At 42.8% G+C, this 288,358-nt stretch overlaps 1 protein-coding gene across 2 annotated transcripts; it reads right to left on the bottom strand.

Moving 5' to 3' along the window:
* Positions 1–65,532: 65,532 nt before the first annotated feature.
* LOC144604254 (adenylate cyclase type 1-like) lies at positions 65,533–277,799 on the bottom strand. 2 transcript variants are annotated; one of them, XM_078418491.1, is made up of 20 exons: positions 275,962–277,799; positions 266,528–266,677; positions 259,792–259,910; positions 245,064–245,175; positions 198,332–198,459; positions 154,802–154,960; positions 147,143–147,284; positions 138,443–138,598; positions 135,542–135,736; positions 130,027–130,124; positions 126,754–126,838; positions 124,828–124,917; positions 122,804–123,060; positions 121,166–121,292; positions 109,915–110,031; positions 102,574–102,720; positions 102,361–102,459; positions 76,116–76,230; positions 70,810–70,934; positions 65,533–67,394 (listed from the first exon to the last, which is right to left on the bottom strand). In XM_078418491.1, exons 1-20 carry the CDS (start codon positions 276,553–276,555, stop codon positions 67,071–67,073), a joined length of 3,339 nt encoding a protein of 1,112 aa, XP_078274617.1. In that variant the 5' UTR covers positions 276,556–277,799; the 3' UTR covers positions 65,533–67,070. The 2 variants fall into 2 exon arrangements, with proteins under 2 accessions (XP_078274617.1, XP_078274624.1); XM_078418498.1 differs by lacking the exons at positions 65,533–67,394; positions 70,810–70,934; positions 76,116–76,230 and having other exon boundaries at positions 102,357–102,459; positions 102,574–102,638.
* Between the last annotated feature and the right edge of the window lie 10,559 nt (positions 277,800–288,358).

The following is a 288,358-nucleotide window of genomic DNA, read 5'->3' as shown; positions in this document are numbered from 1 at the left end:
ACTTGGTGCTCCGCTCACAAATGACAACACAAACATACAGTTAATAATTAAGAATAAAGCATAAACACATCAAAACAATAAGGATACACCATTACTGTCTAAACATGTGGGTGAAAATAAACCAGAGCAAAAAAGAGACTACAGACTTTGGTTATTGAGTAGAACTATCACTCGTGGAAAAAAAGCTGTTTTTATGTCTGGCTGCGGCTGCTTTGACAGTCCAGAGTCGCCTTCCAGAGGGAAGTGCTTCAAAGAGTTTGTGACCAGGGTGAGAGGGGTCAGAGATGATCTTGCCCGCTCGCTTCCTGGCCCTTGCAGTGTACATTTCATCAATGGGGGGAAGGTTGCAGCCAACAACCTTCTCAGCTGTGCAAACGATCCGTTGCAGCCTCCGGATGTCGTATGAAACACCACTGAGTTTGAAACACCACTGAGTTTGCAAGTACGCTGGACTTTAGTCTGCCCACTATCTCATGTATGGGCATGGTGAGAATCTCAAAGGGACATTTTAACATGATTTTAGAATGCTTTTGTTTTGGCACATGTACCAGGAAGCCAGAGTGTGTGAACTAGTTGATAAAAGAATTCAGAATTCAGAATTCAGGTAACAAGCTATACCTTGTTATTTAATACAAACAATGTAGTAAAGGAAAATTACTTGCTGTTGTGGATAAGACAGGACAACATAGAATGGAGTAGAGTGAGATCCAGGAGAACAGGTACCATGGCTAAGATGCAGGTGGTGAAATACCAGCACCAACCCAGATGGGATTTAATGCCAGCCAACAAGGAAAATAAGTTTGGGCTGAGAGGAGTGTTGACTGTTAAATATGAGACCTTCCTGAGAGGAGCCTGAAGCGTGCTGTGCAAAATACATGAGGGACAACATTTTTACACAGAGACTGGTGTGTTCATGGAATAAGCTGCCAGAGGAAACTGTAGAGGCTCATAAATTCATATGTTATAGGACTCTATTTTTTTTTTAATGTAAGTGGTGCGATTAGGGTCAAGAGGTGTGGTGAATTAACATGGCAGTGAATGGGACTGCGAACCTTCCAAGTGTGAGGAATGGCAAATGGAGTTTAATCTGAGAAAGTATGAGGAGTTGCACATCAAAAGGTCAAAAGTAAGGGGAAAGTATGTAGTTAATGACAAGACCCTTAACAGCATTGATGTACTGAGGAATCTTGGAGTCCAAGTTCATAGCTCTGTGAAATTGGTAATACGAGTAGATGGAATGGTAAAGAAAGCATACAGTATACTTTCCTTTATCGGTCGGCACTCTGAGTATAAGAGTCATTGCTGAAACTTTATAGGAATTTGGTTAGGCCGCATTTGGAGCATTATGTGCAGTTCTGGGAACCCCTTTACAGGAACAATGAGAAAGCTTTGTAGAGGGTGCAGAGGAGATTCGTCAGAATGCCGCCTGGACGAGAGGGTATTAGGAAAGGCTGAACAGACTTGGAGCTGAGGGAAGACCTGATGGATGGATAGAAAATTATGACAAGCAAAGTTTGGGCACACTGTCAAAACCTTTTACCTGGGGTGGAAATGTCAAATACTAGAGGGCATGGTTTTAGGGTGAGAGGGACAAAATTTATAGGAGATGTGCAGAGCACGTTTTTTTCAGAGATTGGTGGGTGGTTCGAATACTCTGCCAGTTTAAGAGGTTTCTAGATGAGCATGTGGACATGCGGGGAATGGATGTGCCTCCTGTGCAGGCAGAAGAGATTTCCAGCTTGGGAGGTATCGGTTACACAGCACCAAGGAAGTGGTCATACAGTTGAGAAGGAGACCTGCAAATTAACATGTCTATCAGACAATTAGACCTGAGAGAGGTTTCCTGGAAATGTTCTGAGTCTGGGCAGATGAAAGACAGTGTAGTGTGAGTTGCCTGAATAAAAAGTTATAATTTCAGAACCGACTTGGCAAATTCAGAATTAGATTACAGTATTCATGAACCTCAAAGGCAGGTAGTTCAGAGGAAGATCATATAGCCTGTTTGAACAGAAGGAGAGAGTAAGTTCACAGGAGTTTAGAGTTTAGACTTTAGACTTTAGAGATAAAGCGTGGAAACAGGCCCTTTGGACCACCAGTCTGTGCTGACCAGCGATCACCCTGTACATTAGCACGATCCTACACTCTGAGGACATTTAACAATTTTTTACCAAAGCCAATTAACCCACAAACCTGTACATCTTTGGAGTGTGGGAGGAAACCGGAGCACCCAGAGAAAATCCATGCGGTCACAGAGGGAACATACAAACCTCGTACAGGCAGTACCTGTAGTTGGGATCGAACCCAGGTCTCTGGCGCTGTAGGGCAGCGACTTTATCGCCGTGCCACTATGCTGCCCTAGGTTTTAGGAGAGTAATGTAACAAAAAGAATGCACAAAGATTGTGAGAAACAATTAACTCTGCACAAGGTTGTAGAGCAAGTGGCCATCAAATGAATCTGGCAAAGTTGATGGAAGAACAGCGAATTTGTGACTGCATGGGTTCTAGGGGAGAGCTGAATGTCGTAGCTGAGGCTCTTGTTATATGCAGCGTGGCTGGATAGACTGAGTCACTACAGATTGCGCTGGATGCGTTAACAGAAAAGCGTGTTACAACATAAAGCATAAAGGTTGTTCCAACATTCTGAGAATCCTCTGAAGGACATTACACCAGGCAAGGACTTAATAACACCAGCCAAATACAACATAAGAAAGCTGAAAGCCATAATAATGATCCAGAGAGAGTCAGAGGAGATAACGTTTGTGATTTGGCAAATGTTACCTTAGGAAATAGGAAAACTTCAGTGTCCACAGTGAGTCAGAGGGCTAGTCAGGAATGGCGAGCGATATAAAGCAGAGGCATGAAGATGGAGAGCTTTAAGAAGCTTCCAAAGTAGAGACAGTAGCAACTGTCTTCTTGACATCTGGTGATGTACTAATTCCAGAGTAGTTAATGTTAAGATTTGTTAGACTTTGTGTTAAGTTTTATGCGTAGAAGTTGTAGAAATGGATGAAGCCATCATGATGGTGACCTTGTACATGAAAATCATTGGATTCAAAACCATGAGGTCAATTTAGTGGAGACACTATTTAGAGAAAAGGATGTGTATGAGGCTAGGTGGGGATGTGAATTCTAATGCAAAGGAAGGAACTGCAGATGCTGATTTACACTGAAGATAGACACAAAATGCTGGAGTAACTCAGGCAGATTCTCTGGAGAGAAGGAATGGGTGACGTTTCGGGTCAAGAAGACATCTGAAATCTGAAGTCTGGAGCCTGAAGAAGGGTCTCGACCTGAAACGTCACCCATTCCTTCTCTCCAGAGATGCTGCCTGGCCTATCCGAATTCTAATGCAGGCTGATAGTTGCTAATGCAACCAACATTCCATCTTGGACATCGTTGCCTCAGTTTTTCTGAGGCTAGGTTTCCTGAAGCTCAGAAACTCAAATGGCCAAGGTTAAACCTGCCAAGTAAAAGGCTGCCAATCTCATTACAGCATATAATTGAAAACAAAGCTCCTTGCACCAGGTTGGCTGTCTGCCTCCTGGCCCGTCTCCATAAATCCAAGTGTGGGCAGATTGGAGATGGATTTCAATCACGCTGGAGACATTTATAGTTTGAGGGAGTTCGTTTTGCTGATAAGGTGAAGACAAGTGCTAAATGGCAGCTGTGTTAATAAGACCCACGAGTCTGAAAATCTGATCGTAGCGAATATCGTTGGGCTTAATTAACATTAGTTGAGCTTGCCCTAAGGTGTCGAAACAGGTTAAGCATTCAAGCATAACTTTGTGGAAAGTTCAGCCACTCCCATTGAAAGCATGGCGTGCACAATCCGACACACGACCGTGTTTCATGATGACTCAGAAGCCAAGGGCAAGGGCGCAGAGGCTTTCAGGTGTGCAGCTGGAGGGTTGTGGTGGAGGAGATCAAGAGAAGGGTTGATGCAGTGCACTGACTGGGATAACAGTCCAGCTTGCCCTTCCCTCCATTGCTGGTGCTGCTCCATCCGGGGTCACCTCCTCTCCATAGCCCCAGGCAATGTAATGTGTAAGTGAGTGATAGATTTTGGAATAGGAATATGGAGAGAATTAAACAAGATGTGTGTGGGATTGTTGTAAATGGTTGCTTGATGCTTAGTGTAGACTTGCTGGGACAAAGGGCTTGTTTCCATGTTGCACGACTCTACGACTCTGTAAACTTAATTGTCAGTCAGCCCATTAATGTCATACAGACAACTGTTCCAAACACTGGCTTCTAATCCTTTAACAATATATTGCATCTTGACCTCATGTCGTTCAAGAGGCCAACTTAGACATTTTTTTCATAAATCTCCCTTGCACTTAATATATGCAGAGAAAATGACCCCCCTCACATCACACTAGATCTCAACATGCCCACTATTAGAGGCTAAAATTCTCTCCTAATGAGAATAGTTTAGTTTAGTTTAGTTTAGAAATACAGAGCGGAAACAGGTCCTTCGGTCCACCGAGTCCCCCTCAACCAGCGATCCCCACACACTAACACTACCCTACACACACTAGGGACAATTTACACTTATACCAAGCCAATTTTTACCTACATACCTGTCTTTTGAGTGTGAGAAGAAACCGAAGATCCCGGAGAAAACCCAAGGTCACGGGGAGAATGTACAACTCCATACAGGCAGCACCCATAGTCGGGATCGAACCCGGGTCTCCCTTGCAAAATGGAGCACTGTCTGTGAGTCGGGTGGATTAGATCTGCTTCCTCCAAGTACATTAATTCAGTTAATGATCCCTCAAGATCTGACTTCCTCAAAATTATCCAATTCATTGAATAGCCCAACAGAATTGACCAATCCACCATGTTGTCGGTCCACCATTTATTTTTTACTCCAATGATTATTGTAACCCAAACCACCATTTCCCCCTATCTTGCAAATCTCTCCCCACGTCCTATTATCCCAATTAATTGTTGCGGCTTTCCCGTCTGACAGGCAGCGAGCCTGATGACCAATTACATTGGGCAGGAAATCCAGCAAAAAAATTGAGTTCAAGACTCTGTCCAAATTCAATTCACTGTGTTTTCATTTGTGTTTTACAAACTGCTAGCATTAAGTCTAAACATCTGTTTTTTATCACTTCTATTTTAGTCTAAAATTGTACATTCCCATAGAACCATACAATTATCCTAATCCTTGCAAATGGTAAATCATCTGATTTGTAACAGGAGACTAAACTAATTTAAAGATTATCTGACATATTCTAGGTCTCATGTTTTATGATGTTTTTATTAATGTGTCATTTTTTGCTTCAGCCATCTCTTGCGAATTTGAAAATAAACTGGCCAGCAACAAGCAAGCATGGTCTAAATAAAATTCAGGTAAAATTCGTTACTTATGGGGGCCTGGCAATTGCAAATTACATGCATTGTCACAAAATAGTATTGGAATAGCAAACTGTAGTTTAGAAATTGAATTTCACCCAGTTTTGGTGCATTAAAATAGGTGCTACATTCTTACTAATGACAATTTGGGTGTCGCCAAAAGGAGTTTGCTAAATGAAGTCATCCTGGATTTAAGAAATCATTTTTGTGGTTTTCACAAAATAAATACACATAATTTAAATACAATTCCTACAACTCTCAATTACAAAAACAAAGGGATATGAATTATTGCAAGCAGATCAAGATATAAATGTTGTTTTAAAGTCCAATGGTCCATGTAATTCAAAGGAGATCTTTCCTCAACTTAGGTTAGTCACGGCTCAGTTGGCAACAATGTCACAACAATATTAGAGTGTTGTGGGTTCCAGAGACCTGAACACAAGATTGATTGCAGAAAGTTCAGAGGGGGATTAAAAAAGGGAAATGAGAGAGACAAAGGGAGAGCCTGAGAAAGGACTTGGCAGCAAACATAAAATTGAATCCAAAAATATTATATCTCTAGGGATACGGACATAGAAGGGGCTGTGAGAGGAGTTCACACACCAAAAAGGAAATTTACTTGTGAAGGCAGTGGTTGTGTCTAAGCCACTAATTGGGCGCTTTACATCAGTCTTCACCAAGGATTAAGGTGCTTTGGAATTCTCAGCAAAAGAAGATGCAGTTGAGATTCGAGATGGACTAAAAATTAATAAAGAGCAGGAACTAGAAAGGTTAGCTCTACATTAAACAGGTAAAGAAGCTGATTCAGATGAATTGCACCCATGTTTTTGAAAGAGTGTGAGAAGAAACTACGTTCTAATTTCTAACTAGAATCATCCAAACACATATAGATTCAAAATAGTGCCCGAGGCCTGAAAGGTTGCAAACACCCCTTTGCAGGAGGGATAAACACAATGACCAGACAATTTACCCTTGGAAGTGGGAAAGTTCTTAAAAAAACCAAGCAGGGAGAGAATTGGTTAGAGAAAGTCAGCATAGAAAGACAAAAGCTCTCTAACTAAATTATTAAATGTTTTGATGAAATATCACAGGAGTTTGTTGAGGAAAAGGTGTTAATGCGGTGTAGATGGGTTCCAAAAAGTACTTGATTAGGTGCCACAGATTGGCTATGCCATAAAAATTGGAAAGTACCAAAATAAGAACGTTTCTCACAACACAGGTATACAATTGGCTTATAAGAAATATATATATATTAGAGTGTTGTGGGTTCTGGAGAGGAGGGAAGTATAGAGTGGAGACCAAGGAATTGCAGTTGCTGGAATCTTGAGCAAAACACAACATGCTGGAGGCAGCATCTGTGGTGGGAATGGATAGGTGACATTTTGGATCAGGATCCTTCTTCAGACTAGTTTTAGTAGTGGGGAGAAAGCTGGAAAATAGGTGGGGGATGAGATGAAGCCTGGCAAAAAAAATAGGTGGATACAGGTGAGGGAGTTTTGAGTGGCAGATGGGTAGAGTACGTGACAAAGGTAAAATGTGAAATTGAGATAAAAGATTGTTACATAAGGAATGAAGAGGAGGAAAATGTATAGCCAGTGGGAGGGATGTAGGTGGAAGGGGGCGGTGAGGTGGGGAGGGAGTGGGGAAACAGCAGAACAGCAGGAGAAATGGATGTGCACTGGGGTAGGAAAATATAGGGGTAAGTGGGTGTACAACAAAATGCTGTGAACACTGACTTCTCCCATTTTAGGTAACACCCCATCCCCTCTCTCTATCTTGTGCCAACCCCCAACTCCGGTGCGCACCCATTTCTCCCACTATAACATCTGTTTCCCCCCCCCCACCATCCGCTTCCACCTATATCCCTCCCTCTGGCTTTATAAGGGCGGCACGGTAGCGCAGCGGTAGAGTTGCTGCTTTACAGCGAATGCAGCGCCGGAGACTCAGGTTCGATCCTGACTACGGGTGCTGCACTGTAAGGAGTTTGTACGTTCTCCCCGTGACCTGTGTGGGTTTTCTCCGAGATCTTCGGTTTCCTCCCACACTCCAAAGACGTACAGGTATGTAGGTCAATTGGCTGGGTAAATGTAAAAATTGTCCCTAGTGGGTGTAGGATAGTGTTAATATATGGGGATCGCTGGGCGGCACGGACTTGGAGGGCCGAAAGGGCCTGTTTCCGGCTGTATGTATATGATATGATATGATAATTTACTACTCTTCTCCACATATCTGATTCCAAACCTGACATCTATTTTATCTCCTTTTCATATTAGTTTAATCCAGAGATACAACATGGAAGCAGGCTCTTTGGCCCACCGAGTACATGCTGAGCATCGATCATCCATTCACACCACTTCTATGTTATCCCACTTTTTTTATCTACTTTCTAGGCACTCGGGGCAATTTTACAGAAGCCAATTAACCTGCAAACCAGCACATTTTTGGGATGTGGAAGGAAACCGGAGCACCTGGAGTAAACCCACGTGCTCACAGGGAGAAGGTGCAAATTCCACACCAATCCATCTTCCTCTCCAAGTGTGTTTTAAATACTGTTATTGTATCTGCCTCAACTACTTTCTCTGATAGCTCAACCCTTTTACCCACCACCCTCTGAGTGAAAACGTTCCCCCTCAAGTTAATATTAAATCTTACACCTCTCACCTTAAACCCATGTCCTCTGCTTCTTGACTCCCTACCCTGGGCAAAAGACTTTGTGCATTCACCCTATCGAGAGATGATGCAGCTTAACATTTTGATTTTGATTCTCTTATGGCCCTAATACAAGGACTGGTATAAAATCAAGCCCTGGTGTAACCGCAGATGGATAGCCAAGATTTAATTTGGCTGCAAGTTGTAGAAGCACATGTTGTTTATTTTAATTTAGTTTAGTTTAGTTTAGTTTAGTTTACTTTAGAGATGCAGCATGAACACAGGCCCTTCGGCCCACTGGGTCCATGCCAACCAACGATCTCCATATACCAGTTCTACCCTGCACACTAGGGACAATTTTTACTGAAGCCAATTAACCTATAAATCTGTACGTGTTTGGAGCATGGGAGGAAACCGGTGCATCCAGGGAAAACCCAGGCTGTCACAGGGAGAATGTACACACTCCGTACGACAGCACCTGTTGTCAGGATCGATCTCAGGTCTCTGGCACTGTAAGGCAGCAACTCTACCACTGTGCCGCCATGCCACCCATTTGTATTTGTTGTAACATACCAGCTCCTGTACAATTGTTTCCAAAGCCAGGAGAAGAGGGAGCTTCTACTCAAGATGCAGTGTGTGCTAATGCACAAAGAAAACAAAAAACATTTTTTGGCAGATATATGTGAAAGATTCAAAGGACATTTCTTACCCAAGGGGGTTAATCTGCTGAATTCATTTTTGTGATGTATAATTCTTTCTTCAAATATGTCTTCTTTCTGATCTATTAAGAACCCTTTCACTTCAAGACCTCTTGTTAAGTTTCAAAAGATGGCTAAATGTTTTACGATTTGGAATACAGACTGCAATGTTTACAAGTATGTTAGAAGCAGGTCTTCAAAGATGTCAGCACTGTTGGGATGAGAGTCAGTTCATTCTTCAATGATTCCTTCAGTGGACTCTCATTCACCATCCTCACAAGCACTTGAGGCTGAGGTAAAACTATGTAGATGGAGTTATGAGTAAATAGGGGGCAGTTACTGTGCAAAGAAGCTCATTAACAACATACATTTCTACTGAAGATAGACACAAAGTGCTGGAGTAACTCAACCAGCCAGGCAGCCTCTCTGGAGAAAAAGGATGGGTTACATTTCGGGTTGGAACCCTTCTAACATCACCCATCCTTTTTCTCCAGAGATGTTGACTGAACTGCTGAGTTACTCCAGCACTTTGAGTCTATCTTCGGTAAACCAGCATCTGCATTTCCTTCCTATACATTTCTAATGTCTGTATGTTTTTCCTAGGGATAACTCATGCTTTTTCTCTTCTGTGATGATTGATCTTGGTAACTGTCCACTGCCAGAGAGGATATTTGTGATATCAAAATAAACGGAAGACCACCCAAAGCCTTGACTTTTTATTTTAATGCACGTCTGTGCATGGATCAAAGAAACCACAGGCATGGCAATCCCACTTCCATTTAACTGCAAAGGAATAAGAAGTTTATCGGGTTTTTTTAAACCAGGTTTTGTTTTTAAATTAAGCTTTCCTGAAAGAAAGATTCTTTATAGTAAATTCAACCTGTTCAAATTGCAGCAGCATTTCTTGAAAAACTGAAATCCCCACACCCCGTAGAGATTGCCAAAGAGTAAGGGGAGACATAAGTTTGGATCAGCTCCCAGTGAACTTTCTGGATGACACTGGGAAACTCTGTAAACTGGAGACCCTCAGAACGCACAGATGTAGTTGAAAGCTGTCCATGTAATCTGAGATGAAATATAACGTATCAAATCAAGGCTTTTGAAAGTTGATGAAGCCTTGAAGTAAAATCTTTAATGAAAAAATTATCTGATGCAAATGACAACCTTGTGAATACATCTAACTATTCCATTGTAAAACTGCAATATTAAAAGTGCATTTTTTTAATCTTGATCAAAATCCTATTTTCAAAGTTTATAATTAGATTTACTGAGAGGAAAAGTAGCAGGCAATTTTGTTTTCAGTATGGGCTGATTTTCAATTACTTAGCCACTTGAGGACATGGCCCTTATAGGGGGTATGTCACCAGCATAATCAATTACGACTCTCAACTTTCCCCTTCTTCTCCCCCCTCCCATCAAACAAGAGGTACAGAAGTGTGAAAATGCACACCTCCAGATTCAGGGACAGTTTCTTCCCAGCTGTTATCAGGCAACTGAACCATCCTATCTACAACTAGAGTGCAGTCCTGAGCTGCTATCTACTTCACTGGAGCCCCCTGGGACTATCTTTAATCGGACTTTACTGGACTTTACCTTATACTAAACATTATCCCCTTTATCATGTATCTGTACACTGTGGATGACTCGATTATATTTGTGCATAGCCTATCTGCTGACTGGTTCGCATGCAACAAAAACTTTTCATTGTACCTTGGTCCATGTGACAATAAACTAAACTCAACTAAACTTATGTCCACTGTGTCTCGAGGAATATGGGTCAAATTTGTGAAAATGGGACTAGCTTTGATGGGGCATCATGGTTGGCAAGGATGCTTTGGGCCCAAGGTCGACTCTAAGGTAAGAAAAAAAGAATTTCATTAGCAAAAAAAAACTGCAAGAACTGTGGATAAGGGCTACAGAGCTTGCAGTGGCCTTTATCTACTGCTATAGTGTAGTATCGGAGTAGGTAATACTCCAATACTACTCTATGGAAGGAACCCAGTTTTTGATGAAAGAAAGGATGTCCTTGTGCAAAACATGTTCCTGCTAAGAGGGTAGTGAGAAAAGATTTTTGGTAATACCTAGAAAAAAAATTAAATTATTCGCTTAACTTTGTACAATACCTCAAAATCCATGTGCTCTATCATCAAGAAGGACAAGGATTTTAAACTTTAGACTTTAGAGATACAATGTGGAAACATGCTCTTCAGCCCACCAAGTCCACGCCGACAGCGATCCCTGCACACTAGCACTATCCTACACACTAGGGGCAATTTACAATTTTACCAAAGCTAATTAACCTATAAACCTGTATGCCTTTGGGGTGTGGGAGGAAGCTGGAGCACCTCGAGAAAATCCACATGCTCACCGGGAGAACATGCAAATCCATACAGACAGCACCTGTAGTCAGGATCAAACCTGGGTCTCTAGCGCTGTAAGGCAGCAACTCTACCGCTGTGCCACTGTGCCACAAGGGACTTCAGGAACACAAGAGATCCACCATCAGCATGTTTCCTTCCAAGTCACCCATCATCCAGATGAATAAATTCTATAACTCCCAAGATCCCCAATGGAATACCTTTACCAGAAGGACTCCACTGGTTCATAAAGATGGCACACAATCCACTGAAGGGTAGTTGGAGACAGGCATTAAATGGCCAGTGACACATATATTGAAAGTTGGATATATTTTTTAAATGAATCAAAAAGTTCAAAGAGGTAAAAGGCAAAAAAATATTTTTCAGGATATGGACACAATGACGCAAAATCTTTAGTAATTATCCTGAGCTTGTTCAGACATCCGCCAATTATTCTCTGCTGACACCTGCACCACCTCAAGCACTCCTTACTTTGTCTGTTCATAGGGTTTTGGGTTGTGACATAACTCTTTTTGTGGGTTAGTGCTGTGTCTGAGCCTGCGTTCACAAGAACCTCATGAATCTTGCCTGAAAAAGATATCCCTTATTACCCAGTACCTGCATTGTCCTTAGTGCGTAGGATAGTGCTAATGTACGGGGATTGCTGGTCAGGGCGGATTCGGTGGGCCAAGGGCATGTTTCCATGCTGTATCTTTAAACTAAAAACTAAAATATGCTTTCTTGATTATTGCATCAGTGTGAAGGACCAGATTAGCTTGCTGGTGATGTGGATGCTAAGGAACTTGAAATTATGCAGCATTTCTGCAGCAGCTCTGTTGATGAGGACGGAGTTGTGTTCATCCTCCACCCCACTACCAACAATCAACTCTTTTGTCTTCCTGATGTTAAGGGTGGAGGGAATGTTATGACCAATTCCAAGTGACTGAGGTCCGCTGATCAGAATGTCTAGGGTCCAGTTGTAGCTGGAGGCCTCAAGGTCGAGGTCCAGAAGTTTAGAGATGAGTTTGTTTAGTATTATGGTTGAGCTGTAGTCAATGAATAGCAATCTGATATGTACTCATCTTGTCAATATGATCTAGACCTAAATGCTGAGAAAGGGAGTGGCCAACACCAGAGACTTTGTTTTTCCCCTGTAGGCAAATTTCAAGGGGTCAAGAACGTCCTGAAGACTAGTGCCTAAAATTTTTCCTGATCAAAATTAATCAAGTAGGAAGAAGCTCAATAGTGTAAGTAGACAGCAAAAAAGCAACCTTGGGGAGGAATTTAAGAACCTTCTCCCAACCACAAAACAAAGAAAAAGATGAAGCAAAGACCATAGAGCTGTGGGAAACATGAACAAATAAACATTAGAATAAACATACAAACCCTGGAGCAGAAGCTGATTATTCATTCTGCCATTCAACACGATCTCAACTTTGCATTCCCATCGAGCTCGAATAGCCTTTTCACAATTCCTGCCCTGGACTGGCACACCAAGAATTTATCTATCTCTCGTTGAAAAATATACAAAGACTCTGCTCCCATCATCTTTTGAAGAAGAGAATTCCATAGACTTACAACCCTAGAAGAGAAAAAAAAATCCTTAGATCTTTCTGAAATGGACAATTCTTTATTTTTAAACCGTGACCCCCTTGATTCCCTTGTCCCAGATGCTCCCACGAGAAGAATCAAAACAATGAAAAAGTGGACAAACGAGGGCATTGAAAACCTACAGTCCTGCTTTGACTGCACTGATTGGAATGTGTTCAGGGAAGCAACCAGAATATACAGACACTGTAACATCATATGTCAGCTTTTGTGAGGACAGTTGCATTCCCACTAGGACCCAGATCAGGTTCAATAACGACAAGCCCTGGTTTACAGCAGAACTCAGACAGATGCGCCAGTCTAAAGATGAGGCCTACTGTGTTTTGTTAGTGTGTTTCCTTTCTGTAACCTGCTATGGTACAGCTACACAACTAATTAACAGAGGCTTTACACTCGAGTCTTGGGTTCAGCCATTTTAATTCAGGATCACTCTGGCTACAGCCTCATGGGTAATATATCCCCGGTACTGCACCACCGGGTGCGCTATTCCCATAACATCCCCCTTTATTTACAAAACAGATATGTACAGGAACTTTACATGTATAGCCATAAATTAAATTCTTCCATGGCATCTTAGTTCAGTGCTCGGAATTATCTAAACTTTGAACAACACATGTCTGGTTCCTCATTCCCTTTCCCTTTTTATTTATTCAGTTTTATTAGCCATTACCACTACTTCTACATAAAACAATGCATATCAAACTATAACCAAAAATATAACATTAACTTTTTAAACATAACCTAATATCCTTTACATCTATCTATATTCAACCACATGTACAGGCCCTATCCTTATGTGGGCACATAATCCTGCAGATAGCGTGGTTTTCGAACGCATCTACCAGATCTTGTTGTCAGGGTTTGATGCTCCCTGGGGACCGGTGGTCGGCTCATAGGTCGATTTTCTCGCTCTGGTTCAGGCAACGTCACCAGGTCATCTAGGTCAACATCAACGCGATGAAATGGCTCGTTGGTCTTCCTCAGATGGCGCCGATTCCGACGATAGATGTCGCCGTCCTCGATTCTGACTTCATAAGATCTGGGTTGTGCAACACGGCCTACAACCACAGCCTTCCTCCAGGACTGATGTCGATTATCGGTCGGCTTCACTCGAACTGGATCGCCAGCTTTCAGGGGAATCAGATCTTGAGATCCTCTGTTGTAGTAGTCTGCTTGTCTGTCTCTAGCTGCTCTCAACTCATCTCTTACTTTTTTCGGAATTTCAGGTTTGAGCAGCCTCTGAGTAGTCGGTAGAATGGTCCTGGTACGTCTGTTCATCAATCTTTGAACTGGACTGCTACTCATGCCAGGTGTTGGTGTGTTGCGAAAAGCTAGTAGGCTCAGGTAAGGGTCAGCTCCGGCAGCCTTAGCCTTCCTCAGCAATGACTTCGCAACTTTCACACTGCTCTCCGCCTTTCCATTACTCTGTGGATAATAGGGTGATGTGCTCGTATGTTCAAACTGCCACTTCTTGGTAAAACTCTTGAACTCCTCAGCTGTGAACTGTGGCCCATTATCTGTGATGAGCTGATCTGGTATTCCATATCTTCCGAACTGGCCTTTCATTTTATGGATGACATTCACTGCCAGTGTTTTCATTTTATGGATGACATTCACTGCCAGTGTTTTCTCTAGATAGTCTATTTCCCAATATCCTGAGAAATAGTCCACAGTGATCAAATAGTTCCTTCCATCCAAGTGGAACAAATCTGCACCCACCTTCGCCCATGGTCTCTCTGGAATTTCATGGGAATGCAGCGTTTCTTTTGGTTGCTCTTTCCCTTGAGCTTGACATGTCTCACATTTTTGTATGAAGTCCTTGATTTCTGCACGCATTCCGGGCCAGTGCAGACATTCTCTTGCCCTTCTTAGACAGCCATTCACACCGATGTGGGAATCATGTACTCTTGTGAGCATGTCGCGTCTCCTGGCTTTAGGGATGATTACTCTCTCTCCCCTAAATATGAGACCATCTCCAACACTCAGCTCGTCCCTCACATGGAAATAGGAGATGAGCTCTGGGTCAACATCCTTCTTGTTCTCTGGCCAGCCTCGTTTGATCACCTCTTGCAGTTTCTGCATAGTCTCATCTTCTCCTGTTGCATCCCTTATGCCATTTAGCAGAGGCTGTGCTATTGGGATGTGCCTTGCCAGGTTTACAGTCTCCAGTTCTCTCATGGTCTTGTCAGTCTTGCCAGTCTGAATATATGCTCTGCTCAGCGTATCTGCAAGCTGCATCTCCTTCCCTGGTCTGTATCTTATTGTCACATCATAGGTCTGCATCCTCACCAGCATCCTCTGCAATCTCTTTGGTGCCCGATGAAGTGGTTTTGTGGCGATTATCTCCAGTGGCTTATGGTCTGACTGCACATTCACTGGCCTTCCATATGTGTACACATGGAACCTCTCTAGACCAAACATCACTGCCAGCAATTCTTTTTCTATTTGTGCATATCTGGTCTCTGCATCCGTCAGGGCCCTGCTGGCATAGGCAACTGGATGGCCCTCCTGCATCAGCGCCGCACCAAGTCCAGTTTCTGACGCGTCGGCCTGTACTGTCAGCTCCTTGGATGGATCATAGTATCTGAGTACTGGCTCGGCAGTTACTAGCTTCTTTATATCCATCACCGCCCTGTCATGCACCTGTGCCCACCAAACTACATCCTTCTGCGTCAGCTTGCGTAGCGGTTCACATAGACCGCTTAATCCAGGAAGGAATTTAGACAATAGACAATAGACAATAGGTGCAGGAGTAGGCCATTCAGCCCTTCGAGCCAGCACCGCCATTCAATGCGATCATGGCTGATCACTCTCAATCAGTACCCCGTTCCTGCCTTCTCCCCATACCCCCTCACTCCGCTATCCTTAAGAGCTCTATCCAGCTCTCTCTTGAAAGCATCCAACGAACTGGCCTCCACTGCCTTCTGAGGCAGAGAATTCCACACCTTCACCACTCTCTGACTGAAAAAGTTCTTCCTCATCTCCGTTCTAAATGGCCTACCCCTTATTCTTAAACTGTGGCCCCTTGTTCTGGACTCCCCCAACATTGGGAACATGTTATCTGCCTCTAATGTGTCCAATCCCCTAATTATCTTATATGTTTCAATAAGATCCCCCCTCATCCTTCTAAATTCCAGTGTATACAAGCCCAATCGCTCCAGCCTTTCAACATACGACAGTCCCGCCATTCCGGGAATTAACCTAGTGAACCTACGCTGCTCGCCCTCCATAGCAAGAATATCCTTCCTCAAATTTGGAGACCAAAACTGCACACAGTACTCCAGGTGCGGTCTCACCAGGGCCCGGTACAACTGTAGAAGGACCTCTTTGCTCCTATACTCAACTCCTCTTGTTATGAAGGCCAACATTCCATTGGCTTTCTTCACTGCCTGCTGTACCTGCATGCTTCCTTTCATTGACTGATGCACTAGGACACCCAGATCTCGTTGAACTCCCCCTCCTCCTAACTTGACACCATTCAGATAATAATCTGCCTTTCTATTCTTACTTCCAAAGTGAAAAACCTCACACTTATCTACATTAAACTGCATCTGCCATGTATCCGCCCACTCACACAACCTGTCCAAGTCACCCTGCAGCCTTATTGCATCTTCCTCACAATTCACACTACCCCCCAACTTAGTATCATCTGCAAATTTGCTAATGGTACTTTTAATCCCTTCGTCTAAGTCATTAATGTATGTCGTAAATAGCTGGGGTGCCAGCACCGAACCTTGCGGTACCCTCTCAAGTAGTTAACAAAGCCAATAAATCTCTGAACTCCTTGGACATCCTTTGGGTTAGGCATCTGTAGCACTGCTTCTACCTTCCCTGGATCTGGTTTCAGTCGTGCAGCAGAGACTCTATGTCCTATGAAAGTGACTTCCTTCACCTTCAGCTTTGCCTTCTCTATGTTCAGCTTCAGGTGACGGTCACGACATCTCTCCATCAGAGCTTTAACCTTCCTGTCATGGTCTCTTTCTGCTTCCTCTGCCGTTTTTCCTTTCCCAAACACTAGGATGTCATCAGCAACATACCTCACTCCTTCCAGGCCCTCCAGCACTTGGTTCTGTCGTCGCTGGAACTCCTCAGGGGCCGTGGACAGACCAAACGGCATGCGTCTCCACCTATATCTACCATATGGTGTGTTAAATGTCGTAAGTTGAGAACTCTCATCATCCAGTTCCACATGCCAAAACCCATTCTTGGCATCAAACGTGCTAAAGACCTGGGCATCATTCAAGTCGGAGAGGACATCTTCGATCGTCGTCATTGGGTAATGACTTCTTTTAAGCCCCTTGTTCAGATCCCTCGGGTCTAAACGCACTCTCAACTTCCCATTGGGCATTTCTACACACACAAGGCTGGATACCCATGGTGTGTGGGTCTCTACTGGGGCAATTATTTCCGCTTCTGTCAGTCTGCCTAACTCCTCTTTCAGCTTACTCCGTAAGGCTACGGGGATTCTTCGTGGTGGGTGGATCACCGGCGTTATGCTGTCAGCTACCAGCAGATGGTACTTGCCCTCAAATTTACTTGTCCCTTCAAACACATCAGCATACTCCGCTATCAATCTTTCCTTGGTCAGAGGGATTTCACTGCCATTCAGTGTCATTATGTTCTCTGTACACACTGAGATGAGCCCCATCTGCTGGGCTGCCCTGCTTCCCAGGATTGGAATGCAGTCTTCCTCCAGGACTACAAACTCTACTTTGTATTTCTTTCCATTCTTTGGGTTTACCAGTCTCATTTTGCTTTTCCCAAGAGGCACCACTGTCGTATTGTTGTACATGGACAATACTTGCTCGGTTTCATCCACATCCTTTACATACATCTTGGGAATGATGTTACATGTGGCTCCACTGTCCACCTGGAATTTTACTTCCTTCCCTTTCAGCATCATGGTCGCAAAGATTTTCTTTGGGAATTGAGTCTCCTCAACCCTGTGCACACTTTCTGCTTTTCCTGCTTCTGGTTGCAGTTCCATTGTGTGAATTTCATCAACCTCTTGACTGTCATCATACTCATCACTGGAACTCTCCACTTCCACCACTGCATGCACAGGTTTTTTCCCTTTCTTTTCTTTCTTCTGCTGCCCCTGCTTTTCCATGCATTGTGAGGCGAAATGATCTTTCTGATGGCATTTGAAACACTCCCTTCCATATGCCGGACATTTCTCCTTCTTTCTCTCATGTTTGTATCCACAGTATTTGCACTCTATGGTTGGCTGGTATCGTTTCCCCTCCTGCCTCACTGCACAGACATCTTGTCGCTGGTCCCCTACCAGGACATCAACTCTGGCCTTGGCCAGCACCGAAGCCTGGCATGCCTTCACACACTTTTCTAAGTCAAGTGAGGTTTCTCGGAGAAGTCTTTCCCGCAGCATGTCATCCCTTATGCCGCATATTATTCTATCACGTATCAGTGAATCCTTCAACTCTCTGAAACCGCAATGAGCTGCCAAGAGCTTCAGTTCTATAAAAACGAATCAAAAGTCTCCCCTCTCTCTTGGCTCCGCATAAAGAATCTATACCTGTCGACGGTCTCGTTCCTCACGGGTTGACAATGCTTTTCGAAAGCATCGAGTGCCTGCGCTAGCGTAACCTCTTGTACGTTGCCCTCCGGCGTCCGTGTCTCGAGCGTCTGGTAGAGCTCCCTCCCTTGCGGTCCAACTAGGTACATGAGCAGTTTCCTCATTGTCTTGTCCTCCTTCCCCTCCATGCTCAAATCAACATAGAGCTCAAACTCTCCCTCCATTGTCTCCACTCCATTGGCAGGTCCCTTGCCTCAAAATTCATTTGCCTAGGGGGCTTCAGCTGCTCCATTTTCCTGATAAATCCGCCCCTCTATCAATGGAAACAATGTAGGCCCCACAGTCGTCTCTCAGCAGTAATTACTCACAAACGACGTCTGCTGTCGTCCTTTCGATGATCCTGAAGCAGGCCCCGATCTGGACACCATGTTTTGTTTAGTGTGTTTCCTTTCTGTAACCTGCTACGGTACAGCTACACAACTAATCAACAGAGGCTTTACACTCCAGTCTTGGGTTCAGCCATTTTAATTCAGGATCACTCTGGCTGCAGCCTCATGGGTAATATATCCCTGGTACTGCACACCGGGTGCGCTATTCCCATAACATACTGGAGCGGGGTTGCAGACCTCTACAGGCAGGCCAAGTACAAGCTGAGACGAGGAATCGGAGCTGCCAAGGAAAGGTACTCTGAGAAGCTGAGGAGCAAGTTCTCAGCTAATGAAACTTCTTCAGTATGGGAGGGCTTGCAAGAAATCACCAGCTACAAGAGGAAAACCCCTCCGCTCCTTGGACAGTCGTCAGCTGACCAATGACCTGAACGAGTTCCACTGCAGGTTCAATAGACAGAACATAACACCGGTACCCCCTCCCTCCCTCCCCCACCCACTCCTGAATGTGGAGAGGATGTTTCCACTAGTGGGAGAGTCTAGGACCAGATGCTGTTGCCTCAGTATGAAAGGACGTACCTTTAGAAAGGAGAAAGGAGGAATTTCTTTAGTCAGAGGGTGGTGAATCTGTGGAATTTGTCGCCACAGACAGTTTGTGGAGGCCGCCAATGTATATTTTAAGGTGAACATTGACAGATTCGTGATTAGCGAGGGTGCCAGGAGTTATGTGGAGAAGACAGAAGAATGCGATTGTGTGGGAAAGATAGATCAGCCATGATTGAATGGGTGGAGTAGCCTTGATGGGCCAAATGGCCTAATTCTGCTCCTATAACTTATGAACTTACTGTTGCACGAATTGCACCAATGCTGTCTGCCAGACTGAACATTACCAGTACATTGATTTGTCTTTGCATTGCACACTAACGAATATCACTGATGCCTGTGTGCTTGCACATCATGCAGATGAAAATACACAATTCAAACATACATCAGGCACTTTCCTTGCTCAGAAATGCAATTGTGTCCGAGTTTAATTTTACATTCCATTGACTGGGTAGTACATAATAAACATGAGTTACTTGATGGCATTCTGGGCCACTATTTTTTCGATAAGTACGTACTTGGAATTCAATTACCTACCTGCTCTATAATTCAAACCATTTTTGTTAAATATTGACATTGCAATAAAATGTACCCCATGTCCATTACACAACACTAAGAATCAGAATTGCATTAAAAGCAATCACAACTGGGGGCAATTGCTTCAGGGGAATCAATAATTGAATCGAGAGGAATTTGAGCTCATTCTCAGGGTTGTAACGTTTGGGCTCACTGATTCTGGTATGTTTCAAGGTTAGGTCAGTGAGCAAAGTAACCTTTTGTTCTAACCCATCAGCAGACTCGAAACTTTCAGATACTCTAAAGGAGTGAAGCCTTTCCAATAACAACACAACTTATATTTGCAAACACACCACCATGACAGCAAAATATTCAGGGCACTCACAGAGAAAAAAAAATGTATGGAGCCAAATAAATAAATATCAGGATCAGTGCACAAAAATGACAGAACAATCTGAGGGAGTGGGAGAGGGAGGGGGAGAGAGGGGGAGAGAGGGGGGGAGAGGGGAGAGAGGGGGAGAGAGGGGGAGAGAGGGGAGAGGGGGAGAGAGGGGGAGGAGAGGGGGAGAGAGGGGGATAGAGGGGGAGAGAGAGAGAGAGAGAGAGAGAGAGAGAGAGAGAGAGAGAGGAGAGAGAGAGATGAGAGAGAGAGAGAGAGAGAGAGAGAGAGAGAGAGAGAGAGAGAGGGGAGAGGGAGAGGGAGGGAGGGAGAGAGGGAGAGACGGAGAGTGACAGAGACAGAGACACACAGAGAGAGAGAGAGGAAGGGATAGGGAGAGGGGGAGAGAGAGAGAGAGAGAGAGAGAGAGAGAGAGAGAGAGAGAGAGAGAGAGAGAGAGAGAGAGAGGGAGAGAGGGAGAGAGGGAGAGAGAGAGAGAGAGAGAGAGAGAGAGAGAGAGAGAGAGAGAGAGAGAGAGAGAGAGAGAGAGAGAGAGAGAGAGAGAGAGAGAGAGAGAGAGAGCGAGAGAGCGAGAGAGGAAGGAAGAGAGAGAAAGGAAGAGAGAGAATGAGAGAGATACATTGAGCCAGTCCTATACAATCCCTGGCCGGTCTATTCAAGATAATATCCACCTCGTTAGGGACCTGATTCATCTATCCCAGGGGAACTGGTCAGTCAGCTGCTTTTCTATCCCTCGATCAGAAGGCTTTTGACAGGGTAGATCATTATTACCTTTTTGGAACGCTGCAAGCGTTCAGATTTGGACCGCATTTTGTGGCCCGGGTCCAGCTTTTGTATGCCGCAGCGGAGTGTCTCGTGAAGGTCAACGGTGCGTTGTTGGCTCCCGTTTACTTTGGGAGGGGGGTACGCCAGGGGTGTCCCATGTCTGGTCAGTTGTACTCGGTCTGTGTGGAGCTGTTCCTGTGTTTTCTTCAGTGGCGGTTGACAGGCCTGGCTCTACTAGGACCGGGGGTGGAAGTGGTTCTCTCGGCCTATGCCGACGATGTATTTCTTATGTTTACTGATCCTTTTGACCTGCAGAGGATGCGTGTGCCAGCAGGTTTTCTCGGCTGCATCATCAGCCAGGATCAACTGGAGTAAGTGTTCCAGACTTCTAGTGGGCCAGTGGTAGGTGGACTCCCTGCCGGAGGAGGTGACATCTTATGCATTGAGCACCACTCACCTCCTCTACCTCAGTCGTCGCCCGGCTGAGACGCTGATCAGGCCTGCTTAGAGTTCTTTCTTTCCAGGGTAGCATGCTGGTCATAAACCAGCTGGTGGCCTCCATGTTACGGTACCGGAAGGCCACTCTTGCCCCGCCCTCTATCTTTGCAACCACGATACAGAAGAGGCTAGTGGGTTTCTTTTGGGGAGAGAGGAAGCACTGGGTTTCCGCAGTGGTCCTGAGTCTCCCGTTAGAGAAGGGTGGCCAGCCCTTGGTATGCGTGCTCACCCAGGTGGCGGCTCTCCGTCTCAGGACTCTGCGGAGGTACGTGTACGCGGAGCACCCTCCCAGATGGCACGCTCTGGCCACGTATTTTTTCTGCGAGGGCCATTGCCTAAGGGGGGTTTGGCGGCTCCCGGTGGCGGGCATAAGTCGACCCGCCACACGGGACATGCCAAGTTTTTACCGCGATGTGTTAAGAGTTAGGAAGTTGGTCATCTTCAGTCAGCGCGTTGCTCCTCAAGGGGAGGGGGGTGTTGTGGCTGTGGGGGGGGGGGGGGGCGGTCCTCACCCTGTTGCGGTCCTCACCCTGTCGGGGTGCGGCGTGTGCTTGGAGTGATTCCGGCCGAGCTTACCCCCACTCCGCCGGAACTGCTCATCGGGCCCAGGCTCTGGAATATTTCCCGGGAGCCAGCCCCACACAACTTGAGCCGCCTCTCCCAGATGCCCAGCACGCCGTTCCATGACGCGGAGAGACGTGGACTGTACAAGATGCTCCTGCACACTCTACACCTCCTCACCTTAGTCTTCCATCCGGACACGCCATGGCGGTCCGTGTTACCACCTGACGGCGGGGGCGATCCCCAGTGGAGGTCTCTCTACAAGGGAGTCCTCCCTCTTTACATCCTGGGGTGGAGAGTGTTGCACAGAGCCGTGGTGTGTAATAGACTTTTGAGTCGGTTCATGGACTCGCCGGCCGCCTGTAACTTCTGCGGTGAAGAAGAGACCGTGTGCCGAGTGCATATGGAGTGTGAGAGGTTGCTGCCCCTGTACAAATATCTGAAGAGGCTGCTCCTCAAGTTTTGGTTGCATTTTAGTCCCACGATCCTGGTGTTTGGGCACAGGGCAGGGAGTGGGGAGGGCCGGTCGATGGTCACACCAGAGTCGGCTGCCTGCCCCTCTTCCGGGCCGGCGTCCGTACTCGCCTGTCCCTGGGGAGGGAACACGCGGTGTTCACGGGGACTCTGGAGATCTTCCGCAAACACTGGTCGAGGGCATTGTAGATAAAGATTACACTATTGGACTGTAATGACTGCTTGATGTATTGTGACCATTGAACGTTTATGTACTTTTGGTACATTGTAATATGCAATTGTTGAATGAAGTCCTTGGAATGGAAAACAAAGAGATACATGGAGACACAAGATCTGCAGATGCTGAGATCGTGAGCCAAACAAAAGTGCTGATAATACAGCTTTGAGCAACATCTGGAGAGAAAATGGATAAATTACATTTTGGTTTTGGACCTTTCTTCAGACTAATTGGGATGGCGCGAGAACCACTGGAAAAGAAGACAACATCTGGCAAGTGATAGGTGGATAGAGGTGAGAGGGAGGAGTGATTCGCAGATGGATGGAGTAAGTGATAAATGCTGAAGTGAAAAGGAGATAAAAGGTGTAATAGGTGGATAGGTAATAGGTGGATAGGTAATAGGTGGATAGGTAATAGGTGGATAGGTAATAGGTGGATAGGTAATAGGTGGATAGGTAATAGGTGGATAGGTAATAGGTGGATAGGTAATAGGTGGATAGGTAATAGGTGGATAGGTAATAGGTGGATAGGTAATAGGTGGATAGGTAATAGGTGGATAGGTAATAGGTGGATAGGTAATAGGTGGATAGGTAATAGGTGGATAGGTAATAGGTGGATAGGTAATAGGTGGATAGGTAATAGGTGGATAGGTAATAGGTGGATAGGTAATAGGTGGATAGGTAATAGGTGGATAGGTAATAGGTGGATAGGTAATAGGTGGATAGGTAATAGGTGGATAGGTAATAGGTGGATAGGTAATAGGTGGATAGGTAATAGGTGGATAGAGGTGAGGAGGATTTTCAGAGGATGGTTGGACAAAGGGCTGAAATGAAAAGAAACAAGGTGTGAGACAAAAGGATTGAAGAGTTGTGAAATGTGCAGCAACATTCCTTCCTCTAGGTTCAAGAGGGTGGTAGGAATCTGGTACGAGCTCCCAGAGGAGTAGTTCAGGCAGATACCATAACAGCATTTAGAAGACAGCTTACAGTTTGGAGCTTACCCAAACCTTCATGGCCAGGTTTTCCATGAAGGCTGCAACCCCTGCAAATATAATTTACTTGCATGGGGAGTGGGAGGGGGTAATTCAGGTCAAACCTAGACCGCAAGAAAGTAGAAAACAGCTTTGACAATTGGCTAAACCAAAGGCCCCTTTGCCAAAGCGTATCTGTTCTAGATGTCAAATCGGCCACACACACTGAGTCTGACAAACAAAAACCACAAAAAACATTCAAAAACATTGGAAAAACACATTGCATACAAAATCATGAGAGGAATCGATTGGGTAGACGCAGAGTCTCTCCCCAGCGTTGGAGGAATTGAGAACCAGAGGATGTAGGTTTAAGGTGAAGGGAGAACAGTTTAACAGGAACCTGAGGGGTAACTTTTTCACGAAGAGGGTGGTGGGTGAAAGGAAAGTGCTGCTGGAGGAGATAGTTGAGGCAGGTAGTATCGCAAAGTTTAAGCAACATTTGGACAGGTATAAGGATAGGACAGGTGTAGAGGAATATGGGCCAAACGCAGACAGGTGGGACAAGTGGAGGTGGGACATGTTGATCAGCGTGGGCAAGTTGGGACTCTATTTTGTATGTATCACTCTATTTAAACGTGTTTTAAAGTATTAAAAAGAGTAAAGATTCCAAATTACTTCAAAATACCAAAATTTAACTAAACAATTTTAAATAAATCAAATTTATTGATTGGCATCTGTTCCTCCAGACCTGTTGATGCCAAAGCAGAAGCTGTTGCTGCACTAGGCCCCGTGAGGTCAAGAGTCACGTATGTTCCATTCAATAGCTCAATAGTTCTTTATAGTCACCTTTTCACGGCACATTGAAATGCCTTTACACTACCCACAAATGCACAGTTGCCATATTTTGGTGCTGTTTACAAAGAAAAAGAAAAAGTCCAAAGTCCACATGTTGGAAATATTGGAGCGCCCCCGATCCATGTAAACCCTAACCCCAGGCTGCTGCAGGCCCACGACCCGACATCCATCTTCTCACCCGACTAGCTCCGTGTCCCTGGGAGCGCCTCCTGTAGCCGACCTTGAAGGCGCTAGAGGCAGTGCTCCGCTCCCACTCACTCATCGTGTCCGCAGTCGCCAGCGGCTCCCTTCTCGATTCTCCTGACTTCAGGGTTTCTGAGCTTCCCCCCACACCACAGGCAGCAGCCCGCCAGGCCCTTCTACGCAGCAGTGAACCAGGCGTGCCGCTGCACGTGGCCGGGACTCGTCGGCCACCCGCTCCGTCCTTGTTTTCGGTGAGCCGCTGGGTCTGCTCTTGCCTCGACTCTGCAGCACTCGCCAGCAGCTTCCCTTCTGCACCGCCACGGATCATATGTACAGTGAACAATGCAATTCTTGCTTGCTGCAGCTTTGCAGACCCTTTAACGCAATATCACACAAAATAAATATTCTACATTCATTATGACAATAAATTAATGATCAGTACTACTAGGTAACTGGACTATTATTGTGCAAAATTGAAGTACGTAAATGCAACCTAAACAAAATCTGTGGAAGACCGTCGATACAAGGAACTGCAGGTGCTGCTTTACAACAAAGGACACAAAGTGCTAGAATAACCTAACAGGTCAGGCAGCATCTCTGGTGAACAAGGATACGTTGGGACTCATCTTTGGAATGATTGTAAGCAGGGGTGAAAGCTGGAAGAGAGGTGGGGGCGGGACAAAGTCTGGCAAGTAATAGGCATCTCTGGACTTTGTCCATCGGTCTGCCAATTAGCCAACCCCCCCGCCCCGACCTTTATCTACCTACCACTTGCCAGGCTTTGTCTTGCCCTGACCTCTCTTTCAGCTTTCTTGCATATGGTCGGGTAGAGAACCAGTTCTCTGAGTTTCAAGATAAGGGCGTGCAGCGTAGGTTTACCAGGTTACTTCCCGGAATGGCGGGACTGTCATATGTTGAAAGACTGGAGCGGCTAGGCTTGTATACACTGGAATTTAGAAGGATGAGAGGAGATCTTATCGAAACATATATGATTATTAAGGGGTTGGACACGTTAGAGGCAGGAAACATGTTCCCAATGTTGGGGGAGTCCAGAACCAGGGGCCACAGTTTAAGAATAAGGGGTAGGCCATTTAGAACGGAGATGAGGAAAAACTTTTTCAGTCAGAGAGTTGTAAATCTGTGGAATTCTCTGAATGCATTCAAGAGAGAGCTAGATACAACTCTTAAAGATAGCGGAGTCAGGGGGTATGGGGAGAAGGCAGGAATGGGGTACTGATTGAGAATGATCAGCCATGATCACCTTGAATGGTGGTGCTGGCTCGAAGGGCCGAATGGCCTACTCCTGCACCTATTGTCTAATGTCTATAAGTTTGGAGGAGATGATTGTGTTCAACACCAATCTGTGGTTGATGTACAACAACGTACATGTTCTTATTGTCCAAGTGGTCAAGTTCAAAATGAAGAGCCAACAAGAAAACATCGCTGTTTGTCTGTTGTGGCAGTGGCTTGATTGTAGTAGGTCCACATCCTTGTTAAGGCAGGAGTTGATGTAACCAGACCTTCCAACATTTGATTTTACAAATTCAGAATTTTGATGTCCAAAATTCAGAATTTTGATGTCCAAAATTCAGCATTTTACATCAAAATTCAGAATATGGCGCGTAATGCAATATTTTGGTGCCAAATGCGCGTACGAGTTGCACTACATTCATGTGTGAAAAACGACTATTATTTCCAACAGTCTGTAGTTCTTGGACTACATGCACAATGTCAGGCCTATCATGAGTATATTCTGCTATTTATAGAAAGGTTATTGAACAGAAATACTTTTTACAACACAAAGAAAAAATTACTTTGTTTTGTTTTCTCTATTTTGCTTTTTCCTAACACAAAATGTATGACTATGTTATGAAGAAAGAGCTTCATTTAAAAATGCACATACCTAAATTTTCATTGAAGACATACTTGCTTCAACGGCAAATCACAACAGTCTATGTCTCCCCCACCCCCCACTCCTCCCCACTACCCCCCCCACCCCCCTCCCCCCACTCCCACTCTACCCCCACTCCCGGCTCCCCCCCTACTCCCCAACTCCCGCCCCCCCCACTCCCGCCTACCCCCCTACTCCCCTCTCCCCTTTCCACGCACTCCTGCCCTCCCCTCCCCACCTTTTGCCCCCACCTCCACTCCCCCTCCCCCCACCTCCATCCCCTCCTATCCTCCCCCTCCTCCCTCCCTTCCTTCACCCCCCCTACACCCACTTCCCCTCCCCCGCACCCCATCCCCTCTCAACATCAACGGGCCTCATGCTGTGTAGTGAGGCGAGCCCAGCGGCGAGGTGAGTTGAGGCCAGCGGCGAGGTGAGGCGAGCCCATAGGCAAAGTGAGGCGAGCCCAGCGCCGAGTCGGGGCCAGCGGTGAGGTGAGGCCGGGCCAGCGGCGAGACGAGTCGGGGCCAGGGTGAGGCGAGGTGAGACCAACCCAGTGGAGAAGCGAGTCGGAGCCAGCGGCCAGGTGAGACCAGGCCAGCGGCGAGGCGAGTTGGGGCCAGCAACGAGGCAAGTTGGGGCCAGCGGCGAGGCGGAGCCAGCGGCGAGGTGAGGCGGGGCCAGCTGCGAGGTGAGGCGGGGCCAGCGGCGAGGTGAGGCGGGGCCAGCGGCGAGGTGAGGCAGGGCCAGTGGCGAGGTGAGGCGGGGCCACCGGCGAGGTGAGGCGGGGCCAGCGGCGAGGTGAGACAGGGCCAGCAACAAGGCAAGTTGGGGCCAGCTGCGAGGCGAGGCCAGCGGCGTGAGGCCAGCGGCGTGAGGCCAGCGGCGAGGCATGTGTTTCACGTGAAAATGTGAGGTGAAATCGGAATGGCAGAAATGAAAGAAGAAAGCGGAAACTTTCCGCCAAATTCGGAAGGGTTGGAAGGTCTGTGTAACCATCCTCTCAAAACACTTCATTATTAATAACATTAGTGCCACCAGTCAGTAGTCATTGAGTCATGTCACCATGCTCTTCTTGGGCACCAGTAATATGGATGTCCATTTAAAACAGGTGGTGACCTCGGACCTTGTAGTGAGAGGTTGAAGATGTCTGCAAAACCTCCAGCTAGTTGGTCTGCACAGGTTTGACCAACGTGGCCAGGTTGACCATTGTGGCCATAAGCGTTCAGAGGATTCATCCTCATGTAGGATCTTCTGACATCAGCCTCGGTGACTGAGGTTACATTGCCACCGAGCGCTGTGGGGGCCCAAGAAGGTATATCAATGTTTTCCCTTTCGAAACGAGCAGTGAAATCATTAAACTCAAACTGATATGTAAGAAGGAACTGCAGATGCTGGTTTAAACCGAAGATAGACAGAAAAAGCTGTAATAACTCAATGGGACAGGCAGCATCTCTGGAGAGAAGGAATGGGTGACGTTTCAGGTCGAGACCCTTCTTCAGACTGGTCTCGACCCGAAACCTCACCCATTTCTTCTCTCCAGAGATGCTGCCTGTCCTGCTTAGTGACTCCGGCTTATTGTGTCTATCAAACTCAAACTGATGCTGGATTTTGTGTGGTTTCCATGCCAGAATTAAGGAGGATTGCTGTACCTTTGAGGTTTTTTGGTGCACCACCCATACACATTTGGAAAACAACCGTACACGGCTGGCCACAACTTTGTTGGTTGATATATAAACCTAACACTTCAGTTATTTATAAAGGGAAATGTTAGCAGTGATATTATGTAAAACCTCTTGTGAAGGTAAAATTTATGTTTAGTTTAGTTTAGTTTAGAGATAGAGCTTGGAAACAGGCCCTTCAGTCCACCGAGTCCACGCCAACCAGCGACCACGCCATACGCTAACACATTAGGGACAATTACAATTTATAATTCTTACCTAAGCCAATTAATTTACAAACCTGTATGTATTTGGAGTGTAGGAGGAAACTGGAACATCCGGAGAAAACGCACATGGTCACAGGGAGAATGTACAGACTCAATACAGACAGCACCTGTGGTCAGGATCGAACCCAGGCCTCTGGTGCTATAAGGCAGCAACCCCACGCCACCGTGCCACCCCTGTGAGTTCAATAAATTAACTGAACAAGGTACTTTATTATTGTTATCTTATATTTACTAATCCATATTCCCCCTTGTCTGTCAGTGCTATGCCTGAATTAATGTTAAACTACTTTACTGCCCTTGCTCAGAGCTAAGCCCCGAGTATGGCCTTGTAACAACAGACATTGCCAATGCACATAAGATCTCTTTGCAGATCTATCCATTCCTCTCCCTTTTGTTTTGTTTGCTCTCACTAATTTGATATTTCCACAAGTTTTCTGATATTTATAAAACATCTTCATAAATTTAACGACAGTGGTTTCACAGTTGGAGACAAAAGGTCAAGAAATATCAACCTCAACTGTTGGCTCTTACGTTTAAAAAACCTAATTACCTGGTTTGTGAAGGTAGTTGGTCGAGTGTTTAATTGTCATTTATACTGACAACAGATGTTTTTAAAGAACAACAAAAGGTAACTAAAAGGACAATATGCAGAGAAACGATGAAGTACAAATGTAAGCTAGCCAATAATATAAAGAGGAGGACAGCAAGGGTTTCTACGGATATATAGAGTAAAAAAAGAGGCAAGAGTGGTCGTTGGGCCACTGGAGAGTGATGCAGGAGAAGTGATAAAGGGAAATCAAGAAATAGCAGAGGAATTGAATAACCTTTTTGCATGTCTTCACAGTAGAAGACACCAGCAGTGTGCCTGGAATCCTAGAGAGTCAGGAGGTGGAAGTTAGTGGAGTGGCGATTACTAAGGAGAAGATGCTAGGAAAACTGAAAGGTCTGAGGGTGGATAAGTCACCTGGACCGGATGGACTGCACCTCAGGGTTCTGAAGGATGTGGCCTCAGAGATTATGGAGGCATTAGTTGTGATATTTCAAGAATCACTACAATTAGGAATGGTTCCTGAAGATTGGAAAATTACGAATATCACCCCGCTGTACAAGAAGGGAGCAAAGCAGAAGAGCGGAAATTATAGCCTGACTTTGGTTGTTGCTAAGATTTTAGAGTCAATTACAAAAGATGAGGTTACACAGTACTTGGAAGTTCACAATAAAATAGACCAAAGTCAGCATGGTTTTGTGAAGGGAAGATCTTGCCTGACGAATCTGCTGTAGTTCTTAGAGGAAGTTAACAGCTGGACAGACAGAGGGGAGTTTGAAGATGTTGTTTATCTTGATTTTCAGAAGGCCTTCGATAAGGTGCCGCACGTCAGGCTACTAGGGAAGATGAAAGCCCATGGTATTAAAGGGAAGATTACTAGCATGGATAGTGGGTTGGGTGGATGGCAGAAGGCAAAGAGTTGCAGTAAAAGGCGCTTTATCAGCTTGATTGCCAGTGACTAGTGGAGCTCCGCGAGGGTTGGTTTCGTGGCCGCTTTACATTGTATATTAATGATCTGGATAAGGGGATAGAAGGCTTTGTGGCCAAGTTTGCAGATGATGCTAAGATAGGTAGAAGGGCAGGCAATGTAGTGGAAGCAAGGACTCTGCAGAAGGACTTGAACAGGTTAGGAGAGTGGGCAGAGAAGTGGCAGATGAAATTCAATATAGCAAAGTGCAGAGTCGTACATTTTGGTAATAAGAATAAAGGCGTGGATAATTTTCTAAATGGAGAGAGAATCCAGAAATCAGAGGTGCAAAGGGACTTGGTAGTGCTGGTGCAGGACTCCCAAAAAGTTAATTTGCAAGTCGAATCATTAGTAAGAAAGGCAAATTCAATGCTAGCATTTATATCAAGAGGACTGGAATATAAAAACAGGGATGTAATGGTGAGGCTCTATAAGGCACTGGTCAGGCCACATTTGTGAACAAATTTGGGCCCCATATCTGAGGAAGGATGTGCTGGCTCTGGAGAGGGTCTAGAGGTGGTTTGCAAGAATGATTCCAGGAATGAGTGGGTTAGCATATGATGAGCATTTGACAGCACTAGGCCTCTACTCGCTGGAGTTTAGAAGGTTGAGGGGGGACCTCATTGAAACTTACAGAATAATGAAAGGCATAGATAGAGTGGATATGGAAAGGATGTTTCCACTGGTGGGAAAGTTTAGGACCAGAGGTCATAGACTCAGAATTAAAGGGCGCTCTTTTCAAAAGGAGGTGAGGAGGAACCTCTTTACTCAGAGGGTAGTTAATCTGTGGAACTCATTGCCACAGAGGGCTGTGGAGGCCAAGTCAGTGGATGTTTTTAAGCCAGAGATAGAAAAATTTGTGATTAGAACGGGTGTCAAGGGTTATGGGGAGAAGGCAGGAAAATGGGATGAGGAGGCAGAGATTAGCCATGATTGAATGGCAGAGTAGACTCAATGGGCTGAATGGCCTAATTCTACTCCTATATCTTGTGAACTTGTGAACAGAACTATATTATTCTTATTGGCAGGAGCATAACAAACCTGTAAATATGATACTTATAAATAACATAAAATAAACAAATAGAAAATTCAATAAATTAATAACCCGAGTACAGTATGCAAAAAAAAGCCCGAAGTCCTTGGTGCAAGCAAGACAGTCCATAGATCATAATTTAGTTCATGTTTTGTATTGTTCAAGTGCCTGATGGTTGTTGGGAAGAAGCTGTTCCTGAACCTGCAGGATATGGTGTTCAGACTCCAGGAGTTCTAAGAAATTAACAGACACACTGGGTTAACAAAGGCGGTGTGCAATATAATGGAGCTCTACCCTGCAAGTGCTGAGGGAAGTTCCCGGTAAACGACACAATGTTGTGCAAGTGCCGACATGGCAGATTCCACAAACAAGGACGGGCCCGGCGGCCACCGAGAACGAGGATCGACCCGGCGGCCGACAAAACTGCCGAGAATGAGAAGCGGCGGCTGACAGAAACAAAGACTTGGCGCCGCCGAAAACAAAGATCCAACGGCCACGTGCAGTGGAAGGTCTGGTTCACCACTGCGAAGAAGGACCCGGTGGGCCGCTGCCTGCAGGGGAAGCCCGGAAGCCACTAAGACTGGAGAGTTGAGGAGGGAGCCGGTGGCAGGGACGGATGTGAGGAGTGGGCCGGTAGGAGAGGATCCGGGGTATTGCCTCCAACACCTTCAAGGTCGGCTGCACTAGGTGCCCCCACCTGGACAAAGGGGCAGTCGGCAGAGGAGAAGGACATCGGGATGTGGGACTGCAGCAGCCTGGGGCTTACCTGGACTTGCCTGGATCGGGGGCACTCCGGTATTTCCAACATGTGGATCGAACTTTGGAATTTGGACTGTTTTTTTCTTTGCAAACGACACCAAAATATGGCAACAGTGAATTTGTGGTTATGCAAAAGAATTTCACTGTGCAGTGCATACATGACAATAAAGAACCATTGAACCATTGAGAAGCTTCAAATCAAAAGAAAATGTTCTGTCAGGGATCAATCACATTGATGGAGAGCCAGTTGAATGCTCTAGAATTTCCATTTACCTGTGGGAGGGCAGGGGAAAAAATTATTGAAAGAATAGGTTTGGTTGCCTTTTATTCCAAAATATTTTCTAGTTCTTTTTTAATCATATTTCATATTCTCACGACCCTCTCACAAAGAAGTTGACCGTAATCACAACAAAGTTTAAAATGAAAAGGATTATTCTGTAACCATCTCTCAAACTTCAAAGGGAGCTCAAATTAAAGCAAGCGACTGAATATAAAATTGGAAAGGACTTATTTCAGATCCACTGAAGGAAGAGTTAAAATAACTCATGTCCCTCAGGGTAATCAGTTCATATGTTAAACATAAACTGTCTGCAATCTCCTGAGCTAATAAAGAACAAGCTCAGTCCAGATGTACAATTGAAACTGGCACCATCGCAGTATTTAGTTATAAATTGACAGGTATTTATAGCCACCCATTTAACTGAAACTTTATATGTTTATCTTGTTGTTATGTTTGTTTTTGCTGTATGAAAATCTAAACCCAGAGGAAGCAGAGGCTGCCACGTGACCTTGGAAGTCAATACCCTACAGATGCTCCCTTTAATCACTGGGTTTCCCCTAGACCCTAACCCAGTGAGTGCCTGTGCCAGAACTCTTCTGCTACACTTTCTCTTACGTGATGTTTGCATATACAAGTGCGATTTACTTGACTAATTTTTAAGGCATGTGACCTTGCATCAGATTTTATGTTTTGGCTCTCTCTGACACACAAGCATAAGTGTCTGCTACATCTCCCAGAGACCTCTTCAATATATTTTGGCTGTATTTCAGCCTCTAATAAGCTTGCAGCTTACAGGATATGACAAATTTACTTTGAAGTTAACAGTCCGCTGCCATATAAAGCTATTTACAAGATCATTAATTCAGTTGCCAGATGCGTTTTGCAAAAAACATCTTTCAAACTTTTAACAGTAGATATCGATCTGCTCTAAATAGGAAGCATTAACAATATTTTAGCTCCAGAGGGAGGTTTACATTTATACTCTTTCTCGAGCAATATAGATTTTGATATTGCAGGTTAAAATTTGATGCACATATCTAGAGAACGTTAAGGTCGGAAGTAGAAAAGAAAATCATTATTTTAAAAAACCTTGAATGTGGTTATCATTTAGGCCAGTATCAATACTCTTAATGATGAGGGATTTAAATAAAGTAATGGTGGAAGATATGCACTGGGATTGCTGTTAGCAATTAATTCACATCTGCTTGACCCAGACTTAAAATCTGTGCTGCCTGCTCATTGTCAAGATTGCACTGTTAATTGCCATGGGGTCCAATTTAACTTGCTTGAGTATTGATTAAAGCTCGTCTGCATCTTTTCAAGGGGAGGGGAATTATGGATGAAGTCACTCCAGAGCCTTGACAGCCTCAGTCAATGATCCCAGGAATGATTGGGTTAACATATGATGAGTGCTTGATGGCACTGGGCCTGTACTTGCTGGAGTTTAGAAGGATAAAGGGAGACCTCATTGAAACTTATCGAATAGTGAAAGGCCTGGATAGAGTGAATGTGGAGAGGATGTTTCCACTGATGAGAGAGTCTAGGATCAGAATACAAGGACATACATTTAAGAAGGAGACGAGGAGGAATTTCTTTAGTCAGTGCGTGGTGAATCTGTGGAATTTGTTTCCACAGAAGGCTGTGGAGGCCAAGTCAGTGGGTATTTTTAAGTGGAGTTTGACATATTCTTGATTAGTAAGGGTGTCAGGAATTATGGGGAAAAGGCAGGGGGATGGGGTTGAGATGGAAAGATAGATCAGCCATGATTGAATGGCGGAGAAGACTTGATGGGCCGAACATTCTAATTCTGCTCCTATAACTTATGACTCCTGGAAAAGATACACAATGTGAGTGAGATGGAGCACCTTGATTTTGTGACCTAGCTCTTAAGGTGAAAGGAAGACCTGATATCCTCAATTTGTAAGAGACCAGGCAGCTATTCCAGCAGTTGCAGGAATGGCTGCGGGAGGAGATGACTGTAGCTGTCGTGTAAGGAATGCATCCCCAAGGACCTGAATACAGTGCTGCAAAAAACCCAACTCAATTCATTCAAAATCATGGCCAAAATCAGTGAATACAGCTTGAAATGCCATATCCCAGCATTAACATTACTGGCTTCAATAATTCTCACCAATCCCTCATCCACCAACAGCCCCGACCAGTCAAGACACACAAGAAGGGTCTCGACCCGAAACATCATCCATTCCTTCTCTCCAGAGATGCTGCCCGTCCCGCTGAGTTACTCCAGCATTTTGTGCCTATCTTTGTTTTAAACTAGCCTGCATCTGCAGTTCCTTCCTACACAAGACACACACCGTATGTATAAATCAAAATAATTGTAGATGCTGGAAATCTGAAATAAAAATAGTAAGTGTGAGAGAAATCTCAGCATGACAGACAGCATCTATGGAAAGAGAACAAGTAAATGTTTCAGAACGAAGATCTTTCATCAAATCCTCAAATCCAATATATTCCACCACATCCTGATATGCCACACTGATATCTCACATCTGGTACACATAGAGGCAAAGGGTCTTGGAGCTGGCCATGACTTTGAATGAATTTAGTTTGTTTGCCTGTATTGTGTCTTGATGACAAAGTTGCCAACCTGAGCTTGTCCCACTTGCCTGTATCTTGCCAATGTCTCTCCAACACTTTCCGAACCATATAGTTGTCCAAATGTCTCTTAAATATCGGAATTGTATCTGCCTCTTCCACTTCCTCTGTCACCTTGTAGGCACCATCCTGTGTATAAAAAGCTGCTCCTCGGGAATGTTTTAAATATGTCCCCTCTCACCATAAACCTAAGCCCTCTAGTTTTAAACTTCCCTACCACTACAAAGAGACTATGGGTATGCACACATTGGCTTCCAGCACATCCAGGTCTCTAACGAGAAAACCGCCCAGTCGCTCACATTTTCCCAAACACTTAATGTTTCAGTTATATACACCAATGCGTTCGTGCACGTTGTATTTGGGGAAATCCTAGAAAGTGAAAATCAGGAAAAAAATGCAGATGTTGGAAATCTAAAACAGAAATAGAAAATGCTGGAAATAATCAGCAGGTCAGGCGAGATTTGTGGAAAGAGAAACAGAGCCAAGGTTTTAAGCTGGAGTGTCTTCATCAGAACTTAGCAATCTAGAACATCTTCTTTATCATAAAAAGAAGAGGTTATTAGATATCTTAATGGATTTAAAAGGGGATAACTGCCAAGGGATTAATATGTCACATGGTACAATGGGAGGCAAAGGAGGAGACTGCTGGGACTTTGGCAGGCATTTTTAAATCGTTGTTGACCACGTGAGATGACAGATGACTGGTGGATGGCAATGTAACACCTTTATTCAAGAAGGGCAGTGGGAACAAGCCAGCGAGTCTAATGTAAGTGACAGGAAAGTTTAGTTTAGTTTAGAGATACAGCGCGGAAACAGGCCCTTCGGCCCACCGAGTCCGCACCGACCAGCGATCCCCACACACTAACACAATCCTACACATTAGGGCCAATTTACCTACATACCTGTACGTCTTTGGAGTGTGGGAAGAAACCGATGATCTCGGAGAAAACCCCCGCAGGTCACGGGGAGAACGTACACACCGTTTACAGAGGGCACTGGTAGTCGGGATCAAACCCGGGTCTCTGGCGCTGCAAGTGCTGTAAGGCAGCAACTCTAATGCTGTGCCACCTACTGCTACCCTAATGATACAATGAATAAGTTAATGGTACAAATTCTGAAGGACAAAATAATCTGGGCTTGGAAAGGCAGGGATTCAAAGATGCTCAGCATAGTTTTGTTCAGAAGAGATTGCACCTGATCAATTTGATTAGTTTTTCAAAGTAGTAGCATAATCTATGGCCAGAGGAAAGAATGTAGGAGGGGGAGGGGAGGATTGATGTAAGTGCAAGTCCAGCTGGGGGATAGGGAGGAGGGGGAGAAAGGGGGTGTGGGGGAAAGGGGGTGTGCTTTGTAGCATAAAGTGCGCAGCGGTAGAGTTGCTGCCTTACAGCGAATGCAGCGCCGGACACTCAGGTTCGATCCTGACTACGGGCGCCATCTGTACGGAGTTTGTACGTTCTCCCTGTGACCTGCGTGGGTTTTCTCCGAGATCTTCAGTTTCCTCCCACACTCCAATGACGTACAGGTATGTAGGTTCATTGGCTGGGCAAATGTAAAAATTGTCCCTAGTGTGTGTAGGATAGTGTTAATGTGCGGGGATTGCTGGGCGGCGCGGACTCGGTGGGCCGAAGGGTCTGTTTCCGCGCTGTATCTCTAAATCCAAATCCAAATCTAAAAAAAATCTATTGATGAGCGCAGTGCTGTGATGTAGTCTACATGAGTTTGACAATGGGAGACTGGTTCAAAGGATTAAGCCCATAAATGCAGGGCAAGTTGACAAAGTGGATTCAAAATTGTCCAATTAGTAGGAGGCAGAGAGTGAAGATGGAGGGCTGTTTTTGTGGTTTGAAGCCTGTAGTGTATGACGAGGATTTTGCTGCTGCTGCTGCTGTAAACTGTTAGGTACATTAACAATCTGTGTATTGGGACTGGTATTGGTTTACTATTGTTACATGTACTGATATACAGTGAAAAAATCTCTAACTTTAAGTTATCTCTAACAACTACCCCCTCCACTTATTTACATCGGCGAAACCAAGCGCAGGCTCGGCGATCGCTTCGCTGAACACCTGCGCTCGGTCGGCATTAACAAAACTGATCTCCCGGTGGCCGAGCACTTCAACTCCCCCTCCCATTCCCAGTCTGACCTCTCTGTCATGGGCCTCCTCCAGTGCCATAGTGAGGCCCACCGGAAATTGGAGGAACAGCACCTCATATTTCGCCTGGGCAGTTTGCAGCCCGGATGTATGAACGTCGACTTCTCCAACTTTAGATAGTTCCTCTGTCCCTCCCTTCCCCTCCTCCTTCCCAGATCTCCCTCTATCTTCCTGTCTCCACCTATATCCTTCCTTTGTCCCGCCCCCCTGACATCAGTCTGAAGAAGGGTCTCGACCCGAAACGTCACCCATTCCTTCTCTCCCGAGATGCTGCCCGACCTGCTGAGTTACTCCAGCATTTTGTGAATAAATCGATTTGTACCAGCATCTGCAGTTATTTTCTTATACCTCCTCAACTTTCTGCCCCACACATCCCGTTTTCCCCCACATCCCCTTTCTCCCTCTCCTCCCAATGCCCCAGCTGGACTTACACTTACTTCAATCCTCCCCTCCCCCTCCTACATTCTTTCCTCTGGCTTCACAATTTGCAACTCTTCAATCCATCAGTCTCCGAATCCTGTTTTTATCACTGGCCTTTGTTCCAAGCATCCGCAGTTGCAAAAAAAAAAACCCTTGCCTGTGTCCAGCTACTACCAGCCACGGTTTGTCCTGCCTCTTTTCTCTTCCAGCTTTCTTCCCCCCTCCCCACTCCACCACAATCAGTCAGGAGAAGGCTCCTGACATTGAAACATCACCTATCCATGTTCTCTAGAGATGCTGCCTGACCCGCAGAGTTACTCAAAATAAAGTTTAGAAACAAGGAACTGCTGAAGCTGAGTTACTCCAGCACTTGTGTCCCTTTGAGTAAGCCAACATCAGCAGTTCCGTGTTTCTAAATTTGTTTTGCGTGCTATCCAGATAGGTCATACCATAAGGTAGACACCAAATGCTGGAGTAACTCAGCTGGGCAGGCAGCATCTCTGGACGGTTTGGGTCGAGACCCTTCTTCAGACTGATGTCAGGAGAGTCATATCATACGTGAGTAGAAGATATAAGGAGATCTGCTGGGTATAGCATGCAATGAGCCACATCCTTCGGGGCCAACTTAGTGTTAGTTGGAGATTGGTGCTTGCTGTTATAGGGTTCAGAGGCTAGGCTCCCAGATGATATAATACTGAGGTGCACTCAGTCATCCTTGCAGCGCTATATGTTTCCTATTAATGGCGTCAATCAGAATTCCATAAATTCCTACATTCCCTTCCCACGTTGATATAAATCACTTGACATAATTACACAGTGGTAATGCAGAGTTAGCCCACAATCACAGGCCTACTATTCACCCTATGTTTCAGGGCAAAACGCACAGGAAGGGTTTTTACTCATTTGCAGCTGCTCTTTTGTCTGAATGTAAGAGGTATTATCAGTAAGTTTGCCAATGTCACAAAGATTGCTGGGTATTTATTATTGAATTCCAAAGAGGATAATCATAGACTACATAACAATATTGATTGGTTGGTAAGAAGGTCAGAGTTATGGCATTTAATCCAGATAAGTACACGATGATGGACTTTGGGAGGACTAATAAGGGTAGGTCATATTCCATCAATAACAGTGCCCAAGGGAGTAGTGAGGAACTTGAGGACCTTTGTGGATGGCTCGATTGCATTCATGTATTATCTTCCAGCACACAACAAAAGCTTTTCACTGTACCTGGGTACATGTGGCAATAAACTAAACTACAAAACTAAACTGAAACTGAAAAACTATATGTTCAAGGATTTCTGAAGGTGGCTGCACAGGTAGAAAAGATGATGGAAGGAGGATTTCAAGCCTTTGTATCTTCTGCCCAACAAGAGAAGGGAGGAGAGAATCACCAGGATGTGAGTAGTCCTTGATTATGTTGACTGCTTTACTGAGGCAGCATGAAGTGTAGATAGAGTCAATTGAGGGGACTGATTAGATTGATGAATGGGAAGAATTCACAACTCTTTGCAATTTCTAGCGGACTTTGGCAGAGCTGTTACCATACCAAGCTGGGATACATCTGGATAGGATGCTTTCTGTGGTGCATCCACAGAAATTGGGAGGAATTATTGGAGACATGCCAAATTTCCTTGGCCTATTGAGGACGTGATAGAATCTGAGGCTAGATGATGGGAACATCGTGAGATTTAAATGCGATAAATATAAGTGGGTTCTTGTGGTTGGTGTGAACCAACTGACCTGTTATGGTGTTCTATGACTCTATGGCGTTTAACTCCACTAACTTTGTATCCCTTGGCTCCTTATTATCCAACAATATTATCTATCCAACTCTGTCTCAAATATATTTAGTAACTGAGTCTTCAGAGCCCTATTAAGTTGAGAGTTCCAAAGAGTTCCCTTTGGAACTCTTAATAGGGCTCTGAGGTCTCAGTGTTTTGCTACCACTTCCACAAACTTAATACTAGATTCCAGCAGTTTTCCCTGCCATGAATGACAGATTAACTGGATTGTAGCTTCTCATTTTCTCTCGGTTTTCACATAAACCACCGGAGAGTGGTCCTGAGCTACTATCTACCTCATTGGAGTATCTTTAATTGGACCTTACTGGACGTTATCTTGCACTAAATGTTATTCCCTTGATCATCTATCCGTACACTGTAGACGACTTGTTTGTAGTTATGTATTGTCTGTCCTCTGACTGGATAGCACGCAACAAAAGCTTTTCACTGTACCTTGGTATGTGACAATAAACTAAACTAAACTAAATTAATATAGTGTTTGCTTTGTGATTGTTTGTAATACCTGCTTGTTAACTTTCATTGTTTGTGTACAAGGATATGCAGGACCATCTGAACACCAAGACCTTGTATCTCTCTATATTTAATAAATAGACAATAGACAATAGACAATAGGTGCAGGAGTAGGCCATTCAGCCCTTCGAGCCAGCACCGCCATTCAATGCGATCATGGCTGATCACTCTCAATCAGTACCCCGTTCCTGCCTTCTCCCCATACCCCTCACTCCGCTATCCTTAAGAGCTCTATCCAGCTCTCTCTTGAAAGCATCCAACGAACTGGCCTCCACTGCCTTCTGAGGCAGAGAATTCCACACCTTCACCACCCTCTGACTGAAAAAGTTCTTCCTCATCTCCGTTCTAAATGGCCTACCCCTTATTCTCAAACTGTGGCCCCTTGTTCTGGACTCCCCCAACATTGGGAACATGTTATCTGCCTCTAATGTGTCCAATCCCCTAATTATCTTATATGTTTCAATAAGATCCCCCCTCATCCTTCTAAATTCCAGTGTATACAAGCCCAATCGCTCCAGCCTTTCAACATACGACAGTCCCGCCATTCCGGGAATTAACCTAGTGAACCTACGCTGCACGCCCTCCATAGCAAGAATATCCTTCCTCAAATTTGGAGACCAAAACTGCACACAGTACTCCAGGTGCGGTCTCACCAGGGCCCGGTACAACTGTAGAAGGACCTCTTTGCTCCTATACTCAACTCCTCTTGTTACGAAGGCCAACATTCCATTGGCTTTCTTCACTGCCTGCTGAACCTGCATGCTTCCTTTCATTGACTGATGCACTAGGACACCCAGATCTCGTTGAACTCCCCCTCCTCCTACCACTTTGTTGCTTTTTTTCGCCAAAGTAGATTGCACATTTTATTCTATCTGCCATGTTCTTGCTTATTTATCAAGTCTGTTTATGCCACTTAAAATGCCTCTCTGCATCCTCCTCACAACTCTCACTGCGACCTAGCCGTTTACCAGCTGCAAACATAAGCTAAGATACGTTAAGATAAAGGTCTGAAGAAGGGTCTCAAGCCGAAATATCACCTATTCCTTTTATCCAGAGATGCTCTCTGACCCGCTGAGTTATTCCAGCTTTTTGTGTCTTTCTTTGGTTTAACCAGCATCTGCAGTTCCTTCCTTTACATTAAAATAAGTCATATTGGGTCCCCTCAAATATTAATTGTATAGATTGCCAGAAGCTGTGACCAAGGACTGATCCCTGCGACATCTCATTAGTGATGGCCTCCTGACTAAAAAATAGTTATAGAGTTATACCGTGTGTAAACAGGCCCAAATTGACCACACCGACCAACATGTCCCATCTACACTAGTCCCACCTGCCTGTTTTTGGCCTTTATCGCTCTAAACCTGCCCGGTCCAAGAACTTGTTCAAATGTTTCTTAAACGTTGTGATGCTACCTCCCTCAAATTACCTCCTCCGGCAGCCCATTTCATAAACCTACCACCCTCTGTGTGAAAATGTTACCCCTCAGGTTCCTATTAAATCTTTCCCCCCCTCACCTTAAACCTATGTCCTCTGGTTCCCGAATATCAGATTATTCTTGCTTTCTGTTTTTTTAAACACTAATCAATTCCCAAACTGCATCAATATCTAACCTCTAATCTCACATGCTCTTTGTTTAATAACCTGGTGTATGGCACCTTATAAAAGGCTTCTAAAAGTCCAAATACATCTACTTATCTTTTCAGTCACAGTCACAAAAAAACATCAGATTTATTAAAAATGATATTCCTTTTATAAATCATGTGGGCTCTGCAAATGTTATTAATATTTTCTCAATGCTTTGATACCACTTCCACTAATTTAATACTAGATTCCAACAGTTTTCCCTACCAAGGATGTCAGATTATCAGTATTGTAGTTTCTCATTTTCAGTCTATCTTCACTTAATTAACTGGGTTACATTTGTTACTTTTCAATTTGAGAAAGTGGGAACTGTTTCAGAATCTATAGAATTTTGGAAGATTGATTTTAGATCATAATTTACTCTTAATTCTGTGCAGCAGTAATATAGATCAGGAGGTTGCCAAAGATAGACCCAAAATGCTGGAGTAACTCAGGGGGACAGGCAGCATCTCTGGAGAGCAGAAATGGGTGACTTTTCAGGTCGAGACTCAACTTCAGTCTGCAGTTCCTTCCTACACCGGGAGTTTGCCATACTGCCTCCTTCAGCTTACTCCACCATTCAATACAATCCCATTTTCTGTATTATCTCTGTAATCTTTTAATATTCTGTACACCAGAAATCAATTTAGCTGTGCTTTGAATATTTAATGGCTCAGTTCTATTTCCTGGGGTAGTGAATTTCAAAGATTCACAGCTTCCTGAAAGAAGAATATCTTCCTCGTTTGTGTTATAAATGGATGAACTTTTACCTTTTATCTTTTATCTTGGATCTAAATTACCACACCAAGGGAATCATCTTCACAGCATCCACCTGCCAAGCCCTCTCATAATGTTATGTCATTATGACTTTAGATACAGTGTTGAAACAGGCCATTCGGCCCACCGAGTCCATGCAAACCAGCCATCACACTCTTTTTGAAAAAAAATGTCCCTCAGATCCCCTTTAAATCTTTCCATCTTCACACTAAAACCTGTGCCCTCTAGTTTTAGACTCTACTCTCCTGGGAAAGAGTCCATGACCATTCATGCCCTTCTTACATTCCATTGATAATCAGCATGGGTTTCATTACAAAGCAACTGGTTCTGCTACTGTCTTATAGAATAAAGATTTAATGGAGCTGGCGAATATTCAGACAACAACCCCACCCCACACCTCCCCCAGAGTGAATTGCCCAGAAGGATGTTTATTTTATTTTATTTTAGTTTAGTTTAGTTTAGTTTAGTTTAGTTTAGTTTAGTTTAGTTTAGTTTAGTTTCATTTCGTTTCGTTTCGTTTCGTTTCGTTTTGTTTCATTTCGTTTAATTTAGTTCAAAGATACAGCATGGAAACAGGTCCTTTGGCCCACCGAATCTGCACCGACCAGTGATCCCCGCACATATCCTAATGCTGGGGACAATTTGCAAAGTTACCAAAGCCAATTAACCTAAAAACCTGTACATCTTTGGAGTGTAGGAAGAAACCGGAGCACCTGGAGAAAACCCACACAGGTCACGGAGAGAACATATAAACTCCATACAGACAGCATCCGTAGTCAGGACTGAACCCGGGTCTCAGGCAGCAACTCTACTGCCGTGCCACCGTGACAGCATTTTCTCAATCTGTCTGCATTCCTTGGACGCTCTTCATTCCTTTCACCCAGCTCATTTACTATTGTTTGGGATTTTTGAATGAAATCATTCTTAAATTTTATGTGTTGGTCGAGGGAGAGAGGACTGGTTGCTGTGGGGTTGTGGATATGGTGGATCGGGTGATGTGGAAGTGGGAATGGTTTGTTGGAAACTAATTTATACAACAGCTAACATATAACTCAAGAAAATTCTATGCTAGAGAAAAGTTTAGGAAACAAAATAATGCTGGTTTGTAGCGGTGTAGTTCAATGGCAACAGGTGGGAATGTCCTCACTGATAGTAATAAAATCAGCAGAAAGGGGTTAGTGCAGGAAAGTGACCAAAAGTAAATGATCAGCTCGATTTCATCGAACAGCAGAGGAGGAACAATTGCTTCCAGTGTTCCTATATTCTTATTAAAACCATGTTTAGTTTTGAGAAAAATATAATGTTTTGCTTGAAATTAATTCCAAAGCGATTGTTATAAATAGTATGCCAGAATTAATTCAATGAAGCTGGAAGAAGAAGGAGGTTATTGTACCCACATGGGATTTGGCCACTGGCCTGCAGAGCTGACGGTAATTCAATAGTTAGAAACTCACATGAGAGAACTTGGTCCCTCAGTGTTCATTAATGTTGGCTTATCCTACCTAGCCTGCAATCTCTTACGCTAAACCTATGTATGTTTTTGGCTTAAAATACTGGGCAACGTTCCTCTTGGCTGTTACAGAGCAGTAAAATAACTAACAGCCTGAATTTAGGGCATGTCATTCATCATTTGCTATTATATTTGTTCTCAAATATTTCTTCTGACCTTCCGAGGTTCAAGAAATTATTGGCTGGACAAAAACACCACTTCCTGGAAATCTCCCAACTTCTATGAAGAAGAAGACTTCTAGCTCAGACTTCATACACACTGACAAGAAAGAGAAGTTTTTGTTGTGGGGAGGCTTGCTCTCTATTAAATATCCTGCCAGGGTTTTTAATCCTTTCTACCATCTTGGACAATAAAAGCTCTCAGTGCTATTTTTTTTTCCATAAACACAGTTAAGACCCTTGCATAAGAACAGCACTACAGCCCTGATTTACTACTTGGTTTACTTTCAAATCAACCTCACACTTTGCAACAGGATAGGCAGCATCCCTGGAGAGAAGGAATGGGTGATGTTTCGGGTCGAGATCCTTCTTCAGACTGGAAACGTCACCCAATCCTTCTCCCCAGAGATGCTGCCTGTCCCATTGAGTTACTCTAGCATTTTGTGTCTATCTTCGGTGTAACAGCATCTGCAGTTCCTTCCTACACAGACTTTGCAACATTCATGAGACACCATCTCCTCCCTTTCAAAATAACTTATTACCATCTCCACAAGTTGCTGCCTGCAAAATCAGTAACTTCAGAGAGTAGAAATGAACACATAAAAAATCCATAGTACTGTATAGATTAAGACCAAATTATCAATACTTCACCTGAAGAACAGGCATGTTGTAAAACTGCTCTTGCACTGGTAAATAGTATAGGTGGTTAAGTCATGTTGCTAAACCTTTTCTAAGTTTATTTAGGGTTATCTTTGCTCAAGGATGCCAAAGAGCTATTCTTGCATTCCTCTGTTATCTCAGACTCAGACACCAATTTTTTTCAGCATCTGTTTACGTACATTTCCCTGTGAATGCAGACTTAGCTGCAATTTCCCACAAAGGCCACTTGTTTCACAGGCCACCTCTATGCAGTTAAGGCATATTTGATCTCGTCAATCAGTTTACACAGAACCAACACAATTAGAAATGCTGGTATCCACACACAATGATATATTGTGAACTAGGTAGGTTATCTTACATAAGCACAACCTAAGGTAAATTATACGAAAGGTTCAGAAGTTCATACATTGGACAAGGCAATGCACAACAGCACAACAGCACAACAGCGCAATAATATAATTGCTCAGATGACAAAATCTCACTCACATGCTTTATTCCTTTTTTGGTGCCACAGTATATAGAAACATAAAGGGAACATGGGACCAAGACTATGTTTGCCACAACATCCCGGATTAGATCTTGTCATGCTTTGGGAATTAATCCATATTATTGTGTGCTAACATCTTTGGTAGAGCAGTATAGTAGAACAGTAGAGCTGCTGCCCCACAACACCAGAGACCCAAGTTCGATCCTGACCTTGGGTATTGTCAGTGCGGAGTTTATATGTTCTCTCTGTGACTGCGTGGGTTTTCTCCGGGTGCTCCAGTTTCCATCCACATCCCAAAGACATGCAATAGACAATAGACAATAGACAATAGACAATAGATGCAGTAGGCCATTCGGCCCTTCGAGCTAGCACTGCAATTCACTGTGATTAAGGCTGATCATCCCCAATCAGTACCCCGTTCCTGCCTTCTCCCCATATCCCTTGACTATGCTATCTTTAAGAGCACTTTCTAACTCTTTCTTGAAAGCCTCCACTGCCTTCTGAGGCAGAGAATTCCACAGATTCACAACTCTCTTGGTGAAATTTTTTTTACTCTTCTAAATGGCCTACCCCTTATTCTTAAACTGTGGCCCCTGGTTCTGGACTCCCCCAACATCGGGAATATGTTTCCTGCCTCTAGCGTGTCCAATCGTTAAATAATCTTATATGTTTCAGTTAGATCCCCTCTCATCCTTCCAAATTCCAGTGTATACAAGCCCAGTCGCTCCATTCTTTCAACATATGACAGGTTGTAGATTAATTGACTTTGGTTAATTAACCCTGATGTGCAGGATACAACTAGTGGACAGGTGATCGATGGTCGGTGAGGACTCAGTAGGCCAGAGGGCTGGGTTTCCACACTGTATCTCTAAAACTAAAACTAAATAAAAAAAATCCTCCTTCCTGGTGCAAACATATTGCAGAATATCAATGTACTACTCCCCTAGCTCTCCACCTCCATGTCCTCCCCATTGAACACAGATGAAAAATAATAATTTAGTGCCCAAATCATATGCCACGACACCACACAGAGATTTCCTCCACTATTTTCTTGCTATCCTCTTGCTTCAAATAAGCATCAACAAAGACAATCAGAACTGTTGGGGGACATTTCAAATATCTCCAAAGCCAATTTGTGACATGAAGCAATGCAACCAAAGACGAATAGGAAGATTTATGCTCATAGACTTCCACAATCTCCCGGAAGGTTCTACACCTTGTTAACAACTTTTGATGTTTAATTGCTGGTGTGAGTTGAAAGCATAGCAGGGAATTATGTATAGAAAGATCCCAGAAAAGTGATGCAATAATGCTCAAACATTAAGGCTAAGTTTGACTTCTTTCAGGGATTATTATCAGTAATTAGCCTGCATCAATCTGACATAGTATCAGTCTGAAGATGGGTCTCGACCCGAAACGTCACCCATTCCTTCTCTCCCGAGATGCTGCCTGACCTGCTGAGTTACTCCAGCATTTTGTGAATAAATCGATTTGTACCAGCATCTGCAGTTATTTTCTTATAGTATCAGTAGTGCCCCATTTTGAATATTAATGATTTGGACGTGGGGATTGAAGGCTTTGTGGCCAAGTTTGCGGATGGTATGAAAATAGGTGGAGGGGCAGGTAGTGTAGAGAAAGCAGCGACTCTGCAGAAGGACTTGGACAGGTTGGGAGAGTTGGCAGAGAAGTGGCAGATGGAATATAGCAAAGTGTGGAGTCATAAAGGCGTAGACTATTTTCTAAATGGGGAGAGAATCCAGACATCGGACGTGCAAAGGGACTTGGGAGTGCTGGTGCAGGATTCCCAAAAGGTTAATCCGCAAGTCGAATCTGTAGTAAAGAAAGCAAACTCAATGCTAGCATTTATTTCAAGAGGGCTTGTATACAAAATCAGGGATGTAATGCTGAGGCTCCATAAGGCGCTGGAATATTGTGAGCAATTTTGGGCACCTTATCTGAGGATGAGCTGGCTCTGGAGAGGGTCTAGAGGAGGTTTACAAGAATGATCCCAGGAATGAGTAGGTTTACCTATGATGAGTGTTTGTTGGCACTGGGCCTGTACACGCTGGAGTTTAGAAGAATGAGGGGGGACCCCATTGAAACATACAGAATAGTGAATGGCTTGGATAGAGTGGATGTGGGGAGAATGTTTGCACTAATGGGCGAGTCTAGGACTCGTCATAGCCTCAGAATTAAAGGATGCTCTTTTAGGAAGGAGATGAGGAGAAATGTCTTTAGTCAGATGGTGGTGAATCTGTGGAATGCTTTGTCACAGAAGGCTGTGGAGGCTGTCAGTGGATATTTCTAAGGCAGAGATAGATAGATTCTTGATTAGTACACGTGTCAGATGTTATGGGGAGAAGGCAGGAGAATGGGGTTAGGAGGGAGAGATAGATCAGCCATGATTGAATGGCGGAGTAAACTTGATAGCCGAATGGCCTAATTCTACTATTACTTATGACCTTATGACCTGCTTATTTACATGTTTTCCATGGGCATTCAGTGCAAAATGCAAGATTTAGGTTTATTATTGTGATGTTTAGAAAGGCACAGTGAAAACCTTTGTTTTTTATGCCGTACAACCAGATCACATACTACTATATATAATACTATCAAGTAAAATAGGACAATATGTGGAGCAAAGGGGAAGATACATCATGCAGAATATAATTCTCAGCATTGTTTTGTTATACATGATTACAATTAAGCCGTTCACAGTGTACAGATACAGAATAAAGGCTATACTATTTAGTGCAAGATAACGTCAGATAAAGCCGATTAAAGGTAGTTCAAAAGTCTCCAATGAGGTAAATGGGAGATCAAGAGGGCACTCTAGCTGGTGAAAGGACAGTTCAGTTGCCTGATAATAGCTGGGGAGAAACTGTTCCCGAATCTGGTGGGATACATTTTCAAACTTTGCAACTCTTGCCTGGTGGGAGAGGGGAGAAGAGGAATAACCGGGGGTGTGATTGGTCCTTGATTATGCTGCTGACCCTGCCAAGGCAGCGTGAAGTTTAGATAGAGTCCATGGAGGTTGATTTGCGTGATGTTCTGGGCTATGTCCACAATTCTCTGCAATTTCTTGCAGTTTTGTTCAGATTAGGCAATGGCTCTGGAGAACATGGATAGGTGACCTTTTGGGTCGGGACCCTTCTTTGAACTGATTAGTGGCAGGGGGGAAGAGGGGGTGAAGAAAGCTGGAAGTGAGGAGGGACAGGATGTTGTGCAGGTTCGTTCAATAACTTGACAGTGTGGGAAAGTAGCTGTTCCTGAACCTTGTGGTGTGGGACTTCAGGCTGCCAGGATGGTCGCAGCAAGAAGAGGGCATAGCCTGAATTGTGGGGATCCTTGATAAAAGATGTTACCTTCTTGAGGCAGTGCCTCCTGAGGATGCTTTTGATAGTGGGGAGGACGGTGGGCCTATGATAGACTGGGCGCAGTCTACCGCTCTCTGTGGCGTCTTGTGTTTCTGTCCGTTGCAATTACATACCAGGCCATGTTGTCAGTGAGTAAACATCGTAGATTTGGAAATATGTGCCCATCTCTTTCGCTTTCCTAATGGGCTAAAAGACAGCTAGAAAATTGGACTGATTATAAGTGAGGGATACTGGCCAATGCCTTGTATGATATATTTGCTTGCTGGATGTCAAGAGAAAGGAATCCCTTTCAGTTTCATTCGTTGGCCAAGTTGGCCTGCATTACAGGCAATGCAATTTTTGTGTAGTCAGTGGTCCCGTGAGAAGGCCCAATAGTTAAACAATCCCTCAATGCCCCTGCAGTGCTGTTGGCTTTCAGTGAAGAAAGAACCTCAGTGATCTCCTTCATGCAATGATGAATGGCATTTACACGATGTTAATACCTCCAGTAAGAGCCAGGGAGAAAAAAAAGATTAAAAAAATCATTATTTGGCTGCTTCCATTGACTCTGGGAGAGCAGTGCCGGCCTATCTCTGTGATTGGGACAGTTTATAGGCTTCAGTGAAGGTCTGCCTTCAGAAAGACAGATAGTGCAAATGCTGTGAAATTCAAAAGGTGTTCTGATGTAAGATTGTTGAGCTGATCTGTTAACACTATTCATTCTTTATCTCTTTCCACAGATGCTGCCTTATCTGTTGAGTGTTCCAGCATTTTCTACTTTTATTCAAATATGGTTCTCTGAATTGACCAAATGGATGTGATCCCTTATTCATAGCCCTTCTCTCTATCCTTCCTTACAGTTTGTATTGTTCCATGGTATCTTTGCTCCTGGTAAGTTTTAAGAAAAAGGCAATTTCATTCATATCTGGGAACAATTGATTTGTGCAGAAACCTTGAGTCATGGGCAAGTACTTCCACAGTTATTGTCAGATGAAGTGCCAAAAACATCTAGGGTTTTCAAAGCCACAACTGACCCATGAGAATCTGATGTTCTGTTTAAATGGGCAGGTGGGATAGTCTTTATGTTACTTAACCCATGTATATCCGTGTGAGCTGAAGGCAGGTCAAGGATAGCTAATTGATGTTGTAATCTGCCAATACTGTACAAATTCATTGGTGTTTCCTTCTTTTTGCACATGTTGCACAATTGGACACCTTTGATGCAAATGCCATTTTGGAAGTTTTGGAGGGATAAAGATTACCTAAGATTTCTGTGGATATTTCCCCTCACCTAAAATGTCTATTGGGGCATATATCCATTGAAAGGGCAGAATGGTAAAACCCTCACTTTACCATGTCAGGGTTTATGGGGCGAAGGCAGGAGAATGGGGTTGAGAGGGAAAGATAGATCAACCATGAATGAATGGGGGAGTAGACTTGATGGGTCGAATGGCCTAATTCTGCTTCTAGAACTTTTGAACTTATGAACTTACTGCCTTGTCCAAAGGTTCGTATCTCCAGCAGTACAGTGTGTGGGTATCAGCCAAGATTTTGTTATCATATTTTTCAATGGGATATTGGAAACCATAGCTTACTGACTCAGTTGTGCACAAAATGCTGGAGTAACTCTGCAAGTCAGGCAGTATCACTGGAGGACATGGATGGGTGAGGTTTCGGGTTGGGATTCTTCTTCAGCCTGTTTGCAGTATGGGGGGGGGGGGGGGGAGCTAGAAAAGAGGTGGGGACTGAACAAAGCATGGCATGTGATAGGTGGATACAGGTGCGAGGTGGGGGCGATGATTGGCAAATGGGTGGACAAAGGCTTGAGATGAAAAAAAGACCAAAGTGTGACAAATAAATCACAAAAGACTTTGCACTTTAAAGATACTGTACGGAAACAGGCCTTTTGGCCCACCAAGTCTGCGCTATACACTAACACTATCCTACATACTAGGGTTCATTTTACAATTTTACTAAAACCAATTAACCTACAAACCTGTACGTGTTTGGAGTGTAGGAGGAAACCAGAGCACTTGGACAAAACCCATGCGGTCACAATGAAAATATACAAACTAGATGCAGACAGCACCAGTAGTCAGGATTGAACCTGGGTCTCTGGCACTGTAAGGCAGCAACTCTACCACCATGCCATTGTGCTGCCCTAGAAGACAAAAAATAAACATGGACAAGAAAGGATATCAGCTGATGACAGAAAAGGTATGAAAGATGAATGAAATGTAAAGCCATAGGGAGGAATATCGATGGCAAGAAACAGGGCATGAGGGAGGTGGGCGGGGGGGGGAGGTGAGGGGAATAGTAGGAGAAATGGGTGCACAGGGGGTTGTAGGGGAGGAGGCACAGGAAAGGGAGTGGGAGGGGAAAGGGAGGTGTGTCATCTAAAATGGAAAATTCAATACTCATACCGTTGGGTTCTGCGCTACCCAGTGGAACATGAAATGCTGTTTCTCCATTTTGTGATTTCCTCTGTAATTCCTGCTCCTCTCCTGCTCTTTGGTCTACCCACTCACTGACTGAGAACAAATCTGCTTCCCAGCATCATGCACACACATATCAAGCCTCAAGCAAGTTTTCAGGATTCCATAACTCTTCCTGATAAATGTGGCAGAGCTTGTGGGACATGAGGAGTGGTTGAAAGGAAGGGAGAGAGAGTAACATGGGCGAAGAATGAAGGCACAGAGTTAAGTCAGGCTTGTGCTGGATTGGTATCAATGTAACCAGCTTGTGCCAAATGACCTGTTCTTGTGCTGTACTTTCTATTTCATTGACTTAATTGTGCTTTTAATTAACCACAACTTGTGCACAGTTCAAGCGCAGCTTGCTGAATACTGTTTTAGGAAAGGAACTGAGTTGAGTTTAGTTTATTGTCATGTGTACCGAGCGAAAAGCTTTGGTTGCGTGCTAACCAGTCAGCAATCGAGCAATGGTTACAATCGAGCAATCCACAGTGTACAGGTATATGATAAAGGGAATAACAGGAATAAAGTTAGTGCAAGATAAAGTCTGGTAAAGTCCGATCAATGATAGTCTGAGGGTCTCCAAATAGGTAGATAGTAGCTCGGTGTGTTGCTGTGTTTGTGTGTTGGTTGGGGTTGTGGAATTTGCTTGTTTTATTGCTTTTATTATTGGACTGTGGGTGACTAAATTTCATCCAAAAAACTTGTTTTTTGGATGACAAATAAAGATATCTTGAATCTTGGGACCGAAGATAGGCACAAAATGCTGGAGTAACTCAACATAGAAACATTGAAACATGGAAAATAGGTGCAGGAGTAGGCCATTCGGCCCTTCGAGCCTGCACTGCCATTCAATATGATCATGGCTGATCATCCAACTCAGTATCCCGTACCTGCCTTCTCTCCATACCCCCTGATCTCTTTAGCCACAAGGGCCACATCTAACTCCCTCTTAAATATAGCCAATGAACTGGCCTCAACTACATTCTGTGGCAGAGAATTCCACAGATTCACCACTCTCTGTGTGAAAAAAAACATTCTCATCTCGGTCCTAAAAGACTTCCCCCTTATCCTTAAACTGTGACCCCTTGTTCTGTACTTCCCCAACATCGGGAACAATCTTCCTGCATCTAGCCTGTCCAACCCCTTAAGAATTTTGTAAGTTTCTATAAGATCCCCCCTCAATCTTCTAAATTCCAGCGAGTACAAGTCGAGCCTATCCAGTCTTTCTTCATATGAAAGTCCTGTCATCCCAGGAATCAATCTGGTGAACCTTCTCTGTACTCCCTCTATGGCAAGAATGTCTTTCCTCAGATTAGGAGACCAAAACTGTACGCAATACTCCTGGTGTGGTCTCACCAATGCCCTGTACAACTACAGCAGAACCTCCCTGCTCCTATACTCAAATCCCCTCGCTATGAATGCCAACATACCATTCGCTTTCTTCACTGCCTGCTGCACCTGCATGCCTACTTTCAATGACTGGTGTACCACGACACCCAGGTCTCGCTGCATCTCCCCTTTTCCTAATCGGCCACCATTCAGACAATAGTCTGCTTTCCTGTTCTTGCCACCAAAGTGGATACCTCACATTTATCCACATTATACTGCATCTGCCATACATTTGCCCACTCACCTAACCTATCCAAGTCACCTTGCAGCCTCCTAGCATCCTCCTCACAGCTAACACTGCCCCCCAGCTTTGTGTCATCCGCAAACTTGGAGATGTTGCATTCAATTCCCTCATCCAAATCATTAATATATATTGTAAATAGCTGGGGTCCCAGCACTGAGCCTTGCGGTACCCCCCTAGTCACTGCCTGCCATTCTGAAAAGGACCCGTTTATTCCTACTCTTTGCTTCCTGTCCGCCAACCAGTTCTCTATCCACATCAATACTGAACCCACAATACCGTGTGCTTTAAGTTTGCATACTAATCTCTTATATGGGACCTTGTTGAAAGCCTTCTGGAAGTCCAGATATAACACATCCACTGGTTCTCCCTTATCCACTCTACTAGTTACATCCTCGAAAAATTCTATAAGATTCATCAGACATGATTTACCATTCATAAATCCATGCTGACTTTGTCCAATGATTTCACCACTTTCCAAATGTGCTGCTATCCCATCTTTAATAACTGACTCTAGCATTTTCCCCACTACCGATGTTAGACTAACTGGTCTGTAATTCCCCGTTTTCTCTCTCCCTCCCTTTTTGAAAAGTGGGGTTACATTAGCTACCCTCCAATCCTCAGGAACTACTCCAGAATCCAAAGAGTTTTGAAAAATTATCACTAATGCATCCACTATTTCTGGAGCTACCTCCTTAAGCACTCTGGGATGCAGCCTATCTGTCCCTGGGGATTTATTGGCTTTTAATCCATTTAATTTACCTAACACCACTTCCCGACTATCCTGGATTTCACTCAGTTCCTCCATCTCATTTGACCCCTGGTCCCCTGCTATTTCCGGCAGATTATTTATGTCTTCCTTAGTGAAGACAGAACCAAAGTAGTTATTCAATTGGTCTGCCATGTCCTTGTTCCCCATGATCATTTCACCTGTTTCTGACTGCAAGGGACTTACATTTGTTTTAACTAATCTTTTTCTCTTCACATATCTATAAAAGCTTTTGCAGTCAGTTTTTATGTTCCCTGCCAGTTTTCTTTCATAATCATTTTTCCCATTCCTAATTAAGCCCTTTGTCCTCCTCTGCTGGACTCTGAATTTCTCCCAGTCCTCTGGTAGGCTGCTTTTTCTTGCTGATTTGTATGCTTCGTCTTTTGTTTTGATACTATCCCTAATTTCCCTTGTTAGCCACGGATGCACTACCTTCCCTGATTTATTCTTTTGCCAAACTGGGATGAACAATTGTTGTAGTTCATCCATGCGGTCTTTAAATGCCTTCCATTGCATATCCACTGTCAACCCTTTAAGAATCAATTGCCAGTCTATCTTGGCCAATTCACGTCTCATACCCTCAGTTACCTTTCTTTAAGTTCAGAACCGTTGTTTCTTAATTAACTATGTCACTCTCCATCCTAATGAAGAACTCAACCATTCCTTCTCTCCAGAGATGCTGCTTGTCCCATTGAGTTACTCCCACATTTTGCGTCTATCTTTGGTTTAAACCAGCATCTGCATTTTCTTCCTACACATTTAGTAGCTCAGGACCACTCTCTATTTGTTAGTCAGATGGTTCTGTTGCCTGATAACGGCTGTGTCCATTCATTCTTTTTCCAATCTATGTATTCCTGTAGCAGCTCTGAAAGAACCCCCTTCACCTTCATCCACCAAAGAAGGGTATCGACCCAAAAAGTCACCCATTCCTTCTCTCCCGAGATGCTGTCAGTCCCGTTGAGTTACTCCAGCATTTTGTGTCTACCTTCGATTTAAACCAGCATCCTCAGCTTTTTCCTCCACCTATCACTTGCCGGATTTTGTCTCGCCCCCACCTCTCTTTTCCATCTTTCTCCCCTCTACGACAATCAGTCTGAAGAAGGGCCCCAAGCCAAAACACCACCTGTCCATTCCCTTCACAGATGTTACCTGACCCTATGATGAGCATTTGTCGATGATGGGCCTGTACTCGCTGAAGTTTAAAAGAATGAGGGGGGACTTTATTGAAACGTACAAAATAGTAAAAGGTTTGGATAGAGTGGATGTGGAGAGGATGTTTCCACTAGTGGGAGAGTCTACGACTAGAGATCACAGCATCAGAATTAATGAACGTTCTTTTAGGAAGGAGATGAGGAGAAATTTATTTGGTCAGAGGGTGGTGAATCTGTGGAATTATTTGCCACAGAAGGCTGTGGAGGCCAAGTTAGTGGATATTTTTAAGGCAGAGATAGATAGATTCTTGATTAGTACAGGTGTCAGAGGTTATGGGGAGAAGGCAGGAGAATGGGGTTAGGATGGAGAGATAGATCAGCCATGATTGAATGGTGGAGTAGACTTGATGGGCTGAATGGCCTAATTCTATTCCTATTCTTTATGACCTTATGCCCAACACTTTACATGAAATACTTTGGTGTTCAGCCTAGAGATTACTCTTTTCTTCCAGTGAAAAATGAATGAAAATCCAATGTGATTGAGCATATTTACAAATCAGCTGCCCCACACCATCTAGTTTCAGGATGTACATCCCTATCAGAATGTGATTTTTAGGTCAGGTTTGAAATGATCCCACCCTGAATTATTACCCAGGGAATTGGGTGTATTGCTGAGTCATGTCCCTGCTAATGGTTACACTTAGAGCAACTTTTGTTTTGGTAACCTGATTTATGACATCTATTGAAAAGAGTTATCATATTTCCTGCCTCTTTTGTGGACTCTCCAACACAAACCTTTCTTAATCCTCTGAAATAAAAATAGAAAACTTTGGACAATCTTGGCAGGTCCGGCAGCATTTCTACAAAGAAACAATGTTTTAGGTTTTAGGTTTCAGGTCTGAAATCTTTAATTACCACTGACTATGTGACCCTTTCACTTTCTGTGGGCTTGATGCTTAGACACACTCCCATCACTGATGCAGGTTGTGAAATGCATCTCAACCTCCATCTAACTTTGCCTGAGGCCTTAATTGACCAATTAATGTGACCACTGGCCCTCTCTCCTTTGTGTTCCACCCCCTCCCAGACCAGGCCCAGATGCAGACATGGAAACTGATCAATGAGTATACATTGGAGCATGCCCCAGATCAGGCCCAAATGCAAGCCAAGATACTGATCAGAAGGTTAACATCAGAGGTAAATGCAGAGAAGGTTCCAGAGGACATGGGTTTAAGGTGAAGGGGAAAAGATTTAATAGGAATCTGAGGGGTCACTTTCTCACACAAAGTGTGGTGGGTGTATGGAACAAGCTGCCAGAGGAGGTAGTTGAGGCTGGGACTATCCCAGCACTTAAGAAGCAGTTAGACAGGCTCATGGATAGTCATCAGATAGTCCCTGCTTTCTCTCTTTATTCCCTCCCCTTCCCAGTTCTCCCACTAGTCTTCCTGTCTCCAACTACATTCTATCTTTGTCCCGCCCCCTCCCCTGACATCAGTCTGAAGAAGGGTCTCGACCCGAAACATCACCCATTCCTTCTCTCCCGAGATGCTGCCTGACCCGTTGAGTTACTCCAGCATTTTGTGTCTACCAGGCACATGGGTAGGACAGGTTTGGAGGGATATGGACCAAATGCTGGCAGGCGGGACTAGTGTAGCTAGGACATGTTGGCCCCTGGGGGCAAGTTAGACCACACTTGGTCTAACAGTGTTTCCACACTGTTTTACTCTGTGACTCTAAGGTTGGTAACAAAGGTTGGAAGTTGGAACCAAACAAGGTTTGGATATAAACTTCAGAATGAATGGAATTATTCAGCAAAACTTGAGCACCAAGTCACTTAAACCTCAGTGGGTGCGGTGTAGAACACAAATGACTTCTGCGGCCAAGTTGCAAGACATCAACTTGCTCTCTGAAGCCTATGAGATGATGGGCTTTACATTCAACCGCTGTAGGATCAACATCTCTACCAACCTTTCTCTGCTACGCCACACTGCCCTTCAATAATAAGGGTTTACAAAGGCTCGAGAAAATATAGACCACATCCCTTAACTCAGGACCAACCTCCTGTGCAGTTGGACACTGATGATAAAATTCCTCACCACTTTTAATGCACCAATACAGATGGCTGATTGAGAAAAAGTATATTTGAAGAGCAAGACCTTAGACTTGGCACAAAGTTCATGGCCTTCGAGGCAGTGAGTAATCCCTGCCATCCATTGCATGTTTAAGACCTGGACGACCTCCAGTAAACAACTTAAGGCACTGGAAAATTATTACTCGTGCTGCCTTTCCAAAGCATTCTAAGTTCACCAGAAACAAGTCACCCACCACCACAAGGCACTGCCTACAAAAATCAAAGGACTTTTCAGCTTGACGTTCTGCGCTACGACCAGAATCATAACTTTTCTGTTTCATGACAACTATTCAGTTTACTTCTTCGGCACCAAAGGACCTTTCTCTTTCCATCAGCATTACCACTCTAGCTATAGGTAGTGGTGCAGATCATGCTCAAATATGTTCTTGTAATACTTTGATTATCAACCAAAGTATCACGTGTCATGCACAATAAGAAAATGTGCGGTTGATGTGGTGAAATTATGCTCATGCTCACAGCAGTGGCCTTTCCTACGTGTGTGCTATAGCTTATAAAGTTCTGAGTTCCAGAGGCCACTAGATTACTGAACTGAATCATAAGCTAACAGTAAAGAAATGTTTGGGCTGCTGACCTTCATGTCCAACATTAATTTGGCTGGCTTGCTATGGAAAAGTTGATTGTTTGACTCAATGAACTTCAAGCCAACGATGAATTTTCCTTTTAATTCCTGAGCCAAAAGTAATTGTCGTGGATCACTGGACACCTCTACAGAGCCAGGCCATAAGTAATTGATTCTCCTTTGTTATGTGCCAGGATTGTGGTGCTTTAAGGTAGAAATAAACAAAGAATATCAAGCTGTTTCTGCTCGTTAGTACTTTTGCCAATGTTTCGAGTAAATGGACTACCAACATTAAATCCTCATTTCTATATGTTTTATTGTGGTTGTTCCCATAATATCCACCTGTTGATATGACCTCTGGCCTTTGGTCCAACTATCTGCTTATCTAAGTATCCCTCGCTTTGCCCTGCCTCTCCCCTTCCAGCTTTATTTCACCCCCCACCCCCCCCCCCCCACCCTGCCCCCCCAACCCGCCTACAATCATCTGAAGAAGGGTCCCGATCTGAATCGTCACCAATCCATGTTCTCTAGAGATGTTATCTGACTTAAGGAGTTACTCTCACACTTTGTGCTTCTTGTTGCCATTATCTATTGTGGGAGTGGAAATTTCAACACACCAAATTCAACACATTTTGTTGATATCAAATGTTGCATTGTGATCTTTGCTGCCAGCCAAAGTGGTAATCCTGACCAGAGTCTTCCAGGCCCGATGACTGATCTTATTTTTAGCTCTCTAATGTGAGCCGGTTGTTGAAGTGCTCAATTTCACTTCATTCCCTGGCTTATGAAACAAGATTCAAATAGGCAATTTTGTTCTTGACTTTCAGTGAATGACTTATATGTGGAGAGAGAAACAGAGTCAAACGTTCAGGTCATTAACTTTTCAAGACGTAAAATCTTTGGTTTGAATGCATTTGTTTGAGTGAGGACGTTTGGTCACCAAAAGAGACCAATAACATTGAGAGTCATAGTGATAGAGACACACAGTGTGGAAACAAGCCCTTCAGTCTAACTTGCCCACACCGAACAACATCTACACATCAACACTGCCTGCGTTTGACCCATATCCCTCTAATGCCGTCCTATCCATGTACCAATTAAATGTTTCTTAAATGTTACAATAGTAATTGCCTCAACTACCTCCTCTGGCAGCTCGTATCTTATATCCACCACCCTTTGTGAAAAAAGGTTACCCCTCCGGCTCCTATTAAATCTTTCACCCCTCACCTTAAACCTATGTTCTCTGGTTCTTGATTCCCCCAGTCTGGCCAAAAGACTCTGTGTCTGTCCGATCTATTCCTCTCATGAATATGAACATGTTCATTTGAACATGAACAATGATGGTCTGGATTGGGTCTAGAGGCCAGCATTTGATGAATCTCAAATCTATGGGCCGAGGAGAAAAGGAGATATATCGGGAGAAAAGAACAATCCGCATTCACATTTGATTATTACAGGTGTCAGCAGTTATGGGAAGAAGGCAGGAGAATGGGGTTGGGAGGGAGAGATAGATCAACCATGATTGAATGGCGGAATAGACTTGATGGGCCAAATGGCCTAATTCTGTCCTATCATGTATGGCCTGATGACATGTAAAATGCAGTAGATGCGGGAAATCTGGGGGAAAAAATACATAAAATGTTCGAAATAGCAGGTCAGATAATGTGTGTGGAGAGAAAAACAGAGTCAGCAATTCAGGTCAACAACCTGTCCTGACCTAAGATCATCAAACTGCAATGCTACTCAATTTCCCACTCCACAGAAAACATTAATTATTCTTGTTGACCATATAAAAGAGATCTCGGGAAAAATGTATTTTGATTTTTGATAGTCTCATTAAAATGAAAACTATTGTTGATAACCAAGGGAATGGGTATCAACAGATCGAGCTAACATCAAAAAGCAAAACCTTGCAAATGCCGGAAGTCTGAAATGATATATTTGGAAAAGTCAACAGGTCATGTGGCCTGTTCGTCACAGGTCACCTGACCTCATTCCAACATTCTTAAACTTATCTTCTATCTTCACAATATTATTCACCCTCTCCACACATTGTTCTATTTTCTAATTCCTGTTTTAACTCCTGTGATTTGCAATCTAACTGGGCTGCCTTTTTGTAATGTCTTCCACTTGACAGAGACAGACCCAAGCCCAACAACATGGTTGGAATTTTCTCCTTGCTGCAGCCTTCTTCCAACTCCTCAGCCATTGTGGTGCGCCACCTACTGGCCAACCCATTTCACCGTTCTTGGGCCATGTTTGGTCAGGCACTTCTCCTATCTGCCATGTTGTGACTCTGCCAGCAGCATAGCTGCAGATGGTTTAGCTCTCAGGATCTTAGGCACACGCAAGCTTCTCCACCATGACAAGGTGGTGCCCCTTGGAGAAGGGCATGTGTACTGAGATACAGGACAATCTGTTGTTTGCATGCTATCTAGTCAAATTGAAACATAGTACATTTAAGTACACCAACACAGTCACTTGCCCCTGTTGATGGCTGATGACAACTATTCTCATTGCCAGAGCGTACATGTTAGTTAGTTAGTTAGTTAGTTAGTTAGTTAGTTAGCTTAGTTTAATTTATTGACACGTGTACCGAGGTACAATGAAAAGCTTTTGTTGCGTGCTAACCAGTCAGTGGAAAGAGAATACATGATTACAATTGAGCCATTCACTGTGTACAGATACATGATAAGGGAATAATGTTTAGTGCAAGATAAAGCCAGTAGAGTCTAATCAAAGATAGTCCGAGGGTCTCCAATGAGGTAGATGGTAGCTCAGGACTACTCTCTGGTTGATGGTAGGATAGTTCTGTTGCCTGATAACAGATGGGAAGAAATAATCTCTGAATCTGGATCTGTGCGTTTTCACACTTCTATACCTTTTGCCTGATGGGCGAGGGGAAGAGGGAGTGGCTGGGGTGCATCTTGTCTTTGATTATGCTTGCGGTCTTGCCGAGGCAGCATGAGGTGTAAATTGAGTCAATGGAATGGAGGCTGGTTTGTGTGATGGTCTGGGCTGCATCCACAATTCTCTGCAATTTGTTGTGGTCTTGGATGGAGCTGTTCCCAAACCAAGCTGAGATGTATCCCGGGAAAATGCTTTTTCCAGCGCATCTGTAGAAGTTGGTGAGAGTTATTGGGGACATGATGGATTTCCGAGCCTTCTTAGGAAGTAGAGGCGCTGGTGTGTTTTACTTGGTCATTGCTTCAATTTGAGTGGTCCAGGATAGGTTTCTGGTGATATTTACTCACAGAGTAAGTGTTGTATTCTTAACTCAAGTCAATTGCTGAACTGGGCAAACCTGCAGATGTGTGACAAGGAAAGCTCAAACAAAATGTACATAATTTATTTAAGGACCCTTCACAGGCTGTCATACATACAGGAATCTTCTATGCATATTATTGTAGTCAAGAGACAAGTTTATTTTAATTCAAGGGATGTAAGTGTCAATGGCAATAGTATTTATTGCCCTTCCTCAATCGTCCTGAAATGAGAAGGGAGAAACAAAATCAGCCTGATATACATAGACAGGCTAGAGAGCAGATTTACTAGGTTGGGTTGAGGGCAATAGATGGGTGTTCACTCCAATCCAATCATTTCTTCGTTACTATTATTGAGCCAATTTAACTTTAAAATTCCAGTTGTATTCAATCACTGTAAATTAAGCTCCACAGATAGACACAAAATGCTGGAGTAACTCAGTGCGCCAGGCAGCATCTCTGGAGAGAAGGAATGGATGACGTTTCGGGTCGAGACCTTTCATCAGACTGATTAGACTTTAGATCAGTCTGAAGAAGGGTCTCGACCCAAAACCTCACCCATTCCTTCTTTCCAGAGATGCTGCCTGGCCCACTGAGTTACTCCAGCATTTTGTGTCTATCTTCGATTTAAACCAGCATCTTCAGTTCCTTCCCACACATTAAGCTCCACAGCTCCCATTGAGGGCTTCAAATTCATTTCTCCTGTGTTAGATTTTTGATTGCAAATCTTATAATATAACCGGCACACAAGGCACACAAAAACCTGAAGTTAAAAGTGAAAAGAAAAAGAAAAAGACAAGCGACATTTAGCTGGCTGCCTTGTGCACAGCGCCTTCACTGGAACAAATGAACAAACAAACACAGACTTATCCCCTGGGCAGAGGATTCTAAACTATTTCGCCCCCCCTCCCCTTCCCCCAGACCAGATCACCCTTTGTTCTCTTGGCCTGTGAAGGCCAAGTCAATGGATATTTCTAAGGCGGAGATTGATAGATTTGTGATTAGTACGGGTGTCAGGGGTTATGGGGACAAGGCAGGAGAATGAGTTTGAGAGAAAAGATAGATCAGCCACTGTAAATGTAGATCAGCCATGATTGGATGGCGGAGTAGACTTAATGGGCTGAATGGCTTAATTCTGCTTCTATAACTTATGAACTCCTTCGTCTTGCTGCATCAAAGGAGAGGTTGCTGGAACAACCTCCTTGTCTTAACACCAATTTTTATTCACTACCTTTTTTATATATATGACAGAAAATCATTGTGTTTTCCCGTTAGCACTACATTGACAAGGCAGTTAGTTTTCAAAGGTTTTACTCCCCTCCAAATGACTTATTGCTGTTGGTGTAGAAAGGGAGTTGCAATGTTTTTACAGTTTTTGAAAGACTGCAGCTGCTTCAAGGATCAGAGAGTCATCAGCTGGTGAAAGGAGAAACAGCCACCGCGTTGCTTGCTTGGCAAGAACCCATTACATTCTTCAACCTTTTGTGGATATGTGTTTAGTTTAGTTTAGTATGGAGATACTGCATGGAAACAGGCCCTTCAGTCCGCCAAGTATCATGCCAACCATGGATCATCCGTTCACAGCAGTTCTATGTTATCCCACGTACGCATTCAATCCTTACACACTAGGGGCAATGTTACAGAGGCCAATTAACTTACAAACCCACATGCCTTTTGTATATGGGAGGAAACCAGAGCACCCTGAAAAAACCCACACAGCCACAGGAAACTCCACGTAGACAGCAACCAAGGTCAGAATTGAACCCGAGTCTCTGGCACTGTGAAGGTGGCACGGTGGCACAGCAGTAGAGATGCTGCCTTACAGTGCTTAGAGCACCAGAGACCCGGGTTCAATCTTAACTACGGGTGCTGTCTGTATGGAGCTTGTACGTTCTCTCCGTGACCATGCAGGTTTTCTCCGAGATCTTCGGTTTCCTCCTACACTCCATAGACGTATAGGTTTGTAGGTTAATTGGCTTGGTATAAATGTAAAGTGTTCCTAGTGTGTGTAAAATAGTGTTAATGTGTGGGGATCATTCATCTATGTGGACTCGGTGGGCCGAAGAGCCTGTTTCCGCGCTGCATCCCTAAACTAAACTAAACTCTACCAACTGTGTCACTGTGCCACTGTGCCACCCTAGAATTGATATAATTAAGAAAGGGATTGAAGGGTAAGTCCTGACGGTCTGGTTCCTTGAGAAAACTATAACTTAAAAGACCTATTTTGGTCAATAGGCTATTTGTGATGGGCTTGAGTTAAATGTTCCATTCAGAAGCGCATTGTAAATCTCTGAAATTCTCTTCCCATAAGACTGAGGATGCACCTTCTATACGCAAGGCTGAAGTGAATTGATTTTTGGACCCTAAGGGAATCCGAGGAAGCAGTGACTCAGAGGGAAGGTGGACAATGTACAAGGTTAACCATGATCTCCTTGAAGAGAAGACCAGGTTTGCAGGGCATGATGTGCTATTCCTGCTACCATTTGATGAAACCTTCTGAGCTGAAGGTCACATGGCTGGAGGTGAGGGTAAACCATTGATAACAGCAGTATTGTGCAGCAGACCATGATGAACCTTGCAACCCCACTTGGTGAGTACTGCAGATTTTCTCTGTTGCTCAGTCACTTCAAATCTGTGTAATCCCTCCAGTTTCCTGATCCACCACTTTTGCTGTAGCATTGTGTACTTTTTTAAAGTTTTAAGTATTTGGAGACAGCATGAAAACTAGTCCTTTGGCCCAATGAGTCCATGCCAACCATTGAACAACTATTCACTAAGAACAAGGAACAACTTAAAACAACCATGAACAACTAGTTCTGCAACTCCCCTTTCTCATCCACTCCCTGCATATTAGAGGCAATTTTATGGAGGCCAATTAACCTACAAACCTGCACGATTTGGGAGGAAATAGGAGCACCCAGAGGAAATCCACATGGTCACAGGGAGAACATGCAACTCCACACAGACAGCACCCAAGGTCAGGATCGAACCTGGGTCTCTGGTATCGTGAGGCAGCATCTCTATCAGTTGTGCCACTGTGCCACTATGTATTCTATGCTCACGCGCATTAGAGTCATCAAGCATGATATTAGGGGACAGCCCATGTTACTGTGCAGCCACCCTTTGATTTGCATTGCTGGCCCGGTCAGCACGGTAAACTGCTGCAGAATAAAGCCTTGGATATTAAGGAAATATAATTCCCTTCCTGGATCACCCATATTGAAGCGATGGCCAAGGTGGCACACCAATCCCTCTACTTCCTTAGAAGGCTTAGGAAGTTTGGCATGTCCCCTACAACTCTCACCAACTTCTACAGATGCACCACAGAAAGCATTTTATCAGGATGTATCACAGCTTGGTTTTGGAACAGCTCCATCCAGGACCGCAAGAAATTGTGGACACAGCACAGGCCAGCACACAAACCAACCTCCCTTCTATTGACTCCATTTATACCTCACGCTGCCTCGGCAAGGCCAGCAGCATAATCAACGATGAGTCGCACCCTGGCCACTCCCTCTTCTCCCCTCGCCCATCAGGCAAAACGTATAGAAGTGTGCAAACACACACCACCAGATTCAGGGACAGTTTCTTCCCACCTGTTATCAGGCAATTGAATCATCCTACCACAACCAGAGAGCAGTGTTGAACTACTGTCTACCTCTTTGATGTCCCTCGGACTATCCTTGATCAGACTTTTCTGGTTTTACCTTGCTTTAAACGTTATTCCCTTATCATGTATCTATATATTGTAAATGGATCTATTGAAATCATGTATTGTCTTTCTGTGGACTGGTTAGCACGCAACAAAAGCTTTTCACTGTACCTCGGTACATGTGACAATAAACTGAACTGATAACTCCTACAGAGCAAAAACAAGTGAAAATCGATAAAAACTCAGCTGCTGCAAATCTAAAAAAAAAAGAAAATGCTGGAAATACTCAGGTCAGGTTGCAACTGTGGGTAAAAAGACTTAACATTTCAGGTAGAAGACCTTTTGTTGTATCTGGGAATGAGACTAAAATTAAACTGCAGATAGGGTGGGGGAGGGAGAGCTCTATGATGGGCTAAAGCCAGGTTGGTTTACATGGTCAGTGCGTAAACGGGAAGAGTTAGAGTGAGAACAAAGAGACAGCACCTGTAGTCAGGATTAAAGACGGGACTGGCGCTGTAAGGCAGCAACTCTACTGCTGTGCTACCCCTTTAGATGTTAGGCACGCATGCATTACAATCTTCTCCAATGTGACTGACAGCATGCATAATGGACAACAAAAACATGCACATGGGCTAAGAACACTCTTTTGATCTGAAAGCAGTTCCCATAAAGTTTGGGTGTTACTGAGACAAATGTCTCGCTCCACAATATTTAATTATAGAAGCGGTGTCACTTTTCAAACAACTGCGAGCGTGCTTTACATAGATTGATGTAAAGAGGTTTGAAGTTTTCTGTCAAAATTCCACAATTGTATGTTAAACAACCAAGGCAAAGGATTCCCCATCTACAGCGACAACACTTGTTAATAATGTGATAACAGTAGAGGATAAACTTGGACTGTTGTATGTGATAGCAGTAGTGGATAAACTTGGACTGTCATACGTGATCGCAGTAGTGGATAAACTTGGACTGTCATACGTGATCGCAGTAGAGGATAAACTTGGACTGTCAAACGTGAAAGCAGTAGTGGATAAACTTGGACTGTCGTATGTGATAACAGTAAAGGATAAACTTGGACTGTCATACGTGATCTCAGTAGAGGATAAACCTGGATTGTTTTCTTTAGAACACCAGAGGCTGAGGGGAAACCTGATTGAAATACATACAATTATGAGAAGCAAAGATAGGGTAGTCAGTCAAAATCTTTCTCCCAGGGTGGAAATTTCAAAGACAGGGCATAGATTTAAGAATACTGGGGGAAATTTAAAGGAGATATGTGGAGCAAGTCTTTCACACAGGATGGTGGATACCTGGCACACGCTGCCAGGGGTAGTAGTGGAGGCAGATACGATAGTGGCATTTAAGAGGCATGGATATGCTGGGAACAGAAAGATATGGACATGCAAGCAGATGAGATTAGTTTATCTGGCATTATGATCAGCACAGATATTGTATGCTGAAGGGCTGGTTCCAGTGTTGTAATTTATTATGTCCTAGGTACTACGATGGGCACAGTTTTTTTCCCCACACTGTGAATTCATCGTAGGAAATCATAACTTTGCAGGCGTACAGGTTTGTAGGTTAATTGGCCAAGTATAAATGTACAAATTGTCCCCAGTATGTGTAGGGTAGTGTTAGTGTGCAGGGATCGCTGATCGGCGTGAATTCGGTGGGCTGAAGGACCTGTTTCCGCACTGTATCTCGAAACGAAACTGGGAAAAAAACTGTTGATTTTCCAAATAATTCAAATTTTGAAGCAAAAGTGAATGAAATCTTCCAATAAATCCTTTTGCATTGCAAGCTTAATAGAAGACACCACGGTACATCTTACAAACGCTCACAGATGGGGAAGAAGTTTTTAAAACATTTTTTTTTACTTTTTCATTCGACCCAAAAGAAATTATAATAGTGCAAACACTCAGTATAAAAAGTTATAATTAGAAATTTACATTCACATTTAACATTTCAATGAATATTATCCACTTTTAACATAAAAGGTCGGACAAATATTGGATTCTTTAGGTAATCCTTACAGTTCCAAAAGAGACTGAAAGATATTTTACAATATTCAATATGCACATAAAAATAGACCCGTATTTAAATATGGAAAATCAGCAAGCTCGTTGCAGTTCTTAAAAAATGAAACTCGTAGCAATGGTTTTAGTTGTGTGATATAGCATAAAACTAATGGTTTGTAAAATATTTGACTTCAGTACAGAGGCCACAATGCTTGAAAAATGTTAATAGTTCCCAAACTGCTTCTCCCACCTGCAGATTGCTGTCTTCGTTATATGATGTCTACACTGATTATATTGTGAAAATATCAGTCGATAGTGCAGAATGAACTTAATAACATCCCTTTCTCTCTACGGAATACTCAATACATATTCTTAAAGCTCAAGTTTATTGCTACTGAGTAATAGTTACAGGGTCACAAAGCTAGAAAAAGACTCACTATTTAGTTAGTGCTGTAAACTCCTGTGACCTTCTGGCAAAGATTATCTATAATCATTGGGAGTTCTGTACCTTTGATATTTAATAGGTTTGAACATATGTTGTGGATATCAACAAAAGAAGAATCCCACGTTAACAGTCATGCTTACATAAATAAAACTTTGTTATAAAAGTTAATTAAATATTCACTTGACATGTGCTTTTCTTAAATATTATACACAATCCATACTGTATAATCAATAAATTATTTACAGAGATTACGTACCATAAAATCTTGCAGAGAACGGTTTGAAAAAGGCAGGCATTGAAAATGTTAAACAAAGGAAACAGAAAATAAATAAGGCAATATTAAATGGATACTTGATAATGTGTGGACACATTTATTGGCAGCCAAAGTAAAAAGTAGTTATTTTATAACTTAATGTCATCTGGTAAAATGTTTGTGCACATTTAGAAAACATGCAGAGAAATGCTATAACATACAAATTCTAGTTATAATTTATTAAGCCTTCTAAGATTCTTTATTTTACTTAAAAAGATAATTTTCTTTGTCCAAAATGTAGTTCTTTGCTGAATCTAACAAATAGTTAGCCCTTAATTTGCCATTCATTCCAAGCAACATTTCTCACAAGACCCAAAGTTTCAGTCTTTGGTTTTAATCACAATAATTCCTGTGGTTTGTGACCCATATAATCCTGGTGCCCATTCCAGGAGAACATTCCGCTCTTCTGTGCCTGACTTCCAAACATCGGAATCTTCTTGCGTGATCATTAATTGATCTTCTCCCTTTGGACAGCTCGCGATGCGGACTTCAGTTTTGTGCCAACATTTGCTATGCTTGTTCAACAACAGGTATGGGTGGAGTACAATGCACAGGTTGAGTTGTTTGCATTGCAGCTGCCTGAAGTGCCCCAAGTCCTGCCTTTACTGTGAAGCTGGCTACTGACGACACGGAAGGGCAGCTGGTCCCCAGTTTTGCCCTTCCACTTGAGAACGCTTTTCTCCCGATGTTTGCTGAGCTTGCTTGTGAATTAGTCTTCGCTTTTCCTTCAAGGAAGTATGTCAGCATTTCTCCTTTTCCTTTCACACTGACTTTGCCGCGACAGACAAACTCATAATTACACTTATTCAGTATTCGGTGGACATCTTCTGTTACCTGGAGATTGGTTATTAAACAGACTATTAGCACATCATCACCTTTACTCCGAGAACTCCAACACCTACAATCAGTTAATTTGCCACAAACATGGTACTCGCCAAGGGGTTGCAACAGGCATTTGCTGAGATTTGAACTAAACCCTGCCATATATATATGGGTTCAGATGCTTTGCCCAGATCTAAAATGGAGGCCTATCATTCAGTGAGGTTCATTACTGAGACAAAAGTGCAGAAATAAGAGAGACACAAAAGGCTTTGTGGCCTTAAGCCAATATTGCATTTGGAAGGGTTCTGGTGACTGGCCGACTGTTCTCAGGGGAAAAAAGAGAATGACCTTTCTTAGTCCATCAACTTTTGTTCCCTACGATGGAGGAGGTACATACAGGACTTTTAACACATACCGTAACTTCTGAATAGAACTCAACTTGGGTGCTTTTTCAGGGATTAGGAAGAGAAAGGTAATTCCTTTTCTTTGGAAAGCTATGGGGACTGAATGCTTAAATAAATTCAAAATTGAGAAAGATTGTTAATCTGTAAAGGAATTACCATTTATGGGGATAAATTGGGATAATGGAGTTAAGGAAAATTTGATCAGCCATGATCTTATTAAATGATAGAACAGGCTCCTGGAAACAAGTGGCCTACTCCTGCTTCTATCTCTTAATGCCTAATGCTGCCTCCTCACTATGATCATATTCCATTTTTGCTTGTATCTTCTGAGTCGTTAATTAAATTTGGTGTTTACACTACCTATATACCCACACATCTCAACCTCTCAATCGTCCACCCTGCAGCCACCAACCCAGCCAGAGGGAGCTCTTAAAATCCCTGGACAACACAAAAGGAGAATTCCGCAATTCCACCCTTGGATCTTCAACCCCATTCAACAATGAACTACCCCTTTCCGTGGTAAACTGAAAAAGGAATCTTTAAAAACAGGCCAGGGAAGTCTTAGTGCATCTGTAAGATTCTGCTGGATAGGCATTTTATGGGGGTATTGGAGGGGTGCTGGTATGTAGGCAGTGGAGCAATGTATTTTAAATAACTCCACAAATACACACTGCAGTGGGGAAAGCATTGCAGCCTAGCGCTCATTTCAGAAACAAATCCATTTTCAATTACATAAATAGAAATAGAAGTCGATCATTTGGCTTAATTGACCTGCTTCATTATTCTTGCATTCACTGTATCTACATTGATTCCCTAAATATCTTAAATAAACTCGCCAGGTTTGAAATAAGTTAATGCAGAGAGTTAATGATGACTTGAATTTAGGTAACTGAAGAAAAAAACAGAACAAATCTGGGCTGGCAACAAATTAATTTATCCCAACCCCACCTCTCTTTTCCAGTTTTCTTCCCCTATTGCTATCAGCATGAAGAAGTGTCCCATCCTGAAACTTTACCCGTCTATTCCCTCCACAGATGCTGCCTGACTGATGGGTTACTCCAGCACTGTGCTTTGATCAAGATTCCAGCATCTGCAGTTCCTTGCATAACAAATTAGTCTGCATGTATAACTTTATATTCTTATATCATAAGATCATAAGAGATAGGAGTAGAATTAGGCCTTTCTGCCCATTAAGCCTGCTCCGCCATTGAATCATGGCTGATCTATCTCTCCCTCCTAACCCCATTCTCCCCCTGCCTTCTCCCCAAAACTACTGAGATCTGTACTAATCAAGAATCTATCTATCTCTGCCTTAAATATATCCACTGACTTTGTGTCCACAGCCTTCTTTGGCAAAGAATTCCACAGATTCACCACCCACCGAGTAAAGAAATTCCTCCTCATCTCCTTCCTAAAAGAACGTCATTTAATTCTGAGGCTAAGACCTCTAGTCCTAGACTGCCCACTAGTGGAAACATCCTCTCAACATCCACTCTATCCAAGCCTTTCACTATTCTGTATGTTTCAATGAGGTCCCCCCTCATTGATCTAAACTCCAGCGAATATAGGCCCAGTGCTGTCAAACGCTCATCATATGTTAACCTACTCATTCCTGGGATCATTCTTGTAAAACTCCTCTGGACTTTCTTCAGAGCCAGCACATCCTTCCTCAGATATGGGTGCCCAAAATTACTCCCAATATTCCAAATGCAGCCTGACCAGCACCTTATGGAGCCTCAGCATTACATCCCTGTTTTTGAATATAAGCCCTCTCGAAATAAATGTTAGAATTACTTTTGCTTTCTTTACTACTGATGTGACTTGCAGATTAACTTTTTGGGAATCCTGCACCAGCACTCCTAAGTCTCTTTGCGCCTCCAATTTCTGGATTCTCTCCCCATTTAGAAAATAATCTATGCCTTTATTCCTACTACCAAAATGCATGACTCCACACTTTGCTACACTATATTCCATCTGCCACTTCTCTGCCCACTCTCCCCTCCTATCCAAGTCCTTCTGCAGAGTCCCTGCTTTATCTACACTACCTGCCCCTCCACCTATTTTCACATCAACCACCAACTTGGCCACAAAGCCTTCAATCCCCTCATCCAAATCATTAATATAAAACGTGAAGAGCAGCGGCCCCAGCACCGAGCCCTGCAGAACTCCCCTAGTCACTGGCAGCCAACCACAAAAAGCCCCCTTTATTGCCACTCCTTGCCTTCTGCCATCTAGCCAACCTGCGATCCATGCTAGTATCCACCATTTGATACCATGGGCTCTCATCTTCCTTAGCAGCCTCCCGTGTGGCACTTTATCAAAGGCTTTCTGAAAATGTAGGTCTATAACATCTATTGACTCGTCTTTGTCTGTCCTGCTATTTACTTCTTCAAAGAATTCCAGCAATATATACGATTGCGTATATACGATTGCGTAGCTATTTAACAAATTGAGAGATGAAAATAAGCGAACATAACAATAACATCCTGCAGTGAGGGGGTGGTCCTACAAAGGAGATTCAGTAACCCTGGCTTGCACTTACTGGTGTTTAGATGATGTGACCCCATTGAGACAATCAAACTCTCCGAAAGAGGTCAACAGAATGAATAGGATAAGCTCTTCCTTCATCTCTGGATTTAAGAGCTAAGGAGCATGTTCCCAGAATGTGAGGTGAGGGGATTTTTTTAATGTAGAGGGTTGTAACCTTTTACCCCAGGGGTCAGAGGGGATCAGTCATTGCATATGTTCACGGGTGAGGTTGGTAGACTTTTTGGCACTTAAGGAATTGGGCGCATGGGGTAGGAAAGTGGATGAGGCATGCACCAGCCATGATCCTATTGAATGGCAAACTAAACTCAAGGTATCAGATAGGTTAATTCTGTTCCCATTACTTATTTTCTTATAGATCTGGGTTAAGATAAATAATGATTTATTGATTAAAAATGTAAAAACCATCTGTCAATAAATTACAGTTTGTTGAGGTCTGAATTTGTTGGATTATTCTAATAGAGCAATTTACTAACTTGTATTTTGCCTTGAACTCCGGTGCTATCCATTCTGCTGGCAACATTAACAGTGTTTCCCCATATATCGTACTGTGGTCTTCTTGCTCCAATCACACCCGCCACCACGGGCCCAACATTTATTCCTAAATAAAGAAAAAGAACGTGTGATTTCAAAATTGATCCTTGCCCTTAGTCTTACAAACAGTAAGGAAAAAAATATTTAAATCAAAGGAAAAGAGCAAGTGAAAATAGATCATTCAATGTCGGATTGTTGAAAAATGTTCTTTTAACATAATATTATCCTTGGCCAAAATGTTCACTGCAATTTATAATAAACACACTCAAAAATTCTACAATTGGAAAAGCAAACTAAACTTCAGGCCCATTCTTTCCAATTGGCCAGGCACAATTCAAAACATTATGGGATCCATCGAGACTCTCACACTGACAAAACAGAAACTGAATAACAGCAACAGCAAAAATAAACTGATTAATGACACTTCACCTAAAATAATGCTGTTTGCATATTTCAAAATCAACTGACAAAACTGATTGCAAGAAAGGATTTGGTGATGGTTCAAATGTATAATGGAGGAGGAGCATTCAAGAGGCTGGCATTGAAAAGCACTGAGGATTGATGATTCTCCTTCCTTCTGATAAACCAGTGGCAATGAAGGCCTGAAGTAACTGCAGATGCTGGTTTAAATTGAAGATTGACACAAAATGCTGGAGTAACTCAGCAGGTCAGGCAGCATCTCTGAAGAGAAGGAATGGGTGATGTTTCGGGTCGAGACACTTTTTCAGACTGAAAGTCACGGGAAAGGGAAACAAGAGATATAGACAATGATGTAGAGAGACATAGAACAAATGAATAAAAGATATACAAAAAGTAACAATGTTAAAGGAAAGGTCATTGTTAATTGTGGCAAGGTGAGCACAAATACCCGGTGTGACTTGGGTGGGGGAGGGATGGAGAGAGAGGGAATGCAGGGGTTACTTCCCTCTCTCTCCAAGTCACACCAGCTTTTCGTTCTCACGTAGCTACTGCTAACAATGACCTGTTTCCTTTATCATTGTTATGTGGCGGTGCCCAGGGGCTAGGCCACTCCCTTGGTCATTCCCCTCGGCACTGAGTGGACAGGGGGGATTACGTCCCTAGGTCATTCCCCTGGGGACAGACTGGTCTGGGGCTACGGGGTTTGCTGTAAGGGGCTAGAGTGTGACTCGTGCGGGTGACTGAGTGAGTGTATGTTCAGATACTGTATTAAAGTTATTGTTACTTCTTACCTGGCGTCTGGCCTGATTCCTGTCGCGTCCAGACCCAGTACAGTTACTTGTTTTGCATATCTTTCATTCATTTGTTCTATATCTCGCTACATTATTGTCTATATCTCTCATTTCCCTTTCCCAGGACTTTCAGTCTGAAGGTCTCGACCCGAAATGTCACCCCTTCCTTCTCTCCAGAGATGCTGCCGGTCCCATTGAGCCCCACCAGCATTTTGTGTCGATCTTCTTGATGATCAGTGCAGACACTGTAGCAATTTTCATGCTGTATGATTCCATTACTTGATTATCTGTGGCACCTTGCACTCTGGTGAAGCCGCAAAAGTAGGCAAAGCTTTAAGCACTCTTAAAGGGGGCAGCACAGTGGTGCAGCAGTAGATTTGCTGCCTTACAGTGCCAGAGACCCAGGTTCGATCCTAACTACGGATGCTGTCTCTACAGAGATTGTATGTTCTCCCTGAGACCACGTGGGTGTTCTCCGGGTGCTCTGGTTTCCTCCCACACTCCAAAGACGTGCAGGTTTGTAGGGTAATTGGCCTCGGTAATTGTAAATTGTCCTTAGTGTGAAGGATAGTGCTATTCTACGGGGTGATCGCTGGTCACTGCAGACTCAGTGGGCTGAAGGGCCTGTTTCTGTGCTGTATCTTTAATAGATAATAGACAATAAACAATAGGTGCAGGAGTAGGCCATTTGGCCTTTCGAGCTAGCACCACCATTCAATGTGATCATGGCTGATCATTCTCAATCAGTACTCCGTTCCTGCCTTCCCCCCATACCCCTCGACTCCGCTAACCTTAAGAGCTCTATCTAGCTCTCTCTTGAAAGCATTCAGAGAACTGGCCTCCACTGCCTTCTGAGGCAGAGAATTCTTTAACTCCCTGACTGAAAAAGTTTTTCCTCATCTCTGTTCCTCACCCCTTATTCTTAAACTGTGGCCCCTTGTTCTGGACTCCCCCAACATTGGGAACATGTTTCCTGCTCTAACGTGTCCAACCCCTTAATAATCTTATATGTTTCAATAAGATCCCCTCTCATCCTTCTAAATTCCAGTGTATATAAGCCTAGTCGCTCCAATCTTTCAACATACGACAGTCCCAATGTCCTAATGTCCAAAGTAAAGTCTAAAGGGAAAAAATACAGATACTCTTTCCAGCTTCATTGATCTCCCCCAATACCCAGATAGTAAATCTCCAGATATCACACCTGCGAGCCCAGCTTCTCTGGGCTTGGTTTTAATCTGAGATGCAATCAGCATCATTGCTCAATGATTGGCTGCCTTGTTAAGGGAGTTATTGCTCCTCAGAAAACATCAGCCCAGAGAAGAACTAACTAAAGGCCCACTCTAGTTGTGGCCTCCTTGGCACAGCCATTGCATTCCCGTCTTCAATGTTGCTCCCAACAATTCCCTGGCCCAAACTACACACATAAAAGCCAGCAATAGATAATGTAACATGATGAACAGAGAGAAAGTTACACCATGCTACCTGTCAGCCTAAAAGGATTCACCAGCAATTAATCTGCAAGGACCCTTCCTGCTTGTTGTCACCATATGCTGTCAAGCAACTGGTGTCTGACAAAGCAGTATCACAAATAAATCCTACAGTGAGCATAGGGTCTATACATAAATAATTGAATCACCATTTAACATACCATCAGATCATACAATGGATGGTTGAGTGGCACCTTAACTAATGAAGCAATGCAGGATGATGGGCAGGTTTGGTGCTAAAGTACCTAGTTTTCAAGAGAGAGTTACATATAGCTCTTTAGGGCTAACGGAATCAAGGGATATGGGAAGAAAGCAGGAACAGGGTACTGATTTTGGATGATGAGTGATGATCATATTGAATGGCGGTGCTAACTCAAAGGGCCGAATGGCCTACTCCTCCACCTATTTTCTATGTTTCTATGTATCTATGTTGCACTAAAAAGTACCATGAAAACCCAAACCATGCTACTAGATCCTGGGCATCATAGGTGAACCTTTACACTTTCTTAACTCAACATACAGAGCCCTCCATAATGTTTGGGACAAAGACCCATCATTTATTTATTTGCCTCTGTACTCCACAATTTAGATTTATAATTGAAAAATCACATGTGGTTAAAGTGCACATTTTCAGATTTTAATAAAGGCCATTTTTATACATTTTGGTTTCACCATGTGGAAATTGCAGCAGTGTTTATACATAGTCCCCCCATTTCACGGCACCATAATGTTTGGGACACAGCAATGTCATGTAAATGAAAGTAGTCATGTTTAGTATTTTGTTGCATATCCTTTGCATGCAATGATTGCTTGAAGTCTGCGATTCATGAACAACACCAGCTGTTGGGTGTCTTCTCTGGTGATGCTCTGCCAGGCCTGTATGGCACCTATCTTTAGGTTATACTTGTTTTGGGGGCTAGTCCCCTTCAGTTTTCTCTTCAGCATATAAAACGCATGCTCAATTGGGTTCAGATCGGGTGATTGACTTGGCCACTCAAGAATTGACCATTATTTAGCTTTGCAAAACTCCTTTGTTGCTTTAGATGTATGTTTGGGATCATTGGCTTGCTGTAGAATGAACCGCCGGCCAATTCGTTTTGAGGCATTTGTTTGAACTTGAGCAGATAGGATGTGTCTATACACTTCAGAATTCATTATGCTACTACCATCAGCAGTTGTATCATCAATGAAGATAAGTGAGCCAGTACCTTCAGCAGCCATTCATACCCAAGCCATAACACCCCCACCACCATGTATCACAGATGAGGTGGTACACTTTGGATCTTGGGCTGTTCCTTCTCTCCTCCATACTTTGCTCTTGCCGTCACTCTGATATAAGTTAATCTTCATCTCATCTGTCCACAAGACCTTTTTCCAGAACTGTGGTTGCTCTTTTAAATACTTCTTGGCAAACTGTAACCTGGCCATCCTATTTTTGTGGCGAACCAGTGGTTTACATCTTGCAGTGTAGCCTCTGTATTTCTGTTCATGTAGTCTTCTGTAGACAGTGGTCATTGACAAATCCACACCTGACTCCTGAAGAGCGTTTCTGATCTGTCGGACAGGTGTTTGGGGGGTTTTCTTTATTATAGCGAGAATTCTTCTGTCATCAGCTGTGGAGGTCTTCCTTGGCCTGCCAGTCCCTTTGCGATTAGTAAGCTCACCAGTGCTCTCTTTCTTCTTAATGATGTTCCAAACAGTTGATTTTGGTAAGCCTAAGGTTTGGTTGGTTTCTCTAAGTTTTATTCTTATTTCTCAGTCTCATAATGGCTTATTTGACTTTCATTGGCACAACTTTGGTCCTCATGTTGATAAACAGCAATAAAAGTTTCCAAAGGTGATGGAAAGACTGGAGGAAAGACTAGGAGCTGAAAGCTCTCTTATACCTGCTTTAAGGAGGCAATTAAACGCACCTTAACAATTACAAATGCCTGTGAAGCCATGTGTCCCAAACATTATGGTGCCCTAAAATGGGGAGACTTTGTATATATATTACACTGCTGTAATTGTATAAAAATACCCTTTAATAAAATCTGACAATGTGCACTTTAATCACATGTGATTTTTTTTCTATTACAAATCTGAAATTGTGGAGTACAGAGACAAATAAATAAATGATGTGTCTTTGTCCCAAACATTATGGAGGCACTGTACATACATAGACATGCATATGCATACACACTGAAAAGCACATGTTCCTTTGATCACTGCTTAGCAGTTAGCAGTAGGAATTCTGTTGGAATAATATGTCCTCCACATCTTGTAGAGAATGATCCACAACCATGGATATTTTGCGTTATATCTCAGTACAGGATGGGCTGTTAAATTTCATATAACTTCTGTGCAACTTTATGCTGTGTTAAAGAGGTGGATTTTCAAAGTCTCATTGAATGTTCTGTGTGTGATTAATACCCAACAATTCAGATAAACATGTTTGAGTTTATATAAACATGTCTTCAGCACAGTTTGTTTTAGAGCTTTTGATACAAAGATTTATTAGCTTAAATAAAAAGCAACATAACCAAAAGTAGTAACAAGTCAGCTACTTACCAACTCTCAAGACAAAGTCATTGTATGACTGGTAATTGATTTCATCCAGAACATCAAACATTTCTATTGCAAATTCTGCCAGAGTACTCAGATGTGAATAAATTGATCGTTTTGCCTGCAGTTTGAAAAAAGACGAGGAAATGTTATTAAAAGCGATTAATGTTGAAATAGGATGCAATATATTTTCAGGCATTTACATGTAGGTACATTGTATGTGGCATGAACGATTATTTCTGCAACAATGTCCCCTGAACACGTAATCTCTACAATTTGAAAACACATGGGAACGTCATCACCTGCAAGCTTCCCTCCAAGTGGCAAGTCATCCTTCATTATTGGAGCGACATAAATCCTGCAACTTCCTTCCCATCACCACTGTATGAGCACCTTCACCAGAGCATGGCAGTGGTTAATGACAATGGCTCAATACTAACTTCTCAAGGGGAATTAGAGATATACAATGAAAGACACCTATATTGCTTTATTATTATCATGTGTACCGAGATACAGTGGAAAGCTTTGTTTCAGTGCAGCATTTTGTGCCAAATCATACTATAGATGAGCATAATCAAGCCATACAGACCTACGAGAATGCAGTATATGGTGTTTCAGCATCATAACATTTCTGTTACACAGAAACATAGAAAACATAGAAACATAGAAAATGGGTGCAGGAGTAGGCCATTTGGGCCTTCGAGCCAGCACCACCATTCAATACGATCATGGCTGATCATCCAAAATCAGTACCACGTTCTGGCTTTTTCCCCATATCCCTTGATTCCCTTAGTCCTAAGAGCTAAATGTAACTCTCTCTTGTGGCAGAGAATTCAACCAGATTCACAACTCTCTGGGTGAAAACTTTTTTCCTCATCTCAGTCCTAAATGGCCTACCCCTTATTCTTAAACTGTGACCCCTGGTTCTGGACCCCCAACATCCGGAACATTTTTCCTGCATCTACCCTCTCTAAGAACTTTATATGTTTCTATAAGATCCCCTCTCATCCTTCTAAATTCCATCAGTCCACCAAATCATGCTGATCATCAATCAGCTATTCACACTAACACTGCTATCTCACTTTCTCATCCATGGTAAAATTACCTCTAATTGTGGGGAGAGGCTAATTAACCTACGGACCCACATCTTTGGGACCTGGGAGGAAACTGGATGAAACCCAAGCGGCCACAGAACGTGCAAACTCCACACACTCAGCACCTGAGATGATGATTGAACCTGGGCCTCTGGTGCTGCGAGGCAGCAGTTCTATCAGCTTTGCAGCCCACAAAAGATCACAAACTGAATATATCAAAAGATTGTGAACTGAAGCCTCACACGCTCAGGAACAACTACTGACTAGACAGCAGTTTTATTCTATAAAAATGTTCAGATATTAAATTAAGGTCTCCAGCTGTCTAACTTAACATTATAAATTCCATGGCGTGATTTTATAATGAGTAAATTGAAGAGGAACAAAGGCATTTTTTAACAAACACCAACAAAATAGATCTGGTCAGTTGAGTGTGATATACCATAAAAAACATAAAGTTCTTTCAAAATTCAAATCATTTCTTTTTTCGCCTTCAGACTGTATTTGTCCATGGAATACCTTATTTTGGGGGCTAATTGTTTGCCTTCTTGCATTTGGCTGAAGAGGGGGAAATGTAGGAGGTACACCGTCTAGATCAAAGGAGGAATTTTTATTTTTATAAATTTCTTGTGTCCTCAGGATGTCAAAGCTAATAATTGCTTTTGAAATGCAATCACTATTGTTTACCATGCAAACATAAATTGTACTTGCTTCAAGCAAGTGGTACATAGCCAGTTAATTTGATTTGGTAATATTGACCAAAGGATAAATATTAACTACAAGACTATTATAACTCCACTGTTGTTCTTCAATAATGGTGAGATTTTAATCTCTATTATGTTAGCAATCTGATGTTTCATCTAAAAGGCAGCAATTGGCAGTGCAAATAACAATTTCAGTATCATACTCAAGTGTAGATCGAGAGTATTAAATCAGTTTGTTAAGTGAGGCTTGAATCCATTCAAGTAGAGGAGTGTCACAGCTGTATCAAATATTTACTTATTAAATCTACCATTGCAACTTTGAGCGATAATGTTAACAATATAGTACAAGTTACCAGTCCCGCAGGTCCAGAGGGCTCAAATCTATTCCTGGCTTGAGTCCATCAGAATGCAGCAGAATGTCAAGAATTAGGCTATGATCTGGGTAAATGAGATACAGCGAGCATGGAAATATTTTTGGGAGACACAAGGAACGGCAGATGCTGGAATTTTGAGTGAAACACAATGTGCTGGGGTAACTCAGCGGGTCAGGCAGCATCTCTGGCGGACATGGATAGGCAACATTTCGTATTGGGACCTTTCTTCCGACCTTTTGGAGAGTGGAGGCTTCACCCCAATCTGCCCCCAATGTTTTCTGGTAGGTTGTGCATGTGCATGCAAATGAAGGAGTACCTTCTATAAAACACACTGCAGGGAATCAACCCAATTGCTCCTGAAATGCATGCCCTCTCCCACCTCGAGCAGCAGTAACATGGTGATCCCTTCACTTCTTACTTCCCCTTCAAACCACAGATCATCTGATTTTGAGACATATCACCTTTCTTTATGACTGTGTCAAGTTACTTATGAGGATCGTCATGGTTCATTTTAATCAATGAGGGAAGAATATTAATTACAGAAGAATTTACCAGATTATCTCACATCACATAAATGAATAAAATAACTATTGATCCAGTCCTAAGTCTATAGATAATCACTTTATCAAAATTCTCATGTCCATTTTAGGCTTGCTCTTTAGACATTAGACTTCAGAGATACTCCATGGGAACCAGCCCTTCGGCACACTGGGTCCGTGCCGACCAGCAATCACCCTGTACACTAGCCCTATCCTATACAATAGGGACAATTTACAATTTTACTGAAGGCAATTATCCTGCAAACCTGTACGTCTTTGGATTGTGGGAGGAAACCAGAGCACCTAGGAAAAACCCAGGTGGTCACAGGGAGAATGTACAAACTCCGTACAGACAGCACCCGTAGTCAAGATTGAACCTGGGTGTCCGGTGCTGTAAGGCAGCAGCTCTGCCGCTGCACCACGGTGCCTGTCTTATTAAAGTTTGTATCAGGTGTGGTGATAGGCCTAGTTTGTCAGGATAAAATGTAAATTATTGTTAAGACATCAGTGCATGGGCACCTCCTAGTTTCAGGAAGTTCACGGAGCCTCCTTGGTCCTCAGATACTTTGGCGGGGCACTCAACTGGAGAGCGTTTTATACTACGATTGAACATTCAAGGAGTTTGAAGCCAAATATTTATTATTGCACTAACTTATTTTGCTAGTGCACTTCTCACCAGTGTCTAGTTCTAAATATAAGGCAAATATTCATTTCAATGAAGAAACATAAAAACATAGAAAATAGATGCACGAGTAGGCCATTCGGCCCTTTGAGCCAGCACCGCCGTTCAATATGATCATGATTGATCATCCAAAATCAGTAACCTGTTCATGCTTTCTCCCCATATCCCCCGATTCTGTTAGCCCTAAGAGCTATATCTAACATGGAGAATTTTACAGTTCAGGAACAGGCCTTCTGGAGTAAAAGGCACAAGTCAAACTTTATCATCTAAACAATCCTCCTCCAACCTTACTTTCATGTTAACATTCCCTTTTGTTTTGTTCTCTATCATGTATTATCCAAGTCTCCCTTTTATGGGTTGGTGAGAATGACTTGCAATTATTCTTTGCAAACGAATTCCACATTCTCACCATCCCTTAAAACCAATTCTCCTGACTTACTAAATTAATTTACTGTAATCTACTTTCTTTCTATGAGCCTTCCACTAAAATGGTAACATTATTACTACATCTAACAGATTAACCCTTTCATAATTTTAAAGACAACATTCAGATTATCTTTGTATATTTTTGTATGACCTTTCCAACAGTTATATATTCATAGTTCTTACAACATCCTGGTAATTCTTTTGAACACTTCTCCATTATTTCCATCTCCATTTTGTAATGAGCATTTCAGAACAATGCACCATTCTGTAAGTGTGGCCCAACCAACGTCAGCAATCTATTTTGTCTCAACAAACAACCTGTTTACAACTGAAAGGTTCCGATCTGAAACCTCACCTATCCATTTTCTACAGAGATGCTGCCTGACCTGCTGAGTTACTCCAGCATTTTGTATCTAACCTATTCGTTACTCCAGGTTCTAGCATCTGCAGTCTCTCGTGTCTCTACTATTTTTCTATGAGGGCATCACAACTAAAACAGCCTTTGCCAATGTCTGTTGATCACTGTTATTGAGTCAGGAGATGGAATCTTGTACAATTTTTCCCTTGTGTACCAAAAGTAGACATTTTGTTCCTATTCCATGCAGCTCAATCCATCATTGCCCCAACTTGATGATTTGTGTTTTTCTTCAGAGATGCAGCGTGGAAACAGGCCCTTCGGCCCATTGAGTCCAAGCTGACCAGTGAACACCTCCATACATGAGCACCAGGGAGAATTTATATTTTTTATCAAACGCAATTAATCTGCAAACCTGTAGTGTGGGAGGAAACCAGAGCACCCGGAGAAAACCCACGTGGTCACAGGCCGAACATATAAACTCTGTACAGACAGCACCCATTGTCAGGATCGAACCCGAATCTCTGGTGCTGCAAGGAAGCAACTCTACTGCTAAGTCAATAGACAATAGACAATAGGTGCAGGAGTAGGCCATTCAGCCCTTCGAGCCAGCACCGCCATTCAATGCGATCATGGCTGATCACTCTCAATCAGTACCCCGTTCCTGCCTTCTCCCCATACCTCCTCACTCCGCTATCCTTAAGAGCTCTATCCAGCTCTCTCTTGAAAACATCCAACGAACAGGCCTCCACTGCCTTCTGAGGCAGAGAATTCCACACCTTCACCACTCTCTGACTGAAAAAGTTCTTCCTCATCTCCGTTCTAAATGGCCTACCCCTTATTCTTAAACTGTGGCCCCTTGTTCTGGACTCCCCCAACATTGGGAACATGTTTCCTGCCTCTAATGTGTCCAATCCCCTAATTATCTTATATGTTTCAATAAGATCCCCCCTCATCCTTCTAAATTCCAGTGTATACAAGCCTAATTGCTCCAGCCTTTCAACATACGACAGTCCCGCCATTCCGGGAATTAACCTAGTGAACCTACGCTGCACGCCCTCAATAGCAAGAATATCCTTCCTCAAATTTGGAGACCAAAACTGCACACAGTACTCCAGGTGCGGTCTCACCAGGGCCCGGTACAACTGTAGAAAGACCTCTTTGCTCCTATACTCAACTCCTCTTGTTATGAAGGCCAACATTCCATTGGCTTTCTTCACTGCCTGCTGTACCTGCATGCTTCCTTTCAGTGACTGATGCACTAGGACACCCAGATCTCGTTGAACATCCCCTCTTCCTAACTTGACACCATTCAGATAATAATCTGCCGTTCTATTCTTACTTCCAAAGTGAATAACCTCACACTTATCTACATTAAACTGCATCTGCCATGTATCCGCCCACTCACACAACCTGTCCAAATCACCCTGCACCCTGCAGCCTTATTGCATCTTCCTCACAATTGCATCTACCCCCCAGCTTAGTATCATCTGCAAATTTGCTAATGGTACTTTTAATCCCTTCATCTAAGTCATTAATGTATATCGTAAATAGCTGGGGTCCCAGCACAGAACCTTGCGGTACCCCACTGGTCACTGCCTGCCATTCCGAATAGGACCCATTTATCCCCACTCTTTGCTTTCTGTCTGTCAACCAATTTTCTATCCATGTCAGTACCCTACCCCCAATACCATGTGCTCTAATTTTGCCCACTAATCTCCTATGTGGGACCTTGTCGAAGGCTTTCTGAAAGTCGAGGTACACCACATCCACTGACTCTTCCCTGTCAATTTTCCTAGTTACATCCTCAAAAAATTCCAGTAGATTTGTCAAGCATGATTTCCCCTTCGTAAATCCATGCTGACTCGGAATGATCCTGTTACTGCTATCCAAATGCTCAGCAATTTCGTCTTTTATAATTGACTCCAGCATCTTCCCCACCACTGATGTCAGACTAACTGGTCTATAATTACCCGTTTTCTCTCTCCCTCCTTTCTTTAAAAAGTGGGATAACATTTGCTATCCTCCAATCCACAGGAACTGATCCTGAATCTATAGAACATTGAAAAATGATCTCCAATGCTTCCACTATTTCTAGAGCCACCTCCTTAAGTACCCTGGGATGCAGACCATCAGGCCCTGGGGATTTATCAGCCTTCAGTCCCATCAGTCTACCCAAAACCATTTCCTGCCTAATGTGGATTTCCTTTAGTTCCTCCATCACCCTAGGTTCTCCGGCCCCTAGAACATTTGGGAGATTGTGTGTATCTTCCTCAGTGAAGACAGATCCAAAGTAACGGTTTAACTCGTCTGCCATTTATTTGTTCCCCATAATAAATTCCCCTGCTTCTGTCTTCAAGGGACCCACATTTGCCTTGACTATTTTTTTCCTCTTCACGTACCTAAAAAAACTTTTGCTATCCTCCTTTATATTATTGGCTAGTTTACCCTCGTACCTCATCTTTTCTCCCCGTATTGCCTTTTTAGTTAACTTTTGTTGCTCTTTAAAAGTCCCAATCCTCTGTCTTCCCACTCTTCTTTGCTATGTTATACTTCCTCTCCTTAATTTTTATGCTGTCCTTGACTTCCCTTGTCAGCCACAGGTGTCTCTTACTCCCCTTAGAGTCTTTCCGCCTCTTTGGGATAAATTGATCCTGCAACCTCTGCATTATTCCCAGGAATACCTGCCATTGCTGTTCTACCGTCTTCCCTGCTAGGGCCTCCTTCCAGTCAATTTTGGCCAGCTCCTGCCTCATGCCTCTGTAATCCCCTTTGCTATACTGTAATACTGACACTTCCGATTTTCCCTTCTGCCTTTCCATTTGCAGAGTAAAACTTATCAAGTCATTGTACCACCCCATTTTTACTAAGCTGCGAGGAGAAAATTTCTCAAAGAAACTGACTGATTAACCAGCTTCAAGCTAATATAGTGTATCATGCTAACTAGTTGGGATTTACTAGCAAACTAATCATTCATCAGTTAATTACAATAAAACTAATCCTGACAGTTTGATTTATATGATCAACATTTATGTGGGCTTAGCATCTTGGGTTGCAACCTATGCCTTGAACAAACCTCAATTACAACACGTGTAACAACATTTTAAAGGCTACATGTCAAAATTGTAATTTGTTTTCCTGTATACCTGCAGCTATTCAGATTTCCCGTCATGGCTACCTTTTTGTATGCTCATTGTTTTATTTTATTTTTTAAAAGTCACATTTACTCCCCCAAACTTTCATTGGCTCTTGGTTGAACAACAGATTGGTTGTTAAGTAATTTCTACCTCATTTCCAAATCCCTTTCATACCTTCACTACCATAATATCTGCCTCCACCATCAACCCTGGCAGGACGTTCCAAGCACCGACCACCCTCTGTGCACTTTTTTAAACTTTGCTCCTCTCACCTTAAAGTTATGCCCTGGAGTTTTTGCCATTTCCATCCTGGGAAAAGATTCTGACCACGTACAACATCTTAGTAATATTAACATCCTTAAATTCTGACGTCTTGATTAAAGCAGAATTTACTAATTCTATCATTAAGTCTTTTGTTGCTGAGACACTAAGCATTTGTAGAGCAGTCCTAAGATTTCACTACCTTGACTTCAGTTTCCTCCTTTTTAGAATGTAAAATAGTACGGCACAGGAACAAGGTCTTCAGCCCACCGAGTCCCTGCCGACCAGCAATCCCCACAGACTAACACTATTCTGCACACACTGGGGACAATTTACAATTTTACCAAGCCAATTAACTTACAAACCAGTACATCTTTGGAATTTAGGGGAAATTAGAGCACCCGGAGAAAACCGATGCAGGTCATAAAGAACATGCAAACTACATACAGACAGCACCTGTAGTCAGGATCGAACCTGGGTCTCTGGCGCTGTAAGGTAGCAAATCTACCGCTGTGTTACCATGCCACCTTCTGTGCACTCATTTAAATTTTGCACCTCTCTCCTTAAAACTATGCCCTGTAGCTGCTGTCATTTCCATCCTGGGAAAAGGGTTCTGACTGTCTACACTCTTTATGTCTCTCATAATTTTATACAATTTTATCAATCTAACTATTTGATTAAGATTTCAGCAAATGTCCCCAGGTCTCCTCACATGGATTGTCACCTTTTATGTTTGATAATGTTATTTTAAAGTAACTAGGAATATTTTTGTTGTGCTAAAGATTCTATGTCAATATAAGTTATTGTTGGTCACAGCAACACAGGATATAATACGTGATAAAATTGACAAAGTATAATTGATTGACCTTCTGCCATCCTGATCATCAGAAGATAGAATTTAAAGGTATTGCTAACAAATCATAGTAATCAATCTCGAATGATTAGTTTACATCAAACACAGAAGAAAAAGATACGAGTGTTATGGGAAAGCTGATGCAAGCTATCGTTTTCCTCACAATCACGCTGCATGTGATTAATGCCACGTCTCAATTTATGTCCCAAGGTTATTATTTTTTAAAGGGAATCCATCTATTTTGAATTTGTTAATTAACCCAATCTCCTCCCATCTTATAATCAATGAATGCTATCTGAACAGCAAAATGATATCATGAGATAATAAAATTAGTTCTAGTGACAAGGTACTGCTCAGTTTTATATCACAAAATTAATATCAGGTATTGCTTAATTGCATTTTGAGCCCCAGGTAATAATTCTGAAAATCATTTTTTTGATTATTTGTCTTCTTAATTGTTCATAAACATTGGAGAATATACATTGGGGGGGGGGGGGGGTGGGTGGAAGACAATGCGGACCCGACGTGGGGGGGACCACCATGAGGGACGGTGGGAGAACAAAGGGGGACCTGGTCTGGGGGAGGGGGTGGCACTCTAGTTTAGAATCTTCTGCCCAATGGATAAATCTGCGTTTGTTTGGTAGTTTGTTCATTTGTTCCAGTGAAGGCGCTGTGCACATGGCAGCCAGCCAAATGTCGCTGGTCTTTTCTTTTTGTTTTCACTTTTAATTTCCAGTTTCTGTGTACCTTGTGTGTTGTGACTGCCGGCAGACCAATTTCCCCCGAGGGAATGAATAAAGTTTATCGTATCGTATCGTATAATACTTAATCATTCAGTTAAAATAAAATTTAAAATCCAAGTGGCTTTTCTGGCGTCATGTTTTTCTGTATATATTTGTATTCTTTTTGTCATAAACCACATTGTGCGTAATAGCTGAAGATGCTTTTATGAATATTAAAAATCTCTCAATATAATGTTTATGGAAAGAATCTGTTACCCTTATAATTGCAAGATAATGTATATTTTAAAACGTTGAAAACAAATGTAAACCTTCCAAGTAATATAAAATTATTTCTATTTGTATGAACTGTGGATTACCAATTAATTTACTGTTTTACATCCCAGCATAAGAGAGTATAAAGTTGAACCTTACTTGATCCTTGTAGATTTGACAAAGCCGAAGATTAACTTTCTGAAGTTTGATTTGAAGCAACTGGAAAATTAGTTTTCAGCGAGGTTTGCAGCCAATAAAAATATTTTGTTTTCCAGAAATAATTAGAATTGTTAAAATTGGTCATGGAGCTATAAAAGTAATAGGTAGGGATTTAGAAATTAAACACAGAATTGTTTAATTTCTTTTAAATTATTTTTAAAGTAAAGCAATTAGGACAGTAAATAGGTAGAAATAAAATGGATTGTTCAGCTAGTGAAGGGCAAAGTAATGTCAACCAGAAAAATAAAAATGCATTGATTAAAATAATCTATATATGTATGCATTGAACAAACTGTAATCAGTCTTGTAATGACCTGTTCATCTCAATTAAACTGCAATGATTATTGTGCTTCTGCAAAGTAAGCTCTTATTTTCTAGTCAGTTTTACAAACTGTATACCAAGAGAAATGTGGCACATTCTTTGGATGACAGTGTCTCTGCACCACTCTCTGATTCAGAAACAAGAATGTGAAGATTTTGAGTGGAGTTGGCTGTTTACTGTAACTGAACGTTAACTTGTCAAAGTGATCGCCAGTAGTGCTCAGTCAGCTAAGCCCTAATGTAGAGATTGAGTCATGGAAAACACAATATCACTGCTGAAGTGCTATACCGTTCATCATAAAACAAGTAGAAGCAATGTACTGTGCTTCTTTGTGGACAAGACTTGTCCATTATGTTTGATGTTCCCATACCAGCTGCTATAATATACCAACCACAACATTCTAGGCTCTGCCCGAGCCAACTGCCTGCCCCTTTTCCGGGGTTACGTCCGTGCCCGGGTGGTGTTGGAGAGGGACTATGCGCTGTCCACGGGCACCCTGGGGGATTTCCGGGACCGCTGGGCACCACGGGGATTGGATGCATCCTGGATAGGGATTGTAATATAGTTGTATAATAGTTTCATTTGGTAAATTTGTTTGTATTGTATTCTGGTGGTGGGTTGTGTTTTGTTTTATTGTATTGTAAATATTGTTTTTAAATAATTGAATACATTTTTTGATAATAATTTTAAAAAACCACAACATTCTACATGTTGATTGAATCAAATGTTGACGATGGTATATAGCTTATGGTATTATTATCAAAACATAGAAAAATAGAAAATAGGTGCAGGAGTAAGCCATTCGGCCCTTCAAGCCAGCACCACCATTCAAATATGTTCATGGCTGATCACTCAAAATCAGTACCCCATTCCGGCTATTTCCCATATCCCTGAATTCCCTTAGCCCCAAGAGCTAAATCTAACTCTCTCTTGACAACATCCAGTGAATTGGCATCCACTGCCTTCTGTGGCAGAGAATTCCACCGATTCTCAATTCTCTGGGTAAAAGGTTTTCCTCATCTCAGTCCTAAATGCTCCACCCTTTATTCTTAGACAATAGACAATAGGTGCAGGAGTAGGCCATTCAGCCCTTCGAGCCAGCACCGCCATTAAATGCGATCATGGCTGATCACTCTCAAGGGCGGCACGGTAGCGCAGCAGTAGAGTTGCTGCTTTACAGCGAATGCAGCGCCGGAGACTCAGGTTCGATCCTGACTACGGGTGCTGCACTGTAAGGAGTTTGTACGTTCTCCCCGTGACCTGCGTGGGTTTTCTCCGAGATCTTCGGTTTCCTCCCACACTCCAAAGACGTACAGGTATGTAGGTTAATTGGCTGGGTAAATGTTTTTTAAAAAATTGTCCCTAGTGTGTGTAGGATAGTGTTAATGTACGGGGATCACTGGGCGGCACGGACTTGGAGGGCCGACAAGGCCTGTTTCTGGCTGTATATATATGATGATATGATATGATAATCAGTACCCCGTTCCTGCCTTCTCCCCATACCCCCTCACTCCGCTATCCTTAAGAGCTCTATCCAGCTCTCTCTTGAAAGCATCCAACGAACTGGCCTCCACTGCCTTCTGAGGCAGAGAATTCCACACCTTCACCATTCTCTGACTGAAAAAGTTCTTCCTCATCTCCGTTCTAAATGGCCTACCCCTTATTCTTAAACTGTGGCCCCTTGTTCTGGACTCCCCCAACATTGGGAACATGTTTCCTGCCTCTTATGTGTCCAATCCCCTAATTATCTCATATGTTTCAATAAGATCCCCCCTCATCCTTCTAAATTCCAGTGTATACAAGCCTAATTGCTCCAGCCTTTCAACATACAACAGTCCCGCCATTCCGGGAATTAACCTAGTGAACCTACGCTGCACGCCCTCAATAGCAAGAATATCCTTCCTCAAATTTGGAGACCAAAACTGCACACAGTACTCCAGGTGCGGTCTCACCAGGGCCCGGTACAACTGTAGAAGGACCTCTTTGCTCCTATACACAACTCCTCTTGTTATGAAGGCCAACATTCCATTGGCTTTCTTCACTGCCTGCTGTACCTGCATGCTTCCTTTCAGTGATTGATGCACTAGGACACCCAGATCTCGTTGAACATCCCCTCTTCCCAACTTGACACCATTCAGATAATAATCTGCCTTTCTATTCTTACTTCCAAAGTGAATAACCTCACACTTATCTACATTAAACTGCATCTGCCATGTATCCGCCCACTCACACAACCTGTCCAAGTCACCCTGCAGCCTTATTGCATCTTCCTCACAATTCACACTACCACCCAGCTTAGTATCATCTGCAAATTTGCTAATGGTACTTTTAATCCCTTCATCTAAGTCATTAATGTATATCATAAATAGCTGGGGTCCCAGCACCGAACCTTGCGGTACCTCACTGGTCACTGCCTGCCATTCCGAAAGGGACCCATTTATCCCCACTCTTTGCTTTCTGTCTGTCAACCAATTTTCTATCCATGTCAGTACCCTACCCCCAATACCATGTGCTCTAATTTTGCCCACTAATCTCCTATGTGGGACCTTGTCGAAGGCTTTCTGAAAGTCGAGGTATACCACATCCACTGACTCTCCCCTGTCAATTTTCCTAGTTACATCCTCAAAAAATTCCAGTAGATTTGTCAAGCATGATTTCCCCTTCGTAAATCCATGCTGACTCGGAATGATCCTGTTACTGCTATCCAAATGCTCAGCAATTTCGTCTTTTATAATTGACTCCAGCATCTTCCCCACCACTGATGTCAGACTAACTGGTCTATAATTACCCGTTTTCTCTCTCCCTCTTAAACTGTGACCCCTGGTTCTGGACTTCCCGAACATCGAGAACATTTTTCCTGCATCTACCCTGTCCAATCTTTTAAGAATGTTATATGTTTCTATAAGATTCCCTCTCATCCGTCTAAATTCCAGCGAATACAAGCCCAGTCGACACATTATTTCATCATATGTCACTCTCATCGTCCCGGGAATTAACCTGGTGAACCTACGCTGCATCCCCCAATAATAATAACTAGACCAAGTGGACCCGTTGGGCCCAAACCTCTCCTGCATTGATGCAGCACCCTCTCCTCCCCCCCTCCCCCTCATCCCTCCCCCTCCCTCCTCCCCTCCCCTCCCCCCCTGCCATACCCCCCTTCCCCTCCTCCCCCCACTCCATCCCCCTCAACCCCCCTTATCCACCTCATCCCCCTCCCTCCCTCCCACCCTCCCTCTCCCCTCCCTCCCTAGGAGATCGTTTTAAAAATGTGAATAACTTTAAAACTATAACACCGTTTTCAATGAAACTTCTTCCATTAGCACCAAAGGGACCACGGTGAGTAAGGTGGGCCTAAAATTGTCGCGCTATCGTGCACAGTTTTGGCTGTAGTTCAGGAACAAACAAACAAACAAACGAGAGTTTTAGTATATAGATGTCCTTCCACGAACTAGACCGAAATTGCACACCAAACTCCAAGTGCAGTCTCACCAGGGCCCTGTACAACTGCTGTAGGATCTCCTTGCTCCTGAACTCAAATCCTCTCGCAATTAAGGCCAACATACAATTGGCTTTCTTCACTGCCTGCTGTACCTGCATGCTTACTTTCAGTGACTGATGTACAAGCACACCCAGGTCTCATTGTACCTCCCCTTCTCCTAATCTGACACCATTCAGATAATAATCTACCTTGCTGTTCTTCCCACCAAAGTGGATAACCTCATATTTATCCACATTATACTTCATCTGCAATGCTTCTGCCCATTCACACAACCTATCCAAGTCACCCTGCAGCCTCATAGTATCCTCCTCGCTGCTAACACTGCCACTCAGCTTTGTGTCATCCGCAAACCTGGAGATGGTACATTTAATTCCGTCGTCTAAATCGTTAATATATATTGTAAACAAATGGGGTCCCAGCACCGGGCCTTGCGGCACCCCACTAGTCACTGCCTGCCATTCTGAAAAGGACCCGTTAATTCCTACTCTTTGCTTCCTGTCTGCCAACCGGCTCTCTATCCATGTCAATACCCTACCCCAATACCATGTGCTCTAATTTTGCACACTAATCTCTTGTGTGGGACCTTGTCAAAAGATTTTTGAAAGTCCAGATACACCACATCCACTGGCTCCCCCTTATCAATTCTACTTGTTACATCCTCAAAATATTCCAAAAGATTAGTCAAGCATGATTTCCCCTTCATAAATCCATGCTGACTTTGATCGATCCCATCACTGCTTTCCAAATGCATTGCTATAACATCTTTAATAATCAAATTCAGCATCTTCCCCACTACCGATGCAAGGCTAACTGGTCAATAATTCCCCGTTTTCTCTCTCCCTCCTTTCTTAAAAAGTGGAGTTTTAAAACCCTCCAGTCCACAGGAACTGATCCAGAGTCGAGAGAACATTGAAGAATGATCACCAATGCATCCACAATTTCTAGGGCCACCTCATTGAGGGATGCAGACCATCAGACCCTGGGGATTTATCTGCCTTCAATCCCAACAGTTTACCTAACACCATTTTCTGACTAATGTGGATTCCCTTCAGTTCCTCCCACCCACTAGATCCTCGGTCCCTGAGTATTTCCGGGAGATTGTTTGTGTCTTCCTTAGTGAAGACTGAACCAAAGTACTCGTTTAACTGCAGTAATAAATTCACCTGTCTCTGACTGTAAGGCTCCCACATTCGGCTTCACTAATCTTTTCCTTTTTTCATACCTTTTACAGTCGGTTTTTATATTCTCCACAAGCTTTCTTTCATGCCCTTTTTTCCCCCTCTTAATTAAACCATTTTTCCTCCTCTGTTGAGTTCTAAATTACTCCCAGTCCTCTGGTTTGCCACTTCTTCCGGCCAATTTACATACCTCTTCAGTCTTTAAATCTTTGCCATTGCATCTCCACTGTCAACCCTTTAAGTATAATAATTTGCCAGTCTATCCTAGCCAATTCCCATCTCATGCCTTCAAAGTCTCCTTTATTCAAGTTTAGGACCCTGGTGTCTGAATTAACTGTGTCACTCTCCATCCTAATGCAGAATTCCACCATATTATAGTCACTGTTGCCCAAGGAGCCTTGCACAACAAGATCCCTGACTAATCCTTCCTCATTACACAATACCCAGTCTACGATGGCCTGCCCTTTAGTCGGTTGCTCTACATATTCATTTAAAAACCCATCCCATATACATTCCAGGAAATCCTCCTCCTAGCCACTGTTACCAATTTGGCTGGCCCAATCTGTATGTAGATTAAAGTCACCCATGATACCGCTGTACCTTTGCTACACGCATCTCTAATTTCCTGCTTGCTGCTATCCCCAACCTCCCTGCTGCTGCTTGGTGGTCTGTATACCACTCCAACAAGCATTTTCTGCCCTTGGCTATTTCGCAGTTCTACCCATGCCGATTCTACAGCATCCAAGCTAATGTCTCTCCTTGCTATTGCATTAATCTCCACTTTAACCAGCAATGCCACCCCACCACATCTTCCTTTCTGTCTATCCTTCCTGAATATCGAATACAGGTGCTCCTTGGCTTACGATGGGGTTCCGTTCTGAGAAACCCATTGGAAATGCATTTAATACACGCGATCACGTGGTCGGAAGCGAGCTGCGGCTCGCTACGGGTCACTGCCGTTTGCACCATCGCAAATTCGAACTATCGCAAGTCGAAGCATCGTAAGCCGGGGAGCACCTGTACCTCTACATGTTTAGCTCGCAGCCTTGGTCACCCTGCAGCCAGTCCTTGTAATTCCAACTATATCATATCCCTTAACTAGTAACTGCGCATTCAATTCATCCACCTTATTTCGAATGCTCCTCATATTAAGGCACAAAGCTTTCAGTTTAGTTTTTCTTATCTCCCTTCTACCTTTTGCTTCTGTCTCCTTGCATTGGATCGCATCCTCCTGCCCTGTTAGTTTAAACGTGACCGTTCCTGCACTCTCCTTTCCATTAGCTGCACGGATACGCGTCCACGTTGTTGACTCCAATGCCGCACGTTTTAGTTTAAATCCACCCGTGTAGCACTAGCAAACCTGCCTGCCAGAATGTCGGTCCCCTTCCAATTAAGGTGCAACCCGTCCCTTTTGTACTGGTCACCCCTGCCCCAGAAGAGATTCCAGTGATCTACAAAATCTAAATCCCTGTCCCCTGCACCAACTTCTCAGCCACACATTCAAATCCCCGATCTCCCTGTTCCAACCCTCACTTGCACGAGGCACTAGAAGCAACCCAGAGATAACCACCCTAGAAGTCCTGCTTTTCAGCCTCCTACCTAGTTCTCTATACTTACGTTACAGAACCTCCTTCCTCTTCTTACCTCCGTCATTTGTGCCTACATGCACAACTACTTGTTGTTCACCTTCCCTCACAAGGATGTTCTTAAGTCGGTCTGAGGTGTCTTAGACCCTGGCACCAGGGAGGCAACACACCATCCTTGAGGCCCGCCTGTCGCCACAGAATCTCCTGTCCACACCTCGGACACTGGAGGCACCCATCACTATGGCTCTGCCTGACATTGGTCTCGCCAGTCGAGTCTAAGCGCTAGGATTTGGGTCACAGACCTGTCCGCCACTCGGACTGGAAGCACCGTCTTCCCTGACAGCTCCCAAGAGAGCGTAACTGTTTTCAAGAGTTACTTCCACCGAGGTCTCCTGCACTCGCTTCATCCCCTTTCTTTCCATCTCTAACCATCACTCCTCCTGCACTCTTGGAGTGACGACCCAACAGTAGGTCCTGTCCAGGAAGCTTTCGTCTTCCTGGATGGACTGCAGGACATCCAGCTGCTGCTCCAGTTCCTTAACTCGGTCCTTGAGGAGCTGCATCTGGACACAGTTCCCACAGGTGCAGTGGTCAGTGACAGCAGCAGTGCCCCTGACTTCCCACATCCTGCAACAAATGCACTGCAATAACATTCCTGCCATCATGTTTAAATATTTAAATTAAATTAAACACACAACCGATTCAAGTGTAGCCTCCTTGTCTCAGCCTCCTCGACGAAGATTCTTGAGCTGAAGACTCTTGAGCCAAAGACTCGCATGTTACCTCACCAAGGCACCTCCCCTCAACAAGGCCGCTTCCAACAGCCATCTTCCTATACACCATTCAATATTAGGCCACTCTTCCTCCTATCGTGACCATTGTCAACTCCTCAATTGAAAGCAGAAACGCAGGGAAGGATTCTGTGGGAAGAATAAAGGGCCTGTCCCACTTCGGCGATTTTTAAGGTAACTACAGGTGACTAGGCTATCGCCGCACGGTCGCCAGTGTGTCGCGGGGTGTCGCGGGCATAGTCGTGAGTAGTCGCCAAAAAGTCGTAGCTTTTTTCTGGTCGCCGTGGAATTTTCTCCCTGTTCGAAAATTTTCGGCGACTGCTGGTTTGACGCCAAAGATCGTAGCTTGTCGTGGGTGCTGTCGTAGGTTGTCACCACGTTGTTGCTGGTGCTGATCCACCTTTTATAAGAATTTTGTTTGAATAAAGTACATTTTGGACATTTTGACCAACGATTGATGTTTGAAGTTATTGTATTTCAGAGTAGTTTCTCATAGCATCTCTTTCAAATATTTTAATTTCATTTATTTTGACCAATAAAACAAACACAAGCACAAGCATTGCACTGCATTGAAAAGCAAACTCTTTTCATTTATTTTGCCATTGCACTGCATTGGGTCTCTTCAGGGTCAAGGGCTTCAACCACACAGACCTCTTCTTGGGCTTCTTCTTCCCCATTCTTCTTGTCCTTCTGTCTTGCAGAATTTTAAGCATATGGGCCGCTGCAAGCAGCAGGGCTTGCATTTGATGTAAGAGCAATGCCACCATATGTTGCTTCCTGGTACTCATGATGCAGAATGATCGGAGACCGTACCCACACCCCTTTGGCGCCAAAATGACGTTAAATGGCTACCGTTGTCATCAGTTGTGTCCTGACAGGATTGTAGCTTGTCGAGGGTGGAGGTAGGTTGACTTCGGTTGTCGTGGCTTGTCGTAGTCGCTGTCGTAGGTGGACGTCCTAGGTCACGACAACTGGGTCTCTGGTTGTCGGTAGCTTGCCGTCGACTAGGTGGTTGGTTATGTAAGAAGCCTACCCAAAGGATAGGACCCACACAGTCTTTCCAGGTGAGACAGAGGTTCACCTGCACCTCCTCCAACCTCATCTATTGCATCTGCTGCTCTAGATGTCAACTTCTTTACATCTCGGAAACCAAACGCAGGCTCGGCGATCGTTTCACTCAACACCTTCGCTCAGTCCGCCTTAACCAACCTCCTGATTCCCGGTGACTGAGCACTTCAACTCCCCCTCCCACTCCCAGTCTGACCTTTCTGTCATGGGCCTTCTCCAGTGCCATAGTGAGGCCCACCGGAAATTGGAGGAACAGCACCTCATATTTCGCTTGGGCAGTGTGTCCAATGTGTCCAATGCAATGTGTCCCTGAGTTTGGTGATCAAGGAAAACATAAGATCTACAGGGCAAGACTAGAATGAGGATGAGACTGGGGGAGTGATGTGATGTATCATTTGAAACTGTCGATACAATCAAAGCTAGCTTCAGCAGCTTTATAAAATGTGGAAACCTAAATAATATTCTTCTAGGTGGGGTTGGCAGTATGTGCAGAAACGTCTACAAGTTTACAGTAGATAGCATATGAGGGTGAGGGGGGAGGGGAAGACAATGGGGACCCAGCATGGGTGGACCGCCATGAAGAACAATGGGGACCCGGCATGGGGGGACCGCCGTGAGGGGTGGTGGGAGAACAAAGGGGGACCTGGTGTGGGGGACGGGGGGGTACTCTAGTTTAGAATCCTCTGTCCAGGAGATAAGTCTGTGTTTGTTTGTTTGTTTGTTCATTTGTACCGGTGAGGGCGCTGTGCACACGGCAGCCAGCCAATATTCGCTTGTCTTTTTCTTTTTGTTTTCACTTTTAATTTCAGGTTTTTGTGTACCTGGTGTGTTGTGACTGTGCTGCCATCTCCAAAGGATCTATGGACATATTCAAAGGTCCCTCTGTTCCTCAATACTCCCTTACAGCCTACTACTAATAGTGTCCAAGGCTTATTAGTACTTCCAAAATGCATCGCCTCACAATAGTCCAGATTAAACTCTATCTGCTATTGTTCAGTCGATTTTCCCAACGTGTCAATATTTCTCAGCAGCCGAAGACCATATCCCACTCTCTAAACAACTTCAGCAATCTTTCTGTCATCAATGAACTTACTGATCATGCTTCCCACATCCACATCCAAGTCAATCATTTATATTACAAACAGCATGGATCCCAACACCAATCCCTGTGAGACACCACTGTCATAGACATCCAATCGCAAAAAAGAACCCACTGCCATCATTCTCTGTCTTCTATTGCCAAGCCAATTTTGAATCAGTTTTGCCAACTTGCCCTCAATACCAGGGGCCCAGTGCATTCGGGCAAGTTTCCCATTTCGGACCTTGTCAAAGTCCCTGTAAATCACATCTAGTGCCCTGCCCTTATTGATAAATACTGATCCTGACTGCTGGAATCTGAAGTGGAATTGGGTCTCATCCCTTTTCTTCCATTTCCCGATTTAGCATGTGGGGTGAGAAAACAGGTTGGAATATAGGGTGGCACAGTGCCTCAGCGATAGGGTTGCTGCCTTACATCGCCAGAGACCCAGGTTTGATCCAGACTATGGGTGCTGTCTGTACGGAGTTTGTACATTCCCCCTGTGACTGCGTGGGTTTTCTCCAGGTGCTCTAGTTTCCTCCATATCCCAAATATGTGCATGTTTCTAGGTTTATTGGCTTCTGTAAATTGTTCCCAGCATGTAGGATAGAACTAGTGTGCGGGTGATCACTGGTCAGCGTGGAGTAGATGGGCCGAAGGGCCTGCTTCTATGTTCTATCTCTAAACTAAATTGCCCCATCTAAAGTTCCAGACTTACTCTGGGAGTTTCCACCAAAAGCATAAGTTGATTTGAGTCACATTAAATTTAGCTGTAACTTTTACCAGGGATTAGTAATTGCCTCCTGCCAAACAGGTTGTAAACATTCATTAACACCTGCCTCTGGAGAATACTAAACATCTGGAGGTGAGACAAAGTAAGCAATGTGGACCTGTGGAAAAGAACAAGCCAGGATCCCATTGACTTACAAATTCGAAAGAGAAAATGGAGTTGGATTGGACAAATCCTCAGAAAACCTGCCACAAACATCACCCGGCAAGCCCTGAAATGGAACCCCCAAGGAAAGAGGAAAAGAGGTCAGGAACAGCTGGAGAAGTGGTGTCCAGGCAGAAATGTCTGGGAGAGGGCTCAACTGGGGAGATCTCGAAAGAACGGCCGACAACCGAGTGAGGTGGAGGACATTTGTCAATGGCCTATGCTCCCTAGAGGAGCAAAGGGCTTAAGAAGAAGAAGTAATTGACTCCGAGGGTGACTGATCATCTTACCCCTTGGGTAGGCGTTCTTCATGGGAAGTTAAAGAATTAGATGGAAAGATTTTTGGTGGGATTATTGCAGGATTCTACTTGAGAAGAGGTTTCTTGAAAAGATTGTTGATGATCCAAATGTTTGAGATTTTAATAGAATTTTTTACTAGTTAACAGTCCCAATGAATATGGATGAAAAGTGGATAATAGAGTTGAGATAATGATCAACAGTGATCTCATTGAATGGCAGAAGTGGACAACAGAGAGACTCATGGATCCTCTGCAGGAATGGAATTGCGCCGTAGTCATTCCATCTTGCAATTCCAAACGTGCATTCCTGAAGTCCCCTCCTCATGCTTCATTTCCACCTTTAATTGTTTATCATTGTTTCGTTTTAGTTTAGAGATACAGAGCGGAAACAGTCCCCTCGGCCTACCGAGTCCGTGCCAACCAGCTATCCCCATACACTATCGCAATCCTACACACTAGGGACAATTTATTATTTTAACCAAAGCCAATTAACCTACAAACCTTTCCATTTTGGAATTTGGGAGGAAACCGGAAAAAACCCACATGGTCACGGGGAGAACGTACAAACTCCATATAGACAGTGCCCTTAGTCAGGATTGAACCCAGCGCTGTAAGGCAGCAACTCTACCACTGCGCCACTGTGCCACCCCATTGCTTCAATACGATTTCAAATAGGATTGAAACTTGCTTACCCCAATATGAATAGGACCCATTCTATTACTGCAACTTTAAATCCAATCGTTATTTTCTATCATCAGTGACATGTGTAACCTGAGCATAAATTTGACCCGATGTAAATTATTCCAACTCAACAACAGCAGAACAATTTGGCTTGGACTTACTTTTCGCCAAGAAAATTTGTGAGAACATGGTCAAGTATCAGAATGAATTACATATTTGAAAGAAAACATTAGCAACATCACAAATCTATCTTCTGTGATCTTTGTAATGTTTGAAAAAATCTTCAGTACCTTGGCATCGTCACAAATAAGTTCACAAAATATTAATCACCACAGCAGCATGCTTTCACAGAGGATTTAAAAAATAATGTTTCTCTTAAAGTGCAAAGACAGCTTTAGTTATCTCTTGAAAGCTTCAGAATACAATTTTTAATTTTACCAAAGTATTCACAACTATAAATCAAAATTACCAGTCAATAATTCTGCACAGTTTCAGAAAAAAATGTTTTTGTTTGTTTGAAATTACACTGGATGGATGAGACACTGCTTTAATAAAGAGCTCATTTTTGTATTAAATTAACTTTTCAGCTGAAAAGCTGTACTGTAATTGTTCTTGAGTACGTCAAGGAAAACATTTGAAGAAAGTGAATTAACAAATGTTATCCAAAATGGGGTCCTGTGTGCAGTTTCATGGAGATTTGGGGATTGAATCACAAAAACATTGTAATATTATCGTACAGAAGGAAGTCGTTTAGTTTTTTTGTGTCAGTCAAGAAAGAGATCTCTAACCTCATCTCCAGACAGTAAGTCCATGGCATTATAGGCTATGGTATTCAAGTACACAGACTAGTATTATTTTAAATATATCAATAGTATTCAAACTACAATTTCTAAGTCTTGTTAATATATTCACCCCTGCACCTCTAATGCTACCTCCAAAAGCCTCCTTAGCTGATCACACCGAAAGTTGTATGCTCCTTGGTTTTCAGCTAGATGGTAACACTTTAACCTACTTCACCTAACAGGATTACAACCTGATTAAACCTTCAGTCGTCAATGAGGCATTTGATAATATACACTAATCGCCTTTATTTCTCTCGGACTATGTGTAATCAGTCCTCTTGTTGTGGCATATTCACTTGGGGTTGTCCTTACAGACATAGATTGCATTCTTCTTTCCTCCAAAGATATAACAGAGTGTGGTAAATACTCTAATGATTTGAGTTGGATTTATTTGTTCCAGCAGAGTTTGCTTGAACATGGTCAAACAGCACAATGGATAACAGATTTTAAAGAGCATATTAGTGTCACCACAAATTCATCATCTGTGATCTTTTACAATTACTTTTTTTTAAATTGCTGGAAACTGGCATCATCATAAGTAATTCTTAACCAATTAATCACTATAGTGACCTGTTAACAGGCTTCCAGGGAGGATTTTAAAATAAATATTTATTTCTCAGGTTCAAAGGCAGGCTTAGGTATATTTCAAAGACTTCTGAATGTTTAAATTTAACTTTATTTAACTTTACCGAATTCACTATAATAAAACACTGCTTTCAGGAAATAGTTCATTAAAATTATTTTTTGCTGTTTAAAATTACACTGGATGGACCAAATTTTGCTAAAAAACATATTTATTTAACAAATTAACTAATCAGCTACAAAATCAAAACTGCACTTTTACAACTCTTGAGGATAGCAAGAAAAACATTTGAAAAAACTTTAATTAAGAGCTGTTATTTAAAATGGTGTCCAAGCGATTCCATTCATGGAGATTTGGTAATGGGATTGCAGAAGCATTATAATTTTATGGTACAGAAGGAAGCCATTTAGTTTGCAGTTGTGTGCCAGTTCGGGAGAGGTATGACACAGAAATAGTCCCTTCAGCACACAAAGTTAAGAAAGGAATACTTTGTCTAATCCCACCTCCCAGCAGCATGCAAGGCCCTGCAGGTTATGAATTGTAAAGTACACGGCACACTACTCTTCAAGTGATTTTTTAAATTTGCAAATACTTTTGCACAAAATGCAGAAAAATAAGTCTTAAAATTGTTAAATTACAATAGATTATTAATTATACCCAAAAAACAAATCTAATTTTTTTATTTTACTTGCTCATACCTGCACCTCTTTTACTGCCTCCATAACCCTCCCTGGCAGTTCTTAAAGGCCACACTTACTAATGTGTGGCCTTTTTATATCTTCCTTGATATCTTCTTTTCATATCTTCCATGTAGATTCCTTCACTATGACTGTGCTCTTATACTCGCCAGTGTTCGTTCACCTTTGCCTCCTTTGTTTCTCATTTCTGCTGTAATTTATGTTTACAACTCAATCTCAAACTTCAGAATTGTCAGCTCCTGTGTGAAGGATGACCAATTCTCTAGCATTGTTCTGGAAGTAATTGATGTTTAATCTCTTGGTTATTCCACTCCCTACACACACAGGGAATTTACAGAGGCCAATTAACCTATAAAACTCACTCGTCTTTGGAATGTGGGAGGAACCACATTCTTAGGGCTAAGGGAATCAAGGGATATGAGGAAAAAGCAAGAATGGGGTACTGATTTTGGACGATCAGACATGATCATATTGAATGGCGGTGCAGGCTTGAAGGGCTGAATGGCCTACTCCTGCACCTATTTTCTATGTTTCTATGAACTGGAGCATCCGGAGGAAACCCATGCAGTCGCAGGGAGAACATGCCAACTCCACATAGACAGCACCCGAGGTCAGGATCAAACCCAAGTACTGGCACTGTGAGGCAGCAGCTTCACCTGCTGCAACACTGCGCTGCCCCGTTGATAATCTTTGTAGATATAAGAGACTGCGGATGCTGGAATTTTGAGGGAAAAAACAAACTGTTGAAGGAACTCGGCCAGCTGGGATGTTTGAGGAAGAGTCCCGACTTGAAACATTGTCCATTTCCCTCGATGCTGCTTGGTCTGCTGAGTTCCTCCATGACATTCTTTGTCCCACTTTAATGTTCCTTTTTAAATATTGTCCATTTATCATATCCAGTCTTGAACAATAATTCCAAGTGCAAAAAGAACGGTGTGTTCTCTCGACGAACGTCATCAAAGTGTTCCCTTGGTCTGTTTTTTGTCTAGCTTTGCAGTACAGTCCTAACATAGATGAGCAGTATCTGGATGTGTGTAATGTTTTACATCTTGTATAACATTCTTATCTATACACCTAGAAATATTCCCTTTCAATTTTCCATAAATAGTAGTAAAATGCAATGCTAAATTGGAAACTAATCATATCATATCATATCATATATATACAGCCGGAAACAGGCCTTTTCGGCCCACCAAGTCCGTGCCGCCCAGCGATCCCCGTACATTAACACTATCCTACACCCACTAGGGACAATTTTTACATTTACCCAGCCAATTAACCTACATACCTGTCCGTCTTTGGAGTGTGGGAGGAAACCGAAGATCTCGGAGAAAACCCACGCAGGTCACGGGGAGAACGTACAAACTCCTTACAGTGCAGCACCCGTAGTCAGGATCGAACCTGAGTCTCCGGCGCTGCATTCGCTGTAAAGCAGCAGCTCTACCGCTGCGCTACCGTGCCGCCAATAGTGTCACAATAGTGTCATAGTAAAGCTCAATAAATATATCAAGCACATTCTCCATTCTAAAAAACTGGCAATTAAAAGCTGAAACACAGATGAAATTGAAACTCAGTAACAATGATTTCTTAATGCAGTGTAGAACAAGACAGATCCAATTGTACATGTTGTAACTTGGAATATACAATAATAAAGTAATGTCAGAGTCATACACCATAGAAACAGGCCCTTCAGCCCAACTTACCCATGCTAACCAAGATGCACCATCTACGGTAGTCCAATCTGCCTGAGTTTGTTCCATATCAGGAGAGAAGTTGGGAGTTCATGTCGGTGAGGCCACATTTAGTGTATTGTATTCAGTTTTGGGTACAATGTTATAGGAAAGATGTTGGCAAACTGGAAAGGATGCAGAGAAGATTTACGGGGATGTTGCCAGGACACGAGGGCCGGAGCTATAGAAAGAGGTTGCGCAGGCTAGGCCTCTATTGCTTGGAGCGCAGGAGGATGAGGGGTGATCTTATAGAGGTGTATAAAATCATGAGAGGAATAGATTAGGTAGATGCACAGTGTGTTTTGTCCAGACTAGGGTAATCGAGAACCAGAGGACATAGGTTTAAGGTGAGGGGGGAATGACTTAATAGGAACCTGAGGGGTAACTTTTTCACGCAAAGGGTGGTAGGCGTATGGATCGAGCTACTGGAGGCAGTAGTTGAGTTTGGTACTATCGCAACATTTAAGAAACATTTGGACAGGTACATGGATAGGACAGGTTTAGAGGGATATGGGCCAAATGCAGGCAGGTCAGACTAGTGTATATGGAACATGTGGGCAAGTTGGGCCGAAGGGCCTATTTCCATGCTGAAAGACTCGATCTATATCCCTCTACACCTTAGAGAAAGGTCTGAAGAAGGGTCCTGACCTGAAGCATCACCTTTCCATGTTTTCCAGAGGTGCTGCTTGACCTCCTGAGCTACTCCAGCACCTTGTGTAAACCAGCATCAGCAGTTCCTTGTTTCTATATTCACTCTAAACCTTTCCTATCCATTTACCTGTCCAAATGCCTCCTCAGGCAGTCCGTTCCATATAACCACCACCCTCTGTGTGAAAACAATTGTCCCTCAAGTTCCTATTAAACCTTTCCATTCTCACCTTAAGCCTATGTTCCCTGGGTTTTGGTTCCTCTCCTCTGAATAAGAGACTGTGCATTTATTTCCTTTATGATCTTATACACCTTTATATGATCATTCCTCATCCTCATGCACATCAAGAAATAAAGTCCTAGCCTGCTCAACCTCTCTCCAAAGTGCAGGCCTTCAAGTCCTGGCAACATCCTCATAAATCTTCTCTGCACCCTTTCGAGTTTAACAAAATCCTTCCGATAGCACAATGACCAAAAGTGAACATAATACTTCAAATGCAGCCTCACCGCAGCGGAGGCCAACATTATAAAAATGTATTATCCATTGCTACCACAAAATTCTAGCATTTGCTTGCATTTAATAGGCAGGCAAGCAACTTTTGCTGAGTTAATTTTCCCGTGTGTGCCTGGCAATGGTGCCCCACCATTCACTGGATAAAATATTGGCTAATTCATTACCTTGGTCCCAGTTGTAGGTACGAGTCCAACTGCTCCCATGTAAGTGCTGCCAATCGTTTTGATTTTCTCTATGTCCTTGTAGCAGTCTTTGTCCATTAACTTCAGGACCAAAAGAAAGTTGTAAACTATATTTACAAGAATTGTAAGGAAGTGCAGTATTCAAACACTTTGTAAAATAAAGATATATTATGGCGGATAAAGAATTAAATGTACCTCATCAAAATCAGCTATTATTTCATTCAGGAGGCGCAAACATTCAACTCCCATGTTATTACCATCTAGTTCAATATAAAAGTCATTAAAATTGGGAATTGAGGCAAACATCACACCCACTTGAGAATATGACTGGTAGTAGAGATCCTGCAATGAACAACATGGAGAGGTTAAGTGTAAAGTCAGGAGTAGCTGATGAGGGATCAACATATATACCTTGTACTGACCAGATTAAGAACACATTAGGCAGAAAGGAGGCAGGTGAGTAGCTTGGGGCAAGTACTGTGGTCAATGTGGGGATATTTAGCAGACAGGTAGGAGCACTGCAACGAGAAGGGGAATGCCAGTGGTTTAAACTGCATTTATTTCAATGCAAGAAACTTAATAGGTGAGGCGGATGAGTTAATAATCACAAAATTTGTGAAAAAACCCAAAGTCAGTACAATAAAAGGCATTTGATGGAAGTTCATAGTTGAGGTAATAGCGATGGGAGATTTGTACAAATTTCAGGAGTTGAGGCGAGACCTGAAAGAAGTATATAAAATTATGAGAGGCATAGATAGGGTAGACATCCAGAACCTTTTTTCTGGGGTGTTAATGTCAAGAGGGCATGGCTTTAAGGTGAGAGGGACTAAATTAAAAGAAGATGAGTTTATTTTTTAAAACACACAGCGAGAGGTGGGTGCCTGGAACACCTTGCCAGGAGTGGTGGTGACGGCAAATACGATAGTGGTATTTAAGAGATTTTTGGATAAGCACTTGGAAGTACAGGGAATAGAGAGATATGGAGCGCATGATCTCTAAGACCAGATATTAATTACCAAAGAGGAGGTATGGCTGATCTTCAAACACATTAAGGTGAATAGATCCCCAGTGCCTGACCAAGAGCATCATTGAATCTTGAGGGAAGATAGAAAAGAAATTGCATTGCCTCTTGCAGAGAGATTTGCATCGGCTTATATTATACTGTGATTTTAAAAGGGCAGCAAGGACAAGGCAGGGAACTACAGGCCAGTGAGACTGACATCAGTAGTGGCTAGTTTCTGGAGGGAATTCAGAGTATAGGACCTACCAGCGCTTGGATAGACAAGGATTGATTGGGATAGTCAGCATAGATATGTGTGTGGGAAATCGTGTCTCACTAATCTGCTAAGATTTTTTTGGAAAAAGTAACAAAAAGGATTGATGAGGCCAGAGTAGTGGATGGTGTTTAAATGGACTTCAGCAAGGTCTTTGACAAAGTCCTGCATGGTAGGCTAGTCCAGAAGATTAGATCACATGAGATCTAGGGAGATCTAGCTATTTGGATACATCATTGACTTGATGGTAGGAAGCAGAGGATGATGGTGGAAGGTTGTTTTTATGGACTGGAGGCCTAAAATAATTATAAATAAAATGAATACATGCAGTCTTTTTCATAGAAAGGAAATCAAAATAGGAGGGTATAGATTTAAGGTGAGAGGGGAGAGATTTAAAAGGAACTCAAGGGGCAACATCTGCACACAGAGGACAGTGCATATATGGAATGACCTGTATGTAGCTCTTAACCTGTCACTTTTTACTATACCCCTAAGATAACTGACAGCTAAATATATTTTGACATGTTAGTTCCTACTTGATTAACTGAGAGGTCTCTTACATTAGCTACAAAAGGTAATATTTGATAATCAGCCTTGTTGAAGAGTCTCAGTGACATTGGGATTGGGGACCACTTGCTTGTGTAGTGTTTGGGAAATCCCACCTTCTATTGGCCCAACGAGGAAGCAGCCTTGCCAGAGTACCACCAGTCTAACGGTATTTTGGTCATCAATTAGCAAACTACTCTTGTGATCCATTCATCTTACAATCCCCACCAAGATACTTCGACATGGACCTGTCTAGCACAAGAACAGGCCCTTCGGCCCACAATGTCATGCTGCCATGACCATCACTTACCTACCTGCATATATCCCATATCCCTCCATTCCTTACATATCTATATGCCTATCCAAAACTCTTTTAATGCCACTAACATATCTGGTTCAACCACCAGCATGTTCCAGATGCTCACCACCCACTGTGTAAAAAAATTGCCCGGCATGTCTTATTTAAACTTTGTTTCTCTCACCTTAAAGCTATGCCCTCTAGTGTTTAATTCTTTTCACCTGGGAAGTAAGAATTTCATTGTTCTGTTTTAGGACATATGACAATAAAACACATGTGGGAAAGAACTGCAGATGCTGGTTTAAATCAAAGGGAGACACAAATTGCTGGAGTAACTCAGCGGGACAGGCAGCATCTCTGAAGAGAAGGAATGGGTGACGTTTTGGGTTGAGACCCTTCCTCAGACTGACAATAAAACATTCTTGACTCTCTTGATTCTTAACTCTCTTGAAAAAGATTCTGACTGTGTCCCCCATCCATGCCTCTCATAATTGTATATACTTCAATCTCATCCCCGCAACCTCTGGCATTTCAGAAAAAAACATACCAAGTCCAACCAATCTCTCCCTCTGGTTAATACTCCCTAATCCAGGTATCATTCTAGTCAACCTCCTCTGCACCTTTTCCAAAGCTTACACATATTTCCTGTGATGGGGTGACCAGAACTGCACACAATACTCCAAATGTGGCCTAACCTGAGTATTATAAAACTGCATCATGACTTCCTGACTCTTATACTCATTGCCCCAACCTACCACTCTATCTACTTGCAGTGCCACTTTCACGCAGTTATGGACTTGGACCCCAAGATGCTACATCGGCATCAACATGGCTGAATGGCTGAAACTTCTGATTGGGCAAAACTCAAACCACCTTCAAGGTCTCTGGTTAAAGATAGGACCCAAACACAATGGTAAGTTGGGTTCTGATGAGGTTGGCCGCACCAAAAAAAAGCAAAAGGTATTTTAGGTAAACAGTTAAAAAAAAAAAATTCCCCCTTATATATTTTTTTAAATATTCTGAATAATGTTCTAATTTCCTCTTGCATTCATTTGATTGACATGGAAACTCCACTGATATTTCCCTGAAGCGTTCTTTATTAGGGTGGGTAGGTGAATATAAGACCTGGCAGTTATGCCAGTAACTCTCGGTTGGTGAGTCGGACTATCTGATACCGAGTCTTTAATTTCCTCACCACTTCTCCAAAGTGAGGAAGCTGATATGGAAGGGTGCAATGTTTCATTCATGCACTAGAGGTCCCTCGAGTTACAGCAATGCTTCAGATAACAGCAGGAGGCTTTAATTGTTAAGATGTTCTCTATATTGAAAATAAACCCGAACAAACATTTCAACACAGGTTTCCCATTTTAACCTCAACTGTTGACAATTTAACTGTCACTGTTAAAAAAAATAGAGTAAAGGACAAACTTGGAAATGTAGGCCAAAGTGGGTGCAAGAACTCTTAGGGAAAACAGTCTTCAAATCTGATTACTCAGGCCTGTCTATTTGAGTGCTAGATGATTGAAAGTACACACTGAATAGAAGAAGATAAAAGATTCGTTATTTCTGGTTGCTCTGGAAATTACACTTCCCAACGAGAGTTCCACTTGGGAATCATTCCCTATCCAATATTCCCTTTGGAGTGTAGACGAGAAATTATATGATATTGTTGCTGGAACGGCCAATTTTGGTAACCAGGACACCAGTTGCCCAAAAACTGGCCCCATTTGTGCTTAAAGGACATTTAATGAATGAGTTCAAAGAGCTGCACATCCATCAGACGCATCCATTGTGAAATTGGCCTGACCACATCCGTGCTCCCTTTAACATTGTATGGAGAACAACAGCCAGCTGTGGTATGCGCTGCTAATTACATCATCAAACGTGTGATTCCCTTTGAGAGGTTTAACAGCATGAGTTGGGCTTTTTCAGTTCAACTGACCACTTTCAAGGTTCACTCAGAGTTCAGTTGTGAACTCATTGCAGCTCTATTTATGATCTGACCAGTTGCCTTCGAAAATCACAGTGGGCTGCTCAAACACTACCCGAGCCAATGCACTCAGGTAACATTGCCTGCATCTGGTAGATGAAGTGGCCACTTTACATTATCCTGAGTGTTGGTGGGCGGCACAGTGGCGCAGCGGTAGAGTTGCTGCCTTACAGCAAATGCTGCGTCGGAGACTCAGGTTCGATCCTGACTACGGATGCCGTCTGTACAGAGTTTGTACGTTCTCCCCGTGACCTGCGTGGGTTTTCACCGAGATCTTCGGTTTCCTCCCACACTCCAAAGACGTACAGGTATGTAGGTTAATTGGCTGGGCAAATGTAAAAATTGTCCCTAGTGGGTGTAGGATAGTGTTAGTGTGCGGGGATCGCTGGGCGGCGTGGACCCGGTGGGCCGAATGGCCTGTTTCTGCGCTGTATCTCTAAAATCTAAAAAAATCGAAAAAAAAAATCGAAAAAATCTAAATGACAGGAGAATCAGAGGTAGTTGATGGGCATGTGACATGTGACATGGGCATGTGACAGAGAATAGACTTTAGGGAAATACAGTGCCCACCATAATGTTTGGGACAAAGACCCATCATTTATTTATTTGCCTCTGTACTCCACAATTTGAGATTTGTAATAGAAAAAATCACATGTGGTTAAAGTGCACACTGTCAGGTTTTATTAAAGGGTATTTTTATACATTTTGGTTTCACCATGTAGAAATTACAGATGTGTTTATACATATGTTCAAAGGAGAATCTATTCCAGTGTGACACAATTTGCTAGATAGATATCTCTAAAGACTAATGTCTTTGCAAACTCACTTTATCTGGGGCAGTCATGATTAAATATATATTACTCAATATATATATATTAAAATATATTATAGTAATAAAATATATTACTCAAGGAGATTTCTTCTCTCCTAGATGCTGCTTGACCTGCTGAGTTACTCCAGCATTTTGTGATACCTTACTCAATGAGGGATTAACTTAACGGGTCAGGCGGCATCAGTGCAGGGAATGGTCGGGATCCCTCGTCAGACTCTCAAGCCTGGACAGCTCTCCCCATTGTGTTCCCGGTCACCTTGAATGTCAAATTCCTAGTTGCAGGATTATTCCAAGGGGTCCCAGCAGGTCACTGCCACGTCTCAATATTTTTGCCACTGCTATATCAGAGAGTCATCCTGGCACTTTAGTCAGTGGGATTCTTGTGTCTATTGCACATGGATTGTTGCAGCAAACAGCCAACCCTTCCCAATTCCTTCTGAAGGTAGTCTGTCTGAGTCTGTCTAGGTCTCCGCTCTCTAGCCCCCCAACCCCCCTCCCATTATATGAGACCTCTCTTTTAGAGTTTAGAGATGCGGCGTGGAAACAGGCCCTTCAGCTCACCGAGTCCACATCAGCCGATGATCACCCCGTACATTAGCACTATCCTGCACAATAGGGACAATTTACAACTTTACCAAAGCCAATTAACCTACAAACCTGTACTTCTTTGGATTGTGGGAGGAAACCGGAGAAAACCCACGTGATCACAGGGAGAACATACAAACGCCATACAGACAACACCCATAGTCAGGATTGAACCTGAAGAAGAAAGAAAACCTGGGTTGTCAATGCCATACACTGCTGCAGAAGTGCTGCACTATCAAAGATATGTCTTTCAGCCAAGAAGTTGAATGATTTAACTTCTAGCTCTCTTTATGCACAGTTCAGCAGCACAGTGGTATAGCGGTAGAGATGCTTCCTTGCAGCCCTAGAGTCCCAGGAAAAATCCCGACTATGGGTTAAATAATTCAACTTCTGCTGAGTCAAGAAACTGCAAAGCTGGAATCTTGAGCAAAACACAAAGTGTTGGACAAACTCAGTGTACCAGGCAGCACCTGTGGAGAGAATGAACAGACAACATTTCGGGTTGGGAGCCTTCTTCAGACTGATTTTCTCCAGAGTGAGATTCAAACCATAGTATTTTTGATCTCTAGCCTGTGGGGGGGAGATGGGGCTTCTGGTTTGCTCCTTTCCTCTCCTCCTCCTTGCTCGAGATCTCCAGTGCAAGCTCATGAAATGTTCAAGTCACTCCTTCCTCATTTTATGCCATCTCCTCTGGCAACCTGTTAACATCAGGTACAAAACCACAACCAAGACTCATCCTCCCTCTTCTATCCTTGCGCCCGCAACCCAGTTGTGTTTCCAATCTTCCTGCCAGCAGCACTTCACCGTCTCAATTGGTCCCACAGCAGCTGATCATATCACCCCCTCCAATGCATTAACTAAATTACAAAGTACTGATACTTCCAACTAACACTCTGAACATTCATACCCTGTCCCTAACCCCCAAGGAACTTTTTCCACACAATTCAAGAACATGAGTCATGCCAAACTTGTTTCTCTTCACAAGTTCACAAGTGATCGGAGTTGAATTAGGCGATGTGGCCCGTTCGAGTCTACTCTGCCACTCAATCATGGCTGATCTCTGCCTCCTAATCCCATATTCCTGCCTTCTCCCCATAACCCTTGACACCCGCTCTAATCAAGAAGTTATCTATTTCTGTCTTAAAAATATCCACTGACGGCCTCCACAGCCCTCTGTGGCAATGAGTTCCACAGATAAACTACCCTCTGACTAAAGAAGTTCCTCCTCACCTCCTTTCTAAAAGAGCGCACTTTCATTCTGAGGCTATGATGTCTGGTCCTAGACTCTCTCACCAGACTTTCCACATCCATCTCTGTTTTTGTATTCCAGTCCTCTTGATATAAATGCTAGCATTGAATTAGACTTGCAAATTAACTTTTTGGGAATCCTGCACCAGCACTTCCAAGTCCCTTTGCACCTCCGATTTCTGGATTCTCTCTCCATTTAGGAAATAATCTACAACTTTATTCATGACCAAAATGAACGACTCCGCACTTTGATACACTGAAGTTCTGCCAGGAACATATAGTGGAAAGATCCTTGACTGCCACCTCCAAATTTTACTGCACCAGGCTCTCCGATAAATCCTTCATGCATTGCCAATTTAATGATCTTTTCAGGTGCAAAGAATTTTAGGTCAACATATTTTAAAATGGTCGATATAAGGATTAATTGCAGCATTCTCAATTCTCACTGTTGAGATTCAGTTAAATAAAATGTTACATACTAGTAGTTAATATTAATTGTTCTGTATCTATGGATGGTGCAGCTCGGTAACAACACAACAGAAATTTAGGAAAACAATGTTATGGAATTGAGTCCTTGTCAAAATTATCCCAGTTTCAGACACACGGCTGTTTCAGGGACACTTCTGCATTGTTATTCATTTCAGCAGGAAATACATTATTCCACATCTGTTTTCTTCACTGAGAGGAAAAAATGTTTTTATTCTAGGGAATAAACCTATTGCTGAATGCCATTTCATTTTTTTTGCAACAAGATTTTTCTTACCATATTCCGTGGATTAGACAATAGAAAATGTTGTGCGACGTGTGCTGGCAATAAATTAAAGAGAATCCGTTTGTTATCGAGCTTTACTCGTTCCATGTCATCTCTCTCTTCTTCAGCCTGAAAGAGAAAATGCAGTCAATGACAAGACAGCTCCATTAACTTTTAACTACGTGGTGAACAGTGAAGGAAATACTGTGTTTAAAAAAACCCACTTGAGGGAAAACAATGAAATAGTAGTAGATGACTTGTTTAATATGCTGCAGAAGACCTAGACTTTTCCCACACTGCATTGGCTTATCTGGGTTTCTAAGCTCTACACATTTAATTTAGGCAGAAACTCCTTTCATGTTCATAAACTTGGATTTTGGTGATACGAATGCAGAAGACAGCAGAAGCAATATGGGGGAGCCTACAAAGCAATTCCTAAACACATGCAACTTTTTAACCTCTGTTTCTGCTGTATTTAGTCAATAAAGCGTGTACTCAACAATTTTGTTTTCCACTCAACTTTCACAAAGAATCTCAAATGTTTGCGAACAATACTTTGACAAAAGTCACAAATAAACTGAAATTAGAATTTCATTGGGGAAATTTTGAACCATACTATTAGTAAATACCTCAAGGGATGGTCACATCCTGGTAAACCACAGGATGTGATGCTGCATGGATGTTGGCCAGCTGGTGTTTAATACAAGTGAAAGACGTTTAAAGGAGATATGGAGTCAGACCACCCTTTTCTCTTACCTATTAGCCAAGTCATTTTTTCCCCACTTTTAAATAGTTATCTAATATGCTTCTGTAAGTTTTATGGGCCACTATTCTTCACTCGGTTCCTTCACACCACCCATTAAACTTGAGTTGGCTTTATTGCTTCTACAGTCTGAAGAAGGGTTTCAACCCAAAATGTCACCTATTCCTTTTCTCCAGAGATGCTGTCTGACCCAGAGTTACTCCAGCATTTTGTGTCTATCTTAAGTATAATATTATCTGATTTGATTAAATAGTGTGCAAAGCAAAGGTTATCACTGTACCTTGGTAAATGTGACAATAATAAACCTAGACTCAACTGTACTGAGCGCAAGCCCGACGTAATTGAGCATCGGCTATGGCTCAGGTTGCCAGACCTGGCCGGGTTTCCAGCACTAACACTGGCACATGTTGAGAGGGGTTAAGGAGGCATGTAGGCCGTAATGTTATGAGGCACACAGGTGTCTGCAATTCTGAACTCCAGCCTGCAAAGGACAAAAGCAAGAAATGTAGCAAAGTGTGGAGTCATGCATTTTGGTAGTAGGAATAAAGGCATAGACTATTTTCTAAATGGGGAGAGGATCCAGAGATCGGAGGTACAAAGGGACTTGGGAATGCCGGTGCAGGATTCCCAAAAGGTTAATCTGCAAGTCGAATCAGTAGTAAAGAAGGCAAATACAATGCTAGCATTTATTTCATGAGGGCTAGAATACAAAAACAGGGATGTAATGCTGAAGCTCTATAAGGCGCTGGTCAGGCCGCATTTGGTGTATTGTGAGCTATTTTGGGCACCATATTTGAGGAAGGATGTGCTGGCTCTGGAGAGCATCCAGATGAGGTTTACAAGATTGATACCAGGAATCAGTTGGTTAACATACGATGAGCGTTTGACGGCACTGGCCTGTACGTGTTAGAAACATAGAAAATAGGTGCAGGAGTAGGCCATTCGGCCCTTCGAGCCTGCACCGCCATTCAATATGATCATGGCTGATCATCCAACTCAGTATCCCGTACCTGCCTTCTCTCCATACCCCCTGATCTCTTTAGCCACAAGGGCCACATCTAGCTCCCTCTTAAATATAGCCAATGAACTGGCCTCAACTACCTTCTGTGGCAGAGAATTCCACAGATTCACCACTCACTGTGTGAAAAAAAACTTTCTCATCTCGGTCCTTGTTGGAGTTTAGAAGAATAGACAATAGACAATAGGTGCAGGAGTAGGCATTCGGCCCTTCGAGCCAGCACCGCCATTCAATGTGATCATGGCTGATCATTCACAATCAGTACCTCGTTCCTGTCTTCTCCCCATACCCCCTGACTCCTCCATCTTTAAGAGCTCTATCTAGCTCTCTCTTGAAAGCACTCAGAGAATTGGCCTCCATTGCCTTCTGAGGCAGAGAATTCCACAGATTTACAACTCTCCGACTGAAAAAGTTTTCCCTCATCTCCGTTCAAAATGGCATACCCCTTATTCTTAAACTGTGGCCCCTGGTTCTGGACTCCTCAACATTGGGAACATGTTTCCTGCCTCTAACGTGTCCAATTCCTTAATAGGATGAGGGAGGACCCCATTGAAACATATTGAATAGTGAGACTTGGATAGAGTGGATGTGGAGAGGATGTTTCCCCTTGTGGGTGTGCCCAGGACTAGAGGATATGACCTCAGAATTAAAGGACTTTCCTTTAGGAAGATGAGGAGAAATTTCTTCAGTCAGAGGGTGGTGAATCTGTGGATTTCTTTGCCACAGAAGGCTGTGGATGCCAAGTCAATGGATATTTTTAAGGCACAGATAGATAGATTCTTGATTAGTACGGGTGTCTGGGGTTATGGGGAGAAGGCAGGAGAATGGGGTTAAGAGGGAGCGAAAATCAGCCATGAGTGAATGGCGGAGTAGACGTGATGGGCCGACGTTTTCAAGAGAGAGTTAGATTTAGCTCTTGGGGCTAAAGGAATCAAGGGATATGGGGAAAAAACAGGCAAGGGGGTACTGATTTTACATGATCAGCCATGATCATATTGAATAGCGGTGCTGGCTCAAAGGGCCAAATGGCCTACTCCTGCACCTATTTTTCTATGTTTCTATGAATGGCCTAATTCTCCTCCTATCACTTATGACCTGAAGGTTTGGAGCATTCAGACTTTTTTTCCTGATCCTGGAATATAGTGGAGGGAATGTAGAACCCGTGGCAATGTTAGCAACAGTCTACATTCTACTGAATCTGTTACCAAAAGCCTGAATTTACAGTGTGTGGTGATTAGACACTATGGAGCCTGCTGTGATTCAATGCCAGTGTGAAGTCCAAACTCTTCAACATTGTACACAACCATGTTCTGGCTAGTGCAGAACACCCTTTTCTCTTTCCCATTAACCAAGGCATTTTTTCCCACTTTAAAATACTTATGTTCTTCTGCAAGTTCTGTGGGCCACTATTCTGCACTCAGTATCTTTTCCTTCACTCCACTCATTGTACTTGAGTTAGGCTTGATTGTATCTGTTTGGTTTTATCTGATTTGATTGGATGACATGTAAAACAAAGATTTCCAATGTACCTCAGTATACGTGACAATAATAAACTTAAACCGCTGAACGGAGTGCAGGCCCGACGTAATTCAACATCGGCTATGACATGTAGTCTTCTCTCCGCTGGGTAACACTGGCCAAGAGCCAAGATCAATCTCTGGGCCTGCCACAGTTCCTGTGCTTGGTGATTCCTCTGGCGGTGAGCCTCACATTGACATTGAATACTTCAAAGTAGTTTGTGTCAGTGGTCAGCAGCTGGTAAATCCCTGTGCTTAAGCAAAGCCCTGTGAATATGTGACTCTCTGGTGACATACTTATTATGCAATAAGTTTCATGTGAATCTTCACTCGATATTCAGGATGGTTGTGTTCACCTTACCACAGCTTTGAACTGCAGAAATGATATACTGGGAGAGTCAAGTATTTATGTTCACAGGTTATTCAGTGTTCAGTCATCATTTTCATCTGCCAGCATCTTGCCTAACCAGCACTATTTCCAGTTCCGCCCGCATATGCACTTACTATCTTTTCTGAAAATTGTTCCCGGAAGGCTCTCTTTAATTATTATTAAAACTACCAATGAGTTTTCCAGATGAGCTCTCTAGCTGTGGGTTACATTTAAGATTTCAATCATTTCCCTACCACTCCTGCTCCAGTTTGATAATCATTGGTTTATCTGCAGAACCAATATGATGAATTTGCTAAAGAGTTTCATTATTCAGTAACCACGTTTTGTTTCTTTGTAAAACGGCAAAGATGTGTGGGCGTCTGTATCAAAACTTTTCTTTACTCCACTACACCAAAAGTTCATTGAGAAGAGAAACAGGAAATGAAATACTGATATCCATGTGCAATATAATTGAATGAATTATCTGTGCATAAAGGCCTTGACAAATTAAAGTCCTGAATCATTGGTAAGTCCTGAATTTAAAATAGCATCACTCGGTAACAAAACATTTAACAATAAATACAATGACAAAGGTCCTAGTTTTGAGCATGCATATTTGCAATTGGTACACGTGTTTATCTGAAAACTAAATCAAAACTGTTCTGTGTATAAGAATGGTCAGGCTCGGTAGCAACACAACAGAATTTTAGGAAAATAATTTTATGTCCCTGTCAAAATTATCATAATTCAGACACACTGTTGTTTCACTGACATGACTGCTTTGTCATTTGTTTCAGCAGGCAAATACATTAAATGCACTACAACATGTTCAACTTCTTTTACAATTGTCACAGGGACAACCTTTATCTATTTATCTTGCATTATAATTCAGGAATGTGGGGACAGCATTCAAATGGTTGTCATATTAAAGTATCCTTGAACAAACTGTTAAAAATACATGGATATCAAAACAGGACACATTTAAAATTGTCCTTTCCTTTGTGACCCTTGCAGATTTGGGGCTAAACACCCATGAGTGTGGATTTTTTCAAGGACTCTGTAGGCATCTCCTATCTGTGCCCTCAAACTTTTACTACTTACACGACAAGACTCTGCCTTGATAATAAGTCCTTCAAGGTTAATGCCATTTTAATTTAGCCTTGTTATTAATTATGCAATGTGTGTGCGTATGAGACCTGAATCTTAGTTGGTGGTACTCTCACCTCCAAGTTACATAATTGTGGATGCCCCATTTAGTTTAGTTTTGGGATATAGCATGGAAACAGGCCCATCGGCCCACCGAGTCCACACTGACCAACGATCCCCATACACTAGTGCAATCCTACACATTATGGACAATTTACAATCTTTATCGAAGCCAATTAACCTACAAACTTCTACGCCTTTGGAGCGTGGGGAAAAACCGGAGCACCCTGGGAAAACCCACTTGGATATGGGGAGAACATAAAAACTTTGTACAAACAGCACCCGCAGTCAGGATCAAACCCTGGTCTCTGGCGCTGTAAGGCAGCAACTTTACCGCTGTGCCACTGTAACGCCCCTCTGAAACTTGTGGCAATTATCTAGGTAAGTACACCAATGCAGTACTGAGGGAGTGCTACAGTACTAAGATTGTGCTGCAGGTCCGAGAGTATTTTGCAGTACCTATAATGTTCTGCAGTACTGACAATGGATTGTATTACTGAGGGCATGCTGCCATCCTTTTGTCCATTGTGTGAATATGCCCTGACTTACTCTTACCACTGCATCTCTGCAGGCCTCAAATAATTATTCTTGTTCCCCTTCCAGCCAGCCTTGCTATTCTCAGTAACATAGTCTGAGGACAGAACGTCAGGTGATACGAATATGATCACAACACACGGCTCTGTCTGACTACCACCACTCTTAGCATCCTGCTCTGTATCTGATTCGCCACAATGCATGTCAAATGGCCAGAACTGGATGAGCAGAAATGACCTGCAAATAAAGAATGGGAATGTTGAGCCTTCAACAAACCGCATTCCCTGAACATTGTTTGGTGTTCCTCACTGGTAGCCTTTTGAAGCTGGGCAAGATCATTCACAAACTTCACACTGAGTGACTTTGAGATTGGTATTGGTTTATTACTTTCATGTGTACTGAGGTACAGTGAATACCTTTGTTTTGTGTGTTATCCAGGCTGACCCTGCCATTGATGAGTGCAACAGGTAGTGCAAAAGAAAAAAACTAAACAGTCCAGAATATATGTTACAGGTACAGATAAAGAGCAAATAAATAAAGGTTGCAATGAGATAAATTGAAAAATCTAACCATTCCATCACTAAGAGTACCGACTTTCACCATGGTTATATTATTGGATCCCACCTGCTTAAAACTTCATTAATGTCTTTGTTCCTGCAATTCCGATCATTCTAGTGTTGTTCTGTCAGACCTCCCTTCTATGTAAACATTTGCGTATTTGAGGTTCAGCAGCCCATACCTTAGTTCACATCAACTTTTGTTCATCAAACCTCCCTTTGATTTTGACACTTTCTCTTGCCCTGACAACTCCTCCATTTTAAGAGCTGCAACTGTATGGCATTCCCTAGATTTGTAACCTCCAGCCCCTCGAGCATACTAATTCTAACATCTTGTGCATCGTCATTTTGGTGTGGTACAAAGGATACCTGGACCTTTTGTGCCCACGTCAGCTCTCTAATACAGCTATCCAACTAGTTTCAATCCACTCTTCTTTCAGCAAAACTTTATCATTCTCTTCCCTTTTAGTAATTCAGCTGAATAAAGTTACAGCAGCATCTGCTTCTACCATTTATTTGGAAAAATACATTCTGGATGACAACAATTCATTGTCAGAAAAATAAATGTTACCGTTCGTTCTTTTTGTCACTCAGCCTAAATTCCATGCCCTCTGGTTAATAAACAAATTTTAGTCATTTACTCTTTTAAAATATCCTTTGTAAACTTCTTTCAAATGTCTCCACAACCTCTCCTGCCCTTGGAACATCACCAGCTTCTTCAGAATCTCTACACGCCAAACATCTTTCATCCATGATGCTAATCTTTGTATTAAATGTGTAGGAAAATTTTGTGATACCTTCGATTTGTATTAAATGTCATTAGTCATATCTCTATCAATTCCACAACATTGTCTATGTAACAGATTGCTCTTCTCTTAATTGTTTTCTACTTTTGAGTTATAAAGCTATAGTCCTATCAGAGATAAAAACATAAGGAAGAACAGTAGGGGTGGGCCGTATGGTTTCTCAAGCCTGCTGAGTCTTTCACCAAGATGAAGACTAATATCAGGGTTATAATTTTCCTGCAGTATTCCCCATATCTGTTTATTATCTTTTCATTCAGAAATCCATGTCTGTTTTGAATGAACTCAATGACTGAGACACCAAAGCCCTCTCGGGCACACCGTTCCAATGTTTCAGCAGCTTCTGAAATTTCCCGTCACCTTAGACTACTAAAGCCCCTGGTCCCCTTATTCCAAGTCCATGACCTCTGATTTTAGCTCCTCAATCCAAGGAAACACTCTCCCTGCATCCAGCCGCACCCTGATAAAAATAGTGTATGATTAAATGATACCTTCTCTCATGCATCCAAACCCCAGATAATCAAGGCCGAGTTAATTCACTCTCTCCCCTTACTGCAAATCTATCATCTCTATTTTCTTCAGACTCCTTCAATAGGCAAATCTCTTCTTCGCTATTGAGAACAAAACTGTACGCAATACTCCATGTGCAGTTTCATCAAGACACTATGCAGCAATTAGTCAGAGACTTCCTTCCTCATGGATTCAAATTCACTCTTAGTATTATCTTGCACACCATTTGCCTTCTCAGACACTTGTTACCGCTGCAGTCTAACTTTTTGTGACTTTTCTACAAGCAAATATAACTCTCTTTGAATATCAATGTCCCTTACTATTTAAAAAATATTCTGCTTTACTGTCCCTGTGCAACAAAGTAGAAAACCCCACCCCCCTCCTCGTGGTGTGGTCAAATTCACAGCCCTCCAGTCCACAAAACAACTCCAGAATGTACAGACATTTGGAAGATGATAACCAGAGTTTCAGTTATCTTTAAAGACAATGCTTTCAAAACTCTGGGATGTTGATCATGGATATACCCAACTTACAGGCTCACTGAATTTGCTTGTAATATTCATTGACTAATATGCATTTCTTTCAGTTCCTTATTTTGTTAGACCCTCATGTTAGACTCTCATAGTTCTCCCTTTGTTAAACCCTCATGTTAGACTCTCATATTGTTGGCAGATGATTCTGTGTTTCTTCCATGAGGAGAAACACGAAGTAATTGTTTAATTCCTCTGCTAATTGTTTAATCTCTATTAATATCGAGTACAATATTCAGCATAAAAAGCATATTCAATGGCTGATTTGAATGCCGAGCTGCATTGTCAATTACATACATATATTATGAATGTGACTCCCAAAAATATTAGAAATCTCAATGATTTATAATATAAAGAAAGACATGTGACTAAACAGTATGATTGTTTATTAATTACGTTTTAATAAAGAAGCTTTATTATTTACCTGGTATTTTAGATTGTAACAAATAACTACATCTAAGTAATGCAAGGCCACTCTCCACTATTAGATTCACCATAAATGAGATAACATGTGTTACTGGTTTTCCATGATGAATATGCTCAGTGCCAACTTTATCATATTTTAAATGATTTTCAACATATATATTCCATTTAATAGTCAGTGGATCAAAGTCATAACATTTTGGTATGACTAATTCAGAAACAAATTCACGTGCAAAGGTACATGAAATTGTGAACATTGCAGAATGATGAAAAATATGCACTTATGAGCAGGCGATTGAATATTTTCAAAATACAAATCCCCCCCCCCTACTCATCGTATACAAACCACCCTATTTATCCTTTAATATTTCTATAATTTTAACAATTAGTGTTACTTCTTACTTAGCAACCATTACCCGTAACATAAAACTCCCTCTTTGATTTGACCATTTACACCATCCTACTCTCACAGTTTTGGCCAACCACCCTGCTGTTTAATACATTTCTATCTGATGTTAAGAAATCAAGATGAAAACAGTAGGAAAAAAAACAATAGCAGGAGATAGCTATTACGCTATTGCTGGAACTTGCTTAATACGATAAATGACATTTCATTAAAAAACACGTCGTCATTTTACATTCTTTCAAATAGCTTGATTTCAGTTTAAGATGTGCATGCTTTGATCTTGTACTCCATTTCAGGCTGAAGCATTTGATTTCTCTCTCAGATTATGAACTAATTTAAGTGAAGCCACAAGGAGTATATTATCTTTGTAAAAAGGATGCATCCGCCTGTTATTCTATCATAATTTCAATTTTAATGAAAAGCGTACAATGCTTTTAAATTCTAAAGGAACTATCTGCAGTTATAATTACTTAATTGGCCAACCTAAATACATGGGCAGGAAATACTTACGGAGGGAAATTCATTCAAATGGAACAAAGGACAGTTGTAATATGCCTCAATGGGCCTAACAAATAATAGATCAGCATTATTATCTGATGCTTTTTGTTCTTTTATGAAACAGGACATGCAGCTGTAAGCTCTTTTTAACAACATTGATAATCTTAATGTTGAATCTTATGCTGGAAGCTTGCTATTTCCCTTGCTTTTTAACCTGATATATCCTGCATTTATAAAATAGGGTTTTAAAAATCAATATCATAACTGTCAATGTATTTGAATTTTTCCTCAGTATTACAGTAACATGTATAGCATCATGTAATGATGAACTTTACATTAACTGCATTTATTCACAAAATGCTGGAGTAACTCAGCAGGTCAGGCAGCACCTCAGGAGAGAAGGAATGGGTGACACTTTGGGTCGAGACCCTTCTTCAGACTTCGACCCGAAGTGTCACCCATTCCTTCTCTCCCGAGATGCTGCCTGACCTGCTGAGTTACTCCAGCATTTTGTGAATAAATACCTTCGATTTGTACCAGCATCTGCAGTTATTTTTTTACATTAACTGCAGTGAGTATCGTTGTAATTTGTTGTTTAATTGCTGTAATGCATTCTATGTTTCTATGTAAAACAGGTCCTTTGGCCCAATTTCCCATGCCGACCATCTATGCTACTCCTGCCCGCGTTTGGCCCATATCCCTCTAAACCTTTCCTATCTATGTACCTATCTAAATGTATTTTAAATGTCATTGTATCAACCACAAATACCTCTTCCTCTGGTAGTTTGTTCCATATACCCACCACCCTCTGTATGAAAATGCCCCTCAGCCTCCAATTAAATCATTACCCTCTCAACCTAAATCAATGTCCTGTGGTCCTTGACTCCCCTTTTCTGGGTAAATGACTGTACATTCACTGCATCTATTCCCTTCATGGGTTTATGCACATCTGTAAGATTACTGCTCAGACTCCTGCACTCCAAGGAATAAGGTCCTATATTTGAATAAATATTTTTTATTTAAAAAAAAAAGGAATAAAGTCCTAGCAAGCCCAACCACTCTTAACTGCTCAGACCCTTAAGCTCAGGCAACATCCTCGTAAATCATCTCAGCACTCTTTTCAATTTAACAACATCCTTTCTATAGGAAGGTAACCAAAACTGGATGCTATTCATGTAGCAGTCCAAATGTCTTTGTTAACATGAGATTACTTTGTTGGGAGTTGATAGGGGCTGGTGAATGAACAATACAATATTGAAATTATTTCTGGAAATTTATGATATTTTTTTAAGATGTGCTTGTAATTAAACACTGCATATTCTAACAAGCAATTCCTTTTCTGTTTCAAATTTCCAAGTATTCATGAATCTATTTGTGTTTACAAGACATCGTCCTTTCCGCTGGAAATTTTGAAACCTATGGATATTTTTGATGCTTTGAAAGTCTGTTTTCAAATGGAAGGTTTGAAAATATCAAAAATAATGACAAAGCAAAATAGATCATACGTCTGCAGTTCCTTGTGCCTCCATGCAAGTAATTGACCAATACCATTTATGTTCCTAAATCACAATTATTGGTCATATATGTACACATATTATTGCAAAATATTCTTAATCCTATTTAGTGTGTGTGTGTCATGCATTTGCATGTGCATGTAATGAACGAGAAAGAAAAATATTAAGTAAGTAAAACAATTCTCAGAATGGTTGTAGGAAACATAAATTAAAATGAAAAGACAATAAGATTGGTCAGAACTGAGATTTATTTAATTCTGCTAAAGTCTTTCTAGTAGAAGTCTTTCTACTTCAGATATACAGCATTAGTGTTTTTATCTTTATGAAAAAGATAAGCATCTTCCTCTTAGAATCTGTAGAAAGGAACTGCAGATGCTGCTTTATACCAAAGATACACATAAAATGCTGGAGTAACTCAGCAGGTCTGGCAGTATCTTTGGAGAAAAAGGATGGGTGGCGTTTCAGGTGAGGATCATTTTTCAGGTCTGACCTGAAACGTCACCAATCCTTTTTCTCCAGAGATGCTGCCTGACCGGCTAAGTTACTCCAGCACTTTATGTCTATCTTTCTCATATTCTATTCATTGTTGAGTACATAGTCAGTTTATATCTTACCTGCATTGCCCAGAGGTAGTCCAATCTCAGCTTCAGGTCCAACTGTCTGGAGTGAAGTCCAAGAGCACAAGCGAAAAGCAGGATAGCCAAAATGGATTCAAACCCCCTTACATAAATCGCACCGCCTCTACAAAAAATTACACAACAAGGAAGACATTCTTGAAAACTTTTCAACATTCCCTGTTTAGGTGAGAGATACATTAATAATATGTAGATGAAACTGAAATTAAACCAATGAATTTCTAAAAAGAGTTTCTTTGATAAAAAAAATTCAGAAGGTGCTATCTATCAAATGTCTAGCTATATAGACTATAGCTATATAGTCTGTGAAAAATAAGCAAAATAGATGTTACATTAGTATTATGGATATTCTGGACATTACAGTCAGTGGTGTTTTGAGGTCATTTTTATTATGCAGTTCATTGGCATACACTGCACAGCTATGCATTTTTTGGGGCAGTAAAAAATATTTTGGGTGATAGGGTGTGTACATTTCTCTGATAGTACTGTAAGGTTACTCCATAAAAGGTAAAAATATCATATCTTTTTTGGCAACTTTTCATGAAGAATTCTAACTACCTTTGCTGCAAAGCTAAATTATACAGTTTGGACCAAATTTCCATTGTGTAGGATAACATTTCTATGTACTATCTGACTGAATTATATGAAAATCCAATCACTACACACAATTGAGTGCATCATACCTACACTGCATACTTAGAAATACAGACACCCAAGTTTGAGTGTTGATAATCAGCATGGAGAGGACAATTGACATCACCCTGGCTATACTGAAAAATACGGTGAATGTATGAGAAGGCTTCAATTATAAAGGCAGACTTTTACCTGGTTTACCTAAAGGGTGTAAATGAGCCTCTGCCAGGCAGTTTAGCCACCAAGGAGTTTCCAGGAAGAGCAGATCTTCATTGATGTTTGCGTTTTCTTTTCTTTCTGGCATCTGGGGTCAATGGTGGGTCGGCTCAACCATCGTGATTTTGATCCCAGAGGGACATTGATTATTCGAGGCCAATGGTGCTCATACCCATAATCCATAAAAGGCAAAGTTCCCCAACTTTGGTCACAGTAGGGGCTTTCTTATTAATCAATATGACCGCAGAGGTAAAATCATGCTTTGTTAACATAAGGCTCTAGATCGCTGATTTAAAGCATCACAGCAAGCTGATGCTAGGCCCCAAGCAACTGTGCCTCAACTCTTCACATGCTGAGGTGTATAGTTTAGTTTAAGTTAGAGACACAGCATAGAAACAGCTCCAAGACCTACCAAGTATCATCAATCACCCGTTCACGCTAAATCTGTTTTCCCACTTTTGCATCCACTCCCTACATGCCAGGGATAATTTACAGCAACCAATTAACCCAATTAACCTACAAACCCGCACATCTTGTTGAAAGTGGAATGAAATCAGAGCACCTGGAGAAAACCCACTCGGTCACAGGGAGAACATGCAAACTTCACACAAACAGCACACAAGGTCAGATCAAATCCATGTCTCTGGCACTGTGAAACAGCAATTCTAGCGTTGTGCATCAGTGCAGTCGTAAACCACTTCTAGACCACTTAGAAGATTGAGCGTTAGCTGTAATATGCTTCTAAATTAAAAATATTAAAGTATTTACCCCATTGCTCTTCTGTATCCACTAATCTCAAAAACTACGATATACAAAACAGCGACGATGAGTAGGAGGATCATCTTTGGTAATGAAGACACACGGAGGAATATTGCAAGACTTAGTGTTCCGACAACACAAGCAAGAAAAGCATAATGAGCTGCATCACAAGGCAACTCAGTCATTGTTTTATTGAGTCCATCAGGAGCAATAATGATGATGGAGGTGCTGGAGTTGGTAGTCCATACCCAAGGCATACAGCCAACCTGCGTAAAACAAAATAAAATAATAAGCTTTGGCATTTCTTCCCAAAACATTCCAGGGACAAACTAAAACTGCAAGTCTACAATATTTCCTGTGCCTCCTCTAACTAAGTACACAACAATTGTAATACTTTAGGCAACCCTTTTACCTAAATGCAAGACTGTGGAGTTGTAGGTTACACAAGTGGAATACCAGGTCTTGTCCTTCCAGTCTGTGTGTGGCCGCACATCAGTGATGAAGGCGGCCAAAGACAGAAAGGCTGGTATGGGAAGGGGAAGGGGGAATTTAAAAAGGTTAGCAACAGAGAGATCCAGCAGGTCTTCGCAGATAGATTAATTTTTTTTAAAGATTTTTTTTAGATTTTGATTTAGAGATAGAACTCAAGTGTTCGGCGAAACGGTCGCTTAATCTACACTCAGGTCTCACCGAAGTAAAGGAGCCCACATCGGGAGAACCAAATGCAATAGGCGAGGTTGGAAGAGACGCACTTGAACCTCTGTCTCCCCAGGAAGGGATTCTGGGTTCCGTAGATGGAAGTCAGAAAGGAGGTTTTGGGACAGGTGTAACATCCTGAGGTTACAGGGAAAAGTCCCTGGGGAGGGAGCAGATTGAGTGGATATTTTTAAGACAGAGAAGGATAGATTCTTAATTAGTACAGGTGTCAGAGGTTATGGGGACAGGCATAAGGCTTTCTTTCACTTTCCCTCCCAAAACTGTCTGAACCAGACTCTGACATATTCTGTAAGTTAGCACCTACAGAGGTGTGCCATGTAATGGAGTTGGCAACTCTACAAAGATCATTAACCCCTGCATTATATACTGGCCAAAAAATTTTCACGATTTTGGAAGCCATCTCCATCGATGTGCCATTAAAAAAATAATAGAACATAGAAAAGTACAGCCCTTTGGCCCACAATGTCTATGTTGAACATGATGCTAAGACCAATCTTATCTGCCTTCATTTCATCCATATCAATAGACAATAGACAATAGACAATAGGTGCAGGAGGAGGCCATTCGGCCCTTCGAGCCAGCACTGCCATTCAATGTGATCATGGCTGATCATTCTCAATCATGCATGCCCATGTGGCTATCTAAAGGTTTCTTAAATGCCACTGTCGTATCTGCCTCGACCACCACCTCCAGGTACTCACCAGCACCAAAACAATTTGCTCCACGCATTTCCTTTAAACTTTGCCCCTCCTACCTTAAAGCCAAGCCCTCTAGTCTTTGACATTTCCATCCTGGTAAAAAGGTTCTGGCTATCTACCATATCTATGGCTTTCATAATTGTATTCAATTCTATCAGGACTCCCCGCAACTGCTGACAATCCAGAGAAAATAATCCAAGCCTGTCCAACCTCTCCCTGTAGCTAATACACCCTAAGCTAGGTCCCATTCTGATAAACCTCCTCTGCACCCTTTCGAAAGCCTCCACATTCTTCCAGTGTTGGGGCAACCAGAACTATACACAATACTCCCAATGCAACCTAACCAAAGTCCTATGAAGCTGCAGTAGGATACATTTTGAATGGGAGTTGAACCATGGACATTCCTGGTCTCTCAAAACTTTGAGCAACTGGACTAGACTCCTACGTACAGGCAGATAAATAGAAAACCTGAACAATAACATTTCAACTGAAATCTATATGGATTCTAAACCTCAATTGAGTAAAACAAAAAAAGAGTCAAAGTTAAAATTATTCAAATTTCAAATACATTATGTATTTGATGTAGTTAAGAGGTTAGGTAATATGGCATTTGCTTACCACACATCCCTGGGCTACAGCATAAGTTAATACGACTATGAAGATGCAGATAATGGTTCGAATTTGTATTGTCAGGCATCCTGGAAAACACTGAAGAAGTAATCAATTATATTTCTGAAAAATATACCTCTTATTTTTCCCATTCTAATACCTTTAATTAACATTGGTTAATGCATTTCTACTGCTTTGGTTGTCATCAATGCAAATCTCACAGTAACCAATTAAGTTGTAATTCTGTGCTTTCTCACAATACATTGGTAGGGCAAAACATGTTCTATGCTAGTAGTGCAAAACATGTTCTAATCCTAATTGTCTATGCTCTCTGAACATCTATATCTTCCCACTAGTAGAAGATCATAGAATCATCCCAAAAGGCTATAAAAACTATCCTTCCTAATTTAGAGACCAGCTTCTACAGATTAAGGAAAACTGATTGTAATTGACTTCAGAAATCAAAGTTTCCCCCAAAGAGAAATTCACCACTAATGTGTCATGAGATGTTACCAATGTGAAGGAACAGGTAATATCTGCACACTGTTAAATAATATACTGCACATTACCTGATATATAATACTCCTAACTTGTGAAGAAAACTTTTAGTAATGGGTGTAATGAGCCAAGAGATATTCTATTTATGAGGTTTATTTATGAGGCAAATTCCATAATAAGGCCATTAAATGAGTTGCATGCCCAGGAAAACCTGTGCTGGAGCCAAGAGCTAGTTTGTAAGTAACCTATTTGGTCACCAAGCTTATATCCAACTTCATGTGGGCTTCCGCCTGCCTTACTCAAGTCCTTCTATGCCTTCCTCTTTACGTACATAACCAGCTTTCCATTTGCATACCGGAGCTCTACACCACCAATAGATCTTGTAAATTCTAACCACTCAGTTAGTGTAACTGTGTGTTGTCATATCATATCATATATATACAGTCGGAAACAGGCCTTTTCGGCCCACCAAGTCCGTGCCGCCCAGCGATCCCCGTACATTAACACTATCCTACACCCACTAGGGACAATTTTTACATTTACCCAGCCAATTAACCTACATACCTGTACGTCTTTGGAGTGTGGGAGGAAACCGAAGATCTCGGAGAAAACCCACGCAGGTCACGGGGAGAACGTACAAACTCCTTACAGTGCAGCACCCGTAGTCAGGATCGAACCTGAGTCTCCGGCGCTGCATTCGCTGTAAAGCAACAACTCTACCGCTGCGCTACCGTGCCGCCCGTAATATAAAAATTATTAGAAATGAAATATTGCCTTATTCTTTTAATATTTAATTAACACATTTCTTACCAGCTATCTGGTTCTGGAGAAAGAATCGTGTTTTAACTGAACTGGGCAAAAAATATGGTCAGCACCTACTCAAGGAGCAGAATCCTGGAGAGGAGAACAATCGTCTGATTCAGGCATCATTTGGGAATTGGTAAGGTTGCAATATCAGATAGCTGGGTTGTGGGAGTTGTCCAGTTAGATTGGAAATCTGCAAATGGCGCATCTCAGTTAGCCTACTTAATACAGGCAAATTAATGATGTGTGTGCCAAGAGCTAGTTTGTAAGTAATCTATTTGGTCACCAAGCTTATATCCAACTTCATGTGGGCTTCCACCTGCCTGATGATGTTCTCTTCCCAACAGCAATGATTCTTACATTAATAGGTGAATATGGTTTTCAAAATTTTCAAACTTGAAAACCAAGTCTTCATCAGCAAAATAAGTTACCTGGTAAGACTAACATCGAGATCAGAGGGGAGAAAAATACCTGTTAGGTTATCTGTAAAAGTTTTAAGGATCTTTCAGTTCCTAGATAATCTCTACAAGAACTAGGAACTAAAGTTATGTAATACTTTTGTCTACTGTAACAAATAACATCACTTATAATCCAAATTACTTAAATCACAAAATGATAAAAGAAAAGTTTCACCTGCACTCGTGTGACATGGAGATACAAGATACATGCAACTAGGAAGCAAATGCAGAATACCAGGAGAACAAGGACGACTGTGCTCCTGCAAGAGTAGCAAATAAGGAAACACAAGATCATATAAACATAAGGTGCAGGATTTCAAACAGATACAGAGACAATTGCCTACCACCAAAGATATTGCCCGACCAGCTGAGTTCCTCCAGCAGTGTAAGAAAATAATTGCAGATGCTGGTACAAATCGAAGGTATTTATTCACAAAATGCTGGAGTAACTCAGCAGGACAGGCAGCATCTCAGGAGAGAAGGAATGGGCGACATTTCGGGTCAAGACCCTTCTTCAGTCTGAAGCCCATTCCTTCTCTCCTGAGATGCTGCCTGACCTGCTGAGTTACTCCAGCATTTTGTGAATTAGTTCCTCCAGCAGATCATTTGTTGCTCCAGTTTAGATTTTTTCAGTTTAGTTTAGAGATACAGCACAGCAACAGGCCCTTTGGCCCACCGAGTCTGTGTCGACCAGCGATCCCCATACACTAACACTATTCCTGCACATACTAGGGACAATTTACAATTTTACCAAGCCAATTAGCCTACAAACCTGTACATCTTTGGAGTGTGGGAGGAAACTCGAGATACTGGAAAAAACCCATGCAGATCACAGGGAGAACATGCAAACTCGGTACAGACAGTACCCGTAGTCAGGATCAACCCGGGTCTCTAGCGCTGTTAGGCAGCAACTGCTTCACCACCGTTCCGCAGATTCCAACACCTGCAGGCTCTTGTGTCTACATTTAATCTATCTACATGGAGACACAGGTCTGACTAACACAAGTCAGTCTGAAGAAGGGTCCAAACCTGAAACATAGTCTGCCCATTCCCTTCACAGATGGTCAACTGAATTCCTCCAGCACATTGTTTTTAACCTTTCTATATTCCTTTGCAGGATATTTGTGGTCTTGTCACAACTTCTTAACTCACTCACCTTTATATTAACAACATCTATGCTTGCAGTATATTTGGCCCATTATAAATTATAAATTGTTGAGGTTCTAGCAATACATCACCCTGTTTACCAATCCAGTAATTACCCAGTTATCCATTTCCTATTGGTTAGCCACTCCCCTTTTCAATAGATTATGTAGACTTTCAAAGAGATCCCCCTCCCCTCCCCCCACTCTCCATCAACAACACCACAGTCACATCTGTGAAGTCATTTAAGTTCCTTGGAACCATCATCTCCAGGGACCTTAAATGGGGGGCACCATCGACTCCACAGTCAAAAAGGCCCAACAGAGGATGTACTTCCTGCGGCAACTGAAGAAACACAATCTGCCACAGGCAATGATGGTCCAATTCTGTACTGCTATTATTGAGTCCGTCCTCACCTTCTCCATCATGGTCTGGTTTGGCTCAGCCACCAAGCACGACATCCGGAGGCTGCAACGGATCGTTTGCACAGCTGAGAAGGTTGTTGGCTGCAACCTTCCCCCCAATGACAAACTGTACACTGCAAGGGCCAGGAAGCAAGCGGGCAAGATCATCTCTGACCCCTCTCACCCTGGCCACAAACTCTTCGAAGCACTTCCCTCTGGAAGGCGACTCCGGACTGTCAAAGCAGCCACAGCCAGACATAAAAACAGCTTTTTTCCACGAGTGATAGTTCTACACAACAACCAAAGTCTGTAGTCTCTTTTATGCTCTGGTTTATTTTCACCCACATGTTTAGACCGTAATGGTGTATCCTTATTGTTTTGATGTGTTTATGCTTTATTCTTAATTGTTAACTGTATGTTTGTGTTGTCATTTGTGAGCGGAGCACCAAGGCACATTCCTTGTATCTGCATACTTGGCCAATAAACATTCATTCATTCATTCATTCATTCATTCATTCATTACCCCTGACATGTGTGCTCCTATGCAGAAACAAGGAACTGCAGATGCTGGTTTACAAGTGAAGACACAAAGTGCCAGAGTAACTCACCGCTGAGTTACTCCAGCACCGTGTGTCTTCTGTGCACTCCTATGTTGTTCCATTGACTTTATGTGGCACCTTAAGAAGTGCCTTCTTGAAATCCAGATATTACATCTACTGGTTCCCCTTTATTCACCCTCAGGTACATCCTTAAAGATCTCATTGAAGCAAATTTATCAGACAATTTCCCTTTCATAAAAACTTTGTCTGTGCTTGATTGTCTCAGGATTTTCTAAATATCCTGTCATTACCTTCTTAATAATGGATCCCAATTTCCCCCCACCACCCTCCCAGACCGCTCCCCAGCCCATGACAGATATTGGGCTAACTGGCCTATGGTTGTCTGTTTTCAGCCTCCTCCTTTCTAGATAGGTAATAGTCTTTTTATAGTTTCCCAATCCTCTGGGACCTCTCCAAATTCCAGGGTTTTGGTAGATTACAAAGCATCCGTTCTACATCCACTCTAAAACATCAGACACACTCTCGATCCATGTGTATTCACCAATATTGTGTCAATAGACAATAGACAATAGGTGCAGGAGTAGGCCATTCAGCCCTACGAGCCAGCACCGCCATTCAATGCGATCATGGCTGATCACTCTCAATCAGTACCCCGTTCCTGCCTTCTCCCCATACCCCCTCACTCCGCTATCCTTAAGAGCTCTATCCAGCTCTCTCTTGAAAGCATCCAACGAACTGGCCTCCACTGCCTTCTGAGGCAGAGAATTCCACACCTTCACCACTCTCTGACTGAAAAAGTTCTTCCTCATCTCCGTTCTAAATGGCCTACCCCTTATCCTTAAACTGTGGCCCCTTGTTCTGGACTCACCCAACATTGGGAACATGTTTCCTGCCTCTAATGTGTCCAATCCCCTAATTATCTTATATGTTTCAATAAGATCCCCCCTCATCCTTCTAAATTCCAGTGTATACAAGCCCAATTGCTCCAGCCTTTCAACATACGACAGTCCCGCCATTCCGGGAATTAACCTAGTGAACCTACGCTGCACGCCCTCCATAGCAAGAATATCCTTCCTCAAATTTGGAGTGTCAGGGGTTATGTGGAGAAGGCAGGAGAACACTGTTAGGAGGGAGAGATAGATCAGCCATGATTGAATGGCGGAGTAGACTTGTTGGGCCGATTGGACTAATTCTGCTCCTGTTACTTATGACCTAATATTAGTGGCTGAAGGCTTCTGCACGAGGTTAAGCAAAATATGCTAACTTACACACAATCATGATCTTTTCAGATCAGAAAGGTAAAGAATAAAGGACGTTGTATTAAGTAAAAAGAATACTTACTGTGGTATTATGAGAAGATACAGTAGTCCAAATAATGCAGCAAGTATTAAAGAGAGGATGACTGCACTGGTAAAATATTCATCATGAAGCTGATGATACTGTGGGTGGAAGAGCAAAAGTAAATCATTTCTGTGAATGATAAGTCACTATGCATTGCCATTGGTTATTCCAGATGTGGATTGATTAAAACTTTATAAAGCACCAACTTACAAACTAGCTGCATTTTACCAAAAATTATTTCAAAGTAAGTCACAAGCATAGAACTTTGTTTGACAGGGATGAAAGATGATGTATACATTTTAGCTTGGAAACTGTGTGTGGAAACATGGGCTAAATGAAAGCCAATGGGACTAGCCCAAAATGCCAAGTTGGGCAAGTTAAGCCAATGGACAAGTTAAGCCAAAGGGTCTGTTTCAATACTTAACAACTCTCTGACTCCATGACTCAATTGCCTCACTGGGACACGGTGCAGAGTGTAAGCAAGAACTTGCTTAAGTTAGAATATTGAATTCAGATGATCTTATGGAAATAAAGCAAATAGAGAAAGAAAGATTAAAGAGAGCTAAAAAGGCAGAAGAAACAATGTGAAACAAAATACACATTATTAAACTTTAAAAACTTCAAGAATAATTGTAAACTTACAAAGCAAAAGTGATGAGCATCAATAAAGACACACTTTGGAAAGCACTAACAAATAAAACATGCCTGTTATGTTCGTGGGCATCTAATGAATAAATCTTGCAACTTTACACTGTTGCATGTATGTGAATGCTGCCCTTTCACTGAAACCCATATGGTGCATTGGAGCACTTTTGCAAATTTGGATAGCAGCAGCTGACTTCAGTGTTTTACTGCATATGGTAAATGTCAGAGTTTGTAGTTTGAACATTATTTCAACTCCAGGAAATTAGATGGAGAACAGTAAATTATGTATCTGTGGTCCTATGAAATATCATGGCAAGCACCACAAACTGAAATGAAGTAGTCACTGTCAATCTTAAATTTGTTAAATATCAGACTTCCTCCAGCTAGTTATGAAAGATTGCAGCAGGATCTGAATCGATTGGCCAGGTGGGCAGAGGAATTTGATGGAATTTAATACAGAGAAGTGTAAGGCATTGCATTTTGGGGCATCAAACAAGGGTAGGCCTCTGGGTAGTGTTGTAGAGCAGAGGGATCTAGGAGTACAGGTGCATGGTTCCTTGAAGGTCGAGTCGCAGGTAGATAAAGTGGTCAAAAAAGCTTTTTGCACTTTGGCCTCCAGTCAGACTATTGCGTATAGAAGTTGGGAGGTCATGTTGCAGTTTTATAAGACGTTGGTGAGACCGCATTTAGAATATTGTGTTCAGTTCTGGGCACCATGTTATAGGAAAGATATTGTCAAGCTTGAAAGGGTTCAGAAAAGATTTACGAGGATGTTGCCAGGACTAGAGGGTGTGAGCTCTTGGGAGAGGTTGAGTAGGCTGGGTCTCTATTCCATGGAGTGCAGGAGGATGAGGGGGAATCTTATAGAGGCATACAAAATCATGAGAGGAATAGATCGGGTAGATACACAGAGTCTTTTGGTCAGAGTGGGGGAATTGAGGACCAAAGGACATAGGTTCAAGGTGAAGGGGAAAAGATTTAATAGGAATCCGAGGGGTAACTTTTTCACACAGAGGGTGGTGGGTGCATGGAACAACCTGCCAGAGGAGGTAGTTGAGGCTGGGACAATCCCATCGTTTAAGAGACTGTTAGAGAGGTACATGGATGGGACAGGCTTGGAGGGATATGGACCAAGCCCAGGCAAGGGGGACTAGTGTGGCTGGGACATTGTTGGCCGGTGTGGGCAAGTTGGGCCGAAGGGCTTGTTTCCACACTATAACACTCTATGACTCTATATCACCAATGGCCAGCATTAATGGGTTTGACAGGTTTAGGGCCAAGTGTTATGGATTGTAAAACCACTGGAATCAAGTGTCTGCACTTGAAGAAGTTGCTCCATTAGCCATGAACTGAAACAGTCATTCAAGTCAAGTCTTTAATCCAAACTAAAGGTATTGAGAAGCTAATTAATTCCAGCTATTGTCTAAACAATGGGAAACATCTCAGACATAAGGTGCAATATAACCTAGGGGTTAGAATGACAAATGCAGTGTCCCTTTCATGCCTCCTTTGCGACAGAACTTTTGCCTTGTCACAAATTAACATCAGTCAATGTCCACGATCGACTATTACAAGAGTACACTACGTTATACGTTGCCTCAGGAAAGCAGCCAACATAATCAATGCCCATTAACACCATGGTCATTTCATCGACTCCCCTCTCTAGAGAGCTAGATAGAACTCTTAAATATAGCGGAGCCAGGTGGTATGGGGAGAAGGCATGAACGGGGTACTGATTGAGAATGATCAGCCATGATCACATTGAATGGCGGTGCTGGCTCGAAGGGCCAAATGGCCTCCTCCTGCACCTATTGTCTGTTGTCTATTGTCTATTGACATCTCTCCTGTGATGTGGTGAACAGAGCAGTCTGCAGGCCTCAGCTGCGAACCAGAATTATATCAGTCCTCACGTAACCTCCCGCTCATGCATTCAATGCCTCGGCTAATAACACATCCTGAATCATACTGGACACCTTCGAGGGTCTGTGAACCTATAGTCGAGGGTTATTTTCTTTTTCCACACTTACTTTTAATAACTCCAAAGACGTACAAGTATGTAGGTTAATTGGCTGGGTAAATGTAAAAATTGTCCCTAGTGGGTGTAGGATAGTGTTAATGTACGGGGATCGCTGGGCGGCACGGACTTGGAGGGCCGAAAAGGCCTGTTTCCGGCTGTATATATATGATATGATATGATGAACTGTATTACAACATTCCCAAATAGATTGCCTCACACTTCTCTGCAATTTTTCTGCTCAATGAACCAGATGCACTTAAATCTTCCTGCAAAGAAAACCTTTCCTCCACCCTGTAAACTCCAAGCCCAATTTTTGTATCGGGTTTTCATTGTGCTACAAGAAGTGTGCAACCAATTCTTGATCCGTGTGGATCTCCACTGGCAACAGTGCTCCAGTCACAAAAAGATCATCAATCATTACATTTTTGCTCATTACAACTTTACCACCAATTTTCATCCTGCACTCAAATATACTTGGACCATCTCCGACACCTCCCTCCCCTTTCTTGATCTCACAGTCTCCATCACAGGAAATAGACTATTGACTGACATCTATTACAAACCCACTGACTCCCACAACTTTCTTGACTACACATCTTCCCACACTGCTTCCTGCAAAGACTCTACCCCCCAACTCCCAATTCCTCCGTCTACGCCACATCTGCACCCAAGATACTAGAACATCCGAGATGTCCTCATTCTTTAGGGAACAGGGGTTCCCCTCTCCCATCATAGATGAGGCCCTCACTCGTGCTGCTTGGTACCCCGCAGCTCCGCCCTTGCTCCCCCTCCCCCTAGTCGTAACAGAGACAGAGTCCCCCTAGTCCTTACCTTCCACCCCATCGGCCGTCACACACTACACATAATCCTCTGAAATTTCCGCCACCTCCAACGGGATCCCACCAAGCCACATTTTCTCATCTACACCCCTTTCCACCTTCCGCAGAGACTGATCCCTCCACAACTCCCCGGATAACTCATCCCTTCCCACCCAAGCTACTCCCTCCCCAGGTACCTTCCCCTGCAACCGCAGAAAACGCAACACCTGTCGCTATACCTCCTCCCTCGACTCTGTCCAGGGACCCTGACGTTCACGTGCATCTCCTCCAACCTCATCTACTGTATCTGTTGTTCAAAATGTGGACCCTTATACATCAGCGAGACCAAACGCAGACTGGGCGATCGTTTCACGGAACACCTTCGCTCAGCCCGCGTGAACCAACCTGATCTCCCGGTTGCTAAACACTTTAATTCCCCTTCCCATTCCAACACAGACCTTTCTGTCCTAGGTCTCCTCCATTGTCAGAGTGAGGCTAAACGTAAATTGGAGGAACAGCATCTCATATTTTGCTTAGGCAGCTTACAGCCCAGTGGTATGAGTATTGATTTCTCTCACTTCAGGTAGCCCCGGCATTCCTTCTCTCTCTATCCCTCCCCCACCCAATTCGCATTAGCTTCTCATTTTCCCCCTTTGAAGCTTACAATGGCCTGTTTCCTTTATCATCGTTACTTTTTTGCTTATCTTTCATTTATTGTTCTTTATCTCTCCACATCACCATCTATATCTCTCATTTCCCTTATCCCAACCAGTCTGAAGAAGGGTCTTATAGACAATAGACAATAGACAATAGACAATAGGTGCAGGAGTAGGCCATTCAGCACTTCGAGCCAGCACCGCCATTCAATGCGATCATGGCTGATCACTCTCAATCAGTACCCCGTTCCTGCCTTCTCCCCATACCCCCTCACTCCGCTATCCTTAAGAGCTCTATCCAGCTCTCTCTTGAAAGCATCCAACGAACTGGCCTCCACTGCCTTCTGAGGCAGAGAATTCCACACCTTCACCACCCTCTGACTGAAAAAGTTCTTCCTCATCTCCGTTCTAAATGGAGTCTTGACCCGAAACGTCACCCATTCCTTCTCTCCAGAGATGCTGCCTGTCCCGCTGAGTTACTCCAGGTTTTGGTGTCTTTCTTCGGATTAAACCAGCATCTGCAGTTCCTTCTTACACATTACATTTTTGTTTCCTACCTAATAATTTTTGATCCAATTTGCCATTCCCTCTTGGATCCCGTTTTTTTTCTCTCTCGTTTTCTTAGTCAATCCATCTATGCTCAATAGTATATATTGTGAAATTCATAACTTCAATAAAAATGCTCTCCCCCTCTAAATTGACAGCACCACATATTCCTTTCACTAGGAATATTTGCCAATCTGCCCTTCAATCTACCCTTCAGAGGAAAGAAAATAAATGCTGACGAGGCTTAATAAAGAAAGAAAATGATACGTAGATTATTTTCGGGAGGTCTCAAAGGTCTTTTGAAATTTCATGAGATATTTTTGAAGTCTGGTCCCTTGTAAAGTGGAAAACACTCCAGTCAGTTTATGGATCGCAAATTTTTGCAAACTGCAGTCCAACAATGACAGATATTTGTGTTTCAATGGCAGAAAAATATTGGCCAGAACATTGGACATAATTTCTCTGTTTTAAAAAAAACCTATTTCTACACAAGACTCAAGAAAACTATGTTGGAAGGCAAGGTAAGATAATATCATTTTTACACATTATATCCTGTCTTCAATCAGTGCATAGAAACTAGAAGCCCAGTTATCAGACAGGAGTCAGCTGGGACCACTGGCTGATTTTATTCTTTCCTCCCCAAGAGATATGGAGACAAGCTGCGGATCAAAATTAATGTTTATATGGCAATCTGCCTAAATTTACTCAAATGTGCTGCACCCAGGATATTCAATGTGTTTTAACAAAACCATAGCAGACTTCTCCCTTTATGTGCCGTGCAAACCTTTAAAACAAAACCTCTATAGTTATCTGGATTTATAAACATAACTTACTTTTTTCTCCCTTTCAGCTTGTTTGTATGTTAAAGTAACAAAATGTAAATCTGCCATTTCAGACTCTGTTTGCCGAGCTTCAATCAAGCGGCTGATGTATCGATTCACTCGTGTTCCCGGAGTGTTATGTGTAACATTTGTAGAAAATGATGATCGATTCCTGACTTTTTCAGATGCTGTTCTCAGTGCTCTTCTCTTTGAAAACAAAACAAATATTTTAATTAGTGATGGGCTGAGAAAGAGTTGCACTCCTGTAATTGGTATTTAGTTTATGCTCCCTGTGCAGAATCTCCTAATACAGAAAACAGAAGAGGAAGGAAGGACATTTCTTTACCCTGTTTGTGCAGGACTGAACATTTTCTTATGGCATTTGATGAATATTGAGTTACCTGAACAAGATCCATTTGAACCTATGTACAGTGGCCCATTCCATGCCAAACAAAAGCCAACAGTGATTTGCGTATGCATTATATATTTTGAACAGACATTATCGGAAATAAGCACAATATGTTTAAAAAGCACAAAGACATATGGGTTTGTAAGTTAATTGGCCTCTGTAAAACTGTCCCCGGTGTATAGGGAGTGGATACAAAAGTGGAATAACATGGAACTTGTGTGAACAGGGGATTGTTGGTCTTGTTGGGCTCATCGACTCTTTTAGCCAAGAGGCCTATTTCCATGCTGTATTACTAAAATTAAATTAAAACTAAAACCAAAACTGAAGGGGGTGGGAAATGTAATCATCAATGTCTGCCTACACCAAGAAATAGCTCCAAGATAAGGGAAGTGGTCCCAATTTAGTAATGCAACTTAATTGCCAGATGCAGTACAAAGTAGGGAGATAGATAGGTAGAGGACTTCCATTGTGCAGATATTGAGAATAAGATCCATCATTACATATGCTTCAGTGAATGAATTGACAATTGCATGGGGCTATCAACGAGTTAATTAGTTCCTTGATATCCTGTTCAAACCAACCCCTCACCTCCCAACCCCCCCCCCCCCCCCTCCATACACATATGCCTGTTGCATTTGAACTCTCATTTTAATGTTATGCCATCTCAAAATTCACTTCTCCATGATCTTGCCATTTGCTCTTGCCACTGTGTTAATTTGAAAAGTCACAGTAAATGCTGGACAGCAAAGTGTATTATGCTTAAAAATTAAGCTACATACATCCATTTCACCTTGAAATCATAAAGAGTGCACTCTTCTGAAAGTTTCATTCACTGAAGTAGATAATTGATAGATAAGGCGAATAGCCACAGTCTTTGCTCCAGGGGTGGAAAAGTCTAAAACCTCTTATAGAGGCGAATAAAATCATGAAAGGAATAGATCGGGTAGATGCACAGAGTCTCTTGCCCAGAGTAGGTGAATCGAGAACCAGAGGACATAGGTCTAAGGTGAAGGGGAAAAAAATTAATAGGAATCGGAGGGGTAACTTTCTCACACACAGGGTGGTGGGTGTATGGAACAAGCTGCCAGAGGGGTTAGCTGAGGCCGGGACTATCCCAACATTTATGAAACAGTCAGACAGGTACATGGATAGGACAGGTTTGGAGGGATATGGGCCAAACACAGGCAAGTGGGACTAGTGTAGCTGGGCATGTAGGCCAGTGAGGGCAAGTGAACCTGAAGGGCCTGTTTCCACACTGTATCACTCTATGACTCTAAGAGGGCATAAGTTTAAGATGAGAGGGGAAAGATTTTAAAGGGTCCCGAGGGACCCTTTCACACTGTGGGGGTGGCTGGTATATGGAATGAACAGTCAGAGGAAGTGATAGAGACAAGTACAATTATGACAGGTTAAAAACACTCGGACATGTACATGGATAGGAAAGGTTTGCAGAGATATGGCCAGATGCAGGCTCATGGGACTTGCTCAGTTCACCAATTTGGTCAGCATGGATGAGTTGGACCGAAGAACCCATTTCTTTGTTGTGTAGCGCAGATGCCAGAATCTGCTTTCTCTTGCTTCACTGAATTGCACTTGGCATCCAGCTGCTGACCTGAAAGTGTTGTAGAACTTTGTTCATAGCAGAAACTTTAGGAAAAGTTGTACCACTGGCAATTGCTTTTGTTAACTGCAAAAATGAACATATTTTTCATCGCACGAGCGAGAAACAGACATCAGTTACACTTATTGTGCACAAGAAATGATGAGACATGCAATTTGAAGTTCACCAATTATCCGAGGGGATTTGGTTATACGAATTCAATAAAGTTTAGTGAGAAAATAAATGTTACAAAATCTTACACCACAGCTTTTAGAAATAGAGTCCATTTATTTAGAAACCTTGTTACCATGAGAAAGCAAATTACCAGCTCATTGTATGGTGGAGCATCTCGTCATTTGTCCATTCCTACTTCAATTTCTATATTTTTCTTATCGCAAATTCTGTCAGTTATATAACTTCTATACTTTATTTTCAATTCCTCGTGGTCTATTAGATTCTTTTACTCTCTTCGGTTGCTCCGATTTAAATAAAAGCAAGCCATTTTGATCATGTCAATATACATTTAAATATCCTAATTTGTTGGATGAGCCTATATTTAGGTTTGAATTAGTGTCTTCCTTTTGTTGATGTTCATCCACATCTGTGCAACGGTCATTTAGGAAACAAGTAACAAAGCTTCATCCACTTCATGCCAGCTGGGTAGGGTAATGAGGGCAAAAATAAATAGCAGCTTTTTAATAAGCACAATGGGCATGCTGAGAGACTGTTCCACAAGAGCCAATAGAAGGCAATGACTTTCAAAAGGAGTAAGTGTGAATAGAGGAAAATAACACTTCCTCCTCAATGCATTTCCTTGTCAAACCGGGATCTCATCTCAGTCGCTAACAGCCCTTAGACACATCAGCAAAAAAACAGAACAAAAGCATTCAGATATATTGCTTACCTTGTCATCATTGTCACATGTCATCACATTAGAAAAGGGGATTTCAGCTTTGAACATCTTTCGACAGTGCATGAGTTGGACCAATAAGTAGCACACTGTTTTAAATTTCATTCTCTTTGCTGGCTTTATGTCTGAAAGGATCAACCCTGGAAAAATCTGCCAAAAAGTGAAACAAAAATGAATGCATATTTGAAACAAAATTAGTAGCACCATTTTATGATAATGTTACATATTGAAAGATTTCCTTTCACCTCACAACTGGGCTGAAACCCAAATCAAACTTGGCAAGTCAGTGTCTCCAATATCTTTGCAGAATGGAAAATATTTTGTTGATCACTTAGAAGCAGTGGATTTTTTTGTGTGGGCATCAGTACGACACACCAGCACTTCGTAAAAAGTTAAACGTCATTATTTTATTTTTCCCCTACGTATCACGTATGTCTAAATTAAAAAACGCACTGCATAGAAGAATAGTATTAAATGGATATTAATAAGATGGATGGAGGAAAAAAGTGAAGGATAAAATTAAATGTCAGGAAGTGTATGGAATTGCACTTTGCTAAAATGAAAGCTAGCATTGATCATAATCTGAACAGAAACATTAATGGTGGTGTGGACAAGATGATGATTTGGTTGTACAGGTTTACAAACCATTAAGGTAGTATCATTACAGCTTTGAAAAGCAAATTGAATTTGAGATTCTATTTCATGAGACATTAACAGTTCAACCAAAAAAATAACTGGCCCAAGTAAAAGTGTAATTTGTTAAAGGGAACTTTATTTCATTTGCGATGTCCTTCTAAACAAATAGCAAATGAAAATGCCTAACCCTCCCTGCCTCTCTTTCTCTCTCTTTCTTAGCTTCAGGTCATCAGTCCTGATATCATCTTATTTGCATCAGTATCAAATTTTATTTGTGAATCACCTTGCGGTTCCTTCTTATGGTAAAGGCACTACCTATATAGGCTATTGTTGTTTATACCAAAAATCTGAAAGAAGAAGTCATTGTGAATTTATTTATTGACCGATTCTGGTTGATAGCTCGTTTTAGCTTCTGTTCATCATTTCACCCTTCCATTATCTCAAATGTAAAGTCTATTTTATTTGAGAGTGTACAATCTTCCCCTATCAATCTCAGGTTAATTCCACGTTTGGAATCACAGATATATCTTCTGAAGATTATCTTGAATGCAAATATCCCATTGGAAGCTGTCTCCTCGGAATCAAAAGTCACTTCTCAGATGTTCCACAGTGCTTAAGAAAACAATAACAGAAGTAGAACGGCCCTATTGCTCAGGGATTAACTTGGAAATAATTGCCGAACAGGCTTAACATTCAGCACAATTTTAAATATTCACAATTCTCATCTGAGTATTTTGAATAATATTTAAATAGCAAGTCGCGGTATCCAAGATCCCACTGCTATACTTGCAAGGGAATATTTTCCATTGAAATAATAGAATGAAAAATCAAGTTAGTTCCTTCACAATAAGTCTCCAAATTGGTCCAAGTTTGGAATGTTTGTTCTGCCCAGGGTCCAAGAGTGCCAGAATACAAACCTAAAATAAACTTCCATTTGAGAAATTGATCTATTAAATAGTCAGTAAACTGACATAGAAACATAGAAAATAGGTGCAGGAGTAGGTCATTTGGCCCTCCGAGCCAGCACTGCCATTCAATAGGATCATGGCTGATCATCCAAAATCAGTACCCCATTTTGGCTTTTTCCCCATATCCCTTGATTCCCTAAGCGCTAAACGCTAAATTTAACACTCGAAAACATCCAGTGAATTGGCTTCCACTGCCTTCTGTGGCAGAGAATGCCACAGATTCACAACTCTCTGGGTGAAAAGGTTTTTGCTCATCTCAGTCCTGAATGGCCTATCCCTTATTCTTAAACTGTAACCCCTGGTTATGGACTCCCCTAACATTGGGAACATTTTTCCTGCATCTACCCTGTCCAATCTTCTAAGAATTTTATAAGTTTCTATAAGATCCCCTCTCATCCTTCTAAATTCCAACGAATACAAGCCCAGTCGACCCATTCTTTCATCATACGTCAGTCCCGCCATCCCGGGAATCAACCTGGTGAACCTACGCTGCACTCCCTCAATAGCAATAATGTCCTTCCTTATATTAGGAGACCAAAATTGCACACAATACTCCAGGTGCGGTCTCACCAGGGTCCAGTACAACTGCAGTAGGATCTCCTTTCTCCTAAACTCAAATCCTCTCGCAATGAAGGCCTACATACCATTAGCTTTCTTCACTGCCTGGTGTATCTGCATGCTTACTTTCAGTGACTGATGTGCAAGCACACCCAGGTCTCATTGCATCTCACCTTTTCCTGATGTGACGCCATTCAGATAATAACCTGCCTTCTTGTTCTTGCCACCAAAGTGGATAACCTCACATTTATCCACATTATACTGCATCTGCCATGCATCTACCCACTCACCCAACCTATCCAAGTCACCCTGCAGCCTTATCGCAGCTCACACTGCCATCCAGCTTTGTGTCATCCGCATTTGTGTCATTCACATTTAATTCCCTCATTTAAATCATTAATATATATTGTAAATAACTGGGGTCCCAGCACCGAGCCTTGCGGCACCCCACTAGTCACTGCCTGCCATTCTGAAAAGGACCTGTTAATTCTTACTCTTTGCTTCCTGTCTGCCAACCAGCTCTCTATCCATGTCAATACCCCCAATACCATGTGCTCTAATTTTGCACACTAATCTCTTGTGTGGGACCTTGTCGAAGTCTTTTTGAAAGTCCAGAAACACCACATCCACTGGCTCTCACTTATGCATTCTACTTGCTATATCCTCAAAACATTCCAAAAGATTAGTCAAGCATGATTTCCCCTTCATAAATCCATGCTGACTTTGCCCATCACTGCTTTCCAAATGCACTGCTATAACATCTTTAATAATTGATTTCAGCATCTTCCCTTGTATCCTTATTGTTTTGATGTGTTTATGCTTTATTCTTAATTGTTAACTTTATGTTTGTGTTGTCATTTGTGGGCGGAGCACCAAGGCACATTCCTTGTATATGCACTTACTTGGCCAATAAACTTATTCATTCAATTTCATTCATTCATTCCCCACTACCGGTGTCAGGCTAACTGGTCTATAAATCCCTGTTTTCTCTCTCCCTCCTTTCTTAAAAAGTAGAGTTACATTGACTACCCTCCAGTCCACAGGAACTGATCCAGAGTCGAAAAATGATCACCAATGCATCCACGATTTTCAGGGCCACCTCCTTGAGTAATCTGGAATGCAGACCATCAGGCTCTGGGGATTTATCTGCCTTCAGTCCCAACAGTCTACCTAACATAATTTTCTGATTAATGTGGATTCCCTTCAGTTCTTCCCTCCCACTAGATCCTCGGTCCCCTAGTATTTCCGGGAAATTGTTTGTGTCTTCCTGATTGAAGACAGAATCAAAGTACTCGCTTAACTGTTCTGCCATTTCCTTGTTTCCCAATATATGTTCACCTGTCTCTGACTGTAAGGGACCTACATTCGTCTTCACTAAGATTTTAGATTTAGATTTAGAGATACAGCGTGGAAACAGGCCCTTCGGCCCACCGAGTTCGCGCCGCCCAGCGATCCCCGCACATTAACAGTATCCTACACCCACTGGGGACAATTTTTTTAATTTTTTTTTACATTTACCCAGTCAATGAACCTACAAACCTGTACATCTTTGGAGTGTGGGAGGAAATTACACCCCTCAGAACAAATGATGGGTGATTTTCTTAGTAGTCTTATGATCACACACCAGTGACACTTTAGACTTGATTGGTTACTTTAAGAAATACCCTTTTGATTTTTTTTCGTCTTTTGAAACAACCAAGGCTGGTCGATCAGAGAATCATTAGAAAATGGGAAAATGGTGGGGGAAGTAATAGTTTACTTTTTAAATGAATTCTGAAATAAACCTTTTGATAAGCTGTTGTGTATTTTTGATTGTGGTCTTGTGGGTGAATGGACGAATTATGTGGTGGGCAAATTGTCATGTTGAATTTTTTAAAGTCATCCACAACCTAAATAACCAAAGAAGTAAAGTACATTTTGATTACAGGTGATATTAATAGAATACATGGTCACAATTGTTTTGGAGCTGAAGAAGACTACTGGATGACGTGACTACCTTTCCAAACCTCTGATTATTTAACTAGGTCTGGAAAAAAAAGTTCTAAGGGACTATTTCAACAGGAATTCATCCATTTCTTAAAATATGTTATGGCCATAAGCATTCTATTTCCCAATTCTCTTACTAAAAAATGTTTTTTAACTAATTATTTTAATTCTAATTTATTTTGATAGCTTTACCTTTGAAATATTTCTTTATGAATAAGATATTTGTGAATTCAGGTTTATTTTCTTTGTGAAAATCCAAAGAAAGTTATCACATTCTCTCATCACCCTTATCTTAAGGGAATAAATTAGTTTTTCTAAGTAACCAGCCTATAAATTTAGCAAACTGCCTGATATTTCTCTCTTTCGTTTTCCTCAATTAATTCTATATTTTCCCTTAACGTCAAAGCCAGTTACAAGTTCAACATTGTCCCCTGTGGTGCACCCAATTAGTTTTCAGCTATATTCAGGAAACAATTTTTTTAATAATTAACTATCCTGAGATCCTCAGGAATCCGTATTGCAAAATTCGATAAAATCCAACAACTGCTTGACTCAAACAAAGTAAGTGTTGCCTTTTTCATTTGTTATATTTAACGTGAGAACTGTGAATGTATGCAATGTTTAACTGTATCTGTACTGTATACACAAAGGAGGTATGAAGAAAAGTCTCTGAAGTTCATCAGCTGATATCCTGAGCAGAATTATTGAACAAGAAAGGATGTTGAAATGAAACAGTAGCAACGCTGCTGTCACTGGCAAAAATGAGAATGACTCAAGCACCAATACTGATCTAATTTCATGAACATTTAGAGTCTTATTGATTTCCAAAGATGTAGGAATTGTATGCCTGATCTGAAACTTATTATCAATTTAAATAATCTAGCAAATGGCATCTAAATATTGAAGAGACACTTAACTTTTTACTTTGGAGAATATTAGCATTAAAAGTAGGTGAAATAACATAAGAAAATAACTGCAGATGCTGGTACAAATCGATTTATTCACAAAATGCTGGAGTAACTCAGCAGGTCGGGCAGCATCTCGGGAGAGAAGGAATGGGTGACGTTTCGGGTCGAGACCCTTCTTCAGACTGATGTCAGGGGGGCGGGACAAAGGAAGGATATAGGTGGAGACAGGAAGATAGAGGGAGATCTGGGAAGGAGGAGGGGAAGGGAGGGACAGAGGAGCTATCTAAAGTTGGAGAAGTCGATGTTCATACCACCGGGCTGCAAACTGCCCAGGCGAAATATGAGGTGCTGTTCCTCCAAATTCCGGTAGGCCTCACTATGGCACTGGAGGAGGCCCATGACAGAAAGGTCAGACTGGGAATGGGAGGGGGAGTTAAAGTGCTCGGCCACCAGGAGATCAGTTTTGTTAATGCGGACCGAGCGCAGGTGATGTTACTCTATTTAGTGATGTCTTAAACTTTAGGGATGCCACATGCTTGAAAAAAAATGGATCAACAACAACTTGCATTTGTGTAGTGCCTGTACAATATCGCAAGGCACAGATAGAAGCCTTTTCAAACAAATGTTTACATCTTGTCCTAAAAGACAAGTCTCTATGACAATTTCATCAAAGGGGTAGGCTTGATGGGAAGTTTAAAGAGGAAGAAAGAGAACGGACTGTTGAAATGTTTAATGAAAGAATTTACAAAGTTTAGAGTCTCGCCTCAGGCACCACTCCAATTAGTATTACATGCAGCTGCTGGACTTAAAATGCATCAACTTACAGCAGAGAAGGGCATCTTGCAATTGTTGTGGTACAAAAAGGATCTGTGTACTGGCTTTTCTGAGTTATTGAATGCCATTTGTAGGCAAAAGGGAGATTGATTGTGGCAGTCCATATGTTTTCTTATGAAACTATAATCCAGATTACTCTGAGGTTTTATATTTTGATCTAGGAGTCCCCATTGATATTACTTCTATGTGAAACCCTTTACAATGATTTCTGCTGAAGTAGAATCTGCTGAAGTATAGGTGAGCTGGGCCTGTTCCCGTGCTGTATGCTCTATGAATTGTATATTCCACTGGCCCAAACCTTACAGCTTGGGGCTGTTAATTCAGGCAATTGAATTTTGTTTTCATCTAAACCATCCAACAACAACAAACCTATGCTGCAGAGATTTAAAAAAAATATTCCACCATTATATAACATTACCTAAAAATTAATCCTTTTTCAAACACTAGATGCTCCATACATGATAATGCATTCTGTTGCAAAAAATTAATTCAACTGTAATCAAAACATGAATTTTGGGTATCGAGCACAATGCATAGGTCTGCAGTCCGCTCTTCCATAATTGCACAATTAATGCCGCTGACGAGACAAATTTCTTCGCAAAACTTTTAGCCTGTTCAACATGGATATTTATTCCCTCCTTCCTGTACTTTATTGTCAAATTTTACATGGGAAAACTTTGTAATATTACAAATAAATTAAATTCTGATCTCATATGAATATCTAATTCATAGAATCATAGACATAGAAACATAGAAAATAGGTGCAGGAGGAGGCCATTCGGCCCTTCGAGCCAGCATCGCCATTCAGTGTGATCATGGCTGATCGTCCACAATCAATAACCCGTGCCTGCCTTCTCCCCATATCCCTTGATTCCACTAGACCCTAGAGCTCTATCTAACTCTCTCTTAAATCCATCCAGTGATTTGGCTTCCACTGCCCTCTGTGGCAGAGAATTCCACAAATTCACAACTCTCTGGGTGAAAAAGTTTCTTCTCACCTCCCCTTTATTCTAAGACTGTGCCCTGGTTCTGGACTCGCCCAACATTGGGAACATTTTTCCTGCATCTAGCTTGTCCAGTCCCTTTATAATTTTATACGTTTCTATAAGATCCCCTCTCATCCTTCTAAACTCCAGTGAATACAAGCCTAGTCTTTTCAATCTTTCCTCATATGTCAGTCCCGCCATCCTAGGGATCAATCTCATGAACCTACGCTGCACTGCCTCAATACAAGGATGTCCCTCAAATTAAGAGACCAAAACTTTACACAATACTCCAGATGTGGTCTTACCAGGGCCCTATACAACTGCAGAAGAACCTCTTTACTCCTATACTGAAATCCTCTTGTTATGAAGGCCAACATGCCATTAGCTTTCTTCACTGCCTGTTGTACCTGCACGCCAACTTTCAGTGACTGGTTTACAAGGATGAGAGGGAATCTTATCGAAACGTATAAGATTATTAAGGGGTTAGACATGTTAGAGGCAGGAAACATGTCCCAATGTTGGGGGAGTCCAGAACAAGGGGCCACAGTTTAAGAATAAGGGGTAGGCCATTTAGAACTGAGATGAGGAAAAACTTTTTCAGTCAGAGAGTTGTGAATCTGTGGAATTCTCTGCCTCAGAAGGCAGTGCAGGCCAATTCTCTGAATGCATTCAAGAGAGAGCTGGATAGAGCTCTTAAGGATAATGGGGTCAGGGGGTATGGGGAGAAGGCAGGAACGGGGTACTGATTGAGAATGATCAGCCATGATCATATTGAATGGTGGTGCTGGCTCAAAGGGCCGAATGGCCTCCTCCTGCACCTATTGTCTATTGTCTATCTCAATTCATGAGTGGTTAGTAAACAAAAAAATGTCCAAACGAACCACAAAGTAAAAATGCTGTAACCCTCCAAGCATCCACGAATGCTAATATATAAAATTATTACTGCTTAATAGTCATATGCCTGTTAGGGTTGAGACACATTAAATTCATATTTCTTGTGAAAATTAACACTATTTCTGGAAAAATTAAAAAAATGGTATAAGATCATATCATGCAAAATTAACATTAAATCCTCCTGAAAGAAGCATTTTAAATCTTCCACAATAATTAAATTTAAAACATCAATGCTCTCTGAATTGTGAAAATGCAACAGCATTTTAATCCTACAAGAATGATCTCTGCGGATCTAACTCTGGAGACAGTTTTTTCCGCACTTGGTGTTATCACAATTTTCTGTGTTCTATATTAATTTAATTTTCAGACCTTACTGTCCTCATCTGCTTTTTCTTGGATTGATTCCACTTCCAGCAGAAGGTTTAATTAGGTTGAACATAATTACATTCCCTGATGTTAATAACTCACCCACCATGCCGTTAGATGGTACAATGAAGCTGTTTAAAAACTGATCCTGGAAACTTTATATTTTGATGCACACCGAATAAGCTTTTGGGTCTTCAAGGGGAAAAAAAACACACTTAGCTACCAACTCATTCAAAGTTCCTATTATCCATCCTCAAGGATCACTTCCCACCTTCCCCCATGGCACCAACACTTGAGCATCATCCCCAAACTGGGGGTTTGCAGTGGCTGTCACCCAGAGTTACCTGCTTCTCTGGTTTTCTGGTTTTGAGTCTGCTTTGGGCCAGAACAGGCCCATTAAGCAATATGGGTTTAAACCTCAGAAACACAAGTACTAATTCATAATTTCTTGAAATTTTTACACAAATCAGAAACTGGATCATCAGTCAAATCTTGACATTTTAATGGATTATTTCTGCAGGCAAATCGTAACGAATCTAGAGATTGGTTTTGACTCACTTTCCTTCGATGAGAGGGCACGATGAAGAAGGTTTCAATGTTATGCTTTTTAAGGAAACTGTTTCTCTCCTGCCCACATCCTGCTTCAACTTCATAATCTCCATTCAGGCACTCCAAGGTGGTCTTTGTTATATGAACCTTTCTATAACCAAAGTGAAGACATTAAACAAAAATAACACTGCAGTCAATTACTGAATTGATTATGAATACAGGAAGTTATGAAGGCCCCTAATTACTGCTCTTAAATCAGCTCAGACTTACAGAACCTGTTGACATTTAACCCAAGTCTGTTCAAGTAGCCACAAATGGCATCAAACCCCTTTTGAATTATTCAATTTAGGTTTCTTCATTTTTTTCTCCTGAAAACTGAAATAGCTTGATGGTAAAATAGTATAACATTCTGGAAGAATGATGGTCCTGCTGACTTTTATGCAAGACATTGATAAAACATGGTTTTGCAGTCGAACAAAAAACTCCTTGCTCAGAATGATCAGTAATAGGACTGGTGAATATCGTTAACTTTATTTTGGTACTAATTCATCACAGCTTTAATCAGGAACATTCTCTTAAGTAATTGTGTGTAAAATATATCACAATTTTATATATTTCCTCAGTAATTATATACTGATAAAAGAAAACTGAAAGGCAGTTTATTGCAATTTCCAGCTAAGTATCCACTTCTGCTTTAATTCTCCCTTGACAGGGGGTGGATGGGCCATTTAATCTTATGTCTGCTAATTAAAAGATGACGCTAATCAGGTACAGTATTAAATTCTGGATAACCTGCATTTTGCTTCATGGAGCAGTTAATCAGTTTTTGAAGGAGAACTTAAGACATTGGAACAGTTCGTCTGCACTATGGAGTGTAATAGTGTGACTTTGGGGAGTTATGGTAAGAGGGATTGGTTTAGTAAGCAAATGGGGTAGGGTTGTTATCTCAGCACTAGACTGTTGAAATCTGCTTACCATAAAGTGAACCATGTTAACCATCATTTCCGGGTCATCTCTCATACGTTTGGAAATTTGGATGGGTATTTTCCTGTGCGAGTCATGCTTACACATCTGACGTGACGTCAGTGAAATTAGTTGAATCATCCCCAGAACAACCATCATTATTCAGCACCAGACTGGGGATGCCCTAAAGTTGATCCGTAACTTACCTCTATCTGTTTGAGCATGCCCACCATGCAACATCACTGTGATAACATCTCCAGTACCCAATTGTCCCAGAGCTTAACTCACCCAACACATCCAATCTCCCCACGCCATGCCTTGAACAGTCCTGGTACTAAACTCCCTGACTCACCAATTGATCCCCTTACCTCGATGGTTGGGAGAACACCTGCCAACCCTGCAAATCCACTGCCTCTAACCCCAACCCTCTGAGTGCCAATGGAAACATTGTCTTTCATGCCCCATACAGAATATAAAATGAAAAAAGTAATGCAGGAACATTATAAACATATTTTAAGTCACAGCTAGATTTCTAAGAGCGCTTCTGATTGCCATGCAACAGGAAGGAAGCAACAACACTAAAGAACATGCAGACAAGCTTTAAGGATGTTCCCCGAGCTGAAACATTATAGGTAATTCCATAGGGAAGCAATGATTTAATATTCCTAGCCAATCAATTTGTCTCTGACAGGCAAGATAGAATTATAGTAAATCTGATATCTCAACAAGCTGCTAGATTCATGCTAAGACAGTGTAGGAGTACAGACACATGACGCCCAGCTGCACCTAGCTCTGAATAGCATGGTGCCATGCACTCGAAGGTGGTTGCCAACCTCAAGTACAAGTTCAAGTGCAGGTAGTTCAGTTGAATTGCCAGGAACCGCATGAAAACAGGCACTTTGGCCCACCGATTCCATGCTGACCATTGATCACCCATTCACACTGGTTCTCTACACAATAGGTGCAATTTATAGTCGGCAATTAATCCATAAACCCATACGTCTCTGGGATGTGGGAGGAAACTGGAGCACCCAGAGGAAACCCACACAGTCACAGGGAAAGCATACAAACCACACAGACAGTACTCAAGGTCAGGATTGAACTCAGGTCTCTGGCACTGTGAGTCACCAGCACTGCTGCTGCATCACCGTGCTGCCCCTAGGGAGTGGTAAACCACAGTAGGTAGCTTACTCATTCTCTTAATATAATGTATTGAAGCAGTTGCTATGATCTTAAAGTATTTTTAATCAAATGTACACTTAGAACAGTTTTTGAATATCTCTGATTATAATAGCTGATTTTGTGGACAGCTCTCATGCACGATAGGGGAGCTCAGCCAGTTCCCTGGGTCGGATTACTGTGGGTAGGAGGCTACCAAGGGGATAAATTCAGGCAGAGGGAGGATTTGGAAAAACCCTGCTCATTACTAGGAGGAGAACTGACGAGGGTGGAGTACATAATTATGAGAGGCCTAAACACGGACACCAGGAAGGATGCGTTTCCCTTAGGACTTTGCTGCCTAGGAAACATACAGTTAATTAATAAAGGAATTTATTGAGACTTGAGGAACAATTAATTAATCGCAAAAGGAATAGAGGAGAGTTGAGGAAAATTGGTTTCAAGCAAAGAATGGTGGGGCGGTTAAGAGCTCATTGCCTGAAAGGATGGCAGAGGCAGGATTTGCCACCCCATTTAAAACATGCCTGGAAGACCACTTCACAGAGGCTCCAGATGAGACCTGGCAAGAGAGTGAAAACTAAATAACATTTTTGGCTGGCATAAACACAGTGGCCTAATTCACCTCTGTCTGCATCATTCCCACCCTCCATCTCTACTTTAGAGATACAGCGCAGAAAAAGTTCCTTTGGCCCATGTAGACTGTTCCGACTGTTCCGACCAGTAAACTAACACTATCGTACATACTAGGGGCAAATTCCAATTTTTTACCGAAACCAATTAACCTACAAACCTATGTGTCTTTGGAGCGTGGGAGGAAACTGGAGCTCCCAGAGAAAACCCACACGGTCACAGGGAGAACGTGCAAACTCCGTACAGACACCACCAGATCGAACCCGGGTCTCTGGTGCTATAAGGCAGCAACGCTACCGCTACACCAGCGTGCCGCCCTGCCTACTCCTGATCACATCTCCCCCACCCTCAAGCATTTCTGATCTCCACCTCATCTGTATCCCTCCCAGATAGTACAAATCCCCATCCCGTACCCTTCATTCTTCCTGCTCACTCCACATTGCTATCCCCACACACAACTCCTAACCTCTGTCCACCAACCTCAGCTTAGTTTGTTGGAGAAGCATCTGGGCATCAGGCTGAATGTTTTGATCCATGCTGCACATTTTCCTCCAGATAGAGAGGAATTACCACCCACTTGGGTGTAGACAGATATTCTCTGCACCTTTTCCCATTTGACCATCAACTGATCCACAAATATTGAATTTGCACAGAACTTGACAGAGATTAATTTAATATTCTTTTGCTTTTATCTACCTTTATGCAGGCTGCTATTTCTGATTTTGGATGGTATTAAATCACTTGCAAATGTGTTGCTGAGATGTTCTAGAAAGAGGCATGGCCAAAGCAATAGCCTTCCACAGGATTTCATTAGGCACTGATCACTGCATCATGTCTTTATGGCAACAAGTAAAACTACACATTTGTCTTCTTCTCTCACTTTCCTGCCTGCCAATGCAACACACGCACGACAACACACACAACAAGCAATTGTACAAGAATGCCTGTTAGAGAGAGGCCATCAGCTCACTTGTCTATGTAGGAAATCACCTAGCATACCTATGCAGTGCCAATGCAGACCTGATGCAGGCGTTGCACTTGTGTGGATGGGCAAAAAAGGTCAGCATGACCAAGGGCCCATTTCTATGCTGTATGACTAGGCTTTGCTCGTTACTTTCTCAATATGCCCAAGCATCTTCAATGATCCATGCACTTGAACTCACTTGGTCCCTCAGTCGATGCACACTTTTTGAACTGGGTCATTAAGTCTGCATTACATCTTCTTACCCATGCCAAAATGCATTGCTTTACAATTTTACATATTACGTATCATCACTCAATTGCTTTCCCATTCTTCCAGCCTGTCTTTATCCTGTTATAATCAACTGTCATCATCCTCATGGGTTGCCACTTCCCACAAGATTTGGAATCATCACAAATTTTGAAACGTTATTTTTCATTTCAATATCCAAATCATTTATTCATGTCAACACAAAAACAAGAGTCAAAATTCTGTCCTTTGCCTAGCCCTTCAATATCCTCCAGTCTGAAAAACAACCATTTGCCACAACTCACTGGTTTTGTCCTCAAGCCATTCGTTTACATCCAACCTGACACCAACCGTATTAATTTCATGAGCTTCAATTTCATTAACTAGCTTCCTATGTGGTGCTTTGTCAAACAAGCTCTAGAAATTCATTCATACAGCAACCACTACATTCAAAGCACAATAAAGCCCCAGTAATATTGAAACAGGCCATTTGACCCAGCATTTACTTTTTCTGTTACATTATCAAAAAAATCACTTAGATTGATTAAGTTCGATAAGCCTTTTACAAATGCACGCTATTTCTCCTTATTAACTCAAACCTTTCCAAATGCCTCCTAGTCTTTTCCCTGAATATTGTTTCTAAAGTCATATACTCTACAATGTTCAATATGATCATGGCTGATCATCCAGTTCAGTAACCTGTACCTACCTTCTCTCCATACCCCCTGATCCCTTTAACCACAAGGGCCACATCTAACTCCCTCTTAAATATAGCCAATGAACTGGCCTCAACTACCTTCTGTGACAGAGAATTCCACAGACTCACCACTCTCTGTCATATCATATCATATCATATCATATATATACAGCCGGAAACAGGCCTTTTTCGGCCCACCAAGTCCGTGCCGCCCAGCGATCCCCGTACATTAACACTATCCTACACCCACTAGGGACAATTTTTACATTTACCCAGCCAATTAACCTACATACCTGTACGTCTTTGGAGTGTGGGAGGAAACCGAAGATCTCGGAGAAAACCCACGCAGGTCACGGGGAGAACGTACAAACTCCTTACAGTGCAGCACCCGTAGTCAGGATCGAACCTGAGTCTCCGGCGCTGCATTCGCTGTAAAGCAGCAACTCTACCGCTGCGCTACCGTGCCGCCCGGTACGAAGAAATGTGTGAAGAAATGTTTTCTCATCTCAGTCCTAAAAGACTTCCCCCTTATCCTTAAGCTGTGACCCCTGGTTCTGGACTTCCCCAACATCGGGAACAATCTTCACGCATCTAGCCTCCCCAACCCCTTAAGAATTTTATATGTTTCTATAAGATCCCCCCCTCAGTCTTCTAAATTCCAGCGAGTATAAGCCTAGTCTATCCAGTCTTTCTTCATATGAAAGTCCTGCCATCCCAGGGATCAATCTGGTGAACCTCTCTGTATAAGGCTAGAATGTCTTTCCTCAGATTAGGAGACCAAAACTGTACACAATACTCCAGGTGCGGTCTCACCAAGGCCCTGTACAACTGCAGCAGAACCTCCCTGCTCCTATACTCAAATCCACTTGCTATGAATGCTAACATACCATTCGCTTTCTTCACTGCCTGCTGCACCTGCACGCTTGCTTTCAATGACTGGTGCACCATGACACCCAGGTCACGTTGCATCTCCCCTTTTCCTAATTGGCCACCATTCAGGTAATACTCTGCCCTTGAACACTTGCACAGAGGCATCATACTTACTGATTTTTAATCTTCTACTACTCCCTCATATCAAAAAAAGACTGGAAGATTATGGCAAACCCTTCCAGATCTCTAATCCTTGACAATCTGGAATGCAAATCATCTGGATCAGATCATTTATCTATTCTATGCATTGCCAAAATCTCAGGCACATCTGAGATATCAGTTTTTGCCCTATTGGCTCTCTCGACCATCACTGCTCCTATTACACATCAGTTTTTACTAAGAGGATTCTGACAAAATATTCAGTAAATATTTGAACCATGGCCAATGCCTTTAAACATTTAGCACTGTTTTTTCTAATCAATTAAACTGATGCTAACTATTCTTCCAATTGGCTTTGAACAATGTCATTCACAGGCCCAATGCTCTACTCATCACAATTAGCAGGCAGCATGAAATCAAATAATTACCTGAATTATACTAAATACGCAAAGGTTAATCACAATCCTTTCACTCCTTTGGAAGTTATCCAAATCACTTCTTCACTCCTTCATTAACTCCTAAACTATTTAAATAAATACTGATAATCTGTTTACTGGCAAGATTAAGAATGTCACAATGTTTGTTTCTCTGTACTGCAGATATCAGTGTTCAGTCAAATGAACACCATTGTTTCTTTTATTTTGTGCAAGATGCGGTAAAGTGAAACATTCCTATGGAACATTCATATTATCCCATTGCTCACACTCATGTTCTGGAATTATTTGCAGTTGGATGCCAAAATTGTACATGTCAATCCATGCTTTAAGAAAGAAGGGAGAAATCAATTAATCACAGACCTAAGATGGACACAAAATGCTGGAGTAACTCAGCGGGACAGGCAGCATCTCTGGAGAGAAGGAATGCGTGATGTTTCGGGTCGAGACCCTTCTTCAGACTCTGAATTCAGAGTTACTCCAGCATTTTGCGTCTATCTTCAGTTTAAACCAGCATCTGCAGTTCCTCCCTACACATAATCACAGACCTATCATTTTACCATCAATTGTGGTGATGTTAACTGGAATCTATCATCAGAAACATTTTAACTGAGCATTTTTACAAGCACAAGCTAATAAAAAAGAGTCAGCATGAATGTGTGTTAAAAAAACATTTCAGGAACTATGGGATTTCTAGAACAGCTCTTGAACAGGTTGAGAGAAGACTGTGATTATTGGCTAAACAGTACTTCCAAAAGTTCGGTTTAGAGATACAGCAGGGAAAAAGACTCTCCAGCCCACAAAGTCCACGCTGACCATCAATCACCCATTGACACCTGTTCTATGTTATCCCACTTTCTCATCCACTCCCTACATACCGAAGGCAATTTACAGAGGCCAATTAAACTAAACACACACATCTTTGGGATTTAGAGCAGCTTGTACACGTCAATCCATGCTTTAAGAAAGAAGGGAGAAACCAATTCATCACAGACCTAACAGATTATCGTCAATTGTGGTGATGTTAACTGGAATCTATCATCAGAAACATTCTCACTGAGCACTTTGACAAGGTCAAGCTTGTGGTTAAGCCTACTGCGGAAAGGGCAATTCTGGATTTGACGTTGAGTAACAAACTGGATTTGATTAGGGAATTAAGGTAAAGGAACCCCTAGGAGATAGTGATCATAATATGATAAAATGCAACCTGCAGTTTGAGAGGCTGAAGATGGAAATTCAAAAATCGAAGGGTAAAAAGCAAAATGCGGAGAATAAGGAAAAAGAGAGCTGGATGAAGTGACAGGAAAGAGGCAATCCAAATGGTACAGTTTTTTCCATCGACAACCGAGTAAATTAAATTCACAATGGCAATCGCATGGTATATTTAATAAGCAAAATGAATTTTCTAAAAGATTTTCACTGTATATTTATCCTAATGATCCTGCTTTTAACCTGCCAGCTATGACTTACCCTAAATGGGCAGATGTACGTTCAATCTGTACATTTTAAATGAAAATATCTCTTACCCAGGAAGGCCACCTGTTTCCATTACATTTGCCAGGGTGACGTCATTGGACCACACGTCATACTGCCACTTGCGGAGTCCAAGGACCCCACACAACACTCTTCCAGTGTGCAGACCCACACGCATATTGAGATCAACTTCAGTGGCTTCGGCCACAGACCTGGAATAGACCCAAGACTGTTAACCATTCAGTGACAATACAGTGTTTACAAATTCATAAATTTAGCATGGACAAGAAACAGAAATAAGCAGGTGCATCCTAGATTTAAGCTACATGACAAATCAATATAGTCTGTACCCTAATGGGGGAGAAATGTGTATTTTTCGCACTGGTATTTGATCATATCACTAAGGAAGACACAAACAAACTCCCAGAAATACTAGGGGACCAAGGGTCTCGTGGGAGGGAGGAACTGAAGGGAATCCACATTAGTCAGGAAATGGTGTTAGGTAAACTGTAAGGACTGAAGGCAGATATATCCCTAGGGCCTGATGGATTGCATCCCAGAGTACTCAGGAACTTGGCTCTAGAAATCGTGGATGCATTAGTGATCATTTTTTAATGTTCTCTTGACTCTGGATCAGTTTTGGACATCCGGAGGCTACAACGGACAGCTGAGAAAGTTGTTGGCTGCAACTTCCCCCCCATTGACGAACTGTACACTGCAAGGGCCAGGAAGTGAGCGGGCAAGATCATCTCTGACCCCTCTCACCCAGGCCACAAACTCTTTGAAGTACTTCCCTCTGGAAGGCGACTCCGGACTGTCAAAGCAGCCACAGCCAGACATAAAAACAGCTTTTTTCCACGAGTGATAGTTCTACTCAATAACCAAAGTCTGTAGTCTCCTTTTTGCTCTGGTTTATTTTCACCCACATGTTTAGACCGTAATGGTGTATCCTTATTGTTTTGATGTGTTTATGCTTTATTCTTAATTGTTAACTGTATGTTTGTGTTGTCATTTGTGAGTGGAGCACCAAGGCACATTCCTTGTATATGCACATACTTGTCCAATAAACTTATTCATTCATTCATTCATTCATTCATTCATTTCAGATAGGAGGGAGAGAGAAAACGTGGAATTATAGACTAGTTACCCTTATATCAGTAGTGGGGAAGATGCTGGAGTCAATTATTAAAGATGTTATAGCAGCGCATTTGGAAAGCAGTGACTAAGGGAGAGCCAGTGGATGTGGTGTATCTGGACTTTCAAAAAGCCTTTGACAAGGTCCCACACAAGAGATTAGTGTGCAAAATTAGAGCACATGGTATTGGGGGTAGAGTATTGACATGGATAGAGAACTGGTTGGCAGACAGGAAACAAAGAGTAGGAATGAACGGGTCCTTTTCAGAATAGCAGGCAGTGACTAGTGGGGTGCCGCAAGGCTCGGTGCTGGGACCCCAGTTATTTACAATATATATTAACGATTTAGATGAGGGAATTAAATGTGACATCTCCAAGTTTGCGGATGACATAAAGCTGGGTGGCAGTGTGAGCTGTGTTGAGGATGCTATGAGGCTGCAGGGTGACTTGGATAGGTTGGGTGAGTGGGCAGATGCATGGCAGATGCAGTATATTGTGGATAAATGTGAGGTTATCCACTTTGGTGGCAAGAACAGGAAGGCAGATTATTGTCTGAATGGTGTCAGATTAGGTAAAGTGGAGGTGCAACGTCTGAGACCTGGGTGTGCTTTCAGTCACTGAAAGTAAGCATGCACTTACAGCAGGCAGTGAAGACAGCTAATGGCATGTTGGCCTTCATTGCAAGAAATTTGAGTTTAGGAGCAAGGAGGTCCTAATGCAGCTGTACATGGCCTTGATGAGTGCACCTGGAGTATTGTGTGCAATTTTGGTCTCTTTATTTAAGGAAGGACATTATAGCTATTGAGGGAGTGCAGCGTAGGTTCACCAGGTTGATTTCCGGGATGGCGGGACTGACATATGATGAAAGAATGGATCGCATGGGTTCAGAAGGATGGAATTTAGAAGGATGAGAGGGGATCTTATGGAAACATATAAAATTCTTAAAAGATTGGACAGGGTAGATGCAGGTAAAATGTTCCCAATGTTGGGGGAGTCCAGAACCAAGGGTCATAGTTTAAGAATAAGGGGTAGGCCATTTAGGACTGAGATGAGGAAAAACTTCTTCACCCAAAGAGTTGCGAATCTGTGGAATTCTCTGCCACAGAAAGCAGTGGAGGCCAATTCACTGGATGTTTTCAAGAGAGAATTGGATTTAGCTCTCAGGGCTAAAGGGATCAAGGGATATGGGGAGAAAGCAGGAACTGGGTACCGATTTTGGATGATCTGCCATGATCACATTGAATGACGGTGCTGGCTCACAGGGCCGAATGGCCTACTCCTGCACCTATTTTTCTATGTTTCTATGCTTCTGTATTGACGACCAGTTATACTCATCTTCACTCAATGATCCCAGAGGCATCAATTTCCCAAATGTGCAGAGAGTGTGCAATTAGTGGCTAAAGACATTTGAAATCAAAGATAAATTTCTCCCTCTTTTTTTCTTGCATCCCACTGTACTTTTGACAATATAAATCCAGGGGTGTGCGTCAGCAGAAGGCTTCCTCAAAGTGAATGAGTTATCAAGATGGATAACCGAGAAAGAGGATGAATATTGATGATGCAAAATTAGGCATCGAAGGAAAAAGATTCAAAGTGGATTAAAATAGACAGAAAAAATAAATTAAAAAATAATAATAATATTTTTAAAACATACTGAAAAATTAAACAACCTATCATTTAAATTAAATGGTTTAATTTTTAACTCTTCTGTCCTCATGAGATTAAATGAAGCAGAAAGGTCTGAAAGTGGATAAGTCACCTGGATCAGATAGACTACACCACAGATTTCTGGAAGAAGTGGCTTCAGAGATTTGTAGTGATCTTTCAAAAATCACTGTTGCCAGGAGTGGACCCAGAGCACTGGAAGATTGTAAATGTTACTCGACTGTTCAAGGGAGTACTAGTGAGAGAGTCTAGAACCAGAGGGCACAGCCTCAGAATAAAAACATGTACTTTTAGAAAGGAGATAAGAAGGAATTTATTTAGCCAGAGGGTGGTTAATCTGTAGAATTCATTGCCGCAGACAGCTGTGGAGGCCAAGTCTTTGGGTATTTTTAAAGCGGAGATTGACAGGTCCTTGATTAGTAAGGGTGCCAAAAGTTACAGGAGATGGCAGGGGAATGAGTTTGAGAAGGAAAGATAGAGTAGACTCGATGGCCCGAATGGATTAATTCTTCTCCTATGACTAAAAAAACCTATTAACTTAATGAATGACAATTTTCCATCAATTACGACATCATAAAACAAAAGTATATTCTTCACGATTTAGTATGTATGCTCCAGCCCTGACTGAGTGCATTGTTTAATGGAACAATCTAGCAACTGACAGGGAAACTCTAAGGGGAAGATGTTATTTGGCAGTGGCAAACAGTGGAATGGTGTTAATTGAGTGCCACATTCTGGAGATTAGCAGCTCATGAATAAATAATATCTGGCATTATCAACAAACCTTTGTTTTTTCAACAAGGTTTAGCTCATTATTTTTTGGACTTTTTGCTTTTTTTTAAAAAAGGAGCAATATCAGGAATAAGAAAGCTGGATATTTAACTGTTTAAAGGAAATGTTCTATTAACCAACAATGATAATTTATTTCTGCAGTTTCATATAAGGATACCGTTGGTGTGCAGTTTCAAAACCAAGTCTTTTGTTACAGAAAACTGCTCGTGAACTGATTTTTTTGTCAGTCTGAAAAAAATAAATCTGTAAGAGAGATCACAGAAACAGCTGTAATGGGAGAGCTTGTAGGAGCATTAGAGCGGCCACCAGCCATCCTCTCTAACTCAGTGCTCCCAGCTCTCCTCAGCCCAACCTAGCTCCTGACCACTGGAGCACATTCATATACGTGGGGGCACATAAGTCAGGAGTTCATAACCGAGGAAGGGCTATATCCTTAAACTATATATTTTTCATTATAATTCTGACATCAAAGAAACATTGAAAAGCAAAATTGTTAGCACAAGGGGTAAAATCCAAAGTGATTTTATCTATATACTAAAACTCTCATTTGTTTGTTTGTTTGTTCCTGAACTACAGCCAAAACGATACGCGTTAGTATGACAATTTTAGGCCCACCTTACTCACCATCGTCCCTTTGGTGCTAATGGAAGAAGTTTCATTGAAATCGGTGTTATATTTTTGAAGTTATTCACATTTTAAAGTTTAAATCTATCTCCTAGGGAGGAAGGGGGAGGGAGGGAGGGAGGGGGGTGGAGGGAGGGGGGGGTGGAGGGAGGGAGGGGGAGGAGGGGGGATAAGGGGGGATAAGGGGGGAGGAGGGAAGGAGAGGGGGGAGAGGGGGAGGGTAGGCGGGAGGAGAGGGGGAGGGGGGAGGAGAGGGTGCTGCACCAATGTAGGTTTGGGCCCAACGGGTCCATTTGGTCTAGAATAATTTAAAATGTTAATTTAATTTACATTCAACACAAGAAACATGTCCTTCTACGAAAATATTCTAAAATCTATTATGATGGAAATTACTGAGCCGGGTGACCAGAGATGGCAATCGATTTACCAGAATAAACTTTGAACGTGAATATAAGAGGAGTAACTGTTATTTTCTTTGTGGAAGTCCAACAGTTTGTCACAGAAAGGTACATATAAAATGGCCTAAAAAGGATCAAAGCTGGACTAATTTCAAGTAACGCAATGTTTCTGATTCATTTGCGGTTCATAGACTAAATCGTCTTGCAGAGGCATTGGAGGTCTCCATCTAAATTCTCTGCAACCTGGCATAATGCTGGTAGATTCTCCTTGCATATTATTGAAATAATGGATTTTCATGCACAGAATTGGCTCAAAAAAACCCAGAAATGTTTTTGTGCCACATTTAGATTTACCTATGTCAAATATTTTAAATTTTAAAGTTTAAATCTATCTCCTTGGGAGGGAGGGGGGAGGGAGAGGAGGGAGGGAGAGGAGGGAGGGGGTGGAGGGAGGGGGGGGGAGGGAGGGAGGGGAAGGAGGGGAGATAAGGGGGGTTGAGGGGGATGGAGTGGGGAGGAGGGGAAGGGGGAGGGGAAGGGGGAGAGGAGTGGGAGGGAGGGGGAGGGGAAGGGAGGGTGGAGGCAAGGAGGGAGGGGGGAGGAGGGGTGAAGGGGGGAGGAGGGAGGAGAGGGCGCCGGAGACCCGGGTTCGATCACAACTATGGGTGCTGTCTGTATGGAGTTTGTACGTTCTCCCCGTGACCTGCGTGGGTTTTCTCCGAGATCTTCGGTTTCCTCCCACACTCCAAAGATGTACAGGTTTGTAGGTTACCCGGCTTGGTAAATGTAGTGTGTGTAGAAACAGTGTTGGTGTGCGGGGATTGCTGGTCGGTGCGGACTCGGAGGACTGAAGGGCCTGTTTCCGTGCTGTATCTGTAAACTAAACAAAAAGAAAAGACCCAATACACTGGTGTAACTCAGCATGTCAGACAGTATCTCTAAAAAACATGGTTAGGTATCGTTTCAGGTCGGAACCCTTCTCCTGTCTGAAGAAGGGTCCCGACCTGAAGCTTCACCTAACCATATTCTCCAGATATGCCACCTGACCCGTTGAATTATTCCAGCACTTTGGGCTTTTTTGTGTAAACCAACATCTGCAGTCAATTGTTTCTGCTTTTTTTCTAATGTTTTATTTCCATTGAGAATTCAATTACCTAGGAGTTATTTCCCTGTGTTCGTGGTAAACATGCTGCATATTAATGTCAATACATTCTACTCTGGCCCCAAAGTCCTTTCCCCTGAGTTTAGGCAAATGAATTTTGGAAGCTGATTGGAATATGTGGACACAGCTATATGGTGCATTTAGTGCTAATGATGGAACAAACTGTAGATTCTTTGGGGAACATATTATAGAGAGAGGTTTTTTTTAAGATATGTCAGCTTCTTTTATAGGTTAATTAACGATGTTCCCATCAGGTTCCTGTATCACATTTAAACCTCTGCCACTATGCAGGCTATCTACATAGTCACATTTAATATTTCCAGCGTGTCTATTTAAAACGCAGATAAGTTGCATTGATGAAGATGCTTCAATTATCTTGGCACTGCTGCTGGTTCAGTATTACGCGATTCAATGTCATTTTAGGGGTAGAATTTGGGATTAGGGTTAAGGATTAAGGATTATAGTCAGAAGTAAGGGAGTTAGGTATAACTTTATTAAGAACAGGGTGTCAATATCTAGGTTTAGTTTAGACATACAGCGTGGAATCAGGCCCTTTGGCCCACCGAGTCCATGCCGACCGCCAGTTCTATCCGACACACCAGGGGTAATTTACAGAAGCCAATTAACAAACGAACCTGCAAGTCTTTGGAATGTGGAAGGAAACCAGAGCACCCAGAGAAAACCCATGCGGTCACAGGGAGAAGGTACAAACTCTGTACAGACAGCACCCTCAGTCAGGATCGAACCCGGGTCTCTGGCGCTGTAAGGCGGCAACTCTACCGCTGCACCACTGTAACGGCCCTTTTTTAAATCTAGTCATTCACATCTACATAGGTGTTAAGTTATGATGTAGGGTTTTGATTACTAATCCTTCATGATGACTCAAGAACTCATTACTTGGAGAAAGAGGTGGAGCAACCAATATCCTCTTCTCATGGCATTTCACACAGATTTAATTGTGGAGTTCAGGAAGATGATTTATTCAAGGTTAGGATTATGTTGTAATGAATATTAACAGTGCACAGCATAGGACATATTTCAGATCATAGTTTCATTTTCAATGAATGTCTATTTCACTGGAATTAGAAAATGATATTAATGTATATACTGATCAATTATTTTGTTGCGTAATTCTTGTTCTTTTCTTATATAGCTTTAATCAGTTAACAGTGAAAACATTCTGTAATTAGTAAAATGATAATCTTGTTTTAATCAGGTACAGGTGTGATTCACACTGTAAAATATCATCATGCTTAATAGCCAGTAAAGTAATAGCCTGAGTTGTCCTCTGGGAGTTTCTGTTTGCTTAATACAGAGTACATATTTTTTACTCCATCACAACACGCACACTTACCCAAGGCAAAAAAACACCGAGCATAGATTGAAAACGAGGAAGTACAAGTGCTGCTAAAATAGAAACAATTCCATTACCAGGGTTCCCTTTGCCTGTCCAGTTTAACGTGCATAGGACTACCAGGAGTGAGGGAGAAGGAACAAAAGCAGAAAGCTTCATCTGTTTTTGGTGATTGTGTGGGTTGTTTGATGACAGAAAAGATTAAAACACAGACCAGAAATATTTTGCTATGATGGTAATTATGCATATTTTCTCAGACAGGTTTTTATTCTGTTATTTTATTCCTTTCAACTTTTATTATTTTTCCCACTCCAATTTCACCTTATACTGCCTGTATTGCATAATTTTTTGATGCAATATTATATTTTGTAGGTCATCGACATTAACACTTAAAGTATCTCAGGCAAGAGACGGCAGCATTTTTTCTTTTTTTTTGCATCAACTGTAACCTCAACTACACAATATCAAGCAGTCAAATATAACAAATATCATCAGTTAATGAGTTTTCTGGAGGCAAAAAATTGAACCCTTCACGGATCATGGAATTATTTTCTATATTTATACCTAATCTTCAACTCGTGTACTAAAAATAAACATTTTGGAGGCTAAGTTTAAGCTACAGCCAAAAGCCTGAAATACATGAAATGTTCAATGCATAATAACATTTTACACACCATCTTTTTGTTAAACCTCAAATAATTTTATTAGTCTATATTTAAAAAAGACTACTGTTATTAAGAATACTTAAAAATGTGGAAAAGATGACAACTTTTGACAAAGCCAAATGTGTAGAGGTGATTATAACCGCTGCCAGTTTCATACATAACCAGTGACTTTACCCTGTAAGAATGCAGAGAAAAATATAAGATTCAGTTCCTTAAAAAAAGGGTTTTTTTTGTGAGGGAAGGAGCTGCAGATACTGGTTTAAACGGTAGACACAAAAAGCTGGAGTAACTCAGGCAGCATCTCTGAAGAGAAGGAATGGGTGATGTTTCGGGTCGAGACCCTTCTTCAGACTATTTCAGACTCTTCAGACATTTTTTGTGAGCTCTGCCAGGTCAATGTCATTAGTTGTCTCGCAAAACTCAACAGTAGAGACTTTCCAACATGTCCCCGAGTTGTTAATCATGTTTCATGGATAAAACTTCCTGTTACTTAGTAAGGGGAAAGGACAAGATGAATTTATTCAGCTGAAATATGAAAGCAGCAGAAGTAAGAGAGCAGGAGATTAGTTTAACTTGGCATCAGGTTCGGCATGGACAGTGTGGGCCGTAGGGTCCATTCCTGTGCTGTACTCTTCTATCTTCTATGTAAGAGGCAGTGTTGTCTCATAATAAATTTCACAGTGAATTGAATTACTTTCTGATCCAACTCTTCCTAAATAGCCGAGATAAATGTTTTAGGCAAAGGCCAAATAAAGTTAGTAGGTTTAAGTAAAAAATCTAAAGCTGAATAAGACTATCATGAAAAACCATTGTAGAGAAAGTATTTTACCTCAGATCAGACCTGGCAGGAACGAAGTTATGAAAATAGAGGTCGAAAATAATACTATTGCCATGTTAGAGACGGCTAGTGAAGAAGAATACAAAGGTACAAATAAGCATGGAGGAGGTCATGGATGAATCTGGCAGTCAAAGCCACAGATTTTAAACTGGAATTTAGGAGAATGGCCTTGCTAATAGAGAAAACAAAATGAACAGGTTCAATAACTCCAGCAGGTATTATGTAAGGCAGCAGGACAATTAAAGCACTAACCCTGCATAATAAATCAGATTAGTTTCAGTAAGACACTATGCCATCTGGTTCAAAAGGATCAGTGGGACCTACAGATTAATCATTTTGCAATCTCAAAGGGAATGAAGACCATGACTCCCATCTACCCCGAATGACCATTACATTTTCACAGGGGGCATCTCAAGGTTCAGCTGATTTATCATGTGCTTCAACTTAAGGAGGAAACAAAGAACTTGTTATCACACAGCTAAATTGCTTCAAAGGATAAAAGTGGGAACAAAATTAATTCCAAATTGTCGTTTTCCTGAAATATTGACAGAACTGTTCACATTCATAAGAAAATGAGAGAAGTAAGCCTCCTGGCCCTTCAAACCATACTCCACCTTAACATAAGGCCAAAACTAATCTCCCCAGTGGTCTTCAATGCCAGTTCCACATTCTCAATTTGATAATAATTATTTAAAGTTAAATTATAGAGAATTAATAATCCTTTCTATTTAAGTAAAATTATAATCTATCATTATGTAAATTTGTGTGGCTCAATGAGCTAATTTATAATCTCATTGTAATGGTTCTGTGCAAAAGACTGACTGTAATATGATTCATATTTATATTAAATTTGAGAGCGACGTGGTCTAGTCTGAAACCGAGATCTTGAAGTTGAAAAAAAATGCTATTCACTGCATGAAGAGTAGCCAGGCACAATAGAAAGAAAATTATTTTAAAAGGTGTAACAGTACTTAAGCAAGGGCAAAATAAAATCCGCCCCCCGCCGGATATGAACCAGATACTCACAAGTTACGGATTACAACTTCAAAATGCATCGGTGATGTTTTGGGTCTTCAGACTGAAGAAGGTTCCTATACTGAAACGTCACCGAAACAAGTTCTCCAGAAATGCCGTCTGACCTGCTGACTTACTCCAGCATTTTGTGTCTTTTTTTGTAAGCCAACATCTGTAGTTTCTTGTGCCTTCAAAATACGTTTCCCACCAATACACAACTAGCCTCACAAATGTATCTCGCAATATACCCCTGACGGATAGCCACGACCACTCCGAGCTTGGACCTCCACCATCGCCTCACATGTTTAACAGTACTTCAGGCATAATGGCAAGTTTATCAAAACAAATTGTAAGATACAAACATACTTCCCTCTAACCTGCTTGAGAAGGTGCTACAAAATCACTAGAAATAGCAGCGGCCAAGTCCACATCCAATTGTTCACACTCTACGGGAGAGAGCATTGACAATCACTGAAACAGCTATCACAATTTGTGGCAACCAGTGGCATGGCAACGTTGGAGATGATTGCACGCTCAATTCTTATCACAATAAACTATCCTTTCAATTTAGAAGCAACAGACGGGCAGGGTTTTGGGTCTTAGCTCGCCAACTAAGACCCATCTGCCCCCTCCTTCATCTTATCAGTACCTTTTTGCTTTTCTTTTACAGAGGTAAGAATTCCCACCTGACCAGGTGTTCAGCTGCGCAACAAGGGTGAATGAGCCTAGTTTCCACCAGGGATGTGGTGGTCAGCTCCATTTCAACATCTGTATCCCCCAACTATCACATCTGCTCCAACACTAAGGCTCTGGTTCTAGACCCTCCCACTAATGTGGAGCCAACCAATCTCTGAGTGCTGCAATGGAACCTCAGCATGGCTTGCAAGTTGTACATAAAGAGAAGGACTCCCCTTTGTTCCATCTCATCATCAAGGCCTCCAGGGCATGAAGCCCACTTTCACTCAAATGCCACCTCTTATGGTATACTACAAGCATTTCGGTCCTGGGCCTCCTCCATTGTCAGAGTGAGGCCCAGCGCAAATTGGAGGAACAGCACCTCATATTTCACTTGGGTACTTTACACCCCAGTGGTATGAGTTACTCCAGCATTTTGTGTCTACACATTTCTCCTGGATGCCTTTTATACCAACAAACAAAAATGTCCCACCAAGGCGTGTCTAACCTTCCTTCTCCTGTTCTGTCCTTTTATCTCATAGAATACGAGGGCCTAAGCTATAGGGGGAAGTTGAGCAGGCTAGGACTCTATTCCTTGGAGCGCAGGAGGATGAGGGGTGATCTTGTAGAGGGATACAAGATCATGAGAGGAATAGATTGGGTTTAATAGAACCTGAGGGGTAACTTTTTTTATACAAAGAGTGGTGGGTATATGGAATGAGCTGCTGGAAGAGGTAGCTGAGGCAGGTACTGTTATAACCTTTAAGAGACGGACAGGTAAATGGATTAGGATAGGTTTAGAGGGTCATTGTACAAGCGCGGGCAGGTGGAACTAGTGTGAATTGAGCATGTTGGTCGGTGAGGGCAAGTTGGGCCAAAAAGCCTGTTTCCAGCTGTATGACTATGACTCTATCTCAATGGAATAAATCAGATCTTGGAAAGTAGTCGGCTTGAATGGGGTTGCTGCACGTTCCGAAATTGTGCACCACCAACTCGCCACAATCTTCCCTGACACCTACAACCTCGCACTTCAACCGTCTACTGTCCGCATTGACTTCAAGAAAACCGCCATCATTCCTGTCCCCAAGAAAGCTAAAATGACCCACCTCAATGACTACCACTTAGTATATCTAATATCAACCATAATAAAGTGCTTTGGCGGATTGGTAATGGCCCACATCTACACCAGTACCCCAGATAACCTAGAGCCCTTGCGTAAGGAAAAATAGGTCCACTGAGGACACCATCTCCCTTACACTACATTCAGCTCCAGATCACCTTGACAATAAAAACACCTCTGTCAGGATGTTATTCATTGACTACTGCTGGGCCTTCAACACCTAAGCTGTAGGTGTGAGAGCTACAATACCAAATAAATTCAAATTTAAACCTCTGGATATTTATCTTAGGACCTCCATCTGCAACTAGCTTCTGGACTTCCTGACTGATGACCTCTGTTGGTTAGAATCGGTCGTAGCATTTGCTTCATGCTGACCCTCTACACTGGTGCTCCTCAGGGTTGTGTGCTAATTTCCCAGCTCTACTACCTGTGTACCGTGACTGTGCGCCCAAGTATGTCGCCAACTCGATCGTTGATGATACACTGTTGTCAGCCAGATCAACAACAATGATGAGACAGAAAGATAGACACAAAGTGCTGGAGTGACTCAGCAGTCAGGCAGCATCTCTGGAGAAAAAGGATGGATTAGGGTTGAAATTCACTATTAACGTGAAACGTGGAAGGAGGGCCCCAACCCAAACGTCACCCATCCTTTTTCTCCAGAGATGCTGCTTGACCCACTAAGTTACACCAGCACTTTGTGTCCAGCTTTGCTATAAACCAGCATCTGCAGTTCTGTTCTTTGTGACTACAATCTTTGCAACATTATGCTGTTTTACATTTGCTGTTATATTGATTATTATAACTATCTATCATCATGAAAACCATTTGCTCTATGAACTTTATGCATCGAAGGAATATCATTGCACCCTCTTAAACTAATCTGAATGTGAATCTGCTGCAGTCACAATGATCCTCCCATTTAATTGTGATAGACACAAAGTGCTGGAATAACTCAGCGGATCAGGCAGCATCTCCAAAGCAAAAGGATGGGTGACATTTCAGGTCAGGACCCTTCTTCAGACTGAATGTAGGGGGCAGGTGCAATATCCAGGAAAATATTCAAGGGTTTAAAGATGAACTTATTTGGTATTGCAGCTGAAAGTCTTCAAGTAATGTAGGCAAACAAAAATAGGTGCTCTTCTCTCCCAACGTTGCCTCTGTTGGTTTACACTGAGGCAATCAGTGGTACTGTTAACACTAGCTGGATGCCAAGGTCACAGTAGGTACTTTGCATTACTTTTGGACACAGCCTGCAATTGGTCAAGTGGGCACAAGTTGATTGTGAATTTCAATCCAAATGCTCATAACTCAAAATGCCCACTTTTTGATCTTGGCAATATCCCAGCTGCTTTGTGGAGGACCTTTGCATGCGGATTGATTGGCTCCCCTTAGATGTAACGTGGGTTCTGCCAGATAGCAGCTGTTTTTTCTCTCCTCCATGAAGGGGGCAGATGGGTACATCATCATTCATCCATTTTGGTGCTGAACTTTCACCACATACACTATCTTGAGCAGTGGGAATCGATAAAAACTGGTTTGAACCAGAGTACTTTATTCCCAGAATATATGTTTGTATATTTTTGAGAAGCCAGCTCCAGTTCAAGCTACTTTTTGTTGCGTAAAGGCAGTCTGTAGCTTTTAAAGGGGTTTACTGAACCTTCAAAAGGCATGGTATGCTCAGAAATTGGATTTGCTAAAAAGAGATACCACATCCAACTTGGAATGCAATATGATGTATGATTTTTTTTCACTTTGTCTGCTATTACTTTGCATGTTATTGTCTCTGTCATTGTGTCCCGATTTTTATTTGCATCATTTACAGACAAATTTCTTCATCATACCAATTATCTAATTTCAGCTAAAATATTTACACCCATTGGCACTGACTTACTGTATTTTCTACAAGCTCTGTTGCTAAAATGTTCTATGATATACGCCACATATAACACTTCCTTTTGTATATATGATCCAGATCACATATCTAGTACAGGTCCAGAAAAGGTTTTACATCATTGAATGTATCATCATGCAGATGAAGTGACTGTCTACTCAAGGGGATATTTCATTTTCTGCATGCAAATGGTTATTCTAATTGCTTTTTAAAAATTCAATATTTTCTTTGCTTTCTGCATTCCATAATTTGCTTTTATGTCTTCATGGTGTTTGTTGTTGCTGTTTCATGCCTGAACCATTGACCCCAAGAATCTGCACTTGGCCCAAATCTTTATATTTGTCCATTACAAAATGAAGTAATTTAAGGACAACGGATATGAATTCTGAAGAGAGTAATTCTTATTCACATAAGTCCACCAGGACTGGCAACTGAATCATCAGGCAACTGAATCATCCTACCACAACCCAAGAGCAGTGCTGCACGACTATCTACCTCTTTGGTGACCCTCAGACTACCCTTGATCAGACTTTGCTGGCTTTACCTTGCACTAAACGTTATTCCCTTATCATGTATCTATACACTGTACATGGAATGATTGTAATCACGTATTGCCTTTCTGCTGACTGGTTAGCACGCAACGAAAAAAAGCTTTCTTCAGACTGAATCAGGGGAGAAGGAGATACAGAGATAAGGAGTTGTAAGGTGTGAAAACAAGACAAAGCGGATGCAGATCAAGGAAAATGTAGAATAAATCATTGTTAGCTAGAAGATAAAATGTGGTCTCATCAATGTTTGTATAACTTTAACATAACCTCCCTACTTCTATACTCAAATTTCTGACTGATGAAGGCCAATGTGCCGAAAGCATATTGACCACCCTACCTATCTATGATGCCACCTTCAAGAAAGAGAGAAAGAAAGAGGGAGAGAGGGAGAGAGGGAGAGAGGAGAGAGAGAGAGAGAGAGAGAGAGAGAGAGAGAGAGAGAGAGAGAGAGAGAGAGAGAGAGAGAGAGAGAGAGAGAGAGAGAGAGAGAGAGAGAGAGAGAGAGAGAGAGAGAGAGAGAGAGAGAGAGAGAGAGAGAGAGAGAGAGAGAGAGAGAGAGAGAGAGAGAGAGAGAGAGAGAGAGAGAGAGAGAGAGAGAGAGAGAGAGAGAGAGAGAGAGAGAGAGAGAGAGAGAGAGAGAGAGAGGGAAGTGGGGGGAAGAGACAGAGACAGGGGGGAAGAGACAGAGGCAGAGAGAGACAGAGAGACAAAGAAAACAAGAGCAAGAATATATTGACAACGTGGGTGCATCAAACCAAAAATGAAAACTGGCTCTAACAAACCTTCAGTGTTGTCAATATACATTACATTGAAAATGATGTAGAAAGCCTTCAGCAAATCTGCTGCAAACATAATTCATCATGAGATATAATTGGGCATATATAATGGCTTTCCCATTGGAATACCTTTATCCTGAAGATTAAGGAACATATTGATTGTTTAGCCATGAAGTTATTTCAAGAGTTTTGTTAAACGATTTTAAGAGAATATCGTTCGATCATTTTAATTCCTGACCATTCAGTCCAAGGTAGTCTATTGCAGTCCAAGGGACTGGAGCAATGTGGATTTTATCTTCCGGATTATCCACTGTCTGTCTCCATCAGGAGAAAGTAAAGAGAAAGCTTGCATAAGAGGAAACGATCGAACAATAGATGCGTTTTTTGAAAGAACTCCTTTACGCAAACAAAGACAAATCTTTCTCCTAAATACTCAGGGTTAATTTTACCCACCACTGATAATAAGGGAATTACTAAGGACACTTTCAAGAGGTCACAACACTTGGAGTTGGGCTTGACCAAAATGGTTAACTGCGAATAGGACTTGTGCTGCTAACTGATTGAGTGGGACAACAGAAACGCTCTTACCGTTGTTCCATGAGGCAATTGGAGGTAGAGAATCGTTGCTTCTGTGACCTCTTCTTAGGACCCACATACTGCTTAACGGAATGGTCCCTGGATCTGGAGGAGGAGTAAGGAGCTGCTAGCAAGACCAATGACTCCACACTTGTGCTCAACTCACATACATTATTTAGGTTATTATTCCTAAATAATGAGGATAAGGCGATTCTAAACTGTGAGCAGTCTAATGAAAACTACAGCCTTAGGCCCATCCTTTTAGAAGTGTCTATCTAATTCCAGGCACCAGTCTTCATTAAACTGTCATTAAACTGCCTCCAAGTTAGAGTGTGTAGTTCTTTCTGTGATTGGTGCCACAGTATGTTTGCTAAAGTATTATTATGTAACAGGAATTCATCCAAGTATGTTGGCTACTATTTGCTGCAATGTAATGTAATGACCATTATGTTTTTTGTCTGATGTGGAACTATAATATAAAATTGAAAATTAAGGAAAACTACTTTTTGGCAAGCTTCATATAGTTAGGACTATAAGAGGTTGTGTCCTCTTGAGAGAATTTGAGCTGAATTTTGAGAGCTCCAGACCAGCAAATTACACATTTAATTGCAGTACATTAACTGCAAACAATTCCCTCCAGAGAGGCAGGTTGTCAACTTTAATGCACTAATGGGTCAATTACAGCAATATTCACATAGCTGTTCTGAGTTAACCAAGGACCCTAGAGTGTACCAGGCTTCCTCGAATTTGGAGTGGAAATAAAACAAGCTGTAGTTGAGGGGGATGAAGACACATCAGGGAAACTATTGACGCATTATGACTATAAAGGACAGAAGAAGTGTCTCGACCCGAAATGGCATTGATTATGTTCTTCGGAGACGCTGCCTGATCCACTGATATACTCTAGTACCTTTTTGGTAATTTAGCATCTGCCGTTCCTTGTGCCTTGACATCTTATGGCTGCCATCTTGCTTGTTTATGAGAAAGGGATTGGTTTACAATACTTGGACTGAGAGATTACTTTGAACAACTTGATCTATCCTTTGTGCAGGATTCCGCATAAGGTCTGTACGGTGGAGTTCCAATCTGTCATAACACTAACACTGTGTCACTGAAGACCTCAGTTGAGGAGGCAAAAGGTGTTCAGCACCAGAGAGACGAGAAGGAGTAAGGGGCAGGGCATAAGCTCCAGCACTAAAAGCACCAGTAGGGTCATCAATAACCTTGCCACTCCACTGGTGAGATGGTATTACTGGGGAGCTGCAACCATAGGAGATCACACCCACCCACACTGTGTGGACACAGAGGTCAAGGCTCCTCGATCCGTCAGGCTAACAGCAGGATAGGGAGCTCAGAGTGCTGGGAGGAAAGAGAGTGGGGGGGATAGAGTCGGGGGGGGGGGCAGGGAGAGTCGGGGGGGAAGGGGAAAAGGGGAAAGTCTTCTAGAACGAGATGCGATGATGATTGTTCCTGGCATCGTTGCCAGAAGATTTCTGTCACCTCCACCCCTAATTTTCTTTTTCTCTACCTCATGCAATGGCTCTACTGGAAACATTTGCAAAAATCCATATTTTTAAGAGCACATGAGATACGTTTTCATTCTAGTCATCGTGTCTGGCAGCATCTGTGGAGGGAATGGACTGGCGATGTTTTGGGTCCGGAACCTTCTTCAATCTGAATAAAGGTCCCAATCTGAAACGTCGCCTGTCCATTCCCTCCATGGATGAGTTCCTCCAGCACTGTGTTTTCCTGCATCTGCAGATCCTTGTGTCCCCCATAATTGTGTTCACTTGGCCTATGAGAATCACTATTGCAATGAGTTGATGCGTGGCCTGTGGCTCAGGCTAGCACTCCACAGCTTCAGCCAAAAATATTCATCACCTTCAAAGCCTTATAGCCTACAATCACGCATCTGGTGCATGGTGACTGCATGATCTTTCAGCGGATTGCACAAAACTCCTGGACAGATGCCATGATGCCAACATGTTGCACTGTTTCATCTTCCAAAACTTCCAAGTACTTCAAAGCAGACCTGCCAGCTGGCTGGTCAGAATCCAAATGAAACAGGAGCACCGCAAGGCTGCGTACTCTCCCCTCCCCTCTCTCTGCGCCAACGACTGCATCTCCACAGAATCCTCTGTCAAGCTCCTCAAGTTTGCCGTTGACACTACCCTGATTGGACTGATCCAGGATGGGGAGGAATCTGCCTACAGATGGGAAGTGACACAGCTGGCGTCCTGGTGCCAACGCAACGACCTGGAGCTCAATGCTCTTAAGACAGTGGAACTAATCGTAGACTTTCGAAGAGCTCCCCCTCCCCTCCCCTCACTCACCACCAACAACACCATAGTCACATCTGTGGAGTCATTTAAGTTCCTTGGAACCATCATCTCCAGGGACGTTAAATGGGGGGCTACATTCGACTCCACAGTCAAAAGCCCCAACAGAGGATGTACTTCCTGCGGCAACTGAGGAAACACAATCTGCCACAGGCAGTGATGGTCCAATTCTATACTGCTATCATTGAGTCTGTCCTCACCTTCTCCATCATGGTCTGGTTTGGCTCAGCCACCAAGCATGACATCCGGAGGCTGCAACGGATCGTTCGCACAGCTGAGAAGGTTGTTGGCTGCAACCTTCCAAAACCTCCCATTGACGAACTGTACACTGCAAGGGCCAGGAAGTGAGCGGGCAAGATCATCTCTGACCCCTCTCACCCTGGCCATAAACCCTTCAAAGCACTTCCCTCTGGAAGGCGACTCCGGACTGTCAAAGCAGCCACAGCCAGACATAAAAACAGCTTTTTTCCACGAGTGATAGTTCTACTCAATAACCAAAGTCTGTAGTCTCTTTTATGCTCTGGTTTATTTTCACCCACATGTTTAGACCGTAATGGTGTATCCTTATTGTTTTGATGTGTTTATGCTTTATTCTTAATTGTTAACTGTATGTTTGTGTTGTCATTTGTGAGCGGAGCACCAAGGCACATTCCTTGTATCTGCATACTTGGCCAATAAACTTATTCATATTCATATTCATATTCATATTCATATTCATATTCATTTCATGAGAAATCCATTGAAACATGCTTCATAAGATCTGTGAGACATGCAACTATTGAGGTACAGGAATGGTACAATAAATGCCATGTGACAAATAACTGTGTCACCTGACAAGGTTATTGGAATGCTACAGATGTGTTTTTGGTGCCTGAGGAATTCTCCATTAGACCTCCAGTGGGTCTGACACCCACCATCATGAAGTACTTGGAGAGGCAGATGATGCCGCACATTAGCTCTGACCTCCCAATCAGCCTTGATCCACTGCAGTTTGCCTACCATCACAAAAGGTCCCCACCAGACGCAATCTGCCTAGAACTAAACTCATCCCTAGAACACCAAGACAACAAGGACTCCCACATTAGACTATTATTTATATTTTATTTTTAGATTTAGAGATACAGTGCGGAAACAGGCCCTTCAGCCCACCGAGTCCACGCCCCCCAGCGATCCCCGCACATTAACACTATCCTACACACACTAGGGACAATTTTTACATTTTACCCAGTCAATTAACCTACATACCTGTACGTCTTTGGAGTGTGGGAGGAAACCGAAGATCTCGGAGAAAACCCACGCAGGTCACGGGGAGAACGTACAAACTCCGTACAGATGGCGCCCATAGTCAGGATCGAACCTGAGTCTTTGGTGCTGCATTCGCTGTAAGGCAGCTACTCTACCGCTGCGCCACCGTGCCGCCCCTTTATTGACTATAACATCTTAATCCCATCCAAACTCATCTCCAAGCCCCTGGACACAGAAATCAGTGCCACCCCTCTGCCACTGGATCCTCAACTTCCAGATCCACAGACCACAATCAGTGAGGATAGGTGACAACACCACCTCCACAATAATTCTCAATGTCGGTGCCCCGCGAGGATGCATTCTCAGACCTCTACCCTCCTCTGTAAAGACTCACGACTGTGCAGCCAACTTCTGCTCTAACTCCATGTACAAGTTTGCAGATGACACCACTGAGGTGAGCCAGATCACAAACAATGACGAGAAAGAGTACAGGAAGGAGAGAGATAACTCTGTAACATAGTGTCATGACAACAACCTCACCCTGAATGTCAGCAAGATGAAGGAGTATGTTATCTAGTTATGAGGACATTGGATTTTGTCTCTGGAACTAGTGCACGGCAATGCTGAGAACTTTATTCTGCACTGAGAGAACCGAGACATCGGCCCATACACCGTATGCTTTAGGTTGCTGGTTTACAAATATCCTGTTGATTGAAGGCCCTGGAATTGGTGCATCCATATCTAGATGAATTATCCTGTGTCATCCACCAATTTCCCTGTCCCCTCCATCAGCTCTCACTCACTTTGAAGTGTGAGTCACAGGTGAAAACCAACTATGTGCCTTACAAAACAACTCGTATTTAAGCTTCTCCATCATCTATGCTACCTTAGTGGGAGTATCTTGTACTACCTCCTGCAGTAGCTTGAAGTCTCTTGTGGACGATGAAAGTCATTAATTAATGTTTTAACAAAGCATTGTGCATGATCATATATCATTAATTGGAAGACTGTCAATATGAATGAGTGTTACACAGCATTGGGTTAATTGATATCTCAGTTGAATGGCCGCATCTCCCCATCTCTGACAGTCAGTCCATGCTAATGCCTTCCATTCCCATATCTTGAAGCTATCAGTTTTGAGAGGGCTGGAAGGTGATCTCCAATGCTTTGCTTCTTTCTTGAGGTTCTTCTGCAAGGAGCAAAATATGGCCAGTGCTGATATGGGTTGAACGGACGGGCGGCACAGTGGCGCAGTGGTAGAGTTGCTGCCTTACAGTGGCAGCAGGGCAGCACAGTGGCATACTGCTTTACAGAGCCAGAGACCCGGGTTCGATCCTGACTACGGGTGCTTGTTTGTACGGAGTTTGTTCATTCTCCCTGTGACCTGCGTGGGTTTTCTCCGAGATCCTCGGTTTCCTCCCACACTCCAAAGATGTACAGATTTGTAGGTTAATTGGTTTGGAATATAATGTATGTAAAATTGTCCTTAGGGTCGCTGTGTTAGGGTCGCTGGTCAGGATCGGTGGTCAGTGCGGACTCAGTGACACAAAGGGCCTGTTTCTGCGCTGTATCTCTAAGCTAAACTAAACTAAACCAAAGCCCTGGGTTCAATCCTGACTACGGATAATCTCTCTACGGAGTTTGTTTATTTTCCCTGTAACCACGTGGGTTTTCTCTGGGTGATCCGATTTCCTCCCACATTCCAAAGACGTGCAGGTTTGTAGGTTAATTGGCTTCTGTAAATTGCCCCTAGTGTGCAGGATAGAACTTGTGTGGGTGATTGCTCATCAGCATGGACTCGGTGGACTGAAGGGACCATTTCCATGCTGAATTTCTAAACTAAGATGGCTGGAGAGCATTCACTTACCATGACCAAAGAAGAAGCACTGCTTAACGATGTGGAAGAATGGCAGATGCACAGACAGGGGTACAAGGAAATTCATACAGAAAAATGGGTAGGTAATTAAATCACATGTAGCAAGGAATTAACCAAGCTTGCCGTTGATTTCCTGGGAAAGCTACAGCCATGCTTTCTCTATTTCCCCAGCAGTCCCCTTTCCCGTGTAGTACAGAAGAGTAGGTTCTCAAGGGGCTTGACAGCTCTGTCAGCTGATAATAGAACAAGCATTGCAGCCTTGGAGCATCGATATTCCATTCCACAAACTTCTCTCAAGGAGAGATCCCGGGCCCCACACTCATCCCTGGAACGCCTAGATAAGAGAGACACCTGCGTCAGACTACAGCTCTGCTTTCAATACCATTATCCCATCCAAGTTCATCTCCAAACTCTTGGAACTTGGTCATCACTCAACTCTGCAACTGGATCCTTGACATCCTGACCAATAGGCCACAATCGGTGAGGATAGTTGACAAAACCTCTACGATAATCCTCAACATTGGTACCGCGCAAAGAAGTATTCTCATCCCTCTTCTTTACTCTTTATATACCCACAACTGTGCAGTCAAAGACAAATCCAAATCAATTTATAAATTTGCAGACAACACCACCATAGTGGGGCGGGTATCAAATAATGATGAGACGTAGTACGGGAAGGAGATTGAGAACTCCATAAACTAGTACCAAGACAACAAACTTTTCTCAATGTCAGCTAGACAAAGGGGATTGCGATCGATTTCAGGAAGCAAAGCGGTACACATACATTGACGGTGGAGAGATGGTTGAAAGCTTCAAGTTCCGAGGAGTAAATATCACCGGAAACTTGTCCTGGACCACCCATATTGAAGCAATGGCCAAGAAAGCACGCCAATGCCTCTACTTCCTTCGAAGGCTTAGGAGGTTTGACATGTCCTGAGCAACTCTCACCAACTTCTAAAGAAGCGCCAGGATGCATCACAGCATGATTTGAGAATGGCTCCATCCAAGACTGCAAGAAATTGCAGAGAATTGTGGACACACTCCGGCCCTTACACAAACCAACCTCCCTTCCATTGACTCTATCTACACTTCCATGCTGCCTCAGCAAGGCCACAAGCATAATGTAATACTAGTCTCATCAGGCTAGACGTACAGAAGTATGAAAACGCATACCTCCAGATTTAGCAACATTTTCTTCCCAGCTGTTATCAGGCAACTGATCCATCCTATCACCATCTGATGAGCAGTCCAGACCTACCATCTACCTCATTGAAGACCCTGGACTTTATATTGCACTAAACATTATTCCCTTTATCCTGTATCTGTACACTGTGCACGACTTGATTGTAATCATGTTTAGTCTTTCCGCTGACTGGTTAGCACACAATAAAAACGTTTTTCACTGCACCTCGATACATGTGACAATAGCATAAACTAAACTACACTAAACAAGACTAGACTAGAACATAGAATAGTACAGCATAGGTCCACAATGGCCCACGGTTTATATCGATCATGATGCCTAGTTGAACTGACCTCATCTTTCTGCACATCATCCATATCACTACTCTCTGCATTTCCATGTGCCTATCCTAAAGCCTCTTAAACACCACTATCAAATCTGACTCCTTCATAACCCCAGGCAATGTCAAGGAAGGAACTGCAGATGCTGGTTTAAACCGAAGATAGACACAAAAAGCTGCAGTAACTCAACGGGACAGGCAGCATCTCTGGAGAGAAGGAATGCGTGCCATTTCAGATTTCCATTACACTTTCCCCCTCTCACCTTGTAGTTATGCCCTCTTTGGTTGGACATCTCCACCCCTGGGAAAAGTTCTGACTGTCTACCCTATCTATCTATGTCTCTCATAATTTTATATACTTCTATCGTCCTCCCCCCAACCTCTGATGTTCCAGAGAAAACAATCCAAGTCTATCCAACCTCACCCTGTACCTGAAACCCTCTAATCCAGGCAGCATTTTGGTAAACATCCTCGGTACTCTCTCCATAGCTTCCACATCTGTCCTAGAATGGGGCGACCAGAGCTGCAGGCAATACTCTAAATGCGGCCTAATCAAAGTGCTCTCTGCTGCTTTCCACAGATATTAACTAATCAACAAGATGATTTCAGCAATTTCTGCCATAATTTTTGCTTCCATCATCTGTCGTGTTTTGTCTTCACCAAATGTTTTCGGTGTTCCTCTAACTCCTAAACCAATCAAAATGTACGTCCGAGGTGGCTCCTAAGATACTGAAGTTGAAATCGCATTGTGGGTCATCATGCAGCAAATTGGCTACAAAACTCAGACATAATATGGGAATGTAATGACTGGGTAAAGTACCACTGATGTATATGTTGCTATTGCTTCTGGATTTTCACAATGTTGACGGGCTCTTCACCAACCCCAGCCCTGCGCATAGTTCATCACAAATTTAAAATTCGTCCTCGGCCTCTTGAAAATCAATCACTGGGATTTTGGAAGAATCATAATATGCAGATGAGAATGCTGATCTGTATTGCCTTGCAGTTGCACATGAAAATTGGCTGCCTGACAGTTAAGGCAGAATACATTGACCAAACCATTAGCAGACAAGAGTGATGACTGGACAATTCCCAGTTGATCAAACTTGGTGCTGAGAGTGTGATAAGTGACATTTTATGTACACAATTTGTACGCAATTAAACCTCCACACAGAGTAGTTGATAATGCTATCTGAACAGACACAATGGTATAACAAGCAAACTAATTTAAGCCAGAAAATAAGAGTATTTGCAGCTGACCACCCAACACACTGATATTCATCAATACTCTTCTAACGATATCTTGTTTCCCAAACTTTGTTGCAATGATATGTGCAGAAGATGAATTTTCAATGTTATTGATTATACAATGCAAATTAAATTTGATGATTTAGAAGCATACAGATTAATATCCTACTTTAGGATATTAAGGAACTATATAGAATGGTTTTGAATTTTAACACTTTAACTGCAATTAAATTCTGGCCTGATTTGAGAGTTGGCCTGACCAAACCATCCTAACTCTCATATATTTATTCACAAAATGCTGGAGTAACTCAGCAGGTCAGGCAGCATCTCGGGGAGAGAAGGAATGGGTGACGTTTCGGGTCGAGACCCTTCTTCAGACTGAAGTTGATTAAGGAACTGATTTAATACCCAGGATCCATTGCAATCACAACCAGACTCTTAAACAGTTTATGTTACACACAAAAAAAATGTACATTTGAACTTGATTTAAGTAAGATTGTTAATTCTTCAAGGTAAACATAGAAACATTAAAAAAGGTGCAGGAGTAGGCCATTCGGCCCTTTGAGCCAGCACCACCATTCAATATGATCATGGCTGATCATCTAAAATCAGCACCCCGTTCCTGTTTTTCCCCATATCCCATGATTCATTTAGCCCGAAGAGCTAAATCTAACTCTCTTGATAACATCCAGTGAATTGACCTCCACTGCCTTCTGTGGCAGAAAATTCCATAGATTCACAACTCTCTGGTTGACAATTTTTGTTTCCTTATCTCAGTCCTAAATGGCCTACCCCTTATTCTTAAACCGTGACCCCTGGTTCTAGACTCGCCCAACATCAGGAACATTTTTCCTGCATCTAGCCTGTCCAATCCCTTAAGAATTTTATATGGTTCTATAAGATCCCCTCTCATCCTTCTAAATTCCAGTGAATACAAGCCCAGTTAACGCATTCTTTCATCATTTGTCAGTCCTGCCATCCTGGGAATTAACCTGGTGAACCTACACTACACTCCCTCAATAGCAATAATGTCCTTCCTCAAATTAGGAGACCAAAACTGCACACATTCCTCCAGATGCTGTTTCACCAGGGCCCTGTACTACTGCAGTAGGACCTGATGTAATATCCTTGCTTCTAATCTCAAATCGCAATCACACAATCAATCACAATCATACTTTAATAGCCAAGTATGTTTTGCAACATACGAGGAATTTCATTTGCCATACAGTCATAACAATAAAAAGCAACATTTTAACATGAACATCCACCACAGCGACTCCTCCACATTCCTCGTTGTGATGGAAGGCGAAAAAAAGTTCAATCTTTCCCTTCTTTGTCCTCCAGTGGTCGGGGGCCTCTAACCTTCTGTTGATGGGAGGATCTTGATTCCCGTAGCTGGCGGAGGGCCTTCATCGCCGGGGCGATCAAGCTCCCGCATCAGTGGGGGGGGGGGGGGGGGGCGGAGGATCTCATTTACCCCGGGTCGGGACCTGTTGAACGTCATGCGGCTTTTGGAGCTCCCGACTTCGGTCTCAACCCGAGACTGAGCTCCTTGATGTTAAAGTCTGCAGGCCGCGGTTGGAGCGCCGATCCAGGCAAGGAATCGCACGCTCAGATGGCAAGTCCATGCCCCGCAGGGCTCAAAGTCAGTCCCAGGCAAGGCCTCCAGCTCTACGATGTTAGGCCGCAGAGCGACCGGAGATACGATCCGGAAAACAATCGCATCTCCGGCAAGGTAAGAGATTGAAAAAAAGGTTTTCCCCCATATAAAACAAACCAGAGAACATTAAACCAGACTTTTAAAACCCACCAAAAATTAACAAAAAAAAGGACGAAAATGAGACTGTAGGTGAGGCTGCCATCGCGGCGCCATCCAGTGGAATCCTCTCGTAATTAAGGCCAACATGCCATTAACAGGTAATATACTCACCAGCAACAGGATTGCCATTCTGAATCAGCTCTTCTTTACTCAGTAAATATTTGGTCAATCCTTGCTTCTTTCTGCCATATTTAATAATGATGGTTGACAGAAAATGCTGGAGTAACTCAGCGGGACGGGTAGCATCTCTGGAGAGAAGGAATGGGTGATGTTCCGGGTCGAGACCCTTCTTCAGACTGATGTCAAGGGAGTGGGCGGAACAGAGAATGTAGTCGGAGACAGTAAGACTGGCGGGAGAACTGGGAAGGGTAATTCGAGTTTCACTGTACCTTAATTGGTACATGTGACTATAAATTGACCTTTGAACTTTTGAACCTTTGAAGGGGGATGGGATGGAAAGAGAGGAAAAGCAAGGGCTATTTGAAGTTAGAGAAGTCAATGTTCATACCGCTGGGGTGTAGGCCATCCAAGCAAAATATGAGGTGCTGTTCCTCCAATTTGCACTGGGCCTCACTCTGACAATGGAGGAGGCCCACGACAGAAAGGTCAGATGGGGAATGTGAGGGGGAGTTAAAGTGCTGAGCAACCGGGAGGTCAGGTAGGTTAAGGTGGACTGAGGGGAGGTGTTCAGCGAAACGATTGCTGAGCCTGTGCTTGGTCTCGCCGATATACAGGTTTAATAATGATGGGGTGATTATCAAGAACAGACGATCTACAGCTTTCGTGCTCTGTTGCAAGGGAATGACCATTCAGAATTACTCACAGGACATACCTGTTTGAACAATGCATTACAAATACAAACGGTAGCGCAGCGGTAGAGTTGCTGCTTTACAACGAATGCAGCGCCGGAGACTCAGGTTCGATCCTGACTACGGGTGCTGCACTGTAAGGAGTTTGTACGTTCTCCCCGTGACCTGCGTGGGTTTTCTCCGAGATCTTCGGTTTCCTCCCACACTCCAAAGACGTACAGGTATGTAGGTTAATTGGCTGGGTAAATGTAAAAATTGTCCCTAGTGGGTGTAGGATAGTGTTAATGTGCGGGGATCGCTGGGCGGTGCGGACTTGGTGGGCCGAAAAGGCCTGTTTCCGCGCTGTATATATATGATATGATAAGCAGTCAATTACACCCACTGTATCCTGAACTTTTAGTTAATACACTGAATCATAAATCTATTTTTTTTAAACACTTCACCTCAAGCTAACAGTACCCAAGTGTCTACAGATGGCAAGTCTAAGCTTGGCATAGTTCTTCTGAAAATTTGATATGTTTACATTTCATTTAACCATACACTCATGTAAACAAGGCACCTTTGCATTCATTTAACTACTTTGTGCAACATTTCAAGTTTGCTTTCTGTCATCCCTGTCCATTACATATTATGAAAGAGACATGTCATTTAAAGAGAATACTTTCACTGTATCATAAACAAAAATTTGATTTTAACTTTTAGGTTTCCTAGTGTCTCACATAATGCAGGATAATGTATTCTGTATTTATTCCGTTGCCTGCATCATTAGGCAAAGGGCTCAGTTAAATCACAATACACCATCTCCTAAACTATTTCATGCTTCGTTGGAATGACTGAATCACAACCATTCAACTTAATGCTATATTTGGGCACCTGAATATTCACTAAAATCAAGTAGAATCTAGATTGTATATTCTCATAACATTTCACAGAACTGTGGTTACTGTTCAATTAGGCATTTTCTAGCTCAATAAATATGACCTAAAGTGATAAGGCATTAAAATGAAGAGCCCCTGAGCTTCTGATGTAATGTGTTATTTTTATCAAGCCACGTTCATAGTGTTTTGTCACTGATTTTGCTTCACGGTTTCGGAAATTGTTTTGGTATTCTAACTTCTACTTTGTGTTCTGCACTCTTCTCCTTCACAAATATCAACCCTATCCAAAGCTTTTCCTAAATGGCTATAACTCAAGAAACCCAGAGCGATATACTGGAAAACATTTCCTATCAGTGAGGGGTAACACCCTGGAATAAATTGTCCATTTCTAATATTATTTTGAGTTTCCATAGCTGTTTTGATAAATATGAGGGATCACATCATGAGCAGAGGTCTGCATTGAATTGGAGGGCGTGGGGTGGGGGGAGAAGAGGGTTGTTACAGCAGACATACGCCTATACTCCCTAATCATTTGCATATGTGTTTGATTAATTTCTTCTTTCAAAGTGGTCAAACTTAAATTCTTGCACATGTTCTGTTCCGGAATATACAGCCTGTTCAAAGCATGAAATTAAGATTCATAGAAACCAAAAAATATAAACCATGATGGCCATCAAAAAGGATTGCAGTTATTTGAAATGAACACCAGAAAGAGAAGTAACAAATACAAGGGATATAAAAAAGAAGGCCGGATATACTGCCATCTTGTGTTTGCTCGGTCTACACCTAATTTATCCTCCAAAATTTATTGGTGCCAACTATTAATATTAAATGAGGAAAAGACATAGTTCAGAATCTTCCACACTGTGGATCCAAATCCAAAGGTGGCCACAGCATCAGCTGACAGCATTACACTCTATGGGCCATGTTTGGCCGTTCACAGTGCCTTGGGTACTGGACACTTTTCCTAAAAACGCTGCTGTTCTGCCCACCTTCTGTACAACTCTCACTGTCAACGTGTATCCCCTCCATTTCTATGGCTTCAGTGGCCCACATTAATCATGACGTATGGAACATAAGGCCAGCTCCCATCCACTCCCCCCTCGCTCCCTTCCCCCTTCCTCTTCCCTAGACATTTTACCAGTTCCACGGTTTTCCTCACTGTTTCCCTCTCAAGATCACACCTTCCCTAGCCAACAGTGGACCAACGAACAATGGTGTTATGATTTATTCCTCTCTTTCAACATCACTATCACTCCGAGGCCATTTTTAGGCTATCGGAAGGAATATATAGTACCATTGCTTGTTTCCTTTTTTCTCTAGCTCCAGTGGAAAAGTCATTGAATTTTCTTTTCTCTGTAGTATCCTGTAAGCATCAAGAATCCAGCTGGACATTTCTCCAAATCATCTGTGGTAATTATCCACTTCGAACAGTACAAGTATAAGTCATGTCAATTGGTCACAATTGTTAAAGAATAGTTGCTCTTTATTCAATGCTTTTGAACAGCATTTCCGGTAAATGAGAAGATTGAACGTGTGAGGAATCAATGCCTTTGGCCTATGGCCTATTATCTAAAGCTAATCTGTGATGAAACTCCAAAAGACCTGTGCTGCTCTATCATCTGACATCCATTAGCAATCCTGGATGTACAAACCACTTCTTCAATAATTTGAAGATCTTATCATACTTTTTTTGCCTGCACAACTATGAATATTTGTATTTTATATTTTAGATGACCACACAAGTCAAAAAATCTCTGTGCCTGGTCATCTAATGTAATATCAATTTCAAGAGTGATGTGCAAGGTCAGTAAATATCACTCGACTTTAAATGGTGCATTTTATAATACACCATTAAACTATTTTGTAGATAAAAACTTTTTGATGCAGATGATGAAATGATAAGTGACAGTTACAACTCACACGTTTCAGAAGGACTCTTACTTATTCAATAGCTGTCAGGTAGCTTTGTAATAGCAACTGGTGCCTACATTATTGACCTTGAAAGTTACTATTAATATGATCTTGAAATGTCATAAATGACTGAAATTTACTATTCAAATTGTAAGGAAACTAAAGTTATTTTTGAAAGACAGATACATTGTGTGTTTTTTTGCATTTTATATAATTGTTTGACAAAAAGGCTGTTTTGAATATTTTATTAAAATACATTCAAATCTGGGAGATTCCACTATTCAATTCTGTGTCTTTCCTCAAGTGTGAATGCTACATCTGTACATGAATCCTCCAAATGTTTGAATCTCAAACAGCAGGGGAAGTTTCCAATTCGTAATACAAATCTAACTCACAATTTCCAATCACTTGGAGATTGGTACTGACATACAGCCCTCACTACAGATCATACATTAAACAAACACGGATTTGACCTTTGTTTACAAGATGGGTCCAGTTACAAAGTTTGCTTCAATATGGATTTAAATGCTCACTCCATAGTTAATTGAAACAAATGAAAATGGTCTTAATTCTGTGTTGGAGTTTAACAACTTACTCACATTATGGTAAAAATTCTATATTCAATCCATGGAGTTGTACATCAACTGTAAAGATGTATTACATTTGAAAACCATTCACCCATCACTCTTGTGCTTGCTGACTGACATTAGCTCCCAGTTAAACAGTCTTGTAGTCTGTTGATGAGAAAGTCAAGGATGCACAGATGCGCAGAGACCCAGTTCCGTGAGCTTGGTAACCAATTTGGAGGGGAAGACGGTGTTGAATGTCAAGCTGGGAGTCTATGAACATCAGCCTGACATATGTGTTTTTATTGGCCAAGTGATCCAGTGCAGAGTGGAGAACCGGTGAGATGATATCCATTGACATGCTGTGGCAGTAGTCAAATTGTAATGGGTCCAGGTTCTTGTTGAGGTAGGAGTTGATATGTGCCATAACCAATCCCTCAAAGCACTTCATCACAATGGAGGTTAGTCATTGAGGCACGTCACCTTACCCTTCTTAGGCACCGATATGAGTGATACCCTTTTAAAGCAGATGGTCTAGGTCTCTGGTTGAAGATGTCCGCAAAAACTCCAGCCAGACGGTCTGCACATGTTTTAAGAACACGACCGGGTATACCATCAGGTTCAGGCACTTTCTGAAGATTCACCCTCATGAATGATCCTCTAACATCAGTCTGCGACTGAGGTTGTAATACCATCGGCAGCTATGGGGGCCCAGGAAGGCACATCAGTGTTCTCCCTGTCAAAGTATGCATAGAATGCATTGAACTCGCTAGGGAGTGATACTATGTCATCGCTTGAGCTGCCCCTGGTGTTGCCTTGTTGGAAGTGATGGCATTCAAGCCCTACCACAGTTGCTGAACATCCACCTTATCCTCCAGTTTAGGGCTAAAGTCTCATTTAGCCTTTTTGATGACCTTATCGAGGTTGTATCTGGACACCTTGTATGACTCTGCGTTGCCAGACTTGAATCAAGAGATCTAGTCCTCAGAAGAATGTGGACCTCCTGGTTCATCCAAGGCACCTGGCTGGGGAACACTCGGGTGGTTTTCATGGGAACACACTCACTTGCTTATGAAGTCGGTAACAACTGTAGCTTATTCATTCAGGTCTGTTGCCGAGTCCTTGAACATTGCCCAGTCTACCGACCGCAAGCAGTCCTGAGGTCATTCCTCTGCCTTCCATAACCAGCTCTGCACAGTCCTCGCTGCTGGGGGTGCGCTCTGCACACGCTGCCTATGTGCAGGAAGAAGGAACACAGCTGAGTGGTCGGATTTCCCAAGGTGAAGGCGAGCGATGGATTCTTCTCAACTCCAGAGAATATTGGCCCAATTTCCTTCAAAGGACAAACCCAGGAGTCAATCTGAGAACCTTTGTTGAGCTTCCTTTATCACACCTACATTATTCCTCAGGGAGAGAGATCAGATCTGTACACAATATTCAAGATGCCGTCTGACCAGGGCCCTACTTAATTGCAGTAAGAACTGATTCTGATGAATAGTCACCTGCTAACACTATTTGTCTCTTTATGGATGCTGCCTGACAAGCTGATCATCTCCAGCATTTTCTCTTATTATTTGATGTAGATCATCAGCATTTTTCTTGGGGTGTTGATAAAATGGCAAGTATCATTCGTGTGACCCAAAGGCCAAATAATACTTCCTGACAAGAGAGTGCTTAACCACCTACTTTAACCACCTACTTTCAGCATTGCAAAAAAAATCGTCAAGTCCTCTACCATCAACATTTGAGTCCATGTTTGACTGCTAACGTAACTCCACAAGCTACATAAATACTGTGTCTGCAGGCCAGATCAGAAGCAGGATCTTGCATAACTCACTTCATAACACTCCAAGCCCCTCCGAACATCTGCAAAGCACATATTAGGAGTGTGATGGCATATTTCCTGCATGCTTTAATGAATGCAAGCTCAACAATTCTCATAAAGCTTGCTCCCATCCAGTTAAACAACCACACTGCCTCCACCAGTACACACTGTGGTTGCAGTGTGTACAAACTTCAGAACTCACTACAGCAAGATGCCAAGGTTTATTTTATCATTCCTGCCAAACCTGAGACCTTTACCACTTCCACCTATAAAAAATAAGAGCAGCAGATGCATGGGTACAACATTGGCCTGATGGAAGGTGTCAGAGTGTGACAGTGGAAGATTGTTTTTCATATTGGAGGCCTGTAACCAGGGGTGGCTGCCGGGATCAGTGCTGGGTTCTTTGTTGTTTGTCATTTATATTAATGATTTGCACGAGAATGCAAGTGACAGGGTTATTAAGTTTGTGGGTCTCAGTAGAATTGGTGGTATGATGAACAGCAAAGAAGGTTGTCTAAGGTTACAATAGGATATAGATCAACTGGGTAAGTGACCAAGGGAATGACAGATGGAATTTAACTTGGATAAATGCAAAATGATGCATTTTGCGAAGTTAAACCAGGGCAGGACATGTTTAGTGAATGTTAGGGCCCTGGCGAGCGTTATTCAACAAAGAGACCTGAGGATGCAAGTACATAGTTCCCTGAAAATAGGAACACAGGGGGACAGGATGGTGAGTAAATCACACGGCATGCTACTTTCATCAGCCGAGGTATTGACGGGAAGAGTCGGTATGTCATGTTACGCTTGTATAACAAATTGGTTACATTCCATTTGGAGTACTGTGTGCATTTCTGGTCACCACACAATGAAAAGGATGTTCTTAAACCAGAGAGGGGTTATTGAGGGCGTGCAGCGTAGGTTTACTAGGTTAATTCCCGGAATGGCAGGGCTATCATATGTTGAAAGACTGGAGCGACTAGGCTTGTATACACTGGAATTTAGAAGGATGAGAGGAGATCTTATCGAAACGTATAAGATTATTAAGGGGTTGGACACGTTAGAGGCAGGAAACATGTTCCCAATGTTGGGGGAGTCCAGAACAAGGGGCCACAGTTTAAGAATAAGGGGTAGGCCATTTAGAACTGAGATGAGGAAAAACTTTTTCAGTCAGAGAGTTGTGAATCTGTGGAATTCTCTGCCTCAGAAGGCAGTGGCCAATTCTCTGAATGCATTCAAGAGAGAGCTGGATAGAGCTCTTAAGGATAGCGGAGTCAGGGGGTATGGGGAGAAGGCAGGAACGGGGTACTGATTGAGAATGATCAGCCATGATCACATTGAATGGCGGTGCTGGCTCGAAGGGACGAATGGCCTCCTCCTGCACCTATTATCTATTGTCTATTGTCTATAAACCAGAGAGGGGTTCTGAAAAGATTCACATACATGTTACCTGAATTGGAGGATTTGAGTTATTAGGAGAGATTGGATAGGTTTGGCTGTTTTTCCTGGAGCAGAGGCTAGGAGGTAACATGATAGAGGTTACTAAAATGATTAGAGGCAAAGATAGAGTGGATGCCAATGCCTGTTTCCTACCGTTGGAGTATCTAAAACTTGAGGGTATATATTTGAGGGAGAAGTTGTAAAGGAGATTTGAAAGGTAAATGTTTCACACAGAATAGTTGCCAGAAGACAGTAACAGGGAATTAAGCGGCTTATTGACAGATACTTGAATGAGCAAGGCACCGCGGGATATGGAATTAATGCAGTTAAGTGGGATTAATGTAGATTGGCATGATGGTCGGCATAGACAGTGCCTGTTTCTTCATTATATGACTCTATGAGAACATTATACTTTCATGTTCCCACTGAAGTCATGCAGCGTTATAATGTAGGAATATATTGGTGATACTTGATTGTCACTGATTTAAAATACTAGAGATGAACTAACTGACCTTTCAGTAATCCTTTGCTAAAAAGGTCAAAGTCGTTATGGTAGAGGAAAAAAAATCTTGTTTATCATGCCTAGTAACTTAACTTATAGGAATTGTTACAATTCATGACATAAGGGCAGGAGTCGACCAGATAGCCTGTTGAGCCTGCTATGAAAGTCACAAGTGGACTATTACATGTACTCTGGTTTTCCGTCTTATCTCCATATCTCTTGATATCGTTGGTGCCCAATGAAGCATTGGCATGACTTTGATTGATTGATTGAATGATACAGCATGAAAACAGCCTCTTCGGCCCATTGAGTCCACGCCGACCATCGATCATCCATTCATACTAATTCTATGTTATTCCATTTTTGCATCCACCCTCTACACACTAGTGGTAATTTACAGAGACCAATTAACCAACAAAGCCCACACATTCTTGGAATGTGGGGGGACACCAGGGCACCTGGAGGAAACCCATACAGTCACAGGGAGAACGTGCAAGCTGCCCACAGACGAGTCAGGATTGTACCCAGGTCTCTGGCATTGTGAGGCAGCAGGTCTACCAAATGCACCACTGTGCCGCCCTCAAACACCCTCTGGGTGGAGAGTTCCAAAGGCGTACACCGCTAGGTTGAAGATACTTTCATTAGTCTAGAATTGTCAAACAACAAACCACATTCTAGATGATGTGCTGTATTTTTAAAGGGCATATTCAGTGTTGCGGTCATTGCTAGCTCTTAGCTATTGCAAGTATGTATATTTAACCTCTAACAAGATCTGACAAACACAGAATAAGCTGTCCATTGTAATAACTTTCATGAAGCGAAAACAGTTCCAAAACTGAAACAAGGAAGGTAACAAAATTAAAAGATGCAGAAGCATAAACTGCTGGATTGGAAAATCTAATTTCAATTATTATAATCCATAACCGCCAATGGTTAAATCTATTTAAGCAGAACTAAAGAAAGTGGATACTGACACATATAAATTAATCATATTGGTACAATTTTCTATTTAGTGGCACAGCTTGCCTCCGTTACAAAGCAATTAATGGCATTTACAAACACATCGTATTCAGCTGTCAAGAATAGGCACTATCCTAAATCCAGCACATTATTTTCTGGTCCTCAAAGTGAGGCAACAAAGGCTAAGGACTTACTTGTTTTCACACTTGGTGGCAACTCCTCTTTGCCATCTTTCTTTTTCTCTAAACACCTTACATTGCTTGTTGAAACAATGAACTCCAGATGCTGGTTAATACACAAAAGGATGCAAAGCGCTGGCGTAACCCAGCAAGCCAGGCGGCATCTCTGGAGAACATGGATAGGCTCCAATTTCACCCCATCTGAATGCACAGCCTTCTGCTCATTTAACAACAATCCCAACATTGTTATTAAACCTGCGGACAAGGGGGGTGCTGCTGTCATATGAGATCAGGTGACAGCTCTTGGACACCGGAGAAGTGTTTTGACCTGAAATGTCACCTATCCATGTTCTGCAGAGATGATGCCTGCTAAATTCCTCCAGCACTTTGGGACCTTACATTGCTTGCTTGTCAAAGACTTCCCATTGAATAATTGCATTGAAACTAATATTTAACTCTGAACTCTAGATGAAGAATCTTGACCTGAATCATTGATTGTCCATTTCCCTCCACAGATGCTGCCTGACCCGTTAGGTTCTCCCAGCAGCTCTCCTTTCTCTACTACTACTTAAGGCAGAGATAGATAGATTCTTGATTAGTACAGGTGTCAGGGGTTATGGGGAAAAGGCAGGAATTGCTCAAAGCACTGTTCTCAATTCAAACATTTCCTGAAGTTTGATTCCTTTTCCACAGTAACGCATAATCTTAGCAATCACCACTCACATCAAAGGTTGCAATCTATCAATCATTATGCACCATGATCTTTTCAAGTATTTCCAAAGGCTTACTCACACAACCTGGCAAATGTACTCCAATTCCACAGCCAAATCTCTCATCTTTCTTTCACAGGCTGCAGATAACATCCTGCTTCGAACTTATCCATTCCATTATTGGACAGTAGTCTTTTAACCAATACTTTTTTTTAAACTTTCAGATTTTCCTCCATGTCATGTTTCCGCACCTGTTTGGCATTGAAAGGTCTGATCCAAATAGGGCAAACATTTTCAGTTATTTCTGTCTCATTTTCCAGTTGCCATCAGCTCCCACTCTTTCTGACAGAAATACAACATCACCTTTCCATCTCCACAAATGTTGGGTCCTGCATAGCTGAATTTCTAATTAGGCTTCAAAAATTGTTAACACCATAAGACGAAGATTGTGAAGTAAAAATGCATCCAATAGACGGATGGACAGAATGCTCCAGGGATGCAGCCTGACCCGTTGAGTTACTCCAGCATTTTATGTCTATATTTGGTATAAACCAGCATCTGCAGTTCCTTGTTATTATAATATATGCATGATGGAGAATGAGATACGTTTACAGAGATGTAAATTTATGAGATATATATATACAATATATGAATGACAGAGAATGAGTTACATTTAAAGAGGCAAAACACGGTTATTACTAGAAGCGGTTCTGCAGGGAGTATCATCGGAAATCATGTCTCAGAGTAATGTTTAATTTATTCACTTTTCAATATCTAAACATTTAGTTGCTCTCAAGAAACTGATGGTGAATTGTCTCCTTGATCCTATACAGTCCTTCTAGTGAAGTACTCCTACAATGCTTTTGGACAGGGAGTTCCAGAATTTAGTCCAGCTACAATAATACAGTGATATATTTCCAACTCAGGGTGTTGTGCAACTTCAAAGGGATTCTGCTGCTTGTCATGTTTTCATACACAAAGCCCTTGTCCTTGTTGGTAATAAAGGTCACGGATTTGGGAGGTGCTGCCAGAGTAGTGTAGGCAGCTAACTGCAATACATTTTGTGAATAGCACGCACTATGCAATAGAGGTGGAAGCAATTTGTTGCACAACTCATAGAGCTGCTGCCTCAGAGTGTCAGGGACCCGATTTCGATCCTGACTTCGGATGCTGTCTAAAGATGTGTCGGTTTGAAGGTTAATGTAAATTGCCACTATTTAGGGAGTGGGTGAGAAAATTGGATAAAATATTACTCCTGTGAAAAGGTGACTGTGGTCAGCAAGGACTCGGTGGGCCAAAGGGCCAATTTCCATGCCGGATCTTTAAACTAAACTATGCTAATATTTAAGGTAGTAAATGGATCACTATTCAAGTGGGTATGTTTGTCCTGAACAGTGTCAGGCTTCTTGAATATATCTGATGGCATTATCAGGTCTGGAGAAGGGTTCCTACCCAAAACATCATATATCCTTTTTCTCCAGATGTGCTACCTGACCCCTGAATTACTCCAGCATTTTGTCCACCTTCCATCTCTTTGCTGACGTGTGACAGTAGACATATTGGCCAGTAACTTCTTGGCTGGAATACATTTGTCCTGCTTTTTATGAGCAGGATGTACCTTATTAGGTGGATGGTAGTTTTCTTACTGTACTGCAATAACTTGATTAGAAGTGTGGCTAGCTCTGGAGTGAAGGACATCGGTACTATTAGCAGAATGTCAACTGGTCCGAGGGCCTTTGTTTTATCTAGTGGTCTCATACATTCCCTGATATCACAGGGAGTGAATTGAGTTCGCTGATAATTGCTTTCTATGATGGGAGGTCAGGAGAAAGTTGAGGTGGATCAGCCACCTCTGCCTGAACATGGTTGTGAACCTATTGTTTGTTAATAAGTCACAGGAGCAGAAGTAGGTTATTCGGCCCATAGAGTCTACTCCACCATTAAATCATGGCTGATCTATCTTTCTCTCTCAACCCCATTCTTCTGCCTTCTCCCCATAACCCTTGGCATCCTTGCTGCTCAAGAATCTGTCAACTTCCACCGAACAATACCCAATGATAGCTTCCACAGCCTTCAGTGTCAATGAATTCGACAAAATTCACCGCCCTCTAACTCACATACTTGGCCTCACTATTGTTAAGAATGGGAATGTTGCTGAAGCCTCCACCTTCTACTGGTTATTTAATTTTCCACCACATTCCATGCAACCAGACTGCAGAACTTGGATCTGATCTATTGGTTGTAAGATCATTTACCTCTGTCTACCATGTGTTGTTTTTTGCCATTCATCATGAGTGTATGGTCTTACAGCTTCACAGAGTTGGCACTTCAGTATGTAGGTATGGCTGATGCTGTTCTCTTCTTTATTCTTCATTGATTCAGGCTTGATCACTTGGGCCTGATAGGCATTAGACTAATTGTAGATATGTCAAATCACTAGTTTGTGTTAGTAAACATTTCTGCAGATGGTGATGGATGCCTAGTTTTGAGCTGCCAGATCTGTTCTAAGAATATCCTATTTAGCACAACTTAAATACCACATAACACAATGGCACGCAAAGACAGTGACTGCTCCTTTCCACCATCTGCATCAATTATTTAAATAGAACCATCAAGGAAATTAAATTAAATGATTACACAGAAATAAACAAACTTTAGACTAAAAGTATAGTTGGTAGCCTGATGTGGTTGATTTATGGAAATGGGCAGGCATAATTCAATGTGGATAATGTTCTAGGAATGCTTAGAGATGTGAATATTCCAAGCATTATATATTTTGTAGTGTTACCTGCTTAACCCCACAGAGGAATAGGTAATTATAGCTCAATTAAAGCCCAGAATTGGCATCACAAGGGTATATGGCTGAAGCCATATAACAAATGAGAAATATGATTTCGAGAGTCACTAATGCCCAATGTTTCATGACAGACTTAACCTGAGAATTATTCTACCACTCTCTCCTCATGAATATACCATGAATACAGCATTCAATTTTGATCCTCTCATATACTCATGGATAGCAAAGTCTTTGAAAACAAAATTAAAGATGTTCAACCAGACAAAACACAAGTTTTAGAGGACTATATCGTCATGGTAGGGTGAACAGAGAGACTGAAGCAGTATGGATTCAAAGATGAATTTCAAGTTCACTTTGTTGAAAAGAGCAGTTGCGAATTAAGCTAAAAATATAATTCACAGTCAGAGCTCAAGTGAAACGCACGGCATCTAGTACAATTGAAGGCAGCAGGGACAGCCTTCTTGATTAGTGGAACTCTTTCTAAATTTGGACTCATAAATCTTAATTGAGGGCCAATGTGTTATTTAGCTTTGTTTAGTTTATTGTCACGTGTACCAAAGTAACGGAGAAAAGCTTTTGTTGCGTGCAAACCAGTCGGCGGAAAGACAATACATGATTACAATCGAGCCATCCACAGTGTACAGATACATGATAAAGGGAATAACGTTTAGTGCAAGATAAAGTCCAGTAAAGTCCGATTAAAGGTAGTCCGAGGGTCTCCAATGAGGTAGATAGTAGCTCAGGTCCGCTCTCTAGTGGTTGACAGAATGATTCAGTTGCCTGATAACAGCTGGGAAGAAATTATGTGCAGTATCTGAACTCAGGAGTAGTTGCAGCTTCCCCATCAGACTAAACTCAAACTACGCTGTATAAAATGTGTAAGAAGGAACTGCAGATGCTGGTCGGAAGAAGGGTCTCGATCCGAAACATCACCCATTCCTTCTCTCCAGAGATGCTGCCTGTCCTGCTGAGTTCTCTAGCGTTTTGTGTATATCTAGGCTGTATAAAGTCTGGCATACCGAGTTTAGCTTATCATTTTCTTCCCATGTGGGGCCCAGAAAAGCAAAAATCCGCTCTTTGTTCATCTGATTGCAAGGTACAATTCTATAGCTCCCTTAATGGCTGTTCAGATATTCAGTCATATATCACTCTGTCTCTAATGCAGAGTTTGCAACAGGCAATCTGTTTACCTACATCACACCCTTGCAGTGCAGATGGGAGTCTGATCCCAAGTTTATTACGGCCATATATGTTTATAGGGCAGCACAGTGGCACAGCAGTAGAGTTGCTGCATTACATCTCAAGTGACCTGGGCTCAATCCTGACTACAGGTAGTGTTTGTACGGATTTTCTCCCCGTGACCACGCAAGTTTTCTCTGTGTGCTCGGCTTTCTTCTCACAGTCCAAAGATGTATAGGTTTGTTGGTCAATTGGCTTCTGTAAATTGTCCCAAGTGTGTAGGATTGTGCTAGTGTACGGGGAATCACTAGGCAACACGGACTCGGTGGACCGTAGTAGGGTCCATTTCCAGGCTGTATCTCTGAGGTGAAGTTTGTTTTGAAGATGGAATAACCTTGCAATGGAACAGATGGAATGCAATATCCTGTCACCTTCACAAGGAGGTTGCTTTTGTCAAGGTCTCTCACAAGCAAAAAATATTATGTGTGCTCCCTGACCCACCAGGTTCCCAATTACAGGAGATTGTCCCCAAGATTCTCCATCCAATGGTTTTCTACCACCAGCTTCCTCTTCTGCTTGCAAACCAAGATGTCAATTTGACAATTTGGCTGATAATGGAAAATTAACAATAACAAGTATTAGCCTTTATTAGAAATGAGTCACAAGAGAGAGTTAAGTTCAAAATGATGAAGGATTTTCATAAGACAAATAGGAAACAAATGGGTTCCTTTGTCAGTAGCGTCAGAACACAAATGACACAGATTAAAAATAATAATTAAAGAAAGAAGGAGTCAGTGGGAAGATGAGCAGAATATTTTAAAGTAGTGAGTTGTTTAAATCTGGAATGTGCTGCCTGTAAAGGTATTTGACATAAATTCAACAATAACCTCTGGAAGGCATTGTCTATTAACTGGCGAGAGCACAGTGAGTGTGGGACTAATGTGAATTCTCTTTCAAAGAGCCAGCACAGTTACAAAGAATTAAAATACCTCTGCCTGTGCAACATTATTCTGTTTCAGCAGTGAGTTATGAATAAATGCTAGACTATTAGCAGAAATATGAGCAGTAAAAGACAGATTGAAAAAGGCTAGAAGAATCCATGAAGTGTGGTGGGACCAAGAAGAGAGTACACATGGAAGTCTCAATGCAGAAACAACTCATTTGAATCAGTTTGTGTCATTGTTGTTTCATGGACTCCCTCTGGCGGCCTTCTACCCTTTCTGGACCTTTTTATTTAAAACTGCTGATGTGACATCAACCGCCTTAACATCACCAATCCCCTTATCCACTCCAATCTCACCTCTTCTGAACGCACAGCCCTCCGCTCACTTAGTAACAATCCCAACATTGTTGTTAAACCCACCAACAAGGGAGGTGCCGATGTAGTCTGGCAGGCTGGCCTCTACTGATCTGAGGAAAGGAAACAGCTCTTGCACACCTCCTCATACCTACCCCTTGACCATGATCCCGCAGCCAAACACCAGGCCATCAACTCCCATCATCTCTGGCCATCTCCCCTCCGTAGATTCCAACCTTAACGTTCCCCAGCCCCGCACTGTCTGCTTCTATCTCTTTCCCAAAATCCATAAATAGGACAGCCCTGGCACACTCATTGTTTCTTCCTACTCCTGCCTCACTGAACTCATCCCCACATACCTCGATTCCATCCTATTCCCCCTTGTCCAGTCTCTTCTGACCTACATCTGAGACACTTCACCAACCCTTCAACTGTTCAATAGCTTTCAATTTCTATGCCCCCATTGCCTCATCATTACCATGGACATCCATTCCCTTTATACCTCATTTCCCCACCAGGAAACCTCCAAGCCTCCCCGTTCTTCCTTGAACAGAGACCCAAATCAATTTCCCTCTATTAACACTCTCCTCTGCCCGGCAGAACGTCTTCACTTTCAATAACTTCTTTGACTCCTCTCACTTTCTCCAAGTTAAATTTGTAGCCATGGGCACTTGCATGAGCCCCAGCTAGGCCTGCATTTTGTCAGTTATGTCAAGCAGTCCTTGTTCCAGATGTACACTGGCACTGTCCCGCAACTCTTTCTCTGCTACGCCGACAACTGCATCAGGGCTGCCTCCTGCACCCGTGCAGAACTCATTGATTTGATTAACTTTACCGCCCTGCCCTCAAATTCAATTGGACTACCTCTGGAACATTTCTCCCCTTTCTTGATCCGTTCCATTGCAGGGGACAGACTATTGACTGATGTCTACTACAAACCCACCGACCCCCATAGTTATCTGGACTACACTTCCTCCCTCCCTGCCTCTTACAACGATGCTGTCCTCTACTCTCAATTTCTCGGTCTCATCTTCATCTGATCCCAATATGAAGCTTTCCATTCCAGAATATGCAAGATGCCCTTGTCCTTTAGTAAACATAGCTTCCCCAGTGCAGTCTTGGTGGATCCCCCACGCTCACCTCCTCTGTATTCTGTAGCTCTGCTTTCTCTCCCCATTCCACCTGAGGAAATAAGATAGAATTCCCCTGGTCCTCACTTTTCACCCCACCAACTTCCGCATCCAACCGCTGACGTTTCTGTCACCTTCAACGTGATCCCACCACTAGTCACATCTTCCCATTTCCACCCCTTCCTGCCTTCTGCAGAGCCCCCTCCCTCCACAACTCCTTGGTTCACTCATCCATTCTCACCCAAACCACCCACTCCGAAGGTACTTTCCCCTGCAACCATAGGAGCGCAGTTACTCCAGCATTTTGTGACACCTTCGATTTGTACTAGCATCTGCAGTTATTTTCCTACACAGGAGTGCAGGAGATGTAACACGTGTCCATACACCACCTCCCTCACTTCCATCCAGGATCATCCTTCCAGGTGAGACAGAGATTCACATGCACCTCCTCTAACCTCATATACCGCATAGAAAAACATAGAAAATAGGTGCAGGAGTAGGCCATTCGGCCCTTCTGGTGTTCCTGATGTGGCCTCCTGGACATTGCCGAAACCAGGTGTAGACTCAGCGACCATCTCATCGAACACTTGCACTCGGTCTGCCAAGGCCTACTGGATCTCCCGGTTGCTAACCATTTTAACTCCTCTTTCCATTCCCATACCGACATTTATGTCCTTGGGCCTCCTCTATTACCAGATTGAGGCCACGTATAAACTGGAGGAACAGCACCTCATATTCTGCTTGGGCAGCTTAAAATTCAATGGTATGAACATTGAGTTCATCAATTTTAGGTAACTAATCTTCCCCTCTCCACTGTGTCCCACCTAGACTCACACCTGTTGCCCTCTTCCCCCTCCCCTTCAACCTACATTCTTTCCTCTAGTTACATAATTCACAACTCTTCGATTCTTTTGTCTCACACCTTCTGTCTTTTCATCTCTAACCTTTGTCCAACCATCTACCCATCATCTGTATCAACCTACTACCTGCCAGGCTTTCCTGCCCCTCCTCTCTTCCAACTTTCTTCTCCTCCCCCCCCCACACCCCACCCCCTGCTCCAACATGAGTCTGAAGAAGGGTCCTGACCTGAAATGTCATCTATCCATGATCTTGAGAGATGATGCCTGACCTGCTGAGTTACTCCAGCACTTTGCGTCAGTATTTACTCTTCAATTGAGGAAACAATCTTGTTTATAATTACATACAGTTCTCTGATCCTTTCATCCAACTATCCAATCTAATCTGGAATTGTAGCATTTTGTCCGTTTTCTTCTCCAAAAAAGATTCAACTGACATCAGTTTTAATTTTCTTTAATTTATTCTTTGCATGGCCATTCATCCTCAATCCACCCTAGAAACGTAACAATGCTTGTGTACTACAACTACACAGTGTAATGCACTATTCTTACACTCTTGTATTTAGATATAATTGTGCTTATATACAGTCAAATTTCACTGAATTGCATGCAAATAAATTATTTCACTGTACCTCGGTACGTGTGACAATAATGTACCATGGAACCATTTATCTAATTCAATCTATCTGCTCTCAACTTCTGAAATTAGTGATGACCTACAGAATAAGACTCAATATGGCTGAGATACTGATGACAAAGACTGCACTGTAACAATGCGTCAGTAATTTCTTTATCAATATTTTGCCCACTTCCATATCAAGATGATGACATCAATTTGGATGGTGCATCAATTTAACAGCAAAATTATAAATTGTATATTAAGTTGTTTTCCTTTAAAAAAAAAAATCTACAATGATATGTGCGATGTGAAAATCATGCAATTTTCCAACATTTGCACATTAAAACCATAACAAATCCTACTTTAAGATTGAATCCAGTATTTGTGCAGGCTTAGAATCACTTTTTTTTAACATACATCGGATACCTATGGGACTGTCTCCATTGTGAGGTTAGTGAGCAACAAGGTCGAGCTTATCTCCCTATTGGGAGCTGTTACATCAAGCCCAGCATCTGGGAAATGCTAATATCCATGACTAATAGTTATGAGTCTGGGCTGAAACATCTTCTTTATTGTGAAAACTTGGGAATAAAACTGAGAAGAGGAAGTATTCTCCTCGGAAGATCAATTACTTACGTGATTGTATCAATCATGTCCAATCCCATTTCAACACAGCAATGAGCATGGTCTGTTTTCGGTTGAGTTAAGCCTGATACACAATAATAACAATCTCCAAGGATTTTAATTCTTCTACAGTGGTTCTCCTGCCACAAAAAGAAAGAAAAATGACATGATTACTTTCCGAAATTCTTCCATATAGGTTCTTCAGGCAAACATTTTCAGTATTTATGTCATTATTATTGATAGGAATTGGAATATTTGTATCCTGTCAGAATCAAAAACAACAAAGAATGGAGCCTTTTGCACAAATTTGTTGAAATCATTGAAGTTTGATCTATTAAAAAATATTATATATTATCTATGCATATTACATTTATGGGACTGTTATGATGCTGCAAGTAAGAATTCCATTGTTTCATTTTTCGGTACATACGACAATGAAGCTCTCATAACACTCGAATTTGCCTGATATTTAGTACATTGAATTGTCTTTTTTAATGATTTACTGTACCTTTTCCATATTAACCACATTGAAATCAAAATCAGAGCAGCTGCCTTAGTTGAGTTTGGGGCCATATTCAATGATCACATATTTCACCATATTTCGTCTACATCAAATTGAGGAAATTACTTGGGTAAGACAAAGAGTTGTCCTCAAAGGCCATGGACCCTATTGTGGTTCAGAACTGCCTGAAAATGATAAAGAAAATTTGATAATCTTCCTAAAATACTGTCCTAGCCTGCATATCAGAATGATGCTTTTATTATTAAAACCATTGACCAGTCCAATGCCTTGACAAATCTGGACCTCATGAGTGCACAACTCAGTTCCAAGCTCGCCTGGTAACACACGTTCAAAAGAATGCTGCCTGGCTTAGAGGGTATTATCCATACGGACAAGTAAGATAAATTTGGATTGTTTTCTTCCGAGCATCAGAGGTTGGGGGGAGACCTGATAAAAGCATATAAAATTATGAGAGACATAGATAAGGCAAACAGTCGGAACCTTTTTCCCAGAGTGGAAATGTCAAAGACTAGAGGACTTAGCTTACAAGTGAGAGCAGCAAGTTTAAAGGAGATGTGTGGGGTAAGTTCTTTTTGCACAGATAGTGGTGGATGTCTGAAATACACTGCCAGGGGGAGTAGTGGAGGCAGATGACATAGTGGCACTTAAGATGCTTTAGGATAAGCACATGTACTGAATATACAGGGAATGAATGGTTTTGGATCATGTGCAGGCAGAGGAGGTTTATTTAACCTGGCATCATGTGGGTCAAAGGGTCTATTCCTGTGCTGATTTGCTCTATGTTTTTTGAAGCCATGTGTATGCATACCAGTACATTATGCACTACTGCTGCTCCAATTTCACTTTCTGCTGAAAAGGCTCAAAAGCACTAATGTAAAAGTGGTGAGACTGAGACTGTTGCTGAAGAACTTTCTGTCCAAATCCTCTGGAGACGTGGTTGAGACCCATGTAAGAGATGTTTATCTTAAAATAGAAACATAGAAACATAGAAAATAGGTGCAGGAGTAGGCCGTTCGGCCCTTTGAGCCAGCGCCGCCATTCAATATGATCATGGCTGATCATCCTAAATCAGTACCCCGTGCATCCTTTCTCCCCATATCCCTTGATTCCGTTAGCCCAAAGAGCTATATCTAACGCTCTCTTTAATACATCCAGTGAATAGGCCTCCACTGCCTTCTGTGGTAGAGAATTCCACAGATTCACAACTCTCTGGGTGAAAAAGTTTTTCCTCATCTCAGTCCTAAATGGCCTACCCCTTATTCTTAAACTGTGACCCCTGGTTCTGGACTCCCCCAACGTCGGGAACATTTTTCCTGCATCAATTCTGTCCTTCCCATATTTTTCTGCAGGTAAGTACTTTATGTTCCAGATGTTCCCTAAAATGGCATTTACTGTCTCTGCAGATTTCCTGTTCCAATTCCGCCGGTCGGCGGAGCCCAGACCTCGCGGGTCACCGGAGCCTCACAGGTTGATGGCGGTGCGCGGCCGATGGAGCCTGGGTCCACGGTGCCCGCGGTCTGCCCCTGCATCGACAGATCCCCACGGCCGGGCGCTGGGTCGTTGCCGCAGGGGCACAGTTGGGAACCCCGCAGCGGTCGTGGAGGAGGTCGGTGCGGCGGTGATGAGGGCGCCAGCGGTCGTGGACGGGCCATGTGGGAGTCGGAGGACACGCCGCCGGGAACAATGGACGAACCGGCATGGGGGGATGGTGTGAAGAGGGGGGGGGGGGGGAAGAAAGAACAAAGAAGACCAAGCATGGGGGTGGGGGGGGGGGTGGAACAAAGGAGGACCTGGTGCAGGATACTTTCTAACTTTGTCAGCACCCTTTACGTGACCACTATTTGCATACCTTGGGTATGCAAGCAAAGAATTTCTCTGTGACTTGTCACATGTGATAATAAAGTATTCATTTTTCACACATTCATTGTTTTTTTTCTCTGTTCTGGCCTGACCTGAATGAAACATTTGAGATTTTGAGAGAGTCTTGATAAAATGAACAGAGACAGGAAGTTTTCTCATGATAAAATTGAGAACCAGAGTCAATGTTTCAAACAAAAGGGTGGGCACGGTGGCACAGCAGTAGGGTTGCTGCCTTACTCTGTTGTTGCTCCGGTTTTCTCCCACATTCCAAAGATGTATAGGTTTGTAGGTTAATTGGCTTTGGTAAAAAATTGTAAATTGTCTCTCGTGTATAGGATAGTGCTGGTGTGTGGGGATTGATGGACAGCATGGGCCCAGTACATTGAAGGGCCTGTTTCCATGCTGTATCACTAAACTAAACTAAACTAAAAAGATTTCCTCCATTTAAGGCCGGCACATTTTGTTCCTCTCTAACGTTTGCAAATCTTCGGTGAAGGCAAGTGGAGGCAAATGAATTCTTAATTAGCACAGAAGTGGATGGTTACTTCAGGGAGATGGCCTCAAGAATTCCAGTTATAATCCCAACACCATGATCTTATTAAATAATGGAATGGTCTTGATTGCCATTGGCCTTTATCCTGTTCCTTATTTGTATATTTTATGCTCAGACCATTACGACACTCTGACATCTCTTCTAACTGAGTTGCTGTGCTTTTTTTTAAATTGGAATAAGTCATTCTTCCTGCACTAAAAATAGTGTTTTGTTGAAACTTAAGCACCTGGCTCTGAGTAAATATACTCACAGTAAAAGATTTAATCTACTCTTGTGTAATTGAACAATAATTCAATTTACTCAGAGAATATAAAGGTTGACCTAGACAGTCTGCAGTTTCTTAAATTCCACTTTATAATTTTTCATTACAAGGATCATGAAAAATAATTCATTGAGTTTTCTTTATATAAAGGCTTTGCCTCACAAGGCACACAACACATTGGTCCATATGAGGATTATTTTAGATTGATTTACAATGAGCACCATAGCAACAATTTACAGTCAATTAAATATTTAATTTTGGGAATTCATAATCTCTAGTGGGCTTTTATTTTAACCATCAATGGATGGTTCAGATTTATTTATTTGCATGCCTGATCTGAGTCACTGTTTATATTTCACTTTAATTGTGTTAGCTCAACCTTGATTCAATTCTGCAGCACAGAATGAGGTTACCAACCAGGAAATGAACATCCTCAATAATATACATCAAAAATGCACTTTTGTGGACCGATAATGGATACAAACTGCAAATAATTTGATCTGTGATCTGGGGCTACATATTTGATTATTGAGGTTAAAAACACATTAATATTTACCATTTGCTAAATTTAGCATTCAAATCCTCCACCATGAGCTGATTAAATATCAGTCAGAAGATGCCAAATCCCAAAAGTGCAACTTTCACTACTGGAATGGCCAAGATAGAAGGAGATTAAGACCACCACCAGCTTCTAGTTACGTACATGCCAAGCCATGTGTCCTACTGAATTGAAAACATTCTTCCCTTCATCAACACCACATACACCCAAGCTAACAGCAGAGTGGGAACACCTTCACCATGTGGACCAGAGAGGATGTTTGTTCAAGAAGGATGCACACCACCATTTTCTCAACAACAAATCAAACATCTTCTAACCTTTAGCATGGTGAGTGTGCTAGGACCTTTGTCAAACCAAAATTTGATATTCAGCCATCAAAAGAAATTACAGGAACTGACCAGGAAAGCTTGAAGTTTTAAGGAGCAGGGGGCAGAGATGTAGAAAGGGATAGAGGTGGAAATCCAAAGCTTAAGATCTTGGCAACACAAATGTCACCATCAACAACAGTGCAGTGGTTAAATTCTGGAATGATTAAGAGAACAAAATTGGAAGAGTACAGATATCTTATGGGATTGGAGTAAAGTAAAGAAAGTGAGAGGAAAAGCAATACAGGGTCTTGAACATTTCAAAATAGAGGCATCGTTTTACTGGTGCACGATGTAATTCTGGTATGTTGTATGATAAAAACAAGCAAGGTAGCCAACAGTATGTTGGAATAATTACAACCAGAGGTATCTAAAGAATGGACAATGATTTCACATGAACCAAAACTGAAGCAGAGTTAGAAGATGTGATGAAGATGGAAATGGGCAGTTCTAGTGATGCTTTGATTAGAAGTCCAAAGCTCATCTTGGGGCTATAAGCCTGCTAACAGCTGTGTCAACTTCAGACGGATGGATAGCATAAAGTTAAATAAAGCCAACGGCTTCACTTTAAAAAAAGATGGGAGACATTTTGGGTCGAGACCCTATAGAAGGGTCGAGCAGTCTGTGGAAGGGTTTCAACTGGAAACATCATCCATCCTTTTTCTCCAGAAATGCTGCCTGACCCACTGAGTTACTCCAGCACTTTTTGTCTATCTAAAGAGTGCTGAAAACTATTTGCAATGGGTGCATTCTAACTCGTCAGGACACTTTGTTGCCCATCTTGACCAACAAATTCAATTTCTACATTGAGTCCCTGACTGTTGAAAGATTTTCACCAATTTTCTTTTACACAGAGAGTGTGGGGGCCTGGAACTCACTGCCAGGGGCAGTAGTGGAGGCAGGTATGATAGTGATGTTTAAGCATCTTTCGGATAGGCACATGGAAGTGCAGGGAATAGAAAGATATGAATCATGTACAGGCAGATGAGATCAGTTTAACTTGACATCATGTTCGTCACAAACATTGTCAGATGAAAGCCCCGTTCCTGTGCTGTACCATTCTAGGTTCAATGTTTTATTTAGAATTGCTGATTTTTCACAATGATTTTTGAATTACTCTTGGGTGCAAATCGGATACAGCGAGCTGTTGATTTCACTTTCTGCTTATTAACTATGGATTAACATGAAATGTGTCACTTATTTGGGGTTTACATGGATCAGACATTAACTGCATAACTGAAGCATTCACGGTCACTGCAGAGGGCACAGGGATGATGAGCAAGTCTAAAGACTGATCTCTGATGGACAAGTTGGAAGAAACAGATCAAGGTATATTTAGAGAGGTTGTCAGGTGTAGGAATTCTACATTCAACCTTGAGCACTGCTGTTATGTCCCTTGTCTTCCCCGTGGTCACCTGGTCGTGGTGGAGAAGCTTGTGTGGTCCTGAGATCCTGAGAGCGATGCCGTCTGGAGCTGTGCTCCTGGTAGGGTCACCCATGGCGGTAAGGTCTGACAAACAGCAATCCAACCATGACCTCAACGGTGGAACAGGCGGAGGATGATGGCCGACTTTAGTGGAGCGTCACAATGGCTGGGAAGGCGGATGAAGGCTGCAGTGGGCAGGTGCTATAGACAGGAAGGTAGACACTCCCGCCCCCACGAGTCTCGGGCAGATGAGGCTCGTCAGCCTGGGAAGGCAGTCCATCTAGGAGAGGGAAAACGCTGATCTAAAACCTCTACTGCCTTGTGGCCATATCCAGTCATGGAAAAGGCTCCAGGAGTAAACCTCAAGAAAAATCCAGAGTTGGAGTCCCTAAGGCAGTTTGTCGTTGTCTACAACCTCGTTCTGGCAGCTCCTGCGACGGCGCTGGTGCCAAACTGTAACGGCTCTGCTGTTCCTTTGGATCGATCAGTGACGTGGAGAGGGGGGACGTGCTGCATGGGCAACAGCCTGTCCTTCATATGACATCACCCAGGCTTGCATCTGACCACACATGGACGCTGCTCTAGCCGAGGTTTGGAGCAAGCAGCCAACAACCAGGATGCATCACCCATGGTCAGCCATGACCGAGGGGGGCCTTAGAATGTGTTCAATAAGGAAGGCCCTTGTTATGTTGCAAAGCCATTAGATAGAAAAATAGAAACATAGAAAATAGGTGCAGGAACAGGCCATTCGCCCATTTGAGCCAGCACCACCATTCAATATGATCATGGTTGATCATCCAAAATCAGTACCCCGTTCCGGCTTTATCCCCATATTCCTTATTTCCCTTAGCCCTAAGAGCTAAATCTAACTCTCTCTTGAAAACTGTGCTTTTGATGATTGACGGAGATGGTTGATATGGTAAAAAGTAGACAACTGGAAATGCAGCAATGATCCCGTACACTAGCACTATCCTACACACTAAGAACAATTTACAATTTAACGAAGCCAATTAACCTACAAACCTATACATGTTTGGAGTGTTGGATGAAACCGGAGCACCCGGGTGGAGAATGGTCAAAATTCCATGCCATAAAATGAAGAACTGACTAGGTATTAAGGTGCTGTGGCAGTTTGAATGGGATACACAAGGTGACTGAATACTAGGACCAATGTTCTGGTTGAGGGACAGCGATCCAAGATGTCTGGTGGGCATCAGGGGAATACCCAAGGCTCTTTATCATCTGTCTACAAAGTACCCAAAAAAAGAATTACAATGTACCTTGTTACACATGACAATATGGAACCATTGGTCCCACTGGACCATTGCATACTGTGTCACACTCTGCTGAACCTGACCCAGAATATCTAAGAGTGGTTCCATTCCTGGAAAGAAATGGCCTTGGAAAAAGTACAGTGCAGATCTCCCAGTCCTCTGCGAGGATTTACAAAGTGATATCGAAAGAACAAATCAAACAAACTCAATTTGACTTCTCTTTGGTGAGAAAATTGAGAGTGAACTGGTAAAGGTGTTTAAAATACGAAACGGCTCAGCTGGATAAAAGCAAAGGATGTAATTTCCTCTGTTTGAGGAATCGAGGAAGACATCTTCAAATTGGAAGAAATACATTAATCAGGAAGCATCGTTTCACACAAAAGGCAGTGGAAATTTGAAATTCTTCCCCTCCTAAAAGTTTGTGAATGCATGGATTGTTAGAATTTATATTAGGTTTTTGTTTCCTACGAATATCAAGGGATATAGATTTAAGTTGACTGAACCAAATTAAAATCCTAATGAGCTGCAATCTAATTAAAAAACAGAAGGGAGTTGAGGGACTGAGTAACCTTCCTCTGTTCAGATTGGCTCTGGGGACCAACAGTTTCGACCCAAATCTGTAATGTTTTATTTGTTGAAAAGGATAAAAGGAAATGATGCCAACTAATACCCATTTATCATTACATGCTCCCCAGAACAAATCTTGAAGGAATAAACTCCGCAGACTGCTCGAGGATAAAAATGGAATGAGAATTTTGGTTCCCGGGGGATGTCAGGGAAAATACCTTGGGAGGTGCAGTAATTCAGATGTGACTTTATACAGATGCCCCATCTGCTCTCTCAATGGATGTACAAGATCCCATAGTGCTGTTCAAAATAAAGCGGATGGATCCCTCCAGTGTAACGTTCAACATTACAATTCAATTGAACGCGGATAAATTGGTGACTTATCTTACTCCTGTTTGCTTCCAGTTCCTCGTGCTGGTGAGGGCAGGAACAGGGAGATAGGGGATCTGAGTGGCTGAGGAGCTGGTGCAAGGGGCAGGGATTGAGATTCTTAGACCACTGGGATCTGTTTTGGGGGAAGGGTGAATTGTACAAAAGGGACGGGTTGCACCTCAACAGGCGGGGGACCAGCATTCTGGCAGTCAGGTTTGCCACTGCTACACGGGTGGTTTAAACTAAATAGTGGGGGGGGGGTTCAAATGGGATAGACAAGGATGGAGTTAAAGGGAAAGAGAGTATAGGAAAAGTTAAGAAAGACACCAGAATTAACGGGACAGAAAGCTCATGAAGGGATAGGAGAGTATGGCCAAGTATAATAAGAATCGATGTGCAAGGTGAGATGAGTAATGGATTAAATGTACTATATATGAATGCGCGAAGTATAAGAAGTAAAGTGGATGAGCTTGAGGTTCAGTTAGAGATTGGTAGATTTGACATTGTGGAGATTACAGAGACATGGCTGCAGGAGGTTCAGGAAAGGGAACTGAATATTCAGGGTAATACGTTCTATAGAAAGGACAGGCAGGTGGGCAGAGGAGGTGGGGTAACTCTGTTGGTGACGGATGAAATTCAGTCCCTTGCGAGGGGTGACATAGGGACTGATGATGTAGAGTCCACTGTGGATAGAGTTGAGGAATTGTAAAGGTAAGTGTCAAGTTAGGAGGAGGGGGAGTTCAACGAGATCTGGGTGTCCTAGTGCATCAGTCAATGAAAGGAAGCATGCAGGTACAGCAGGCAGTGAAGAAAGCCAATGGAATGTTGGCCTTCATAACAAGAGGAGTTGAGTATAGGAGCAAAGAGGTCCTTCTACAGTTGTACTGGGCCCTGGTGAGACCGCACCTGGAGTACTGTGTGCAGTTTTGGTCTCCAAATTTGAGGAAGGATATTCTTGCTATGGAGGGCGTGCAGCGTAGGTTCACTAGGTTAATTCCCGGAATGGCGGGACTGTCGTATGTTGAAAGGCTGGAGCGATTGAGCTTGTATACACTGGAATTTAGAAGGATGAGGGGGGATCTTATTGAAACATATAAGATAATTAGGGGATTGGACACATTAGAGGCAGGAAACATGTTCCCAATGTTGGGGGAGTCCAGAACAAGGGGCCACAGTTTAAGAATAAGGGGTAGACCATTTAGAACGGAGATGAGGAAGAACTTTTTCAGTCAGAGAGTGGTGAAGGTGTGGAATTCTCTGCCTCAGAAGGCAGTGGAGGCCAGTTCGTTGGATGCTTTCAAGAGAGAGCTGGATAGAGCTCTTAAGGATAGCGGAGTGAGGGGGTATGGGGAGAAGGCAGGAACGGGGTACTGATTGAGAGTGATCAGCCATGATCGCATTGAATGCCAGTGCTGGCTCGAAGGGCTGAATGGCCTACTCCTGCACCTATTGTCTATTGTCTATTGTCTATTGTCTATTGTCTAATGGGTGTTATCTACAGGCCCCCAAACAATAGCTTGGATATAGAGTGTAAGTTGCAGCAGGAGTTAATACTGGCATGTTACAAAGGTAATGCCACAGTGCTTATGGGGGATTTCAATATGCAGGTAGACTGGAAAAATCACATTGGTTTTGGACCCTGAGAAAAGGAGTTTGTAGAGTGCCTCTGAGATGGATTCTTAGAGCAGCTTGTACTGGAGCCTAACAGAGAGAAGGCAATTCTGGATTTAGTGTTGCCCAATGAACCAGATTTAACAAGGAAACTCAAGGTAAAGGAACCACTTGGAGGTAGTGTCAATAATATGATTAGTTTTAATCTGCAATTTGAGAGGGAGAAGGTTAAATCAGAAATGTCAGTGTTGCAGTTGAACAAAGGGGACTATGAAGGCATGAGAGAGGGGCTGGCCAAGGTTGAATGGAAAAGGACCCGAGCAGGAATGACGGCAGAACAGCAATGGCAGGAATTTCTAGGCATAATCCAGAAGATGCAGAATCATTTCATTCCAAAGAGGAAGAAAGATTCTCAGGGGGGTAAAAGGCAACCGTGGCTGACCGTGGCTGGCAAGGGATGGAATAAAACTAAAAGAAAAGATGTATAACATAACAAAGAGTAGCAGGAAGCCAGAGGATTGGGTAACTTTCAAAGGACAACAGAAGGTTGCAAAAAGGACTACAGGCTGAAAAGATGAAGTACGAAGCGAAGCTGGTCAAGACTATAAAGAAGGACAGTAAAAACTTCTTTAGGTATGTTAAGAGGAAAAGATTAGTAAAGACAAATGTGGGTCCCTTGAAGGCAGAAATGGGTAACAAGGAAATGGTAGTAGAAGTAGAGTTGAACAGGTACTTCGGATCAGTCTTCACTAAGGAAGACACAAACAATCTCCCAGATGTACTAGAGGACCTAGGGAGGCAGAGGAACTGGAAGAAATTTGCATGAGGCGAGAAATAGTATTTGGTAGACTGATGGGACTGAAGGCTGATAAATCCCCAGGGCCTGATGGTCTGCATCCCAGGGTACTCAAGGAGGTGGTTCTAGAAATCGTGGATGCATTGGTGATCATTTTCCAATGTTCAATAGATTCAGGATCAGTTCCTGTGGATTGGACGGTAGCTAATGTTATCCCACTTTTCAAGAGAGGAACGAGGGAGAAAACAGGGAATTATAGACCAGTTAGCCTGACATCGGTGGTGGGGAAGATGCTGGAGTCAATTATTAAAGAGGTAATAATGGCACATTTGGATAGCAGTAAAAGGATTGGGCCAAGTCAGCATGGATTTATGAAGGGGAAATCCTGCTTGACTAATCTTCTGGAATTTTTTGAGAATGTAACAAGTAATATGGATGAAGTGGATGTAGTGTATCTAGACTTTCAGAAAGCCTTTGATAAGCTCCCATATGGGAGTTTGGTGAGCAAAATTAGAGCACATGGTATTGGGAGAAGAGTATTGACATGGATAGAGAATTGGTTGGCAGACAGGAAGCAAAGAGTAGGAATAAACGGGTCCTTTTCAGAATGGCAGGCAGTGGAGAGTGGAGTGCCGCAAGGCTCGGTGCTGGGGCCGCAACTATTTACAATATATATTAATGATTTGGATGATGGAATTAGAACTAACACTAGCAAGTTTGCTGATGACACAAGGTTGGGCGGCAGTATGAACTACAAAGAGGATGTTAGGAGGTTTCAGGCTGATTTGGACAGGTTGAGTGAGTGGGCAGATGCATGGCAGATGCAGTATAATGTAGATAAATGTGAGGTTATCCACTTTGGCGACAAAAACAAGAAGGCAGATTATTATCTCAATGGTGTCAAATTAGGTAAAGGGGAAGTGCAACGTGACCTGGGTGTCCTTGTACACCAGTCACTGAAAGTAAGCATGCAGGTATAGCAGGCAGTGAAGTAAGCTAATGGCATGTTGGCCTTCATAACGAGAGGATTTGAGTATAGGAGCAAAGAGGTCCTTCTGCAGTTGTATAGGCCGTGGTGAGACCACATCTGGAGTATTGTGTGCAGTTTTGGTCTCCTAATTTGAGGAAGGACGTCCTTGCTATTAAGGCAGTGCAGCATAGGTTCACGAGGTTAATCCCTGGGATGGCGGGACTGTCAAATGAGGAAAGATTGGAAAGACTGGGCTTGCATTCACTGGAGTTTAGAAGGATGAGAGGGGATCTTATAGAGACGTATACAATTATAAAAAGACTGGACAAGCTAGATGCAGGAAAAATGTTCCCAATGTTGGGGGAATCCAGAACCAGAGGCCACAGTCTAAGAATAAAGGGGAGGCCATTTAAAACTGAGGTGAGAGGAAACTTTTTCACCCAGAGAGTTGTGAATTTGTGAAATTCTCTGCCATAGAAGGCAGTGGAGGCCAATTCACTGGATGAATTTTAAAAGAGTGAGATAGAGCTCTAGGGTTTAGTGGAATCAAGGGAAATGGGGGGAAGGCAGGCACAGGTCACTGATTGTGGATGATCAGCCATGATCACAATGAATGGTGGTGGTGGCATGAAGGGCCAAATGGCCTCCACCTGCACCTATTTTCTATGTTTCTATGTTTTTAACCCCTGACACGCATACTAATCAAGAATCTATCTATCTCCGCTTAAAATAATATGCATTGACTTTGCCTGGCCATTGTTTGGAGGCCTGGAAATAACTTCCATTGAGGTCTTTTTACCCTTACAATTTCTCAGCTCTACCCACAATGACTCTACATCTTCTGATCCTATGTCACCCCTCGCTAAGGATCGAATGTCATTCCTCACCAACAGAACTACCCCACCCACCTCTGCCCACCTTCCTGTCTTGCCCATGGGACATATAACCTTCAATATTCAGATCCCAGCTCCGATCCTCTTGCAGTCACATCCCCGTAATTCCCACATCATCATACCTATGTTCCCTCTTGCCACTTTCGTATGGGAAGGGTATGGTGTGGAAACGAGTGATTAAAGGGGATGAGGTTCAAGGAAAATTTAGAATAGATCATTGCTAGCTGAGGGGAAGGTGACAACAAGGCATACAATCAGTAAAATGTACTCAGGAGGCCAGCCAAACTAGTCAGAGAACGAGGATGGGGGCGGATGGAGAGAGAGGGAAAGCAAGGATTACTTGAAGTTAGAGAAGTCAATATTCATATCACTGAGTTGTAAGCTGCCCAAGCAAAATATGTGGTACTGTTCCTCCTGTTTGCCTTGGGCATCATTCTGACAAGTGGAGGAGGCCCAGGACAGGGTGTTCCTAGAGCAATCACTGTGATGGCTGTTTGTGTAAAAATTGTATCTGTGTGTCCTGTGCTTTTTGTTGTCTACTGCCGGACCCTGACGTGAGAGGACGCTGGCGTTGTTTATTCGCCGCTTCTCCGTTAGGATAGTTTGTCTGTTTGTTTCTATGTTATGATTGTTTATGTAAAGCTCTTTGAGCTTCTGGAAAGGCGCTATATAAAATAAATGCTTATTATTATTATTATTATTATTATTATTATAAAGGTCAGTATGGGAATGGGAGGGGGAGTTAAATTGTTTCACAACCAGGAGATCACTTGGGTCTAGGCAGACTGAGCAGAGGTGTTCAGCGAAACGATCGCCGAGCCTGCACTTGGTCTCGCTGATATATAGGACTCCACACCTGGAACAGCGGATACAGTAGATGAGGTTGGTGGAGGTGCAAGTGAACCTCTGCCTCACCTGAAAGGACTGCCAGGGTCCTTGGATGGAGTTGAGGGATGAGTAGGGATAGGTATTACATCTCTTGAGGTTGCAGGGGGAAGTACCTGGTGTGGGGGTGGTTTGGGTGGGAAGGGATGAGTTAACCAGGGAGTTGCGGACGGAACGGTCTCTGCGGAAAACAGAAAGGATAGTTTGTCTGTTTGTTTCTATGTTATGATTGTTTATGTAAAGCTCTTTGAGCTTCTGGAAAGGCGCTATATAAAATAAATGCTTATTATTATTATTATTATTATTATTATTATAAAGGTCAGTATGGGAATGGGAGGGGGAGTTAAATTGTTTCACAACCAGCAGATCACTTGGGTCTAGGCAGACTGAGCAGAGGTGTTCAGCGAAACGAGGTGTGAAGATGGGGCTGGCGGAGGGGGTATCGTTGGAGGTGGCAAAAATGTTAGATGATTACGTGCTGTATGCAACGGCTTATGGGGTGAAAGGTGAGTACAGTGACTCTGTCACTGTTGTGACTGGGAGGATGGGGAGCAAGAGCGGAGCTGTGGGATACCGAGGAGACCCGTGTGAGGGCCTCATCTATGGTGGCCGTGTGAGGGCCTCATCTATGGTGGCCGTGTGAGGGCCTCATCTATGGTGGCCGTGTGAGGGGCTCACGCGGGATCCTCGGTCTCTTGGAATCAGAGCACCTGAGAAAAATGCACACCCCAAACGCAAAGACACTTTGGGTGATCACTGTGATGGCTTTGTTTGAAGATGAATACTCAGCAGGCCTGAAGAAGATAAATACACTTGCTAAAGGATGAAACTCAGCCTCCACCACCTCTTATGCATATTAGGATACAATATACCTGTGACAGGGAACATTTCTCCCAAACTCATATGTGATTGAAGAGAAATCATTTTCTCAAAAATATATAAATGGAGAGAAGGGTGGTCTAATAATGGTCCTCTTTAAAAAAAGGAAATACAATTTACGACAACATTAGGTTTGATTACAGGATTTAAGTCAAGCTCAAATGTGGGAGGAATACAGTGAGATACATGAGCATTACTTTGCTCCAAGTGACCTCAATGATGAATATAAACATAGGGCCATTCTAGCTAATGTAGTGGGACCCCCCCCCACCCCCCCCCCCCCCCCCACCTAGTTATGATTTAATGGGAAACACACTGACGTATTGAAGGATCAGTTTAAATCAAAGCCAAGCGAGATCGTGCAAAGGTTTAAGATTGATTTACAGAACACAGAATATAGAAAAGTATGGCCAGCAAAGTCTGTGCCGAACATGATGCCAAGATAAACAAATATCATCCACATGCACGTAATCCATATCCCAACATATCCTGCATATGCATGTGCCTATCGAAATGCCTCTGAAATAGCACTATCATATCTGCCTCCAGCCTCACCCCTGGCAGCAGATTCCAGGCACCCATCACCCTCTGTGTAAAAAACTTGACACGTACATCTTCTTCAAATGTTACCCCTTTCACCTTAAAATTATACCCTAGAGCTTAGAGGCACAGTGCAGAAACAGGCCCTTCGGCCCACCGGGTCCATGCTGACCCTGTACACTAGCACTATCCTAAACACGGGACAATTTACAATTTTTTACCAAAACCAATTAACATACAAACCTGTATGTCTTTGGAGTGTTGGAGGAAACGGGGGAACCCACGCGGTCACAGGGAGAACATACAAACTCCATATAGGCAGCACCCGTGGTCAGGATTGAACCAGGGTCTCGGGCTCTGTAAAACAACAACTCTACCACTGTGCCACCATGCCACACATTTGACGGCTTAGTCTTTGACATTTCCACACTGGGAAGAGGTTCAGAAAATTATCATCAGAGTGGTAATTATGGCAAAATATTCTCCCGAATGCTAAGGGATGGGACCACGTTTCACGTCAAGGCAAAAGCCATTGACAGTACTTCTCTCCCAACTAATGTAACTAAGCAGAAGGTAAATCTGGGATTGTGGAATCATTATAATAAATCCTTCCCCAAACCCACTAAAGCTCTTTTCTCCATTGCACTGATTGTTCTAAACAGATGTGCGGGGGAGGTGCACTGAAGCTCAAGAAAAGGCACATGTGAATTCCAGTGATTCTCTAGTCTGCTGATGGACTTGTCCACTAGTCAACATACAGAGAGTTAACAATTTGATGTTTCATCATATGGTGGTGTTGCTGCATTGCCCAACTGAGAGGAAGATGGTTCTGAGAAGTGTAAGAGGTTAATTTCCGGAATGCTGACAGCAGCACAGAAAAAATACTCTAGGTGGAGAAGGTTTGGCAGAGGCACAAAAGGTAGACATTTTTCCCAGGGAGGAAATGTCAAAGACATTAGAACTGAGATGAGGAAAAACTTTTTCAGTCAGAGAGTTGTGAATCTGTGGAATTCTCTGCCTCAGAAGGCAGTGGAGGCCAATTCTCTGAATGCATTCAAGAGAGAGCTAGATAGAGCTCTTAAGAATAGCGGAGTCAGGGGGTATGGGAAGAAGGCAGGAACGGGGTACTGATTGAGAATGATCAGCCATGATCACATTGAATGGCGGTGCTGGCTCGAAGGGCCGAATGGCCTCCTCCTGCACCTATTGTCTATTGTCTATAAAGACTAGAGGGCTTTGCTTTAAGGTGAGACAGACAAAATTTAAAGGAGATGTTGTGGGTGCTTTTTTTTTACATGGAGGGTGATGGGTGGCTGGAATGCACTACCAGGGGTGGTGGTGGAGGCAGATACAATAGTGGCATTTAAGATGTTGTTAAATAGGCACATGGATATGAAAAAAATGGAGGGATATGGATCACATGATAAAAGGAAAATCCTCTTGGTATCTACCTTGTAAAGTTCCTTCGGAATCTTATATTTTATCTCTGCTCTTGCTCCCCCTCCCCCCAGTCACAGCAGGGACAGAGTCCCCCTAGTCCTCACCTTTCACCCCATAGACCCAACTTTTCCTCACAAAAACATCTCTCAGAGTTATAGAGTCATACAGCGCACAAAAAGCCCCTTTGGCCCAGCTTGTCCACACTGACCAAGATGACCATCAAATCTAGTCCCATTTCCTGCATTAGAACTATATCCCTCAGAACCTTTCCTATCCGGGTAATTGTCCAAATGTCTTTGAAATCTTGTCACTGTGTACCTGCTCCAATGACTTCTCCTGGCACCTCTTTCCATATACGTCACACCATGTGGGTGAAAACGTTGCCCCTCAGTTTCCTTTAAATCATTCCCTTTTCAGCTTGAAAGCAATGACATCAAATTGTTTGTTCCACATCTCTGGGGATAAAAAGGCAATGCCTTCTTATCTATCATATCTATGCACCTTAGGATTTTATACGCCTCTATAAGATCGTCCCTCATTTTCCTATGCCTCAAGGAATAAAGCCTTAGTCTGCCCAATCTGTCCATAGAACTGAATCCCTCGGGTCCTGGCAACATCCTTTCACCACAATTTAGTTTAGTTTAGTTTTAAAATGCAGCATGGAAATAGGCCCTGCAGCCCACCGAGTTCATGCTGACCATCAATCACACATTCACACAAGTTCTATGGTATCCCACTTTCGCATCCACTCCCTACACACAGGGGGCAATTTACAGACACCAATTAACCTACAAACCAATGCATCTTTGGAATCTGGGAGGAAACCAGAGGACCCAGAGGAAAACCATGCAGTCACAAGAAGAATGTGCAAACTCCACACAGACAGCAACCGAGGTCAGGATCAAACATGAGTGTTTGGCACTGTCAGGCAGCAGGGAGGGAGAGGGGAGGGGGTGAAGGGAGGGGGAGGGGAGGGGGAGGGGAGGGGGAAGGGGGGGAGAGGGGAGGGGGGAGTGGGGGGGGGAGGAGGAGAAGGTGCTGCAGCAACGCAGGATAGGTTTGGGCCCAATAGGTCCACTTGATCTTGTATCCCTCTAAACCTGCCCTATCCATATACCTGTCTAAATGTTTCTTAAATGTTGCGATAGTGCCTGCCTCAACTATTCCTCCAGCAGCTCGTTCCATACATCACCACCCTCTGTACGAAAAAGTTGCCCTTCAGGTTCCCAATAAATCTTTCCCCCCCTCACTTTAAAACAACTTTTCTGTTTTTATTTTAGAATCCAGCAACTGCACTTTTTATATTTTAATTTAACATTTAAGCTGTAAATTGAATTAAAATTGATCTTGATTAAAGCACAGAAACCGACACCAAACCACCAGGTCAGGAACTCCAACACACAGGGAGGACAATGCTGGTAATTCTCTGCACAACAGCCAGCTACATCCGAGTACATATAAGGCCTTGCATCAGTAAACTAAAGGCACATTGTATCTCCAATATACTTTCAACAAAATATAGTTAAGTATAATCTGCTTATTTAAGCATTCAGTATAATGCCTGTGTGTAGCAAAGGAAACATTTTAAAATTAGCTCACAACTTCCAAGAAGTAATGCAAAATGTGAGCTTTTGCTATATTGTTTGAACATATCTTTAAAATCCTTTTGAAATACCTTCTCATTAACCGGCAATTACAGCATAGGAAATTTCCGCTCAGTCCGCCTAGGCCTATCCCATCTCCCAGTTGCTAAACACTTTAACTGCCCCTCCCATTCCCACACTGACCTTTCTGTCCTGGGCCTCCTCCACAGTCAGAGTGAGGCCCAGCGCAAATTGGAGGAACAAGACCTAATTTTTCGCTTGGGCAGCTTACACCCCAGCGATTTGAATATTGACTTCCCTAACTTCAAGTAATCCTTGCTTTCCCTCTCTCTCTGTTCCTCCCCATCCTAGTTCTCCGACAAGTTTCATTGTCCTCCTGATTAAATATTATTGATTGTATGCCTCGATGTCACCTTCCTCTCAGCTAACTATGTAGCATTCTACATTTCCTTGATCATCGTCCCATTTGATCTGTGTTTTCAAACCTTACCCTTCCATTTCTCTATTTCTCCCTTTCCCTTAACACTCAGTCTGAAGAAGGGTCCTGACCCAAAACGTCACCCATTCCTTCTCTCCAGAGATGCTGGCTGTCCCGCTGAGTTACTCCAGCATTTTGTGTCTATCTATAGGACATTTCCTATTGTTTATTATGTAAATTTAATTCAATATGTTTTATCTGTCTTATAAGTTTGCTAAATGAGAATTTATCAACAAGTAATTCTCTGAGAGATAAGAGACTGCCGATATGTGAGTCTTTGACAAAAAATGCAGAGCTGGAGGAACTCAGCGGGTCAGGCAGCATCTGTGGAGGGAATGGGCAGGCGACATATAGGGTCACAAAATATCGTCCGGCCATTTCCTCTACAAATGCTCCCTGACCCGTTGAGTTACTCCAGTACTTTGTTTTCCTCTGAAGTAAATTTCTGACTTCATCTGCAAGCATGAATAACAAACCTCCAGCAAGAGTAATTAACAAGTTGTATCCAAAATAGATGAGGACAGAAAGCTGTAACAAGTGACTGAACAAATGGTCCAGTACATTGAGTGTTAAAGCACTGATGTTGCTTTGCAGAAAGTTGGAATGTGAATCTCCCCAAGCACTTCCACAGTTCACACTTTCCTAGTTACCAGACATGATTGTTTTTCACAGAGACAGAGAGACAGAGACAGAGACAGACAGACAGACAGACAGAGAGACAGACAGAGAGACAGACAGAGAGACAGAGAGAGATAGAGAGAGAGACAGAGAGAGACAGAGAGAGAGAGAGACAGAGAGAGAGAGAGAGAGAGAGAGCGAGAGAGAGAGAGAGAGAGAGAGAGAGAGAGAGAGAGAGAGAGAGAGAGAGAGAGAGAGAGAGAGAGAGAGAGAGAGAGAGAGAGAGAGAGAGAGAGAGAGAGAGAGAGAGAGAGGTCGTGTTTTTCTCTGCTCTGAGAAGTTTTGAAGCAACCTTTCAAGGTTCTTGTCGAAGGAGGAGGAACAGTTGCAGTGAGATTTCATAGTTTGATCGAACGTCGGACTGTGGAAACTTTCCTTTGTTTAAGGATTTCTCCATTTCGTGTGGAATTCCTGAGTTCCTCTGCACCGCGGTGGGAGCAGCCGTGGCTGGCGGATTGCCAAGAGTGCCTGGAGATCGTGGGTAGGAATGATTTCGGTGTCTTTGACATTTATAGCACCGACTCTCTGCCCCAATACCGTTTTGCACAGTGCTGTTGCCTGGGCTTAACGTGAAGAGGGTATCTTTTGCTTCTGTCAGGGCTTTGAAGAGCCTTCCAAAAGCTGCTCTGGACTGTGGAGGTGAGCTTGGGGACTTTCCTTTCTCTGGCTGGAGGAAACTGCTTCTGCTGCTCATTCAGACTGTGACTGTCTCTGAGGATCGCTTTTGAGCTGAGGTGCTGCTGTCCCTGGAGCTGAGGTGTGCCACTGTCATGAAGGCGGGGGCTCGGCCTAAGGTTCAGAGCTACGCAGTGGCGGCTTCGACGGCGGCCTCGAGGCCACTCGTGGATGAGCCTCATGTTGACTTGGACTGGGATATTTACGGGATCTCGGTTCAAACCGGGTTCACGTGGAGCAGGGCTGCAATTGCAAAGGGCTTGCATGATCTGTTCAAGAGGGATGTCATTGCCTCTTCCGAGTGTGCATGAGGGAAGGTTCAGTTGATACTGAAGTCCCGGAAGGATGTGGCCCAAGTGTTGGAGAAGGGGCTCACGGTGGAGGGGGTCCATCTACAGGTGGAACCGTGGGTGTCCAATGTAAAATCGGTTCTCCTACGGAATTGTCCCACGTTTCTCCGGGATGCAAAAATCCTTCCACACTTGATGAAGATTGGGGAGGTGCGGTCTAAGCTTACTAGGCTCATGCACCCCGGGAATGACCCGTATGAGAAAGGGGTGCTGAGCTTCAAGAGGCGCGTGTTTATGAAGGTGGAAGTGGGGTTGGGTGCCGAGGGGAGTTTCGCTGTGGAGCATAAGGGTCTCTCCAATCGCGTGTATTGGAGCTGGGGAGAGGCATAGTGTCATGCGTGCAAGGAGTTTGGACATCTCCGTAGAGAGTGTCCCAGGAGCCGGGCCACTGCGAGAAATTCTAACGCAGGGGCCCAGGAATGCAGTGCTGGCCCATCCGGGGCGGCCCTCCAAGCCTCGGTGGCCCGGGGTGGAACTGCTGACTCGGCTGGGGCTGCTGGCTCCGTCTCGGTAACCCGGGACGGCACTGCCAACCCATCAGAGGCTGCAAGTACTACCTTGGTGACCCGGAGCAGTGAGGGCCCCCCCCCCCCCCCATGCCCTGAACCTGTGGAGGTGGTAGATGGCAAGGCGCAGGGGAAGGGTGAAGGGGGGGAGGGAGGTTGGGTGACGCAGAAGGGGAAGATTAAGAATAAGGATAAGAAGAAGAATAAGCCCCTCCAAGGGAATCAATCAACAGCAGATGGGCTCCTGCCCAGTGGGCCCAGTGAAGTCCAGGGCGCACCTGGTTTGGCTCAGCAAGGAGCTGAGGTGAACCGGAAGGGGGCAGGTGGGAGCAAACATGGGAGATGAAAGGGGGCAGCGGGTGGTGCGGAGGTGGAGGACCCTTCCTCTATGGAGGTCACCGCACCTCCCATAGCCACCGGGACATAAAGAAGGCTGTCGGAAAGCGAGGAAGAGCATGAGCGTGGGCCCAAATTAAGGGGGACGGATATTTCGAGACCTTCCACCCCTGTCGAGAGCGGTGACCACGGACTGGTGACTTGTGGGCCGGAGGATGAGCCTCTGGTTCAGGGACCTTCTGCAGGTGTTACCAGATCAGTTACTGGGATCGCCTCCCCTGAAACCGTGTCCTCTGGGTTGGTGGCGGCCCCCTCGTCTCTGGGGCCTTCCGAGGAAGTCATCTCATCGGGTAGCGGGGTTGATGCCCCTGGGAGTGTGTCCGCTGGGTCGGAGGAGGTCCCCTCGTTTCAGGGGCCTTCTGAGGGTGATGGCACGCCGGTTGATGGGTTTGACTCCCCTGGAAATGTGCTCCCTGGGATGGGGGATGAGCAGAGTCAGCCTGAGGGGGGAGGAGCGGGAGATCAAACGTTCCACTCTGAGCTCTGTATTAGAACCAGTGGAAGTGATGAGGGGAGTGATGCCTCATCGGTTGAGGTAGTAGGGGAGACTCCAAGAACACCTGGGACCCCGGGGGTGCCTGCTGTTTTTTCTTCCCCAGACCCAGAAGTGGGGTGTGATGGGAGAGTGCAGGAGCCTAGCCTTTTATTGGACAGCTTGTTGCTGTCAGAGGCATCGGGACCCTCCCTCGGCATTGATCCTGGGGGTGGTGTCATGCCGGAGGAGGGGGAGAGCGATGGGCTCGGCCTGTGCAGTGGGGTGAGTGAGCTTTCAGCAAGCTGTAGTCCCACAGACTCTGACACTGGCCTTGAGCGATGTGCAGAGGAGGCTGCTGCTCCAGGTGTGAGTGGGTTGGCGGAGCGCCCAGACTTCAGGGCTGTGTTTAACACAACCCTTATCCGTGAGATTCAGGACTTTCTCAAAACATCTAAAAGTCACAAGACTAAAGTTGAAGCAGCGAAGAGGCGGTGGGGAGAGCTGCCAGGATTTATTGAGGATCTTGAAAGCATCCTTGGCAGCAAGGATAGTGATATTTCTGCGTCTGTGAGGCATCAGCTTGGGGATTTCTCAAGGTTCCTCAAGGAGGATGGTTCTGTGACCAAGAGCAATGTGAGGAAATAATTCCAACGTGTTTGCAAATTCACAGTAGTTACATTAAATTTAAATGGCAGTAGAGCGAGCTTTCGCAGATTTCAGCATTTACAAGTCCTGAGAGAGGGGAAATACGCGGTGTGTTTTCTGCAAGAGACGCACACTGTTGTCGGTGACGAACCCACCTGGCGACTGGAGTGGGAAGGGGGGGTTTACATGAGCCACCTCAGCACAAACTCGAGCGGGGTGGCTTTTCTGTTGGCCCCGACTTTTCAGCCAGAGATCCTGAAGGTGCAGGAAGTGGTGCCAGGTCGTTTGCTCTATCTGGCTGTGAGTCTGGATGGCATGCCGTTGCATTTTATTAACGTGTATGCCCCCAGCAGTGGCACGATGCAGGCCTGCCTACTTCAGGAGGTGACTGCTCTGTTGAGCACTATTGAAAGAGGAGAGTGTGTCTTTCTGGGGGGAGATTTCAACTGCACACTTGAGGTGCGAGATCGTTCTGGTACTCAGTGTGCCCCTGCTGTAGCAAAGAAACTGAGAGGCTTGCTTGATTCCTTTGAGCTAGTGGATGCATGGCGGAACCTCCACCCTGACTCAAACGCATTCTCGCGGAGGTCTGAGAGGGGCGGTTCCCGCATTGATCGAATGTATATCTCCGGTGCGTTTGTCTCCCGTGTCTCAGCGGCCTCAATGCGGCTGGTGCCGTGCTCGGACCACTGTCTGGTGCGCGTGGACTTCAATCCGGGGCGCACGCGGGCTGGGTCTGCTTACTGGCATTTCAATAACAAGCTGCTGGAGGATCGGTGTTTCCGGGAGTCATTCAGACGGAGTTGGGTGAAGTGGAGAGAGAGGCAGGGGAGCTTTTCTTCACTTAGGCAGTGGTGGGATGTGGGAAAGCTCACATCCGCCTCTTTTGTAAGGAATATACGTGGGGGTCGACCGGAAGGCGGGACTCAGCGGTTGAGAGGCTCGAGAGGGAGCTATCGGGGGCGGAGTCTCGCCTGGGTCGGATTGGTGAGGACTCCTGTGAATGGGGAGAGTTTCAGGGGAAGAAGGAAGCCTTGAGGAACCTGCTGCTTGAGCGGTCCCGAGGAGCTTACGTGAGGTCGCGGGTCCAAATGCTGCACGATTTGGACCGAGCGTCACCTTTCTTTTTCTCTCTGGAGAAGGGGCGGGGAGCCCGCAAACAGCTCGTAGAGCTGCTCGCGGATGATGGCTCCTCTGTCACAGATCCAGAGAGGATCAGTGCTTTAGTCCGGTCCTTTTATGGGACCCTGTTCTCCGCAGATGGTTGCAGCGGGGAGGCTCAGCGGGTCCTGTGGGAGGGTCTACCGACTGTAGATAGGGAAGTGTCCGATCTTCTGGATGACTCCTTATCACTGGAGGAGTTGACACGTGCCCTGCACCAGCTCAGGAGGGGCAAGTCCCCTGGGCTGGATGGGTTGACGGTAGAATTTGTTAGAGCCTTCTGGGATGTCCTGGGGGATGATTATATGAAGGTTCTGGGGAAGAGCCTGGCGACCGGGGAGATGCCCCTCTCGTGGCGCAGAGCAGTCGTTGTCCTGCTGCCCAAGAAGGGTGAACTCCGCCTGTTGAAGAACTGGCGCCCGGTCTCTCTCCTCTGTACAGAGTACAAAATCTTTGCACGGGCGATGGCAAATCGCCTAGGCTCTGTGCTGTCTCAACTGATTCACCCTGACCAGTCCTATACAGTCCCTGGTCGGTCCATTCAGGATAACATCCACCTGGTTAGGGACCTGATTCATCTATCTCAGGGCACTGGTCAGTCAGTAGCCTTCCTGTCTCTTGATCAGGAGAAGGCTTTTGACAGGGTAGACCACGACTACCTACTCGGGACGCTGCAAGCGTTCGGATTTGGACCGCATTTTGTAGCCAGGGTCCGGCTCTTGTACGCTGCAGCGGAGTGTCTTGTGAAGGTTAATGGGGTGTTGTTGGCTCCCATTCATTTTGGGAGGGGGGTTCGTCAGGGGTGCCCCATGTCCGGTCAGTTGTACTCGGTCTGTGTAGAGCCATTCCTGTGTCTTCTTCGGAGGAAGCTGACAGGCCTGGCTCTACCAGGTCCGGGGGTGGAAGTGGTTCTTTCAGCCTATGCCGATGATGTGCTCCTTACGTTCACTGACCCTGGTGACCTGCGGAGGATGCGTGACTGCCAGAGGACTTTCTCGGCTGCATCATCCGCCAGGATTAATTGGAGTAAATGCTCTGGACTATTAGTGGGTCAGTGGCAGGTAGACTCCCTGCCGGAGGAGATGGCGATGTATGCGTGGAGCACCACGCACCTCCTCTATCTGGGGGTGTACCTGAGTCCCACTGAGGATGCCTGGCCGGCGAACTGGCAGGAGCTGGAGATGAAAATCGTCGCCCGGCTGGGACGCTGGTCAGGCCTGCTTGGAGTCCTTTCCTTTCAGGGGAGGGTGCTGGTCATAAACCAGCTGGTGGCCTCCATGTTGTGGTACCGGCTGGCTACTCTTGTCCTGCCCTCCATCTTTGCAACTACTTTACAGAAGAAGCTGGTGGACTTCTTCTGGGGAAATAGGAAGCATTGGGTTACCGCAGCAGTCCTGAGTCTCCCGTTGGAGGAGGGCGGCCAGTCCTTGGTATGCGTGCGTACCCAGGTGGCGGCTCTCCGTCTCAGGACTCTGCGGAGGTATATGTACACGGAGAACCCCCCCAGGTGGCACGCTCTGGCCACGTATTTTTTTCGTCGGGGTTGTTGCCTACGGGGGGGTTTCGTGGCTGCCGGTGGCGGGCATCAGTCGACCCGCCTTACGGGGTCTGCCTAGTTTCTATCGGGACGTGCTTAGAGTGAGGAATTTGGTTGTTTTCAGCCGACGTGTTGCTCCACAAAGGGAGGGGGACGTCGTGGCTGCGGGAGCAGCTGGTCCTCACCCTGTCATGGCGGGTGTCGAGGAGAGGCGTGTGCCTAGAGTAGTTCTGACTGAGCTTACCCCCGCTCCGTCAGATTTGCTCATCGGGCCTAGGCTCCGGGATCTCTCCCGGGCGCCGGCTCCGCACAAAGATGCCCAGCGTGCTGTTTCGTGATGCGAAGAGACGCACACTGTACAGAATGCTCCTGCACATTCTACACCTCCTTGTTTTCGTACACCGCCCTGATACATCTTGGCGGTCTGTGTTACCACCTGAAGACGGGGACGGTCCTCAGTGGGGGGCTCTCTATAAGGGAGTTGTTCCCCTTTACATCGGGGACCTGGGGTGGAGAGTGCTGCACAGAGCGGTGGTGTGTAATAAACTGTTGAGCCGGTTCACGGGCTCGCCGACCGCCTGTATTTTCTGCGGTGACGAAGAGACCGTGTTCCATGTCTATATGGAATGTGAGAGGTTACTGCCCCTGTACCAATATCTGAAGGGGTTGTTCCTCAAGTTCTGGTTACACTTTAGTCCTACGATTCTAGTGTTTGGACACAAGGCAGGGGGAGGGGAGGGTCTTTCGGGGGGGGGTGGGACCTCCCTGTCGGTTTGCTCTTGGGCCTGGCCAAGTTGGCCATTCGCGGGTCCAGGCAGCGGGCGGTCGATGGTCTTGCCAGAGTCGGCTGCCTTCCCCTTTTCCGGGCCTACGTCCGTGCGCGCGTGACCCTAGAGAGGGAACACGCGGAGACCACGGGGACTATGGAGGCCTTCCGTGGGCGCTGGTCACCGCGGGGGGTTGAGAGCATTGTAAATAATGAAGGCAACATTGTATTATAATGATTATTTGATGACTTGTAACCCCTGAATGTGGTTTTGATGTGATGTATCATGTGAATGTGCTGAATAAAGTCTTTGAAAATGAAAAGAAAAAAAAAAAGAAAAAAAAAAGAGAGAGAGAGAGAGAGAGAGAGAGAGAGAGAGAGAGAGAGAGAGAGAGAGAGAGAGAGAGAGAGAGAGAGACAGACAGAGAAGGAGGGAGAGGGAGAGACAGACAGAGAGAGAGACAGACAGAGAGATGGAGAGAGACAGACAGACAGATAGACAGAGAGAGAGACAGAGAGAGAGAGAGAGAGAGAGAGAGAGAGAGAGAGAGAGAGAGAGAGAGAGAGAGAGAGAGAGGAGAGAAGAGAGAGGCAGTGAGCAGGGTGTGAGACAGAGGCTGTGAGACAGAGGCTGTGAGACAGAGGCTGTGAGACAGAGGCTGTGAGACAGAGGCTGTGAGACAGAGGCTGTGAGACAGAGGCTGTGAGACAGAGGCTGTGAGACAGAGGCTGTGAGACAGAGGCTGTGAGACAGAGACTGACACAGAGACACATGGAGACGCAGAGACACAGTGACAGAGACATAGGGAGAGACATAGGAGAGACATAGGGAGAGAGAGAGAGAGAGAGAGCGAGAGAGAGAGAGAGAGAGAGAGAGAGAGAGAGAGAGAGAGAGAGAGAGAGAGAGAGAGAGAGAGAGAGAGAGAGAGAGAGAGAGAGAGAGAGAGAGAGAGAGAGAGAGAGAGAGAGAGAGAGAGAGAGACGGACAGAGAGAGAGGGGAGAGAGAGAGAGAAAGAGACAGACACAGACAGAGAGAGACAGAGAGAGAGAGACAGAGGCAGAGGGGCAGAGAGACAAAGAGACAGAGAGGCAGTGAGAGAGAGACAGACATAGAGACACAGAGAGACAGAGGGAGAGACAGAGGGAGAGACAGAGGGAGAGACAGAGGAGAGACAGAGGGAAAGACAGAGGGAGAGACAGAGGGAGAGACAGAGGGAGAGACAGAGGGAGAGACAGAGGGAGAGACAGAGGGAGAGACAGAGGGAGAGACAGGGAGAGACTGAGAGAGAGACAGAGAGAGAGGGAGAGACAGAGGGAGAGACAGAGGGAGAGACAGAGGGAGAGACAGGGAGAGACAGAGGGAGAGACAGAGGGAGAGACAGAGGGAGAGACAGAGGGAGAGACAGAGGGAGAGACAGAGGGAGAGACACAGAGAGAGAGACAGAGAGACAGAGGGAGAGACAGAGACAGAGAGAGAGACAGAGAGAGAGAGAGAGAGAGAGAGAGACACAGAGAGAAACAGAGAGACAGAGACAGACAGAGAGAGAGAGAGAGAGAGAGAGAGAGAGAGAGAGAGAGAGAGAGAAGAGAGAGAGAGAGAGAGAGAGAGAGAGAGAGAGAGAGAGAGAGAGAGAGAGAGAGAGAGAGAGAGAGAGAGAGAGAGAGAGAGAGAGAGAGAGAGACAGCAAGAGAGACAGCGAGATTGAGATAGATTGAGGTAGGTTGAGGTAGGTTGAGATAGATAGAGAGTGAGAGTGAGAGAGATGGCAGAGGAAGGGACCAGCACAGTCATTAAATGCCCTAATCAAGGAACAATTGAACTTAAAGTAAGATGTGAAATGGTGAACAAAGTAAAAAGAATACCAGCTTTTCAAAATATTAGCGGGTATTAAAATATTAATGGCTAATTGAATACGCAAGTCACCGCCATAATTACATTCATCACAATCAGTCTTGTGGTTATGATTCAGACAGATGATCTCCAGGGATTCTGCTGAGGATGAATAAATGCCAGCTCTCTGAGGAAGACATCCACGATTCTCAGTTGTCAGCAGCACCCGGATCTTTTACATCCACATCACCGAGCAGACAAAAGTTTTATTTAACATTTTGTCATCGAGAGAATAGCTTCAAAATTGTGGGGTTTTCAGTGCATTGAAAACAACATGTACAGATCAATGAAGTAAATATGAACAACAGGAATTAGAGCAGGAGTTGTCCCTATCTCCCCTTAAGCCTGCTCCAGCCAGCACACAACAAAATGTTGTCTTCAACATCATTCCCTTCCATCTTGTATACACTGGAATAGGCTTGTATACACTGGAATTTAGAAAGATGAGAGGTGATCTTATCGAAACGTATAAGATTATTAGGGGTGTTGGGACACGTTAGAGGCAGGAAACATGTTCCCCAATGTTGGGGGAGTCCAGAACAAGGGGCCACAGTTTAAGCATAAGGGGTAGGCCATTTAGAACTGAGATGAGGAAAACCTTTTCAGTCAGAGAGTTGTGAATCTGTGGAATTCTCTGCCTCAGAAGGCAGGTGGAGGCCAATTCTCTGAATGCATTCAAGAGAGAGCTGGATAGAGCTCTTAAGGATAGCGGAATCAGGGGGGTATGGGGAGAAGGCAGGAACGGGGGTACTGATTGAGAATGATCAGCCATGATCACATTGAATGGTGGTGCTGGCTCGAAGGGCCGAATGGCCTCCTCCTGCACCTATTGTCTATTGTCTATTGTCTATCTTCACCTTTACCTTTTGATTCTTCTACAGACTAAATGTCTATCTGGGCCTTGAAATATTCTATGATGCAAGTCCCACAGCTTCCTTGGGAAGATAATTCCAAAGATTTACAATACAGAGACAAGACCCCCCTCCCATCATTACTCCAGTATTTTGTGTCTTTCCATGTCCCCATCGATGCTAGTCCCACCTGCCTGTGTTTTGTCCATATCCCTCCAAACCTTTCCTATCCATGTCTAATGTATAAATGTTTTTTATACATACTATAATGATTTTTATAGTCCCTGCCTCAACTACCTCCACTGGTGGCTTGTTCTGTGTACCCACAGCCCTCCGTGATAAATTGTGCTTTTTTCCCCTCAAGATCCTATTAAAATCTTTCCCCTCTCACCTTAAACCTGGTTCTCTGCTTCTTGATTCCCCTGAAGTCTTAAAGACTCTGTGCATTCATGTATCTATTTCCTTCATGATTTTATACACTTCTATAAAATGTTTCACTGTACCTCGGTACCTGTGACAATAAACTAAACTCAATTCAAACCTCCCATTCGCTGCGTTCCAAGGAATAAAGTCCTATTCTGCCCAACGACAAAGATTCACCTGCACCTCCTCCAACCTCATCTATTGCATCCGCTGCTCTAGATATCAACTTATTTACATCGGCGAAACCAAGCGCAGGCTCGGCGATCGCTTCGCTGAACACCTGCGCTCGGTCCGCATTAATCAAACTGATCTCCTGGTGGCCGAGCACTTCAAACACCCCCTCCCATTCCCAGTCTGACCTTTCTGTCATGGGCCTCCTCCAGTGCCATAGTGAGGCCCACCGGAAATTGGAGGAACAGCACCTCATATTTCGCCTGGGCAGTTTGCAGCCCGGTGGTATGAACATCGACTTCTCCAACTTTAGATAGTCCCTCTGTCCCTCCCGTCCCCTCCTCCTTCCCAGATCTCCCTCTATCTTCCTGTCTCCCTATATCCTTCCTTTGTCCCTCCCCCCTGACATCAGTCTGAAGAAGGGTCTCGACCCGAAACGTCACCCATTCCTTCTCTCCCGAGATGCTGCCTGACCTGCTGAGTTACTCCAGCATTTTGTGAATAAAAACCTTCGATTTGTACCAGCATCTGCAGTTATCTTCTTATACTACTTGTTGCTTCTCTTCCTGTAAGTCAAGTCTGCCTGGCAACATCCTCGTAAATCTTCTCTGCATTCTTTCCAGTTTAACAACATCCTTCATGCAGCAAGGTAACCAAGACGCTCCAGAGCAGCCTACCATGCGGAACCTTATGTCTGAAGACAGTCCCCAGGAATCTGAAGAACGGTCCTGACCCGAATCGTCACCAATTCTTTTTTCTCCAGAGATGCTGCCCAACCTGCTGAGGTACTCCAGCATTTTGTGTCTACCTTATCAGAAGACTTGCAGAAGTCCAATGTCTACAGCTTTGCCCTTGTCAAACATTTTGGTTACTTTTTTTTAAAACCCAATCAGATTTGTAAGACACGGTCGGCAACAAACGAAACCATGCTGACTATCTCTAATCAGCCCCTGTCTATTCAATCACATGTATATTGTCCCTCAAAATCCTCTTCCGTAATTTGCCTACCACAGGTTTTCAATTTGTTTTCTAATGACTTGTGTACCTGAATGCTTACTTTCTGTGTCTCATGAACAAGGACACCCAGCTCCTTTTACACCACAGCATTCACACATATAATCCATTTTAACTGCATTTTGCTTTCTCTCCCTCCTCACCAGGTGAATATGTTCTCAGTTTCTCATTAGTGTTTGGTTTAGAGATACAGCATGGAAACAAGGCCTTTGGCTCTTTGAGTCCATGCTAACCATCAATCACCCATTCACACTAGTCCCATGTGATCCCACTTTCGCATCCACACACTAAACTCTGAGGGCGATTTACAGAGGCCAATTAACCTACAAAACCTCACGCCGTTGGTATGTGGTAGGAAACAAAAGCACCCAGAGAAAAGCACTAGTGACAGGGAGAACATGCAAATTCCACACAGACACCACCTGAGATCAGGATTGAACCTGGTCTCTGGTTCCACCAGCTGCACCACTCTGCCGTCATTTTCTCGTATTCTCATTATCACAATTGATACTCACTCACTAAAACTTTCGTCAATAAAAAAACATTTGAACTTTTAAGCCATTGTTGCTCCGAGGAGGCAATTTTCAGATGTTGTACTTGCTAAACTGGTTCCAGAATGGTCTAAGGCACACATATGCAACGTGGCTCATTACACAGGACACAATTCTGCAATTCTAATCTCAGATACTCTGCAATCCAAAATGATTCATCTTCCCTATTGTACAATTATAGCACTCATGAGTTGAAAGATGCTTGTTTTTTGAGCCAGGATAATGAAGACATTTAAATAATGTTCTTAATTCCTGAAAAAATTTGTTTTAGTTTTTGTTTTGACCCTGTTTTCTTCCTACTTTTCTTTCTGTCAGACTTTCTTCATGTTGCTTTGCCATGTTCTCTCCTGTATGTGACTATGGTGATTCTACATGAAGGTCAACACTTATATCCAGGCCAAACCGCTGTGCTGCAGGGACTCAGTGTGTCAGGCTTCATCTGGGGAGGGAATAGACCAAATAGGCCTGGACAGAATCGATGTGGAGAGGATCCTATCACTAGTGGGAGAGTACAGGACCAGAGGCCAGAGCCTCAGAATAAAAGGACATACCTTTAAAAATTAGATGAGGAGGAATTTATTTAGTCAGAGGGTGGTGAATCTGTAGAATTCATTGCTACAGATGGCGGTGGAGGCCATGTCATTGGGTATTTGTAAAGCGAAGATTGACAGGATCTTGATTAGCAAGGGTGCCAAAGGTTATGGGGAGAAGGCAGGAGAATGGGTTTGAGAGGAAAAGATAGATCAGTCATGATTGAATGGCAGAGTAGACTCGATGGACCAAATAGCCAAATTCTACTCCTATGACTTATGAACTTATGAAGTAGATAGGTGACGATTTGCATCACAAACCATCTTCACACTGTTTAGCACTTTATGTTTTGCTCAAGATTCCGGTATCTATAGTCTCATGTGTCTCCACTTATATCCTGGCAGAAGTAATCATGCATTTCTATCTGCCACAGGCTGCATTGCTAAACACATCTGAGCCACTACAATCAGACAGAAGGGTGGCAATGGGGTAGCTTGGGTTCTTCACTAACAACATACCACTTCAAGATTCAAGATTCAAGATTCAAGATATCTTTATTTGTCATCCAAAACACAAGTTTTTTGGATGAAATGTAGTCACCCACAGTCCAATAATAAAAGCAATAAAACAAGCAAATTACACAACCCCAACCAACACACAAAAAAAAGAAACATCCATCACAGTGAGTCTCCTCTAGTCACCTCCTCACTGTGATGGAAGGCCAGAATGTCTTTTCCCTTCCCCTGCCGTCTTCTCCCGCGATCAGGCTGGTGTCGTTGCCTCACTTGACTCACTTAGATCATCTTGACACATGACGTGCAAGCATATGACAAAAGCCACGCTGCCTACACAAAATATGGAAAAGCAGATCATTTTCATCTGAAAACCACACTGCCAGAATAATCTGGAAGAAAAGCTTTGTAATGATTGCTGGGATAGGTGTCAACAGTCATGATTATCTGCTTGACTTTGCCACCATGTGGACTCGATCTTTCCCACCTTCAACAGGAACCCAAAGAAGAAGAAAAAAGAGAGGAACCAAGCTAGACAGGACCATAAAAAGTCATTTAACGGAAATACCGATAAATGGAACCTTAATTCCTCATTCACCAGTCCTCTTATACTTTAACTTCTCCCAAATGTAGACGACCAGAATGTCGTTTTTGCAAAAATAAAAGCAAACAATGAAAATCTGTGACAAATTTCAAACAAATCTGCACGTTCACTGCAGCACCTAAATAATGGGCAGTCACTGCTTGTTCTCCAAGGGTATATAGGTTGATTTGCCTGTAAATTGGTCTGGAAATTGTCCCTAGTGTGTAGGGAGTGGGTGAGGAAGTGGACTATCATAGAACTAGTGTAAACAGGTGGGGATGTACTCAGTGGACCGAAGGGCCTGTTTCCAAACTAAACTCAATCAAAAAGAGATCAGCCATCAAATACTTCATCAGGTCACATCCGATTGGCCCTTGCTACAAGCAGAAATAATTTAAACGAGTAACTAACACAATGTTGGCATGGTGCATAAATAAAAAGGCTTGGATTTATTTCATAGCTGGAATTTGGGGCCAAATGAACTTAACATCCTTAGGGTTCAATATCTTTGGGGATTAACTTCGGCAACGTTCCAGTCTCCATGGTCAGGAATCTTTTTACCTGTCAACTGTGTCAAAAGTTTGCAGTGCGCTCAGGAATGAAAGGGAAACCCTTACCTATGTATTTTGATTTAGTAGTTATATCACCTCTCTCATGTAATCTTCTTTGGCAAGCAGCAGAATAAATCCTCCACGAGACTGATACTTAAGTCACAAGTTGCCAAACAGATAAGTTAAACAGAAAATAGCCAAGTGCAGATAACACGGCAATGGCGCAGAATTGTAGTAGTTACAGCTATAATAACCTTCATCAAGAGATAATTCATGAAGTGTAACTGTTCATTCTTTTTATGAACTTTACTGTTTACAGGAGCTGGCTGGTAGATCTCCCCCTGGTTTAACATATACAAGGGTGATTTACCATGAAGGCATCCTGGCCTAATTAATCATAGCTAATGTTTTGCCTTTATTTAATGCAGCAGGGGGAAATAAACAAAGAACTACAGGCCGGTGAGCTTTGCATTAGTGTTGAGAAAGTCACTGGAGGAATTCTGAGAGGCAGAATCTATCTGCATTTGGAAAGGCAAGGACTGATTGGGAACAGTCAGCATTACTTTGTGCATGGGAAATAGTGTGGCAGAAATTTGAGTTTTTGAAGAGGTGACTAAGAGGATTAACGAGGCCAAGACAGTGGACAATGTCTCAACGTAGGCTGCTCCAGAAGATTAGATTACATTTGATCCAGGGTGCACTAGGTTTTTAGATGTAGTTTTTTTAGAGATATAGCGTGGAAACAGTCCCTTTGGCCCACCGAGCCCATACCGACCATCGATCACCTGTACACTAGTTCTATGTTATCTCACTTTTTCATCCTGCACACTACGAGCAACTTACAGAAGCCAATTAACCTACAAACCTGCACATCTTTGGAATGTGGGAGAAAATGCATCACAGGGAGAACGTACAAACTCCACACAGACGACGCCCGTCGTCTCCGACACTGTGAGACAGCAGCTCTACCACTACACCACTGTGCCGCTCTTTTAATTAATATCCCCACTAATGTTATTGGATACAAAATTGCTTTGGTGGAAGAAAGCAGAGGTGGTAGTGAAGGTTTTTTTTTCAGATTAGATGCTTGTGACCAGTGGTGTGTTGCAAGGATCAGTACAGCGTCCCCTGTTATTCATCATCTATGATTTGAATGAGAAGTAGACGGCATGATTAATAAGTTGTCAGAAAACATTTGCGGAGGTTTACGAGAATGATCCCAGGAATGATTATGACGTTAACTTATGATGAGTGTTTGAAGACATTGGGCCTGTACTCGCTGGAGTTTAGAAAGATGAGGGGGGACCTCATTGGAACGTACCAAATAGTGAAAGGCCTGGATAGAGTGAATATGGAGAGGATGTTTCCACAGGTGGGAGACTAGAGGACCAGAGGGCATAGCCTCAGGTGAAAAGGACGTACCTTTAGAAAGGAGATAAGGAGGAATTTCTTTAGTCAAAGGACGATGAGTCTGTGGAATTTATTGCCACAGACAGCTGTGGAGGCCGTCAATAGATATTTTTCAGGCAGAGGTTGACAGATTTTTTATTAGTACGAGTGTCAAGGATTATGGGGCAAAGGCAGGAGAATTGGGTTGAGAGGGAAAGATAGATCAGCCATGGTTGATTGGTGGAGTAGACAATGGGCCAAATGGTCTAATTCTCCTCCTATAACTTATGAACTATGACATCAAAATTGGTGGTGTAGTAAACAGTGAGAAAGGTTGTCTTAGATCACATGACATAATTCAACTGGAAAATTGTGCAAATAGCAGAAGCAATTTAACTCAAACAAGTGTGACGAGATAAATTTGGGGGAAATATAACGGGCAGGACATACACAGTGAATGGCAGGGCCATGGCAAATTCAGTTTGAATTTGCTACCTATCGGCACAAGTACACAAGTATAGCCATGATCACATTGAATGGCAGTGCTGGCTCGAAGGGCCGAATGGTCTCCTCCTGTACCTATTTTCTATGTTTCTATGTTTCTATTACACAGTTCTCTGAAAATTGCAACACAGATAAACAGAGCAGTGAATAAATCCTATGGCATGCTTGGCTTCATGGACCGAGGCAAAGAGTTCAAGAGTTGGTATGTCCTATTACCAACTCTGTTGGGTAGACTTCACTTAGAGTATTGTGTGCAGTTCAGGTCATCAGGCCACATGGAAAGATGAGAATATGCTTGAGAGGGTGCTAAAGGATTCACAAGGATGTGGCCTGGTCTGGAAAGTTTTTGTAATAAAAAGTGGTTGGATAAGCTGAGGACACAAAGAATTGCAGATAGAAACATAGAAACATAGAAAATAGGTGCAGGAGTAGGCCAAATGGCCCTTCGAGCCAGCACTGCCATTCAATATGACCATGGCTGATCATCCAAAATCAGTACCTCGTTCCTGCTTTCTCCCCATATCCCTTGATTCTATTAGCCCCAAAAGCTAAATCTAACTCTTTCTTGAATACATCCAATGCCTTCACTGCCTTCTGTGGCAGAGAATTCCACAGATTCACAACTCTCTGGGTGAAAAAGTTTTTCATCATCCCATTCCTAAATGGCCTACCCCTTATTCTTAAACTGTGACCCCTGGTTCTGGACTCCCCCAACATCGGGAACATTTTTCCTGCATCTACCCTGCCCAATCCCTTAAGAAGTTTATATGTTTCTATAAGATCCTTCTAAATTCCAGTGAATACAAACCCAGTCGGTCCATTCTTTAACCCAGTCTGATAGTTTACAAAAAAAGACACAAAGAATTGTCTAATTTTATTGATTATTTCTAACAAGTTCTTTCTGATTTTAATGGTATTATTAATTTAATCTGTTTGCATTCGCCAATTGGATATTAGACTGACAACAAATACGTTCCTCTGGAAAAACATCTGATGTTTATAACTTTGAAGAGCAATGATCTGATGCTCTTATCAGGTGTGATATCATTGAGACATCTGGCCAAAGCAAAAGCCTTAATTATTCCAGATTATAGCTTTGAAACCTGGCACAGATGTAACAGTAATGCTTCACTTCCACACGACTAAATGTTTTGAAGTGAAAAGGAAAGGGAAACATGTTTTTCTTGCCCTTCTGCAGTGGCATTAAACATAGAACAGCAAACAGTACAGTACAGGAACAGGTCCATCTGCTCAAACATGAAGCCAAGATAAACTAATCACATCTGCCTGTATATAATCCAAACCCCTCCATACCCTGCATATCTTATCTTGCACCAAATGTTACTCACGTTATTCCCTTCATCGTGCATCTGTACACTGTGAATGGCTTGATTGTACTTATGTATCGTCTTTCCACTGACTGGTTAGCACGCAACAAAAGCTTTTCACTGTACCTCGGTACACGTGACAATGAACTAAACTCAAACTCAAAACTCAAATTCATGTGCCGATCTAAAAGCCTCTTAAACAGCAGTAAAGGACTGTCATAGCAGTTGCTAAAATATGACCAAAGGCATGTAAATAATTCAGACTCTTCCAAAAATCCATGATTTGTAATAATATTTAAGCACGTTCATTTTTAATCTTGACTGCATAAAATCTCTGGCAATATTCTGCATACCAGCTGAGATTTTGGATGAGTACCTTACTTAGATCCTGTGGTACAGAAGGGTGGAAGATAAACAGACCAAAGGTTAAAGCTTACTTGCGTTTTCATATTCTGCTCCCAGAACAGTAGACATTGAGCCAAATAGAAATTAATCCATTTGGGATTGACTGACCTTACATTCCTCCCTCAGTGCCCATACACAGGCATGCACAAGATATGTACCTGCAGGGCACATGTATTGTTAATTATAAAAGGAATGCATCTGACGAATGATCGTGATCTACCCAGGTTCCCCCATCATTAAAAATGTTGTGGGACAGATGAAGATCCTTAACAACATCTATTCCCTCCCCAGTTATTATTTTGCTCTAAATAAACTAAAAGAATCTTTTAGGATTCGCCTTTCTTTTTATCTTCCAATGACGTACAGGTATGTAGGTTAATTGACTGGGTAAATGTAAAAAATTATCTCTAGTGGGTGTAGGATAGTGTTAATGTGCGGGGATCGCTGGGCGGCGCGGACTTGGTGGGCCGAAAAAGGCCTGTTTCCGCGCTGTATATATATGATATGATATGATATGATAAGAAAACACAATCAACCATTATTATATGCTGATTTTAGTGGATTGCCAAGGATACCTGAATACTCGTCTAATGTAGCATTGGATATATTTCACGCACCCATGACAAATAGAAGGCAATAGTGGGAAATTAATATGCTTTGCTAATATTCTTATGATCCAAATTTTCCCCATCATTTCTTTCATTTTCAATGCAAAACCCGAGGGGATATATTTCAACGGTCTCTCATTTGCAAAGTGGAAGTAAGTGACTTAAAATAAGCTCTTTTATCATCTCTGTCAAATGTGTGCCTTCTTAATAGAAGGCACAACTCATTGGAATCAACTTATCAAAAGGAAACAGTATCAGAACAAATATTATGTAACATTGACACTCTCAGCTAAGTGTGCACCTGCTCTACGTGGGATGTAATCTCCAACAAATTTTATTCTCATTGGATACTGTCCATTTTTCTAAGAACAATTAAATGAAATCACCATTTACGACAGCTTTTACAACTTAATGTAAATTCATGGAGTTGTTTTTCTCTTGTTTATCCTAATCTATCGACATTTATAAACAATGGAATATAGTTCACACCAGAGTTCGAGGGGAATCCTAATAGAAGTCTAAAAAAAACATAGAGTCATAGAGTGATACAGTATGGAAACAGGCCCTTCGGCCCAACTTGCCCACACCAGCCAACATGTCCCAGCTACACCAGCCAACATGTCCATACCCCTTCAAACCTGTCCTATTAATGTACCTGTCTAACTGTTTCTTTAACATTGGGATACTCCCAGCCTCAACTACCTCCTCTGTCCTTTGGTCCTCGATTCCCCTACTCTGGGTGAGAGACTTTGTGCATCTACCCAATCTATTCCTGTCATGATTTTATACACCTCCATAAGATCACCCCTCATCCTCCTGCGTTCCAAGGAATTGGGTCCCAGCCTACCCAACCTCTCCCTATACCTCAGACCCTCTGGTCCTGGCAACATCCTCGTAAATCTTCTCTGTACCCGCTTCAGCTTGACAACATCTTTCCTATAACACGGTGCCCAGAACTGAACACAATACTCTAAATAAGATCTCACCAACGTCTTATACAACTGCCACATGACCTCCCAAATTCTAATGAAGGCCAATGTGCCAAACTACCTGCGACCACCTTATCTACCTGCGATTATGGGAGGCATAGGTAGGATAGGCACAGATCCTTTTCCCCAGGGTGGAAATGTCAAAGACCAGAGGGCAGACCTGTAAGGTGAGAGAGGCAAAGTTTAAAGATGCGCCGGGCAAGTTTTGTTACACAGATGGTGGTGGGTACCGAGGACACGGTCCCGAGGCCACAACCATGGGTTGTGGTGGAGGTAGGCAAGATAATGGTGTTCAAAAAGCTTTTAGATTGGCACATGGATATGCAGGGAGTGGAGGGATATGGATTATGTGAAGGCAGATGAGATTAGCTTATCTTGGTACCATGTTCAACCCAGACATTACGGGCTATAGGGTGTGTCTCTGCTCTGTTCTTTACATGTTCACATTCAAAAATTAAAATATGTAAAAGAACTCAAAATAATGTAAATAATTAAAAAACATTAAGCTAACTACAAAAACTTATCATTCCTATTTCCCCTCAGTCTCACACCCCATTTTGAAATAAATGTACTCATCAATGGTCAGGAATCTCAGCAAGATTGTGGCTCCAAGGATGCCACTCCTTTTGCATGGGGAATCTAGCAGTAAGGCATAAAGAACATTATGGCACCAGTAACTAGTGTATTCGTTTCGGATCTCTGCAGTTGTCTAGGCTTGGAAGCCTGAGCATTTTTTTGAGTTCTTAAAATACAGGTAGTTCTGCCATAATGTTTATTTCCTTAATGCTAATTGTATATCTGATATGACTGATAAATTTGTGAATACAATTTGTATTACCCAGGCCAAATGATTTATAAACAAATTTTGTTCTGGAACTAGAGGACCACTTAAAAATTACTTTGGAAATTGATAAGCAGAAAAAAGGTTGTCTTGAAAAGAAAGCAGACTAAAGGAAAAAAAATCTGCATGTAACATCCCGACAGTAATTGAATGCCATTGTCCCTTAAGCTGCTAGTTTCACTGCAAGCAATCATTGGAATTGGCAAGTGATCACAATTGACACTAGTTCAATGATACTCTATTAAACAAGGTAACATGCAGGCTTCAGTATTTTTAATTTGTTGTAACAAAAATAAATTATGGCTATTAAAAATACTTTTACTTTTGAAAATTCTGCAAGAAAAATAACTTTGTTTTGCAAAGCTGAAACTCTCGAGCTCCTTGCTGCTGGTTGAAAACAAAATTAATGCATCGACTGGGCACAGCACAAGTTTAATGTTGAGTAAAATCTCCCTCTATTCTGTTGCAACACCTACAACTCAATTCAAAATGATCCTAATCCTTGATGTTGTCTCTCCAGGTGGCATTTTTGTTTTATTGCACACAGTTCGAAATCCGATTGATTAGGATTATGAATGTTTAAAAATAGAATATGCAGTTCTATTTGAACCCATTGTTCACGATATATTCATACTGAAAATTAACGAGGGCTCTGAGTGGAAAAAAAATCTCCCGTGGTTCTGATGCTTGCTTTGTCGGCAGTTACAAGGGTTTTCTTTCACACCTGGTGAGTTAATTATTCTTCCCAATGCAAACATAAACTGTGCTTCTTCTGCTTGTAGTCAGAGAGACCAAAGCACATGGCATCATTATATACCCATTATATTATGTTCACACAAATGTGCCATCTTTTAAAAAACCGGGAAGCACTATTAAATCCAACTAAGTGATGCCTCTGAACTGATCCCAGTTGCACCAGAAGCTGATTAAAGGAGCTGATCTTTGTAAAAAGCAGGCCGTCTACTGAGATGAATGGCATTTTTCTTTCAGGTAGGCCAAATGTTCACAGCCATCCTCCTACGTATTCTAGCCCAATATCTTCCATCTATTTTAGTACCTTCAAATGTTTCTATAAACTATTTGCATGAACATCATTCCCATGTAGTGAGTCCAGAAACTTTATGTAAAACCACCATGTGCGATTTATTTTCTTGCTTATAACTTTGAGGTTCCCCCTGGAATTCAGATCAATCATCATTGGTGAACAACGATCCTGAAACAGCTATGTGAATCATTTTAATTGGATTGAAACGTCACCAAACTCAACTCAGTTTTCAGGGAGAAAACAAATCAGTAGCAGCTCAACACAAAGTGGTGGAGGAACTCAGTGGGTCAGGCGGCATCTGAAGAGGGAATGGCCAAGTGACATTTCAAATCAGGACCCTTCCCTGAAAAGCCTCCCATCCATTCCCTCTACAAATGCTGCCTAACCTGTTGAGTGTCTTCAGTACTTAGTGTTTTGCTCAGCATTACAGCATCTGCAGTTCTTTGTATCTCAGTAGCAACTTATCCTAGTCTCAATTTTATTTTATGCGTCTTTTTGAACATTAAGCTGAAGAAAACATCATTTTACATAGTTGCCACTTTTAACGTATAACCGTTCACACAGTTCTTTTGAGAGTGAGAGTGAACAAACACTGGCAGCAGACAAAAGAGGAGATATTAGAATGGTGACTAAAATTATTGTTAACAAGTTATGTTTTAATCAGATTTAGAGGAGATTGGGGCATCAGAAATAGAGATTTATGGACATTTAGGGAGGAAATTACAGAGCCTAGCACCAAATGCCTGAAGGCTTGGCAAACAGTACAATGATGGAGCAGTTGGAATGTCAGGAAATTGTTGGACCAAAGGGTCAGTGGATAAATGTTCCTTGTTCAGGACATTCAGCTGAACTTTAGATGAGTTCACATTTCTACAGGTTGGAAGACAGGAGGCCAGAAAAGCACTGGAATTCTGGAGCCTAGACTCATGAAATCACATATGAGGGTTTCACCCACTGAATCCATCTACACTTCACGCTGCCTCGGCAAGGCTGCCAGCATAATCAACAACGAGTCTCACCCCAGTTGCTTCCTCGTCTTCCCTCTCCCATCAGGCAAGAGGTACAAAAATGTGAAAATGCAATCTCCAAATTCAGGGACAGTTTCTTCCCAACTCTTTATTGGGCAACTGATATCTTTATCAACAACTAGAGAGCAGTCCTGACCTACCAGCTACCTCATTGGAGACCCTCAAACTATCTTTAATCAGACTTTGTGGGACTTTATCTTGCTCTCTACGTTATTCCCTTTATCAAGCATCTGTGCAGTGTGGATGGCTCGATTGTAATCATGTATAGTCTTTCCACTGACTGGATGGCAAGCAACAGAAAGCTTTTCACGGTACCTCAGTACACGTGGCAATAAACTAAACTGAACTAAACAGCAACAGATAACCAAAGAGCAGAGGCGGAGATGGAAGATTTCTGATCACAAATTCAGTTCGTGGTCAAACAGGGTGTTAAGGTTACAAATCAAAATGATGGCAATGATTTTTAGGGAGAAGAAAAAAAGATTAAATTCTTGCTAATTGTAAAGTTATGGAAAGTAATTGTTGATTGTAAAATCTTGATAATTTTAACATTGTAGCAAAGAAGAATATGAGTTAATCAATCATGCCATGTTATTATTAAATGTAATTCCACCCCACTTTCAGACATTGCATGAATAGAAAAATATACTGCAAATGCTAGTAATCTGAAATAAAATAGAAAATGCTAGAAACACCAAGCACGTCAAGCAGTATCTGAAAAAAGAGAAACCGAGTTTGCTTTTCAGGTCAGAGACCCTTTGTCAATAGACAATAGACAATAGGTGCAGGAGTAGGCCATTCGGCCCCTCGAGCCAGCGTGATTGGTGATTCAACGTGATCATGGCTGATCATTCTCAATCAGTAGCCCGTTCCTGCCTTCTCCCCATACCCCCTGACTCCACTATCCTTAAGAGCTCTATCTAGCTCTCTCTTGAATGCATTCAGAGAATTGGCCTCCACTGCCTTCTGAGGCAGAGAATTCCACAGATTCACAACTCTCTGACTAAAAAAGTTTTTCCTCATCTCCGTTCTAAATCGCCTACCCCTTATTCTTAAACTGTGGCCCCTTGTTCTGGACTCCCCCAACATTGGGAACATGTTTCCTGCCTCTAACGTGTACAACCCCTTAATAGGAGGAGGGAGGGAGGGGGTGCAGGGGGGGAGAGAGGGAGGGGGAGGAGGGAGGATAAGGGGGGTTGAGAGGGATGGAGTGGGGGGGAGGGGAAGAGGGAAGGGGGATTGAGGGCGAGGGGGGAAGGGGGAGGGGAGGGGAGGGGGAGGAAGGGGGAGGAAGAGGGGAGGGGGAGGGAGGAGAGGGGAGGGGAAGGAGGGGGAGGGGGACAGGGAGGGGTGAGTGGGGGGAAAGGGGAGGCGGAGGGGGGAGGAGAGTTTGCTGCACCAATGCAGGAGAGGTTTGGGCCCAATGGGTCCACTTGGTCTAGTAAAATATTATTTCTCACCACAGTTAGAAAGCAATCTGGAGGACACAGATCAAAACACAAAAATATAAATGCAACCATCACCTCATATTTTTGAGAAACAGTTTGATGGATAAAGTCAAATGAGGTATATAATTAAAAGAGACAAGGACCTAAATTGAAACTAAAGATAGACACAAAAAGCTGGAGTAATTCAGCGGGTCAGGCAGCATCTCTGGAGATGGTGACGTTTTCGATCAAAACCCTCCTTCAGACGTCACCAATTCCTTTTCACCAGAAATGCTGCCTGACCCCCCGAGTTACTCCAGCTTTTTGTGTCTATCTTCAATTTAAACCAGCATCTGCAGTTTCTTCCAACACCTAAATTGAAACTCTTGTACCCGCTTTGCAGATATAGAGTGGGCGTTACTAACTAATTCAGTAAATGTCTGCACCATATGGGGTGTTTGAGCCACTGCTAAATTGGACAGCCATTTACATTAATGACTTTGTTTGAAGTTAGTATGGGCCATATTTAATTTCAAAATAATGTTCTGGTGGCCCTATGGAGCAGAATCTGTTTGACAATAGACAATAGACAATAGGTGCAGGAGGAGGCCATTCGGCCCTTCGAGCCAGCACCGCCATTCAATGTGATCATGGCTGATCATTCTCAATCAGTACCCCGTTCCTGCCTTCTCCCCATACCCCCTGCTCTAAATGAAGCTTCCAACATCCTTAAAGAGGATTCAATTTTGAAGTATTTCAAGAAAGACTTAAAATTGTACTAAATGTTGTTTTACGTGGAGTCACAAAATTAAAACCTGTGAGAATTATTCACTGTAAAGCCTACAAGTGGTGATTTCATCAGTCATGGAATTAGAAAAAAACAAATTCTCATTTTGGCCTGCCTTGTGGAGTCAAAAAGATTTAAAATCAAATAATTACAAATTTGTTCAAAGTGGTTACTGTTTCAAAAAGACAATACTTCCTATACTTAAGAAAAATAAAAGTGTTACCTATTGAGGTGATTCTCCACTAAACAAAGGATGGAGTAAGTTGAAACATCGGCCTACACATGCTGGTGACATTGCAAGCAGTTCACAGATGGCAATAAACTATCCATAAAAACAAATAAGATGACCATTTGGAGCCCAACAGTTGTGAACAGCACTGCATGATCTAATTCACTTTAGTTTAGAGATGCAAGCCCTTCAGCCCACCGAGCCCATGCCTACTGTCGATCACCCATTCACCTTAATTCTTTGTTATCCCACTTTCTCATCCATGCCCTACACATTAGGGACAATTTTACAGAGGGCACATTACCTATGAAGTCACACATCTTTGGTGCTGCAGGACAGCAGCTTTAGCAGCTATGTCATTGTGCCGTCCCAGTTCCTGAGAACCTGAAAATCAGGAATCTCTACAATCTTATGAGACATAAAAGCAAACAAAATATTGTGCATGGGTATGGCACATGTCACCGGATGAAAACTATGTCAACATTTGGTGTACAAAACTTAAAATCTCACTACGCAGCTGCTTTGTGAGAGTACCTTCACCAGAAAGGTATCAGTGGTCCAAGAAGGCAGCTCAACACCATGTTCTCAGGGCCAAGAGGAGGGGCAAAATATACCAGCCTAGCCAGGGGTGTCAGGGGCTATGGGGCAAAGGCAGGAGAATGGGGTTGAAAGGGAAAGATAGATCAGCCATGATTGAATGGCGGAGTACACTCGATTAATTTATCAACTTGCTAGTAATCCCAGAAACAGAAAAATAAATAAAAAGCACTGCCACCCCGGCATCTATCGACATGCACTTCAAAACGATCCAGAATCCAATGCTTCTGAAGCACACTGCAATTTTGCAGAAACGGAAGGAAATAAACTCATGTTTTCTATCATTAAACTCTGAAAATATTGATTAATGGCTGCAGCTGGCCTTTATCAATCTACTTGACTTGCAATCTTATGCTATTAACTTGTCACCCAGCCAAGGAATTATTCAATATCACTTATTTAGTAGCCTTGGAAGATCTCAGCTATATTTTGATACACATTATCAGACTAATATGATTTACAGTCATGTGCTGAATTTCTTTTTAAACTGGTTGCTAATTTTGTTAAGTAAATCTGTCCATGGGTTCCTATTGTTTAACTGCTACACATTGCTGGCTGCATCAGTTCCTTTCTGATAACTGCTTGTGATGTTGCGATCAATAAATCTAATCAGTGTGTGACTTGTCTGTTTTCCCCCTTGATGATTTGGTGACAGTTCACACAGCCAGCAACATGTGGGCATCACAAATGCTGGTTGCAAAAGTAAATTGAAACTTCAATGGTATAATGATGTGTGTTGGACCAGACTGGACTTCATTCACATCTCAACCTAAAATCGGACTGTAAACTCACATTGGTTCAGTTTTGAGTAATAATACTCAAGTATTCATCTCAATCATAGAATATAGAACAGGACATCACAAAAACTGGCCCTTTGATCTGTGAAGCCTGTGTCAAACATGTTGCCAAATTAAACTAATCTCGACACATGATCCATATCCTTCCAGTTTTGAATCTCCATGTGCTTATCTAAAAGCCTCTTAAATTCTACTATTATGTCTACATCCACCACCGCCTCTGGCAGTGCTCTCCAGGCACCTACCACTCTCGATATAAAAAGACGTGCACTGCACATATCCAACTAACGTTCCACCCTATGACTTTAAAGTTATGCCCTCTAGTCTTTCTCCCCCGTGAAAAAGGTTCTGAGAAGATTCCCTTCTATGCTTCTCATAATTTCATAAATCTCTAATCTGTCTCCCCTCAGCCTCAGCCAGCTAGAGAAAACAAACCAAGTTTGTCCAACCTCGCCATATACTTAATACTCTCTAATCCAAGCAGCATTGTGGTAAAGCTCTTCTGCATTCTCTCCAAATCCTTTACATCCTATCTGTCATGTAATGAACAGAGGTACACACAGTAACCTTGGCATACATTGGATTGGATACCCAAAATCCAGTGTAATTATTGTACATCTAGTGGGCAGAAATAATGTAATGCATACACTTTCTAAATTTTATACCAGTTTAAAATCTCACAGGAAGTATTTAATCAATCAATACACCAGGGATGCAGAGATAAAGTTTTCATTTCTTACTGTGGTCCATAAGCAGTTTAAATCCAAGACTTACATCAACTAGTAATGTCCTTTGAAATTTATCTTTTCAACTTTTGAGTTTAGAGTTTAATCCATTGCTAAATTTCCCAATGGATTACATGCAGTTTTGCATGTACCAAGAAACAACCATGATTTGATGTTTAGTTCAATGATCAGGACCATGCCCCAATGAAGGAAGCATGCAAGAACGTCAGCGGTTGTAAGTGAAGCTCAGATTGACCACGATATACAGCAAGAACACCCTGTATAGTTTACTTTTGTTCCCATGTTAAAAGAAAGCAATTGGTGTCATAGAGTCATACAGAGCACAGAAACAGGCCATTCAGAACAACTCATCTATGCCGACCAAGATGCCCCATCTAAGCTAGCCCCATGTCAGCTGGCCTGTAAGTTAGTCCCGTCAACTACCTCCTTTGGCCCCTCATTCCATATACTCACTAGCCTCCGATTGAAAAAATATGTCTTTCAGGTTTGTATTAAATCTTGCCCCTTTCCCCTTAAACCCATTCCTTCAAGTTCTTGATTCCCCTCACCTGGATAAAAGACTCTGTGCATTCGCCCTATTTATTCCCCTCATGATTTTTCCCAGGGTGGAAATGTCTAAGGCTAACGGTGTGAGGGCTAAGGTTTAAAGGAGATGTGTGGGGCAAGTTTTTACTAATCAGAGAATGGTGGGTACCTGAAACGTGCTGCTGGCAGTGGTGGTGGCAGCAGATATCATAGTAGCATTTAACAGGCTTTTGGATAGGCACGTGGATATGCAGGGAATGGAGGAATATTAGTCACATGTAGGCAGTGGAGATTAGTTTAACTTGGCCTCATGTTTCACACAGACATTGTGGGCTGGAATGCTTGTCCCATGCTGTACTGTACTACGTTATACGTGTGGTATTTGTTGCAACACAGAACACACAACAATTTGTGCACAGTAAGCTCCTATATACATGAAGCAGATCAAAATCAGATTGCAGGATAGGTAATTGCTAGAGCACAGAAATAATTCCTTTGATCTTCTTGAAATTACTGTGATGAAATCTTTAATGCACAGTTGAAAGAGAAGATCCAGTCCTGGTTTAAGATCACCTTCCACAGCATCAACATAGATATGTGTGCTTAAGTCTTTCATATGGGATTTGATCCCACAATCTTTCGCCTCAAAAGTAAGGGTGTTACCAACTGAACTATAGTGCTTCCTAAAATATTTTTGAGCTTTTCGTTTTTCAAAATATACACACAATTTGAATGTGAGTGCTATGTTCCTCTAGTTGCTTCTGAGTAGCTGGACAAGGAGGAGGCTAAATGCAACTGGCACCTTAACATCTTAAATTACATGGAGGACAAATACACGAACAAAGCCACAACAATTCATTACATCTTCAGTCATGAACCTCCCTCAGCCCTTCCCAAGTTTACTTAACAGGATTTATGAAACTTTCATCGTTTAGTCTTTGAAAATGATCCATTGAAATACAATGAAAACTGGACAGTTGCCTGCATGAGGAACAGATGGTAGGAAATGCTTTTCATGGCGCATTTACATTAAAAACATTGCCCATTAAGGTCCAGTTTAGATTTTGCACATTAACCGTTAATTTACACTAACTTTTAAATCCACTTATACCTATTTTTAATATGTATTTTGAAGTCAGATCGGTGGTCCCTCGATGTCAGTTGAAGTCTAAGTTATTGTCAACCATTGAGAATCTTTATTGAAAGGTCAGCAGAACAAATACACTGATATTTTCATTTTGGGAAACATTAATAATGTGCAATCTTACAAACGTGAAGAAGTGCAATACGTTAGGATCAACTCTTCATGACAAACCAATCCAGAGGAAAAGTAAACAAATGCCAAAGAAAGAAAATGTCAGAAAAAACACTTACCGTGGCCAGCTCGTCAAACTTGCCAAAGAGTTCATTTAAAAGCTTTACTAATTCTTGTGCGGTGCACTGCGATGCCAAACTTGTGAAGCCCACTATATCTGCAAACAGGATGCTGGGGAGAGGAGACAGAAATTGCATGTAAGTCCTATTTTATCAATTAAACACAGATAAATTCTAGGCATAAAAAAGTGAAAGTGATAAGCAGTGTGCTGACTGCACCAATGGCTTGCCATAACATAAATCCTTCAAACCATGATGTCTTGCCAGGGCCCCAAATATTATTCAAAAGAACAGGAGGGCAGCTGGCAGAACTCAGTGGGTCCGGCGGCATCTGTGTAGGGAAATGGACAGTCAAAGATTCAGGTGAAGACCCTTCATCGAGACTGAAAGAGTAGAGGGGACGTAGCCAAGAAAAAGAGGCATGAGGAAGAGTGGGGCAAGAGCTAGCAAACTGATGAATCTGCAAATCTTCATCACCAGTACTCGCCTATTATCTGCTGACTCTTGCTCCATCTTCCCGCCACCTTACACTGAGAATTAAGGAAATGCAGATGCTCCTTTATAAAAAAAGACACTAAGTGCTGGAGTAACTAGAGCAGCATCTCTGGAGAACAAGATCTCCATAGATACTGCCAGACCCACTAAGTTACTGCAGCACTTTGTGACTTTTTTTAATCTCTTTATACTGGCTACTTCCCCTCTACTCTTTCAATTCAGATGAAGGGTGCCATCCAAAACATTGACTATCCATTTCCCTCCACACCTACTGATTGACTTAGTGACTTCCTGCAGCTGGTCTTTTTTTACTACAGATTCCAGCTTTTGCAGTCTCCAGTGCCACACTAAATATTATTCTATGTACCAGAATGTTATAACATTGAAAATACCACTTGGTCACTACAGTTTTATTCCCCCATTAGACCGTCTGGAAGATGTTCCATCTGAAAATTACCTCTTGATGTATGTAAATGGCAAAAAAAAGTAAAGGGGAGTTGATGGGCTTGTGAGAGGCAACAAGTTGCAGAGCTATAAGGAAATTAATGGGTGAATGGAACTAATAAATTGCTCAGCTGGAATCTGGCAACAACTTGATAAACCAAATGTGCTCCTTCTATGTCATATTAAATAAAGTGACAAATAAGTAAGTACTAAAATGCACATTAAGATGGCACAACGTAGGAGCCCTTTCAATATGTCACAAGAAGGGCCATGATCTGAAACATTGCCTATATATTCCCTCCACAGATGCTGCCTGACTGCTGGGTTATTCCAGTGCTGTCTTGCAGATTGCAGCATTTGCAGTTAATAGCAAGCAAGATGTTCCATTGCACCTATTTCTCACTGTATTTATACACATGACAATATATCGACTTTACAAGACTCGACTCCTCATGCCCTGCTATGACTTCCTTGTCACAGAGGACTACCTAAAATGTGGCTTTACATAATAAATGTACAAGGCTGATTGGTTATGTACAAGGCTGATTGGTTTTCAAATAAAATTACATTAAGTAGCACATAAAAACAAGCACCATACGACATAATTTCCAGACCACATATTCCCAGTGACTTCCTTCAAGTTACCGATAAGGACTTTTGAGGAGGCATGAACTGAATGGCATGCAAAGGTTTTATGCCAATCACCGTGACAGAGGTCAGTTTGTGGTGAACCCAACCTGTGCCTTGCAGTCACCCCCACACAATACCCCATTTGCCACACAGGTCTATGTGTGCACAAAGCTCACGGATGCATTGAATACTCCCGCCAACTCCATGCCGCAGAGCAGCAAGTGGTAAATAGGCTACACTTCGCACAAATTGAATCCCTAACCATAGTCGGCCTGATGACTCTCTGTCTTCCGTCCAAGGACACTTTTCTTCCAAGTGATTTTGATAATAAACCAAGTAGTGAAAAAAAAAAAATTCAAAAATTAAAAAATATTTGTAAAAAAATTGATAATTATGTTGCTTAAAATATCTACAAAAGAATCACTTAACTTCACTTTTCTCTTTAGGTGAAGGGCAGCGACCTCCATTGGAATGAATGGAGCCACTCTTAAAGTGCCACGTATGGGTGGCATAAGGCGAAAAGGAAAGATGTCAAGCACATCTGAGTCCTACGTTCAGGTCATAACAGCAAAGTTGCTAAGTTTAACGGTGAGACCAGTGATAGAGCAGGAGGTTAGCCATTCATGTCTGGTCTCCCATGAGCTCCGCACTTCTGTACTGCAACATGTAGTCATTGAAATCTAAAAATGCACAAGCGTTTATACAGTGGTTTTCCACAAATCCACCAGTGTCTTTGGAGTGTGCGAGGAATCCGGAGCACCCAGAAAAACCCTGCGCGGTCACGGGGAGAACGTACAAACTCCTTACAGACAGCACCTGTGGTCAGGATCGAACCCAGATCTCTGGCGCTGTAAGGTAGCAACTCTACCACTGTGCCACCATGCCACCTCTGCTCTGTGCAATGTTCAAGGCAGTTACAAGAATTCAGGTAGGGTAGCTTCTTGACTTTGTAATCTAACTGCTGGAGCTTGTGTATATGACCAGAGGAAAAAAGACAGCATGGCTGAAATATCCAACAATCTTATATGGGAAGAATCTATCCATTCTAGATCAAGGGTGTCTTGTGACGCAGTTACTACTAAGTACAGAACAAACCATTTCTCCTTCAGAGTCACATGACAAAAAATAAACAATGTACATGATGCATTCCATTGTATCTCTGTACAGATACTTGTAAACTGAAGCGACATTTTGATCTGTTAAATTTATTCATTTTAATCTTAAATTAAGCAAAAAATGTAATCAGATTTCATGACGGACAGGGAAATTCCAAACAAGTTTCTCATCAGTAATTTGAAAGAATTACTGATTGCTAAACACTTATTTAGAAAATAATGCAAGGGTAATGGTTGATTCTGGAACAAGCTAAACACACAAGAACATGTGATAGAATATAGAATATTGAACAGTACAGTACAGGAACAGTCCCTATAGCCCACAAAGTCTGTGCTGAACATGATGCCAAATTAAAGTAAGCCTTTCTGCCTGCCTGCCTGATAATGGGATTTAGACATTAGACTAGAGATACAGTGTGGAAACAGGCCGTTCGACCCACCGAGTCCATACACAAGCACTATCCAACACAATAGGGACAATTTACATTTTTTTACCAATGCCAATTAACCTACAAACCTGTACATCTTTGGAGTGTGGAAGGAAACCAGAGCACCTGGAGAAAACCCAAAGGGAGAAGGTACAAACTCCTTACAGACAGCACCCGCAGTCAGGATCGAACCCGGGTCTCTGGCACCGTAAAGCAGCAACTCTATCACTGCGTCACTGTGCCACCCTATATAAGTGTTTTACAACTGGAGATCTGGTGCAATGTTGGTGCTATGCCCCAATTACGTACTAATACGAGTAGCCAGAAGTCCTTTAAACATCCCAGGAACATCACTATAACACAGGCAAATTGCAGATCCCATCCAATCACACAGTTCAGCTAAAGGACCTTACCAATTCTATTCAATATCACCACCACAGATAGGAAAGGAGAAGGGAGTCATTCTGGCAGAGATGTGTGGGATCCACAGCAGTCCCTATGGTTTCCAAGGGCTTGGTGAGGACTCCTGTACCTCCAAACACCACAAGTAGTACATTTCTGGAAAGTTCAACCTTCTTTTGTCAGTGGTCTGTTCAAACATCTGGATGAATATTGAAATCAGGCATGTGCCTATTACATAATGGCACATAACGTTTAGATTATTATTGTCATGTGTACCAAGGTACAGTGAAAAACTATTGTCTGCATGCTCTCCAGTCAATGACAAAACTATACATGATTACAATCAAGCCGTCCACAGTGCACCGAAAGAGACTTTGCATTGTTCAAATGTCATGTGGAAAATTGAACATAGAGCCCAATGTGTCCGCTGACATTAATGACCCGACTAATACAATAAACTTCCAGTTTTGCATTGTTGTGCTTTGGAAATATTTTGCTGCTGAGATAAAACCAAATGCAACGACCCTTTAAAATAATGTATGTAATTTCAAGATTTACTAATTACTTAATGTGTAATGTTACTCTAATATTTTAACTAATTAAAGTGTAATATTACTCTGATCAAGACTCCACTGAACACAGCGCTAAGTGCAAAACAGATGAATCCGCTACAGATTAGAGATACAATGGTTATGGTTTCTGCGTTCGAGAGCATAGGTTTACCAACAATATCTGACAACATTTCATTAATGCAATGAAGTCTCAGTTGCTTCCGTTTGTTTAATTGGAATCAACTTCAAAAGCAAATTGACATACTGTAACAGCTAAATAACAAGGATATCAGCAGCAGGATATGCTGTATGACACTTCAAGGAGCGTTTTAATATTCCCTTGAACACATTCATGCTGTTTACACATCTGGATCAGTCTGTGCCTAGAACTGAGCTGCCCAGTCCTCCAGAAACATTCCTAGTTGATTTACTGCAACTTCACACTGTGACAAAAAACATTGAATACATAGTTGAGATGGTTAGCATTTGAAATTAATTCAAATTTGTTTCATAGAAACATAAAAAATAGGTGCAGGAGCAGGTCATTCGGCCCTTCGAGCCAGCACCGCCATTCATTGTGATCATGGCTGATCGTCCACAATCAATAACCCGTGCCTGCCTTCTCCCCATATCTCTTGATTCCACTAGCCCCAAGAGCTCTATCTAACTTTCATTTGAGGCCCATAAATTGAACTGCTTTTTGCATGTAGATAATATATTCCAAATGTACTTCAAATAAAAGCCAGAGAGCCAGGGAGCCAGAGAGCCAGAGAGCCAGAGAGCCAGAGAGCCAGGGGGCCAGGGGGCCAGGGAGCCAGAAAGCCAGAGAGCCAGAGAACCAGAGAACCAGGGAGCCAGGGAGCCAGAGAGCCAGAGAGCCAGGGAGCCAGAGAGCCAGGGAGCCAGGGAGCCAGAGAGCCAGGGAGCCAGAGAGAGAGAGAGAGAGAGACAGCACCAAAGTGTGACAACTGTAAAATGCAAAGCTGAGCAGGTCAGGGAATGTCCAGGAGGTCAGGCAATGTTGGCAGTGAGAGAAAAAGTGAGCCTATGTAATTATAGACAGGCTATCTACAGCAGGATTCACCAGTTCAGGTGCAAACAGAAAAAAATGAGTTGCCTGAAGTCACTAAATTCAATAACGGATCCAGAAGGCAGCAAAAGACAGAAAATGGAGTGCTGTTCCTCAAAGCAAATGTTGGATCTCATTGTAGTTTCATTTTAGTTTAATTTATTGTCACATGTACCAAGTTACAGTGGAAAGCTTTTGTGGCGTGCTAACCAGTCAGCAGAAAGACAATATATGATTACAATCAAGCCATTTACAGTGTATAGATACATGATAAGGGAATAACGTTTAGTTCAAGGTAAAGCCAGCAAAGGCCGGTCAAGGATAGCCCGAGGGTCAACAAAGAGTTAGGTAGTAGTTCAGGACTGCTCTCTGGTTGTGGTAGGATAATTCAGTTGCCTGATAACAGCTAGGAAGAAACTGTCCCTGAATCTGGAGGTGTGGGTTTTCACACTTCTATACCTTTTGCCTGATGGGAGAGGGGAGAAGAGGGAGTGGCCAGGGTGCGACTCGTCCTTGATTATGCTGCTGGCCTTGCCGAGGCAGCATAAGGTATAAATGGAGTCAATAGAAGGGAGATTAGTTTGTGTGATGGTATGGGCTGTGTCCACAATTCGCTGCAATTTCTTGCGGTCTTGGATACTGTTCCCAAACCAAGCTGTGATGCTTCCTGATAACATGCTTTCTATGGTGCATTTGTAGAAGTTGGTGAGAGTTGTAGGGGACATGCCAAACTTCCTAAGCCTTCTAAAGAAGTAGACGTTGGTGTGCTTTCTTAGACGTTGCTTTAATATGGGTGGTCCAGGAGAACTTGTTGATGATATTGACTGTCAGGAATTTGAAGTTTTCAAACAACTCTACTTCGGCACCATCAATGCAGACTGGGGTATGTGTACTGCTTCACTTCCTGAAGTCGATCACTATCTCCTTTGTCTTGCTGACATTGAGAAAAAGGTTGGTGTCTTGACACCAGGACACGAGGTTCTCAATCTCCTTCCTGTACTCTGTCTCATCATTACTTGATATCCAGCCCACAATGGTGGCATCGTCTGCAAATTTGAAAATTGAATTAGATTTATACATGGTTGCGCAGTCGCGGGTGTACAAGGAGTAAAGGGGGCTGGGAACACATCCTTGCGGAGCCCTCGTGTTGAGGATTATGGTAGAAGATGATGGCATTGGCATCATCCGTGATCCTGGTTTGTCAGTAGGCAAACTGCAGTGGGTCAAGGCCGCTGGGTAGACTGGATTTGGGAGAACGCAGCAACGGGGTACTAATTGAGAATGATCAGCCATGATCACATTGAATGGCGGTGCTGGCTCGAAGGGCCGAATGGCCTCCTCCTGCATCTATTGTCTATTGTCTAATATGTTCCATAACTATTACATTTTCAAAGCATTTCATGATGGTGGATGTCAAGGACACTGTACGGTAGTCGTTATGGTATGAGGTCTTGCTTTTCTTCGGCACTGGGATGATGGTGATGCTCGTGAAGCAGGTGGGCACCTCAGAACAGAGTGGGGAGAGATTAAAGATGTCCGCAAATACTCCCGCTAGCTGGTCCGTGCAGCTACCAAGCACACGGCCAAGAACTCCATCTGGGCCAGTTACTTTGCTTGGGTTTACCCTCGGGAAGGCCGGTCTAAACTCTGCTACAGTCACCCTGGGGAGAGGCACACTGGAGTCAGAAGGGCCAGGTGTCATAACCCTGTTGGCCTTTTGTTGGAAGCGAGCATAGAAAGCATTCAGTTCATCGGGTAGGGTCGCACTATCACCAATGATGTGGCCTGACCTTGTTTTGCAGCCAGTTATCTTATTCAGACCTTGCCACATTCTCCGTGTGTCCGAGTGAAAATACTGGGACTCAAGTTTGTCCTGGTTTGTCTCTTGGCATCCTTAATAGCGTTGCAGAGATCATAGAAGGCCTTCTTGTACCGCTCGGGCTCGTTTGACGTATGCAGCAGACCTGGCCTTAACCTGTGAATGTACCTTGCAGTTCATCCATGGTTTCTGGTTGGGGAACCCTTGGATTGACTTTGTTGGCACACAGTCTTGCACGCACATGCTGATGAAGTCAGTCACGGCAGTGATGTACTCATTCAGGTTAGATTCAGGTAATCTCCGAATGTGGACGAGTCCACTGACTCGAACCAGTCGCGTCAGATGTCATCCATGTCCGTTGACCAGCAATTCACAACTCTCTGTAAAGGATCCTCCTGCTTAAATTTTTGTTTATAGATGAAGCACAGCTAGGTGATCAGATTTCCCGAAATGTGGTACAGCTACAGAGCTGTAGACATTTTTTATTGATGTGTAGCAGTGATCAAGGGTGTTATAACAGTACATGTATGCTTAGAATGTGCAGAAAAGAACTGCAGATGCTGGTTTAAACCGAAAATAGGCACAATAAGCTATAGTAACTCAGCGGGTCAGACAGCATCTCTGGAGAAAAGGAATAGGTGATGTTTTGGGTCAAGATACTGAAGCGTCACCTATTCGACCCGAAACGTCACCTATTCCTTTTCTCCAGAGATGCTATCTGACCCTTTAAGTTACTCCATCGTTTTGTGTCTATCTTATGTTTAGAATGTATTTCTTATTCTAGTTTTTGTGGATTTAAATATATTTTGTGGTATTTTGCAGAGTAGCTATCTTTTAGTTTTATTAGATATCTGTGAAAGGAATTATGTGTGTTCACCAAATGCAAGCAACAGGATGATCCATAACTTAAGCTGACTTTAAAATAATAGTTGGAAGCATTGATGCAGAGCTATCTATTTCCTAGTGCCCTTCCACACAGAAGAGCCTGGTTAATTTTCAGAGCTTCCTAATGGGGCTACAAACTGTTGCAACAAAGACAATGTCAGCATTCCCTTGGACTTGGACAATATTGCCCTCTTTAAAAATTCTCGTGGAAAATGTGCTGATAAAAAGCAATGAAACCTTGTGACAACTCTGCACGTATGTTTAATTTGAATTTTTGTCCAATATGCAAATGATCAAGGACTCTTTGAATGTTTCTCTCGCTCTCTCGTGAAAAACACATTTTATTTTGTATTGATGAAAAATAAACTGCTAGTGTGGGTTTACAGAACACCTAACCGGCAGTTATCACACTCCCACTCCCCATTAAATGTTTGTAAACGTGCCATTAATTCCAGCCTGTGAAGTAACTGCATGTATCACTGGGTTGATCACTTCATAATAAACCTGATTTATAACGGAAATGTTGTTGCCTCAATGCCAAGGCATTAACTGTAGATATCTCATGTTAAAGAAATTTAAATAGCAGAATTTCAAAATGACATTTCAAATAAGCAACAATATCTTGTGGTTAATTCTAATGTAATATTTCCAGGAAAAAATCACAAAATTGTGCAAAAATTTGGAATATATCCACCACCCTCTGTGAAAACGTCCCTTTAAATCTTTCCCTTCTCACCTTAAGCCTACGTCCTCTCTTTTAAATTCCCCTACCCTGGAAAAAAAGGCTGTGACAACCCATCTTATCTCCGTCTCCAACCACAGCTCAGGCACGTTCTCACATTTCAATGTTGAATTCAGATCTCAGCATCAGCTTACACATGTAGATTGTGACATTCAACTCCATTTTTCTGTTACATATCTAAGCCCCTTCCTTCACTGTCGCTGAATTATCTTGCCCAGTATTCAATGTTAGATAAATTGCAATATCAACAGGGAAGCCAAAAGCATTTCTTAACTTCCATCATTACATTTGTTCATTTGTCATTGATTCTACCCAGTCTGATCTAACGTTATTGCCAATATAACTAATACACAAATGAACTTCAAACTACACATCTTTGTCATCAGAGTAAGATCAACATCCACTTCTTCTTTAATATCCCCCAGTGTGTACGGTTTTATTGATTTTCAAAATTATGCAATGATACATTTAGTTTAGAAGTTCATAATTCATCGAAGCAGAGTTAGGCCATTTGGCCCATTGAGTACACTCTGCCATTCTATCATGGCTGATCTATCTTTCCCTCTCAATTCCATTTACCTGCCTTCTCCCCAAACCTTTGGCACCCAATGACTTGGCCTCCACAGCTGTCTGTGGCAATGAATTCCACAGGTTCACCAAACTCTGACTAAAGAAATCCTTATCTCCTTTCTAAAAGTACATCCTTTTATTCTGAGGATGTGTCCTCTGGTCCTAGACTCTTCTACTAGTGGAAACGTACTCTCCACATCCACTCTATCCAGACCTTCATTATTCAGTAAATTTCAATGAGATCCCCCCCTTCAAAACTCCAGCGAGTATAGACCCAGAAACATCAAATGCTCATCATATGTTAACCCAATCATCCCTGGGATCATTCTCATAAACCTCCTCTGGACCCTCCTCTCAACCTGCAAATTAACCTTTTGGGGAATCCTGCACCAGCACTCCCAAGTCCATTTAATAATAATAATAATAATGCATTACATTTATACAGCGCTTTTCAAACACTCAAAGACGCTTTACAGGGATTACTAGAACATAGAGAAGTGAATAAATAGATAAATAAGTAAACGAACAGAAAAAGGAGACAGAAGGTGAGGTGACGGTCAGTGGTTGAAGGCAGTGCTGAACAGGTGAGACTTCAGTGATGTTTTGAATGTGGTGAGTGAGGAGGAGTCTCTGACGGTTTGGGGTAGTGAGTTCCATAGGGTGGGAGCAGCGATGGAGAAAGCCCTGTCCCCCCAGGATCTGAGTTTGGTCCGGATGGGGGGGACAGGAGGTTGGCAGCAGCAGAGCGGAGGGTACGGGTGGGAGTGTGCCTGTGGAGGAGGTCAGTCAGGTAGGATGGGGCCAGGTTATGGAGGGCTTTGTAGGTCATGAGGAGGATTTTGTACTGGATTCTCTGGGGGATGGGGAATTTGCACCTCTGATTCCTTAATCCTCTCTCCGTACAGAAAATAGTCTATGTCTTTATTCCTAGGCACCAAAGTGCATGACTGCACATTTTGCTACGCTGTATTCCATCAGCCACTTTGTTGCCCACTCTCCCAATCTGTCCAAGTCTTTCGGCTGCCTCCTTGCTTCCTCTACACTACCTGCCCTTCACCTATCATTGTATCATCAGCAAACTTGGCCATAAAGTCATCAGTTCCATCATCCAAATTATTTATATACAACAAGAAAAGTTGCGGACCCAACACCAACCCTTGCGGAACACCAAAGATCGACACAAAATCCTAGAGCAACTCATCGGGACACAGCATCTCTGGAGAGAAGGAATGGGTAACGTTTCGGGTTGAGACCCTTCTTCAGGCTGACGTCAGGGGGGAGGGAGGTAGATAGATAAGGAAGTGTGAAGGTGTGAAAACAGAGCAAAGGGAAGAGGAATCAAGGAAAATGTGGAATAGATCATTGTTAATTGGGAGAAGGTAACAACAAAGCAAACAGAGATAAAATATAATCAGAGACAGAAAGACTGGTCGGAGAACTGGGAACGGGGAGAGGATGGAGAGAGAGAGAAAGCAAGGGTTACTTGAAGTTAGAGAGGTCAATGTTCATACCGCTGGGGTGTAAGCTGCCCAAGCAAAATATGAGGTGCTGTTTGCGCTCCAATTTACGCTGGGCCTCACTGTGACAATGGAGGAGGCACAGGACAGAAAGGTCAATGTGGGAATGGAGGGGTTAAAGTGCTCAGCAACCGGGAGATCAGGTGGGTTCAGGCGGACTGAGCGTTGGTGTTCAGCTAAACTATCGCTGAGCCTGCACTTGGTCTCTCCGATATACAGGAGTCTACACCTGGAACAGCGGATACAGTAGATGAGGTTGGAGGAGGTGCAAGTGAACCTCTGCCTCACCTGAAAAGATTGTCGGGGTCCTTGGACGGAGTCGAGGGGGGTGGTATAGGGACAGGTATTGATTCAACACATTGCAGAACACCACTAGTCACAAACAACCAACCAGAAAATGAATAAATGAATGATACTTTACTCCCCCTATATTCCCACTCCTTTTGCCATTCAGCCAAACGTCTACCCATACTAGTATCTTCTCTCTCTCATGTCAAAGGTTTCAAACGTCTTTTATTGTCACATGTACCAATTAAGGTACAGTGATATGTGAATTACCACACAGCCATACGGAAAAAAAAGCAACAAGACACACAAATACATAAAAGTTAACATAAACATCCACCACAGCAGATTCCCCACATTCCTCACTGTGATGGAAGTCAAAAAAGTCCAGTCTTCTTCCTCTTTATTAATAGCCTCTCATTCTTGTTTAGCAGCCTCATGTGTGGCTTTATCAAAGGCCTTCTGAGAAACCAAGTAAATAACAACCACCCACTCACCTTTGTCTATCCTGCTATTCACCGCCTCAAAGAATTCCAACAGATTTGTCAGGCAAGATCTCCCCTTCAGAAAACCATGCTGACTTCAGCCTATTTTATGGTAGGCACAAAATGCTGGAGTAACTCAGCGGGTCAGGCAGCATCACGGGAGAGAAGAAATGGGTGACGTTTCGGGTCAAGACCCTTCTTCAGACTGATGTCAGGGGAGGGGGTGGGACAAAGGTAGGATGTAGTCAGAGACAGGAAGAATGGTGGGAGAACTGGGAAGGGGGAGGGGATAGAGAGGGGAAGCAGGGACTACCTGAAGTGGGAGAAGTCAATGTTCATAGCCTATTTTATCATGGCGTTTCTAAATACTCGGAAACCTCATCTTTAATAATGGACTCAAAAATCTTACCAATCACAGAAGTCAGGCTAAGCGGCCTATAGTTTCCCCTCTTTTCTCTCACACCCTTCTTGAACAGCGGAGTAATATTTCTAATTTTCCAGTCTGGGACCACCCTGACTCTAATGATTCTTGAAAGATCATTACTAATGCCTCCACAATCTCTAAATCTACATCCTTCAGAAATACTATTTCTGCCCAATGACTTTACCAATGATACTCACAATTAATCTTCAATCCTTAAGTATCTTAAAGGACATAAATCATAAAATATTTACAGATTTTACTATGATATTCGAGACTGTTTCATCCACTTGATCTAGTTGGCTGGAAAGCTTTGTGGCTTACATTTGACAAAATAGTCGCATGGCAGTCTTCTTAAAATCTGAACAAGCTTCACGACATAGTCCAGTTCAAATTTTTAATTTCTGAAACCTCCTTCATGAATAATACAATAATTGACCATCATCACAGGCAATAATATGCAAAGTGTCCCAGATATTCAATTACAATGTAGTTGCTGACTAACGAGGGAGAGAATATTACAAATTAGTTCCATTCGAACAAGATGCGAAATAACATTTGCTTTAACGCGCAAAATCAAATGTCCAAAAGCATGCTGAAATTCAAATATAAGGCAAATCAATGATCAATCTTTCCTAAAATATGACAGTGTCACTGAGAAAAGGAAGCATCCCATATTGTACCCAAATGCTCAAGGTGACTTGTTTGAGGATATATGTCACACATTGCTGCATAGATAATGGAGTTTACTGCAATGATATTCCTGATGATAATTGACATAAGTAAATCCATCTTGTGTACACCACAGCAATGAAAGTAAAAATCCAATAAACTTTGAACGAATATGATACTCAGAAGGGGGCTAGCCGTGCACAGGGTTCAGATTCATTTGGAGAGACCATTTCTATCATTCAATGAGTGTCAGATCCTTCATTCTCAATTGGATGTCTCTGAATTTAATAAGGATCAAACTGCCTTGTTGAAGCTTATCTGAATCTTTTTCTTATGGATTTTGTGAAATATTGTTACATCAGAAATCGATTCCAAGAAAAGGCTAGTGATTACTAGTAAAGCACATTGAAATTGCTGCCCATCTGCTAAATAAAGACATTAATGTCTGTTGTAACTAGTCCTTTAGCAATACATAATAAATGCACAATGAACATTAATTTATGCAGAACACAATCAGCTATTGAACTCAGAATTGTTCCAATTGCAACAGATATCTCAAGCCCATCTTTCCTAACATTTATACCATATAAAAAACTGTATAAAGTGTGATATATGATGTTCCAAAAGGAAGGAGATAATAAATAATGTTTTATCACAAAAACATTCTTTCTACCTTTCTACAACCTATCCCAATGCCATCCATATTTCAGCTCATGTGCAACAGAATATCTTTCTGTGTCGTTGACCATCCAGACTTGACCATTCAAATGTCTTCCTGACCAGCCTCCCTGATTCTACCTTTCATAAATTTGAAGTCACATAAATAGCTCTGGCCTGTGAATATCAAAAACCCGTTCACTTATCTCCACCCGACTTGTTGATCTTTGTTGCTTCCTGAGTAAGTATTATTTCAATTTAAACCTTTGTCCAAATTCTCTAAGATCTCACCGATCTTCACCTTTCCAACCTTCCAAGCCTCAGAGATATCAGTACATGTCCATTTCTTATAGAGCGACATAGTGGTGCATTTAATGGATATGCTGCCTCACACCTAATCCTAATCTGCAATACTGTATGTGCAGAGATTGCACACCTCCCTGTACCTGCATTTATTTCCTTCAGATGCTAGTTTTCTCCAACATCCCAATCAGGTGAATAGAAGAATTGGAGTAATTAACAGGAATGTGGGGAAAATATATTCCACCGAAAATTAGTGGTGAAATCAGATTGGTCGATTAGCAAGCATGAGCCAAATGGCTCCCTTCCATGTTGTAAGTCGATATGGAAAATATTCATCCATAATTTACATTACTTTATCATTAGCAGCCACAAGGCTTTAAACTCTGGAATTCCCATCCATACCACTCCCCCCCCCCCCCCCCCCCCACCCCCCTCTCCCCCCACCACCACCATTCTATTTGCCTCTTCCGATCTGATCATTTAGGAAACTTCTTTAAAACTAAATCTTTGGCTAAGATAGCAGCATAGTCATCGAGTCATTAAACTACACATCTTGTAAGCAGGCCCATTGGCCTCTTCATGACTTCTTCAAAAAAATCTACCAGTCTGTCCCAATAATTGTTTATGTGTCTCATTGTCATACATTGTTTGACAGCACTTCTCTGAACTCTCAGAGACATCTTGCTATGGTAAAATACAACTTGTTCTTGTTGCAGTTCCATATTAAACCAAAACATCATGGCTGTCGAAATGAATGTGCAGATGAGAGATTTGAAACTAATTTATTAAACTGTTCCTTTCAATAAACTCATCTGTTAGAAGTCAATATAATAGTTGTAGCCTTCAGTAATTTTAATGGGTTTTATTCACTGAAAAAGTGTGCTTCAGTAATCAATATTTTTAAAATAATTCTTATCACAGCAATATTAAACTGATGTTTAACAACTTCTTGCTTCCTCATCGTCATAGCCCTGGCAGGAATGTCACATTGAATGAGTCTTATGCCACAATACACAATTTAAAATATATAAAATGTTCATTTTTATTTGGCATGGCAGCTCTCCCATGCACTAATCTCCTCTGCATTATAAATGTACAACATATTGTTCTATGGTAACTTTGGACTTTGTACTTCAAGATATTTAAAGCATTTCATGTATCATTCACAAGTAATCGATCATAACACGACTGTACATGAATAATTAGTTGCAACATCTGAGTGAAAGATTCTAACGTACCTGACATTGTCGTGTCTTTGGATGTATATTTTATGAAATATCCTTTCTGGAGGTTTTAGGAAATCTTCCTTCATTTCCATTGCTACATTTCTGGGCAACAGGCTCATTAGAAGTCGTTCCTGTGGGGATAATTACAGATGAAATATAAATAAATAATCAATGTATCTGTGTATTTTATAGGAAGTTATTAGATGTTTAAGAAATTACTGAAACTATTTATACATCTATTTGGTTAACATAACTTATGCATTTCTGTGTTATCTAAAATGAATTAAAGTAACTTTATTCATTCAGACCTTAAGGTATTGCAAACACTGTCAGATTCCAGAGTAGCCTGCAAAATGACAATTTTAAAATAACATATTCAACAGGTCAAAGTCACATATAGTAAGGAATTAATATTTCTCTTTCCACAAGTGCTGCCTGACCTGCTGGACATTTCTGGTGTTATTTTAGGGGGGGGGGTTCAGCATCTGCAGGGGTTTTGTGTTTTTAAAGTATAGACAAGGTGAATTGTTACATTTAGAAAAGCAAACTTGTACACAGCAAATATCAATTGAAATTCATACGTGTATGCTATGCTCTACCTATATTCCCAGCACCTGCAAAAATAGGGAAATTTTAACCCTGCCTGCGAATCTAATTTCCATTCAACAAATTGTGGTATAAATGCAATATAAAGTTGATTTGCAATAATTTATTAAAGTGGGTTAATTATTTATGCAACAAAATAGCTAATGTATTACTACGGAGATTTTGGTTACTTTCGTTATTGTAACGTGTACAGTGAAAAGCTTTTTGTTCCATGCTGTCCAGTCAGCAAAAAGACGATATATGATTACAATCAAGCTGTCCACAGTGTACAGATACAGTTAAAGGGAATAACGTTCATTGCAAGATAAAGTCCAGTAAAGTCCAACTAAGATAGTCTGAGGGTTTCCAATGAGGTAGATGGTAGCTCAGGACCACTCTCCAGTTGAAGATAGGATGCTCAGTTGCCTGATAACAGCTAGGAAGAAACTGTCCCTGAATCTGGTGGTATATGCATTTTCAAAATTCTGTACCTCGTGCCTGATGGGAGAGAGACGAAGAGGGAGGGAGACTCGTCCTTGGTTATGCTGGTGGCCTTGGATAAGCACTGGTACCTGGGAATAATGGATGCAGAGAAAGGTAACAGCAAAGCCATGGGAGAATTTGAAATCACGGATAAACATGTTATAATTGAGAATATAGGTGCCCAGTGCTCTTCTGTACCTCTTGCCTGATGGGAGAGGGGAGAAGAGGGTGAAGAGGTGAGACTCATGCTTGATTATGCTGGTAGCCTTGCCGGGGCAGCGTGAAATGTAAATGGAATCAATGGAAGGGAGGTTGGCCTGTGTGATGGTCTGGGCTGCATCAACAATGGATGCACATCTTAATATATTTCATATAATAATTCCAAGAGGAAAATGCCAGATGAAATGCTTGCAATGCAGAGAAGCATGTTCCTTTCTATGCTGAACAAGACCAATTTAAAGTAGAGTGCTACCTTTTACATTTAATTATCCTGTGAAGAATTACTCTACTAAAGCTACTTGACTGGGATTTCATTGAAAGAAATACACTCCCACAACCAGCAAGCAGACTCACTCTAAAAAAAAACATTTGTCTTTGAAATCACTTGAGTTATTCAATTTATCATTACACACAAAACCAAGTGAAATGTTCTTAGAAACCTGCCTACGAATAGGTCATATTGGAAGAAATGTTGAGAAATTGAGGAGCTGAACAGATATGCTCCGTAAGGATTTATTGCTGACTGGAATTAGCAGGAAAATCTTCACCCTTATTAAGCATTAGAGTCATAAAGACATACAGCTTGGAAACAGGCCCTTCACCCAACTCGGTCGCGTCGCCAAAATGCACAACCCCACCAGTTCCATTTGTCCATCCCTGACCCATATCATTCTAAACCTTTTCTATCCATGCATCAATCCAAATGCCTTGTAAATGTTGTTAATGTACCAGCCTCACTTACAGTGCCCTCCATCATGTTTGGGACAAACACCCATCATTTATTTATTTGCCTCTGTACTCCACAATTTGAGATTTGTAGTAGAAAAAAAATCACATGTGGTTAAAGTGCACATTGTCAGATTTTAATAAAGGCCATTTTTATACATTTTGGTTTCACCATGTACAAATTACAGCAGTGTTTCTAAATAGTTCTTCCATTTCAGGGCACCATAATGTTTGGGACACAGCAATATCATGTAAAGGAAAGTAGTCATGTTTAGTATTTTGTTGCATATCCTTTGCATGCAATGATTGCTTGAAGTCTGCAATTCATGGACATCACCAGTTGCTGGGTGTCTTCTTTGGTGATGCTCTGCCAGGCCTGTATTGCAGCCATCTTTAGCGTATGATTGTTTTGGGGGCTAGTCCCCTTCAGTTTTCTCTTCAGCACATAAAAGGCATGCTCAATTGGGTTCAGATTAGGTGATTGACTTGGCCACTCAAGAATTGACCATTTTTTAGCTTTGAGAAACTCCTTTGTTGCTTTAGCAGTATTTTTGGGATCATTGTCTTGCTGTAGAATGAACCATCGGCCAATGTGTTTTGAGGCATTTGTTTGAACTTGAGCAGATAGGATGCGTCTATACACTTCAGAATGCATTATGCTACTACCATCAGCAGTTGTACCATCAATGAAGATAAGTGAGCCAGTACCTTCAGTAGCCATACATGCCCAGGCTATAACACCCCCACCACCGTGTTTCAGCGATGAGGTGGTATGCTTTGGATCTTGGGCTGTTCCTTCTCCATACTTTGCTCTTGCCATCACTCTGATATAAGTTAATCTTCGTCTCATCTGTCCACAAGACATTTTTCCAGAACTGTGGTTGCTCTTTTAAGTACTTCTTGGCAATTTTGCACTCCTGCACTCCACGGAAAAAAAGTCCCAGCATGCCGAGCCTGTTCCTATAGCTCAATCATTCTTGTCTTGGCACCATCCTCGTAAAAATCGTTTCTACATTCTTTCTCGCTTAATGGCATCTTTGCTATAGTAGGGTGACCAAAACTGAACACATTACTCCAATGGCGGCCTCACCAACATATTGTACACCTGCATAGCACAATTCTATAAATTGTCCCTAGTGTAGGATGGAACTACTGTACAGGTGATTGTTGGTCGGCATGGACTTGGTGGGCTGAAGGGCCTGTTTCCACGCTGTATCTCTGGACTAAATCTGTAACAGCATCCAAACTTCTAGACTCAATCCCCTTAGTGATAAAGGCCAGCATGCCAAAATACTTCATCACCACCCTGTCCAGCTGTGACGCTACTTTCAAGGAACTATATACTTGTATTCCTAGAACCTTCTGCCCTACAACACTCCCCAGGCCCCAACCGCTCACTGTGAATGTCCTACCCTGGTTTGTCTTCTCAAAATGCAACATCTCACACTTATCTAATTTAAACACTATTTGCCATTTCTTGGCCCACATACCCAGCTGAACAAGATCAATAACCTCCTTCACTGTCTACAATTGCCATCTATATTAGTGTCATCTGCAATCTTACTAACCTTGTATGTTCTCATCCAAATTGTTGATATAGGAGACAACAATGGGTCCAGCACCAAACCCTGAGACACGCCACTAGTCACGGGCTCCAGTTCGAAAAACAACCATCCAAAAATCACCCTCTGCTTCCAACCATCAAATCAATTATGTGTCTAATTAGCCAGTTCTCATTAGTGACTGGACTGCATAAAAAGACTCTTTACATTGAGAAAGCATTAAAGGGATGCTAATTAATGCAGGATAAAACATGAATGCAACAAATTATATTTTCAATTGCTTTTTTTGTCACTTCAAAGAAAATTTCTGAATTTGGGGGAAAATACCACATTACTTTTTGATTTGGTGTTCAACACTTTCCTTACATTAGAAATCCAAGTGCCAAAGTGTTGTAATTAATCATGTCCAAATGTTTAAAGTAAACTTTAAGTGACAAGGTTTTGGGCCCCATATCTGAGGAAGGATGTGCTGGTGTTGGAGAGGGTCCAGAGGAGGTTTACAAGAATGGTCCCAGGAATGATTGGGTTAACATATGATGAGCTTTTGATGTCACTGGGCCTGTACTCGCTGGAATTTAGAATGAGTGGGGACTGAATAGTGAAAGGCCTGGATAGCGTGGATGTGAAGAAGATGTTTTCACTAGAGGGAGAGTCTAGGACCAGAGGCCATAGCCTCAGAATAAAAGGAGGTACCTTTAGAAAAGAGATGAGGAGGAATTTCTTAAGTCAGAGGGTGGTGAATCTGTGGAATTCATTGCCATAGAAGGCTATGGAGGCCGTCAATAGATATTTTAAAAATGGAGAGTAATAGATTTAATTAATACAGGAGTCAGGGGTTATGGAGAGAAGGCAGGTGAATGGGGTTGAGAGGAAATGATGGTTCAGCCATGTTTGAATGATGGAGTAGAGTTGATGGGCCGGATGGCCTAATTCTGCTTCAAAACTTATGAATTTATGAACTTATGGCACAGGGATGGGTTGTCCAACCCTGAAGAAAAGAACCATCACGAATGAGTATATTTTTTCAGGAGTAAGCACAGTGAGGGGAAACAGAAACACGAGAGCTGCAAAAACAATGATTGATTGGAAGATTGAAAACAATCCCTTCAGTCCACCAAGTCCAAGCTCACCTGTTTCATCATAAAAGTATGAAGGTCATGGATATTTGTGTTTAGCATGGCCTTCAGTAAAATAATCAAACTGCAGAATCTTGTACATGCTCCATTTCCCTTATTTTGCTACATAATGTAATTTGGATTTTTTTTAAAGGAAGCTATTTTATTCATATGAATATTTTCATGTACATAATTTGAGATCATTTTATGTGCTGACTGCAGCAATTATCCAAATCAGCGTGCATCAAATGATGTAAGAAATAATTGCGGATGCTGGTTTAAATCGAAGGTAGACACAAAATGCTGGAGTAACTCAGCGGGACAGACAGCATCTCTGGAGCGAAGGAATGGGTGTCATTTCAAGTCGAGACCCTTCTTCAGACTGAAAGAGTACCTCAAATGATATTGCACTACATCTTACCAAATTTCTTTTTATTAGTGACACTGTTCTAATGAGTAAATCTTGTACTTAAATGGCATAAGATTAACTATAGATTATGGTGCCCAAGTGATTATTTGCTTGGCTCTTTTCCATTTGTCCACAGCACATTATATACTACTGCTGGAATATACCATTTTACACCAATTATACCATTCCTTTGAAAGGGCTAGTTCTGGAAAAATTAAATTATGTTTCAATTTATTGAATTAGACTTATTTCATTGTTTGAGACATGAAAGTCCATTTTATCAATGTCAATCTGAAGACTTTGCTTTACTTGCAATTGTGTTCATTTTCAGAAAAGTAACATTATAACAAAGGCATGTACAATTGTTTTATAATACTCCCTTTCAAGATAGATAGTCACAACAACTGACAACTCGGGAGACAGCTATCTGATTTAAAATGTCTGTGTTGACACCACATCTGAAGCAAATTAAACAATCCCAATATTCCATGGGTCTATCTGCTTCAAAATATTCATCTAATCGCATTTAATGAAGCGATCCCTCCCTGGTAGAATTGACAGCACTTGGTATAAAGAAATGTATTCTAATCACACTCCTCCTCTCTTTATATCAAAAACTATATTGGCAAACCAGTATCACTGTCTCGCTAAATGAATAATGTTCCCAGACCTTAGATCCCAGAAGTTAATAAAACAGTTTGAAATGCTGAGCAGTTAACACATCCCATTTACACCTTCCATAACATCATACAAAGACCCAATATTGCATCTTTTCTAAACCTAGAATAAAAGTGCCAATTATTAAATAAGAGATACATAACCAGACAGAATATGTGGGCAAGACTTAAATATTAGTTAATTGTGCAGAAATCAGATAAAATAATACTTGGGTTTGTAAACATTATTGGATACATGTTAAAATCCATACAAATTTATGTAATCCAGTGGTATTAAGACCAGAAAATTCAATGCTTTAATTCACACTCTCTCTCCATTGGGGCTTCCTATGAATTTTATTGAGTGCTCCAGAACCTTTCTCTTTATCACAGATTTTCAACTCTGTAGATGTTTACATTTATTTTACCTATAGAGAACATTTAAAACTTTGCAGACATTTTCCCATTTTGTTATTTCTTGTCGAGTATTACATGGCTTGGCTATCCAAAAACACCCATGGGAGGAGGAAAATAGAAGAGTCTGAATAACAGGACATCGTTTGCATTAGATTTTCCACAGCTAGAGGTTTGGATTAAATTTAACTGGCGCAGTTAAGAAGATACATTTCACCAGCAATGGAGTAATGACTATTACCAGGGTGTCTGCCATTTCCGAAGTGCAACTTTATTGATTCGATTAATCTAGTGGGATATTAAAGACATTATATATTCTTTCTCAATTCCATGCTATTTTATGACATTCATTTTTATTCATTTGTAGGTTTTATCAACTTAATTTATATATTTCTGCTATATCTTGGCATAGTCTTATCATATCTAATATAGTCTTATTTTCGCACGTTTGGCCCATATCCTTTTAAACATTGCCTATCCATTCTAAACCTTTCCTATCACGTATATCTAATCCACATCTTTTTTTCAGCATGATCTTCAGCTCCCCGTTTGAATGTATCTAGAACCCAACTTACTGACCTGTTTTTCGTTTTCATCCTCCAGACGGAGGCGTTCCTCGATGCAGTTCCTCGCCTGCAGGAAGGCTTTCCTCTGGGCTCTCTCCGTCAGGATCCTGACAAACACCCCGGACATATTCACGCTGGCAAACAGAACAGCATTGGCCACAAGCTACCGAGGGGGACACAAAACACTGAGTACAATCAATCCCTTCGCCTGGTTCGCGCTGTCACTGGTCGAGATATAGAAACCAACAAGCACATTGCATTTGTAAAGAACTGTTGCATTAATGAGTACAAGTGCCTTTTTTGGTGATTTATATATGCACGCCCAATATTATTACTGATGTGCAGGTGCGATGGGTTAACATGGGCTGTTAATAATGTTATAACAGGGCTTTTTCATCACACTTAATCCTTCTATTTTCATGAACACACAGTGTGTTTCAACCGGACACCTGTAATATATCTGTAATAGCGCCTCCTTTGTTGGAAGATTGTAAATGATTGAATAGCTGGGCAGTCATGTTCCGGTCAGCAGTGAGTTAACTTGTTATTCTGTGTCTGAGCTCAAGATATCACAAATTGGCAACGAGAGTGGGATCATCGATTCCCCAGCTTTACTTGTTGTGTAGATAAGGAATTCTACAGAGGCACGGAGAAGGTTGTATAACTTTTGGTGTCAAGGAAAGCTGGAAATCGGGTCACAAAGTTGAATTCTGTGAGACTGTTAAAAGAAAATTCTAAAATGGCGGTGCCCAGTGGATATATCAGAAGATTGGATGAGTTCCAGCAAAGCCGGGAAACGTTCAGTGCATACATCAAACGTTTAGAGATGTTTTTTGCTGCAAATAACATCACTGAAGTAGAAGCTTCTGATGCAGAATCAAGACGGTTGAATGAAGCAACTCAAACTAGGAAAAGAGCAATTTCTCTCACTGAAATGGGTCCCGATGTTTATGATACAGTAAATAACTTATTAGCTCCAGCCAAACCAAAGGACACGCCTTTGAAGGATATTCTGAAGAAGTTAACAGAACGTTATGACCCTAAGCCCTTAGAGATAGCTGAAAGCTATCGTTTTGGAACAAGATGCCAACTTCCAGAGGAGGATATTAGTAATTTTATCGTGAGACTCAAGAGGTTATCAATTCATTGTAATTTTGGAAATCTCCAAGACCGGGCATTAAGAGACCGTTTCGTGTGCGGACTGAGATGTGAGCGGATCCGAAGTAAGCTGATGACGGTGTATGACCTGACTTTTGAAACAGCTTGTAAAACTGCTTTGTCAATGGATATGGCAGAAAGGGGTTCTAGAGAAGTCAAGACAACTTCTAGACAACCAGTGGAAGAGTTGAACAAGCTGCAGTCCAGCAAACTAAAGATAGATAAGTCGACAAAGACGTCAGAGAGTCATTATCCGTGGTAGGATAGCAAGACGACTGCAAAGTCATGCTATCGCTGTTTGGGCTCACATCTAGCACAGTCTTGTCCGTTCTTCAAGGCAGAGTGTTACTCGTATTACAAGATGGGATACCTAGCGAAGGCTTGTCGAAAGACTAAGCAGAAAAAAGGTTCAACAACAAGTAAGCTGCATTCTGTGGATCAACTGCAGGCAGAGGAAGAGTTTCTCGAGATATACACCATCTGCAGCAATGAGCTAGTAAACCGGAAGACAAAGAATGTGTCCGTGCAAGTCCAGTTAAATGGACCTCATGTTAGCATGGAAGTCGACACAGGAGCATCTGTGAGCGTGATTCCAGAATTTGTGTATCGGGAGAAGCTGAGTCAAATTCCATTGGAATCGAAGCGAATCAAGCTATGTGGTTACTCTGGAGAGAAGATTCCAGTGTTAGGATGTGTACATGTACCAGTTAGGTATAAGGAGCAACAGACGGAGTTGCCCCTCGTAGTTGTAAAGGGAGATAAACCAGCGTTGCTAGGTCAGAATTGGCTGCAGATCTTGAAGCTCAACTGGAACGAGATATTCCTCATTCGTGAAGAATTCAAGTGTCCGGAGGATGTAATCAAGCAACATCCGAAGGTGTTTAGCGACCAGGGAGAGCCAATCAAGGGGTACAAGGCGAAAGTATGCTTGAAGCAGGATGCCACACCAGTGCATTGCAAACCACGGTTTGTGCCGTATGCTCTTAAGGACAAGGTTGAGAAAGAACTGAAAAGACTTGAAGCTGAGAACATTGTCAGTAAGGTAGAAGGTAGTGAATGGGCAACACCCATTGTAGTTGTACCTAAACCTGATGGTAGTGTTAGACTTTGTGGGGATTATAAGGTGACCATAGACCAGGTACTTGAAGATAGCATACCAGATACCCTACCAACGGCAGAGGATTTGTTTAGTACCCTCACAGGTGGCCAAGTCTTCACAAAAATGGACTTGACAAATGCCTACTTGCAGCTAGGTGTAGATGACGAATCTAAATCCAAGCTAACTATTAGTACGCATTTGGGATTGTTTCAGTTCAATAGGCTTCCATTTGGTATATCATCAGCCCCAGGGATTTTTCAAGGGGTAATGACACAAATTCTAGAGGGAATTGAAGGTGTGGTGTGTTACTTGGATGATATCCTCATATCAGCCCATGACAGGCAGACACATGATGAAAGGTTGGAAGTGGTACTCAAACGACTTGAAACACACAGTGTAAGAGTGAAGGCACAGAAATGTGAGTTATTTCAGAACTCGGTAGAGTACCTGGGTCATAAGATAGACAAGGATGGTCTACACCCCACCAAGGGTAAAGTTGATGCGATCAAAAATGCGCCCACTCCCAGAAACATATCTGAAACCCGATCCTTTTTAGGATTAGTGCATTAATATGGGAAGTTTGTGCCAAATCTGTCCACCTGAAAGAGCTTATGAGAAAAGATGTACCATGGAAGTGGACACGTAAATGTGATCAAGCTTTCAAGTCATGTAAAGCTCAGTTGGCAGAGAGTTCAATGCTTGTTCATTACGATGTCAATAAGCCAATGAAGTTAGCATGTGATGCTTCACCATACGGTATTGTTGCTGTGATCTCTCACGTGTTAGAAAATGGAGAAGAAAGGCCAATAGCATTTGCGTCTAGAACACTCAATACCAGTGAGAGAAATTAAGCGCAAATAGAGCGAGAGGCTCTTGCATTGATTTTTGCCGTTAGGAGGTTTCACAAATACTTGTATGGTAGAAGGTTTGTAATCGAGACAGATCACCAGCCGTTGACAGTGATCCTAAATCCAAAAGCACACATATCAACTCTGGCAGCAGCCAGAATGCAAAGATGGACATTGATATTGTCTGCATACCAGCATGATATTCAGTGTAGGAAAATAACTGCAGATGCTGGTACAAATCGAAGGTATTTATTCACAAAATGCTGGAGTAACTCAGCAAGTCAGGCAGCATCTCAGGAGAGAAGGAATGGGTGACATTTCGGGTCGAGACCCTTCTTCAGACTGATGTCAGGGGGCGGGACAAAGGAAGGATATAGGTGGAGACAGGAACATAGAGGGAGAACTAGGAAGGGGGAGGGGAAGAGAGGGACAGAGGAATTATCTAAAGTTGGAGAAGTCAATGTTCATACCACTGGGCTGCAAGCTGCCCAAGCGAAATATGAGGTGCTGTTCCTCCATTTCCGGTGGACCTCACTATGGCACTGGAGGAGGCCCATGACAGAAAGGTCAGACTGGGAGTGGGAGGGGGAGTTGAAGTGCTCAGCCACCAGGTTGGTTAAGGCAGACTGAGCGAAGGTATTGAGCAAAACGATCGCGAGTCTGCGTTTGGTTTCGTCGATGTAAAGAAGTTGACATCTAGAGCAGCGGATACAATAGATGAGGTTGGAGGAGGTGCAGGTGAACCTCTGTCTCACCTGGAAAGACTGTTTGGGTCCTTGGATGGAGTTGAGGGGGGAGGTAAAGGGACAGGTGTTGCATCTCCTACGGTTGCAGAGGAAAGTGCCCGAGGATGGGGTGGTTTGGGTAGGAAGGGACAAGTGGACCAGGGAGTTATGATGGGAACGGTCTCTGCGGAACGCAGAAAGGGGAGGGGATGGGAAGATGTGGCCAGTGGTGGGGTCCCATTGGAGGTGAAGGAACTATTGGCGGATGATTTGTTGGATACTCTGGCTGGTGGGGTGGAAGGTGAGAACAAGGGGGATTCTGTCCTTGTTACGAATGGGGGGAGGGGGACCAAGAGCGGAGCTGCGGGATATAGAAGAGGTCCTAGTGAGAGCCTCATCTATAATGGAAGAGGGGAAGCCCCGTTTCCTGAAGAATGAGGACATCTCTGATGCCCTAATGTGAAACACCTCATCCCGGGCGCAGATGCAGTGTAGACGGAGGAATTGGGAGTAGGGGGATAGACTTTTTGCAGGAGACAGGGTGGGAAGATGTGTAGTCCAAATAGCTATGTGAGTCAGTGGGTTTATAGTGGCTGTCAGTCACTAGTCTGTCTCCTGTGATGGAGATGGTGAGGTCCAGAAATGGTAGGGAGATGTTGGAGATAGTCCAAGTACATTTAAGAGCAGGATGGAAATTGGTAGTGAAGTGTATGAAGTCAGTGAGTTCTGCAGGGGTACAAAAGGTAGCACCAATGCAGTCGTCGATGTATGATATTCAGTATCGTAAGGCAGCCGAGCACAGCAATGCTGATGCCATGTCTAGATTACCTTTGGAATCAGAGGTTACCCCAAACAGAGGACTTGTTTTACTTCTCTCATGTAGATGAGTTACCTATCACATCAGGGGGCATTCGGAAGGCTACTTGCACTGACAGATTTTTGTCAAGAGTGCAGGAATATTTTACAAATGGATGGCCAAACAAATTGCCGAATTCAGAGGCAGAACTGAATCCATTCTTTGTACGTAGGAACAAACTCACAGTAGACCAAGGTTGTGTCATGTGGGGAGCGAGAGTAGTAATACCTGAAAAATATGGAGTAAAATTGCTAGAAGATCTTCATGATCAGCATTTGCGAATGTGTCTAACAAAGAGTCTAGCTAGAAGCTATCTATGGTGGCCTGGTTTAGATAAGGACATAGAACAAACGGTGAAAGAGTGTAGCACATGTCAAGCAGTTGGAAAGAATCCACCCACAGTACCACTACAGCCATGGAAATGGCTGGTTAGAATGTGGCAAAGATTACACATTGACTTTGCAGAGTTAGATGGACAACAATTGTTCATTGTGATTGATAGTCACTCCAAGTGGGTTGAGGTGTTTTAGATGAAAAAAAAACGACATCCAGCAAAACGATAGACATTTTGCGAGGGTTGTTTGCGTCCTATGGATTTCCAGAGGAAATTGTGTCTGATAACGGACCACAATTCTGTTCAGAAGAGTTTGCACAATTCATGAAAGGGAATGCTGTAAAACACACTAGAGTAGCTCCATACCATCCCGCTTCCAATGTGAAGCATACATTAGTCAAACAACTGCTCGATCTAAATCCAAAGAAAAGACAGTTGTTTTTGTTTCACAAACTGGCTAACTTTCTGATTACATATCGAAACACACCTCTCACCACTACTGGTCAAACACCAGCTGAACTGTTTTTGAAAAGAAAACCCAAAACAAGGATTTCACTGAGCCAAGGATTTCAAACTTGGCTCAAACAGTAGAAGAGAAACAGGAGAAACAAAAAGCATATCATGATGGAAGTAGGGTAAAGGAAAGGAGTGTTGAGTTGAATCAGAAGGTAAAGGTGAAAAACCATCATCACAAGTGGGTGAAGTGGTTACCGGGAAGAGTAGTGAGAAAGTGCGGACCACGGACATACTTGGTCAAGATGTTTGGAAGTGAAAAGGTGAGAAAAGTACACATTGACTATGTCATGCCTATGCAAGCACAGGCAGGGTTGAAATCAGACCAATTAAACGAGTCAGATAATTGGGTTACCACTCAGGTACAGGTACCAGATGAACCTGAAATGGTACAAGAAGGTACACAAGTTAGTGAGAGTTTGAATCAGCCTGAAAATGGAGGTTCAAGTGGGGTTGACAGTCAAACAAAATTGACTGATGGACTGGAATCTGTGAATGTAGGTCAAAAGGAAGGCTTGACTCGATTCAAAATGAGTTTAAGTGGTTCTAAACAGTCAGAAACTTTTGGTCAGAGAAGATATCCAGAAAGGAGAAACCCAGTGGTTAGGTTAAATTTGTGAAGTTATTTCCTGAAATGCACATATCATATGCATGATGCCCTCATTTTATTCAGGTTATGTAAAAGTAAACTATCAGACAAAATTGTAATAATTTCATATCGTTGGTTATATTCAAAAACAAAATGTCCACCAGGAAATATTATTTTTATTAGGGTGGGTGGAAGAAGTTGTAATAGCGCCACCTTTGGTTGGAGGATTGTAAATGATTGAATAAACCACAGTACAGCTGGGTAGTCATGTTCCGGTCAGCAGTGAGTTAACTTGTTATTCTGTGTCTGAGATCAAGATATCACAATATCGAGTTTGAAGAAGGGTCCCGACCTGAAAGTATTCAATGCAGTTTTGTTCTCCTAATTTGAGGAAGGACATTATTGCTATTGAGGGAGTGCAGTGTAGGTTCACAAGGCTAATTCCCGGGATGGCGGGACTGCCATATGATGAAAGAATGGAATGACTGGGCTTGGATTCACTGGAATTTAGAAGGATGAGAGGGAATCTTATAGAAACATATAAAATTATTAAGGGATTTTACAAGCTAGATGCAGGAAACATGTTCCTGATGTTGGGGGAGTCCAGAACCAAGGGCCACAGTTTAAGAATAAGGGGTAGGCCATTTACAAATGAGATGAGGAAAAACTTTTTCACCCAAAGTTGTGAATTTGTAGAATTCTCTGCCTCAGTAGGCAGTGGAGGCTGATTCACTGGATGCATTCAAAAGAGAGTTAGAGAGAGCTCTTAGGGCTAGCGAAATCAAGGGATATGGGGAGAAGGCAAGAGCGGGGTACTGATTGTGGATGATCAGTCATGATCACATTGAACGGCCGTGCTGGCTCGAAGGGCCAAATGGCCTACTCCTGTACCTATTTTCTATGTTTCTATGAAAGGTCACCTATTTATGTTCTCTAGGGATGCTGTCTGAACCCGCTGAGTTACTCCAGTAATTTGTGTCTTCTTTTGTAAACCAGCATCTGCAGTTCCTTGTTTCTACCTGTGCTGTTTCCTTTGGGGAGTCCACACTGGTGACTTCGTTCCTTCTAACGGCCAGCCTACCGCTGTAGTCCAAGTATTCCTGACCTTTTGACCAAACTAGAACCATCCATCTTCCTTAATCTGCGATCTCTCGCCAAAATGTAGACACAAGAAACTGCAGATGTTGGTTTACAACAAAAAAGACACAACTTGCCAGAGCTACTCAGTATAAAGAAGGGTCCCGACCCGAAACATCGCATATCCATGTCCTCCAGAGATGTTGCCTGGACCGCTGAGTTACTCCAGCACATTGGGGTTTTTTTTTGTTAATCCCTCGTCGGCAACCGCCCTGAGATATTCTTAAAGATAGACACAAAATGCTGGAGTAATTTAGCGGGTAATTTAGTAATTTAGCATCGATGAAAAAAAGGAAGCATGACATTTCAGACTTAAAAAGGGTCCCGACCGTGAACGTCGCCTGTCCTTTATCCCCAGAGAAGCTGTCTGACCCGTTGAGTTACTCCAGCACTTTGTGTCTATCTTTGATATAACCCAGCATCTGCAGTTCTTTGCTTCTATATTCCGAGATATTCCCAGATTGGAGGTTGACTCGGATTTGCGGGAACGCGTCCTGCAATTTTGCAGGATATCGATATCATCCTGAATTTATAAGCTTTTGCAAATCACTTTAACGTTGATTTGCGGGACGGGGAGTCAGTAATTAGTAGCTGGAAGTGCACGAAAGATGTCCGGATCGTGCGCAGAGGGCAAGCAAATGGACAAGTTATAGGAGTAGAATTGGGCCAATCGGCCCAACGAGTCTACTCCGCCGTTCAATCATGGCTGATCTCTGCCACCTAATCCCATTTTCCTGCCTTCTCCCCATAACCCTTGACACCCTTACGAATCCGTTCTAATCAAGAACGTCTATCTCTGCCTTAAAAATATCCACTGACTTGGCCTCCACAGCCCTCTGTGGCAATGAGTTCCACAGATTAACTACCCTCTAACTAAAGAAATTCCTCCTCTCCTCCTTTTTTAAAAGAGCGCCCTTCAATTCTGAGGCTGTGACCTCTCGACTCTCCCACCAGTGGAAACATCCTTTTCACATCCTTTTCACTCTCTCCATGCCTTTCATTAAGCACATAAATGGGCAAATACACAAATCACCAACAGTGCCTCAGGTGAACAAAGAACCCAAATAGCCCGGCCTCTGAGCCCAGCCCATCTGAATTTGAGGGGCATAAGTTTATTTGACATAGCATTTCATGGAAAACCTGTTATCTGCGGGAATGGTTTTAATTGTTTGGGTTAAACGGAGCGTGGGTTTAATAGATGCTAAACGCGATCTCCTGTTGTGAAGAGTTAGCTAGAGTCCTCACGATCCACAGTAAAGACCAAATATTTACAGTCACAAAATGCTGGAGTAACTCAGCAGGTCAGGCAGCATCTCGGGAGAGAAGGAATGGGTGACGTTTCGGGTCGAGACCCTTCTTCAGTCAAGAAGGGTCTCGACCCGAAACGTCACCCATTCCTTCTCTCCCGATATGCTGCCTGACCTGCTGAATTACTCCAGCATTTTGTGAATAAATCGATTTGTACCAGCATCTGCAGTTATTTTCTTATAATATAAAGTATTTACAGTCAGTGGACAAAGTCATAGATAATGTGGTGGGGTGAATGTGGTAGAGAGGACGGGACGAAATAATATTGATATCTCTAATTCGGGGCGAGGAACTTGAATAACAAATGAGAGTGTAAGCAGATTCACCTGTCCATCCTGCTTGCGATCTTAAAGCATTGCGTTAAACTAAGCAACAACTCCAGAGCCTCTCACTGAAGAGGCAGGAGGGATGCTAGTAGCCTTAGAGAACCCATTAATTATAGGGCGAGCAGCAGCGATCTTTCAATCCCCCCACCACACACACACACACTCTCTCTCATTAACACCACCACCCTAAACAAAAATTGCCAAAGTCTTTCGGAGTTCATCTAAGGTCGCCGAGGACTTCCCTTTTGAAGCAAAACAGAAGGTGCTGTGTGATTTCAGCGTGCCAGGCAGCATCTGGAGAGGGAAGTGGACAAACGATTCGGACCAGGACCCATCTTCAGACGGTCCCTGTCCATTTTAACTACCCAGGTGCTATTTGACCCGCTGAGTTTCTCCAGCACTTTTGCGTTTTTGCTCAAGCTCCCAACGTGTACAGTCTCTGGTGTCTCCAGTTAGTTGTGAAGTCCAACCGCGAAAACACAATAACAGGAAAGAGCGGGTCCTGTGGGAAGGGGGAAGGGGAGGGGGGAGAGCGAAGCCAAGCCGGGACTCACCGTGCGCCAGAGTCGCTGCCTCCTGGTAGTGACCGAGGTGGCGGTGACTATGATGTGGGACACGGCCACCATCAGCCCGAAGACGATGGCCAGCAAGGTCCGCACCGGCATCAGCGAGTAGGCGACGAAAGTGACCAGCATCAGCTGCCACATGCCGTGCTCGGGGGAGGTGGGTGGCTCCAAGCCGTGGGTTCCCAGGGAGAAAGGGCAGCAGAGGAAGGAGAAGGTGAAGGCGAAGAGCAGAGTCAGCTTGACGATCTGCTGCAGCTGGGTGACCTGCAGGTACTTGACGTTGGTCACGATGAAGAGAGACACGAAGATGATGCAGTGCACCGGGTGCGAGCCTTTGGAGATGGTGAGGCTGGGTCCGGACATTAACTCCACCATGGCCAGAGTGGCCGTCATGATGATGAACACGGCCAGCGCTTTCAGGGTGGCCGTCTGCTCCAGCTTCAGGTTGTAATTCTGGAACAGCGACTCCAGCTCCTTGCAGTCGAACTCGTCCTCGCAGCCCGCGGGGTCCACAGGTATCCCCGCCACACACGGACACTTCTTCCTCCTGGTCTTGACTTTACGAAGCGGTCCTTCCTCCATGGCATTGCCATCCAAGTAAGAATTAAACGGAGGTGGAGCAACAACAAACAAAAAAAAAAGCCCCTTAAACACCCTCGGGGTTCACTCCCTGGCGGGCGGGCTCTGCCAGACTTCTGAGAATGGATTCGGTGGTTTGTACCCACTCCCCCTCCCTACCCACCTACCCACACAAACCCACCCACCAGCTAGATCCTTGCTCGTTACTGCGGCTGAGGCGACATTTCCAAGAGAATGGGGCAGAGAGCTGGGGTAAGGCTGGGCTGGGATGGGAGCAGGGCAGACGCGGCGCAGCAAACAAGTTGACGGCTGCAAGGGGCAGGCGGCAGAGGTCTGGTGCCCAGGCGAGGTGGACCGCTCTTCCCCCTGCTAATGCACACACAGAAAGAGAGAGAGAGAGAGAGAGAGAGAGATGGACCGCTCTTCCCCCTGCTAATGCACACACAGAAAGAGAGAAAGAGAGAGAGAGAGAGAGAGAGAGAGAGAGAGAGAGAGAGATGAGAGCAGAGAATGATCCCAGCCTAACCCAAGAGCCTTGTCACCCCAGACAGATTAATGACGACAGCGCATCTCCCCAACCCCCGCCACCCCAACCTCCCTCCACTTCAACTCACGCCTTGACACCAAAGCAACTCAGGAGGCGAACCCTGAGCCCCGTCTCCCAACAACCTGGTGTGCAGCCGATGTGAAGGAGCAGCGGCCAGCACCCGGCGTGGACTTCAGACACCCTCTAACACGGAAAAGTGTGTGCGAATAAACAAAAAGCAAGGAATAAAAGCAAAGCCCGGCTTGAGAGGCAACTACAAATATATTCCCCGCTTAGAAGGCTGAGGTGCGGAGACATCCGTCCACAGTCAAAGATTTCATCTCCCGTCTCCCCGCAGTGTGTAGTAGACCAGGCAGTCAATTCAATTTAAATATAGCAAACCACCGCCCGCTGGTCTTCTAACTACGTGATGCGTGTCTCAAACAATCCCTAAGTACAACTGCTGTGGCACTGGATGCACGGTGCGCCTTTCCCCTTTGTAGGTCATATCGCGCCGAATGCTATCTTTAACTCAAAGCCGCAGGATGGAGCTGTCTTCTTTAACACTGTTGCCTCGCCGCCACAAGCCGGCCAAGTATTCGGGATGTCGACTGTGTCCATCTCTTCCCCCTCCTGCGCCGCGCACTCAGTAAACATTCGCTTTCCATCTGAAAACCTAGTTTGGAGATGATTTGCAGGAATCGCTCTCCGTTGCTATTGGTCTGCATGACCAGCGGCAACTAAAAATAAACATCCCGTGGTTTTTTTGTTGTTGTTGTTGTTGTTGTCCCTCCTCTCGGTTAAACATCACAACAGCTCCCCATTACTAAAGGAATTGCCCCAGAGAGCATTCGGAAGAAAAGTACTTCATTGCATTGCATTTGGTAAATAATATCACAAGAGTAGTCGCGCAACCTGATCCAGACGGCTCGTAATGCGGGGCACACCATTTGTAAGGTGTTCATACTACAAGGAGAAGGTTATTAAGTAAGACAAATAAACAGTGTGAGCAGTGGGGATTTAGACTCGAGGGGGGGGTCTGGTGTCTCCCGGGAAGGAGGTTATGGTTTGCAGGCAAAAGTGGAGAAAAGGAACGAGTGCGATTAGCAGAAGGCAGAGCAAGGCAGAGCGGTGCTCCTAATCTCTTCCCACGTCAAGGCTAATCTGGGGCTGAGAGACAAATCCGGTCATGTGAAGGCACTGCCCGTCAATTGTCGGGTAAGCTCTACTAGCAGATGGTGTCTGTTCATTTATTTTGGACGTTCTGTCGATCCACCAAAGGATATATTTGAATGACAGTGCCGCATCTCGGCATAATATTAACATCCGAGCCTAATTGATTTCCGATGTGTGAAGTCGTTATTTCAGACAGATAACAGGAGACGGCCAAGACAGTATGACACTGTCCAACTGCACGTCAGCCTAGCTCAATGTAATACCCAGCAGCTTAATGTATAGAACACCACCACTAACTAGTACTATAATGAACAGCGCGATTACGAGCATCGCTGGCAGAGGACTCCCCATCAATAATGCATTTTCGCTGAGGAAGACACACATTGCCTGTTCTGATCCGCAGGACATCGCAAAATGCTTCACAGCCAACGAAGCACGTTTAAAGTGTCAACGCTGTAGTAGGAAAAGTGGCAGGCAGTTGTGCACAGGACTTTACACGCCAGTGTAACAGTGACTATTACATTTGTTTTAGAAATGTTGTTGGCGGGAATATGCGATTGGAATCATGTCTCCAGAACCACACGACTTGAACTAGAGTTCCAACATTATATTTTATAATGTGAAATCTTGAAGCAAAAAAAAAAATCAGTTAGAGTAAACCATGTTCTCCAGAGATAGACACAAAAAGCTGTAGTAACTCAGCGGGCCAGGCAGCATCTCAGGAGAAAAGGTATAGGTGACGTTTCGGGTCGGGACCCTTCTTCCACCCATTAGTGTTGGTCGGTAGACGCTGCATGACGGGCTGTTACTCCAGCACTTTGTGTCTTATTATAGACAATAGACAATAGGTGCAGGAGGAGGCCATTCGGCCCTTCACGCCAGCACTGCCATTCACTGTGATCATGGCTGATCACCCACAATCAGTACCCCGTTCCTGGCTTCTCTCCATATCCCTTGACTCCGCTATCTTTAAGAGCTCTACCTAACTCTCTCATGAAAGCATCCAGAGAATTGGCCTCCACTGCCTTCTGAGGCAGAGAATTCCACAGATTCACAGCTCTCTGGGTGAAAAAGTTCCTCCTTATCTCCGTTCTAAATGGCCTACCCCCTATTCCTAAACTGTGGCCCCTGGTTCTGGACTCCCCCAACAACGGGAACATGTTTCCTGCCTCTAGCATGTCCAATCCCTTTATAATCTTATATGTTTCAATTAGATCCCCTCTCATCCTTCTAAGTTCCAGTGTATACAAGCCTAGTCACTCCATTCTTTCAACATATGACAGTCCCGCCATCCCAGGAATTAACCTGTGAACCTACGCTGCACTCCCTCAATAGCAAGAATGTCTTTCCTCAAATTTGGAGAGCAAAACTACACACAATACTCCAGGTGCGGTCTCACTAGGGCCCTGTAGAACTGCAGAAGGACCTCTGCTCCTATACTCAACTCTTGTTATGAAGGCCAACATGCCATTAGCTGTACCTGCATGCTTGCTTCCAGTGACTGATGCACTAGGACACCCAGATCTCGTTGTACTTCCCCTTTTCCTAACTTGACATCATTCAGATAACCCACCACTTACCAGGCTTTGTCCCACCCCACCTCTCCTTTCCAGCTTTCTCCACCCAAGTAAGGTGGTTGATTGGCATCTTATTGCATGGGATTTTCATCAGAATCCAGCCCTGGCTGATGGAAGGAGCATCTTTGATTGGCTGGAAAGAGAGTAGGACAATCAGAACAAAGTTTATCTGCAGCATTAATGAATTACAAATTGGTGCCAGTAAGCACTGAATTGGCACTGTTAGAAAAGCCATGGAGGTGGCTGTGTGGGAAGTGAAAAGATATCACGGTTACTGTGGAGTAGGAGGTGTTTCTCCAAATATGTGATGGAGTAGTGAAAGCATGACTGTACACCTGACCAAGGAAAGTTTGATGTTGAAGCTCAAAAGCAACATTTATGCCAACATTCATGCCTTTAATTATTCTACATTTCACACTTTCTGAATTGATGTGGGGTAATGTTAACATAATTTTTAGATTTAGAGATACAGCGCGGAAACACGCCCTGCGGCCCACCGAGCCCGTGCCGCCCAGCGATCCCTGCACATTAACACTATCCTACAATTTGTACATTTACCCAGTCAATGAACCTACATACCTGTACGTCTTTGGAGTGTGGGTGGAAACCGAAAATCTCGGAGAAAACCCACGCAGGTCACGGGGAGAACATACAAACTCCATACAGACGGAGCCCGTAGTCAGGATCGAACCTGAGTCTCCGGCGCTGCATTCGCTGTAAGGCAGCAATTCTACCGCTGCGCCACCCTGCCGCCCTGTTAATGTTAATGCACTAATTAAATTTTTGTCTGTGTTCTGTGTTGCTTTGCATAGGTTTACTCATATCAGTGGATATAAAAATAGGAGCCGTGAAGGGAGAAATCATGATAGTTCTTCGGATAAGGTGGTGGAGATTCAGGAAATTCACAGTTGCCCAGTGGAGCGTAAAATACTGTTAGTATTTCAGGTTGCTGGTCTTTCATTTAGATCGGGGTCTGGATCAGCAACAACTACACCTCAAAATATGATTCAGACCTGCTGAAGTTTCACTGATGGTTTGTTTAGATGCTAAATAGCAAAAACATGCAAAGGGCAGAACTAACTGATTCCTCAACCAACAGATGAGGACCAATCTTTTCAGTTCTATCATATTTTGTTGTGAATAATGATGGGCAATTAAATATCTAACAAGAGGCAGAATTCCAAGGATCCCCTCATCTCAGTAATGATGGAGCCCAAGATAGAAGAGCTGCCAGAAGAGGAAACTGAGGCAGGCACTATAACAACATTTTAAAGGCATTTGGACAGGTACATAGATAAGAAAGATTTAGAGTATGGCCCAAAAGTAAGATAGTCTGAAGAAGGGTCTCAACCCAAAACGTCACCCATTCCTTCTCTCCTGAGATGCTGCCTGACCCACTGAGTTACTCCAGCATTTTGTGATACCTGGCCCAAAAGTAAGATACCATGCTGAAATACTTACAATCCGGTTCAGCTAAAAACACTGAGGAGATGAAATATCTTGACATCCTTCTAAGATACATACCGTCACAAAACCAATCTTCTGCCAATTTGGTTCACTTCACATGATATCAATAAAGGATTTTATCTTTCTTGGGGTGTATAAAATCAATGAGGGGAACAGATAGGGTGAATACACAGAGGCTTTTACCCAGAGTATGAGTAATAGGAACCAGAGATCATAGTTTTAAGATGAGAAGGGAAAGACTTAATAGCAATCTGGGGGGGAAATAATTCAATTGGAAATTATCAGAATACTGAAATGTTCTTAAGCTTAACGACAGTGCCCTCCATAATGTTTGGGACAAAGACCCATCATTTATTTATTTGCCACTGACCTCCACAATTTGAGATTTGAAATAGAAAAAAATCACATGTGTTTAAAGTGCACATTGTCAGATTTTAATAAAGGCCATTTTTATACATTTTGGTTTCACCATGTAGAAATTACAGTAGTGTTTATAGATAGTCCCCCCCATTTCAGTGCACCATAATGTTTGGGACACAACAATGTCATGTAAATGAAAGTAGTCATGTTTAGTATTTTGTTGCATATCCTTTGCATGCAATGACTGATTGAAGTCTGTGATTCATGGACATCACCAGTTTCTGAGTGTCTTCTCTGGTGATGCTCTGCCAGGCCTGGATTGCAGCCATATTTAGCTTATGCTTGTTTTGGGGGCTAGTCCCCTTCAGTTTTCTCTTCAGCACATAAAAGGCATGCTCAATTGGCTTCAGATCAGGTGATTGACTTGGCCACTCAAGAATTGACCATTTTTTAGCTTTGAAACACTTTAACAGTATGTTTGGGATTATTGTCTTGCTATAGAATGAACCAGCGGCCAATGAGTTTTGAGGCATTTGTTTGAACTTGAGCAGATAGGATGTGTCTATACACTTCAGAATTCATTAAGCTACTACCATCAGCAGTTGTATCATCAATGAAGATAAGTGACCCAGTATCTTCAGCGACCATACATGCCCAGGCCATAACACCCCCACCACCGTGTTTCACAGATGAGGTGGTATGCTTTGGATCTTGGGCAGTTCCTTCCCTCCTCCGTACTTTGCTCTTGCCGTCACTCTGATATAAATTAATCTTTGTCTCATCTGTCCACAAGACCTTTTTCCAGAATTGTGGTTGCTCTTTTAAGTACTTCTTGGCAAACTGTAACCTTGCCATCCTATTTTTGCAGCTAACCAGTGGTTTGTATCTTGCAGTGTAGCCTCTGTATTTCTGTTCATGAAGTCTTCTGCAGACAGTGGGCATTGACAAATCCACACCTGACTCCTGAAGAGTGTTTCTGATCTGATGGACAGGTGTTTGGGGATTTTTCTTTATTATAGAGAAAATTCTTCTGTCACCAGCTGTGGAGGTCTTCCTTGGCCTGCCAGTCCCTTTGCGATTAGGAAGCTCACCAGTGCTCTCCTTCTTCTTAATGATGTTCCAAACAGTTGATTTTGGTAAGCCTAAGGTTTGGCTGGTTTCTCTAAGTTTTATTCTTATTTCTCAGACTCATAATGACTTCTTTGACTTTCATTGGCACAACTTGGCGCATCTGTAATTGGTAAGTGACTGGAGAGTATTCTGAGGGATAGGATATCCAGGCATTTGGATGGGCAAGGGCTAATTAGGGACAGTCAGCATGGTTTTGTACGTGGAAGGTCATGTCTCACAAATCTGATTGATTTTTTTGAAAACATGAGCAAGAGGGTTGATGAGGGCAGAGCTGTAGATGTTGTGTATATGGACTTTAGTAAAGCATTCGACAAGGTGCCACATGGTCAGCTGCTCTGGAAGGTTAGATCTCATGGGATCCAAGGAGAGATAGGTGTATGGATAGCAAATTGGCTCCATGGAAGGAAGCAGAGGGTATTGGTGGAAGGTTGCTTCTCAGAATGGAGGTGTATGACTAGTGGTGTGCCACAGGGTTCGGTGCTGGGCCCATTACTGTTTGTCATCTACATCAATGATTTGGATGAGAACATTCAGGGCAAGATTAGCAAGTTTGCCGTTGATACAAAAGTTAGTGGTTTTACAGATAGTGAAGATGGTTGTGAACGATTGCAGCAGGATCTGGATCGATTGGCCAGGTGGGCGGAGGAATGGTTGATGGAATTTAATACAGAGAAGTGTGGGGGTTGCATTTTGGGACGTCGAACAAGGGCAGGACCTACACAGTAAATGGTAGGCCTCTGGGTAGTGTTGTAGAGCAGAAGGATCTAGGAGTACAGGTGCATGGCTCCTTGAAGGTTGACTCGCAGGTAGATAAGGTGGTTAAAAAGACTTTTGGCACTTTGACCTTCATCAGTCAGAGTATTGAGTCTAGAAGTTGGGAGGTCATGTTGCAGTTGTATAAGACGTTGGTGAGACCACATTTAGAATATTGTGTTCAGTTCTGGGCACCATGTTATAGGAAAGATATTGTCAAGCTTGAAAGGGTTCAGAAAAGATTTACGAGGATGTTGCCAGGACTAGAGGGTGTGAGCTACAGGGAGAGGTTATGTAGGCTGGGTCTCTATTCCTTGAAGCGCAGGAGGATGAGGGGAGATCTTATAGTGGTATACAAAATCATGAGAGGAATAGATTGGGTAGATGCACAAAGTCTTTTACCCAGAGTAGGGGAATTGAGGACACAGAGGACATAGCTTCAAGGTGAAGGGGATACGATTTAATAGGAATCCAAGGGATAATTTTTTCACACAGAGGGTGGTGGGTGTATGGAACAAGCTGCCAGAGGAGGTAGTTGAGGCTGGGACAATCCCATCGTTTAAGAAACAGTTGGACAGGTACATGGATAGGGCAGGTTTGGAGGGTTATGGACCAAACGCAGGCAAGTGGGACTAGGGTAGCTGTGACATTGTTGGCCAGTGTGGGCAAGTTGGGCTGAAGGACCTGTTTCCGCACTGTATCAATCTATGACTCTATGACTCTAACTTTGGTCCTCATGTTGATAAACAACAATACATTTTCCAAAGATGATGGAAAGACTGAAGGAAGGAATAGGTGCTGAGAGCTCTCTTATACCTGCATTAAGGAGGCAATTAAACACACCTGAGCAATTACAAACACCTGTGAAGCCATGTGTCCCAAACATTATGGTGCCTTGAAATGGGGGGACTTTGTATAAACACAGCTGTAATTTCTACATGGTGAAACCAAAATGTATAAAAATACCCTTTAATAAAATCTGACAATATGCACTTTAAGCACATGTGATTTTTTCTATTACAAATCTCAAATTGTGGAGTACAGGGGCCAATAAATAAATGATGGGTCTTTGTCCTAAACATTATGGAGGGCACTATATATGCATTAAGGTAAAAATTGTTCTTATGTGGTAATGCAGAGCAGATAATATATACTTGGTAACTTGCTTTCCACTCCACCAAACTGACATTACACTCAAGTGAATATGAGCTTATTTATTTAAAATAACAGAACAAATTTCGCTAACCTTGTCCTTGCAGACAAAAAATGTAACACTGGGTGTATCAATTTGCCTGCATTTGGCCCATGGCCCACTTAATCCTTCCCATCCATATTGCTGCCCAAACATCTTTTAGAAGTCGCATTTGTATGTTCTTCTATATCTTCCTTTGGAAGCTCGTTCTAGATAAGGATTACACTCCACGTGAAAAAGTTGCCCATGAGGTCCTTCTTAAAAAAATATCTTTCCTCTCAGCTTAAACCTCTAGCTTTATAATCCTCCACACTGGGAAAAAAGTGTCTGAGCATTCACTTTATGCATGCCCCTCATGATCATGTACACCTCAATAAGACTACGCCTCAGTTTATATGTTCTAACTGCTATCATTGAGTCCGTCCTCACTTTCTCCATCATGGTCTGGTTTGGCTCAGCCACCAAGCACGACATCCGGAGGCTGCAACGGATCGTTCGCACAGCTGAGAAGGTTGTTGGCTGCAACCTTCCCTCCATTGACGAACTATACACTGCAAGGGCCAGGAAGCGAGCAGGCAAGATCATCTCTGACCCTCTCACCCTGGCCACAAACTCTTTGAAGCACTTCCCTCTGGAAGGCGACTCCAGACTGTCAAAGCAGCCACAGCCAGACATAAAAACAGCTTTTTTCCATGAGTGATAGTTCTACTCAATAACCAAAGTCTCTTTTTTGCTCTGGTTTATTTTTACCCACATGTTTAGACCGTAATGGTGTATCCTTATTGTTTTGATGTGTTTATGCTTTATTCTTAATTGTTAACTGTATGTTTGTGTTGTCATTTGTGAGCGGAGCACCAATGCACATTTCTTGTATCTGCATACTTGGCCAATAAACTTATTCATTCATTCATTCATTCATTCATTCATTCATTCATTCATTCATTAATTCCAAGGTAAACCATTGCGGCCGATCCAACCTCTCCCTCTAACTCAAGCCCGCAAGCAAGGGTAAAATCCTGGTGAATTTCTTCTGCACTCTTTCCAATTTAATGACACCCTTCCAGTAGCTGGATGACCAGAACTGCACACAGTACTCCAAGTGTTGTCCGCAGACTTGCTGAGTTTTAATCACTTTAATCATCGTCTTTATATTCTGCAAGCTTGTTAATGGAACTAAGCTGGGCAGTGTCGCCTTTCTTTTCCTTTTAACAGCCTCCCACTAGGGCTAAATTTATACTGCAATAATAATCAGAGGGATTTCCATAGATTAAGACATTTATGCGGCACGGTGGCGCAGCGGTAGAGTTGCTGCTTTACAGCGAATGCAGCGCCGGAGACTCAGGTTCGATCCTGACTACGGGCGCCGTCTGTACGGAGTTTGTACGTTCTCCCCGTGACCTGCGTGGGTTTTCTCCGAGATCTTCGGTTTCCTCCCACACTCCAAAGACGTACAGGTATGTAGGTTAATTGACTGGGTAAATGTAAAAAATTGTCCCTAGTGTGTGTAGGATAATGTTAATGTACGGGGATCGCTGGGTGGCGCGGACCCGGTGGTCCAAAGGGCCTGTTTCCGCGCTGTATCTCTAAATCTAAAAAAAAACAAAGAAAAAAACCCTCGATTTTTACTCATATCTTATTTAATACTTTCAAACGAAATTCAAAAGAAGCTTTTCTTTCTTCACAAAAACAGGCAGCATCAAATGTAAGCTAAATGTTGAGATGTTACACATAGGACCACATAATATTTAATAATAATAATAATAATCCATTTATTTTATATAGCGCCTTATCACATGCTCAAAGCGCTTTACAAAAACAATTAACATAGAAACAAACAGACAAACTATCCTGACGGAAAAGCGGCGAATACACAACGCCAGCGTCCTCTCACGTCAGGGTCCGGCAGTAGACATTAAAAAGCACAAGACACACAGATATAATTTTTTACACAAAACAGCCATCACAGTGATTGCTCTAGGCACACCCTCACTGTGATGGAAGGCAAAGTCTTATCTCCTCCTCATTCTTCTCCCGTGGTGCCACGAGGTGATCGAGGCTCCCAACTTTTTGAAGCCCCCACCGGGCGATGGAAAGTCCCAGGGCCGAGCCGAGCAGGCCAATGAAAGTCCTGAGCCCCCACCGGGCGATGGAAAGTCCCAGGGCCGAGCCGAGCAGGCCGATGAAGGTCCTGAGCCCCCACCGGGCGATGGAAAGTCCCAGGGCCGAGCCGAGCAGGCCGATGAAAGTCCTGAGCCCCCACCGGGCGATGGAAAGTGCTGCGGCCGAGCCACGCAGGGCGATGAAAGTCCTGAGCCCCCACCGGGCGATGGAAAGTGCTGCGGCCGAGCCACGCAGGGCGATGAAGGGCCTGCGGGCGGGTTGATCGTACCTCGCGCTTCGGGGCGGTCGAAGCTGCTACGGCTGGAGCTCCCAAAAGCCGGTCGCCAGCCAGGGACCTGCGAACTCCCGATGTTGCGGTCTGCAGGGCCCACGGCCGAAGCCTCCGAGATGGTAAGTCCAGGCCCTGCGACCGGAGTCTTTGAGGTCGATCCCAGCTGGAGGCCGCCGACTCCACGATGTTAGGCCGTAGCGCGAATGGAGATACGACACGGTAAAGGTCGCATCTCCGTTGAGGAGGAGATTTGAAAAAAAGGTTTCCCCCAACCCCCCCACCACCCCCTACATACACAGAGTTAAAAATAAAACAAAACGTACATTTAACAACGACAATGACAAAAATACAACAAAAAAACGGAGAGACTGCCGGTGAGCCGCAGCTGCAGAACACAGCCACGCCCCTTACGCCTTGTTTTACCTTATCTAATATCTTACACTTATAATGACACAGATGCAGAACATTTGACCCATTTGTTCCATGTCAATCCCCAGCAAAGAAATCATAATGTTTTTGTTTAATTTGTTTGCATTACGTTTTGGGAATCAGTATGTTGTATTAATTGCCCATCCTCAAGTGCCCTTGAGAGGTGATGTTCAGCACCTTGTGGGATCACAACAGTTCTCTGATCTATATCCTAGGAAGGAAACTCATCAATTCATTCCTAGCAACCATGAATGAACACCAATGTATTTCCCAGCCAGAAAACTGTGTGACTTGGAGGGGAACCTGCAGGCAGTGTTGTTCCCTTGTGCCTAATCCTTCCCGACTGTGCCAGTTGCATGTGTGCAATGTGCCATTTGTTTTCTACAAAGTTCTCACTCGGCCATAGTGTGGACGAGCTGGAGGAATGAATTTGTTTGGCTGGTGGACAGAGTGTGCCCTGCTTGTGCCCTGTAAATAGTGAGATATCTTTGGGTGGTCAAGAAGTGAGACAATCTCTGCCAGCTATGCTAGCTTTGACCTGCAGCTGTGCCGACTGTGTTTATGTGGCTGGTCCACCTGAAGCCCTGGCTAGTGGTTATATTCCAGGATGTTGATGGTGGAGGATTCAACAATATCTGTGCCATTGAATGTCAAGGAAGGGTAGTTTGACTTGTTGGCAATGGTCATTACTTTGCACTTACGTGGTTTAAATGTTACTTGCCACTTTGATTGTCCTCCAGGTCTTGCCGCAAGCAAAAGTGCACGTTTACTTGTTGAAGAGTTACAATAGGAACTGAAAATTT

Source organism: Rhinoraja longicauda, chromosome 2, assembly GCF_053455715.1.
Source record: "Rhinoraja longicauda isolate Sanriku21f chromosome 2, sRhiLon1.1, whole genome shotgun sequence".
Lineage (NCBI taxonomy): Eukaryota > Metazoa > Chordata > Chondrichthyes > Rajiformes > Arhynchobatidae > Rhinoraja > Rhinoraja longicauda.
Note: the sequence above shows the minus strand (reverse complement) of the source record. Positions and strands in the feature narration are given on the sequence as shown.

Excerpts from the sequence above, each read along its gene's own strand:
- LOC144604254 (XM_078418491.1), bottom strand. The coding sequence starts at position 276,555 with ATGGAGGAAGGACCGCTTCGTAAAGTCAAGACCAGGAGGAAGAAGTGT. Across the intron at positions 259,911-266,527 it reads AGGATGAAAACGAAAAACAG|GAACGACTTCTAATGAGCCT; the intron begins GTCAGTAAGTTG and ends TTATCCCCACAG. Across the intron at positions 154,961-198,331 it reads GACATGATTGATACAATCAC|GTCTGTGGCCGAAGCCACTG; the intron begins GTAAGTAATTGA and ends GGTCTATTCCAG.